The 266,220-nt window shown below is 34.9% G+C and overlaps 10 protein-coding genes and 1 long non-coding RNA gene across 15 annotated transcripts; 5 read left to right on the forward strand and 6 right to left on the reverse strand.

Moving 5' to 3' along the window:
- Positions 1-2,110: 2,110 nt before the first annotated feature.
- Positions 2,111-3,256, forward strand: LOC128210226 (carbonyl reductase [NADPH] 2-like). Its single transcript, XM_052914434.1, has one exon. The coding sequence runs from the start codon at positions 2,179-2,181 to the stop codon at positions 2,935-2,937; it is 759 nt and encodes a 252-aa protein (XP_052770394.1). The 5' UTR covers positions 2,111-2,178; the 3' UTR covers positions 2,938-3,256.
- Positions 3,257-13,490: 10,234 nt separating this feature from the next.
- On the reverse strand, positions 13,491-18,323 carry LOC128211129 (uncharacterized). The gene is made up of 5 exons (XM_052915555.1): positions 18,074-18,323; positions 17,660-17,791; positions 15,850-15,946; positions 15,515-15,735; positions 13,491-14,475 (listed from the first exon to the last, which is right to left on the reverse strand). The coding sequence occupies exons 1-5, from the start codon at positions 18,180-18,182 to the stop codon at positions 14,282-14,284; spliced, it is 753 nt and encodes a 250-aa protein (XP_052771515.1). The 5' UTR covers positions 18,183-18,323; the 3' UTR covers positions 13,491-14,281.
- Positions 18,324-18,543: 220 nt separating this feature from the next.
- Positions 18,544-26,683, reverse strand: LOC128210676 (protein mono-ADP-ribosyltransferase PARP14-like). Its single transcript, XM_052915026.1, has 8 exons — positions 26,437-26,683; positions 25,456-25,543; positions 22,581-22,805; positions 21,082-21,336; positions 20,478-20,789; positions 19,943-20,197; positions 19,454-19,690; positions 18,544-19,334 (listed from the first exon to the last, which is right to left on the reverse strand). Exons 4-8 carry the CDS (start codon positions 21,188-21,190, stop codon positions 18,544-18,546), a joined length of 1,704 nt encoding a protein of 567 aa, XP_052770986.1. The 5' UTR covers positions 21,191-21,336; positions 22,581-22,805; positions 25,456-25,543; positions 26,437-26,683.
- Positions 26,684-30,499: 3,816 nt separating this feature from the next.
- Positions 30,500-36,902, forward strand: LOC128210994 (uncharacterized). Of its 2 annotated transcripts, none has more exons than XR_008257183.1 (5): positions 30,500-30,886; positions 31,763-31,892; positions 32,861-32,937; positions 36,019-36,192; positions 36,769-36,902. It is a non-coding gene; the product is annotated as an uncharacterized LOC128210994 (long non-coding RNA). The 2 variants fall into 2 exon arrangements; XR_008257184.1 differs by lacking the exon at positions 30,500-30,886 and adding an exon at positions 31,135-31,201.
- A 309-nt stretch (positions 36,903-37,211) lies between these two features.
- Positions 37,212-40,032, reverse strand: LOC128210993 (uncharacterized). Of its 3 annotated transcripts, XM_052915361.1 has the most exons (6): positions 39,871-40,032; positions 39,269-39,335; positions 38,585-38,683; positions 38,337-38,396; positions 38,037-38,129; positions 37,212-37,342 (listed from the first exon to the last, which is right to left on the reverse strand). In XM_052915361.1, the coding sequence occupies exons 1-5, from the start codon at positions 39,987-39,989 to the stop codon at positions 38,121-38,123; spliced, it is 354 nt and encodes a 117-aa protein (XP_052771321.1). In that variant the 5' UTR covers positions 39,990-40,032; the 3' UTR covers positions 37,212-37,342; positions 38,037-38,120. The 3 variants fall into 3 exon arrangements, 1 of the variants encoding a protein (XP_052771321.1); XR_008257182.1 differs by having other exon boundaries at positions 38,037-38,396; positions 38,585-38,676; XR_008257181.1 differs by having other exon boundaries at positions 38,037-38,676.
- A 7,095-nt stretch (positions 40,033-47,127) lies between these two features.
- On the reverse strand, positions 47,128-88,735 carry LOC128210677 (uncharacterized). Its single transcript, XM_052915027.1, has 16 exons — positions 88,720-88,735; positions 84,831-84,943; positions 83,867-84,446; positions 73,940-74,164; positions 72,284-72,568; positions 71,877-72,137; positions 71,402-71,701; positions 66,341-66,595; positions 65,712-66,044; positions 65,172-65,426; positions 64,684-64,920; positions 63,788-64,564; positions 63,321-63,575; positions 62,945-63,076; positions 51,288-51,384; positions 47,128-50,405 (listed from the first exon to the last, which is right to left on the reverse strand). Exons 1-16 carry the CDS (start codon positions 88,733-88,735, stop codon positions 50,396-50,398), a joined length of 4,131 nt encoding a protein of 1,376 aa, XP_052770987.1. The 3' UTR covers positions 47,128-50,395.
- A 6,062-nt stretch (positions 88,736-94,797) lies between these two features.
- On the reverse strand, positions 94,798-102,490 carry LOC128212182 (fumarylacetoacetate hydrolase domain-containing protein 2-like). The gene is made up of 7 exons (XM_052917494.1): positions 102,288-102,490; positions 100,761-100,971; positions 99,783-99,842; positions 98,974-99,142; positions 97,041-97,149; positions 95,597-95,684; positions 94,798-95,123 (listed from the first exon to the last, which is right to left on the reverse strand). The coding sequence occupies exons 1-7, from the start codon at positions 102,446-102,448 to the stop codon at positions 95,061-95,063; spliced, it is 861 nt and encodes a 286-aa protein (XP_052773454.1). The 5' UTR covers positions 102,449-102,490; the 3' UTR covers positions 94,798-95,060.
- A 928-nt stretch (positions 102,491-103,418) lies between these two features.
- On the forward strand, positions 103,419-123,675 carry LOC128212325 (putative aminopeptidase W07G4.4). Its single transcript, XM_052917722.1, has 16 exons — positions 103,419-103,480; positions 104,248-104,380; positions 104,658-104,717; positions 104,904-104,986; positions 105,363-105,471; positions 106,192-106,316; positions 106,912-107,011; positions 112,961-113,036; positions 113,459-113,544; positions 114,375-114,479; positions 115,306-115,381; positions 115,979-116,097; positions 117,675-117,758; positions 119,109-119,216; positions 120,825-120,956; positions 123,180-123,675. Exons 1-16 carry the CDS (start codon positions 103,467-103,469, stop codon positions 123,312-123,314), a joined length of 1,545 nt encoding a protein of 514 aa, XP_052773682.1. The 5' UTR covers positions 103,419-103,466; the 3' UTR covers positions 123,315-123,675.
- Positions 123,676-126,542: 2,867 nt separating this feature from the next.
- Positions 126,543-137,050, reverse strand: LOC128210413 (DNA nucleotidylexotransferase-like). 2 transcript variants are annotated; one of them, XM_052914758.1, is made up of 10 exons: positions 136,923-137,050; positions 134,429-134,624; positions 133,828-133,920; positions 132,879-132,961; positions 132,465-132,567; positions 131,920-131,991; positions 131,261-131,381; positions 129,526-129,658; positions 128,030-128,759; positions 126,543-127,354 (listed from the first exon to the last, which is right to left on the reverse strand). In XM_052914758.1, exons 1-10 carry the CDS (start codon positions 137,048-137,050, stop codon positions 127,268-127,270), a joined length of 1,746 nt encoding a protein of 581 aa, XP_052770718.1. In that variant the 3' UTR covers positions 126,543-127,267. The 2 variants fall into 2 exon arrangements, with proteins under 2 accessions (XP_052770718.1, XP_052770719.1); XM_052914759.1 differs by having other exon boundaries at positions 136,940-137,046.
- A 151-nt stretch (positions 137,051-137,201) lies between these two features.
- Positions 137,202-186,256, forward strand: LOC128210678 (protein mono-ADP-ribosyltransferase PARP14-like). The gene is made up of 32 exons (XM_052915028.1): positions 137,202-137,473; positions 140,224-140,336; positions 140,687-141,302; positions 151,160-151,258; positions 152,084-152,311; positions 152,928-153,212; positions 153,369-153,629; positions 153,769-154,068; positions 154,733-154,987; positions 155,292-155,624; positions 156,235-156,489; positions 157,873-158,106; positions 158,215-159,924; positions 160,077-160,332; positions 160,684-160,886; positions 161,898-161,960; positions 162,624-162,724; positions 163,741-163,971; positions 164,627-164,848; positions 165,146-165,254; positions 166,128-166,805; positions 169,752-169,922; positions 170,078-170,143; positions 170,643-170,822; positions 172,425-172,592; positions 174,242-174,453; positions 177,560-177,678; positions 177,978-178,160; positions 178,775-178,878; positions 180,290-180,432; positions 181,761-181,938; positions 182,296-186,256. The coding sequence occupies exons 1-32, from the start codon at positions 137,281-137,283 to the stop codon at positions 182,586-182,588; spliced, it is 8,562 nt and encodes a 2,853-aa protein (XP_052770988.1). The 5' UTR covers positions 137,202-137,280; the 3' UTR covers positions 182,589-186,256.
- Positions 186,257-219,871: 33,615 nt separating this feature from the next.
- LOC128210679 (protein mono-ADP-ribosyltransferase PARP14-like) lies at positions 219,872-232,340 on the forward strand. The gene is made up of 11 exons (XM_052915030.1): positions 219,872-219,970; positions 220,519-221,188; positions 221,353-221,608; positions 222,105-222,307; positions 225,344-225,417; positions 227,982-228,100; positions 228,311-228,493; positions 228,724-228,827; positions 229,925-230,067; positions 231,305-231,482; positions 232,048-232,340. The coding sequence occupies exons 1-11, from the start codon at positions 219,872-219,874 to the stop codon at positions 232,338-232,340; spliced, it is 2,322 nt and encodes a 773-aa protein (XP_052770990.1).
- Positions 232,341-266,220: the final 33,880 nt, after the last annotated feature.

Raw genomic sequence — 266,220 nt, forward strand, 5'->3', positions numbered from 1 at the left:
GAATTAAAATAGTTGCATATGTCTTTCCTGTGTTGTTTCTATTATTTCTGTAGACCCATAAGCAACGCACTTCAGATCAGAGAATTCACTTTTTTAAGAAATTCCGTTCTTTCACACAACAATAATATTTTGACATCTGGTCTGGGTACTTTGTTTTGTCTTCTTTTTCTCATCATCTTAGGCTGAAAAAGTGTTCATCAGTTTGATTTCAAATGTCATTGACCTACAAAGAAAACGGAAGCCTATGTATGCTGCTTTTATAGATTTCAAAAAAGCATTTCACTCTGTTAACTATTCATTACTGTATGATGTTTTACGTAAAAGCAATATATCAGAGTGTTTGTATAGAACAATTATGTCAATATATGTCTCTGTTCAAGGTGTTGTTAAGACCAAATCAGACTCCACTATGTGATGTCAAATAGGATTATGCCAAGGCTGTAGTTGAAGTCCAATATTGTTTGCCTTGTTTATAAATGAACTGCATAGCTTGTCTTTAAACAACAATGTGTGAGGTTTACAACTTTTCCTGATATGACTGAAATATTTTTAATTATGTTTACAGATGATATTGAATGTGTATCTGACAGCGTTGTAGGCCTACAAAGGCAGTCAAATATTTAACAGGACCTTTGCAATGAATGCAAGCTTCTTGTTAATATATACAAAACGAAAGTTATGGTATTTAAGAATGGTGGATTATTATCGAGACATAAAAATTGGTCTTTTGCAAATAGTAAACTTGATGTTGTAAAGGGTTTTGATTATGCTGATGTTCATTTCTCAAATATATTATCATGTATAAAATGGCTGAACATATATCAATTAAGGCAAAACGAGTTCTTTTGCATGTTTTTATTTCGTTTCAGAATTAAAGTTATGTACCATATAAAACATTTTTCAAAAGTAATTGATTCAAAAATTATGCCAATTGTGTTATATGGCTCAGATTTATCGGGACTTAAAATATGGTTTGCATTGATAAAGTACATATGTTGGGATGCAAGAGGTTCTTGCGTGTCAACAAAACGCTTGTAATGATGTGGTTCTAGGTGACTTGGGACGTTTTCCTATGTATATATATATTCATCTAAACGTTGTATTAAATACTGGACTCGTCTTCTCAATATGCCGAAAACTAGATACCCTAAATGATGTTATAATTTGCTTTGAACATTGCAAATAACAATTAATGATATAATCTAAAATCTTTTATTGAAATGTTCACCTTCATCTTTGATTTGGTGGCACCTGCAGGTAGCGAAGAGGAATACTGTTTATAAAAGAAATAAACATAATTTGTTATGAAGTCATAGATGCGAGCACGGGACTCCACGGGAAACGAGTTAACTATGAAATCGGCAGCAGATGCAATATCGACTACCAGGGTGTGGCTCTAAAGAGGGCAGACTTTCCTTCTTTTCACAATGACGGCGCTATGGGGGACCATCCCGATCTCATCTATCGCGGCTCCCACAGTATTTTAGCGTGGAAATTGATTTTTTTTGTTCATGCTAGTGGACATAGCTGTGTTGATTGATAATGTTAAGTATAGGCGCGGGAAGACAATTTTAAAGTCCTTTTAAAGCAGAATAAAATTTACCAATTAACCATTTTCGCACATCCTAGTTCCAAGAACATTGCTACATTGAACTCTTGCTGGGTGATCTTAATGTTTGAGTTCTGTAATATCAACCCGATCTGTTTTCGCTAGGAGCGGGTCTAGTATCATATCATATAAAACGTGTAAATGTGTTTGAAGTGAAGATCCATTATAAGTTGCATAAACTTATTCTAAACCATATCATCTGTATGGTATTATTTATGTTAAAGTCCCTTTAGGATGCTGATAGCATTTATTAGGGAACTAACGCATACAGTATCATTTCTAAATTGGTTATGGATATGTCTGACTATCAAAAGATGTTAGTAATAATATCGCCTTCGTTGATAAACATGTGAGGCGACTTTTGAATAAATAACCTTACTTTAATTTAACCTGAGTATTACATTTTACATCAGTGGATTTAGGTCAACGCTAGATAACGCTAGATAATGTACATGCATATCTGTTAGAATAGACGGACAAGTTCAATGTGCTTAAGCAAGCTATAACGACGGCAGGCAGAATTAACTAAGTTGATAATCTACAGTGGCAAGAACATTTGACGTATAATAATGTCACTAAACTTGAAAGGCAAGAAGTTTTTAGTGACTGGAGCAGGACGGGGTATCGGGCGAGAGCTTGTTAAAGCTTTATACAAAGAGGAATGCATTGTTTACGCCCTCAACAGGTCAAAGGAGCCGTTAGATACTCTCGTGCATGAACTTCCTGCCGTAGTTCCCTTACACGTGGATCTTGAAGACTGGGAGGCAACCAGGGCTTGTCTTGAGGGTATTGAGGTACTGGATGGAGTCGTAAACAACGCGGGTCTAACTGGCCTACCCCAAACGTCTGTGCTGGAATGCAGTAAGGAGTTTATGGATAAGGTTATAGACTGTCAAGTGTTCGGGGCGATAAACACTATGCAGGTCGTTGCAAAGAAGATGATAGAGGCAGGTCGGCCAGGGTCGTTCGTGAACGTATCTAGCGTCCTTTCCCATGTGGCTGCACCTGGACAGCTGCCATATTGCTTTACAAAGGCGGCGCTCGATATGATTACGAAGCAGTTTGCGTTAGAGCTCGGACCGCACAACATTCGAGTAAATTCTATCAATCCAACATTGGTCCTCACAGACAATATCAAGAAGTTTATAGAAGAAGTGTCTCCTGTGGACAAAATTTTCACGTCGCGGACTCCGTGCGGTCGTCTACCGGAGGTAACGGAAGTGGTTGTTCCTATCATGTACCTGTTGAGCGACATGTCATCCATGGTTTCGGGAACCCATCAGGTCGTGGACGGTGGGATGCTCTCCTGTTTCATAACGCAACTCTGATGACACGTTTTATAACTCGTTTGTATACGAATTTAATAAAATGTTGACTATGTATTTAAGTTATATATATCAACAAATTAATCATGTTCAAAGCGTGCTTGTGTTTCTTGCGTTTATTCAGCACAAACACACGAAAAGATTACGGCTAATGTTGTATATTTACATTTAAAGTAACTGTTCCATAGGGATTGTGGAATCATAAACGATAATTGGAAATAATGTTTCAAGCCATTTCAATATTTGTTTGTTGATGTTATCGCCATTAAAGTTGATGAAAACGTTAAAACTTAAGTGAATAATATGATTCGGCACATAGAAATGTTCCACTGAATAAACTTGAAATCAGAACACGAGTTTTTGTTGATTTTAAAATATTTCTCATAATAATTTGACACTTAGGGTTACATACCAATATATTGAAACGTCAGTTCTATTCTATTATTTTCTTAAGGATTACTTAAATTGTGTATGCATATTAAAATTGATATAAAACATCAAAACAGGAGAAAAAAATCTTTTAAATAAACGTTTATAAGCTTCTACTCGCTCATAGTGGCAGAGATGTAGGAGATCACTATGTAGGAGATGGCACAATTTGATATTTAATTCCTAGCTTAACGAGAACAACTCATGGTCACAGTTAAAGCAAAACCAGAATAGATATACTTTAGAATATCTGGGTCATTCAATATTTGGGTAGCGAAACAGATCTTCAATGGGAATTAAAACTAGTGGATGGCTACTTAACCTAACACTTTATTCAAATGATATCAATTAAACAAATAAGCCTTATCGAAACCACCATTAGCATGGAGATTACAAAGCAGAATGTAAACCAAATCATATAAACTTATTTAATAAATCCAAGTACTCAAAACAAAACAAGATACTGTGAGATATCACCTGTAGTACATATATTTCTAAATGTCTATTCAAATAACCATAAAGCTAGAGTTTGCAATTATTATCGAACGGTGAACTTTATGCGGTTGTTACAAAGAATTTTATGCAATTGCTTAAATTTCTGCACGCAACTGCAATTAACTAACAAGGCTATAAAACTCCATAAATAAAAGAATACTGCAATACTTGAATTCTTTATTTATGTTAGAGCAGTTTGGTATAAATAGTGTATGTCATTCCATAAACATAAACATGTGTATTTTAATCACATGTGTACCGTACTTCAATACCATAGTACTTATTCTCTTTAAACAGCGATTTAATCATACATTTTCAGTAAAGTCATATTTACTTACTGTCGAAACATATTCTTGAAGAACAAAATCTCAAAAGTTATATCGAAATGACTAATTATAGTATAGTAACCAATCATTAGAGAGAGAATGATATACGTCATAGCTTGTTTATATACTTGCATGTTTATTCGCCCACAACCAACGATTCTGGTGGAAATATTAAAAGGATATTTTGTAAAATGCCATTACTCATGGGGAAATATTTCAACCATACGCTTTAAACAATTGACGCACATGCCTTAGAAGAGAAATAGAACATAACAGATCTTAAACAGTTGATATTAGAAGTTTCCATTAATCTTGTTTGTAGGTGACATTACCGAAATAAATACAATAACAACATCCGGAGATACGATGAACATGTTCAGATAGGTTATGTTATAAATACACTATAATGATGCCTTAAAGCAGAATAACATTGTCAAGATGAACTTCAATATTATTTTTGTACATTTAGTGTCATCGTCATCTGTGTAATTTAATCTTGTATTTCAATGATAGCATAATCAGGAAAAAAAATGTAAATAGGTAGTAGGTTTAAACAAGAGGGCCAAGACGGCCCTATATAGCTCACCAGATTGGACAAATGCGTCTTAAGATTTAATGTATGCATTATGAACGCAACCCGCCCAAACGCCCGCCCACCTGTAAACCGCAGGTGAAACTATAATACATCTCATTTTTAAAACGGGCGTGTGAAAACAAGAATCATGTGTATTTGTTTTATACTTACTAAGGGCCTTACAATATTTCAGTTGGATATATAACTTCTCTAAAAAAGGGCACTTTGTTACTGTGTATTTGTTCATGAAGCTGGTATTTTCAATAATTGTGAAACAATAAAATAAACATTATAAAAACTAGTTATAACAATTTTGATAAGAGGGTCACAATGAAACATTTATGTGAAACTATTTAAACTCGTGGCCATGTACTTTTTCGAATCAACATGGAGGAAGAATATGACAGAGTGTCACCGAATGAACATTTCTGTGAAATTATTTTAAAATCGGACGAGCGGATTCTGATGAAAATCAGTTTTCCATATAGACAAATCGTGAAAAATAGTCGCCCCCTAGTGGCCATGATTTTTTGGAAATCGACATAGGGTGAAGGATTTTGATACAGGTTTACCTAATGAACATTTCTGTGAATTATTTTGAAATCGAGCCAGCGATTTTTTAATGAAGATATTCAAAGAGTTTCAAGACAATAAAACACATCATTTCGTTCATCTTTCCAAAATGGTTTGTGTATGTTTCTGTCTATAATAACTGAGAAAAGTCTAAGGTTCACCATCATGTTCTCTGGCAGTTTTCTGAAGGGGCCTACTCCTGCCGTAGTGAAAATTAGGTCGCCGGATTTTTTAAACACATGAACCTGTAGATGAAAAAAAATGAAGACTGAAAATATAGATATATAAGAGGTTGTACAAACAAATATTTGTTGGCAAACGAACTCTGACGTATTTATAGTTAATTTCGCCTAAGTTTGATTTCGAAATTATGGGGAAGCCGCTGAGGGCGCATGTTTCAACACAAAATGCACACTTGCTATAAAAAAGTCTCCCAGTACCGCTTATATATACTGACAAATTATCTACACGAATTCCATTAAGACAGAAATCATAAACAAGATCAGCTAATGAATGCTAATATTATACTGCAAATTGAGATATAATAGGCCTGATTGTTTCAAAATGCCACTGTCAATTTATCGTCATTATTCTAACGATAAAGTCTTTTATCCTTTCTTTCTGTAATCAATTCATTTCCGACGCATAAGAACGTTTTAAGATACAAGTTTGTCCACGTATTTCTCCTTTATATAGAAGTGATAAACGTGTAGATAAACAAGTGCAGTAATGTAAGGACGCCCCTGTTTCCTGGTTCACTGTTTGGGTGGAAAATGTCGTCGATTCGGTGAGTATTTACATTGTTTCTATATGTTTCAGCGATAATTTTAAAAACGACCTTGTGCATTGAAGGAAGAGCATTTCCTTGTTTATCCAGTGAAAAAATTGCATGTTCTAACTAGCTCATCTGAGACCTTGTTTTCGTCAATGACAGAATGATAATGTGAGAGTTTTTCGAGTGAAGGTCGCCATTTTTGGGGATGAATCAGCACATTTCAGAAAATAATAATTGGTTCATTCAAAGCATTTTTAATCGGTTAAATTTGGTACCCTACAATAACGATAAAAAGGCATTGATTGTTTTGCCTATTCCATGCTTGTGTACTATAACACGTATATGAAGGGTGGTTTTTATCAGTACCTCACAGCTCCCTACTTAAAGAATAACTATATATTTTGGAGGTTATAGAGTATTGCAAGACTCAATAAAGTCTTTAATTGAAATAGTGTTTACTTAAGTCGTGACTGACGAACTGCATTAAGGACAGAAAATGAAAAGGTATTTTCCTTTTTTTTGATTGCAAAATTTCAACAATTGCTTAAATACATCTGCATACTATGGAAAGTAAATTCTTTGTTTTGTTTTTAAATTCATTATAATAACAAAATGCAATTTTTAATAAGTGTTGCCATGGATGATTAGAGTTAAGTCTACATCAACTTGGTTAATCTACACGTAAAAAAAGAATACAACTATTTTCAAAATATGTTTTTATATTAATTTTCTTATCAATTTCAGTTCACAATGTCCGCTACATCAGTCTGTGGTCACTGTTGCAAACTCTAAGAGTATTTCTACACATGCTGGCTGTGATGTACTTTTCTGCATGGCATACAAACATAACGAGTTTCATAAGTGTGAGAAATTTTCACGGTAGTGTACATCGACGCTTTTCCGCCATGTACTCACAACACTTGTTATTTTTTGTGAGATTTCATTTTTTGTCCTCAATTTCAGTGTGTCTCTTAGATCCAACTATATATGTCGGTTATGACTTTCCACATCTAACACACATGACATTTGTCTTGATGATGCTTTCCAGCATGTGTAATTCAATGGATGAACGTGATGCGTTTCCCTGCCCGCAAAAAATCACACTTGCATGTTTCTTTCTGAGCAAATTTCGTGTGTCGATAACTTTCGTTTATTTTCATGTATATACGTGGTTGCCAGTTGATATGATTGCACACGCACATCACCTTATAAGGTCTTAAGCATTAATCTAATTATATATTTATACGCAAATCTGACGACCATATGATCGAACGATCTAAGAAACAGATCTTGTTTCTTATCTTAATAAAGCGTAGGAACCGACACATTCCAAACCAATTTTGATTTGTGTGCATATGAATTAAATGTGTTTTCAATCAGATTGAAATATTATTGATGATGCGCTCATGCCCCTTACAAGCCCCCCCCCCCCCCGATGTATGGTGTTCTATACGCCTGAAATTCAATATGTGCCAGAAATAGAATTTTTAATGTATATACGAGATCATTATGCAAGTTCATTGGAAGTGTGCGTTTCTGCGTTTAGCTGTCTTGGAAGCGGTATCGAGAGTGATTCATACCAAGTTCAGCTGTTTTGGAAACGATGTCGAGAGTGATTCATACCAAATTCAGCTGTCTTGGAAGCGGTGTCGAGAGTGATTTATACCAAGTTCAGCTGTCTTGGAAGCGGTGTCGAGAGTGATTCATACCAAATTCAGCTGTCTTGGAAGCGGTGTCGAGAGTGATTTATACCAAGTTCAGCTGTCTTGGAAGCAGTGTCGAGAGTGATTCATACCAAGTTCAGCTGTCTTCTCAATCAAATTAAAATAAATTGATACACACAAGACAAGATTATAGTTGTTGTATTGCCTACCATGTCTATAGTTACCATTGTGATATTGTGAATGGAACTATAAAAAACGATCTAAGGTCATATAACATATATAGCCTGTCCTTGAGTTACATATACAGAAAAGAGTGACTTTCAAATTATTTTTATTTTTCATTAGAAGACGACAAGCCTATAAAGGATAATTAATTGTTTCAATGTAAGATCGTAATATACTTTCCCGAGTGAGCACCGAAAGATATATTTCACGAGTGGCGTAGCCATTAGAGTGTTATTCACTTTTGGTGTTCACGAGGTGAAATACATTGTAATCTTACACTGAAACAATCATTGTTTTATTATTATTATTATTATTATTATTATTATTATTATTATTATTATTATTATATGCCGTAAATGGTGTTAAATGTAATTTAAAAAAATATTCTACAAAAAGGGCCAATTTGTATGAGCACGTTATGTCAATTTGGAAATGAAGTCGATGAAATTGTGCGCGCTGTATAAGAGGGTCACAATGAAACATTTATGTGAAACTATTTAAACTCGTGGCCATGTACTTTTTCGAATCAACATGGAGGAAGAATATGACAGAGTGTCACCGAATGAACATTTCTGTGAAATTATTTTAAAATCGGACGAGCGGATTCTGATGAAAATCAGTTTTCCATATAGACAAATCGTGAAAAATAGTCGCCCCCTAGTGGCCATGATTTTTTGGAAATCGACATAGGGTGAAGGATTTTGATACAGGTTTACCTAATGAACATTTCTGTGAATTATTTTGAAATCGAGCCAGCGATTTTTTAATGAAGATATTCAAAGAGTTTCAAGACAATAAAACACATCATTTCGTTCATCTTTCCAAAATGGTTTGTGTATGTTTCTGTCTATAATAACTGAGAAAAGTCTAAGGTTCACCATCATGTTCTCTGGCAGTTTTCTGAAGGGGCCTACTCCTGCCGTAGTGAAAATTAGGTCGCCGGATTTTTTAAACACATGAACCTGTAGATGAAAAAAAATGAAGACTGAAAATATAGATATATAAGAGGTTGTACAAACAAATATTTGTTGGCAAACGAACTCTGACGTATTTATAGTTAATTTCGCCTAAGTTTGATTTCGAAATTATGGGGAAGCCGCTGAGGGCGCATGTTTCAACACAAAATGCACACTTGCTATAAAAAAGTCTCCCAGTACCGCTTATATATACTGACAAATTATCTACACGAATTCCATTAAGACAGAAATCATAAACAAGATCAGCTAATGAATGCTAATATTATACTGCAAATTGAGATATAATAGGCCTGATTGTTTCAAAATGCCACTGTCAATTTATCGTCATTATTCTAACGATAAAGTCTTTTATCCTTTCTTTCTGTAATCAATTCATTTCCGACGCATAAGAACGTTTTAAGATACAAGTTTGTCCACGTATTTCTCCTTTATATAGAAGTGATAAACGTGTAGATAAACAAGTGCAGTAATGTAAGGACGCCCCTGTTTCCTGGTTCACTGTTTGGGTGGAAAATGTCGTCGATTCGGTGAGTATTTACATTGTTTCTATATGTTTCAGCGATAATTTTAAAAACGACCTTGTGCATTGAAGGAAGAGCATTTCCTTGTTTATCCAGTGAAAAAATTGCATGTTCTAACTAGCTCATCTGAGACCTTGTTTTCGTCAATGACAGAATGATAATGTGAGAGTTTTTCGAGTGAAGGTCGCCATTTTTGGGGATGAATCAGCACATTTCAGAAAATAATAATTGGTTCATTCAAAGCATTTTTAATCGGTTAAATTTGGTACCCTACAATAACGATAAAAAGGCATTGATTGTTTTGCCTATTCCATGCTTGTGTACTATAACACGTATATGAAGGGTGGTTTTTATCAGTACCTCACAGCTCCCTACTTAAAGAATAACTATATATTTTGGAGGTTATAGAGTATTGCAAGACTCAATAAAGTCTTTAATTGAAATAGTGTTTACTTAAGTCGTGACTGACGAACTGCATTAAGGACAGAAAATGAAAAGGTATTTTCCTTTTTTTTGATTGCAAAATTTCAACAATTGCTTAAATACATCTGCATACTATGGAAAGTAAATTCTTTGTTTTGTTTTTAAATTCATTATAATAACAAAATGCAATTTTTAATAAGTGTTGCCATGGATGATTAGAGTTAAGTCTACATCAACTTGGTTAATCTACACGTAAAAAAAGAATACAACTATTTTCAAAATATGTTTTTATATTAATTTTCTTATCAATTTCAGTTCACAATGTCCGCTACATCAGTCTGTGGTCACTGTTGCAAACTCTAAGAGTATTTCTACACATGCTGGCTGTGATGTACTTTTCTGCATGGCATACAAACATAACGAGTTTCATAAGTGTGAGAAATTTTCACGGTAGTGTACATCGACGCTTTTCCGCCATGTACTCACAACACTTGTTATTTTTTGTGAGATTTCATTTTTTGTCCTCAATTTCAGTGTGTCTCTTAGATCCAACTATATATGTCGGTTATGACTTTCCACATCTAACACACATGACATTTGTCTTGATGATGCTTTCCAGCATGTGTAATTCAATGGATGAACGTGATGCGTTTCCCTGCCCGCAAAAAATCACACTTGCATGTTTCTTTCTGAGCAAATTTCGTGTGTCGATAACTTTCGTTTATTTTCATGTATATACGTGGTTGCCAGTTGATATGATTGCACACGCACATCACCTTATAAGGTCTTAAGCATTAATCTAATTATATATTTATACGCAAATCTGACGACCATATGATCGAACGATCTAAGAAACAGATCTTGTTTCTTATCTTAATAAAGCGTAGGAACCGACACATTCCAAACCAATTTTGATTTGTGTGCATATGAATTAAATGTGTTTTCAATCAGATTGAAATATTATTGATGATGCGCTCATGCCCCTTACAAGCCCCCCCCCCCCCCGATGTATGGTGTTCTATACGCCTGAAATTCAATATGTGCCAGAAATAGAATTTTTAATGTATATACGAGATCATTATGCAAGTTCATTGGAAGTGTGCGTTTCTGCGTTTAGCTGTCTTGGAAGCGGTATCGAGAGTGATTCATACCAAGTTCAGCTGTTTTGGAAACGATGTCGAGAGTGATTCATACCAAATTCAGCTGTCTTGGAAGCGGTGTCGAGAGTGATTTATACCAAGTTCAGCTGTCTTGGAAGCGGTGTCGAGAGTGATTCATACCAAATTCAGCTGTCTTGGAAGCGGTGTCGAGAGTGATTTATACCAAGTTCAGCTGTCTTGGAAGCAGTGTCGAGAGTGATTCATACCAAGTTCAGCTGTCTTCTCAATCAAATTAAAATAAATTGATACACACAAGACAAGATTATAGTTGTTGTATTGCCTACCATGTCTATAGTTACCATTGTGATATTGTGAATGGAACTATAAAAAACGATCTAAGGTCATATAACATATATAGCCTGTCCTTGAGTTACATATACAGAAAAGAGTGACTTTCAAATTATTTTTATTTTTCATTAGAAGACGACAAGCCTATAAAGGATAATTAATTGTTTCAATGTAAGATCGTAATATACTTTCCCGAGTGAGCACCGAAAGATATATTTCACGAGTGGCGTAGCCATTAGAGTGTTATTCACTTTTGGTGTTCACGAGGTGAAATACATTGTAATCTTACACTGAAACAATCATTGTTTTATTATTATTATTATTATTATTATTATTATTATTATTATTATTATTATATGCCGTAAATGGTGTTAAATGTAATTTAAAAAAATATTCTACAAAAAGGGCCAATTTGTATGAGCACGTTATGTCAATTTGGAAATGAAGTCGATGAAATTGTGCGCGCTGACGTTGACTTTGAACTGGGGGTGGGGTAAAAATTGACAGTGAAAAATATCAGTTTGATATTTTCAGTGTTCAAAACATCATGATTTAATTTTATTTCACTGATATACCGACGGAAAGCATATAATAAACAGAACTGTTTTCATGTAGGGAAGTTAGAATATCTATAGGTCATACCCGTCTTATCACTATCTCTAGGATGTAGCTCGATACACAACCCCTGCAGTTTTACATGTACAACTGCCACAATACTAGGAATGTTCAAACCCTAATAGAGATATCAAATATGTATTCGTGTAACATCGAACTTAGTATTTTAGCATTTGAACGCTCATGCGACATTCACTAAACTACCTTGTTAAAAGGTAATCATGGTATTGGAAATGATAACAAAACTACTAGTGCCATTCAAAGAAAACGTAGACACTGTACATACAACAGTTAATGAAGGTAAATATTATGTTTATTCATATCACATATATCGTTTGAATCTGTTATTTCTGGGTCAAAGGTCATTTTGGTACATTGATTGTGCTCATTTGTACAAAAAGAACTCAGCTTCGAAATTAAGCTAGCTATATTCTGTATTTTTTACATAGGATATTGACTGAGAGTTGTAATCTTTTTATCCAAAATAACAATAATGATTGCAAAGATCCATCCACCATGCAGTTCCATTTTAGAGAGGCTTGTTTTCATAGTATGTGTAGCACGCTGAGATATCGTTGTTATTTATTGTGTGTACTTGGAGAGCTGTCGTTTTTGTTCAAGTAAGTAGGATTGTTTATGATAATAATTGTATAGCACTTTTAAACAGGAAACTTACAGTTGTGAGAATTTTACGAATCACAGTAAAACTTGTTGCGCCGTACTCCTTTCAACGTCATCCATTTCTATAATTCGCTGAGGTAATCAAAGATTGATACTCGGAAAGTGTGGTTCAGATATGCTTGTTAATTTGTTATATTTTACCTTTTAGCATGAGTGCATTCAGGCACAACGTTTGATAGTAGTATACACATGTACATGTGTATATATGATTAATCTCTGAAATATTAACATACAACCCAATTTAATACCGTGCTCAGTCTTAGCCTTTTATTGTTAAAACAATCATCAAAATGGCAAAAAGACAACCCATCTAGTCCACTTTTATAGTAGTAACCTTAAAAATACATTGATTTATGTAATCCAAAATATTAAGTGCCAACATCAAAACATGATTAACTTATCAAGAATGTATGTGTATTTGTTAATGGCCCTCGTTCATTATGAAGTTTGCATACTTACACATATGCTCAGTTACAGTTACACATTTTGTTACAAGAAGTATTTTTTACTGAATGTAATGTCTAAACCAAACGTAGATGTAACAGGTTTAAATGCATTTTAAGAAATGTTTTATGTAGTTGATCATTGCAGAAGCGCCACAGAGTGAGTTGTGGTTGTTTGTTTTCCAGTCGAACAATAAACGTAACTCAATACTTAGAGTTTGCACTACGATGACAACGTCGACATTAATGACCAATTGCTATCACCCCGACATTTATTCGAAAAACAGACGAGCTAATTCATTTAATTTCAGTCTTATCATATGAATATATATAATAAATGATATACAAACTGACTTAACCAATAAATTCAATTCAAACATAAAAATATGAAATTTAAAGCTGTTTATTGAAAAGACCACACAAATATACATTATCATTCAATAATAGGAAATGACAGATATATGGACACACATAATATGAATGAAACATAATATTTCAAAAAGGGTGAATTAAAAACGTGAAGTGTCAATGATAATTTATTGAATCAATTTGAATAATTATTTATCACAGAAACAGAAGCTGGATTCCTAATAAGAAATATTCTACTCTGCTCTTAAGTGAAGATCTGTTTCTTGAATTTCTTTTACCTACTGGCATATTGTTTTAATCTGGAACATATTGTTTATATTGTTAATATTGTTAATAAAGTGTAGAACCGGTATAGCAATTAAGCATACAAGTTTCAAATTGAATCTGTAGTTTTAAGTATTTTGCAAATGTTTGTCAGATATGTAGGTAAATTTAACATATAAATATTATGGACTTATGTTTTTACAGTTGTATACACAAGGTTAATTCTTAGTATCTTAAGTCTATATTCAACGTTTTACCATCCAATATTAAAAAAAGCAGAAAGGCTTAAAACACAATAAAACACAATATTCAAACAAGTATGTGTAGTCCAAACAGTCTAACGTTTCTACACTAAAAACGTGGTTGTTGAATGGCAGTTTTATAAACTATAACAAAGGCTTTTGTTGTAGTAGAAAAAATAAAAGCAATCTGTAATTCTTATATTATCAAAAGATCTTTTCATATTCTACTTAAAAAACAACCCTGTATTAGATTTACTGATTAAGTAAAACCAGGAAACACAACAAAATGGCGTGATCGGACATCTATTCTGGCTTAATAAGGGTGGCAAATGCCCGGATTGCTTCTGTCAAACCTGTCGTTAAAAACTGCTGGCCTTCAATATTCTTGCACTTTGGGCAAAAGCGGGACGCCGATCCCTCGTACCAGGTTTCAACACACTGCTGGCACCCGATGAGACTCTTGCAACATGTTGCATACATGGGTTGCACCATAGCTCCTATAACAAACAGCATATCATGTCGTGCATGTTGTCATTTCAGTATCCCAATACAAGTACAATCACTATAAATATATCATGCCGTGGAGTAAAAGTGCTGCAGTTTTTATACATTTGTCACAGTTTAAAGCTGCACTCTCACAGATTGAAGTTTTTGACAACTTTTTTTATTTTTTGTCTTGGAACGAGCCATTTTTTGCGAAAATGCATGGAAACCAGTTATATAAGACGGCTGACAAAATTTAGTACACAGATTTTTATATTTAAGTTCAAAATTGATGTTTTATGCATGTTTTAAACCGTTAGTAACGGTTTAAGCCATAAAACATAAATTTTCGAACGGAAATATGAAAATCTGCGATCTGATTTTTGGTCAGCAATCTTATATCATTGGTTTGCAGATATTTACGCAAAAATTTGCCCTTTCCAAGACAAAAAATAAAAAAAGTTGTAAAACTGGTAAATCTGTAAGAGTGCAGCTTTAACCATCAACCAACATATAACATTTTTTTTTTTATATAAATCGAGCTCAGTAAAGCGAAAGCTACAGCTTATTCATTTACACTCTAGTCCGTTTCCTGAGTAAACATCGGTATTGATGCTTATTTTAGGGCCATAAAAAGTTCCTCTGTTGCGGATCGAATTCACACACCTCTTGGATGAGAGGCGGTCACCTATGTCATTAGACCCCTCCAACCCTGGTCGGAATTGAACACACAGCCCATTGGGTGAGAGGCGTTCACCTATGCCATTAGACCCCACCCACCCTTGGCGGAAACTAAAATACACAGCCTCTTCGATGAGAGGCGGTCACCTATGCCATTAGGCCCTTCTCACCCTTATAGACATCGAACACACAGCCTCTTTGATGAGAGACGGTCACCTATGTAATTAGACCCTTCTAACCCTAGAAGACATCGAACACACAGATTCTGGAGAGAACGACGGACACGCATACCGGTTAACCGCCTTAATTCATGCTTTTATTTATAACACAAGATCAATGTTAAACGTATTAAAATATTGGTAATGGCTTTACCTTTGCAAATTATGCACATGAAGGCATCATTCATGACCCGCTCTTGTTCACGTGTTACGAACACGACAACCGGACCAGTCTCAAACTTTTGGTGTATCTCATCCATCTGACGCTGTACAGATCTTGTTCTATCTAGGATGGTGGCCATGAGGTCCCTGGATTCCTCTAGTTGTTCGACGCTCCCCCAACCCAAAGCAGCAGCTGGGGGCTGATCACTTCGTCTGTTGTAATTATAAAAGTCTCTCTGTTTATTTAATTTAATAAATTAATGCCTTATCGAAATGAGAGTATCAAAATGTAATTAAATACATTTCATGTTCCAATATATCACGTACCTTTGATTGTTAAGGCGACCCGCTACACAGTCCGATTCTTCCGATTCTATCGGGCAAAATTCCTTACTTGTCTGCGACTTCCAAAAGTCTGATCCGACTAGACAATATAAAACAGTCAATTTTGAAGCCAAACAAACCGTTAGACATTTTGTAAAATACGTGCTCTCTAGTGTTAATATTCGTTTACTTTGTGGCATCCAAGGCATGGCTGTCGACGCCATTTCAAAATTGTCCGGCCTTTTAGTTCTAGTTTTATCACCATATAAAATGCTTTTCTGATCATGACTGTATGCCCTTCTCTCGTTTGAGGGGGTTAGATGTTAGAAACTGGTCGAAATTGAAAACATCAGTACATCGAACACGTACTCACTACTGCTATATATTTTTGTTTACAAGAGTTAAGGAACGTTGCTTGCGCCCATTGAATGCATTTAAGGCAGTCCCACCAACGTACCATAACGACGCAAAGCAAGCCATATGGGTTGTTCCGACTCTTAAATGGTTGGCGGTAATGGCCCTTTTTTAATACAATTAATTGCCCGTTGCATTATCAGTAATGGGGCAGTACAGGGCCACTAGTGGTTTTCATTGTCGTGATTCTGACTAGAAGCAAAGAATAAATTTTGGTTCCAAGCTGTATTGTACAAGATATAATATATACTAACATTTTGGCAAATAAAATTATTTGGGTTAGCCCGATAGTTTGCGGGCGGTCTTGTCAGATAAAAAATATATTTTTTTTTTAGCCTATCAAACGTGATGGTGTTCATGTGTACAAAATATAAAATGTTATCACTTTTAAAACAGGGAAGTAGTTCGCTCTACAAGTTCCACAATACTTATATGACCGTTATTGAAAATATGGTAATTACATATGCATATAAGTCCTTATCCACTACGTCGAAACTGACAAAAATCATTCAGGCCTTTAAGTACACTTAATGGTTAACACTGATAAGACCACTTCCTTATAAGCTGTTGAAGAAGTTAGCTTCATATACCGACATATACCCATGTAGAGACCATTCAAATAAAGGGCCATAACACTTAAACGATATGGTTGCCGAAAATGGGTTCGACATTCGCAGACTTCATGGTGAAAAGGGTTATTAAGTTTCAAAACAATCCTTCAAGAAGTACAGAAGTGCAAAGTAATTAGTTCGCTCCATAAAATAGTGCAATAGACCGCACGACTGCATGGCCGTACGATCGACCGACCGACCAACCGTAAAGTAACTAGAATATACCCATTTTAAAGTTTTGGTAGATTACTTAACTATTTGAACCTGATGTTGAGGGAAGCTTTTTGATATTATCATTATTAATGATTTAATATGCTCATAAAGTATTACATGTTATATTAAAAACATCTTTGTTATAATCCAAAAGAATGTACAATATTTTCTCTTCCTAACAGTGAATAAACATATTGTCAAAGCATATTCTGGTTATATTTGCACTTATTCTGTGCATTACAATATTTAAAGAAAAGCAAAGGTTTCAGCGATGTGTTTGTATACATTTCTTAAGCCTGTGCCTTCCAAATGTTCGGACATTAAAAAAATACAAAATTATTCAAAACAAAGAATATAAGCAAAAACGTGATTAGACCCTATTCTAAAACATTAACTATATAATAACAAACAAAACAATGATTTGCAATTTCTTCATCGAAAGAGTGTCAGGAAGTTATTATGTTTTTTGGGGGAAATGGACACAAACAGCAAATAAAAACATGTTTCGTAATGCTTAATAATTTATGTTAAATGTAAATAATGTGTGTTATTATGTAAATTATAGAATAATATACCTTCTTCCTCCTTAAACGGGATGTGGACTGGTTTGCTAGTTTGCCTTGTTGAGCGTTTTGGTTTAAATAAGGTGACTTCAATTTCTTGGTTATGTACTTTGTGACTTCCCCTATTCACAACTCTTTGTGCAACTGTAAACAGGATAAATGAGCTAAAGTGAAGTCGGCATGAAATAATAAAATATTTGTTAAAAGGAAAATGTGAGATTCTTTACCTCATAAATGTTATTCTAAAAATAAATATTATAAATGTTATGTTAAATCTTATTTTACATCTAAACTTCCTTAGTAAAGTACATGCAAAGGTCGAAGTTATGTTAACTAGTTAATGAATAAATGTGTCTACTCAGCAGTATGAAGCTATATCAATTAGCAACAGCAGTGAACAATTCATAGCAAGAAAAGTCCTCCTACCTTCCTCCTCCTCGAATGTTATATATACAGCATTTTCCTCTACACTGAACGAAACACTGTCTTCAACGACCCCTCCGCCTCCAGATTTTCTCTTGAAGTCAAAGTACATTTCCAATGAGTCTAAACAGTCCTCGTTTACAATGTCTGTTGGACCCTTTACAATGATTGTGTCTAGGCGTTTTGGTACATACCGAATCACAGAAAGTTTTTGTTTCTTTAGATGATGTGGGCAGTATTTCAAGACCAATTCGACATCTGAAACAACAAATATATCGATGAAAGCTTATTTACGTCCGTATCGATGATTATTGAATAATGCAATCTAAATAGCTATAAACTTGAGAGCTAGAGAAAGTACGCAAAATATTAAAAATAAAATATCAAAATGTTTCAGTTTCAATGAATATATGGAAACAACCAGAAGAACCAAAAAAAGGGTTCAATGTATCGTATACTTTCTAAATAAAATATTAAAAATACCAACGGCCTGGCTCCGCAAATTCGATCACAGCATTTCTATCTTCCTCATCAAAATCAACACTAATCACTTCACATGACTTCAGCTTCTTCGCTTCAAAGTACATTTCTAATATCTCCTCGTCAATGCCTTCAGGAATGTCTTCCACAAGTATCTTTGTTTGAGTACCATCAAACTCTACAAACTCTTCAATCATCTCATCGTTCGAGGTCTCTTCCTTTTCATCTGAAGTGGATTTAATAATGCCTTCAATCTCTCTAATGAGTGGATCAGCAACGTGTTTCATGCCAACAACTGATATGTTACCGTCTTTTTTGGAAATATAGACTGCAACAGCATCCGGCTGTTCTAATGAAATATCGCATAGTTTTGAGGTGGTTTTCTCCATCAACTCCTTCATAACAGGCATATGTTGTTCAGATATGTTGTCCATAAAATCGTGGAAATTTTGTTCTGCTTGGTCCTGCCAGCTGGATGCCAAAACAATGCAATCTTTGACGTCAGTCGTTAAAGAACATGCTATTTCTACCGATGGGGTTTCTTCGGACCAGGTAATCGTTGCATGACACATTTTCATCTGTGCTTCAAGAGCAGTTTTAGCAATCTGTGAGCTTTGGGTGAATCTTTTTTTCAATTGGCTCACAGATATTGAAATGGGCTTAGGTAATCGAAACCTTCTATTAACCAAGTCCCCTTCTGCTCTTCCAATACATTGAATGTATCTTTTAACTTCAACAGTATTTCCAGCAAACTTTTGCTCCTTACTTAAAACAGAATCCACAGCTGTAAATACGAAAAAAAACATGAAATGTGCAATGCATTGATATGAAAGAAAAATGACATTAACGTATGAAATACACAATTAAATTGATCGAGTGAACTTGAGTAATTTAGTTAAATACTTTTGTAATCATTGAAGTAAACCAAACAATAGCCTTGGTTTTCGAAAATCTCGACTTTGCTAACAGGTCCACCGTTGCTCCTATTGTAATTTCTAAAGTACAGCTCAATCATGTCTTTTGTAGCACTGTAGGAAATGTTAGACACGAGGATGCAGTTTGATATTGGAACACAGGAAACTTTGAGGTAAGAGCCTTCCAATGGCTTCCTATTGCAAACCAGTTCCAATCTTTCGATGTCTGAAGTATATGATAATTCCGTTAACATTTAAAGTTTGCGGTATTGAACACCTTAATTCAACAATGTTTAACCAGATGATTTGTATAAATATAAAATTAAAGGAACAGAGAATTATTGGTTTAAATATATGCAACGTCTAACTGGAAAACAAGTGTTCAACAACTAAAAACAAAGAAAGACTAAACGCTCAATAATCCCCCTCCAATGTACCCATTGAGATCAATTTGTAAATTTCTGTAACCACTTCATACCAATGTCCTGCTCTGTTGTTACTATAGCATTATCATCACAGTCTGCATGGTAGGTAAGACTCCCTTCTACAATGGAACAGTTAGCTCGAGCTTCGAGAAAAAGTCCCAATACACTTTCTGTTATTTTTTCGTTCAGCCCTTTAAACAGTATCTTGTTTGAGTAGCTAGGCGGAGGGACGGGTGGGGTATACAGCGCTACGGAAAGGTCAACTCCATCCACTGTGTGGTTCTTACGCTCTGCTACAGCGTTTGCAACTGGAACGAATTTAAAGGGATTAATAGTCATATGTTTATAAAAAAAAATCCGTTTTTCTGAAATTGCAGGATGTTAAAATGTATTTCTTGGAAATATTTAGAAACTTTCAGCTAAAGGGAATTCTTTATAAAGCTTACTATCAGTAACTAAAGATGCCATATTAGTTCACCATCAGTGAAGTCACTATTTACCGAGTAACTCAATTTCAAACAAATTTATAAACAGATTTCTGTAAAACGTTTTGTACAATTTCGAAAAAAAAAATATAATAGTGTTTACCTTCTTCCTCCTTATACCGGATGTAGACTATATCATCGTCCTCCTCATCTGTGTATCTGTTCTCGATATCCCCTCCTCCGGCCCTCTTTTTGTTTTCAAAATACCAGGTCACCGATTCCCGACTGCTTATCTTGTTCATACCTCGGACACGTATTGTCTTTACAGGTTCTTGTTTAACTTCTTTGGAATCCGAATTGCTCGTTTGCCTTCGAAATACCGATCTTTTAGTTGAGCGTTTCGGTTTTAATAAGGTTACTTCAATTTCTTTTCTATGTACTTTATGATTTCCTTTACTAACAACTCTTTGTGCAACTGTAAAAGAAAGATTTTATTCAGTAGTCTCAAAATTACTTTTTGCTTCCGAAGCACCTTCAGGATTGTAAATCAAAATTAAAAAAAAATATATATTTCATTAAATATATATTTTGTATTAAGGAGAAAGCATGTTTATTAAACAAGAAACGATCTTCTTATTTTATTTATAAAGTTCAATACTACAAAGAAATCGATGGAAAGGAAAAGGTCTGTCATATTCCTATTTAAGGTATAAATGAGTCTACTCACAAGTGTACTTAACAATTCATAGCCAGAAAAGCAGTGCTACCTTCCTCCTCCTCGAATGTTATATATACAGCATTTTCCTCTGCACTGAACGTAGTACTCTGTTCAACGACACCTCCGCCTCCACATTTCCTCTTGTTATCAAAGTACATTTCCAATGAGTCAAAACAGTTCTCATTCACAATGTCTGGTGGACCCTTTACAACTATTGTGTCTAGGCGTTTTGGAACATAAATCTGAACAGATACCTTTTGTCTTTTTAAATGATGAGGGCAGTTTTATAAGACCAATTGGACGTCTGAAAAAGAACAAAAATCGGCTTTCGGGTTATGTTTAATCAAAATTTAAATAAAAAGTGCTCATAGTTTCAAACTGCATAGTATCTTTGAAAATTTTGCATTAGGTAATCTGAATAGTATTCCTTCGTCTGCATAAAGAGTTGGGATCCCTAATAATTGAAGTACCTGGGATTTAGCTATTAGTTTATTATTATTTGTTTTATTATTAAGTTTTCTCAAGTTAATGCATACTTCGATGAGATTTACTTTTTGCGATTTTACCTGATTCAGGATTGTTAGGATAAGAGTGAGGTTGCGCACGCAAACTGAGTTAAACCCCCAGTAAATTTACATTTTATTGACCGTTCCAAGGCGATACCTAATAATATTTGATAACCATCCCTATATAAATATATGATACTAATCATAGAAGTACTTCGGGTTTAGCTATTAGTTTACTATCATTTGTTTTTTATTATTAAGTTTCCTCAAGTTAATGCTTACTTCTATAAGATTTACTTTTTTAAGAATTGTTGGGATAAGAGTGAGATAATGCACGCAAACTGGTTTAAACCCCCAGTAAATTGACATTTTATTGACTGTTCGAATGCTGTTCCTAACAATCTTTGATGATAAACACCCCTATATTAATAGTTGATACTAATCATAGAAGTACTTGGGGCTTACCTATTAGTTTATTATCATTAATTACTAAATTATTAAGTTTCATCAAGTTAATGCCTACTCCGCTAGAATTTACCTTTTACGTTTGTTTTATTTTATTTGGGAATGTTGGGATAAGATCGAGGTTGTGCACAAAAACTAGTTTAAACCCCCAGTTAATTCATTTTACTGACCGTTCCAAGGCGGTACCTAACAATCCTTAATACCCACACCTAGTTTCATGAAGTATATATGCACTGTGTTGTTTGTGGAATTTTGTGCTGTTGTTCCGTAGTTCTTGTTTGTGACTTTTGTGTTCGCCATTAAACGGGGTTTATGTTTAAATGTTTGACTACTGAGCTTGTTTCTGAACCTTTCCTTAATAATAATAATACAAAACAATTAACAGATTTAAGATTCTTTAGTTCAACAAGCTTTAATCTGGATAGATATAGAAAAATAATAATATAATATAACGAAAATAAATGCTTCAATTTATCTTAAGAATATGTATTAAACATTGTTAAGAATACTAACGGCTTGGTTCAGCGAATTCTATCACAGCATTACTATCTTCCTTGTCAATATCAACATCAATCACCTCACAGCACTTTAATTTCCTCGCTTCAAAGTACATTTCCAATGCATCATCGTCAATGCTTTCAGGAATGTCTTCCACAAGTATCTTTGTCTGCGTACCATCAAACACTACATCGTTTTCACTCATCTCATCGTCTCTTGGTAGCTCTTGGTAGCTCATATTCTTCAACATGAATTATTTCTCCACAAATCTTTAAAGGGCTTTTTTCGAGAAGAGTATTTAGTGCTGTAAAATTGAGAAAAATATCTGATATCCGACAAAACTGACAAAATACAAAAAAAACAGAATAGATATGTATAAGACAATTTGTTGTAATATATAATAATATGTTCAGTCAGTCATTATAGTTGGATTTCTTTTAAAACAATTCAAATAAATGTTACATATATTATTAATCATTATTTTTAGAAACAATTATTTATATTCGTTCGTAAGGGAGAAATAAGCTTTATTTATAACTTTTTTGTTCAGGTTCCGTTTATTTATCGAGTGCCATCCAGAACAAAGAAAACTTCTTTGTCCTTCAACAAATCTCATTTATTTTTGTATTATTATTTCAGACATAAAAATCCAGTGTTTCATAGGCAAGACCTGTCACTGAGACAGCGCACTCATCTATTCCGCCGCTTTAAAGATTATAAATTGCAATCAATGGGTGATAACATGCAAAACCTTAACCATAATTTCTAAGTCAAAATATACGGGCAAAAAAATGTATATCATATGCAAGATTGGGTTATCAGTCTAGATTTTTTAAGTAGGTTGGATGGTTGCCCTTGTATAAAGTTTTAATGCAATACTTCAAGTACTTGCTGAGATATTGACACATGCTCGCTTAAGTGCCAATCCTTTACCAGAAGTAGTATTAAAACTTTTAATTAAATAGGTAGGATAGTAGGAAACATTTGTTTTAAACCTTATTGAACTACATGTAGTATTTGCTGAGATATTAAATTTGGTTAAATGCAAAACCTTTACTAGAATTTCTAAATCAACTAACAAAGGGCAATGACATAAAATTATCAAATAATGAGTATATTGTCAAACCATAATTGGATAGTCATTTTAAGAAACTATGAATGGAATAACAAAAACAAAACTTTTAGAATATTCTAACTGAAAACGCTCAAATGATAAATGAAATGATATTAAAAGATGTATTCTAACTATACTTTTGCTTTAACCTACAATCATAATAGTAAATGAGTTTGTGTTATTTAATCTACATTCTGTGTTACTAATGAATAATGATAAAATGAAATTAAGAAAACAACACTTTATTAAGAATGCAACATACACAATAATGCATATGTGACATTCATATGCATTTTCTATAATGATAAACCTGTAAATATTACTTTGACCTTTGAGGAAGAGCCATGGCTCTTGCACGTGACATGTCGTCATGTACCGAACGTATGTGCCAAGTGAATTTAAAATCACGGGTGACAAAGTTACAGCCCAGACACGCAAAACTATTCCATAATGATAAACGTGTGTGACCTTTGACTTTTGGGGGAGGGACGTGGGTCTTGCACGCCACACGTCAGCCTTTTGTACTGAGCACACGTGGCAAGTAATTTTAAAATTCATCCCAGTATGACAAAGTTACATTCCGGACATGGAAAACCATGTGGAATTTTAATATGTCCACATTCAGGATACAAAAATAACTCGAAACGCTGAAATGATTAATGAAATATAATATTTAGAAAAATGTTGAATGTATTTTAACTATACTTTTGCTTTCACCTTCAGGCATAAAAGTAAATTAGCTTGTGTTACTAAATCTACCTTCTGTGTTTCTAATTACAAAAAGTTCAAATAAAACACTGTATTAAGAATGCAATATACAATGTACGCAATTAACACTTTTATAGTCAAAACAACTTTTCGTCTCTTTACAGCTTACGTCTTTTAACATCTAACACAGATTACATCTTTTGACAGCTAACACAGATTACGTCCCTTTACAGAAAACACAGTTTACATCTCCTGACAGAAAACATAGATTACATCTCTTGACAGCAAACATAGATTAGATCTCTTGACAACTAACACAGATTAAGTCCCTTGACAACAAACACAGATTAGATCTCTTGACAGCAAACACAGATTACATCTATTGACAGCAAACATAGATTACATCTCTTGACAGATACCATAGATTGCATCCCTTGACAGCTAACACAGAATGCATCTTTTGACAACGAACACAGATTTCATCTCTTGACAGCTACCATAGTTTACATCCCTTGACAGCTAACACTGAATACATCTTTTGACAGAAAACACATATACATATCTTGACAGCAAACATAGATTACATCTTTAGACAGCAACCATAGATTACATGTCTTGACAGCAAACACAGATTACGTCTCTTGAAAGCAAACACAGATTACATCTCTTGATAGCTAACTAAGATTACGTCTCTTGGGAGCTAACACACTGATAACGACTCTTGACAGAAAACACATAATAAATATCTTGAAAGAAAACACAGATTACCTCTCTTTATTGCTACCATAGATTACATCCCTTGACAGCTAACACAGAATACATCTTTTGACAACAAACATAGATTACATCTCTTGACAGCTACCATAGGTTACATCCCTTGACAGCTAACACTGAATACATCTTTTGACAGAAAACACATATACATCTTCGACAGCAAACATAGATTACATCTTTAGACAGCTAACATAGAGTACATGTCTTGACAGCAAACACAGATTACGTCTCTTGACAGCAAACACAGATTACATCTCTTGATAGCTAACTAAGATTGCGTCTCTTGATAGCTAACACACTGATAACGACTCTTGACAGAAAACACATAATACATCTCTTGAAAGCAAACACAGATTACCTTTATCTGCTAACATAAGTTACATCTCTTGACAGAAAGCACAGATTACAGCTCTTGGCAATCTGCGTTTCTTTGAGTTTCGTTGCATCTGAAACACGATGATCATTAGAACAACATACCTGTGGAACGAAATGTGTGCAGTGAATTTATGAACTCGATAAAACTTTAAAAATGATACGAAATCCTTCAACCACATTGGTCATCCACAATATTGTGAAAGATTCAGAGACAAATCAGAATCATACAATATTTGAGGTATCATATAGACTGTACGATGTATGTTGGACGGTGTACTGCTTCTTCTAAGAAATAATATCTATCATTTGTTTACTGTTCCTCTGAAACAGCGCTTTTTACGATTTATTTCGTTTTGTAATCACATCACTTTGTACAAAAAATTGTTGCTGTCTATAGAAATGTCGTAATTAATTTTGTTTCCATTAACTGTAAAATAAAAGAAATAAAATTAATAGGTGTGCTTATGCTAACATCCCAATGCATGGGGATGACGTGGACTTTTTTCCAGCACGGCAATATTCACTGAAAGGCCTATCATGTGCGCAAGAAATGTATATCCAATATATATATAACTTGTTCATATGAGGAGGAGTGTACCTGGCTGGTGGGCCATTATAACTACTTACAGTTTCATTAAAATTATTGAATGTTTTAAGAAAATTGTTTTGGGGCAAACAAACAATAAACAACAGATAACGATGGAAATTAAAAGGTCAAATTGGATTCTTTACTAGCTTTTATATTTTCATCTGAAAAAAAACATATTAAAAAGAAATAGATAAAAGACCATTCGCTCACACTTAAGAATTATAAAATAGTTTAGTTTTCTTACTTCTTTCGTTTTTAAGAAGGCGAAATCGAAAGTAGAAATAAATATCATATAAGACAAACACTTATTGACATGTAGCCAATTCAACATTAAGAAATAATCATATGTTTTTAATTTACAGATGTTTTTCTTACTAAGTACGGTATTTTGCTGAAAAATCCAACGTTGCAAATTTGTATCACTTTCTGCCCCTTCCACCACTTCACCGCAAATAACCTGTCCGCCTTCAAGAATGGAAATATTGTTCACCAGATGATCAGCAGAAATGGTCCTTGGTACCCCTGGTACTAGAAAGCATATTTTAACATTTTTTACGTGATGTAATTTTGTTATTTTCACATCTTTCTGCCAGTATATTAACGCAACATTATTAAACCAGGAAGTAAATAGTCCTCCGTGCGAATGTAGCATAAATGTTACAGAGCATTTTATTGGCCGTCTTGACACCATACGTGTATTAGAATGATTTCGATTTGCCAAGTTCATACCGGATTATTTGCAAGTTCAAGAGTTTTCAAGTTTTATTCATACTCTTGACCAACATGGGCATGAGGGGTAACAAAACATGTATCAAATATACAACAGCAAGACAAATATAAATATTTTTAGTATAAAATTAAGGAAGATGATTCAAATAAAATTCAGCATTATTATTTTTGCAAAGAGTGCTAGCTTATCAATGTATTTTATCAGTTCTACACATTAAATGTTTTTAGTTAAAAATGTTTGGATATCTATAGAAGTTATGATTAACATATTTACGTCTTTCAGAAATAAAATGATTCAAAAGTCAGTGCTTCTACTTTCGGTTTCATTTTGTAAATAATTTTCCAAAACAGATGAAAAAATAATCGGCAATAATGAAACTATTGTTTTGTTTTTTATTTGAAATATCTAAGATAGGACACATAGTAGCGCCTTAAGGATATGGATTATGCTGCAAAAAAGCGACAAATTGTAGTATGAGATGTATTTAGACAGGTATTGCCCGGTGGAACTGTAAACGAAACTGCTTTGAAAGGCATCGAACATTGATCGGAAAATACTCGTATTCTAATGTTCATGTTCAAAGTTGTATAGCAATATTTTACTTATGTGTTCAGATTTAGTTAAACATGTACACAATCAAATTGGAGGCATCTACATGTACATACATTGTGAGTTGAAATTGAAATTCATTATTTATTTTACATAATTATTATTACATTTATTGTTTTTAAAAATCATAATTATTTTATGACGAAATAAAATGGGGCAAATCATAAGTGTTAAAACTAAGATACTGACTAGGTGGAACCTTCAGCAAATGTTGATATTTGCACAAATATCATCTTTGAAGATCACAATTTTGAATATCGTTACTAACATGAGTCATCGATTCGTTGTAACGTGATTGGTTGATATTCATTTTGGTGTCGGATCAACTCGGCCCAATTACCTCTTTGGCCTGGTCCATTTCGTTCTACTCTTTTTCGGCCTAGTTCTTAAAAGATGCGTGCCGATGTTGCCAACACTTGGTTATTGTTGTTCGGACCTAATTTATTCCGTATATTAACGCAGTTGGGATAGTTTAAGTGTGGTGAGTCCGAAGGTAATATTGGAAAGACTCGAAAACACTTAAAGATTAAATTGATATTTTCACTGTTGTTTATTCACTGGTAAAACTCCATATTTCATCGAAAGGCATGACAGAAAAGGTAATGTGACAAAAATAACAGTTGTATGTAACCTACGCAACCGGTAAGGCCATAACGTTATGCGTATGTCATTCTGTAATCTGCTCACGCTCAGCTGACAAAACATTATTATGAGTATTTATGACATTATCTTTAGTTTTCAAAGTGGAGATGTCAAGTTAGTAGCAAGAAATGCGATTTGATATGATTTGTTTAATATCTCAGAGAAAGCAAACGCCCCAAAGACTGATATAATCATTTTGGTAGATGCTTATCAAATTGCAAAAAAAAATGCAGACGAGGATATTTTCAAGGTAGAGTAGGCAATCAATATTAAACAAATATAAGATTAATATTGGGAGTATTATTTTGTTTCGATATTCAAAGGTGAGAACAATTCAGATTGCATTAAAATATACAACAGGACGAGTGCGAAGTTTAGCCAGTTGCAACATAAACGGTAAAAGGCGATACCATTGAAGTGGTCGAATGGACTAGTCCATGCGTACATGTAACAGACTGCACACATTGCTTTGTCACCTGTCGGGGTTCGAACCCACGACCTCTCGCTCTGCAGGCGGACACTCTACCGCGTCGCTATAGAAGCTAGCTCTATAGCGAGATAGAATAAGTGCCGCTATATACATCGTATACCCGGTTACACATTCCCCCTCCATTTTGAAATTCGTCCTCGAATTTCGGAGACAAAGGTCAATTCGCAATGACCTTGAGAGATATCGTATAACACGGGTCCCTCGTTGGGCGCCACATGTAACAGACTGCACAAATTGCTATGTGCCCCTGTCGGGGTTCGAACCCACGACCTCTCGCTCTGCAGGCGGACACTCTATCGCGTCGCTATAAAAGCTAGCTCTATAGCGAGACAGTATAAGTGCCGCTATATACACATCGTATACCCGGTTACACACATAAGGTGGACTTTTCATGGCAGTTTGAGAGAAGTGGCGAATCCGTGGTCTAGTGGTAACACACTTGACTATCAATCCAGGGGTCGCAGATTCGATTCCCCATCGCATCACTAAAATACTTATCGTCTTCCGGGAGGGACGTTAAATGGGGTTCCGTGAGACAGTTCCATACACTGGTGCACGTTAAAGAACCAGGGTAGCTCTAACCAGGGTTACATTCTGTTTGTGCACTATGCTCCATATTACCTAAAATGACTAACAATCTTAACGGAGCACTCGCCGAATGGGCAAGTCCTGAGTGCGAGTATAAATAAGCTTACATACACACGTAGTTGGAGATTTTGTTGCTGTATAGCAAATACCTAATTAAATATATCTGTAAACTGCCTTTTTGTCACAATCCTTGTGGTTGTGGCGTCACACTACGATAGGCTTTGATAAAAATTTCCAGTGACCGGATTTTCAATAAAAATCTTAGAGTTGTACTTGAAAAAATATCATTATATATTTACACCTCAACTTCCATTCCCTAAATGAACTACCTTTCGGCAATTGCGTTTATCAATCGATGAACGCAACATCTTTGGATATGTAAGGATCGCAATTCATCGAATAACAATACACATGAACAATTTTGATCTTGTTTTTGTTTGTATTGTGTCAGCAGTTGCCGTAAAATATAAATAAACATTTTAGAAAGTGTTAAATTATGATATGTTAAATGTATCGTTGTCATAAGTGTATCAATTTTACGTTTAAAAGTTATTTCAAGTGGTCGATCTTTTCCCGTGTTATCGTGACTCATTTGATAAAACGTTTCCAGTTACAGTCGGGTCGTTCAATTTACAGAATGGGTAAGAAAGGGTTACTGAAAGGTTTTCTTAAATGAAATATAGTATTTTTTAACAGTTCTTGAATGAAATAATGCACTATTGGTGTAAATATAAGTAATGAATTGCGGGACTTCACACACTTTGACCAGCCCAATTGCATTCATACCCCGATAATGACATCAATCCCGCAATTCTTTCCTTAAATAATAGCGATAATACACCTGTTTCCATCAACTAAGGCTCTTATGATTGTTTTCAACCCTCGTATTATTTTTTTTTTCCATGTTACGATTTTTCGAGCGTCTTACTAAGAATCGTAAGTAATAGTAACGTTACGATTTCGTAACTTGCGATTGTAACTTTACGACTGGGTTAGCCTTGTCGTAAGTATATTAAAAATGGCCGCCCTGTTCGTTGCGAGGAGACAAAATGCCCGACGACCGCGAGCTTTTAAGGAAAGGGTGGTCGCTATCGGCGACAGTGCCCGATAGGGAATGCGTTGGGCGTTACAGGTTGACGAAAGACGCCATTTTACGGCTGGAGGCAGCACTGAACGCTGACTTGGAGCCTTCCACGAATAGAACTATGTCAGTGTCTTCAATGACGAAGGTATATTATAATTTAAAAAATGTTTGTTTTTTAACAAACGGGTCTTCCAACTGTATATAGTGGTATCTCCCCGTTGTAAAAGTATAATGTAACCTTTTTATTTTTTTACTGTACCATCCGGTGACCTTGACCTAACTTGTCAGTGAAAAGAAAGTAAATATCACAAGTTCAACTAGTTTAACGTTGGGCGGTTTAACATTAAATATGTTTAAACCTGAAATGATTTGCTTATTCAAGACCGAATTAGAATATTTATCATTGTACTAAAAATTAACTACAGTAACATACGTTTGAGTTTATACGTCACAGTACACGGTCTTCAGATCAAGTGTTGAAACATGCAAGTTTAATATTAAACACTGTTAAATATTCTTGGCCGAATGTTCTGATAATTATTAAGTGTATGTGTTTGATGGGTATTGATAAACGCCTATGCATTTATCTTATGGACATATTATGACACCAAGATGGAGGCAAACACAGGAAAAAATGGCGTTATTGGACAAAATATTGTGCAGAAAGTGGAATTTCTGTGGAGTAGGTCTAAAAGCTTTTCCACGAAAAAACATGTTTTACGATGAACATGATTTATCATGGTTATGCATGTACTACAGATGGAACATAAAACTATGTCATAACTGAAAGGAAAGTGATAACTGTTTTCAATTAAACTATCATTTTCATAGTAATGCACCAGTCAATTGTACCCCCACCCCCCCAGGTCTGGGGGTATACATCGGTGAAATGAACAGTGTTTTTACCTTTCAGGTGGCCCCGCAGTGCCGGGTGAATGCGGTGGTTTGTCTTCGCTTTAAATATAATGGGGAATGGGCCTTACCTAGTGTCCCTGAGGTGCGGGGGCATTTGGGGGGAATTTTACCATCTGTTTGTCCCTCTGTTTTTAGCCGGGTTGGCTGGACCAAAAGTCAAAGTCCTTGCTATTCACCGGACATGGGAGGTGGGAGTGCGTGGTTACAATTGACTGATGCATAACAATATAGTATTTTCATGATATAAATAGTACTAAATGTACTGTAGAATTAGATAAGATTGATTTTGATTATTTTGTTTGAATTCGACAAAAGTCGGCTCTGTGTGTGTGTGCGCGCGTATGTGTGTGTGAGGTAAAATTGGTTAAGTTCTGTTATCAAGTAAATATTTGTGTAAATGGTTCTAATTTCTAAGCAGGTGCTATATAATTATCTTTATCATATTTCTTCATTTAATTGTCTTTACATTGCACTTGGTTAAAGTTGCACTCTCACATACTGACAGTTAGGACTTTATTTGCAAAAATATTTATTATATTGAATTACATTTCTTTACCTATCAGCTCAATCTAGGTATTAAATATGGCATGTTGACCATCATTAAAATACTAAAATTAACCGGCAAATACATATGTCCTTGTAGGGCTGAGGATGCTCTCAAAAGGAAACTTTTTGTCAGAATCTGCAGACATTCATGGCATATCCAAAGCTACAGCTGGAAGGGTGTTTGATGATTTTCTGGATGCAGTTATCAGAAACATTGGAAATGTAAGGTAATATATGGGTTAAACTGTAGGAAAACCATGAATATATTACAAATCTTCAAATGGATATTGAAATCAGGAACTTCTGACCAAGCTGTATATAATATATACACTCTATTAGTTCAAAGACACTGAGAATCTCTTCTGTATTTGTAATTTTGTAATATTGACATTTTCATTGAAGCTAATGCAGTCTATAACATAAGGAATGGATTGAAAATATAATAAAAGAAAGTAACCACTGCCACATTTAAAGGTTTATTATCTGTTCAGAGACAAAGCATCATCAACACTAGTGTTTATCAGTAACATTGCTAAATATTTGTTAGGATACAGTTATTTGAATTTCTATTGTTATTCATAATGGTTGTAAAATGTTTTAGACGTGTATTTTCAAAAAAGGTTTTAATTCAGTGCTACAAATAGTATATAGCCTATAAATACCATATTATGTTAGAAAATTGACTAAAACAAAATGAAACTGAAATCTTATACATTGCAGTCACCATAAACTCTCTGATTGAGACACTTTAAAGCTGCACTGTCACAGTTTGACCGTTTTTAAAAAGTATATTTTATTTTCAAAAATGTTTTATTTCTTGTCTTGAAATGAGCCAATTTTTGTGCAAATTCTAGTGATATAATACTGCGGACAAACGATCAGGGCGCAGTTTTCCATACTAACGTTGGAAATTGTTTTTTACAGCTAAAAGCATTAATTACTAACTCTACGAATTTTAGGCAGTTTTCCCAACAAATCAGATCTATCGTGATTGCTTTGCCTGTGACTGAATTAAATGCACTGATGCCAAAATCAGCTGGTTCTGGAACAAAACATAAAAACAAACATTACCTAACTGGCAATCTACAAGAGTGCAGCTTTAAACAAATTAACAAGTAGAGTTTTCCAAAGTACTAACATGAATCATGGTCATAATGTTGTACATGTATAGATACATTTCAAAAATATTTAACAGGTTACCATCCACAAGAGATGAGGTATTAAGGACAAAAGTGGGATTTTTCAGGAAGTGCAGGATACCCAACATCATAGGTAATTTAAAACCAAATAACAGATATGTTTGAATATATCACTAGTATTGTATCACTAGTTTCCAGAAATCATTGGTCCCCATTCTTGCTCCTAACGACAATGGGGTTGCCTTCATATGCAGGAAGGGTTACCATACCATCAATGTCATGGCTGTATGTGACCATGAAATGAGGTAATTTAAATAAATAAGTACAAATACTGTGAAAAGGAAAAAAACTTAATTGATAAGATAATATCTTATCCTTACCTCATAAAAATATAATGAAATGTTATGGGATTTTTTGTAATTGCGTGGTACATTTCATGAGTCATATGGCAAATAAAGTTAGGTGCTAAAAAAAACTTAAAAGGTGATCTGAACAAAGTGATTGCTTAATATAGTACAGTTTGTCAATGTATACACATCAATTTATGAGTGAATGGCCCAAAATAAATAGACATTGTTTTTTTTCATTGAATTTCAAATGGAAATCTATTATTTTCAATTGAATTAAGCCAATTCCATAGGTGTGCTTGTCACTGCAAATGTAACTTAAATCATGTCAATGTAAATAATGTTGTATATATCGAATTTATATTTGAAACATCATAAACAAAACATAACAAATTACTAGAATATAAAACAGTCATAATACAATTGGAACAAGCATTTTCAGTGAAAAGATATCCCCCACCAACGATGGCTTGTTTGTGCTTGATGGCTTGTTTGTGCTTGAAGGTTAAAAAAAATCTCAGAAAGAATAAAATAAGCACATTGGTTTATCCCTTTCCGAGCCAAATTATAAAATATCGACTACTTTATGATAAAAAAATTTAACGAAATAAATCAGAGGGATGATTAAATAAAACTGTCTTTTCCGAAACTGCTTACTCGGAAACATCAATCATTGCAAAATAGTACAGTATAAGATAAGACGCCACCTTTAAAAGCGGCGTCTTATCTGGAACTACACTATTTTCAACAGCATAGGTATGCGGTGAATGGGAACGGCTGCAAACAATGATTTTTAGCTCCACTGGCCGAAGGCCATGGAGCTTATGTCGTCACAGATTGTCCGTCGTGCGTGCGTGCGTAAACTTTTACTTTAAACGACATCTCCTCTGAAACTGATAAGCGGATTTTGACAAAACTTCACAGGAATGTTCCTTTGGTGGTCCTTTACCAAAATTGCTCAAATGGTTCCGGTCCATTGCACAATATGGCCGCCAGAGCTAAAAATAGCAAAAACATTAAACGACATCTCCTCTGAAACGGTTCGGCAGATTTTGATGAAACTTGACAGTAATGTTCCTTGGGTGGTCCTTTATTAAAATTGCTCAAATGGTTCTGGTCCATTGCACAATATGGCCGCCACAGCTAAAAATAGCAAAATCTTTAAACGACATCTCCTCTGAAACGGATAGGCAGATTTTGATGAAACTTGACAGAATTGTTCCTTGGGTGGTCCTTAACCAAAATTGCTCAAATGGTTCCGGTCCGCTGCACAACATGGCTGCCAGGGCAAAAAAATAGAAAAACCTTTAAAGAACATCTTCTCAGAAACCGATGATCAGATTTTGATGAAACTTAACAGAAATGTTCCTTGGATGGTCCTTTATCAAATTTGCTTCAATGGTTTCGGTCCACTGCACAAGATGGCCCCCAGAGGTAAAAATAGAAAAACCTTTAAACGACTTCTCCTCAGAAACCGATGATCGTATTGCAATGAAACTTGACAGAAATGTTACTTGGGTAGTCCTTAACCAAAATAGCCCAAACAGTTCTGGTCTGCTGCACAACATGGCAGCCAGAGCTAAAAATAGGAAAAACCTTTACACCACTCTCCTCAGAAACCGATGATCAGATTTTGATGAAACTTGACAGAAATGTTCCTTGGGTGGTCATTAACCAAAATTTGTTAAATGGTTCCAGTCCACTGCACACCATGGCTGCCAGAGCTAAAAAATAAAAAAAACTTTCTACGACTTGTTGTCGAAACCGATGACCTTTTTTCGATAAAACTTGACAGAAATGTTTGTTTGGTGCTCCTTTACTCAAATTGCCCAAATCATTTCGGTCCACTGCGCAACATGGCAGCCAGAGCTATTAAAGTAAAAAAATTTTTTAAATAACTTCTCCTCAAAAATTCTATGAAACTTGACGAAAATGTTCGTTAGGTGGTCTTTGCTTGAACCTTTTGGCCAGTGGAGCACAGGCACTGATGTGCCTCTTGTTTAATAAATCAAGGGCAATAACTCTAAGGAAAATTGACCAATCCAAAAGAAAATTAGACAGGCATCATCACAGTATGTTGGTTCTTATTTATTCCAAGTGTCATGAAATTCTACCAGCTAGTTGCATAGAAAAGGCTGCAAACATGGATCTTTTAATAAATCAAGGGCAAATAGCTCATATAGAAATTACACAATCCAAAATATAAATAAACAGGCATCATCGCAGTATGTTGGTTCGTATTTATTTCAAGTTTCAAGAATTTCTACAAACTAGTTACTGAAAAATGGCTATAAATGAGAGTTTTTCAAAAAATCAAGGGCAATAACTCAAGTACAATTGACCAATCCAAAAAAAAAATGAACAGGCATCATCCCAGTATACCGTAGTAATTCATATTTATTTTAAGTTTCTTGAAATTCTGCCAGCTAGTGACTGAGAAATGGCTGTGAATGTGCATTTTTCAAAACATCAAGGGCAATAATTCCAAGGACAATTGACCAATCGATTTTTTTTTGGACGGGCATCATTCCAGTATAGTGGTTCATATTTATTTTAAGTTTCATGAAATTCTACCGGCTAGTTACTGAGAAAACGCAGGTGACGGACAGACGGAAGGACGGACGGACGGAACGAGGACGGACGGACGGAACGAGGACGGACAACGCCATTTCAATATCCCCCTCCCTATTTCATAGGCGGGGGATAAAAACAGACATGTATCGGTATGAATAACAATATCTTAATTCATTTCTTCTTTATCACAATAAAATCATATGCAAAAACATATGCAAACACGTCAATAATTATAATATTAAACTGAACTAGACCATGCACTAATTTTTTGTTTCGCTGGGCTTTGAATCTAGGACCACCACGAGACCAACCAGACAGGCATTTTACTTGGTGATGGCGGTTATCCCCTCCGTCCATACCTACTGACCCCATTACTCAATCCTTCCACTCCACAAGAGATTGCCTTCAACAAGGCCCAAATCAGGGGGCGTATAGTGATTGAGAGGAGTTTCTAAATCCTGTTTCAGGTAAAAGATATATTTGTAATTTTCAGTGTTAGATAGCAATATAATTAATGAGTGAGCACAAAAAAAAATATATTTCACGAATGTCCAGTAGTGAAATATGTATGTTTGATGTTCAAAATGTTGTATATATTGCCATAAAAGAATATATAAAATAATTCTTTACCTTTCGTGCTTACAAAGGTTAATGGATATTTTGGGATATCACGGACAAATGATGTCATACTGGATACGAAATTAAATGATATCATTTTTTTTCTTCTCAGCAGTGCATGTGTTTATGTTAAGCTATTTACAATTATACGATAAAATCAGTGAAAACAGTAAAATTATATTTTAAATAACAGTGTATCAATAATCCGTCAGTATATTTCGATAAAAGAACAGGAAAATTAGGATGAAATATGTTATGAATCAAAAACTAGTAAATCTTCAACAATAAATATATAAAGTTTCAAAGTTGAGAATACTTCAAACACAGATTGCAATGAATGAGATGCAATGAGACTTAAACAGATGCCATTTTCAGTTAATTGTATACTTATACACATGTTAATTATCTTCATGTAACCTTTCCAGATGCCTACATAGATCAGGAGGAGCGCTACAATACACTCCAACCAAATGTTGCAAAATTGTTGTGGCATGTGTAAAGTTGCACAACTTTTGTATTGAAAACAATGTTCCATTTCCAGCTGACATGATGATGGATAATGCTCAAGCAGCTTGCCAAATTGCACAACAGAATGAACAAGGACAGGTCATGCGCCGCAGAATTGTGAACATGTTCCATTAAAGTGAAAGTATATTTCAATACCAGCACCCTCATACCAATTCCTCGAAACTGCTCAATTTTGTTATAACATGATTTAACTTATCAATTTGCAAATAACGTTTTCCGGATAACAGTAATGCTTACACATCATATACAAAAGTTATTGTTCAAAAACACTAAATTGTTGTTCGCCTTTTTTTAGATTAACAATTTCTTTTAAGCTGTTGCTTATTTCTTTTAATATTGAGTTTGTTTGCTCCTGAGCAAGAACCATCCTCAGACTTAAATCCTCTTCCTCCATTTTCTTTTTCTTCTTTTCACTCTTCCCAAGCTCCTCCAACTTTCTCTTGGCTGTTTAGGATGGTCCTGGTGTGATGTCTGCAAAAAGATATTTACAATTTTATGACATGATATCTTTCAACACTTAAAGTCTTAATTACATGAATATTATGATTTATTTTTGAATGCATTTACAAGTATATACAGTACATCAGTAATGGAGTTAACACTGCACTTTACTCAATTATTTAATTAAAGCTGCACTCTCACAGATAGGCAGTTTCCACATGTTTTTAAATTTGCATCTCGAAATCAGCTGATGTTGGCATCAAAGCCTTCAATTCATTCATAAATGTAAAACTAAAAAAATAACAGATCTCAATTGTGGAAAACTGCCGTAAATTACAAATATAAATGTTTAAAAAACTACAATTTGATCTTTTGTCACCTGTCCTATATAACTTGTTTTCAGATATTTACCAAAAAATTAGCTTGTTCCAAGAACTTTTTTGTCACCATGTCCAATCTGTGAGAGTGCAACTTTAAATATTGTTGAATTTGTCATAAGGAATCGAATTCCTTAAGTCTTCCTATTTCCTATCAAGAAACATCTCTTTTTTAAAACAATGAAAGTTCCAGTTCTAATTACTTAAAGTGTTACCAAAACATATTGCAAGTGAATACAGGTCAATTGTACATGTACAAGTAAACACAATACTGATGTTCAACTGGTATTTCTTATGTCATATGTTTTTTTGGATTTGAATTCATTTATTGGAACTGTTCAACCTACCACTCCCTGTTCCTTCTGGTGATGAGACCTCTCCTGTCTTGACCTCAAGTGAAGTTGCCGGGACATCTGAAGACATGATGCCATTCAATTGTTCTGTATGGTGAATTACAAGTGGTTGTCAGTTATTTGTAGTAATTAATGTATTTAAATACAAAACAGGCTAATGCTGTCATGTCTGTACCCTCCAATTAACCCATATTTATGTTGACACAATAACAAATACATGTTAATATATTTCCGTTTTTGATTGAGGTACTTATCAGTTTAGGGCATGTTGTTTATTTTGTAACACAAACTTACCACTAGTGTCGATCCCCCTTCTATCCCAGAAACAGACACGTTTGGTATGGTTGCAAGGACCTGGAAAGGAGAAATCTGTTTTTCAAAATGAAACTATTTCACGAAAATATTCAGTAAGAAACAATTATCATACTGATACTATAATGTTTGCTTAAAAGGGACCCATTCACATCTAAGTTTGTGTTTAGGAAGCCCTGTTTAAAGTTTTTTATACAATACAGAAGAGTACAATCATGAACATGTCTTACCTTCTCCTCCCAATCCTTAATGTTCATCTCAATGGGCTCGCCACCTCCGGTTTGTTTGTGGCCGTGAAGCTGCCCCATGACCTTCTTTTTCACTACAGACTGCATAAAGAAAAAATGTGTTTACATTATTGACATTAAGTTGCATGTGTTACTTACAGATCATACAACTTATCTACTACATAGAAATATTACTTTCATTAAACTACACAAGAAATAGTTGTTGTAGTTAATAGCAATAGATAAACACAATACCTCAACATTTTCTCATCATAGAGGTTTTAAGGCACTTTACCCTGGGTTAATTATGGAGTATTATACAAATGTACATGTATGATCATTTGCATACTGGCATTATTTGAGAAAATAAAAACTCAAACATGCAATTTACTCATGTATCTATAGTGCCCTCAATTTTAAATAAACTGAACACATTGTGTACCTTATTCAAGTGGTTGTTAGGAATTATATTTAAGGATTAAAGTTTGACATGTTGCATTTTATTGGGGTATGGTATGCAATGGGGCTGTTCAAAATGGACGGAGTCCGAAGGATGACAGGACAAAGGTAACAAACAAACGCATGTGATTTTGATGGGAAATTCCATAGCACTTTATACAGAAATAATGTGGAATTGATAAACAACAATCGTCATTTAGGAATGAAGTGTTAATGTAAATATTGTACCTTCAAGTTGATCCATTTTTTCTTCACTTCTCCAGCGTCCCCGCCATGCCCACCAACACTGTTTACTCTATAAAGGTATAACATTTTCCTTAGCAGTGGTCAAAATTAACACAAGCCCGCAAGCCCTGCACTGGTAAAATGTCATTGGGCTTGCTCAAATTCTGAATTGTAAAAAGCAGAGCTTGTTAAAAAATTTGATGCCAAGCAATAGTATTATAATTCGGGCTTGTTGATTCCAAAGTCTAATTTCGATGACTGCCTTAGTCCAAATAATTGTACGTTGGCAGATTTCTATATTTTATTTATATGGCAATGTTTTTGTATATTGGAATTATATATCAATTACTCTCATTTAATTTTAAATGTGGTAGAAATATCATCAAGACTTCAGTTGACATTTCCACTATTTGTCCTCGAACATCACTAGTCCAAATAATTGTATGTTGACGGATTTTTTTTTAGATTTTTGATATGGCAAATCCTTCACTTAGACGTTAGGGATTGGAAGAATCCCGTATAACACGTCTATTATTTTAGACTACGAACATCACATATTAAGTTTACCTATCACTTTGAATTCACTTTACATGAATAGGACTTACACTTCAGCCGCTTCATTCCATGATACAGACTGGGTAGTCTTCGCGGACATAATCACGTCGATTAAAGCATTTCGCTCTGATTCACTCCAATTCTGTGACCTTTTTCTTGACATCGCCATTGGGATTGTTTACAGAAGATAACGATTTTGCTGTACAACCTCCTTTTTGAAGATCAAAACAACTGCAGTGCGCATGCGTACTATTCTGTTTACGACATCGTAGGTTACGATCTACTATCGAAATTACGATGCGCTTGATAAGACAGTCGCAAGTTTTCGTAACTTGTGTTTACGATCGTTAAATACGATACGATTAACTATTGTTGATAAGACGCTCACGTAAAATTTTATTGAAATGTCATACATTAGTTTTCCTTCTGTCTAAACAACATCAAAGGACTGAAGAGCCTAATCGGAATCACCACCAACTTGGAATAAATACAGTAGAAAATTAAATCAATCATATTGACTTACCTGTATGCAATATATCCACTTCTAGATACAGACAACACATGTAGTAAATGAATATCCGTAGTCCGTTCAAAGCACTAGTTACATGGAATGCAATCATAATTATCCAGCGATGAACAATATGCGGTTGTTACAAAAATCTTATAAAATCGCAAAATAAACTTCTGCATACAGCTGCAATTGACATGGCTCTCAAACTCCAAACTAACATTTGTGAAATACCATTCTTTCTAGGAAAATAGTTCGACCGTACACTTAAGACAACAGAAGCAATGGTCTTTAAACATCTCTCTTTATTTAATATGAATGTTGAAATTCGGACATATATTGTCAATAAATCTTGTTTGCAGACGACATTATCGAAATAAATACAATTTAAATATCTGGAGTTACGCTGAACATGTTCAGATCATGCGTTTTGTAATAAATAAAATATGATGATGCAGTTGAAAATAAACTTGAAATTGTTTTGTCATTCTCATACGCGGAATGAATTGGTGTTGTTAGCATAAACAGGAGACTATGGCTACAAGTTTTTTTAATAAATATTTATAAGATCTTAAATATAAAAGCTGTGTTTAATGTCCAAAAAAGCCCACCTTCATATAGTCCGGTGGCTTTTTGAAGCAGCCTACTCCTGTTGGAGTTCCGGTAAGAATTAGATCGCCAGATTTTAAACACATGAACCTGTATATGGAAAAGAAGTTCAAGACTGAAAATATAGATGGATAAGAGGTTGTATAAACAGATATTTGTTGGCAAACGAACGCTGACATATTTATAGTTTTCGCTAAAGTTTGATTTTGAAATTATGGGGAAGCCGCTGAGGGCGCATGTTTTAACACAAAATACACATTTGTTTTAAAAGAAGTCTCCTAAGGTTCCCCGTGCCGCTTATAAATACTGACAAAGTATCTACAGAAAGTCCAATAAGGCAGAAATCATAAGCAAGAACAGCTATCCTTAATGAATGTTTGTTCTTATCCTGCAAATTGGGACCTCGTTGTTTCTAAATGCCAGTCTCAATGTATTGCTATTAATCTAACGATAAAGCCTTTTATCCACTCTTTCTGTAATCAATTTATTTCCGACGCATAAAACATTTTAAGATACAAGTTTTTCCACGTATTTCTCCTTAATATTGAAGTGATAAACGTGTAGATAAACATGTACAGTAATGCCAGGTACGCCCCTGTTTCCTGGTTCACTGTTTGGGGTAAAAAACGTCGTCAATTCGGTGAGTATTTACATTGTTTTCTATATGTTTCAGCGATACTTTTAGAAGCATCCTTGTGCACTGAACGAAGAACAATTGCTTGTTCACGATGACGCATGTTTTACATGAAAAGTATGGATGTATTAAACTATCTCGTGAAAACAATGCATGTTCTTACTAAGCTTACCGATTCACTCAATGAACCTAATTATTAATAAAAACTACGAATTTATACCGTTCTCTTTCGTGAAAAGCTCTTCTGAAACCCTGAGGTTTTAGAGTGCAGTTCATCATGTGTTTGGGATTAATCAGCACTTTTAAGATAATGATAACGAGTACATTATATGCATTTTAACCCCATGGTTTTACCTTAATCTGGTTAATCTATGGTACACTCAAATAACGATAAAAGGGCGTCGATTGCTTTTCCTATCCCATGAATATGACACGTATATGAAGGGTGATTTTGATCAGTACCTCACAGCGCCTTGCTAAAAGAAGAACTATATGTTTTGGAGGTTAAAGAATATTTCAAGACTCAGTTAAGTCTTTAATTAAAATCGTGTTGACTTAAGTTGTGACGAACTGCATTTAAGACAGAAAATGAAAAGGTTCTCCTTTTTAATGCAAAATTTAAACAATGCCCTGTAAAACATCTGCATACCATGTAAAGTAAACTCTTTGTTTTATTTTTAAACTTAATATAAAAGAATGCATTTTTTAACAAGTGTTGCCATTACTGATTAGAAATTATTTTAACATTTATTTTATTAACTTTCTTATCAATTTTAGTTCACAATCTCAGCTGCTTCTGTCTGTGGTAACTGTTGGAAACTCTTTAAGAGTATTTCTACACAACGACAGCACGAAAAGATACATGCTGGGTGTGATGTACTTTTCTGCATGCCATACAAATATGACGACTTTCATTGGTGTGAAAATCTTCATGGTAGTGTACATCGACCTTTTTCCGCCTTGTACTCACAAAACGTGCTAAATGTTTTTGATATTTTATTTTAGTTCTCTCTTTCAGTGTGTCTCTTAGACCAAACTACGTCTGCAATGACATTCCACATTTTTCACACACATGACATTTGTCTTGATGATGCTTTTGGTGCGTTTGTAATTCTTGGGATGATGCGTTTCCCCGTCCGCATACATCACACTTGTAGGTTTCTTTCTCAGCAAGTCTCTTTTCGTACTGGCGTACTGTGTACGATAACTTTTGTACATTTTTATATATGTATATGTATATATATGTGTGTGTGTGTGTGTGTGTGTGTGTGCGTGTGTGCGTGTGTGTGTGTGTTATGTTATGAATATTGCTAAATTTGTAGTTTTTGCATACCGCGTACCACATCTGGATTCGCGAGTACTCGATAGAAAGATTCCAAATTCCGTGAAGCAAAAAGGTACCCTAAAGACCGTTTTAAGTGTCTGTTATCTTGACTTCCTCAACAGTAGTATTGTGTATGCCAATCCATATACGGCTATCAAATACCATGATTCCCGGGAATGACGATAGTGGAGCTTAGAGGATAAAATTAGTGCATTACCTTCCCGATGAGCCACTGACCGCGGCGTTTAGGTTGTTTTCAATCCTTTTTGTCCTTTTCATTTTTCTGTTGAAGACAATCATAAATTTGAAGACATTTCAACTCCATCCCGTTTGTAAAATATCATAGATTTTATTTTACAAATAATTACATTTATACCATGTTATTATTTAAATATTATTTTGCTTTTTTAGAATGTTGCGAAACGGATATTTAAACAGTTCGTATGTCTCGTACACGAGAAAAAACTAACATTTTACCGTTAGTAGAAAGCAAAAATAACACTAGAATTTCAACTAAGTAGGAAATGGAATGTACACGAAAAATATACCGGTCTTTCAAAATAATTGTTTTTGAAATTGTTTTTGAAAAACTCATAAAATCGGTCATTCACTTCACTTTGAAAAATTATGTCGAAGATCGGTTGCATTCGGGATGAGGGGCAAGTGGTATGAGCCTCCACATATTTTGGATTTGGCACCAGTGGTAAAGCCTCCATACATTCTAGATGAGGCGCCAGTGGTATAAGCATCCTTATTTTCTGGATGAGGGGCCAGTGGTATAAGCCTCCACATATTCTGGATTTGGCGCCAGTGGTAAAGCCTCCATACATTCCGGATGAGGCCCCAGTGGTATTAGCATCCTAATTGTCTGGATGAGGCCCCAGTGGTATGAACCTCCACATATTCTGGATGAGGCACCAGTTGTATAAGCGTCCACATATTCTGGATGAGGCACCAGTTGTATAAGCGTCCACATATTCTGGATGAGGCACCATTGGTATAAGCGTCCTCATATTCTGGATGAGGCACCAGTTGTATAAGCGTCCACATATTCTGGATGAGGCACCAGTTGTATAAGCGTCCACATATTCTGGATGAGGCACCAGTTGTATAAGCGTCCACATATTCTGGATGAGGCACCAGTTGTATAAGCGTCCACATATTCTGGATGAGGCGCCAGTGGTATGAACCTCCACATATTCTGGATGAGGCACCAGTTGTATAAGCGTCCACATATTCTGGATGAGGCACCAGTTGTATAAGCGTCCACATATTCTGGATGAGGCACCAGTTGTATAAGCGTCCACATATTCTGGATGAGCGGCCAGTTGTATAAGCGTCCACATATTCTGGATGAGGCGCCAGTGGTATAAGCATCCTCATATTCTGGATGAGGCACCAGTTGTATAAGCGTCCACATATTCTGGATGAGGCACCAGTTGTATAAGCGTCCTCATATTCTGGATGAGGCACCAGTTGTATAAGCGTCCACATATTCTGGATGAGGCGCCAGTGGTATAAGCATCCTCATATTCTGGATGAGGCACCAGTTGTATAAGCGTCCACATATTCTGGATGAGCGGCCAGTTGTATAGGCGTCCACATATTCTGGATGAGGCACCATTGGTATAAGAATCCACTCATTCTGGATGAGGCGCCAGTGGTATAAGCTTCCACTCATTCTGGATGAGGGGCCAGTGGTAATAGCCTGCACTCATTCAGGATGAGGCGCCAGTGGTATAAGCTTCCTCTAATTCTGGATGAGGGGCCAGTTGTATAGACATCCTCATATTCTGGATGAGGCGCCAGTGGTATTAGCATGCACTCATTTTGGATGAGGCGCCAGTGGTAAAAGCTTCCACTTAGTCTGGATTAGAGGCCAGTGGCAAAAGCTTCCACTCAGTCTGGATAAGGGGCCAGTTGTATAGACATCCTCATATTCTGGATGAGGCGCCAGTGGTATTAGCATGCACTCATTCTGGATGAGGCGCCAGTGGTATAAGCTTCCACTCATTCTGAATGAGAGTCTAGTGGTATAAGCTTCCACTCATTCTGGATGAGATGCCAGTTGTATAGACATCCTCATATTCTGGATGAGGCGCAGTGGTATTAGCATGCACTCATTCTGGATGAGGCGCCAGTGGTATAAGCTTCCACTCATTCTGAATGAGAGGCTATTGGTATAAGCTTCCACTCATTCTGAATGAGGCGCCAGTGGTATAAGCTTCCACTCATTCTGGATGAGGGGCCAGTGGTAATAGCTTCCATTCATTATGGATAAGACGCCAGTGATATAAGCCTCCACAGATTCTGGATAAGGGGCCGGTTGTATAAGCATCCGCATACACTGGATGAGGCGCCAGTGGTATAAGCTTCCACTTATTCTGGATGAGGGTCCAGTGCTAATAGCCTACATTCATTCCGGATAGGCCACAAGTGGTATAAGCCTCCACATATTATGTATGTGAGGGCGGTTGTATAAGCGTCCACATACACTGTATGAGGGTCCAGTGGCAATAGCCTCCATTCATTCTGGATAGGCCGCTAGTTGTATAAGCCTCCACACGTTCTGGATGTGGGGCGGGTTGTATAAGCATCCACATACACTGAATGAGGGACCAGTGGTATAAGCCTCCACAAGTTCTAGAATAGAGGTTAGTTGTATAAGCGTCCACATATTCTGGATGAGAGGCCAGTTGTATAGACATCCTCATATTCTGGATGAGGCGCCAGTGGTATAAGAATCCACTCATTCTGGATGAGGCGCCAGTGGTATTAGCATCCACTCATTCTGGATGAAGGGCCAGTGGTAAAAGCTTCCACTCATTCTGGATGAGGGGCCAGTGGTAAAAGCCTCCATTCATTTTGGATAATCTACTAGTGGTATAAGCATCCACACATTCTGGATGTGGGGCGGGTTGTATAAGCATCGACATACACTGGATTAGGGACCAGTGTTATAAGCCTCCACACATTCTGTCTGTGGGGCCGGTTGTATAAGCATCCACATACACCGGATTAGGGGCCAGTGGTGATTTACTGTTCATAAAATGGACGATTTTTGACATAAAATGTATGAGATTGTGAATCTGTACTTTGACAGATGTTGTCACATTAATCAAAGATGTTTCATACGCAATTTCAACTTACTTCCACAAAAACTCACCAAGATAATTGTGAAAACCTCAAAAAGTGTTCGGATTTGTACCGTCAACCAGTATAACAAAGTGAGTCTTCGTGGGAATTTTTGACGATCGTTATATATATGAATATATAATTTTCGTGACCCTATTGCTGACTATGAAAAACTGTAAGGAAAACGTGTAAAGAATGAAAAATACCTTGATTGTTGACGTTTTGCTAGTAAGTGTGGAACCGTTTCAGCAGGTGCACGTGACGCATTCTTTACCATGGTTAAGTACACGCAACACTTTGTATCATCATACAAACATGGTCACAATGTTATCTTATAGTGTGTCAAACAATGAAACAATATTCTGCGTAAATTTCCGTGATAACTCTATCATCCTTACATACTGTGCTATTTATCAAAATTTCAGTCATTACTTGAAAACAAGATTACCGTTTTAAGACTTGCATAACTTTATTATAAGCCAATTAGTATAACCTATATTGATAAAATTGTCCTTTTCTTAAATTTGATATAGGTTCTAAAATGGGATGAAGTATGACATTTCCTGAACACAACGAACTCATTAGTATATGACGTTAAAACTACGTATCAGTGCCGAATGTAAGAAAAGAAAGGTTTGAAGACTCTAAAACTTGAATGCTCATAAGCCATCCAAGATACTTGGAAAATTCTTCATCATGTTGTGGGTCACGTTAACAAAAACACATTATGATCAATAAACTCAGTTCAATATACACTATCAATAACTTGAATAATGTATTGCATTATTTAATGTCTAAACCAACATAGATATATGTAGCAGGCTTAAAGGCATCTCAAGTACCAAAATGTATATTTTGATCTCAGCAGAAGAACGGCTGATCGAACACTACAAGTTGTTTGGTTTTGTCTTTTCTTTTTTAATCGAAAGATAGACATAGCTTAACATTTTTATAACCAGAATTATGAACCCGTGTATATTGCCCTTGGCAACATATGCAATAAGTTTTATAAAAAAAACTTTTAAGGGTTTTTGAGTTATTTTACAGAATTTTGTGTCACCATGGCTACCACTCCGACTTTTATTTAAAACAACAGATGACGTATTACATTTTATTCCTGGAATATATAGCATATATTATATACATATTCAGTAAAGAAGTAATACATTTATATTAAAACACAAAATCATGAATATTGTTGATTGCTAAGGAAGAACAACCGTAATTGGAATCATTTCAAACTTTGATCAGGGTGTAGCTGTGTAAGCTCATATATACTCGCACTCGGGCCTTGCCAATTCGGCGTGTACTCCGATAAGATTTTTAGTCATTTTACATCTTTAGAGCATAGTGCACAGACAGAATGTTACCCTGGTAAGACTACGCTTCTGTATCAGAACTGTCACGTTGGACCCCCATTTAACGTCCCTCCCGGAAGACAATTTTTACAGTTAAGTGTGTTACCACTTGGCCACGGAACCGCCATTTTGACCAGGGGCTGTTTTCAATATTTTGACACGCCACAACAATTCCATTTTCTCCATTGGCAACTTATTTTTAATTTCCAATCAAAACGCTTGGACTGTTATGTTAAAACTGCACTCTCACTATCGTTTTTACAACTTTTTTTGTCTTGGAATGAGCCATTTGATAAAAGACTGCTAGTAAAATATTAGATCGCAGATTTTCATATTTCAGTTCGAAAACTAATGTTTTATGGTTTAAAGCGTTACTAACGGTTTAAGAAAAATGCCTAAGACATCAATTTTTGAACTTAAAAAGGAAACTATATGACAATTTTTAACAGCAGTCTTAAATGAATGGTTTACATGCATTTTCGCATAATTTCGCTCGTTCAGAGGCTAAAAAATAAATAAAAAAAATGTCAAAACGTTTAACCTGTGAGAGTGCAGCTTTAAAATAAAGCGAAATATAGGGTGTTTATAGAATACAGCCACAGCGTAATTATTCTCTAATGTGTATCATTTCTTGCATTGTTTTTTAAACAAACAAAAAAAGATTTACCGTCAATGAACAATATTATTCAAACTTGAATAATCCCACCCTTTTTCAAAACTATTGAAAGATAAGACATCACATGCGAGACAAATAGTATTATCAACTTGTACTGAAGAGCCATATGGTAAAACATTTGAAACAAAATGTTTTGAACGCGTAAAATTTGGAACATTAAGTATAAAAAATGAAAAATAAGCTTAAAAAATATCACAACGTTAAACCATCACTGTCTAAAATAAGTATTTACAATCGACTGTTTCAACCGGGCCTACAGGTAATAAAATATTCAAAGAAACTTATAGATATATGTATACATGTATTTATAACTTTTTAATAAAAGACAAGTAAGTAAAGATAAAAAAAATAATATTTGTACTTCGATGGATTCGAACATGTTCATTGAAACCTCGACGTATTTGTATTCCTGTTCGTTACAACATTGACTAAAGTATAAAAATTGATGAGATTCATGTTGGGGTTTTCAGGATGTGTTTCCTTAATTTAAAATAGCTCACAAATATACATAATGTTATAATATACACAGCAGAAAAGCAAAATAGAGTTAATATGGAAAACAAATCCACACATACATCATCGGATAGCCAACTATGTTTTGCAACCTATTTCAAATGGGATCCATTAACCTATGAAGTGTCAAATGTCAAACTATTGGTTCCATTTAGATAATGATATGGGCATCATTCTTTAATGCCCTTGTACGAGTAAAGTTTGAGGTAATATTTCCGCTTTTAAATACGTAAATGAGTGAATTTATTATACATACGTCAGTCTGTTCCAGTCTAGATTAGCATACAAAAGAATTGGTAAAACTAAAGTGGCACTCTTATTCAAAATCAATGTTTATGTGAAAAACTACAGAACCAAGCTCAGTAGCCAAAAGTTTAAACGTAAAGCCCTTTTAGTGGGACAGGGTAAAAGCTAAAGACGTAAAACACAATCATAAACAAGAAACATGGAACAACAGCACAAAACTCGACAAACAAAACACAGTGCATATATACTATATAAGAAAATAGGTAAGGTTATTAAGGATTGTTAGGTAGCCCATTGGAACGCTCAGTAAATGTACATTTACTTGGCGTTTAACCAGTTAACGTGCACAAACCTCACTCTTAACCCAACAATCCTGAATAAAGTAAAAACGTTGAAGTTAAACTTATCAAAGTATACATTAACTTGAGGAAACAAATAATAATAAACTAATATGTAAACCCAAAGCACTTCAATGATTAGGGGTCACAACTCTAACTGCAAACGGAGAAGTACACTAAAGAGTACAAAGATGCACATACATGTATATAAAAACATACATATTGAGTGATTATTACTAATAACAGGATTGAAACTGTGCAACACATACAACACCAGATGATATTTTTTTTAAATCGATTTCTTAGAATTAAACATACCAATATTGACTATTACAGATTACAGCAGTTAGCATACATATGAAATAAACATTTTACTAATAACACGCTTATAGGTATCACACATAATATTGAGTGATTAATTACTTAGAACAGGATTGAAACCGAGTATTGTATAGCTTTAAACGCCGAAATATTAAATAATTGGTAAGTGCTAAATATTTAGTGATCTACTATCGTCTTAAAAGGGAGAACAAACATGTTTCTATTTTTTCACATTGAACTCAGTATCCTTCATCAGAACTATTGTTTTTGACATTTATTTATCCTTTTTGGTATATTTAAACAAGTGTACTAATTAAGGGAAACTTGATAAGGGAGTAATAGTGCATCTTTAAGTAAAATTATCATAAAATACGATGGACTTAGGTTAATATAGATAACAAAATAACAAAGACGTTGCATACGATATTGTGATGGCAATAGCATTAAGAAGACCAGTCCTTGACCTGGCAATTTCTGACGATTTCTTACTTTTTCTAGGATATCTGCATTTAACTTTGATACTAATTTCCATGTCATTGATTTAACACAAAAAGGCAACACATACAGCACTTGATAACACCAGATGATATTTTTTTTTAAATCGATTTTTTAGAATCAAACATAGCAATATTGACAATAACATATTACAGCCGATCGCATACATATGTAACACATTTTTACTAATAACGCTCATAGCTGTAAAGTTATTACACAAATCACATGATAAACTGTATCGAATGTTTTCTGAAGTCCTGGCATAATCATCTGTATAGAAACCCTTAAAACGTTGGGTTTAACTCGCATAATCCGTAACGTGCATGAGGCAAGTATCAGTGGTGCAGTTTCTTCTTTTTTTGAAATATTAGCAAAATGCTTGGCAACGATCGTCTCTAGCTGAGTGTACACTGCTGATTCAATTATATCTGAAAGAAATATATAAGATATTAACAGGTTTAAATGTGAGCCATAGATCCATAATTTACCTTGATATTATTTACTTGTTAGCCTCTTTACAATCACTTGTCACTTCTAGGCACGTGGTTGTGCCGGTAATTTAATTGTTAATGGAATTATATAATAAGCATCTTTAGAAAATGTGCAGCATCAAGTTCTAACTTGATTCTGATGTAGACCAGCGCTTGTGTTACATTTAAGCTTGCTGAGTTTCTTACAGTAAAATATTATCAGTTTTATGTGACCTGATGACATAACAATCAATAGGGGTCATCTACTAGTCACGCCCAACATCCACGGCACATTTGAATATCGTCGATGCAGGCAAAGTTACCTTTTGCACAAAGTTTTCGTGTACACTGTCATTTTGACCTTGACCTTTGGACCAAATGACCCCAAAATCAATAAGAGCCATCTGCTGATAACATCAAACATCCATGTCCAGATTGAGAATCATAAGTGTATGCACTGTCTAGTAAACACTAGGAAATCTATTCGTTTTCAAGACAAATGTGACCTTGATCTTCGACCTAATGATCTCATAATCAATAAGGGTCATCTACTGGTCACACCCACAACCTTTATGTTAAGATTAAGGGTAATATATGCAAGCATTGACCAACTTTTCGCATTTAAGGTCAACTTGACCTTTGGCCTGGTAGTCATGAACAACCTATATACCAGGTTTGAAGTTCCTTGATTGAACGGTTCTATAGTTATTGAGTGGAAACAAAAGTGTAGCATACGGACTGACAAACGGAAGCACTGACGCGCAAGGCCCAAACCAATACGTCTACTTTAGAAGGGGGAGACATAATTAAATATAATTCATGCCTGAATAGTTCACGTACCTTTGCTTGTTACGACGACCCGCTACATTGTCCGATACTTCCGATTCGGGCATACAAAACGCATTACTTGTCTGCGAGTTCCAGACGTCTGATCCTACTGAAACACATAAAACTTCTGAAGTTCAGATACACACTGACATATGATATGGCTTATTGATAGTGTGTAACACCATTGGCCCTCGTAAGGATTTATAATACATTTTTGTGTATGCCATCATTTTACTCTAGTAACTAAGTGGTCGAACAATGCAATAACGTTTACTTTAATTGAGTCATAAAGGCAACCGGCAAGTATCGATTTATTATTCTTGTGATAGCTGGAACAGTCAATCATTTTATTTTTTATTTAAAATGTCACGAGATTTTTAAAATAAAAATTAGCACGTAGTTTCGGGAACAGTCACACCCATTTCGAAAACTTTGGAAGTGACAATGCAAAAAGAGACAGCAGAAAACGTAAAGGGGGGTGTAAACAATTGCACGACCTATTGGCGCTGTTGGAAATTAAATTTGAAAATACTCCTCAAATTACGATGAACAATACCCGTAAAACCAACATGAAGATTATGGATGTGAGCGAGGTGAGGGACGAATCCATGTTGTGATTGACGCGGTAGGTGTACTTTATCCTAAAGCCCCTGTGGGAAAACCTTGGCAAGGACAAAATACTTGCTAAACACCGAGGAGGGAGAGGGGGTGACCCGAGGCCTGTTAAAACTGTAAACAATAGTGTTAACTCGCACATCGTGAGAAAGTGAAAACAAATAAAGGCGGCAGAACAGAGTGAAGACTGCATAAACATAAACCGAGAGAAAGTGCATGGTTTTTAATGGGTCAGCGTTTGTACGAACTCACAGACAAGAACAATTTTAGTTCGATATTTATGAAAATGTAGCACAGTACATCAGTGAGTATAGATCGAAGTGGGTAAAGAAGCGCTCTTATAAGTTGCGTGTCAAATAATGTTTTTTAAATGATTGTTTTCAGAGCGTGATACAATGGTCGTTTATGTTTATATGTTCACACACATTGTAATGTGTTAAACTGCAAATCGGTCATCAAACAACTAATCTCTAAGAAGACCTTGCGCGTTTGAACTTTCCAAACAACTGGTCCTCCTAACGTTGTATTACATGGTCTAGAGTTTCTTTTAAGGCTATTAACTGATGATACCAACTATGTAAAATAAATATTCATCAATCTGTCATACATTTACTGTTTCGAATCCGTACAGGGTACGATTGTTGTTTGTATTAGGATTTATAAGTTTTCACACCCCTTGTAACATTTTTTTATTTGCACATCTGTCTTATAACATTTAATTTCTAGGATAAACCTCGCCCATTTGGACTGCCCAGATAGCTGGTTTTCTTCTATCATACACGATATAATATATTGAACATTTTAAATTTATTATAACAGATGAATGTTGGTATAATAACAACGTAACAACAACTATTCAATGCACATCTGTTGTTGTTGTAACACGTGATTTTAAGGTGTTTTTGTATATCAACTTGCTTAAAATAATTAAAGTATTAAGTGGATCTAAGCTTTTGAAGCTTTTTCTTGCATGCTCGTATGCTTACACCTGCTGCGGTTTTTTCCCCCTTGTTTCCAAATGGAAGGGCTAATATCTAAAAAATTAGCCCATCCATTTGGAAATAAGAGGAAGACAAAAAATGCAGCAGGTGTTAAACATGCATATATTTGCAGTTAAGAGTGACATTTCGGGGTGGTGCGACCTAAATTGTTTGTTTGGCATTTGCAAACAAGCTTGTCTGAAATCGAAATGAGTTAGAGAACATACACCTACGCGTGTTAAGGTTCAAGGACTTAAAATCGCAGAAATAATTAATGTTTTTCTTTCTATTCAAATTTATTCCGTCCTTCCTAAATATATCAACGACATATTATTTTTGTTATGAACTTGGAGACTTGAATATTTAATTAGCATAGTAGACATTGTGTCTCTAAACAAGATTGTAGTGACATTGTGTCTCTTAACAAGATCGTAGTGACATTGTGTCTCTAAACAAGATCGTAGTGACATTGTGTCTCTTAACAAGATCGTAGTGACATTGTGTCTCTTAACAAGATCGTAGTGACATTGTGTCTCTAAACAAGATCGTAGTGACATTGTGTCTCTAAACAAGATCGTAGTGACATTGTGTCTCTTAACAAGATCGTAGTGACATTGTGTATCTTAACAAGATCGTAGTGACATTGTGTCTCTTAACAAGATCGTAGTGACATTGTGTCTCTTAACAAGATCGTAGTGACATTATGTCTCTTAACAAGATCGTAGTGACATTGTGTCTCTTAACAAGATCGTAGTGACATTATGTCTCTTAACAAGATCGTAGTGACATTATGTCTCTTAACAAGATCGTAGTGACATTGTGTCTCTAAACAAGATCGTAGTGACATTGTGTCTCTAACCAAGATCGTAGTGACATTGTGTCTCTTAACAAGATCGTAGTGACATTGTGTCTCTAACCAAGATCGTAGTGACATTGTGTCTCTAAACAAGATCGTAGTGACATTGTGTCTCTTAACAAGATCGTAGTGACATTGTGTCTCTGAACAAGATCGTAGTGACATTATGTCTCTTAACAAGATCGTAGTGACATTGTGTCTCTTAACAAGATCGTAGTGACATTGTGTCTCTTAACAAGATCGTAGTGACATTATGTCTCTGAATAAGATCGGAGTGACATTGTGTCTAGAAACAAGATCGTAGTGACATTGTGTCTCTGAACAAGATCGGAGTGACATTGTGTCTCTTAACAAGATCGTAGTGACATTATGTCTCTTAACAAGATCGGAGTGACATTGTGTCTCTAAACAAGATCGTAGTGACATTGTGTCTCTTAACAAGATCGTAGTGACATTGCGTCTCTAAACAAGATCTTAGTGACATTGCGTCTCTTAACAAGATCGTAGTGACATTGTGTCTCTGAACAAGATCGTAGTGACATTGTGTCTCAAAACAAGATCGTAGTGACATTATGTCTCTTAACAAGATCATAGTGACATTGCGTCTCTTAACAAGATCGTAGTGACATTGTGTTTCTAAACAAGATCGTAGTGACATTGTGTCTCTTAACAAGATCGTAGTGACATTGTGTCTCTAAACAAGATCGTAGTGACATTGTGTCTCTAACCAAGATCGTAGTGACATTGTGTCTCTTAACAAGATCGTAGTGACATTGTGTCTCTAAACAAGATCGTAGTGACATTGTGTCTCTAAACAAGATCGTAGTGACATTGTGTCTCTGAACAAGATCGTAGTGACATTGTGTCTCTTAACAAGATCGTAGTGACATTGTGTCTCTTAACAAGATCGTAGTGACATTGTGTCTCTAAACAAGATCGGAGTGACAATGTGTTTCTAAACAAGATCGTAGTGACATTGTGTCTCTTAACAAGATCGTAGTGACATTATGTCTCTAAACAAGATCGTAGTGACATTGTGTCTCTTAACAAGATCGTAGTGACATTGTGTCTCGAAATAAGATCGTAGTGACATTATGTCTCTTAACAAGATCGTAGTGACATTATGTCTCAAAACAAGATCGTAGTGACATTGTGTCTCTTAACAAGATCGTAGTGACATTATGTCTCTGAACAAGATCGTAGTGACATTATGTCTCTTAACAAGATCGTAGTGACATTATGTCTCTGAACAAGATCGTAGTGACATTGTGTCTCTTAACAAGATCGTAGTGACATTATGTCTCTGAACAAGATCGTAGTGACATTGTGTCTCTTAACAAGATCGGAGTGACATTGTGTCTCTCAACAAGATCGTAGTGACATTGTGTCTCTTAACAAGATCGTAGTGACATTATGTCTCTGAACAAGATCGTAGTGACATTGTGTCTCTGAACAAGATCGTAGTGACATTATGTCTCTTAACAAGATCGTAGTGACATTATGTCTCTGAACAAGATCGTAGTGACATTGTGTCTCTTAACAAGATCGTAGTGACATTATGTCTCTGAACAAGATCGTAGTGACATTGTGTCTCTTAACAAGATCGGAGTGACATTGTGTCTCTCAACAAGATCGTAGTGACATTGTGTCTCTTAACAAGATCGTAGTGACATTATGTCTCTGAACAAGATCGTAGTGACATTGTGTCTCTCAACAAGATCGTAGTGACATTATGTCTCTGAACAAGATCGTAGTGACATTGTGTCTCTTAACAAGATCGGAGTGACATTGTGTCTCTAAACAAGATCGTAGTGACATTGTGTCTCTTAACAAGATCGTAGTGACATTATGTCTCTGAACAAGATCGTAGTGACATTGTGTCTCTCAACAAGATCGTAGTGACATTATGTCTCTGAACAAGATCGTAGTGACATTGTGTCTCTTAACAAGATCGGAGTGACATTGTGTCTCTAAACAAGATCGGAGTGACATTGTGTCTCTTAACAAGATCGTAGTGACATTATGTCTCTGAACAAGATCGTAGTGACATTGTGTCTCGAAACAAGATCGTAGTGACATTATGTCTCTGAACAAAATCGTACTGACATTGTGACTCTTAAAAAGATTGTTGTTACATTGTGCCTCTAAACAAGATCATAGTAACATTGTGCGCATATAAACAAGATCGTAGTGACATTGTGCTTCTTAACAAGATCGTAGTGGCATTGTGACTCTTAAAAAGATCGTAGTGACATTGTGTCTCTAAACAAGATCGTAGTGACATTGTGTCTCGAAACAAGATCGTAGTGACATTGTGTCTCGAAATAAGATCGTAGTGACATTATGTCTCTAAACAAGATCGTAGTGACATTGTGTCTCTAACCAAGATCGTAGTGACATTGTGTCTCTAACCAAGATCGTAGTGACATTGTGTCTCTAAACAAGATCGTAGTGACATTGTGTCTCTAAACAAGATCGTAGTGACATTGTGTCTCTTAACAAGATCGTAGTGACATTGTGTCTCTGAACAAGATCGTAGTGACATTGTGTCTCTGAACAAGATCGTAGTGACATTATGTCTCTTAACAAGATCGTAGTGACATTGTGTCTCTAAACAAGATCGTAGTGACATTATGTCTCTTAACAAGATCGTAGTGACATTGTGTCTCTTAACAAGATCGTAGTGACATTGTATCTCTTAACAAGATCGTAGTGACATTGTGTCTCTGAATTAGATCGTAGTGACATTGTGTCTCTAAACAGAATCGTAGTGACATTGTGTCTCTTAACAAGATCGTAGTGACATTGTGTCTCTAACCAAGATCGTAGTGACATTGTGTCTCTAAACAAGATCGTAGTGACATTGTGTCTCTTAACAAGATCGTAGTGACATTATGTCTCTTAACAAGATCGTAGTGACATTGTGTCTCTTAACAAGATCGGAGTGACATTGTGTCTCTAAACAAGATCGGAGTGACATTGTGTCTCTAAACAAGATCGTAGTGACATTGTGTCTCTTAACAAGATCGTAGTGACATTATGTCTCTTAACAAGATCGTAGTGACATTGTGTCTCTTAACAAGATCGGAGTGACATTGTGTCTCTAAACAAGATCGTAGTGACATTGTGTCTCTTAACAAGATCGGAGTGACATTGTTTCTAGAAACAAGATCGTAGTGACATTGTGTCTAGAAACAAGATCGGAGTGACATTGTGTCTCTAAACAAGATCGTAGTGACATTATGTCTCTGAACAAGATCGTAGTGACATTGTGTCTCTTAACAAGATCGTAGTGACATTGTGTCTCTAAACAAGATCGTAGTGACATTGTGTCTCTAAACAAGATCGTAGTGACATTGTGTCTCTAACCAAGATCGTAGTGACATTGTGTCTCTGAACAAGATCGTAGTGACATTGTGTCTCTAAACAAGATCGTAGTGACATTGTGTCTCTAAACAAGATCGTAGTGACATTATGTCTCTTAACAAGATCGGAGTGACATTGTGTCTAGAAACAAGATCGTAGTGACATTGTGTCTCTGAACAAGATCGGAGTGACATTATGTCTCTTAACAAGATCGTAGTGACATTGTGTCTAGAAACAAGATCGTAGTGACATTATGTCTCTAAACTAGATCGTAGTGACATTGTGTCTCTAAACAAGATCGTAGTGACATTATGTCTCTAAACAAGATCGTAGTGACATTGTGTCTCTTAACAAGATCGGAGTGACATTGTGTCTAGAAACAAGATTGGAGTGACATTGTGTCTCTAAACAAGATCGTAGTGACATTGTGTCTCTTAACAAGATCGGAGTGACATTGTGTCTAGAAACAAGATCGTGGTGACATTGTGTCTAGAAACAAGATCGGAGTGACATTGTGTCTCAAAACAAGATCGTAGTGACATTATGTCTCGAACAAGATCGTAGTGACATTGTGTCTCTTAACAAGATCGTAGTGACATTATGTCTCTGAACAAGATCGTAGTGACATTATGTCTCTTAACAAGATCGTAGTGACATTATGTCTCTGAACAAGATCGTAGTGACATTGTGTCTCTTAACAAGATCGTAGTGACATTATGTCTCTGAACAAGATCGTAGTGACATTGTGTCTCTGAACAAGATCGTAGTGACATTATGTCTCTGAACAAGATCGTAGTGACATTGTGTCTCTTAACAAGATCGTAGTGACATTATGTCTCTGAACAAGATCGTAGTGACATTGTGTCTCTTAACAAGATCGTAGTGACATTATGTCTCTGAACAAGATCGTAGTGACATTGTGTCTCTGAACAAGATCGTAGTGACATTGTGTCTCTGAACAAGATCGTAGTGACATTGTGTCTCTGAACAAGATCGTAGTGACATTGTGTCTCTGAACAAGATCGTAGTGACATTGTGTCTCTTAACAAGATCGTAGTGACATTGTGTCTCTCAACAAGATCGTAGTGACATTGTGTCTCTTAACAAGATCGTAGTGACATTATGTCTCTGAATAAGATCGGAGTGACATTGTGTCTAGAAACAAGATCGTAGTGACATTGTGTCTCTTAACAAGATCGGAGTGACATTGTGTCTCTTAACAAGATCGGAGTGACATTGTGTCTCTAAACAAGATCGTAGTGACATTGTGTCTCTTAACAAGATCGTAGTGACATTATGTCTCTGAACAAGATCGAAGTGACATTGTGTCTCTTAACAAGATCGGAGTGACATTGTGTCTCTAAACAAGATCGTAGTGACATTGTGTCTCTTAACAAGATCGGAGTGACATTGTGTCTAGAAACAAGATCGTGGTGACATTGTGTCTCTTAACAAGATCGGAGTGACATTGTGTTCCGAAACAAGATCGTAGTGACATTATGTCTCTTAACAAGATCGTAGTGACATTATGTCTCTTAACAAGATCGTAGTGACATTGTGTCTCTTAACAAGATCGTAGTGACATTGTGTCTCTGAACAAGATCGTAGTGACATTGTGTCTCTTAACAAGATCGTACTGACATTGTGTCTCTTAACAAGATCGTAGTGACATTATGTCTCTGAATAAGATCGGAGTGACATTGTGTCTCTTAACAAGATCGTAGTGACATTGTGTCTCTTAACAAGATCGTAGTGACATTATGTCTCTGAATAAGATCGGAGTGACATTGTGTCTAGAAACAAGATCGTAGTGACATTGTGTCTCTTAACAAGATCGGAGTGACATTGTGTCTCTAAACAAGATCGGAGTGACATTGTGTCTCTAAACAAGATCGTAGTGACATTGTGTCTCTTAACAAGATCATAGTGACATTATGTCTCTGAACAAGATCGTAGTGACATTGTGTCTCTTAACAAGATCGGAGTGACATTGTGTCTCTAAACAAGATCGTAGTGACATTGTGTCTCTTAACAAGATCGGAGTGACATTGTGTCTAGAAACAAGATCGTGGTGACATTGTGTCTAGAAACAAGATCGGAGTGACATTGTGTCTCGAAACAATATCGTAGTGACATTATGTCTCTTAACAAGATCGTAGTGACATTATGTCTCTTAACAAGATCGTAGTGACATTATGTCTCTTAACAAGATCGGAGTGACATTATGTCTCTGAACAAGATCGTAGTGACATTGTGTCTCTAAACAAGATCGTAGTGACATTGTGTCTCTTAACAAGATCGTAGTGACATTATGTCTCTTAACAAGATCGTAGTGACATTATGTCTCTTAACAAGATCGTAGTGACATTGTGTCTCTTAACAAGATCGTAGTGGCATTATGTCTCTGAAAAAGATCGTTGTGACATTGTGTCTCTTAACAAGATCGTAGTGGCATTATGTCTCTGAAAAAGATCGTTGTGACATTGTGTCTCTTAACAAGATCGTGGTGGCATTGTGTCTCGAAAAAAGATCGTTGTGACATTGTGTCTCTAAACAAGATCGTAGTGACATTGTGTCTCTAACCAAGATCGTAGTGACATTGTGTCTCTAACCAAGATCGTAGTGACATTGTGTCTCGAAACAAGATCGTAGTGACATTGTGTCTCTTAACAAGATCGTAGTGACATTGTGTCTCTAACCAAGATCGTAGTGACATTATGTCTCTTAACAAGATCATAGTGACATTGTGTCTCTGAACAAGATCGGAGTGACATTGTGTCTCGAAACAAGATCGTAGTGACATTATGTCTCTTAACAAGATCGGAGTGACATTGTGTCTCTTAACAAGATCGTAGTGACATTGTGTCTCTTAACAAGATCGTAGTGACATTATGTCTCTGAACAAGATCGTAGTGACATTGTGTCTCTAAACAAGATCGTAGTGACATTATGTCTCTGAACAAGATCGTAGTGACATTGTGTCTCTTAACAAGATCGTAGTGACATTGTGTCTCTGAACAAGATCGTAGTGACATTATGTCTCTGAACAAGATCGGAGTGACATTGTGTCTCTAACCAAGATCGTAGTGACATTATGTCTCTGAACAAGATCGTAGTGACATTGTGTCTCTAAACAAGATCGTAGTGACATTGTGTCTCTAAACAAGATCGTAGTGACATTGTGTCTCTTAACAAGATCGTAGTGGCATTATGTCTCTGAAAAAGATCGTAGTGACATTGTGTCTCTTAACAAGATCGTAGTGACATTGTGTCTCTAAACAAGATCGTAGTGACATTGTGTCTCTTAACAAGATCGTAGTGACATTATGTCTCTAACCAAGATCGTAGTGACATTGTGTCTCTGAACAAGATCGTAGTGACATTGTGTCTCTGAACAAGATCGTAGTGACATTGTGTCTCTGAACAAGATCGTAGTGACATTATGTCTCTTAACAAGATCGTAGTGACATTATGTCTCTGAACAAGATCGTAGTGACATTATGTCTCTGAACAAGATCGTAGTGACATTGTGTCTCTGAACAAGATCGTAGTGACATTATGTCTCTTAACAAGATCGTAGTGACATTATGTCTCTTAACAAGATCGTAGTGACATTGTGTCTCTGAACAAGATCGTAGTGACATTGTGTCTCTAACCAAGATCGTAGTGACATTGTGTCTCTTAACAAGATCGTAGTGACATTGTGTCTCTGAACAAGATCGTAGTGACATTGTGTCTCAAAACAAGATCGTAGTGACATTGTGTCTCAAAACAAGATCGTAGTGACATTGTGTCTCTAACCAAGATCGTAGTGACATTGTGTCTCTAAACAAGATCGTAGTGACATTGTGTCTCTAACCAAGATCGTAGTGACATTGTGTCTCTTAACAAGATCGTAGTGACATTGTGTCTCTTAACAAGATCGTAGTGACATTGTGTCTCTTAACAAGATCGTAGTGACATTGTGTCTCTTAACAAGATCGTAGTGACATTGTGTCTCAAAACAAGATCGTAGTGACATTATGTCTCTTAACAAGATCGTAGTGACATTGTGTCTCTTAACAAGATCGTAGTGACATTGTGTCTCAAAACAAGATCGTAGTGACATTATGTCTCTTAACAAGATCGTAGTGACATTGTGTCTCTTAACAAGATCGTAGTGACATTGTGTCTCTTAACAAGATCGTAGTGACATTGTGTCTCTAAACAAGATCGTAGTGACATTGTGTCTCTGAACAAGATCGTAGTGACATTGTGTCTCTTAACAAGATCGTAGTGACATTATGTCTCTGAACAAGATCGTAGTGACATTGTATCTCTTAACAAGATCGTAGTGACATTATGTCTCTGAACAAGATCGTAGTGACATTATGTCTCTTAACAAGATCGTAGTGACATTATGTCTCTGAACAAGATCGTAGTGACATTGTGTCTCTTAACAAGATCGTAGTGACATTGTGTCTCTGAACAAGATCGTAGTGACATTGTGTCTCTGAACAAGATCGTAGTGACATTGTGTCTCTTAACAAGATCGTAGTGACATTATGTCTCTTAACAAGATCGTAGTGACATTATGTCTCTTAACAAGATCGTAGTGACATTATGTCTCTGAACAAGATCGTAGTGACATTGTGTCTCTTAACAAGATCGTAGTGACATTGTGTCTCTGAACAAGATCGTAGTGACATTGTGTCTCTTAACAAGATCGTAGTGACATTGTGTCTCTAAACAAGATCGTAGTGACATTGTGTCTCTTAACAAGATCGTAGTGACATTGTGTCTCTGAACAAGATCGTAGTGACATTGTGTCTCTTAACAAGATCGTAGTGACATTGTGTCTCTAAACAAGATCGTAGTGACATTGTGCCTCTAAACAAGCCCGAAGTGGCATTGTACCTGTTAACAAGATTGTAGTTGCATTGTGTTTCTAAATATGATCGTAGTGGCATTGTGCTTCTATTAACAAAATCGCAGTGCCATTGTGTCTCGAAACAACATCGTAGTGACATTGTGTCTCGAAACAAGAGTCTAAAAAAGACTGTAGTTACATTGTGATCTAAAAAGATCTTAGTAACATTGTGGCTCTAGGAAAAATCGTTGTAACATCATGCTTATTAACCTATTTGTAGTTACATTGTGACTTTAACAAGGACCGTCGTTTCATTATGCATCTCCACCAGATCGAAGAAACACTGTTCCTCTAAACAAGATCGTAGTTACATTATACTTCTAAGCAAGATAGTAGGAATAGTATGCATCCAAACTGCTTTTTACTGATAGTGTGCCGCTAAACAAGATCATAGATACATTATGCGTCTTAACCAGATCGAATTAGTGCCTTTAAACAAATTGGTAGTTCAACTGTGTACATTACTGATCGTAGTCCTTTTTTGCCTCAAAACATAATCCAAGTGACACTGTGCAATAAACACAATCGAATGTACATGAGGCACCTTAATCAGATCGTAGTTATATTGTTTCTTTTAACAAAATCGTAGTAACAATGTGCATCTAAACAAGATCATGCCTATAGTTTGCATATAAACCAGATTGTAGTACCATTAAGCATCTAAACAAGATCATGCCTATAGTTTGCATATAAACCAGATTGTAGTACCATTAAGCATCTAAACGAGATTGTAGTAAAATTAAAATTGTGCTTCTTAACAAGATCGCGGTGAAATTGTGCTTTGAAATCATTATTGTTTCTGTAGGTTCCATTTAATCATTTATGGTTGCACATACATTAAATTATGATAAGTAATGCGGTCATGGTCTAAATATTCAACACCAACATGATGACAACATTTGTGGTTCTAACAAAACGTAACTGTGGGTTAAAGATTATGTACCTTCTTCCTCCTTAACTGAAACGTTGACTGTTTTGCTAGTTTGCCGTGTGGAGCGGTTTGGTTTAAATAAGGTGACGTCAATTTCTTTTCTGTGTATTTTATGATTTCCCCTTTGAACAACTCTTTGTGCAACTGTAAACAACATGCATAAATATAGTGAAGAAGGGAGGACTTTCCAGAAAAAAATATTTTAATTTAATTAGAAAATGTAATCTTATTTTACCTCGAAAATCTCAATGTAAGCTTTGTTTCTGTACATGCACAACTTAAAGTCATATTCAGTTCTCTATTAAATAAATAAATGAATCTATTCATCAATATGTGATACAAGCTATAAGCAACTGTGTACAAATCATAGTTAGAAAAGTTGTGCTACCTTCCTCATCCTCGAATGTTATATATACAGAATTTTCCTCTATATTAAACGTAACACTGTCTTCAACGACACCTCCACCTCCCGATTTCCTGTTGATTTCAAAGTACATTTCCAATGACTCTAAGCAGTCCTCATTCACAACGTCTGGTGGACCCTTTACAATGATTGTGTCTAGGCGTTTTGGTACATACCGAATCACAGAAATTTTTTGTTTCTTTAGATAATGTGGGCAGTATTTTAAGACCAATTCGACATCTGAAACAACAAATGTATCGATGAAAGCTTATTTGTGTCCGTATCGAGGAATGTTTAACAATACAGTTTAAATACCTATAAACTTGACAAGTTAGAGAAAGTACGCAAATTGTTTAAGTGAAACATCAAAATGTTTCAGTTTCAATGAATATTGGGAAAAAAAGAGTTCAATATATCGATTGCTTTCTAAATAAAATATTAAAAATACCAACGGCCTGGCTCAGCAAATTCGATCACAGCATTTCTGTCTTCCTCATCAAAATCAACACCAATAACTTCACATGACTTCAGCTTCTTCGCTTCAAAGTACATTTCTAATATCTCCTCGTCAATGCCTTCAGGAATGTCTTCCACAAGTATCTTTGTTTGAGTACCATCAAACTCTACAAAGTTTTTAATCATCTCATCGTCCGATGTCTCTTCCTTTTCATCTGAAGTGGTTTTAATAATGCCTTCAAAATCACGTATAAGTGGATCAACAACGTGTTTCATGCCAACAACTAATATTTTCCCCTCTTTCTTGGACATATAGACTGCAGCAGCATCCGGCTGATCTAATGAAACATCTAATAGTTTTGGCGTGATTTTCTCCCACAACTTCTCCATAATAGGCATATTTTTTTCAGATATCTTGTCCATAAAATTGTTGAAAATTAGTTCTGCACAATACTTCCAGTTGGATGCCAATACAATGCAATCTTTGACGTCAGTCGTTAATGAGCATGATAGCTCTACCGATGGGGATTCCTCAGACCAGGTAATCGTTGCATGACACATGTTCATCTGCGCTTCGAGAGCTATTTTAGCCATCTGTGAACTTTGGGTGAATCTTTTTTTCAATTGGCTCACAGATATTGAAATGGGCTCAGGTAATCGAAACCATCTGTTAACCGAGTCCCCTTCTGCTCTTGCAATACATTGAATGTATCTTTTAACTTCAACAGTATTTCCACCCAACTTTTGCTCCTTACACAAAACAGAATCCACAGCTGTAAAATGCGAAAAAAGACATGCAATATACAATGCATTAATATGAAAGAAAAATGACGTAAACGAATGAAATACACATTTAAATTGATTGAATAAAATACAATATTTAGTTAAGTACTTTTGTAATCATTGAAGTAAACCAAACAATAGCCTTGGGTTTTGAACATCTCGATTTTGCTAACAGGTCCACCGTTGCTTCTCTTCTTATTTTCAAAGTACAGCTCTATCATGTCTTTTGTAGCACTGTCGGAAATGTTAGACACGAGGATGCAGTTTGATATTGGAACACAGGCAACTTTGAGGTAAGAGCCTTCCAAAGGCTTGCACTTGCACACCAGTTCCAATAATACAAGGTCTAAAGTATATATGACTATTCCGTTAACAGTTTGCGATATTGAACATATAGATATAACAATATTATAATCAATGTATAACAATGAAATAAACAGAGCGGAAAATAATTGGTAAAAATTAAGTATGTAACATCCAACTTGTAAACTTAGCGGTCAGAGAAGGACTAAACGCTCAACAATCATTCCACCAATAATAGTCATTAAACTTGCCAAATAAAACGACAATCTGTAATTATCCGTAATAATAACCCACCAATGTCCTGCTCTGTTGTTACTATTGCAGTATCATCACAGTCTGCATGGTAGGTAAGACTTCCTTTCACAAGATTGCAGTTAGCTCGAGCTTCGAGAAAAAGTCCCAGTACACTTTCTGTTATTTTGTCGTTTAGCCCTTTAAACAGTATCTTGTTTGTGTAGCTAGGCGGAGGGACGGGTGGGGTGTACAAGGATACTGAAAGGTCAACTCCATCGACTGTGTGGTGTTCACGCTCTGCTACAGCGTTTGCAACTGGAACGAAATTAAAGAGATTAATAGTCATATGGTAATACAAAAAAGGTTTTTCTGAAATTGCAGGATGTTCAAATGTATTTCTTGGAAATTTCAAGAATCTTTCAGCTAAAGGAAATCTTTTATAAAGCTTACTATCAGTAACTAAAGATGACATCTTCATTCACGATCAGTGAAGTCGCTTTTTACCGAGTAACTCACTTTCAAGTTATATAGACAAATTTGTTTTAAAACGTTTAGTACAAATTCGAAAAAACAACCACATTAAATTATAATAGTGTTTACCTTCTTCCTCCTTAAACCGGATGTAGATTATATCATCGTCCTCCTCATCCGTGTATCTGTTCTCGATATCCCCTCCTCCGGCCTTCTTCTTGTTTTCAAAATACCAGTTCACCGATTCCCGGCTGCTGATCTTGTTCATACCTCGGACACGAATTGTCTTAACCGGTTCTTGTTTAACTTCTCTGTGCTTTACGGAACTGCTTCTGGAATCCAAATTGCTCGTTTGCCTTCGAAATACCGATCTTTTTGTTGAGCGTTTCGGTTTGAATAAGGTGACTTCAATTTCTTTTCTTTGTATTTTATGATTTCCTCTATTAACAACCCTTTGTGCAACTGCAAAATAAAGGTTTTATTCAGAAGTCTCAAAATTACTTTTTGCTTCAGGAGCACCTTCAGGAATGTAAATCTAAATTCAAAAAAAGAAATGTCATAAAATAATTATTTTGTATTTAGGAGAACAAGAAACGATATTCTTATTTTATTTATAAAGTTCAATTCTACAAAGAAATCGATGCAGGAAAAGGTCAGTCAGATTCCTAATTTAGGTATAAATGAGTCTACTCAATTGATAGAAGTAATAGCTAGAAACAAGTGTACTTCACAAATCATAGTCAGATAAGCTGTGCTACCTTCCTCCTCCTCGAATGTTATATACACAGCATTTTCCTCTGCACTGAACGTAGCACTGTCTTCAACAACACCTCCGCCTCCACATCTCCTCTTGTTATCAAAGTACATTTCCAATGAGTCTAAACAGTTCTCATTCACAATGTCTGGTGGACCCTTTACAATAATTGTGTCTAGGCGTTTTGGAACATAAATCTGAACAGAAACCTTTTGTCTTTTTAAATGATGCGGGCAGTGTTTTAAGACCAATTGGACGTCTGAAAAAGAAATAAATCGGCTATGTTTAATCAAAATTTAAATATAAAAATGCTCATAGTTTCAAACAATTACTGCATCGAATCTTTGAAAAGTTTGCATAAGGTAATCTGAATAGTATTCCTTCGTCTGCAGATAGAGTTAGGATCCCTTATCATTGAAGTACTTGGGATTCACCTATTAGTTTATTATTGTTTCTTTTATTATTAAGTTTACTCAAGTTAGTGCATACTTCGATAAGATTTACTTTTTGCGTTCTTACTTAATTCAGGGTTGTTGGGATAAATGTGAACTAGTTTAAACCCACAGTAAATTTACATTTAACTGACCGTTCCAAGGCGGTACCTAACAATCTTTGATAAACACCCCTATATTAATAGTTGATACTAATCATAGAAGTTCTTGGGGCTTACCTATTAGTTAAATATTATTAATTACTAAATTATTAGGTTTCCTTAAGTCAATGCCTACTTTCCTAGAACTTTTTTATTTTATTCGGTTTTCTTGGGATAAGAGTGAGGTTGTGCACATAAACTAGTTTAAACCCCCAATTTATTTTACTGACCGTTCCAAGGCGGTACCTACAGGGTGAGGAATAACGTGACTTCAACGGGGTTCTCACATTGGTCACACCGCTCAAAACCGATGTAAACAAGCAAGAAAGTGACAGTAATTCCTATATATTTTTTTTTAGAGAAAAGATAGGAAAATATTTCTTAGCCTATAAAAGACTTTGATATTTTCTGCTTCTACACGTGTGAACTATTTTGGATTTTCTTGTAGTATAAAGATGCAATCCTTGGCCAAAATTTCAACTTGACGAAATTTTGTAGTAAGATGCAACGCTGAGTGCGCCGTGATTCTTTGTTTTGTACACATTTCTTAGTCAATAATAATTGTTCAGAAACGTTAAAAAGTTAGTTTTGCTCATAACGTTCATAAAAAGAAATGTTCGTTAAATGTTATTTCAGTTTTTTTCAATAAATATATAATTTTCAAAAAATGCTGTTGTAAACTTCAATGTTATATTTGCTGCCGTTAGCGTCGAAGTCTTCTCATCTTTATAACGCTGACTATTTTAATCGGTATGCTAAACAAACTTATCATAACATGCTTATATCATTCTATTTAATAGTTTGTATTGGCCTCTCATTTGTAACGAGAATGTATACAACCTAAAACTCTTATTCATGGTATGAATTTACATCAATTTGATCGATTTGAAAATGATCAATTTATGTTGCATGAAGGCCATCAAAGGAACACTCATATTATTCATTTATTCAAATGCATAAAGGCCATAGGCACATGATCATACACCGATGGAATTCATAAAATATATTATTAATTGCACTTCTATAAATCAATCGTAGGTCACAATATATATAAATACACGTTTACTTATTCATTCTAACAAGGTACTTTCGAAACACAAATTGAATAGTACACATAGAATATAACACAACCATACCATAGTTAGGTGACAGTGGTTACAAATATCATTTAAATGTGTTATTTAACATCATTATAAATGTAACAGGGCTCTCAATTCAAAAGCCTTGTGGATAAACATTGATAATTTCCTTTGAAAAGTCTTATTTGTATTTGTAAAAGTTCAACGAATTTGGTTATATTTGGTCTATTTAAATAGTGTTTATGCATGTACTGTCTTCTTAAATAACTAAATAAAGTACAATCAAACAAGAAAAGAAATAAATCTACTATTTATGGCAAACTTGACTCTTCCTTCCATATTCAGATATATGAGTAGGTTTGTGCCATCTACCGGCCTCAATTTCTTTTCCGTGTGACGAAAGTCCAGTTCTCGTCAACATTTCCTAAATTTAACTGTATTAACAGCACACAAAAATGGCTGTAACTTACAATCTGCAAACAATACACACGCTTTGGCTCAAGATGATTTGTTAAATTCAGCAAACCATTTTTGTACATATACATTTTAGTCTCAGTTTCAGTTCACATATAAATATATATTAAAATCACCAACACTTTGAAATAACCATGCATCATAAAATCCTAGTGATTGTAATATATCCATAAGAACGTTTGCCCATCACTTGTTACATAATGATATATTAGTTACAGTAAAACTAGCTTTTAATTAGATGGATATTTGTCTTCATAATTAATGTTTAGTAATTATTGTAGGGCATATTTGATTGTCAATGAATGCGGAAGTGGTTGACAGCCGACCTGGTACAAATGTACAGTTATTTATAAATAGTCATGTTAATTACTAATACGTGTATGCTTTGGGTTGTAAAGCTGTCATATTTAGACTATTTAAGTTGCATCATTTTCGATGTAAACTCAGATAGGGCTAGAGAGGGCTAGGAAAGAGCCCTGTGGTCCTTTTTGGACTGGAAAAGGTTGTGGGATGAGCTTAAATGCTATGCTGTATTTAGAACTGATTATTATACTTAGAAAGAACGTTGTACCATAAAAAACTAACATTCGAACAATTGTTGTTTAATAACCAAAAGACTTCCAACAAATTGAGTGAACAGTAACATTACGCGACACACTAACTTTTTGGCATCTTTCTTAATTTCTATACGGTTTTCTTTAAACAGCTTTAACATATTTAATGTAATCACATAGTAAAATATTTAACAAATAATAATCACATTTACAATTCCGATAATTAGTTATGGTGTTCTACCATGTTCTCAATACAGAAAATTCAGTTTAGGTTATTACACCAAGCATTTCTTTACATAACTTGAAATAAACTCTTTTTAACTTAATTCTGTCTTGTTGACAGAAAACTTCACAACCATAGTTTAAAACAAGATATATTTATTTATCAATCAAAGATAAATAATGGCATGTTGCTTTATTAGGAAAATTTACTAGGTCTGAATTAAACTTGAAAAAGTCTTCATAGCTTGTCCTGAACAAGTGTCAAATGTTGTGCTAAATAATCCACCAGTGCTAAATACTATTTATTCACAATTTTAAACTCAAGCCCTTGATACAAAAATATTAAATTTCGCCTAATGTTTCAGCCTTTTTTTTTAAAAGAAAATACCTTTGTTTTATTTGCATTTACACTAATAGTTAAGTGAAAAACTTTCTATCTATAACAATAATCTCTTAGCAACAACAGGTCATTGTGTAACTCACTTTTAGATCCTGATAAAATAGCCCGCTTAATGCGTTTCCTTTTTGAAAAACAAAACTACAGCTTTTTAAAAACTCAGATAGTTTTGTAGTTTGTGAACACATTTTCGATGTATAATGTATTCAAAGTTGTACAAAGGACATGCTAAACCACAATGGAATATGAATATATTGATGTACACAACAACATAAATATACTTATGTAATATGCAAACATATAATATATCAAAGAAATTGGTATTGCATCCACTACATCCATAACTTAAAAGGGTTCAAATTTTACATTATGAGCATAATTTCACCAAAAGGGTTTGGCTTATATCATAAAATAGAAATAAGTAGTTTATAATGACGTCACATACAAATAAAATGAATCAAACCAGCAACACATGTAATAATTTATTTCTTCACTTCAATAGTGCAATGATTAAGTGTACATTAACACGTAGTTCAGTCATTTTTTAACTGTTGAATTTCTTTTAAAGGACGATGTACATGGATCGGAGTTGGCTGGAGTATATCTTGTCTTCCATTTGAATGTACTAATCACTGCATCAATTTAATTTATCCGTCTTTTGTCGAGATTTGGTGAAACATATGTGGGTTGAATCCGTCTCATACAGAGGGACGATGGATAATTTGGACGTATCACCATGACGGCTAACCTGGAACTTAAATTTAACATTTTAAAATCAATCAAGTGGATGGATATACATTCATTTCATGAAAGAAATATCACTTGGAATTATAGTTCAATGTTGAATGCATTATCGTCACGGTTGATAGAATAGTTCAAACCACTTATTAAATAAAATAAGCATTGTTATGAGAAGAATTCACGTTAACAACAGCATATATAAAATTCACTTTAACAACAGCCTTTCTTGAAATATTGATATTCATAACAATAACTAAAAGACATTTTACAAACAATTAGTTTAATTAAAGAAATGAACAAAATTAATATTTTAACATATGTATGAGTTATTAAATATTACTAAATACTAAGAAATGTATACAAAACAAAGACTCACGGCGCACACAGCGGTGAATCGTTCTATAAAATTCCGTCGAGTTGAAACGTTGGCCAAGGACAGCAAATCCATAATATTTCACATTTGCAGAAGCAAAAATTAGCGTAATCTTTTATATATGCTAAGAAATATTTTCTTATCTTTTCTCTCAAAAAAGGTATTTAGGAATCACTGTCACTTTCTCGCTTGTTTACATCGGTTTTGAACCGTGGTGAAACATGTGAAAACTCCATTGAAGTCACGTGATTCCTCGCCCAAATCTAACAATTCTTGATAAACACACCTAGTTTTATGTAGTATATATGCACTGTGTTGTTTGTGGACTTTTGTGCTGTTGTTCCGTGTTTCTTGTTTGTGATTTTGTGTTTGCCATTAAACGGGGTTTATGTTTTAATTTTTGGCTACTGAGCTTGTTTCTGAACCTTTCTTTATTAATAATAAAAAACAATTAACAGATTTAAGATTCTTTAGTTCAAAAAGTTTCAATCTGGATAGATATAGAAAAATAATGATATAATCTAACGAAAATATCAATATACTTTTTTTTTTAAACTGAAATTACGTCAAATAGCCATAAAATGCTTCAATTCATCTTGAGAATATGTATGAAGCTATGTTAAGAATACTAACGGCTTGGTTCAGCGAATTCGATCACAGCATTTCTATCTTCCTCATCAATATCACAATCAATCACCTCACAGCACTTTAATTTCCCCACTTCAAAGTACATTTCCAATGCCTCAACGTCAATGCTTTCAGGAATGTCTTCCACAAGTATTTTTGTCTGCGTACCATTAAACTCTATCCCATGTTCACTCATCTCATCGTCCAAAATATCTTTCTGTGCATATATATTCTCTTCGAGTTTTTCAAGCTGAACTTCTACACCCCTCATCTTAAGTGGACATTTACTGAGCACGTGGTCAACAGCTGAAACACAATTGCCAAAAAACAAACTCACACAGATTGTTAATCGATAAAACATGAAATTTCTTAAACGTATAGGATCAAGTTTTACTTTAACCAATTTTAGAATTATGCCCTACATTCGATTGAAAATAACTCAGATCGATAACTAAAGATGCACTCTTAGTTCCATATTTACCCGATTCATTTTCATATGTAAGTACTACGGAATGTTCTTCTTCATTATAATCTATCTGCAACGGTTTGGTATCACCAAATCTGCGCCTATTTTCAAAGAACATTTCGACGTCATCACAATCGAAATCTTTAGGCATCCCTGTGACAAGAATCTTTGACAGCTCTTTAACCGTATCCATATCACTTGGTATCTCATATTCTGCAACATGAATTCTTTCACCACAAATCTTTAATGGGCTTTTTTCGAGAAGAGTATCTAGTGCTATAAACCAGAAACGGAATGTATGATATCCGTTTGAACAAACTGACAAAATAAATCAAAGTGTAATTCAATTAAATCTAGTTTAATGCTTACAGAAAATAAATTGTTAAGAACATTTACGGGCAGAGCACATCAAAATGGCTTACACTCCTGATTTCCAAGCGTCACAATGGCTAAAGAGTCTTCCTCATTATACACGATCTCAACCACTTCTATATCTCCAACACGTTTCTTGCTCTGAAATACCATCTCAATTTCATCCTGATCAACATCGTCAGGTAAATCTTTAAGAACAACCTTTGGTAATATATCATCTTCTACAGCATCTTCTTTGGTTACTTCTGGTGTTGGTGGTCTCGGTATGTAAGGCTCGATTGCAATATTTGTCTTCTTTAGGAAAATATATTTCTTTTCCAACACAATACGTGCAGCTATTTATAAAACAGAATAGGAATGGATTTGAAAAAAAATGAGTTAATAATATGTTCAGTCAGTCAGTGTAAGGGGATTTATTATCATAACATATACATATTCCATATATTATAAACAATTATTTGTTTATTTTGTTTTATAAATAATCTTTGTTTGTTGCCGATTTTTCCATGTTAAGCTTTGTAAAACTTACTTGTTTTACAACGATTGTAAAACAAGTCATAACAACACTTCATTAATCACTCTCGTTTGCAAGATTTTACGCGAGAGTGTGGTCTTGTGTTGTGGGGGAAACTGTAGTACCCAGAGGAAACCCACTGTCCGGCTTGGCAATTACAAACAAAACTCACATGCGCCGAGACCTGGAATCGAATCCGGGTTATCTAGGCGAGAAGCGAGTGTGCTTACTACTGCACTAACCGGACAACCATATACCGGTTTACCATATATTCATCAAGTGCCATCCAGTGCAAAGAAAGCTTCGTCTTTCCAAAAATCTCAGTACAGTTTAGTTTTTTTATTACATGCCTATCAATTTTGTTTTCCATAACCAACAGTGATAATACAGCACGCCTTATTGAAAAGTCCGTATCACCGTACTGTCGTTTTCCGATTCCGTGTTATGCGAGTACCGTGTGTAGTGACAAAAAAAAACTGGATAACATGTCAACCGTTTTATAAAATACATCATACATAAAATTATATATCTACTCACGCTCCGGAAGCATGTAAATATTTAGGAACATGGTTCTTCAAAGAAACATGAGGATAAGCACAAAGCAAATAGCACGTCCAATCTATCTAGACAACTAGATGTTTGTCATTTTGAAGTTCATAAATTAGAATTATCATATTCTTATATTTCTTATTTTGCTCAATAAAGTAAATTCTGTAATTTCTGACTTCCGTTTCGTTGTAGAAGCCTCCCTCAACTTCAATACACAAAAGTACGTAACACATTCATACGCGCAAACCATTTCATGTTTACAAACCGAACTCGACGTCGAACAGGCCACCAGAAAAGCGTCATAATATCCTCTATATATTGTTTAAATGAATAGTCAGTGTTGTATGTACAACACAATATCACTTTTTCTAGCAGGCACCATATTATTAAGAAATATTTATATGTGTTGATATTGAAAAAAGGATTTATATTTTGCATTTTTCAATTCATAACAGTGGAAATTATTTTATTCATATACATAGTGTTTGAAGGAAATATGTAAAATCTAAATAAGTATGAGTTAAAAACCAATATTGGTATTAATTTACTTAATTGCTTAAAATAAGATGAACTGATATAACGTACTTTAAAATAAATGTTTTTTATTAAAATAACACTACAAGACTACAAAATGTACTTGTACTTTCTTCGCAATCAAATTCTACAACAGCTGTTTTCTCCTGCCTATCAATTTCAACTTTGGAGACTTTCACATCAGAAAAACATTTATTCTCGAAGAACATTTGAATATATTCTTTATGGACACTTCTAGGCACGTCTCTTAAACGAATAGCTGTACATCTTTTTTCTGATCCATAAGGTGGTTGAGATGCTTCAAACTGTTTTCTAGCTGTTATGTCTTCTTCACCTGGTGAACATAAGCTCAGACTTAAACATGTTCAATTCATCTAGGGCCTGAATCACATAATACATGTAAACTATAAACTGATGTTAGTTGAAAACCTAAGTCTCATTACTTTAACCGTTTTAGTTTCTGTCAAGGTTGTGATCTTTGAACTGATATAGTCAGATTTATGTTTTGTTTAAACACCTAAATAAAACTAGAGTTATCACAGAATAAGATTAATAACCCTGAACGCCAAATTCATTGGAAATTGCAGTGAACCATATAGAAATCCCATCTAAAAAAATACAATGCTGTGGATACAGTTTAGGTTCTTGTAAGTAGCAACAATAGTGTTGAAGCTATGGTAAACTGAATTTATTCTATTTGTCCTTTATCATTCTACAAAGCTTAGTTCAATTCCCAACTATTAGTTTTGCACCTGACAAGGAAACTTGCAACCGACCGACCGACCCACCAACTAAAAGACTGAGCGACCAAATACATGTTGACTTAAATACACCTCCTTCAGACATCATTTGTCAGGGGTATGAAACAACATTTAATCAAGTATATAAACACATTTAACCTGCATGTTAAGTATGAAATTCATAGGTTAAAGGACCTAGGTTATTGGGTGGAAATGAAGTGTGAAGTACGGAATGACTGGCGGACAGGGCAATATGTCTTTTAAAATACATTGTTAAACAAAGTCTGCACGTACATTTTAATATTGAGCTACCCTATGAGATGATAAATTATTTTATGCGATCGTCTAGGTGTTTTAAACTAAGAGTCATTTGAAATCAACATTTGAAGATGAACACCTATGAATATATTTGTTAGACCCATAAAATATATAACAATATTGGTGTATTGTTCGTTCACACACTACCTCACACATTGTCATAAACGTTCTGGTTATATTTAGATCTTTACTGCAAGAAAACAATTGAATTAAGCAAATATTTAACAAAAATCATAAATGTCAATAATTGATCTTGCCATGGGTAAACCAACCATTTATTGACAAGAGTGCAAAGGTGGCCCTTTATCACCTACATGAGTATCCAAGAAAGTCACTGGTTGCCATGAAAGAAGCGGATGACAAGGAGATGCATGGTAGGGACGCGGCCGAAGCCCAGAGACAACAAATGACGATTTGTACATGGAATATATGTGGATTACATAAATACACCAATGACCATGAAATCCATAAATATTTACAAAGCTTTGACATTATTGGATTAGTTGAAACATGGAGTAATTTTAAAAGTGAATTTGATAATTTTTTGCACAATTATTGCCTCTTTGACCATATCAGAACAAATCAATCTAATTGTTTTCGAAATAATGGGGGCGTTTGTGTTTTTTGTTAAATCGGGCTTAGTTGAATCGGGTCTTATTCGTCAAATATGTAGTGATTTTGAAGACGGTGTAGTTCTTTATATTAAGTCAAGCATGTTTGATTTAATAAAAGACGTCATTCTCTAAATTGTATATGTTTCGCCAGAAAGTTCACCTATATATGATAGATATATCGAGAAAAACGGCATTGTATTGCTAGGAGATAGGTTAGAGTTTATCAAGAATCAATTTAAAGATTGTTACATTTATTTAGCGGGCGATTTTAACGCAAGAACTAAAGATCTACGGGACTACATTTCTTCAGATAACTTAGATAATGTGTATGGATATCATGTAGATTACGTTGGCGATACGTTTGAACAACCGCGTAATAATAAAGATCTTGGTCGAGTAAATAATTTTGGTAGGTCATTAACTGATCTATGTTGTATTCACAATGTACATTTGTTAAATGGTAGGTTACATGATAATACTTCACGGGATATAACTAACATGTTTAGCTTTCCCATCGTCTCTCATATAAGATACCGCGATGCACGAAGCGATGTCCCCTATCGGACTCAGATCAATAATGCCCAACAAACAAATATGACATACGATACTTATAAATGGCAACAAAATATGACGACTGAGTTTTTTTTAACTTATTTGGCATAAATCTTGAATTAAGCCTCGAACGTATTCAAACTGCTATTAACGAAAACGTCAACGAGGCGGTCGCGCTCATATTACATGTATATAACTCGTCTGCATATAATATGCGCTCAAATCAAGGATTTAAGGCTACTATACAATCACAACCCGTTTGGTGGGATAACGGATGCGATGAATTGAAGCGCAACAAGTATTCACTCTTACGTCGCTTTAGGTACACATATAATGAGCAGGATTTTGCTACATATAAAGAAGTGCGTAAAATGTTTAAATCACTTTGTAGATCTAAACAAATTAACCGTAAAAATGTACTGTTACGAGTTAGCAACAATCCAAAACAGTTTTTCGCATTATTGAAGTCTAGCGCACGCCAAACTAATCCAATTCCTTGTAATATTAAGAATAAAGAGTGGTTTAGGTATTTTAAAGACCTATTATTTAAAGATGGTCAGTTTAACTTATATAAACACGGATGGTATATATAACCATGACATGGATTCAGTATTGAATTGTCCTATTACTTACGAAGAAGTGTTTCGGAGTATCGGTAAACTTAAAACGGACAAGGCGTGTGGCGCTGATGGGATAGGGGCAGAGTTTTATAAGCACACGTGTGACCAAATAGCACCCATATTATTGATACTTTTTAATAAAATTTTAGATACAGGGTCATTCCCAGATGCTTGGTGCGAAAGCATTTTAGTGCCTATTTTCAAGTCAGGTTCGAGAAACGATCCATCTAATTATAGAGGCATTTCTCTCATCAATGTCATGTATAAAATATTTTCTGGTATAATAAATGACCGACTTACACGTTGGGCGGAGGAGTTCTACGTAATTGACGAGGCGCAGGCGGGTTTTTTTCGCGCGGGTTATTCACCTATAGATAATATTTTCTGTTTGCAATCAATGATAACGAAATATACATCAAAGCCTGGGGGGAGGTTTTAAGTATTGTCGACTTTAAAAACGCATTTGATTCGTTAGTTCATCAAAAACTGTTTACTAGTTTGATGAGTAAAGGCATTCGTGGAAAAATATGAAATGTTCTTGTATCAATGTATGCAAATTTGACCGCGAGCGTTAGAGTAGAAAAGAGAAATCTAACAGAAGCCTTTACTTGCAACATCGGTACCAGACAAGGAGATTTGAGTTCGCCGATAATTTTTAGTCTAGATATATAAACGACCTCTGTTCTTATTTAAGGGAAAATTTTAATAGAGTAATTTTCATAACAAATGATATTCCCGACATTATAAGTCTGCTATTCGCTGACGACATAGCAAATTGCGCAGAAACCACGAATAACTTACAACTGCAACTTAACCGTATATCGGAATATTGTGATAACGCTGAAATGATTGTTAACTTAAAGAAAACAGAAATCATTGTATTTCGAAACGGCGGTCCGTCGAGAAATTATGAAACTTGGCTATACAAAGGTCAACATGTTAAGGCAACCTCTATGTATAAATATATGGGTCTACATTTTACCCCCCAACTTTCTTGGTCAGATACAAAACACCAGTTAACATTGCAGGCCAGGAAAGCAGTTTTCGCTATCAAATCTTACGAAAGACCGTTTGGTCGTTTTAATAACAAGGAACTTTTTAAACTGTTTGACTCTATGGTGGTCCCCATTCCGACATATGGAGCGGAGATCTGGGGTTGTAGTTACGCCCCTGAAATCGAACGAGCTCAAAGTTCGTTCTGTAAAAAATTTCTCGGTCTAAATATAAGTACTAATAATTGTATGGCACTAGGTGAATGTGGTCGTGCTCCACTTTGCGTGATATATTATTCAAAATGTATAAAATACTGGTGTAAAATTCTGCATATGCAAAACCATCGCTACCCTCAACATTTTTACGTTATGTTAAAACGTCAAGACGATATTGGAAGAATAAATTGGGTAACAAAAGTTAGAGAAATATTATTTCAGTATGGATTTGGCTACGTTTGGCTATGGCAACTTTACTTTCAACGCGCAATTTAAACTTCGCTTAATCGCTTGTATGACTCAGGGATGGCACGATACCGTTAATTCATCTTCAAAATGCGATCTCTATAAACATGTTAAATCCTTACTAAATCCGGAAAAAATATCTTTCCATAAACTTGTCACATAAATTTGTCCGTGCGCTCGCGCGATTTAGGTGTTCAAGTAACCGGGTAAATATCGAAGTTGGCCGAAATCTTAACATAGACAGAAATGACAGAATATGTGCGTCCTGCTTAATCAACGAGAACAGGCTTTTATTAGAAGATGAATTTCATGTGTTTTTCATATGCCCAAGGTTCTCTACTGTAAGAAATCAGTTTTTATTTAGCTGGTACACGGGTCGATCTGTCCTACATGCCTTTTACAGACTCATTAAGTCAGATAATAGTTTTGTTATTCGACAAGTGGCAATATTTATTTTTTACTTGTTAAAAATGTTGAAATTTGTAAACAATTTGTATTAAGCAATGACACCACTGTATTGTAATTAATGATGTATATATTATAGTATGTATTTTGGGCCGGAGGTCTTTATGTACTGAATAAAGTTGAGTTGAGTTGAGTTGAGTTGAGTTGAGTTGATCTAGGGAATGCGATGGGAAGCAAGCAGAAAGTCATAGGTTACTTAGAAATAATGGTTGCTAGGGAGGTGGTGGTTGCTAAGTAGGTTCATGGTTGTTACGGGAACTAAGTAAAGCAAGCTATTGCCAGTTAAGTCATTTTAATACTATTAAAGACAGAATATGGTTATTACGGAAACTAGTGGTTGCTAAGTAGTAACAATTAGGGTGTAGAACAAACCGTATAGAGTACCATAAAACAATGCTACATATTAAATATCTTTGCTCATGACTGTCCTATTTTGAAAATATTTCTCTAGATTAGACTATGTAATGAACCAGGGGCAAGGACAATGATAAAAGATATAATCTGTGTTTTTGTCCAGAGATATAATCTGTGTGTGTTGTCAAGAAATTTAATATGTGTTTGCTCCCAAGAGATGTAATCTGTGTTTGCTGTCCAGAGATGTAATCTGTGTTTGCTGTCCAGAGATGTAATCTGTGTTTGCTGTCCAGAGATGTAATCTGTGTTTGCTGTCAAGAGATGTAATCTGTGTTTGCTGTCAAGAGATGTAATCTGTGTTTGCTGTCAAGAGATGTAATCTGTGTTTGCTGTCAGGAGATGTAATCTGTGTTTGCTGTCAAGATATGCAATCTATGTTTGCTGTCAAGAGATGTAATCTGTGTTTGCTGTCAAGATATGCAATCTATGTTTGCTGTCAAGAGATGTTATTTGTGTTTGCTGTCAAGATATGCAATCTATGTTTGCTGTCAAGAGATGTTATTTGAGTTTGCTGTCAAGAGATATAATCTGTGTTTGCTGTCAAGATATGTAATCTGTGTTTGCTGTCAAGATATGTAATCTGTGTTTGCTGTCAAGATATGTAATCTGTGTTTGCTGTCAAGATAAGTAATCTATGTTTGCTGTCAAGAGATGTAATCTGTGTTTGCTGTCAAGATATGTAATCTATGTTTGCTGTCAAGAGATGTAATATGCGTTTACTCTCAAGATATGTAATCTATGTTTGCTGTCAAGAGATATAATCTGGGTTTGCTGTCAGGAGATGTAATCTGTGTTTGCTGTCAGGAGATGTAATCATCAGTGTTTGCTATCAAGAGATGTAATCTGTGATTGCTGTCAGGAGATGTAATCTGTGTTTGCTGTCAAGAGATAAAATCTGTGTTTGCTGTCAAGAGATGTTATCTGTATTTGCTGTCAAGATATGAAGTCTGTGTTTGCTGTCATGATATGTAATCTGTGTTTGCTGTCAAGAGATGTAATCTGTGTTTGCTGTCAAGATATGTAATCTGTGTTTGCTGCCAAGATATGTAATCTGTAATTGCTGTCAAGATATGTAATCTGTGTTTGCTGTCAAGATATGTAATCTGTGTTTGCTGTCAAGAGATGTAATCTATGTTTGCTGTCAGGAGATGTAATCTGTGTTTGCTCCCAAGAGATGTTATCTGTATTTGCTGTCAAGATATGAAATCTGTGTTTGCTGTCAAGAGATTAATCTGTGTTTGCTGTCAAGATATGAAATCTGTGTTTGCTGTCAAGAGATGCAATCTATGTTTGCTGTCAAGAGATGTTATTTGTGTTTGCTGCCAAGATATGTAATCTGTGTTTGCTGTCAAGATTACATTATGTAATCTGTGCTTGCTGTCAAGATATGTAATCTGTGTTTGCTGTCAAGAGATGTAATCTATGTTTGCTGTCAGGAGATGTAATCTGTGTTTGCTCCCAAGAGATGTTATCTGTATTTGCTGTCAAGATATGAAATCTGTGTTTGCTGTCAAGGTATGTAATCTGTGTTTGCTGTCAGGAGATTTTATCTGTGTTTGCTGTCAAGATATGTAATCTGTGTTTGCTGTCAAGAGATGTAATCTGTGTTTGCTTCCAGGAGATGTAGTCTGTGTTTGCTTCCAGGAGATGTAATCTGTGTTTGCTGTCAGGAGATTTTATCTGTGTTTGCTGTCAAGATATGTAATCTGTGTTTGCTGTCAAGAGATGTAATCTGTGTTTGCTTCCAGGAGATGTAATCTGTGTTTGCTATCAGGAGATGTAATCTGTGTTTTCTGTCAAGAGATGTAATCTATGTTTGCTCCCAAGATATGTAATCTGTGTTTGCTGTCAAGAGATATAATCTGTGTTTTTGTCATTAAATGTTATCTGTGTTTGTTGTCAAGAAATATAATCTGTGTTTTTTGTCATTAAATGTTATCAGTGTTTGTTGTCAAAATATGTAGTCTGTGTTTGCTGTCAATAGATACAATCTGTGTTTGTTGTCCTTAGATGTAATCTGTGTTTGCTGTCAATAGATACAATCTGTGTTTGTTGTCCTTAGATGTAATCTGTGTTTGTTGTCCAGAGATGTAATCTGTGTTTGTTGTCCAGAGATGTAATCTGTGTTTGCTGTCAATAGATACAATCTGTGTTTGCTGTCAATAGATACAATCTGTGTTTGCTGTCAATAGATACAATCTGTGTTTGCTGTCAATAGATACAATCTGTGTTTGCTTCAATAGATACAATCTGTTTTTGCTGCCAATAGATTCAATCTGTGTTTGCTGTCAATAGATACAATCTGTGTTTGTTGTCCTTAGATACAATCTGTGTTTGCTGTCAATAGATACAATCTGTGTTTGTTGTCCATAGATGAAATCTGTGTTTGCTGTCAATAGATACAATCTGTGTTTGCTGTCCAGAGATGTAATCTGTGTTTGCTGTCAAGAGATGTTATATGGGTATGTTGTCATTAAGTCATCTGTGCTCGCTATCAATAGGTGTTATCTGGGTTTGTTGTCAAGAGTTATAAACTGTGTTTGCTGTCAAGATATGTAATCTGTGTCCGTTGATTAGAGATGCAATCTGTGTACGCTGTCAAGAGATGCGATCTGTGTTTGTTTTCAAGAGATATAGTACAGGTATGTATTTGTTGTTTTGTGGTAATGTTATATGTCTTTGTGGTCAAGAAATATAATGTAATTTTGTTTTCAATAGACATACTTTACGTTTTTAGTAATATGTTTGGGTTTTCAATGCCCATATTTTCTTTAAATTAATGAAAGTTTGCACATTTGTGTCCTGCTAGAATAGAATGAACGTAGCATGCAGTATTATTGTCTTGAGGTGAAGAAAGGTAATTTTCGGTTGAGAAAACAATCGTTCGGTTGAGAAAACAAATTGAATTGCACAATCAAATCAAAGTGGCAAAAGTGCTACAAATCACTTCCAGCCCTTGTATTTGTAAACAAGTGCATGAATTCAAAAGGCGTCTAATGTTAGTATTGAAAAATAAAACGATATTAAAACATGACAGTGTGACCTTTACATAAGGATCAACAAGGTGTCTAAAGGTAAAAACAACATGTTTGCAAAATTCTTTTAATCTTTACAATCCAGGTGGTTACCATAAGCAAGTGTTTGGGTAAATTAACAAGGAAACATGTTCATGATGTAGTCACCGGAGTGACCGTTTTAAATCTTCTTCTTTTATAATGAATGAGTTCTTTGGTTAATGGCAATGTTATAAGTGTTAAACTACGATTGAGTATTTTCAAATGGGAATTTGTTGTAGCTTAAAAGAGGAAGGATGTCAAAAGGTCGCAGTCAATGTCTACCACGCAGAACATTTATATTTGTTTAAAAAAATATACAGATAGTCGAAATTACATTGTTGTAGCTTTAAAATAGAAATATAGGTCAAAAGGTCACAGTCACGGTCATCCAAGGACTTCATTGATATTTGTTTTTAAAACTGTACACATGATACAAATTCCATTGTTTTAGCTTTAAAATATGAAAGGAAGTCAAAAGGTCACAGTCAATATCATCCAAGGACAACATATCTATTTGTTTTTCAAAACTGTACAGTTGATAGAGATTACATTGCTGTAGGTTCAAAAGTAAGAACGTTATTCAAAAGGGACGGAGCCTGAGCTTCACACCAGATCCTTCATAACAAATATCGAAGGTCCTCATGGTTTCAGCAGACATGAACAATTTCAAAAAAATGTTCTATCATTAATCTATAGGAAACTTGTGACCCCAGGGATGCGGCCAGTTTCAACCTCAGGGACATAGTATGAACACACTTGGTAAAGGATAACTATATCTAGCGTGGTCAATTTTGACCCAAAAGGCATAATTTGAACAATCTTGGTGAATAACCACTAAAATTGTTTCATCCTAAAATTAATAGGGGTCATCTACTGGTCAGGCCCAGCCTCCATGTCAAGTTTGATGATCATATGTCCAGGCGTTTTTGTGATATCACTGGGAGAAGCTTTGTTAACTTTTTTGCTTTAAAAATCACTGTGACCTTACCTTTGGCCCGATAAACCCAAAAATCAATAGGGGTATCTACAGGTCAGGTCCAACCTTCATGTCAAATTTGATGACCATCGGTCCAGAAATTGTCGAGTTCAAGGTCACTGTGACCTTAACCTTTAGCCTTATTACCCCCAAAATCAATGAGGGTCATCAACTGGTCAGACCCAATCTCCAAGTCAAGTTTGAGGGCCATGGGTGCAGGCATTGTCGAGTTATCATTCAGACAACCGTTTATCATTCAAGGTCACTGTGACCTTGACCTTTGACCTGATGACCCCTAAAATAAATAGGGGTCAGCTACTGGTCAGGCCCAGCCTTCTTGTCAAGTTTGATGACCATAAGTCTACGCATTGTTGAGTTATCACTCGGACAAGCTTTAAAATCCTTTTAGCATTAAAGGTCACTTTCACCTTGACCTTTGACCCGATGACCCTATAATCATAGAGGTCATCTACAGGTCAGACCCAACCTTCATGTCAAGTTTGATGACCATACGTACAGGAATTGTTGAGATATCACTCGGACAAGCTTTGGTCTACCGACGGACTGAATGACCTACCAACCGATATGTGCAAAGCAATATACCCCTCTTCTTCGAAGGGCACAGGTTACAGTCTTTTAGCAACCCTCTTGCGAATCTTTAGCTAATTCTTTTTGGCAAGGTAAATATTTGCAAACATGAAATGGCCATCCAGAAAAGGCTGACAGGGGTGCAAGAATTAGTGCAACTACATTTATCTATGCTGAAGCAGCCTTCAGAAGCAATAAGCTGTGTGCCTAGCAATTGCAATGATAACTTGACAGCGAACCTGCTTTGATGTTTTCATTTGCTTCTGTACGGTGCGTGTCTGTGGCCAGGTCAAACTCACTACTGTAAGGCGGGGTTGGTCCCTGTGGCCCATCTTGTATATCATGAGGCATCTGTGGTTCCCTTCCGGCTTGTTGAGGGTCACTGTGGTGGGGTCCAGGCTGCTCTAGGGCAGTACCCTGGCCTTGTGGGGCTTGTTGAAACATGTTAGGGGGTGCTGGAACATAGCGTCCATAGTATGGATGCCAAACCATTGGCATTCTTGTCTGTTGGTCAAAGATTACCTGTGGCATTGGAGGTGCTTGACCGGGCCCAGGAGGTCTTTGACCTGGATGGGGAAAACCAAAACCCATAGCCTGACCTGGATGACCAAATGGGGACTGCGTAAATCCAGGGGCTGGAGGTGGACCTTGGTGAGGGAATCCTGCTTGGCTCACTGGTGGGTGACCTGATTGATCGACAACTTCCTGCTCAGGTGGTTGATATCCTGACATTGCCCCAACATTTGCTGGATTCATTTGCGGACTGTAGGGTCCCATGTTAAAAGGTCCATGGTGACGTTCTGGAATTTCAGGCCTAGGCTGGAAGATAAAACATACACTTTGATAGCTTCACTCACAAATAAATTGTATAAGAATAAAACTGTGTGAACATTTGAACAGTGTCATAAACAAGTTTAAACAGCATTTATGAAACATACAGATGTTTTAAAGTTATACTGTTATAGATAAATAGATATTTGTTATACATCCCTGTAGAATTAGAATAAATTGTTCATGATTGATACATTCTGGAAACAAGTATTTTTTAAATACTACTCATAATGTTTATACATGTATGGATATACATGTATACATATTTGTTGATGATGAAATGAACATATCTGATATTTGTTAAATAGTATTTAAAATTGTAGATAATATGCTATTATGTCATTATGCTTACAATAATCTAGAACCAATTACCTGCGTCCATTGCAGTGGTATATCACACTCTACTGCATCCACGATCTCAAAGGACAAACTCTCACCCTCAACTTCAATCTGTACATGCTGAGTCTCTTTGAGTTTCGTTGCATCTGAAACATGATGAATTAGAATATTAAGCATACATGTGGAACTAAAGGTGTGCAGAAAAAGGCTAAAGTTTAAAAATACTCTGAATATCCTCCGTTCACATTGGTCATCAACTATACTGTGCAAGATTCAATCATAACAAGTTTGTGTTATCATATAGACTTTAACATAAAGTGTTAGAATGAGAATATATAGGTACACGTGACTTTACTAACATAGGTAGGGATGTACAATGTATGTTGGACGGTGTACCAGCTGCTACTTCATTCTAAGAAATATTATCTATCATTTGTTTATATTTACACCTCAACTTCCATTCCTTAAATGAACTGCCTTTCGGCATTTGTGTTTATCAATCGATGAACGCAACATCTTCGGATATGTTCGGATCGCAATTCATTGCATAACAATATACATGTTATTGTTTGTATTTTGTCAGCAGGTCCCGTAAAATATAAATTAACAATTTAGAAAGTTTTATTTTTTAAATTTTAAATGAATTGTAGCCATAAGTGTTTGAATTTTACGTTTAAAATATTAAATTTCCGAATAATATTTCACAATCTGGGGTTATTGAAACAAGTTTCAGTGATCAGAGCATCTTTTTTGTACGCGAAAAGGTTTCTAAGTCATTTATTGGATCGCATAATAATATTACAACACGATCCATGAAAAACTATAGTAAAGAAGAGTTTCGAGGAAACTTGTTAGCTGCTGACTGGACAAGTATTATTCTTTCTGATAACGCTTCTGAACCTTTCGATTTTTTTAAGAATACTTTTATGTCAGTTGTTAACAATATTGCACCAGTTAAACAACTGCGTATTAAACAAAGAACGGAACCATGGATGAATTCTGATATCCTAAATGCAATAAAACAGAGGGACTCGGCTTTTGAACAGTATGGAACAGTCAGAAGTGATAAAAATTATGGTACTTTTAAATCATTACGTAACAAAACACAGTATTTGATTGATTCATCAAAGAAAAGCTTTTTCACTGAGACTCTGGAAGAAAACAAAAATGATTCAAAGGCTCTGTGGTCTATTCTTAAAAATCTTGGCGTACCTTCTAAGAAAGGGTTATTTTGTTCAAGTTCCAATATGAGTCTTAATATTGGTGGAGATATTTGTTTTGATAAGAAAACTATTGCCGACTCTTTTAACTCATTTTATACCACAGTTTCCTCTTAGCTTGTTGAAAAATTACCAGTTTGTGTAAATAAGTTTTGAAAATCTTTTGGGACAAAATTTTATTCCAATTTAGGCGTGTTGTTAAATAGCTTTTCTTTTGAAAATCAGATTTTGAAATATTTATCTCAGTTAAGTGCTTATAATGCTACAGGTTTAGATGGTATGCCTTCTCGTTTTTTAAAAGATGGAGCTTCTATTATTGCCGAACCTCTTGCTCATGTCATAAATTTATCCCTTATTCAAGGTGTGGTACCAGATGATCTTAAATCAGCTAGAGTAGTTCCCATATTTAAAAATGACAAAACTTCTGTAGGAAACTACCGCCCGGTTTCTATTTTAAGTATTGTATCAAAGATTTATGAAAGGTTGTATATGATCAAGTTGTATCATACTTCAAAGTAAACAAGTTATTGTATAAATTTCAGTCTGGGTTTAGAAGTGGCTACTCAACAGATACGACATGTCTAATTCATTTAACAGATTTCATAAGGATGGAAATGGACAAAGGTAACGTATTAGGAATGATTCTGTTAGACCTCCAAAAGGCTTTCGATACAGTCGACAACTCCATCCTACTTATGAAGCTTCGATCAGTAGGACTTGGTGATGACATTTTAAGATTGTTTGAATCCTATCTTTCAGATAGAAAGCAACTAGTTGATGTCTCCAGTACACATTCTACTAATTCTACTATTACATGTGGAGTTCCACAGGGTTCCATACTAGGCCCTCTTTAATTTTTGATTTATGTTAACGATATGTCAGCTGTGGTAAAAAACAAGCTCTTGTTATACGCTGATTATTCTGGCATACTTGTTTCAGGTAAATGTAAGTTTTCTGTGGAAACATCATTGAAAGATGACCTGCATCTTGTCAGTCAATGGTTGGTTGATAATAAGTTGTCACTTCATTAAGGCATACGATTAAGATTATTTTGGGTCATGTCTTTCGAATAAAAAATGGCATAGCCCGGACTACATGGGAGACAATTTCATCTCCTAAGATACTGTGCACACACATAAGACAAGGTTATGTCAGAAAGGGGCTTATGCTGTTCCAGAGGTCAAAGGTTTTGGGTTAAAGTCCTTCTTCTTTTCTGGTATTTCCTTATGGAACAAGTTGCCATTTTGTACCGCACAGACTAAGAAATTACCTGTTTTTAAATTGCTAGTAAAGATTCTTTTTTTTAGATAATTTGGCATAATTAGTTATGCTATTAAAAGGTTGTGTTTGTTTTTTCATTTATTTATTCAAAGAGTTTTAGTAAAGGAACTATTTTAACTTAGCCTCGCATTTTATAAGTACTACATACTGTCATATTCATACTATATTGTGATAATTATATTTAACTTTCTCAACTTATAACTTTATGTTACTAAATTATGTAAAGTGACTGTGATATAACTACGGCAATATTTAGTTTAATGCATAAAGACAACTTTTAATATATTTGTGCAATTTCGATTACAGCTATATTATTACTTAAATATGCAATGCCTCCCTATGCCAAGCCACCAAAACAAAGGACCACAATGAAATAAGAGTTTTCTCTTTTTTGTGTCATCCTTGGTTCGGTGTGCTGGTCATGGCTATTGAAAATATCATGTATGTATAATGTTATTTACTATACATGTTGTTTTATTTTAAATGTCCATGTATGTGCATTCCTTACTGAAATAAATCTATCTATCTATCTATAAACGTGATTTTAAAGTGGCTGATCTTTTCCCGCGTTATTGTAACGTCATTGGAAAAAAATCTTCCGGTTACAGTCGGGTCGTTCTATTTACAGAATAGGTAGGAAATAGTTACTGAAAGGTTTTCTTAAATGAAATGAAGTATTTTCAACAATTATTGAATGAAATAATGAACTATTGTAGTAAATATTAGTAATTAATTTCGAGGTTGATGTCATTATCGGGGATATGAACGCAATTAGGCTGGTCAAAGTAAGCGTGGAGTCCTTCGGACTCAACACACTTTGACCAGCCCAAATGCCTTCATATCCTGATAATGACATCAGGCCGGCAATTCATTCCTAAAATGGTTCCTCCGAATCAGCGCATTTTTCCGATTAATATTGTTCTGTTATTACACTTTTTTGTAAAAATAAATTGTTCCTGTCTATTAAAATATGATTACTTAGTTTTCATTTACTGTTTGATAAAAATAAGATAAAAAGGCACGTTCATGCTCACATCTAGTGGCATTGGGTGCCATTGGAATTAAAGCACGGCCATGTTCACTGGAAATGCTTATCATGTGGGCAAGAAATGTATATTCAATATCTATCGCACCCGTGACCCCCCCCCCCTAAAATCGTCCAAGGTTACTTAATTTTTATTTCAACGTAGGAAAAAAAAGTAACAAAATATAAGCCCAAAATTTACCATTTTGGACTTGAAACATTTTTTCGTGGGGGAGTGCCCCTAAAGCCTCCTGCAAACAATTTAAACAAAATAAATTTCGGTTCTGGGGACAGCCAAGTCAAAAGGTTATTCCCCTACGTTACGCCCCTATAACGCCGAATCCTGGATCCGCCCCTGTCTATACGTTGTTTATATTATATTTGATGAGGAGTGTACCTGGCCGGTGGGCCATTATTATTACCCAGTAGTCATTCTATTAATTAAATGCCGTCCAGACTTCTTTTCCTTATTATTACCCAGGCAATCATTGATTGTATAGCTTATTGATTAGCTTGCTTGTGTTCTTTCCATTGATAGAGTTCAAAGCTATGAGGAAATGTAAGCTTATCTTTTGCAATTGAAAAGTTTATTTGCACTGGTGTTAAATTAACAATTTCATTTTTTGGTTTCATGAAAAGCAAACAAAAAACAACAGATAACAATGGAAATTAAACTGTAAAATTGGATTCTTTACAAGCTTTGGTATCTTCCACTGAAAATATATATTGAAAAGAAACCATCTGCTTAAAATTTCGTCTTATAAAATAGTGCAGTTGTTTTCCTACTTTCGTGTTTAAGAATTTGAAGGCGATGTTGAAATAGATGTAGAAATAGATATCCATAAACTGACCACTTATTACATAAAGCCCATTAAGAAATAAATAATGATATGCTTTAATCTAGAAATTTAGTTTTTCTTACAAAGTACGTCATTCAGCTGAAAAATCCAACGTTGCAAATTTGTGTCACTTTCTGCCCCTTCCACCACTGCACCGCAAATAACCTGTCCGCCATCAGGAATGGAAATATTTTTAATATTTTTCACCACATGATCAGCAGAAATAATCCTTGGTACCCCTGGTACTACAACACATCTTTTGACAATTTCTTCTCTCGCTGTCATTTTGTAATTTTCACATCTTTCTGCCAGTATAAAAACGCAAATTTATTAAACCAGGAAGTAAATAGTCATCCGTGTGAATGTAGCATAAATGTAACAGAGTATTTGATTGGCCGTCTTAACACCCTATTTGTATTAGAACGATTTTGATTTGCCATGTTCATACCCGATTATTTGCAAGTTCAATTGTTTTCAAGTTCATTAATACTTTTGGCCTTCGTGGGCATGAGAGGTAACAAAACATATATCAAAACATACAACGGCAAAACAAATAGAAATATGAAGATGAACAGCAAAATACAAACATATCAGCATATCACCAAATTAATTTTTAGAATAAAATTAAGGAAGATGATTCAAATCAAATTCAGCATTATTATTTTTGCAAAGAGTGCTAGCTTTATCAATGAATTTTTATCAGTACTACACATTAATTTTTAGAGTTCAAAATGTTTGGATATCTATAGAAGTTATGATCAACATATTTACGTCTTTCATAAATAAAGTGATTCAAAAGTCAGTACTTCTACTTTCGGTTTCATTTTGTAAATAATCTTTCAAAACGGATGAAAAATAAATCGGCAATAATGAAACTGTTGTTTTTTTATTTGAAATATCTAAGATAGGATACAGAGTAGCGCCTAAAGGATGTGAATTTTGCTGTAAAAAAAGCGACACATTGTGGTATTAGATGTATCTAGGCAGGTTTTGACTTGGAATGACACCCGGTGGAACTGTAAACGAAACTGCTTTGAAAGGCATCGAACATTGATCGGAAAATACTCGTATTTTAATGTTCATGTTCAAAGTTATATAGCAATATTTTACTTATGTGTTCAGATTTGGTTAAACATATTTACTATCAAATATGAGGCATCTACATGTACATGCCTCTCAATAATTGTGAGCTGTGTCTTATTGAAATTCATTATTTATTTTACATAGTATTACATTTATTGTTAGTAAAAATCATAATTCATAATAATTGTAAGACGAAATAAAATGGGGCACATCATAAGTGTAAAAACTAAGATACTGACAGCTCGAACCTCCAGCAAATGTTGATAATTGCACAAATATCATCTTTGAAGACCACAATTTTGAATATCGTTACTAACATGAGTCATCGATTCGATTCGTTGTAACGTGATTGGTTTATATTCATTATGGTGTCGGATCAACTCGGCCCGATAACCTCTTTGGCCTGGTCCATTTCGTTGTACTCTTTTCCGGCCTACTCCTTAAAGGAAGCGTGCCTGTTGAATGCCGATGTTGCCAACAGTTGGTATTTTGTTGTTCGGATCTAATTTATGAGTTATTTAGTGCCGTTAAATTGTTCAAAAAAAAACTTTGGTTATTGATTTTTTAAAGGACATTATTGATGAATTTACACGTATATAACTAATTATAGCCTTATGGCTTTGTATTTGAGGTAATGTAATTGTAATTATGTAAAAGATATAGTATCACATAGGAACATATGTAACAATGATGTACAATATTTAAGGAATGAATTGCGTGTATGAACGCAGTTGGGATAGTTTAAGTGTGGTGAGTCCGAAGGTAGTATTGGAAACACTAGAAAACACTTATAATTAAATTGATATTTTCACTGTTGTTATTTCATTGATAAAACTCCATACATGTATTTCATCGAAAAGCATGAAAGAAAAGGTAATATGACGAAAATAGTTGTTTGTAACCTACGCAAATGGTACGGGCGTAAGTTATGCATATATATGTCATTCTGTAATCTGCTCACGCTCAGCTGACACTATGAGTATTTATGACATTTTCTTTAGTTTTCAAAGTGGAGATGTCAAGTTAGTAGCAAGAAATGCGATTTGATATGATTTGTTTAATATCACAGCGAACGCAAACGCCCAAAAGACTGATTTAATCATGTTGGCAGATGCTTATTAAATTGCAAACATTTGCAGACGATGCTGTTTTCAAGGTAGAGTAGGCAATCAATATTAATTTATAATCAAATATTAGATTAATACTGGGAGTATTATTTTGTTTTGATATTCAAAAGTGAGAACAATTCCGATTATATTAAATTATACAACAGGACAAATTAGATGTTTAGCCAGTTCCAACATAAACGGTAAAAGGCGATACCCCTACTGTAGTGTTCGAATGGACTAGTCCATGCGTATATAAGGTGAGCTTTTCACGGAAGATAGAGATTCTGTTGCTGGTCGTCGAAGTGTAATATTCAAACCTTACCAAATACCTAAATAAATGTATCTGTAAACTGCCTTTTTGTACCAGTCCTTGCGGTTGTGGCATCACACTACCATAGGCTTTGAAAAATCATACTAGAGACGGGTTCGTAGTCATGCCTTGAGCTAATTAACATACGATTGTAAAGTTGAAAAGTTTAACTATTATAATTATTTATAAAACAATCCTAATCAAACTAATTTAAACTGCAACAATTAATCTAGATTATAAAAACTTCGTTGTCTCTATAGATCCGAGCAAAATATTTTACTATTACTACAAGAAGTCCTTGGCACGCTTAAATAGACTAAAGGAATGTAACATGTATAGGGCAATTCACCCATAAAAGACTGCCCACAGTGTAGACATGTATTGTGCAGGTCCTCTGAAACCATCAGTATACAGTATCGATTAAGAAGGTGATAGAGGGCAGGGCGTTCACAGTATTGCATATTTCATTACTGTCGAGGAACAATTATAATGAAACTGAAGGTGCTGCTTTATTTAAGATGTAGACTACTTTGTCCTTTCAAAGATCATCCTGCCTAAAGGGAATTTCCATCAAGTTGAGTAATAATGAAACTGCTGTTATGATGGAGACCACTTTGTCCGTCCGAAGGATCTTCCGCCCAGAGTGTATTCCAACTAGTTAAGTAAATACAAAACTGCTCTTGGCATGGGGACTAGTTTGTCCTTTTGAAGGATGTTCCGTCCAGAGTGTAATTCCATCTACTTGAGGAATAATAAAACTTTTCTTGGCATAGAGACTAGTTTGTCCTTTTAAAGAATGTTCCGTCCAGAGTGTAATTCCATCTAGTTGAGGAATAATAAAACTGCTCTTGGCATGGAGACTAGTTTGTCCTTTTTGTAGGATGTTCTCTCCAGAGTGTAATTCCATCTACTTGAGGAATAATAATTTTTTTTTTGGCATAGAGACTAGTTTGTTCTTTTAAAGGATGTTCTCTCCAGAGTGTAATTCTATCTACTTTAGGAATAATAAAACTGCTCTTGGCATGGAGACTAGTTTGTCCTTTTGTAGGATGTTCTCTCCAGAGTGTAATTCCATCTACTTGAGGAATAATAAAACTGATCTTGGCATGGAGACTAGTTTGTCCTTTTGTAGGATGTTCTCTCCAGAGTGTAATTCCATCTACTTGAGGAATAATAAAACTGCTCTTGGCATGGAGACTAGTTTGTCCTTTTGAAGGATGTTCTCTCCAGAGTGTAATTCCATCTATTTGAGGAATAATAAAACTGCTCTTGGCATGGAGACTAGTTTGTCCTTTTGAAGGATGTTCTCTCCAGAGTGTAATTCCATCTAGTTGAGGAATTATAAAACTGCTCTTGGAATGGAGACTAGTTTGTCCTTTTGAAGGATGTTATCTCCAGAGTGTAATTCCATGTACTTTCGGAATTATAAAACTGCTCTTGGCATGGAGACTAGTTTGTCCTTTTGAAGGATGTTCTCTCCAGAGTGTAATTCCATCTATTTGAGGAATAATAAAACTGCTCTTGGCATGGAGACTAGTTTGTCCTTTTGAAGGATGTTCTCTCCAGAGTGTAATTCCATCTAGTTGAGGAATTATAAAACTGCTCTTGGAATGGAGACTAGTTTGTCCTTTTGAAGGATGTTCTCTCCAGAGTGTAATTCCATCTATTTGAGGAATAATAAAACTGCTCTTGGCATGGAGACTAGTTTGTCCTTTTGAAGGATGTTCTCTCCAGAGTGTAATTCCATCTAGTTGAGGAATTATAAAACTGCTCTTGGCATGGAGACTAGTTTGTCCTTTTGAAGGATGTTCTCTCCAGAGTGTAATTCCATCTACTTGAGGAATAATAAAACTGCTCTTGGCATGGAGACTAGTTTGTCCTTTTGAAGGATGTTCTCTCCAGAGTGTAATTCCATCTATTTGAGGAATAATAAAACTGCTCTTGGCATGGAGACTAGTTTGTCCTTTTGAAGGATGTTCTCTCCAGAGTGTAATTCCATCTAGTTGAGGAATTATAAAACTGCTCTTGGAATGGAGACTAGTTTGTCCTTTTGAAGGATGTTATCTCCAGAGTGTAATTCCATGTACTTTCGGAATTATAAAACTGCTCTTGGCATGGAGACTAGTTTGTCCTTTTGAAGGATGTTCTCTCCAGAGTGTAATTCCATCTATTTGAGGAATAATAAAACTGCTCTTGGCATGGAGACTAGTTTGTCCTTTTGAAGGATGTTATCTCCAGAATGTAATTCCATCTAGTTGAGGAATTATAAAACTGCTCTTGGAATGGAGACTAGTTTGTCCTTTTGAAGGATGTTCTCTCCAGAGTGTAATTCCATCTATTTGAGGAATAATAAAACTGCTCTTGGCATGGAGACTAGTTTGTCCTTTTGAAGGATGTTCTCTCCAGAGTGTAATTCCATCTAGTTGAGGAATTATAAAACTGCTCTTGGCATGGAGACTAGTTTGTCCTTTTGAAGGATGTTCTCTCCAGAGTGTAATTCCATCTAGTTGAGGAATCATAAGCTGCTCTTGGAATGGAGACTAGTTTGAAGGATGTTGCTTCCAGAGTGTAATCCCATCTAGTTGAAAAATTATAAAACTGCGGTTATAATTGAGAATAGTTTGTCCTTCCGAAGATTTTCTTGGTTGTGTTATGATAGTGATACATTGTTTTTCATGAGGCTTTATGATTTATTGGTATTAAAAGACGAGCGAATGTAATAGTATTCTCGCATCAAAAGAAATAAAGATTTTTTTCTGCGTAGAAGTTATTTGTTCACATCTGGAAGGAGAGTTAAGATGGCTGATAAAGTCCAGATAAGCAAGTACAAACAAACAAGTAGGCGATTTTATATGGAGGTAAGTCAAAAAGATGAAACTGTTTGAGCTTTAAATGAACTAGTGTTTAAATTGAAAGTTACGTGGACACGTAATGTTTAAAAAAATATATTGCATCGATCAATATTTTAATCATAATTCTAAGGTTGGCGAAAACTGCTTTAATCTCTAGGCTTCTGAAAGTTGTATGATTCAATGATGGCATTGGACCGATATATAAAGCGTTTATATTAAATCACTCAAATTAAAAAAAAACAATATAAAGCAAGTGTATTCCGTGTTAACAGTTTATTTATAAAACGTTTTTAAACTAATTGGGGTGAATGATTTTTTCCTAACAATTTTACTGTTTAAAAATGTTAAAGCCACAAAAGGTAACATTCGTCTTCATATACACATAACACTGTTTTATAGATCTACATAACTGATAATAATGCAATTGGCTAGATATCTGAATAAACATGTTGACATTTTAGTACAGAATGTAAATTTAGTTTTCAAAACCAACACGTATTGACCAATTAAAAATGTAACCACAGTCACTATATGCCACTGGTGAGTTAAACTATGGTTGTGGTCACTGTGCCTATCCCGTCCACTTCCACTTCGACAACGTCACCTGTCTGAAATAAATCAAGTACTTGAAATCACCAAAGGGTTGGGACGTTATAACGCTTTAAATACTCAATAACTGGAAAGTTAAAGTTTAATATTTTAAGCCATATCTATGCCAATTGTTAAGGCACTATTTTTATTTCACGCTTAGGTCAAATAACTAAACAGAAACCCCACACATACTACGTTTCATGATAGAAACAAGGTCAACATACTATCTCAACATTTCAAATGTTAATCATTTTGGATATTCTTAATTATATATTGTAATAGAGTGGACACTTGAAGTATTACTCTAATATCCAAACAATAATGATAAAATATCAAATCTCAGTCTCAGTCATAACTCAATTTACCACATAGAAGCAAAGTATGATACACATTCTTGTATTCGTTTACAATTTTCAATGCCAGTTTCCTCATAGAATGTGAGCCTTTGTTGAAATAAGAGCTGTTTTTGTAATGTCCAACAAAAGCCCACCTTCATATACTCTGGTGGCTTTCTGAAGCAGCCTACTCCCGGTGGCGTTCCTGTGAGGATCAGGTCGCCGGGTTTTAAACACATGAACCTGTAAATGGAAAAGAAGTTGAATGACTGAAAACATACACAATTAAAAGGTAGAATAAACAGATGTATTATGTCAACGGGTGCGGTGCCGTATTTTACGTCTATGTCGTCAATGGTTGATTTTGAAATTTTGGGCAAGCCGGTTAGGGTATGTTTAAACAAAATAGTATTCCAAGATTTTCCTCATGCCGCGTATGAATATTGACAAATTTCCTACACAAAGTCCAATAAGACAACAACCATAAAAAAGACCAGCTATCCCTAATGAATGTCCGTCTTAATAATGCAAATTTAAGACGCAGACTTCGTTTTAAAATACACGTTCAGTTATGCCTGCGTTTGAAAGTAAGAATTGACGTGAGGGGCAAAACCAAATAGCTCGGTTATAAGCGCATAATTACCTGGTTATGAGCTCATAATAACGTAAATTTGAAAGTGATGATTCAAGGTATAGTGCACAAAATAACCTGGATATGAAGGCGATGATTTGCTCGGTCAAATGCAGGTAATTTCTATGTCATGAACACATACTTACCTGGATATGAAGGCGATGATTCGCTCAGTCATGAGCACATAAATAAATTGATATGAAAGAAATGGTTGGCTCGGTCTTTTGCACATAATAACCTGTATATGATTTCCTCGGTCACTAGCATATATTTACCTGTATATGAAAGGCGATGATATTTTCTCGATCAGAAATACATATTTACCTGGATATGAAGGCGAGTATTTGCTCGGTCATAAGTGCATAATTACCTGGATAAGGGCGAGGATTTGCTCGGTCATAAGTGCATAATTACCTGGATATGAAGGCAAGGATTTGCTCGGTCATAAGTGCATAATTCCCTGGATATGAAGGCAAAGATTTGCTCGATCATAAGCACACATTTACCTGGATATGAAGGCAAGGATTTGCTCGATCATAAGCACACATTTACTTGGATATGAAGGCAAAGATTTGCTCGATCATAAGCACACATTTACTTGGATATCAAAAGGCAAAGGTTTGCTCGATCATAAGCACACATTTACCTGGATATGAAGGCAAGGATTTGCTCGGTCATTAACACACATTTACCTGGATATGAAGGCAAGGATTTGCTCGGTCATTAGCACACATTTATCTGGATATGAAGGCAAAGATTTGCTTGGTCATTAGCACACATTTACCTGGATATGAAGACAAGGATTTGCTCGGTCATTAGCACACATTTACCTGGATATGAAGGCAAAGATTTGCTCGATCATAAGCAAATATTTACCTGGATATGAAGGCAAGGATTTGCTCGGTCATTAGCGCATATTTATCTGGATATGAAGGCGAGGATTTGCTCGGTCATAAGCACATATTTACCTGGATATGAAGGCGAGGATTTGCTCCGTCTTGTGCACGAGCTGATCAGTGTTGCTGTCCTGCTTTACCACTCCGTTCACGCGGCATCGCAAGCCCAGTTTATGAGGGTCTGAAAAGGCAAATATATAGGCATTCAAAGTATTTATTTACAAGTGCAAAGTTGATTCTTCAACTGAAAACATATATACTCGTATGTTCATATGTTTATGTGACAGGTGACATAATTGCACATTTACATCACTTTATTTTTTTTTGTAAAAAAGCCATATACTCAAAAGTGACTGTTGCGATCTGACAGACGATCAAACGTTCATACTATAATAGTATGCTAACAAATATTGCTATTCGTTTTAGGTAATAATTGTGTAAGGAAGCATTCTGAGTGATTTTGGTCACATTTTGAGATATTAGACTTATATACATTGTTACCAAGTTTGGTACAGACTGGATACGAGATGCTAACTTTAGAGAGCGGACAACACGAATTTGGTCAAATGGTGACAATTCAAGGGCCTTAACTCTGGGTTTAGTATTGAGATCTTGTTGTCGATGAAATTCAGTCGATATTTTATTTGTCAACATTGTGATCAAGTTTTGAAAAGATTGGATAATAAATGTTTAGAGAGCGTGTACCGAGCTTGACGAGATACAAGACACCAGAAACGCCCCTATATACAGCTTTTGTGTGGGTCAATATAAATTTGGGGCGATGCGGCATATACAACTAGTCGTTGAGTTAACCATACATATATGGAGCCATCTTATCACGCACTCATTGTGTGGGACCATTCTAGATGACATTCTACGCAAGAATCGCGGCATTTTGGGTACAAAATTACTTCTTTTGCGAATATCCCATCAACCTGCTTTGGCTTTAAAAATTGTTTAGGTCCGATTGGGGATGTGACGGGGTCAATCCATAATGCAGACATTATAGGGCGCGGGCAGAGAACAACAACAACAACAATTACACAATTATCGTACGATCGCTCTTTCGAATTAATATTTCTCGATAGCTATGCTATCTATTTCGATACTAAGAGCTTTTTTCGTCAGTTGAGGGACAGTTAATTTCAATTCGCAATTTCAACTTTTAATTAGTTTGTGGCACTCGCTAAATATGTCGAAATCCTTGATCTTTTGTCGAATGCGCGTTAATAAGTAAGCCTTGCAATGTATTCAAATATTATGTCCAAAAAAGTTGAATATATTTCATTCTATGAACAAAACGAAATGGCACGATTGGTTGAATAGTGTTACATAAATACATTATGCTAATATAGACCAATACTAGATGTGCTAATGCAATCAATTTTACCATTCCTCGTCTCCACATTTGTATTCATTAACCCAGTTCCACAATCCAGGGGGAAATCATCAATTTAACGGTACTCATTAGGAACATTATCTAACAGCAGTGATTTTTACACGCAACTTCGTATCACGTCATTTAATCGAGGCAATTATACTACAACTTATTATTTTGTATAAGCTAATCAGATTTTCAAGTACAAAAATACCAAGTAAATTGACAAATCTGGCTGGTTTAGCTTGCTAAGAATGTTTTAACCGATTATTTTTTGAAAAACAATAATATTATGTAATAATTGCATAAGATATGCATATGATCATAATATTTTACCCTAAATAAAAGGCACGGGCGCGGGGTAAACATAGTAAATTATAATTTTAAATCATCTCCCTTTACAAAAAAACCAGTTCTTTCCTGTCCTTAACAGAGAAACCTTATATATGACAATCAATAAACTGTTTGGTCAACTTAAATCGAACTAGATAATTAACTAGTATTATACAGGTACCTCCAATCCAAGTTTATGGTCATAAATCGGACACCAATTGTAACATGTCCAAACTGCATGCACACAACTCAACTATACATCTACCCATCCATCCACCTACAACCCACACCTACCGCCAAGCTCCCCCGGGGTGACGATGGCGGGCCCGAGAGGACAGAACTGGTGCATGGCCTTCCCGATAAGCCACTGCCCGCCATTTCGACCCGGCTCCAGCTGCCAGTCCCGGGCGGACAGGTCATTGGCAATCGTGTAGCCAAACACGTGACTCATAGCGTCCGCCTCCTGAAGCGCCGGGTAAGCAAAACATACCAAAGGTGGATTGTCAATTATTTTAAACAACATATACTTATCTTAAATAAATAAATAAAATCAAAGGATAATTATTTGTTTCCGTGCCTTGTCTTACAGAAACATGATGTCGACCATATTCGATCGGTTGAGCACCAAAAGTCATATGTTCACCAGACACGTGTCAAACTATTAACTATCGGTGTTCACTGAATAAACATTTTGCCTTATTATAAAGTAGAAAAATACAAGAACAACATCACTTAGTATATAATCTGAAAAAAGCTCCAAATCTATGGATCTTTCTTACAAATAATAATACTATATGATATATAATATTGGGCCGATTGCTCGGAACTCTGTTAAAGTTAACAACGTGATTAGCGACTTCGTTGTTAACTTTTAGACGTGAAATATATGATATGTAAATATATTTGAATGAAACCAATACAGCTGAAACCTTTGTCTTAAATCTTGTAAGGAACACTGCGGATCACAAGTGCATTTATTGAATGTCCAGAGCACTAAAAATTTGAAAGTTAACAACGATGACGTTAACCACGTTGTTAACAAAATTTTGAACAATCGGCCCAATATAACCTTTTTAATTGAAAAGAAAGGTTTAATACTGTACCTTGATATTTCGACCCTCCTTTCCTATAACAATAGTTAATTCCACCTCCCAATCCAGACACTGAAAACAAACGGAAAATAAGAAATAGTATCATTTCGCTGACTTGATAAAACATTGTTTAAAAGTACTTTATAGTCCATGAACAGAAATTTGTAAAAACAATATGTTAAATATTCGTTTTAAAGGGACAAGACACCAGACATCAGCAATACTATTGCTATTTATTATCTAAATCATGTAAAACGATGTATTGTCGGCCTTATACTAACTCCCATTGACAAAACTAGGCATGTTTTTGAGGAAATATTGTATTTGCCTATTTTTTGGATATTTGGTGTCCAATCCCTTTAAAACGCGTGAGTAACAAATTGACATGCCGCCGAATAACACTAATATGAATATTCATAACTGTTAAACCAATGCAGATACTAACAAGTCACGTGTTAACATGACAATCAAATGCACGTGGACTTGGATTCGATGTAGTATTTTGTTAAACAAGGTAGGTAACTATCGAAGAAGGTCTCAGTCTGATTAAGCGTCGTGTCATTTTTTACAAGTGTTTGAACGTCAACTATGCACGACGGGTACTTTTAGTAGTATTATGTTACAGTTTAGAAATACATGTACCTATGTCAACATAATCAATTCGTGACCACTTCGAAACCAGGGAAGGATCCAAGATTCGACGCTAGAGGGGTCGTAACTTAGGAGACGTAACTTTGATTACTTGCGCCCTCCCTCAGAACCGAAATGAATTTGGTTTAAAGTGACCAAAGGGGGGTTGGAGGGGTTTGATGATCCTTCCCAAAGAAAATTTTAACAATTTCTAGTCCGAAATGGTGCATGTTGGTCATAGTTTATAACTTGATCTCCTATATAGAAATAAAAAGGAAATTTGGACTTTGGATTTTAGTGGTGGCGCGCGCCGGCAGTGCCCCCCCCCCCCCCACGGATCCACTAGTTGTAACCTGTCACCTTTGTCTCCGCGGGGTAATCCATTTTATCAGCTGGTCCCATAATGCAACTAGGGAACTTGTTAAAAATCACAGGCTGGACGGGAACGGGAGCGTTCTGTTCCTCACAATGGTCTTTATAGTTCATCCCCACACACAAGACCTTGTCACAGGACGTGATAGGTGCCAGCAGCTGTACATGGTCCCGACAAATCGGTGTCGCTGATTTGTAACTGTAATGGTTTGAAGCGAAAGTGCACACATATAATCTTTTTTATACGAATATCGTATTGTATAATGAACATATCGCGTTGATACGGAAAATGCGTTATAGTGAACTTCGCTTTGATACGGACATGGCGTTTTAAGAACATCACGTTGGTATGGACAATGCGTTATAATGAACATCGCTTAATAATTAAGGACTGATTCTTATTTTTTGGTGCGTTCATGCAGTATGAACGCTCGGCCGCGATTTTGCATACGCGCGGTGGTTCACCAGCGCCCAATCAGAGCGTTGCTTTCATGCCAAACTCCGCCTACAAAGGTCACGAAAGGTCGACCGGTTCATGCAAAATGAACTTAATTTTTATCGTTCAGAAAATCCAGTACGGGTGTAATATTTAACAATGTGCTATTACGGATATTGCGTTATAATAAACATCGAGTTTTCGGACGTCATTGGTACTGGTCCTGTTACACACATATTTTTTTTGACGATGGGAACTAAAACATACGGTCCAGCTCTATAACTGTTCATCAATTACTACATCATAGTACATATCAATGTTTGATGGCCGTGACTATTGCCATTCAAAGTAACTGGTACAACCAAAGTGAGCATACGGCTTCGCCTTTCGATATTCACATAGTGTTGCTATTCTTGATAGAGGAATGTGTTATCATGAAGTTATCGTAAATGACTATGGGGCTATGCCGGCTAGTTTGCAGTTTGACATGACTTCAAGATTACAAATGCGCAGTCACATACACTACTTTAACATTAGAATCAACGGCACGAATTTCCACTCGTACTAGTATATATATAGAGACTGAGTGACTGTACATATATCTTTATGCGTGATGCATAATATATACTCATTATGATGTATCACGTCAACGATATATATGTAAGGTTTTAGGGCGGTCCACAACCTTAACTCAAAATGATTCCGGCTTCATTTGGCAAGAATTGGAAGTTGATTCCAGTGTCACGTACAATTCTATATTATATCTAAAGAAGTAATGTTCGTATTAATGCAGATGTCTTCGCTTTTATAAATTTACAAGCTGTCGAAAATACCCGCATTTTTGCAGTAACTCGTATACATATGTTAGTATATTAAAGCAGTAGTATGGTTAAACGGTTTTTATATGACTTGCATGTGTATAATGTGACTGAAATTGATAAAAACAAAACATAAACATGTTGCACAAGTTGTGTCAATTAATGAATCAAATTATGCATTTTCCTTGTTTGGTGTATAAAAATGACTTCAAATCCGCATAAAATCATATCTGCATATAGTACTACTATATTTTAGCTCACTTTTCAGCTTTTTTCCACACTGCTTCGCCTCCTTCAATAAAACTCCTCATGTCCGTTGGAAAACTCGCGTCCGCCGCCGAAAGGTTGACAATTCCACCACCATTTCCATTTTCCAAGCCAATACATTGCTTCCCATCAATGCAGAACTGCACAAACCTCATCTTTTATATATTTAGTAGTGAATGAGTGTTATCCTTGATAGGTCTTTGACCTACATTATGACCCTACTATACATGACTATATACATTGTACCATTTCCCAAACCAGATAAGAGCCCAGCTGAGGCCGTAGAATTTGTCTGATGGTTCTCATCCGCGAAACCTTCCGCAAAAGTTTTATATTTAACAAAATTTGGTATCGGCGAGTAGAGGTCGAAATTCTGAAAATCGGCGTCGTGTAAAATATAAACAGATGTACATATTAATATATTGCGTCCAGGGCAATAAATTGTTTTCACATACAGTTGTTGTTGTTGTTGTTGATGATGATGATTATGCTGATGATAATGATGATCATGATCATAATCATCATCTTCGGAAGATGATGATGGTGATGATGATGATCCTGGTGCTGCTGCTACTTTAACTGCTACTGCTGATGGTGGTGCATGGTGGTGGATATTATCATGAAAATGCTGATGGTGGTGGTGGTGGCGGTCGTGGTGGTGCTGCTGCTGGTGGTCGTGGTGGTGGTTGTGGTGGTGGTTGTGGATGCGTTGGTGGTGGTGGTGGTGATGGTACGTGGTGATCCTGCTGATGATGATGATGATGGTGCTGCTGCTTCTTCTGCTTCTACTGCTGATGGTGGTGGTGATGTTGGATGCTATCATGATTATGCTGATCGATGATGATGATGATGGTGGTGGTGGTGGTGGTGGTGGCGGTCGTGGTGGTGCTGCTGCTGGTAGTAGTCGTGGTGGTGGTAGTGGTGGTGGTTGTGAATGAGTTGGTGATGATGATGATGATGATGATGATGATGATGATGATGATGATGATGATGAAATAACGGCGAGTATGACATCGGCGTTTTAATTTCGCGCAGTTATAATTGTAGTCTGGAGTTCCTTCCCCTAACACTATCGTTATCGAAATATCAGTAAGCAGGGAACCAGACTATTATAATTGTGGCCATGTGACTGTTTAAAATCATGTGATCACTCTTGGATCACTCTTGGACAAAATGGCGACACCCAGGTAACGCCGGAATTTGCTCTCCTTTTTCGATGTTTTAATAATTAATATACAGTATGTCAACTGTTTTTTTTTTAAATATAGAATATTAAGTATTGTGGTTTAGTTATATAACGTCTATTATAATATTATTAATGTATGCCGCTGATATAAGCTTCATATTTAGATCTACTTTTCATTTCATTATACCCTTTTTTTTGGAGCTTTTCGATAACGTAATTAATGAATTTAAGTTAATGACATTTTAAAAGATAATTATAATATGATCCTGTATTTCATTTTAATAATAAACCGAACTATTACACACAGGATGGCTCACTTCTTCTTTTTTTTAGCCACAATAATGCGTGTAAAGATCGAGAACATTTTTAACATTGAGACATTCATTATGTTCCCATTTACGCACAATTGCTACAACAAAAACTGTCAAAGACTCTAAAGTGACTGTTTTTATGGAAGTCCCTGATGGCCTGAGGTTCAATGATTGAGGATTGTAAAAAATCAATCCTTTAAGGCCAAGTTCGGCAATCATTTTCCATGGTCTTTGAAATTTTGTTATGACCACAGGGGCTTTGTTTTGACACACCCCTATTACCACGTCCCACCCCAGCCCATTGTTTTTTTATTTGTCAGTTTTGAAATGATGGGGTAAAAAAATTATAATGTTATCTTTGTATAAAGATAATAGAAAAATAAAAAAAATTGCCACGGACGGGGTTTATAGGTCCGTAATTTTGTTAAAACTTTTACTCTCTAACATTGATTTCAAGTGTTCCAACTTTGGTGGCCAGCTTGGACGTGGCAGATGCTGCCTATGATTGTGTGGTTGTTGTGACAGACTCTGTTGTCAAACTGACTGGAAATCTTGAGTGCCTCAAGCAGACAGTGGAAAACTATGCCAAGGTATTCATAAATTTAGTATTTAAGCCAGGTTTTATGAAAAATGGTTTTCCCAACACCACAAAGCCACATACCTTGGTTACATCATAGTACTAAAGAGAGTGATTAATATAATAATATATATTGTGTTGTATTAACTTTATTTAAATGAACTTTGAATTGAATTTTGGAAAAAAACTTCCTGTGGAAAATAGTTTCAAGGTTGAGTAACAATGCATAATAAATAAACTTGCCTTAGTTTATTTTGACAAATTTACTCTGATGTACATGTATATTGCAGGTTGATAGCATCAAAGATGTGGTTCTAATTGCCACTGATGTTGTCCCATCGGGCAGAGTGGTAAATATCTCCATGTATTCTGTAATGTTTAACATGCATGGTTTAAATGTAAAAATAGCTCAAGAATCAAAGGTTATTGATTTAAGATTATACTTTTGAAGTAATATTACATATTCACCAATCACCAGTATTTTTTTATTATATGAAATTTACCTTTAGTAAATAATTGTATTATTTTCCTTAAAGATCTGGTCCCCCACAGGTCCACTCAATCGGGACTATGATGATGTTCGTAGATTCTATGATGCGGGCGAGGTCGGCATGAAAAGGTGAGAAACCCCTAATGTTAAAATATTTAAGAGTCATAAATATCATCCCATCACAGAATGATTTACTAAAAAAGTGTTTTGACAAAAATGTGTTCTTGAATTATTGTAATTTACTAGGTTATTAGATTGGGGTAATTCTGTGGTCAGATTGGTGATACGTTTATGAACTATTTCAAATATACTTGCAGACTACCGGTATTGTCTGCACTCAAAAATGTGAAAAGTGTTATCTTTACTCTCAACTGACAACATGTAGTGAACATCTTGTGTCTCTAAAGTCAACTGAAGATTTTTTTAATTCAATAGTTATAGATTATGATAAAGATAATATTTTAAAACAAAGTATTATGAAAACAACTTCATGCAATGTTTTCAGAGCATTGAAGGCAGGTAGTCGAGCACCATTATTTGTAAGACCCATTGATGACACGTTTCCAGAGGCGGGCAAGTGTGCCACTCTCGGAGCCTTGCAGGCAGTATATGTGGTATGTGGAAGTAAATGGTTCACATACATGTACTTGGTTTGAACAGTTTTTATAAAAAGAGTAGTGTAATAAACTAGGATTATATAAAAGTGAATTTTATGTCAATTTATAACAATAATAATAATGATTATAATATGATAATAATCATGTTTTGACCTTATGACTTGCTATTAAAGTAAAGCATGCAGTGAATTCTATCATGTTGCGAGTGATCTCACTATATAAATGATAATAATTATGATGATGATAATAATGATAATAATAATAAAAATAATTATATACTAATAGCTGCGTTATGGCTTGCGAATGCTTGTTTGCAGTGAATACTATTATTAAGCTATGTAGTAAACATTATTTATTTACAATATGGCCTTCATTAAAAAGAAAAAATACAAGAGCAATGCAAACATGTTTATTTTTATATAGATCCAAACAAAGGTTTCAGTTGTGTTAAATACATTTTGCAGATTAAAATCAAAGACTTAAAGGGTCGGCAAGTCATAATGTATGCAATATAAAACATATTTTATACCAATATCAGATTAACCATGTTTATTTATTGTTGAAAACATACCAGACAGAGCAACAAAAGCGAACAAAATTGGTATGGAATTGTGTGTGATAACCTTAATCCCATTCAGAAAGGCATAGACATACACAATGCAAGGTACTGGGTATTATCTCCTGTTGTAATCGATACTTGTGGTATTTATTTTGTAGCCCCTTGAGATACGCGAGGATGTGCCTGACAGGGCGACAAAGGTGGACAAGATTGGTATCTGGTGTGACAATCTGGAACGCGTACAGAAAGGGATTGGTGTCCTTAACGCACTGGAAATGGGGAGGTTTGTTGTTGATCTTGTGTGTTTGTTTTCTACATAAAGTAACATGCAAAGGTGAATTCTTGAATTCATTTAAACCTCAGTATTTAAATTATGCTCTGAAGAGGGTTTGTGAAAAAAGTGAAGTAATTACAGAGTTATTGCCCTTGTTAAGCTTAAAGCTTTCAGAATCTTCACTGAAACAGTTCTAAAGAAGGTAATGAACTTATTGTATCAATGTACTAGTGTTTTTTTTTAAATCATCATATTGTCTAGTGCTTGCAGGGTGTTATTTCCTTCAAATAATTGAGTTTTTTTCCATCCCATATTATGATACCTTTCTCACTTTTTGCTTCTCACTAAGACATCCCGTGGTTTGATTTCCCGCCTGGGCTCAAGTAAGTGTGGTTTGTGGTCACCAAGTCTGACAAGTGGGTTTTCTCTGGGTACTTTGGTTTCTGCCACAAAACAAGACCACATACTCCTGTAATATCATGCTAACGAGAGTGATTAAAATATTGTTGTAATAACTTATTTCTTAATCGTTGTAAAATAGTTCAAACTCTGATACCCAAAAGAAGTCCAAATTCATATGAGTGATCTAAATGCTATTCGACAGAGTTGTGACTAGAGACATTGGAGGAACTGACCCAGAAAGAATGGCTGCACCAAAAGCTGAAGAGTATGTTACCAGTGTCCTTAAGGATACATGTATCAAGGTAATTCCATAGTTTTGAAGCCACGGGTGTACCGATATTATTTGAATAGTGATAACAGACATTGGCATTGCAGGCCCAGAAAAAGGGACTGTACCTACAGCTGCAAAGTATATTACCTTAAATACACTAAGCACTATACTAAGTACATGTACGGTGCAAGTGGTGCATAGATCACTTCAATATTGTCATTGTAAGTCTGTTTATTAGTCCATGGTTTAGTGGCAACATGTGTTTTTCTTAGGAAGTGGTTTTCTTGCAGGCTTATTAGTATGTTAATAGCAGTTTCAATGTGAGTATGTGATTTTTTTGTCTAATATGATAATAGTATAATGGTCGTAAGTTTATTTGATGGAAGGAACATAATGGGAGGTGTCACCAATGCCATCCAGGACACTTATTTCAATTGTGCATAATTGGTGTTATGGCCACATGTGTACTTGATGGACAAGGTCATTGTAGGAACAAATTCAGTAGTAATGGCTGCACAAAGAAATTAAATTTGGGCTAAGTATCTTTAAGGACACTTCATTCAAGATAAATGAGTCTATGGTGTAATTGTCACAGATGTATATGTCAGGTTAGTTATATTTGACGTCTGAGGTATAGACCAAACACATTAAGAAGTACAAGGTGGACAAAGTCATGATTTTAGGGTCACATTTAAGGTTTACAGACCCAGAAACATTAGAAGTACCAGACACAAAATCTTGAAGCAGGGGTCATTGAAGGGTCAGAAACAGAATCCATTGCATATTGTTTGTCTATTTTAAAGGGACTAGACACCACATGATAAAATTGCAAGAAAAAAAGAAAATTGTTAAAAAATTGATATCGTTGTGCACATCATACTGAATCTTACTTACTGATGTATAACATCTAGGGACGGAAACCGGATACCAAATCGGTATCCGGATATTCATATCAAGTATTCAAATACTATCCGGATACTCGTATCAAATTGTTTTCATAATAAGTAAATTTCCTATTATATGTCACCCACCTTCTATTATTTGACATAATTGTCCACTTAATTTATAATTCGTCATATGGCAATTTCACTTTTTTATTCATTCTTTCTCAGTCTTAATAATTTATAATGTTATAATCAAAGCTAAACAACTCATTTTATGTCATAAAACTCGTGATGAATACCACATAAACACCTCGCGAATTTGATAGTCACTTCGGCCGAGGTGGTTGCTTGGTTACTGCCATGTGCTTTTGATTTTGTTATTTAACAGCAGGTTTCATGTTCAATGACGCTTTGATTATTTGATAGTCGATTGTAATTTTATACAGGAATAACGATTAATAATTCAAAACACAATTACAAGATGCAAAATGATGGAAATTTGATTGAAAAGCGAAAAGATAATCAAATTTGTTTTTGTATTTATTGTTCAGATAGCAATAATTTCTTCATGCATATTCATCAAAAATACAGTTGCTGTAATATCAGCCTCATACTAGCTTGTATTGGAAATTCTAGGCTTGTTTTGTGGAAGTAATGTATATATGCCAATTTGGGGACAATCTGTTGTCTAGCCCCTTTAAGCAGTAAGAGATCAGGACAAGATATTTACTACCATGGGAAATTTACTGCCAGTATTTTATCCTTGCGTGAGGGTTTGCTTGTTTACACTAAATCTCACAGGATTGTTATTTGTACAGTGCTATTACCGCAATTCAAAGATATGCATTGAATCTTGTGTCACTGCCAGACAATTTTCAATGCTACTGAATAATTATGCTGACAGAAACAAATCGGTCAATAGTCTGTCTATTATAGACTTTAAGAATCTCGGGTCAGCTATTGTAACAAAATAATTCAAAGTACTGTGTTTGTCAAGGCTTGTTTTTATCAGTTAAAAAAATCTGGGGTAATTAATTCTTTTAATATATTTTTTTAACTTCCTACACTCCTGAAATATATCCTCTATAATTGACATAGCTTTGTATTGTATGATTTTGTTGTCAATTTAAGATTGCCTGTTGCTACTTATTGAATAGAAAGGGTCTTTTTTAGTGAGTCTAAGATAGGATCATTATGATTTGCTGTCAAAACCACTCAGACTGTTAAGAATCACATGGAAGCTTAAATATGGATACAGTTGAAACTCGTTATGTCAACTTTGTCGGGACCTAGGGAAAAAAGTCGAGATAACGAACAATCGACACATCCAAATTACAAAAAATTATCACCAAAACCAACACATATGCGTTTGATATATATCCGACATCCGACTTCTGCAATTGAACGGTCTTGTTATAGTCGTGGAAACAGCATACGTATTATTTAAAAATAAAGGGATAAAAAATAAATTATTTGTGCCAAATTTATTTAATTCGTGTTTAAGGATTACACAAATCAGATATAAAACCATAATCACATACACTTTTATATTGTTACAAAACGGTAAAGCACATTAACAACAAATTAAAATAGTACATTCGGTAAGCACATTGACAACAAGTTAAAATAGTACATTCGACTGTTTTGTACATGCAGTGTAGAGAAATTACTTCGTCACGTAACTATCAGTGATGTCGAATTTTCCGATGATTTCATCGTCAACCTTAATTGTGCGTTTCAGTGTATAGCTTGATCAATAAAAGACTCTTTCATCAAAAACATAAACAAACAACTTTGATTATTCACTCTTACTAATTAACCTCCAATCATGACAGTTTGTTATTTTGACATGCACGGTAATTTAGCGTCATGCCGCAAACCTTCATGACAATTTTCGCACCTACAACTCGATCTACGGTTCGACATAAGAACCAAGGAAAATGTGTGAAATTCGACCACTGGGACTGAAATAGGAGGTCAACATAGCGAAAAAATCGAGATAGAAAAATTGACACAAGCAGATTTATTTTATATATAATAAGAAGGAATAAATTCGGGACCGGATAAAAAAGTCGACATAAACGGAAAGTCTAGATATCTGACATCGACATAGTGAGTTTGGACTGTATTTAACAATTCCATAAGATTTCAAAATAGGAGCAAACTTGAAAATGGCTTTTTGATGTTTCCATTATATCATTCATATTAGGACAAATTTGTTAATCAATGATATTGTTTAAGTTTTGTTGGTATAATCATTGTTGTACCCGTTAACCACCTGCATTTCAATAATATATCTAATTAACTAGGTATACAGCTTTTTATATCTGTTTTTTTTTTCCACAATATTGCTATACATGAACATTCTCTATATTTCTTAAGCTATACTTGAATTGTAATTGGTATTGGCTACTTTGTCACGATGATTACATGCTTTGAATATTTTGTTAACTTGTATATATTTGGTCGACAAGATGCTTTGTTTCATACACTTCTGTTCTGTTCCTATTCACATTTTGCATTTTCATGTTAATTAATGTGCACTTATCTACCTTTGGATAAGAAAGACATTGAATGTCTTTGTTCCAATACATAAATTAAACTTTGTAAACCATACTGAAATATTTATAGCCTTGAAGAACTTGAAAAGATTTTAAAATATTTTTTTTACAAATATAGTGTTACCTTTTCAGTTAAACTCTTTGATCTAAAATATACCTCTTTGCAACCAAGGACAAAGGATTGAAAAAAAAACAATCATACATTATGCTCTTTGACAAGGGGTTCCATTAGGAATAGCAAGCTTTTAGTGACTTTATTTATTGATGTTGTTTCTGCATGCAAAGTTTCATGTGTTATGAAATATTTTACTTTATTTAGATATCTCCGATCTCTCAAACAATCTTTTTGAATGGCAAAAGAAGTTTTCAAATTGATAATGCACTTCATTAAGGTTATAATCAATCTTTTCGCTAAAGAGTTTTAAGTCAGTAATGGATCAGCTTAAAATTGAAATCACAATGATGATCAAGTGGCTTGAGCGTTTTCTGTGTCAAAATCATGCCGTAGATTAAAGATGCAATCTTACTCCCAAATAAGATTTACCGAAATTAGTATAACCGTTTTAATAAACAAAAAAGGATGAATACCGGTAAATGTTTGAAAACAATGGTTCTTATGAAGGATACTCAGTTTAATTTGAAAGAATGGTGCAGAAATACGGTATTTCTACCTTATGAGACGATAGTACATCACAGTAAATCTTTTAGCACTCACCAATCATTTAATATTTGTGCATTGTGTCATGTGTCAGCTATAAAATTCATGGTTACAATCTTGTTATCAGTTATTAATATTTTCCATAAATGCATTATTTAGAAAGTAGTCAAAGGTTTATCGCTCAAAACTCATGTTTGTTATACATGTTTATAAATGTATTGATTTTAAACAAGAGTGTCACTTTTAGTTTCAATAAAGGATTAGTGGTAATAAAATAATATAAACAACAGGGACAAGCCCAGTGGTCTGAATTTCAACTGTTATCTTCCTAAATGGTCTTGACCATAAGCTGCAGTATTAAAGTACATATAATTATATATAAATAACAATGTTTTCAAAAATTTTGAAATGCATAAAAATTGTGAAAGTTGAAAAAAAATAATTATGATATAAAAAAATAACAATGAAAACTACAGAATATAAATTCAGGGCCTCAGTGGTGGCAGGATTTGATCTTGTGATCTCTGGATTGCTAGACAAGATAAAAAAAATACTAGACTACAGAGGCATTGATATCTGTTGAGTGTTTGCGGTATAAAAAAATTAATATGATTATATCAGAATGTGTCAACGTTGCAGCCAAATATTTCAACTTTGGGCCAGTTGTTAGATATTTGTTTAAGTTGACAATGTGATTACTGACATGGTTGTTAACTTTAAATTGTGAACAATTTGATAATGTGCTCACATATTTTTTATATATAAAAAAGTACAGCTGAAGTAGTTGTCTCGCAGTCAGGAGGATCCGTGGTCTAGTGGTAACACACTTGACTATCAATCCAGGGGTCGCAGGTTTGATTCCCCGTCCCATCACTAAAATAAATACTAATCGTCTTCCGGCAGGGACATTAAATGGGGGCCCTGTGTGCTTGTGGTAAACACTGGTGCACGTTAAAGAACCAGGGTCACATTCTGTCTGTGCACTATGCTCCAAAAAACCTTAAATGACTAACAATCTTAACGGAGCACTCGCCAAATGGGCAAGGCCCGAGTGCAAGTAAAAATAAGCTTACACACACATGAAGTCGTCTCAAATCTGGTTAAAAATACAGCAGATCAAAGTGTATTAATTGAACTTCAAGAGCAATACAGATTTGAAAGTTTACAATGACAAAGTTAACAACCTTCTGTACAATTTGCCCATTGAAATGTTTATGTTAATTTTTTACAGGTTAAAGCTGCACTCTCACAGATTGAACGTTTTGACAACTTTTTTATTTTTTATCTTAGAACGAGCCAATTTTTGCGAAAATCCATGAAAGCCAGTGATATAAGATTGCTGACAAACAATCACATCCGAGAATTATATATTTAAGTTCAAAATTTGATGTTATATGCATTTTTCTTAAACTGTTAGTAACGGTTTAAGCCATAAAACATTAATTTTCGAATGGAACTATGAAAATCTGCGATCTGATTTTTATGTCAGCAGTCTTATATCATTGGTTTGCAGATATTTACACAAAAAATTGCTCTTTCCAAGACAAAAAGTAAAAAAGTTGTCAAAATGGTAAATCTGTTAAGAGTGCAGCTTTAAGCAAGTAAACTTCAGAACAAAGTTATCTTTTTTGTCAACCCTTTTTGCTATCAGGCAGAGAGTAATAATGAGAATAACTCAATGGGCCTAATGCAATAAAAAATTGTTTCTCTATTCATGAATATTAACAAAATTAAGTAATCTGACCATAGCCAAGAGTGTGGCTTTCTTTAGGCGCTATGGTCCAGGCCTCTGATATCAATGCTGTATGACTTTAAGGTGAAATTTGGTGGATATTTGATGGCATCTTTTGACAACTTTACTATCTTTTTGTCCACAGGTTGAGGTGATATCCGATGTTGCTGTGTTTGAGAAAGAGTACCCACTCCTGGCTGCAGTCAACCGGGCAGCTAGAAGTAAGTGAATATAGAACAATATATAACTCATTTTAAATCTTTTATTTGCAAAGACAAAAAGTCTGGTCAAAGTCAAACACAGTTGGAACTTGTTTGCTCTATATCCAAGGGATCAGCTAAAAAACTACAAGCCTTGTGAATATCGAGCCAAGTGGTAATGCTTACAAAAAGTTAAACAAAATTAGTCCTTAACATCCCCTTCGAGCCAACGAGGAAATTGAGCCAAGCAATATCCAGCCAAAGGGTTTCGACAGTAGCCTAATAGTAGTTGTCTGCGGCAGGCTATTGCAATAGCTTTAGCTTGCCATGGTTAAAAAGAACATTTAACATATTCAATTAAAATTTGGTACAAAAAATATCATGTTATCATGTATATCAGAGATTATACAAACATGTTAAGTCATGTGGGTGTTATATTTTAGTGGTACCTCGTCACCAGGGCAGGCTGATATATCTGGAATACGAGGGAGAAGGGCCCATTGAGAAAACGCTCTTCCTTGTCGGAAAGGTAATATTTTATATTCATGCGTTATTGAAAAAGAGAAATGAACAATACTTATGTTGCCTAACAATGTGCCACTTCCATGATTTTTTATTTAGTTATAAATGTTATAAATTCATATCATTTTTGAAATAAACACCATCAGGTTGCATGTTGTGACTTATCTTTCAAAAAAACTTTCATATTATTTTCACTGCCAGAGTACCACCAATGACACCGGGGGTGCTGACATTAATGCCGGCAGTATTATGGCCAGCATGCATAAAGACAAGTGTAAAAGGTCCAATTTAAATAATTGTATGATGTTTATTCCATCCATTTTCAAGGTATGACCTACTACAGCGGAGGTGCTGGCAATGTGGCAGTGGGTATTATAGCCAGCATGCATTGGGACAAGCAAACCAGATTAAATTTTAATAATTGCATGATGTTTATTCTGTCCATTTTCAAGGTATGACCTACTACACTGGCAGTGCTGGCGATGGGGGAGTGGGTATTATAGCCAGCATGCATTGGGACAAGTGTAACAGATGATAGATCCAATTTAAAAAATAATATTATTTTTATTCAGTACATTTTCAGGGTATCACCTACGACACCGGCGATGCTGACATTAAGGCAGCGGGTATTATGGCCGGCATGCATAGAGACAAGAGTGGAGCAGATCCAATTCAAATATTATATTGTGCTTTATTTGGTACATTTTCAGGGTATCACCTACGACACCGGCGATGCTGACATTAAGGCAGCGGGTATTATGGCCGGCATGCATAGAGACAAGAGTGGAGCAGATCCAATTCAAATATTATATTGTGCTTTATTTGGTACATTTTCAGGGTATCACCTACGACACCGGTGGTGCTGACATCAAGGCCGGTGGTGTTATGGCTGGCATGCATAGGGACAAGTGTGGAGCAGCGTTTGTAGCAGGTTTCTTCAAGGTTGGTACAGTTATCAATAATTTGATTACCATATTTGTCCTAATATGACACCTGCATGCTACTTATACCGGTAAATGAAAATATTGTAGTTTATGATTTCATTTGTGTATATTGTTCATCAATAAGGCAGTGGGTTTACTGTGCTATAAAATACATACTAAGTATCTTTGATGGAAACAAAAAAGTGGTCAATATGTGTAAAAAAAAGGAGGCTGAATATTTACAGCAAGCTCTGATTTGGTGGTGTTAGTAGTTTATACTCTGGTTCCCGGCGTGAGCACATTGAAGGGTCCCAGAGTGACAGTTCAACCACCGCACACCTATCCTGGGCAAACTATCAGGCTGTTAACCAGTACTAGGTGCCTTTACCTCTGCAAGGAACTGACAACTTCTGTACATGCCAGGGCTAGCGGTACAGTGCAAATGGTTGTAGAAAGGATTTCATAACCAATCACAACAGAAGTGACCTGGTCCGCCTGGGAACCAAACCCGGGTTGTCCGATTCACAGTCCAATGCTCTACCGATTGAGCTAACCCGGCGGACAGCTCTGATTTAGTCCCTTTATTATACTTTATACCCTCAAAAAAGACATGTGTCTATCAATGCACAATGCGCATCCGGAAAGTTGTATTTTCAGTAAATTACTATTTATAAGTAATGTATCCAAAAGAAGCATCAGAAATTATTTCAGTCTAAAGATTTTTCTGTGATTTTGACTGATATGACAGAATTTGATTCTTTAAATAATAATAGAGTTGCTCTTATAAAGATAAGACCAACAGTTATCATGTTAACTCTATAGTTACCATTATTTTGTGTTCGCAGACTCTGTCAGTGCTGAAACCCAAGGGAGTGAAAATTGTTGGTGGTCTCGCTATGGTTAGAAACAGTGTTGGATCAGGTATGGTTGAGATTTCTTCAATACATGTAAACATGTTGTAAAAAAACAGAAAATCTAAAGATGATATCTCAATCAACAATTATAATCAATAACCTTGTGACAATAAAACAGCTATGACTTTGTTTATTCAATGCATTTCAACCTAATTGGACTCTTCAGTAACAATGGCACCTTGAGTTGCACAGTTCTGAAGAAATTTATATTTATTTGACTATTCATTGTTCGATCAATAACTTCAGGAGCATTTGTCCAATCCATCACCAAATTAGGTCAGAATGCATATTGGCATCGTATCTTGGACAAGTGCGATAATAGCAATATCGCTACAGACAATCGAGCGATATGACCCTTAAATTGGCAACAACTGTATCAACAGAGTCTTCTCTCTAAATTTCACAAACTTCAACCACTTTTCACCATACTTGATATCTTAATAATAAGATTTTGAAACAGTTGGCGCTATTGTTTATAGTTCTATATATGTGTATTGGATTCTATTATAATACCTTTCTTTCTAAGAAGACCCAGTAGTGAGTATTTGTCATGTTCTTGTGAAAACCATTCTGTGTAATATTTTTATATTAAATCTATTTATAGAGTGCTATGTTGCTGATGAGATCATCACATCGAGAGCAGGCGTGCGCGTGAGAGTTGGTAACACAGACGCTGAGGGGCGTATGGTCATGGCCGATGTATTGTGTAGGATGAAAGAACGAGTAAGAACAGGATGATGTCATGCATTGTATATCTAATTGGCTTGTGTAAATAAGTCCGGTTTTGAAATGGTGTGCGTGTGAAAGTGGGTAACATGGACAGTGAGGGGCATATGGTGTTGGTGACAACTGTGTAGGATGAAAGAACAGGTACGAACAGGATGATATCATGCGTTGTATTTCTGATGGGCTGGTGCTCATGATATTGGTTGAGAATGGTTATTGTGTGAGAGAGGGTAACATTGACGCTGAAGGGCGACTGGTAATGGGGGACAGGTTGTGTTAGTGAGGATGAAAGAATGAGTGAGAACAGGATGATATCATCCATTGTATATCTAATGGGCTTGTGTAAATAATTCCGGTTTTATATTGGTGTGTGTGTATGTGAGAGTTGGTAACATGGACAGTGAGGGGTGTAGGGTTATGGGGACAAGGGTGTAGAATGAAAGAAGGGGTAAGAACAGGATGATATCTTCTGTGATATGTTCTTACCCTCTTTGACAAACATTGTATATTGGCTGGTGTTCATTATATTGGTAATGGGGGACAGGTTATGTTAGTGAGGAAGAAAGAAAATGTTGATGCTGGTTTTAATCATTCTGGTTGTGAAATGGTATGTGTTACACAGATGCTGAAGGATTTATGGTCAAGGCGGTAAAGTAGTGTATCGGATAATGAAAGAATGGGTTAGAAAATGGGAATATCAAACAATGTTATCCTGATTGGTTTGAGCGAATATTCTTGGTTGGGAGCAGTTTTTCCTGTGAGAGTAGTTGAGGTGAGATATGTATGGTCATGGCCGCCATGTTGTGTATGGTGATGGCTACTTTGTTGTGTTCGATGAAAGAATTGGTTAGAAAATGATGATACCCTACAATGCGTAGATGATTTGCTTGAGCGAATAATTTTGGTTGAGAGCAGGTTTAGGTTTAGAGTGGGTAACATAGATATGGTACGTATGGTCATTACTGACGTGCTATGTAGAATGAAACAATGGGTAATGATTATTTTTTGATAAACAGTAACATAGAGCCTTATAATAATTTTTATCCTGCATAAAACTGACTTTATCCATGGTTGTCTTTGTTTACAAGTGAGACTTCAAAAATTATACAGTCAAACCTCTTTTGGCTGGATATCCCAGGGACTGGCCACAATACTTCGAGTCTTGCGAATATCGAGGCAAGCGGGAACGCTTACATAGAGTAAAAAATTAGCACTTCACATTAAGTTTGAGCCAATGAGAAAATGAGTCAAGCGTTATCTAGCCAACTGGTTTTGACTGTTTATGTTCTGAAATATAAAGTTTAAATGCTCACATGATTTTAAACATTATCACATGTTTTTTTAATGAAAGGGATCAAAACTGGAATAATTGCTTTGTGGTGTTTGATTTATCAATCAATGAAATGATAGAAGGATTTGTCCAAACCTGACTTTCAGAACGGAAGTAAAATTTATGCACAAGAAGAACTCATGATCATACAGAATGAATATGTTCCATTTTCACAATAACTGGAAAGGTGATGTGGGTGTATATGGACTTCAGGTTACACACTACTATTATTGATTGTTTGTAGGCACTGGAAGCTGTCAATCCACAGATATTTACCATTGCCACACTGACCGGACATGCAATCAGGGCGTATGGACCTGAATATTCGGTAAGAGACACAAAATAGTGGTATCTTTAACTTGTAGATTTAATGGGTTAAAAAAAATGAGGTCTTGTCATAGCCTTAGTGGCATAATCTTCTGCGTAGTCCTGCAAAAATTTTGAGCTTAACATGAAAATTACTACACAATTATAGCATCTGAATGGCATAACACAAATCATCATATATGCAGTGGTCAAAATTAGCACAAGCCCGCAAGCCCTGCAGTGGTCAAATGCTTTCTGGGCATGCTCAAATTCTGGATTTTATACAGCAGGGCTTGTTGAATTTATTTTTGTTGGCATGCATCCAAAAGCTTCATATTGATGACTGAATGATGTAGCTATGTCCATCACAATGGCTGAGATTTTTTTTTAGTTTTTCCCCTGCAATTGCCAACTGAGATAAAACTGAACAGCATTGGAATCCGTCTGTTCTTTTTTACTGTTTGTGTAACATACACAAGTTCTTTTAGCTTGACTGTTTTTTGAAAGAAAATAAGTCTCGGTATTGTCACAGCCTTGGTGTTGTTGTCAGCGTGTAAAGCCTTTAATCTTGGCCATTACCTAAAAACTGTTCAAGATATTCACATATGTAACTTCGAACTCATGTTACCTGTATAATAACACTTACCTGTGGCAAGGCCCATTACAATGGCTATTATTAAGTCATGCCCTTGGGCAGTTTGAAAAAGTTTTCTAAAAACTTACATGTAAACCACGGCCAAAATATGAAAGCCACTTAAGCTATTCACATGGTACTTGGTATGAATGTTACCAGTCATAAAATGCACATGTAGTAAGGCCCGTAAGTCTGACTTTAATAATGGATTGATTGATGGTAAAAAGTTGAGCAAAAACTTAAACTTGTTCAAGACTCGAATACTTAAAGATATTTACATAAAACACTGTGTACATGCTAAGATGTCAATTAACACTTGCAAGCAATATAAGGCCCATAACTATGGCTTTATGAATTGTCATGTTATGCCCCTTGATTAACAAAAAAACAGCAACCAATTGTATAAAACTTGTTAAATCTTAAGTTTGGTCAAAGTTAGCCAAAATGATTATTGATTGGTCAATATCCATCCAATAATAAGTATTGACCAATCAAATTGTTTTAGTGTGCAAATTAGCCAAAAGGATATCTTTGGCCAATTTACCCAAGTTTTATACAATTGGCCACAGATGAACATTAGCATCCCCTTGAGGTACCCTTGCTCAGGTACTTTGACAGGACACAGTCTTAACAAACTATATGCAAGATCTAATATAACTCTAACAATATTTCTTATACTGGTACATACTTGTTATACTAAATTATATGCTGTCCTTAAAGAAACATTTTTTATCCTAGATTATTATGGACAATGGCCCTGCTCGTAAGCTGAACACCGCCCAGGAATTTCAGAAAGCTGGGGATCTGCTAGCTGATCCTTTTGAGGTGTCAACTATCAGGAGAGAGGTATATAATGACTTCTTTACCTGTATTTTAATATAAATTTGAAACTTCATAATGGACAATTTTGCCTTGCTCGAAAGCTGAATATGGCCAAGGAAGTTCAGAAAGCCAAGGATCTTCTACCTGACCCCTTTAAGGTGTCAACAATCAGAAATAGAGGCAAATTATGTCTTTTTAATTTAAGACTTAATTTGTAACTTTGATCATGATGACAAAGAAAGCCTTTCTGTAAGCTGAATATGACCTAGGAAGTTCAATAAGCCAGGAACCTGCTAACTGACACTTTTGAGGTCTCAACAAACAATAGAGAAGTAGTTAAGCTACTTAACTTTTGATTTAAGCTTTTAACTAAGATCATAATGGAAAATGGCTCGGCCCATAAGCTGAGTATGTCCCAGGAAATTGAATAAGTTGGGCCCTGCTAGCTGACCCTTATTCTCCCCATCAGGAGTGAGGTAGTAAAGCATGCTTAACTCGTAACTTAGACTTAAATGGACATTGGCCCAGGCCATAAGCTAAATATGGCCCAGGAATTTAAATAAGTTGGGACCTGCTAGCTGACCCTTTTCCTCCCAATAAGGAGAGCCTGGAAATAAAGGCTGCTTCACTTAAGATCAGGCTTGAAACTAGGTAATAATGGACACTGGCACCTACCAAAGTAAAAAAACAGCACAGGGTTAAAGGCCATAGAAAATGCTTTTTAGGCTTCTAGCTAAGCCTGGGGTGTAATTGTAACTAGTTGTTTAGATATACGATTGGAAAATTTGAATTCTCCTTTTATACCAAAACGAGTTGGCAGTGAATGCTGTGTGCTCAGGAGGAAATCTTTCACTGGAGTTTGTTTCTTGGGTGGCAGCAGAGGCAAGCAGCATTGGCAAGCTGCATTGGCAGCTTGTAACACATAGCAACAACCTGAATTGAACTAGATTGAATCATCAGGTGATGTTCTCTGCTAACATAATGTTGCCAATAGGAGCTGGTTGATTCTCTATCATTTAACCATAGAACTGCATAATTAATATGATCCAGAATGTTATATGTTTTATTGTTTTTAAAAGCTTATTCTATCATTGATTATGTTGATAAAATAATTTGGTCAATTTTTACCCGGTAATAGAAATATAATTCTACAGTAAAAATTGTACTTATTTAAGTCCAATTTATTATTTTTTACAGTTATTACCAAAACATTTTATGCTCTAGAAATTGATTTCTTTAGAATATTCAGCAATGATGTTTATGCATAAGAGAAAGCGCTTTTAAGTATGAAAAAACTAGTAGTTTTTGAATTAATGCTATGCTGTATTATATGGTAAAAAAGGAATTGAGCTTGAGATTGAGAAAAAACTTAAAGTATTTTATGCTATTGGACTGCCTGTGCTTGTGTCTGTTACGAAAGGCAATAAGAAAGCACCATTGTCAAACTTCAGACTTTGTGAATGAATTTCAAATATGGAACACTATTCTGAAAGAGAGTATCTCCATTTTATTGTCCAGTTTCAAAGAAAGCACTCGAATGACTATGATAAAGTGAAGTAGTCGAGCACGCTGTCCTATGACAGCTCTTGTATTGTCCAATTTGAATGAAAACATTCGAAACAATCATTTCAGGACTACGTGTTCCACACGGGAAAGTCAGAGTATGAGGACGTCCTGCAGTGTAACAACGCTGCTTCCAGTGCGACGGCTAGGGGTCATCAGAGCCCAGCTGCATTCCTTATCAAAGCCTCAGGCCTGGAAAATGTTAGTTGCATTTGTATGGTGGTACTTAAATTTGTCATATAAGATAACTCACATTAGAAGAGATCTCAATCGTTTGGTAAACTGCCGAAAATTTCATTTTTCTTAAAGCATAGTGAAGCTTTTAGCAATAAACATCAATTTTCAAATTTAAATATGAAAACTGTGATGGTTCCTAAAATATTTACAGTCAGATCAACTATCATCTCATATAAGTTAGAAATACTGTGTTTTCTACACCTTTTTTTAAATTTAACACGGTATCCATCATAATGACAAATGTTTCGATAATTATTCATCCTTTTCAGTAAATTAAAACAATTGTATTATTGTGATATATCTTATTCAGTAGTAAGAATGCATCTTTACACAAGGATCATGCAAGTTAAAGTTCATTCAATATAAGCAAGCAAATCGACAGTTTTACAGTTTTTACCACCTTTCACACAAACTCCTTTGCTCATAATTCTTAAGACTATAATTGTCATATACATCACATGATGAATTTTGAAAGTGATATACACCGGCACAAAGTCATATTTTGTAAAGATAACTATTTGAGTCAAGCGAGGTCATTTCATTCCCATTGTGTGCTATGGTAAATTAAGCGTCCAGCAGCCTATAGAATTAAATTCATTGGCATCATAAGAGTTTTGGATGTTGTTCATAAAATTATTTGAAGTAGAGGTTTTAGGCTAATTATTTCTACATGCATATAGTAAAATGCTTTTCAGCCGAAGCGTATCAATTTTAACATCATGGGATTATAAAGAATTAAGACTTTCTAATAATTTGTTTGGAACTATATACAGGCTCTCCAGCAATACATCTGAAAAAAACTAGGAGATAACTAGGAATTTTTCAAGCAGAAAACTAGGCAAAAACTAGGAATACTGAGACAAAAACTTTGAGGTATTATCAGATAAAGTATTACTTTACTACTGCTTCACAGTCCAATTACCTTACATATATAAGTGTCAAGGTGACTGTAAATTTGCCTTTGTTTGGCATCACTTCAGCTTATCTAACCTTAAATCACCATGGGTAAAGACCAAACTATGTATTAGTGACAAGAAACCACTACTGCCAGTAGCAAAGGCATGTCAGCTGAATATCTCTACATTGTTTTCTGCATGAAACTTTTCAAACACAATGAAAACACAAAATTAAAAATTTCAGACATAATGCTGCAAATGAAAAACTAGGAAAGATTAGGAGCACTTAATTTTGTTTAGGAAAAACTAGGAAAATTAGGGTTATTAACCGCTGTCTTTCCAGGATGTGGGAAAACTGGAGTACCAAGAGAAAAGAACAATACATCACTCTCATATAACATTGTGCCAATGAGAGTGATGCTGCATCAACTCTTTCCACAATTACTGTTAAAGAAATAGTTCTAAACTTTTTAAAAGTGCTCGCTCATCATTTTTAGGACCAAAAATTAGTTTTCCTGGTAATGCAACAGAAAACACTTATTTTATCATTATTTTACTCCTAAGATATCGAAACTAAGATATCTCAAAAGTAGTAGATATTTTGACCTCTGAACAATACATTGATAAAATCATGTCATAATGTCAATCCACCAATCACGCAACAACAAAGCTTTAACTAAGAGCTTATAGTTAAAACTAATAGAAATAATGGTCTTTAAAGACGATATTTGAGAAGAACAAAAATATCATCCTTTATTAACACTTCTAATGATTAGCCACACTTTATTTGGTCATGCCAAAAAAGTGTATTTAAAAAAAAAACATGAGCAGGTCCCTTTAACTATAATTACAGAGTAGGGATGATTTTTTTTGCCATATCATACTCCAATCTGGATAGGGGCCTTTCATTTTCATAAGTGTTTTAAGTTAGAAGTTAGGCATTGTGGCTTATTATTGTACAACATTATGTCATATTCCATATAATATCATACATTGACCATTGTCATTTACGGGAAGTACGGAAATAATCCCAGATTCAGGACATAGCCTTTATATGACTAGCCTTGCTGGACACAACAGGCTAATATGAAATTATACCATATTTCCTATTATTCAGAAGACATTGTGCAATAATTACTAATAATAATTTCAGCGTAGATTACTCATATCTGGATCTGCACATAGCGGGCTCTAAGCCTTTCCTGCAGACCTCAATCTTGGCATTGTACGCTCATTTAAACTATCAAATATTTAATATAATATTTTATGCATTAAACACTTGTCATTTCAGTACGGGAATGATTCCAAGACCCCCTTGCCATACTCCCATTTGGACATTGCGGGATCCAGCGGGCCTTTCCCGGGGGTGCCAACGGGTGCTCCCCTCCTTGCCATGGCTGCACAGTATATCCTCCCACGAGTGTAGACCACAGCCATGGGTGTAGGTGATGGACGCAGATGGGCAACACTATGTGGACCAATTGCCTTCTAACTTCTAACACAAATAACATGAACAATGCATAGTATTCATGGATTGAAAAAATGTGATAACGAACAGTGCTTAACTTATTTAATTGTAGCCATAATAATGTGATGTGAATTGCCAATTGGCAATTTAGTATTACTAAATTTAATGCTTTAAATCTTTAATAAAATCTGATATAATTAATAATTACCTAGTCAATATATATATCTGTCATTTTTTATAAAGCTTACAGTATAATGTATCCAGAAGTTTTATTTATTCAGATTTATTGTTGTAATAATGATTAAAATTCAGTACTGTGTTTCTAGTTTCTATGGCCTAAATATATTTTACTTATAAAAATTTCTATGATAAATGTGTGAACACTTTCATTGTACATAAACATATTTTTGAGTGGTTGTCTTTTAAAAGTTTAGTGTTCAAAATTATATTTTGCTCAATGGAATGACGATATTTTTCAAAACTGCTGTTTATTTATTTAGACACATCAACAGTCTGCAGTAATTTATTTTAATCAAGTGATTCAGTAGATTCAAATAGAGGCTGGGTCAGTAGACAAAATATCATCTCAAACACTAAGCTGGGTAAAGGGGGTTAATCAGTAGGCATAAACGGTACTGCATACTAATATCCTTTAACCTTGTGGTTTGCAAAATTAATTGGTTGACTACGTAATAGAGACGGCTCTAGGCGACATGTGTATATGATCAAAACTGAAAATTGCATAAGGCCTAGAAAAACAAGTTAACTTTGTTTGTTTCCGGTTACATTCCCCAAAAGATTTTCTTTTTTTTTAACAAGGCATGTTAATTTACGGTCAAAGTGCATTTTTCTAGTCATATAGATATTAGAACAAAGAACTTATGCACTGTTTGGTGCTGAAATAATTATAGTTGTGAAAGAAGCAGTCGATATATATTTTCTGACGAATTATTTCATACCGCTTTTTTTTTGGGGGGGGGGGGCAATAAAAAAATGGAGTCCTTTTTTTATGCCAAATTTACTTAAGTTTTGCCTTTTTTGTTGAAGTACATGTACTATAATGTTAAAGTACTGCAAGTACTGTGTTTCTTTTTTTAATATTTCTCCTGGTGTCTGTTTCAATAAATCATTAATCTAAGCAATTATTGTTTAACTTATTATATTTTCTGCTTTTTACTCCCAAATTTATACAAAAACTCTGCCAACAAATCCCAGTTGATCATTACCCTTCATGTAGATTTCTCTATCTGTTTAGTTGATCATTACCCTTCATGTAGATTTCTCTATCTGTTTAGCTGATCATTACCCTTCATGTAGATTTCTCTATCTGTTTAGTTGATCATTACCCTTCATGTAGATTAGTTGATCATTACCCTTCATGTAGATTTTTCTATCTGTTAAGTTGATCATTACCCTTCATGTAGATTTCTCTATCTGTTTAGTTGATCATTACCCTTCATGTAGATTAGTTGATCATTACCCTTCATGTAGATTTCTCTATCTGTTTAGTTGATCATTACCCTCCATGTAGATTTCTCTATCTGTTTAGTTGATCATTACCCTTCATGTAGATTTCTCTATCTGTTTAGTTAATCATTACCCTTCATGTAGATTTCTCTATCTGTTTAGTTGATCATTACCCTTCATGTAGATTTCTCTATCTGTTTAGTTGATCATTACCCTTCATGTAGATTTCTCTATCTGTTTAGTTAATCATTACCCTTCATGTAGATTTCTCTATCTGTTTAGTTAATCATTACCCTTCATGTAGATTTCTCTATCTGTTTAGTTGATCATTACCCTTCATGTAGATTTCTCTATCTGTTTAGTTGATCATTACCCTTCATGTAGATTTCTCTATCTGTTTAGTTGATCATTACCCTTCATGTAGATTTCTCTATCTGTTTAGTTGATCATTACCCTTCATGTAGATTTCTCTATCTGTTTAGTTGATCATTACCCTTCATGTAGATTTCTCTATCTGTTTAGTTGATCATTACCCTCCATGTAGATTTCTCTATCTGTTTAGTTAATCATTACCCTTCATGTAGATTTTTCTATCTGTTTAGTTGATCATTACCCTTCATGTAGATTTCTCTATCTGTTTAGTTGATCATTACCCTTCATGTAGATTTCTCTATCTGTTTAGTTGATCATTACCCTTCATGTAGATTTCTCTATCTGTTTAGTTAATCATTACCCTTCATGTAGATTTCTCTATCTGTTTTCAAGTTATGGCCATTGGTTAATATTTTTGCATGACTAAGCCACCAATGAAAATAACAAGGTGAAAATATCTTAACCCTATCTTGGGAAAAAGCTGAGCTAAATAAAATGGTCTGTGCCTTAATGTGTTGCCAGTGAAGCATGGCTGACACAAAAAAGGATTATAAGTATCTAACATGTGTTTCCGGTACGGATAGAAAAATCTGACCCCAGGCCTTGCAGCATGCCTGTCTAAGGATCAGATTTTTTATCCAGACTGGTAAAACATGATTGATTTTTTTTCTTGCATATATCTAAAATTATCAATTTGTGGAAAAATTGACATAGAAAACACTCTTTTGAACATTTCACCATAAAGCATGTGCAACGTTGTTTATCGACGTCATAAAACACAGAAATTTAAATCACTATTGATGTCAAATAGTTCCTCTAAAAAACCCATTTTAACGATTATTTATTTTCAGTCTTTTATACATATATTTGATTGCGCTAAATTAAAATGGCATAATATACTTTTCATAAACCATACAATAAAAGAAATAAGAAGTGGCAAGTTGTTGCGCGTGACTCATCTTAAATGGGGGTGTAAGACGGGTTTTACCAGCACTGGTCACATGACCAGAAACACACGTCCGGTATGCAAGAAGACTGTCTGGAGAGCTTTCGCTTTGTTTCGGATGGACTTGCCTATGGACAACTGTAGTCGAGTTTTCAAACTTGGTATTGTTCATTTTTATCACAGCATTAAAAGAATGATACAGACCCATCAGTAAATTATTAAATGAATTAAGCACTTTTTGTAACTGTATAAAGAAGCATAGAAGAGATATTGAATTAAATTAGACACAAGTTTGTATAAATATTCAACTTTGACCCTTAGGTGACTAGAAATTATTTGCCAGATTTTCATCCTTGCTTGCACCCTCTATTAAGTAAAATGAATGTTTGTGTGTTTCAGTATAAGATTGTAATATGATTTACCGAGTGAGCACTACAAGCTATATTTCACGAGAAGCGTAGCCATGGCACTTTTGGTGTTAACGAGGTGAAATATATTGCAAACTTTCTACTTTCTTCTTTTTACTTAATAAGAAGCTATCAATATACCTAAAAATAATCTAATTATATGCTTAAAAATGTTTTTGTTTAATCACATTTAAAATATGTGCATTTTATTTAAAAAAAAATGCACCAAACTGCATTCAAACGACATTTAAGAAATGACTTAAAAGATATTGTGTCCCAGCCCTGTGCGCTCTGTTTGGTTTGGATAGCAAAATGGGCTAAAATTTCAAAACAGTGAAAAATATCATGTTGATATTGTCATTGTTTGAAACAGTAAAATATATTTCACTGATAAATCTCTATGAACCACCAGAAAGCATATACCAGTAATAATTTTTTTTAATACTCAATATGCATCATCAGCTACAAATCCCAAAATGACAAACAAAATAATCTAAGTTTTCAAAATTATTCATTTTTGCGTACAACACTGGATTAAGGTCCAATTCAAAAACCTTCAATTTGTAAAGAATCCCTGTGGCACTCGGAGTAAATTAAACTGTCATATTATGTATATAATTCATTTCTGCCAAAATACAACATTTTAATTTAGATAAGAAATCATGTGATTTCACATATTTATTAAGTCAATACTATTGTAATAAAACAGAACGTGAAGATCAGCAGTTTCTGTCAATCGGTTCTCTAAATGGCAACTTCAGATTGTCAAAAACTTCTTTTTCACTGCTAGCTGGAATCTTCCGGCCCTGGAAGTATACAAATATCGTGCTTCATTAGTACTTTTAAATCAATTGATGGTTGTATTTCTATATCGCACTTACAATATATTAACAATACTTCTTGATATAATTTTTATTTATTGACAAGAAATTATAAAAGTAACTACAATGCTGTTTCAGATTATATAAACTCCTCAATCTCCAATTAACACTGAGGGCTATTCCATTTAAACATATAACCCCCGGGGGAAGGAACTTTTGAATTATGCCACCTCCCTACAAAAGCAAATTTACCCTTTTGGGGTCCAAATAAGCTAAAAAGACACCCTCCCATCCACTATTAAAATAATTGCCTTCCCCGGGGGTTTATATGTTTTCCCCTAATAGCAATTTGTGTTGTTTTTTTCAGTTGATAGAAAGAAATTATGTGACACTTTTAAAGCCATATTCATGGGCCATGCTTATCATGACTAATTGTTATAACTCAAATGTTTCCTAAGTTTTACTATGACAATACTTTGCTTTTTTCTACGAAAAAAAACGACTAGCTAAAAATTCAATGGTTGCAGTATTTATATCTGAAGGGAAATAAATATTTTAATACAGTAACCTTAATAAGATCAAAATGGCTGCTTGAAATTTACTATATGAGATGGTTCAGCTGAAACTTTATAAGAACCCTGTATTTATTGGTAGTTTTACCTGATTCAAGTCATACAGTCCATGACTTGTGAGTTTCATCTTGAGTTCCCTGTCAGCGTATGTCCGAGCGTCTCTGTTGAACTGTTTACTGCCTGTCCAACCGACAAGAGCGTAGTAATATTGACTGTATGGAGCGATAATTAGGTCCACACGTCGAGCAATCCAGTCCCCTCGTGTTCGCAAAACTTCCTTTGGATCCTGGGTTTTATTATCATCAGAATAATCTAAGCTTTCTTTAATACTTCCATCAAGGTTATTACCGGTGGTAGTCTCTTGTACCTCTAAATCAGTCTCTTTTTGATTTGAGGTTGGATTAACAGAATAATCATTTTCATTATCTGCTGTTCTTTCATACAAGACAGTTTCAATTTGCACATTCTGACTTTCAGTTTTTTTACCATTGTTACATTTTTTCATATCACATTCTTGCCCAGAGGTAGACTTCGCACCATTTTCACCGCTAGTATCATTAACACCTTGCTCACCCCTAACCTTGTTCGGGACCTTAATCATCCCGATCCATTTCTCAAAATGATCAAGCTGCCCTCGAGGGGAGAGCTTAGAATTAGTTGTAAGCACATCATCTCTATATGAGCTATTCTCGTGTTTACCACACAGGACAACATCACTGGTTCCCAGCCTATGCAGCAACCGAGGTAGGGCCCCAATTATCTTGTTCTCAGCCGGATGGCTTATCAGAATATCAACATCATGGCCCATTGGCTTCCCTCTGGAAAGGCAAAAAAGGATATTATTCAGTTCAGATTTTTATTATGGAGTCTACAGAAATTGATAAAATTAAGTGTATGTGATATTCTATTTCCTAGATGTGATATTCTATATTTGTATGTGATATTCTATTTTGTATGTGATATTCTATTTTGTATGTGATATTCTATTTATACAAGTCTTGTTTAAGGACTTAACAGCGCTATATAACTAGATTAAACTCACATATTCAATGCTATATTTTGAAAGCTTCATATCAAAAGTAATTGCTCTAGTTTTATATCAAGTAAACATCATGACGTTACTTTACAATTATAGTTTGCCGGAATGTATGGTAATAATTAAGCTTTCACATTAATTTTGTTCCTGTAGACCGCTAATACACACTTGCATTTCTTACTGCAAAAGGGTAATCCCTATGCTTGAAAAAATAAGGTTATTCTCCTTGTAAGGCAAAACAGGAAATCAGAGTAAAACTAAAATAATTATCACATATATTTTTTTTATACAAGAGCACAACATGTTCACACTTGTCTTTTTTTCTAAATTTATCAAGGGGCACAGCTAGATAACCATTATTTTAAGCAAATAAATTGGACCATGCTACATAGGAATGTTGTCACTGGTTTCATGTGAAAATTTTGAACAATTTCTTAGTTATGACAAAGTTTAAATAAATTCCACAAAGCAGACAACGTTGAAAGCAAGGCTAAAAAGGGGTGGCTTTTTTTCTTTGAATGAAATAGCATATTTTGTGCATGCATTACCTTCGAAATCCACCCGTTACCTCCATTATAGCCCCGGGTAACACAGCGTCAAGGTGTCGTTTCACTAGTGCTGATATGTAACGCGCCTCTTTCAAGGTTACTGGGGTAACAAGGTCGTCATGGAAACACAAGCCTGCAATATTGAACATTAAGGAAATAAGTTTCAGAATTAACTGTTCATTTATAAAATGGTCATAGGTAAACAGAACATTTTTATCAAGACAAGGTGATGTTTCACCTATGTTGGTATATGTCACATCACTCTCTTTATGTTACTATGGTAACAAGGTTGTCATGGAGACACAAACCTGCAATATTGAATAATGAGGAAACTAGTTTCAGAATCAACTGTTCATTTATATAATGGCCTTAGGTAAAACAAAACATTTATATCAGGACAAGGTGATGTTTCACCTATGTTGGTATATGTCACATCACTCTCTTTATGTTACTAGGGTAACAAGGTTGTCATGGAAAAACAAACCTGCAATGTATTTTTATACAGTTTATAAATGGGACACATTTAATATCATAATTTTGTTTTGTTTCATGTTTAAGATTGAAAATATGCAGGTAAAGCTTTATCAAAGGTAGGATTTCAATTATAAATTTCTTTTTTGAAATACAAGGATTTATTTTTGTTTCAACCATTAGCAGTCTTGCAGAATGATCATTTAACAAGAGATGTCATACATTTAACATTTTACCGCCACTTTGTCAGAAACATTTGGAGGAATAAAAATGGGCAATTAAAGAAGAAATGCAATGCATATAATTTCTCGACAAAGTGCTCAGAAAACTTAAAACATGGACCTCGACCTTTTACCAATTGAACTTTGATTTCAAATCCTTTACGGGTTATCTGAGTTGCTGGTCAAGTGCATCTTATTGACTTCAGGATTGAACTTCAGATAAAAACAATATAATAATTACCGTAATCAATTATTGGAAATAATTTGGCCGTTTCAATCATTCATTTAAAAAATAATCAAAACTAATCAATACTAAAATCAAGTAATCTAACAGTATTATATAGAGGAGTATTGTTTGTTTCAGTGTAAGAATGTAATATATTTGACTGATTTAACATCAAAATCTTTTAATCACCAGCGGGCTAAGGTTTTAAAACAGTGAAAAATATCAAAATCTTACCTCACTGTTTAAGCAATGAAATATCATTTTTATTTCACTGATAATGCTCTTTAAATCACCCCAAAGCATTTAATTAAACAAGAGCCCCAACTGTCACATAATATGCCTGTCCTAATTTAGGTGCCGATGTCAAAGTTTGGTGATAAGTAGTTATACCGGTATGTTAAGCCAAATTTAGAGAGTGGACACTTGCCAATTCAAGGGTCATAACTCTAGAGTGAATGAGGCAACATGGCTGGTAATTGAACCGGACCAAGGTATTCTGCCAATACACATTCTGACCAAGTTTGGTGATGTTTGCAAGAAGGCTTCTGAAGTAATTGATTGGACAATTTTTGAGGTTATTTTTATAATTAAAGGGCCATAACAATCAAGTGACTACAATGTTATGGCCGGTTATCAAACTTGTCAGAGACATTATGCCCATACACATTCTGATTAAATTTGGTGATTATTGGACAAAAAGCTTCTTAAGTTTTTGAGCCGAAAATATACTGTTAGCTGAACGGTTGATGATCGAAATATTTCATGATGTAACATCAAACTTTTTTTTCAGATGTTGAATGGATAAAAGTTCACCTACCCCACAGAACTCTCCAGTCAGCCGATGTGTACCCATTCTTAACATCTTCAACAGTACTCCATCCCCGGGATATAAACTCCTTTGCCTTTGAAGGACCAATACCAAATATACTGGTAAACACCTGAAATGTGAAAAATATCATCCATAGAAATTGTATGATTGAACAAATAACAATGTACATCTGAATTTTATTGCACGCTGTAGACCTAACACCAGTCATCTAGCAATTTACACGTTCTATCATACATGTTATTCTTAACTTGTACAATGTTCACATACCTGAATGATATAGCGCCCGAAAAGTAGCTCACACATACAGTTAATAAGTTAATAACTTACACATCATTTGCCCAAAGAAGTTTAACTTGCCATTTCAAACTTATCCTAATACATAATCTCTTACATTTGAATTACCCGGTAGAGTATTTTAGCTTGATTGTGAAGACTGAAAGCTGATATGAACCATTCTCTACCCTGAAATTCCTTGGCAGAAATCAGTACTGTGCCCTTCTTAAAATGCCATGATAATTTACCCCTGGTGGTGGTGGGGTTCAGACCCACAACATCTTGGGTAAGAGGCGGAAACCTTTACCACTAGACCACTCTCACTCACTCTCTTTATACTTGATCAATATGTTCACAAAGTGGATGCAAATTACCTTCATCTTGTGAAAGAAAGGATCTTTCATGATATTTTCCACCTCTTCACACACTCCATCTTCAAGTATTTCCTGAAAAAAAATGCAACAAAGATGGACCCACCATAAAATCTAAGAGCAATGGTTAATCTATACATAGTCTGAACTAAATTAATGATGCATGGTGTTTTTATGTGCATGCTTAATTTTTATTTTAGATATTTACATGTCACTGTCTTTTCTAATGAGAGAAACCGACATTCATTTTGCATGAACTGCCTCATCTTATGACATCATTGTTTATTTCTTTGCTGCATTTTGATTGGATAAACTTGACATATTTTGACCAATGGCAGGTAAAGGTTCTCGTATCCACCATTTTTTTCACATATTATGTAAATTTCCACCATTTTTTCTTCACAGACGTAAAAGCTAGTAACTAATTTTTTTTCTTAATTTTACCCAAAGTGGTTTTACAAACTAGTGCCTAAGCATCCATAGTGCTTTACCGTACACAAAATACGTATCAATCCTTAAATGAACAACATGATAATAGAAAACTCAACCTGTATGACTCTTTTGCTGTGAGCGCCAATATGTGTTACATTTCTTAACTGCTGTAGATTGGTTAGAGGCCCTGGCAGGGATTTCAATACGCATGAGGCCCTTCTGTAATTAAAAGTAAGTACTTTTACAATGATATTGATCAATGCGTTAGTTTTAAATAAATACTTTTTTAGTGTACGGCAGCCAATTAAATAAAACATGTTAATTCATTGAATTGGTCAAAAAGATTATTGATTCAATAATCAGATCATTTGGTGGTTATACAAAATAACCAAAAAAGAGCATGTAAAAAACTTACCAAAGTTTATACAATTTGCTCCAGAAGTAAATGATAAAGCCTTTGGATGAACAAATTACTAATTAACATAATTTGATAATTCAATTCAGCATAGAATTTGTCAAAGTACAAGTACCTGAAAGCCAGCGCTCTGGAGTAGTCCTGCTGATTGTCGTCATATCGTAGATCTGCATATTTCTCCAAAGTTTCCAACGCTACCTACCCCATACATAATATAAAAAAAATATAAATTAAAGATTTAACTTCAATTTTTAGATTGATTTACTTAAGGACAAATTAATAAAATTGCTTCAACATAAGTATCATGCATTCTTCCTAGTGTTTCCAATACTTCCTTTAACACACATGAACAAATTTCAAACACTCTAAAGGTCATGAAATGTATATAAAGCTAATCAAAGATCCTTTTTTTTACTGATTTGTACTGGAATTTATATAAAACGTTACTGTAGTCTAGAATGCCTGTTATTTGATACCTTTTATTCGTGCCTTTGTAAAAACACAATCATGAATGGGAGTCAAAAACACTTATACATCATGATTTGCTTACAGTAAATGTGGAATATCCATTTACTCTTGTCTTTGTAAGAATTACAAATCTGAAGGTCAAAATGTGAACATGGTATTGTTGTAGTGGAGTGGTGTCACTTTCGACAGGGATCAGGGCTTTTTTACCCTTCCTTACCGTAGCCAGTACCTAGCTACTTCCCTTAAGAGCCTTGTAATTTTCCCTTAAATAACCTTTGAAATTCCCCATTTTCCAATAACGAGGATCACATTTTTGCATACTGAGCAGTACTGTTACTGAATCTGGTTTTGTGGTGGTTGAGTGGCATTAATATCTGACAGGCATAGACAGTGATGACACTCTAAATGTCTGTATTAGAATTAACATAATGTAGGTCTAAATATTGACATGTTACGATATCCTTACTGTAAATCTGGTATTGAGGATAAGAGGCGTTACTCTCTGACAGGCGTAGATGGCAAGGCCAAAAACTGTTGTCCATGTATGAATTAACATAAAGTGGGTCCAAATACTCACATGTTACAATTATCCTTACCGTGAATCTGGTATTGTGGTGGTTTAGAGGCGTAATTCTCTGACAAGCATAGCCAGGGATGGAAGCCGCTCTTGAATCTCTCTCTTCCACTGTCTGTAAGAAAAACAGGGGTGAAAATATACACTCAAACTGATGTAGTAGCTTGATTTAAGACACCCTTTATGTTATCGTACATCTTAAACATTGTCATGGTTTGCAAAAGTATGTCAGTGTTATAAAACTGACATAACCAAGTTAATACTCTTGTTATTTGCAAACATACTTGAAGGGGGTCAACACAAAGCAGTTGTAAACTCGATATGTAAATAGAAGTTTGTATATGTATATTATTTTAAATGCAAGCATTATTTATAAGAGCATTTCGTTACCTTTTGAGACCTTCATACCAAAAACAAGATGAACAAGCCCAAACTCATATGCTACTGCTTGGCATAATATTTTTAAAAAGCCCTGCTGTATAAAACTCAGAATTTGAGCAAGCCCGGAAAGCGTTTTACCAGTGCAGGGTTTCAGGGCTTATAATGGGCTATTTATTTCAACCACTAGTCTACCAAGAAGATAATTGTATAATGTGATACCATCAACATTGCCATATATTCACCTGTTGTGGTTGGGTTGCCGGTTTCACTGTGTGTACGTCCTGTACCTCTATCACATGACCTGCTCGCATGCATTCGCTGAACCACTTCACATTTACCACTACTCTGTTCCGCAATAGGCCTGCTACATCAACTCCCAATATCCTCGCAACTCCTTCTAGGTCGCTGTATTCAGTGATAATGTGGGTCACATCATCACTGCAACATACATGTACATATACAATGTAGCTCAGATTACGAAGAATTGACTTGTCTGTAAATTATTGTAATGCATTTTTCGTATTAAGATCTGCAATTATCATTTAATCAAATAACACTTAATTACATGTACACAATGTGTTCTGAATTTAAAAGCATAAATAGTATTGGTAATACACATGCATGAATCAGGGGTGGATCCAGGATTTGACGTTAGAGGGGTCATAACTTAGGGGCGTAACCTTTTGACTAGCGCCCCTCCCCCAGAACTGGAATTTATAGGGTTTTGTCTGCGGGGGAGTTTGGGGAGAATTTTAACAATTTCTAGACCAAAAGAGTGCATTTTGGGCGTATTTTATTACTTTCTCTACTGTATATTAAAATAAAAAGTAAACTTTTTGACGATTTTAGGAGGGGCGTGCTCCGGGTGGAATTTATTCATTATACAATGATTGTGAAAAAAGTCATAACAACATTATATTTATCACTCTTGTTGGCATGATGTTACGCGAAAGTGTAGTCTTCTGTTGAGAGGGAAATTGAAGTACTGAGTGCTCAGAGGAAACTCACTTGAATGGCTGGATGACCATAACCCTAACTCACATGAGCCCAGGCCAGTAACAGAATCCAGGATACGTTTGTGAGAAGAGGGTACACTAAACAAGACAACCTTAGTACAAATACAAACTTACTCTTGCCCCACTGTGCATTGGATTCTAACCACAGAATACAAAGTTTGTCTCATTTCTGTACAGTCGTTATATACAGAAATATCATTCATCCAAAGTTTCAATCTGGGTTCCGATGACTTCAGATTAACGGTGTTTAAATGTAGTGTATTTCTCTATAATTGCTGCCCTTTTCCGGCACCCTGCTGCCTTTTTCACTATGCCCCTCTGCCCTTTGATTTGACAGAGCTGCCTTTGATGATTAATAATTTTATTTGATATATATTGTCAAGTCAGTTCATAGAAATACGTATAAAAAAAAAAAATGTACGTTACATAAGGTATTTATAACAAACCATTTTTATTAAAAGCAGTTAGTCAACACATACACAATATAGAATGTGCATTGACTCTTGCAAGTGCCCCATCAATGTGCATCTTGCAGTGCCTTTTCTGACCTAGCACGGCTGCCCCTTTTAAATCCCGCCTAAAGCACTGCTCAAGAAATCAATTAGCAGTTTGCCAAAATGATGCACACATGATTAAATGTCTCGATGTCTACATCAACAGGTTTTTAATTTTACTATTTGCGTTATGTATTTGAGATTAACTTATAAATGAGGAAGTAATGCACCAGTTAATTGTAACCATGTCCCCCCCCCCCACCCCCAGGTCCGGGGGTATACCAGGGATAGCCGGGGAAATGGGCAGTGCCGAGTGAATGCGGTGGTTTTGTCTTCTCACCAAATATAGCTGGGAATGGGTCTAGAGTCCCTTGGGTGAGGGGTCATTCTGTGAGAGTGATGCTTAAAGAACTTTATGTTTGTTATAGCGTAGTGTGTGTTGGTAAGAAACAGCTGCGCCATGCTAGTGTTCTGGCTGTCATGGGTTCGGCCCTGTACCGATCGAGCACACCTTTCCTCCTAATGTACCAGTAAATTGTAACCATGCCCCCCCCCCCAGGTCGGGGGGTATACCAAGGATAGTTGGGGAAATAGGCCGTGTTTTTACCTTTCATGTGGCCCTGCAGTGCCGGGTGAATGCGGTGGTTTTGTCTTTGCTTTAAATATTGTGGGGAATTGGCCTTATCTAGGGTCCCTGGGCTGCGGGGGCATTTGGCGGGATTTAACCATCTGTTCATCACCACAGGTCGGAGATTTTAGCCAGGGTTGGCTCGACCGAAAGTCAAAGTCACCGCTATTCCCCAGACCTGGGGGCCGTGGTTACAATTGACTGGTGCATAATTTTACTTTAATGGTGGCAGGTGTGCATATGTCAACCTTAAAGGTTAATGGGTTGAGGGGTGTAGTGTGTGTGGGTTAGAATCAGCAGCACAATAAGCTAAGTTGGTCAGAGCCCTGTGCTAGTGTTCCGTCAGTAGTGAGTTTGACCCCCAAACAGAGCGCACCTTGCCTTCCAAGTTTACTTTAATATTACCTCGGACCAATAACGGTATTTACGAACAACTTTGCAAACAGAAGTTAAGTTATGGAATGATTACAGAAATATAGAAAGTTAGTATTATATTTACTACCTCGACGGTTGAGTTACGAAATGACCCGATTCCATTCCGTGAAGTGTTTTAACGAGGCTTAGTTTAATCATAGTTACAATCATTCGAAAAAAATACCTAAAAGAATCGTGTACCACAATGTGTCGCTTCTTTGCAGCAGATTTCATATCCTCTACACGCTGCTTCTGTATCCTAGCATCTATAATGTGCAACACTGCAGTTCTGTTGTCGTAGTTGTCAGCCATTTTGAAACATTGTTTACAAAACGAAAGTGAAAGTAGAAGTGTTGTCCAATGGAAATGTTCGGATAAAAATTGTCCAATCAAAACCGTTCTTATGAAAGAAGACTGTTAAATGGCCAATAAAATGCTGTGTAACATTTAAGTCGCAGTTAGATTCCCTGAAAACGGAGGAATATTTACTTCCTGGGTCGTTTTGCGTTTGTGCATTGTCAGGAAGATGTAAGACTTACAAAATGACAGCGAGAGAAGAAATTGTCAAAAGATGTGTTGTAGTACCAGGGGTACCAAGGACTATTTCTGCTGATCATCTGGTGAAAAATATTTCCATTCCTGATGGCGGACAGGTTATTTGCGGTGCAGTGGTGGAAGGGGCAGAAAGTGACACAAATTTGCAACGTTGGATTTTTCAGCTAAATGACGTACTTTGTAAGAAAAACTTGTGTAAATTAATAGCATGTTATTTATTTTTAATGTTGTATGGGCTATATGTCAGATTATTGGTATGACTTTATAGGTTTTGGGATTTTTATTTCTACTTTCGATTTCGACCTCGCCTACTTGAAAACGAAAGTTGGAAGAAAACTAAACTATTTTATTATACTATAGTGTGAGAAGATGGTCATCTATTAATTTCGGTCACGATATACTTTCAGCGAAAAATGTAAGGGCTGTAAAGAATCCAATTTAAAAGTTAAAATTCAATTATAAATCTGTTCTTTGTGTGTTTTCCATGAAACCAATTTTCTGAAAACAGTTATCAAAATATTTTTTATGCAACTGTAAATATTAAACCAGTGGAAATGAGCTTCTATTCAAATGCAAAAGATAAGGTTATATTTTTAAATTGCTTTATACTTTATCAGTAAAAAGCAGAGGTGCTTTATACTTTATCAGTGAAAAGCAGGGGCAAAACCAGGATTCAACATAGAAGCAGCGAAACTTAGGGGCATAACCTTTTGACTTGTGCCCCTTCCTTAGAGCCAAAATTTATTTGGTTGAAAGTGTTCATTTTGGGTGTATTTTTTTACTTTTTTTTCCTATATTGAAATAAAAAGTAAACTTGGACGATTATAAGGGGGGAGGCGCTCGCAGGCACCCCCATGCCATGCGATGTGAGCATTGACACGCCTACTAATCTAAAAAAGAAAAATATTTCACACTTAATGAAAACTATATAATGACAGGGATCAAATTTAACATTCCCTTACTCGCAAAATGTGAGTAAGAATAAAACAATGCGAGTTGAAAATCCACTCGAATATTTATGCGACCACATATTAAATCGACAAATTTGCTCAAACTGTCCATTGCGCTTTAAAAACTCCTTTGATGTAGTTTATTAAAGATATTGTATGGGCGAATATAGACACTTGTCACTGTATACAAATGTTATTATCGGATAGTTAAGTAAGCGCCTAGGAGATAATTGTTTTCATTTTGGTTTGTGATTCGCAACTGTGAAAAATGGAGAAGAAAATAACCAGTCTCTTTACGCGATAAAGGCCTGCATTAGGTGAAAAGAGTGATGGCAACGTGGCGATTGACCCGAAGGCCCCCCTCGAACAAGACGCTCTTAATGCACCAGTCAATTTTAACCCCCCGCCCCCAGGTCCGGGGGTATACCAAGGATAGCCAGGGAAATGGGCCGTGTTTTGACCTTTCAGATGGCCCTGCAGTGCCCGGTGAATGCCAGGTTTTGTCTTCGCTTTAAAGATAGCAGGGAATAGGCCTTACCTAGGGTCCCTGGGGTGCGGTGACGTTTGTGGGGATATTACTATCTGTTCATCCCCGTAGGGTGGGCATTTTAGCCAGGGTTGGCTTGACCGAAAGTCAGAGTCCCCGCTATTCCCCGGTTCTGGGGGGCTGTGGTTACAATTGACTGGTGAATAACTAGAGAAAAAGTGAGGACATCCATTATCAGTACTGCCAAAACCAAAAAAGTCCCAGTCCGATCCTACTGCATCTGTCAAAACCGTCAAAAACTGGGAAACGGAGCTGAACATCAAACTTATGTATAAAACAAAAGGGAATGATGGCAATATTGTTGTCAAAATGTGGTGTGATGTTTGTCAAGAATTCGCCAGCGATAAAATATAAACTGTATGCACTATATTCCTTTAGTTTTTATTAAGTAATCACCACATCTCACCCTGCCCTCAATACTTGCTAGATCCTCCCATTTAGAGCTCCTCAGACATTTTTTTCAAAAGCAACCTCAGATGTATTTGGACGGTTCAAATACTCAAAAAGCAGTATGTTTTAAGTCCGCTGCAAGTATATCGTGTAGTAATTTTATTTAGCAGTTAAACTTTATGACTTAAACTCTTGGGATATTTTTACAAACTACTTCAACTAATGTACCGGCATACATTCAAGGTTGTTTTTGATAAAAATGGCCGAATGAGAATCTTCCTGCTTGGGCCAGTTGTGCAAAATACATTACCATCAAGAAATGTCACTGTAGTAATTTGCAAGAGAAAAACATCTACTCTGTCTAGGATTTGAAGCTATGAGCCCCTGCTTGCGAGACTGGTCCTCTACCCAACTGGACTTACCAGGCAGCTGGTTACTTAGAAGCCTTGAATCACTAATCACAACACTCCTCCCCACCTTAGAATATGCTTTCAAAAAGTAAGGTGGGAATGTAGTTACTACTAGTGATTCAAGGCTTTTGTGTAACCAGAAGCTTAGTTAGCCCAGCTGAGTATATGACTTAAACTAAGTATGATAAAAAAAACTTGGTAAACAGTTGTATATAATGCAAGAACTTTACAATTAATTTTGCAACTTACAGCAAGTAAAACAGTCTTTAAATAATTGCTAATGGAACTCACCACTTTGCTAGTTGAAAAAAATGGAACAAGCAACAAATTCCTAGTGGCAAAAAAGTTAAATTTGATCCCTGACAGTGCAACATATATATTCCTTTGCAAAAATTGTAATTACAGAATGAGAATAATCAGAAAATGCGCTGTTTCAGAGGAACTGGAAATAAATGATAGATATTATTTCTTAGACGTGGCAGCTAGTACACCATCTTCTGAATCTTTCAAAGTATTGTGGCTGACCAATGTGAATGAAGGACTTCAGAGCATTTATAGATTCTAGTCATTTCACGAACCCTCTGCATACCTTTAGTTCCACATGTATGCTTATTTTAATTCATTATGTTTCAGGTGCAACCAAACTCAAAGAAACTCAGCATGTACAGATTGAAGTTGAGGGTGAGAGTTTGTCCTTTGAGATCGTGGATGCAGTAGAGTGTGATATACCACTGCAATGGACTCAGGTAATTAGTTCTAGATTATTGTAAGCATAATAGAGTAATAACATATTATCTACAAGATTTAAATACTAAACCAAATACCAGATATTTTCATTTCATCATCTACAAATATGTATACATGTATATCCATGTATTTGTAATATGAGAAGTACTTAAAAAATACTTGTTTATCAATCATGAAAAACTTATTCTTACTCTCTTAGAATGTAAATTTACAAATTTGTTTTATCTATTAAACATCTTTATGCTACAAAAATGCCATTTATGAAAAATATTCACACAGTTGCCGGTTTTATTTTTACACAATTAAGTTGTGAGTGAAGCTAACAAAGTGTATATATTTTATCTTCCAGTCTAGGCCTGAAATTCCAGAACGTCACCATGGACCTATTAACATGGGACCCTATAATCCGCAAATGAATCCAGCAAATTTTGGGGCAGTGTCAGGATATTACATGAATTATCAACCACCTGGGCATGAAGTTGTCGATCAAGCAGGTCAACCCCCAGTGAGCCAAGCAGGATTCCCTCACCAAGGTCCTCCAGGCGGACATCCTGGAGAAGGTGGACAGGGACAGCCTCCACCCCCTGGATTTACGCAGGCCCCATTTGGTCATCCAGGTCAGGCTATGAGTTTTGGATTCCCCCATCCAGGTCAGAGACCTCCTGGGCCCGGTCAAGCACCTCCAATGCCACAGATAATCTTTGACCAACAGGCCAGAATGCCAATGGTTTGGCATCCATACTATGGACGCTATGTTCCAGCACCCCCTAACATGTTTCAACAAGCCCCACAAGGCCAGGGTCCTGCCCTAGAGCACCACAGTGACCCTCAACAAGCCGGAAGGGAACCACAGATGCCTCATGATTTACAAGATGGGCCACAGGGACCACCCCCGCCTTACAATAGTGAGTCTGACCTGGCCCCAGAAACGCACCATACAGAAGCAAATGAAAACATCAAAGCAGGTTGGCTGTCAAGTTATCATTGCAATTGCTGGGCACACAGCTTATTGCTTCTGAAGGCTGCTTTAGGCCTAAAAAAAAATACATTTGGTTCGGGTTACCCGACCCTACCTACGGAATAGGCGCCGACCCTAACGTTTTTATAGTCAGTTTGAAAAAAAAAATGAAAAACTAAAAAAAAAAAAAAAAAAATTTTTTTTTTCTTTTTTTTTTTTGCTTTTCAATATGCAGTTTAAAACCTTAATTGCTTATATAGAAGATAACTTTAACACCATTCTCCAATGATGAAAATGACATTCTTATATAAAGCCTAATAAAAAAAAATAATAAAAAAAAATAAAAAGCCTACCTACCCTACCTATTTTTGAAAAGGATGTAACCCTAACCAAACAATTATTTTTTTTAGGCCTTAGCATAGATACATGTAGTTGCACAAATCAGAGTTTTCTTGCACCCCTGTCAGCATTTTCTGGATGGCCATTTCATGTTTGCAAATGCTTAACCGTGCCAAAAAGAATCAGCTAAAGATTCTCAAAAGAGGTGCTAAAAGATTCGCAACCTGCGCCAAATAAAATCAAAGCTTCATAAAAAGCACAGCTTTTTCTTTGCTAAAGCTTCTCTTTTTTCCAATTTGCGTTTTCTTCAAAAGCTGTACTTTTTCATCGCTTTTTTGAAAAGCTGCGTTTTTTTCATGAAAGATTCCCTTTTATTAAAAGAGCTTCGCTAAACCTTCGTATTTTGAAAAAAGCTTCGTCTTTTTCTTTAAGCCATATTTTTCTTAAACAAAAGCTTCGTCTTTTACATAAAAGCTTTGTCTTTTGCATAAAAACCTTTGTCTTTTTGAAATTTGAGATGGCCAATATTTATTGGGAAAGACAAAGCTTTTCAACCAAAGATGAAGCTTTTAAAGAAAAGACGAAGCTTATTTTTTGTATCTTTTGCTTTGTAGGTGTTCTTTCTTGCGTTTTAAGTGTATTTTTCAAATAATAAGTGCTTTTTCTTAGCTGAAGAATTTTTTCTATTACAAATTCTGCATTTCATCTCAATTATTCATGTTCAAGTTAAGGATTTCTTTTATCAGCAGAAATATTTAATTAGTTCAGTTTATCCATGTGTAAATCTACAATAACATAAAAAAAAAAATCATTTGATTTACTGATTTATTGATTGATGGACTGGTGGATTGATTGATTGGTTGGTTTATTGATTAGTAATTGAATGAATGAAAGAATGAATGAATGAATGATTGAATAAATAATTGAATGAAGGAATGATATACCCGGGATAGACCGGGGAGGAAATGGTTTTACCTTCCAGGTGGCCCCGCAGTGCCGGGTGCATGCGGTGGTTTTGTCTTCACGCAGAAATTAGGGGGGAATGGACCTTACCTAGGGTTCCTGGGGTGCGGGGGCATTTGGCGGGGATTTTACCAGCAGTTTGAGCCCGCAGGGCGCGGATTTTACCCAGGCTTGTTTGGACCAAAATTCAAAGTCCCGGATATTCCCTAGACATGGGGGGGGGGCCATGGTCTTATGTGTCAAAATGATATCCAGTTCATAGAAAAGACAATGAAATGTATTAGATGTAGTTTTAAAACTCATTCGATTTCTTGTTTTTAACCTTATATGGATTGATTAGAATATACCGGTATATCAAGATTTGCAAAATGTTTTCCCGTTAAATATAGTTACATCTGATAAGAATCAGTGTTGTTTTCCAAGGGTATAATAAATCTGCCAGATTACCAACCAGTTATTGGAAATTGGATAATTGATCAATTATGTAAATTAACAATCTGGCAGTTTACACTAAATAGCTGTAAGGAACCTCTAAATTTAACAAAAAGGCAACATGAGGCAGAGTGTGGAAAAAGTCATTTCCTTATGTAGTTGACAGTTTAAGAAACTAGTTTACAATTTAGGTATCATACTAAAAGGTTGTTATATTTGCCTCAACACCAACTAATGCTGTAAAAAATTAGAAGATCTAAACATAAATAAACAATATTAAAGCTGCACTCTCACAGATTGAATGTTTTGACAACTTTTTTATTTATTGTCTTGAAACGAGCCATTTTTTGCGAAAATCCATGGAAACCAGTTATACAAGTCACTGCTGACCAAAAAACCGTTAGTATTACGGTTTAAGCCATAAAACATTATTTTTTGAACGGAAATATGAAAATCTGGGATCTGAGTTTTTTAACAGCAATCTAACATCATTGTTAAATCAAAAAATAAAAAAAGTTGTAAAAATGGTATATCTGTGAGAATGCAGCTTTAAGTATAAATATTGATTTCAAACATTTAGAATATGCTTTCCTGTTGTTTAAAAGAGACTAAAGTATCAGTGAATAAATTTTTTATATTTAACAGTTTCACATTTAACACAGCAATTAAAGGGCGTAATGTGTTTTGGGTTTTTTATTCTTTATTGGGGAAGTTTTGCAATAAAAGTAATGTAATGCACCAGTCAATCGTAACCACGGCCCCCTCAGGTTCGGGGGAATACCGGGGATATGGGTCATGTTTTAACCTTTTAGGTGGCTCCGCAGTGCCTGGTAAATGCGGTGGTTCTTTCATCGCGCCAAAATAGTGGGGAATGGTCCTTACCTAGGGTCCCTGGGGTGTGGTGGCATTTGGCGGGGATTTTACCAGCAGTTTGAGCCCGCAGGGCGCGGATTTTACCCGGGCTTGTTTGGACCAAAATTCAAAGTCCCGGCTATTCCCCGGACCTGGGGGGGGGCCATGGTTACAATTGACTGGACCAGTGGTGCATAATGGGAGCAAACATGACTGCTATATTTGTGATCTATCCCGTGCCAAATAAAACGAAGCTTCATAAAAAGCGCAGCTTTAGCGAAGCTATTTCTTCGCTAAAGCTGCGCTTTTTTTCCAAAGCTGCGTTTTTTTTCAAAAGCTGTGCTTTTTCTTCGCTTTTTTCAAAAGCTTCGCAAAAGCTGCGTTTTTTTTCATGAAAGGTTCGCTTTGAGTAAAAAAGCTTTGCTAAACCTTCGTCTTTTGAAAAATAGCTTCGTCTTTTTGTTTAAGCCATATTTTCCTTAAACAAAAGCTTCGTCTTTAACATAAAAGCTTCGTCTTTTGCATAAAAAGCTTCGTCTTTTTGAAATTTAAGATGGCCAATATTTAGTGGAAAAAACGAAGCTTTTCAACCAAAGACGAAGCTTTAAAAGAAAAGACGATGCTTTTTTTTTTTTTTGATCTTTTTCTTTGTAGGTGCACTTTTTTGCGTTTTAAGTGTATTATATAAATAATAAGTGCTTTTTCTTAGCTGAAGAATTTTTTCTTTTAAAAATTCTGCATTTCATCTCAATTATAATAATTCATGTTCAAGTTAAGAATTTTTTTTATCAGCAGTAATTTAATTGTTTTAGTTTATCCATGTGTAAATCTACAATAACATAAAAAAAATATTCAGTCATTCATCAAATTCATACATTCTATTCCTGATTGAATGTATTCAATCTCTTGATGAATGAATGAAATATGGAAAAAAAGGGTTGAATCCAAAAATAAAATAATACATGGATGAATGAATGAATGATTGATTGATTGCACAAATGAATGAATGATGAATGAATGTGAATGTTTGATTGATTTACTGATGTATTGATTGATTAACTGGTGGGTTGATTGATTGGTTGGTTGATTGATAAGTGATTGAATGAATGAATGAATAATGAATGAATGAATGAATGAATGAATGAATGAATGAATGAATGAATGAATGAATGAATGAATGAATGAATGAATGAATGAATGAATGAATGAATGAATGAATGAATGAATGAATGAATGAAAATTTGAATAAATAATTGAATGAATAAATAAATTAATAAATAATTAATAAATTGATTAATTAATTTACTTAATTAGTTACTTTTAAATGACTGGATGAATAAATGAATTATCAATTAATGATTCAAAATAAAATAAAAAAGTATATTTTTAATAAATCAATGCAATAAATCATAATTTTATAATATTATGCAAAATAATACACTTACAAAATAAACAGTTATTAATTGCATTCAACTGAATATTCACAGAATTCATATTACTTAAATTTCTATACATGTTATCATCATAGATCTTAATGCTTTGTTCATAAGCCATTCCCATGATAAGCCATATTTGTACAACAACCAATCAGAATCTCAGAACCAAATTTAAAATAGGGGCGGCCATTTTGTTGGGATTTCAGCAGGAAGGTTTGGATGTTTTTAAAGGCATTAATGAATTTACACAAATAACAACCATTGATGATTAAAGGGATAAATTAATGATATTAAATTTATGATATAACTATCATAAGATCAGATGAACATGGACTATGATTTGGAATGACAATCCAATCATTTGATGTTTTGTAAAAGATGACATGCAATACTGCATGGTGAGTTCTTAAAATATTCTGATCTTATACTTATTTTAGTTGTTTATCAATTACTTAATAACCTCAGTGACTATTTTCTTAAACATGTTGGACTTTATATTTCAAAATGATATCCAGCTCTTAAAAATGCAATGAAATTTATAAGATATAGTTTTAAAACTCATTGATTTCTTGTTTTTACCCTTGGCTTAACAGAATATCTATCAGAATGTTTTTCCATTAAATGTACATCTGATAAGAATCAGTGTTGTTTTACAAGGGGTAACAAAAATGAACAATATTAAGTATAAATATTGATTTCAAACATTTAGAATATGCTTCCATGTGGTTTAATAGAACTATAGTATCAGTGAAAAAAAATTGATATTCAACAATTTCACATTTTAATACAGCAATAAAAGGTCATAATGTTTTGTTTTTATTCTTTATTGGGGAAGTTTATACACAGGTATCAATGGGATATTATTTCATATCATGTGGGAACTAGTGATGAACTTGGCATTGATGTACATATGATATATATTTTATTAAAAGTTTTTTGTTACACCAGTCTGAGGCTTTTTATCCCCTATAGTATTAGAGGGTTGGAGGGAAAAAAAGCAGCTTTTGAGAAGAGCTGCGTTTTTTTTGCCACAAAAAGCACAGCTTTTGCGAAGCTTTCTGCAGTATTGGCCAAAAAAGCGTAGCTTTTACGAAGAGCTGCGCTTTTTGCTTGAAAAGCGCAGCTTTTGCGAAGCTTTCTGCTGTATTGGCTCAAAAAGCGCAGCTATTTGCAAAAGCTGCGCTTTTTGCTTGAAATAGCGAAGCTTTTGCGAAGCTTTGTGCGGTATTGGCCTGAAAAAGCACAGTTTTTGCGAATAGCTGCGCTTTTTGGCCATTACCGCACAAAGCTTCGCAAAAGCTTCCCTATTTCAAGCAAAAAGCGCAGCTATTCGCAAAAGCTGCGCTTTTTGGCCAATACCGCACAAAGCTTCGCAAAAGCTTCGCAAAAGCTTCGCTATTTCAAGCAAAAAGCAGAGCTTTTGCGAATAGCTGCGCTTTTTCCGCACAAAGCTTCGCAAAAGCTTCGCTATTTCAAGCAAAAAAGGCAACTTTTGTGAATAGCTGCGCTTTTTGGCCAATAAGCACAAAGCTTCGTTATTTCATACAAAAAAGGAAAAAGCTTCGCAAAAGCTGTGCTTTTAACACATTGAAAGCTTCGCTAAAGCTTCGTTTTTTTGGCCAATACCGCATCGTTTTGCGGCGCTTTTAGCATCGTTTTGCGGCGCTTTTAGCATCATTTTGCGATGCTTTAGCGAGCTTTTTTGGCACGGGATCTTTGTTAAATGCTAATGATTTTTTTATTCTAAATAAAATCTATATTCTAATAATAAATATTCTAAGAACTTTTTTTTTTTAACTAGCTCAAGGTTGACAGTGGAAAGCATCCATAATATTATGAGCGTGAAATTCCATGAAGGACAATGATGACTAAGTCCAAAAAGTATTGTAATAAGAGTGTGTTTCTGTATTTATTTTTATATCATAAATGTAGATATTGCGCTAAATTTTGCTGCGGAAAAATCCCCTGGTGTATTATCAAAATCCCCTGGAATTTAGACCAAAATCCCCTGGGAAGCCTCTCAGAAATATGGCATGTCTATATGCTACCAGATTGTTAATCTTATTAATTGATCAATCCAAATTTCAATAACTGGTAGGTCATCTGGCAGATTGCAGTTTTATTACCACTTGGGAAACAACACTGATTCTTGTCAGATATATATATATATATATTTAAAGTGACACTCTTATTCAAAATCAATACATACACATGTATAACAAACATAAATTTTGAGTGATAAACCTTTAACTTAACTTACTAAATAATGCATTTCAGAAAATATTAATTACTCAGATAACAAGACTGTAACTGTGTATTTAATAGCTGAAAACGTAAAAATAATAAATGATTGGTGAATGCTAAAAGATTTACTGTGATCTAAAATCTATTGTGTCAGTGTCATAAGGTAGAAATAATGTGTTGTCTGCACCTTTCTTTCAAATTAAACTCGGTATCCATAAGAACCATTGTTTAGACATTTATTTGTCCTTTTTGGGATATTTAAACAATTATATTAATTGTGGTAAATCTTAATTAGAAGTAAAAGTGCATCTTTAAACAGCAGCTCCTCCTAAACCACCAGGACAATTTGATGAAACTTCACAGGGATGTTTATTGGATGATGCTGTTTCAAAATTGTTCAAATAAAGGAATTTCAAGCACAACACTTGTTGCTTTGGCAACCAAAAGGAAAAACATATTTTTGACACATTTTTTTAGGCATATATAGCTTAGGTATTTGGTATGTTACATTGTCTAGTGGTCCTCTTATCACCAAAATGATCAGATTAGGCCCCTATGGTCAAACTTGACCACGCCCTGGGTGTCACAAGTTTCCTATACGCTTTTATATAAGAAAAACTTTGAAATTCTTCTTGTCTGAGACCTTAAGGCCCAGACTTTTGATATCATTCTGTTGATATGTAGAATCATGTTATGGCCATCTACAAAACTTGTTCAAATTATGACCATGGGTTCAATTGGCCCCACTCCTTTTGAATAACTTTTTATTTAGTTTTGAAGCTACAGCAATTAAATTTGGACCAAGAGTACAGGTTCTGAAAAAAACCATCAACGTTGTCCTTGGTTTACCTTGAATGTGACCTTTAGACCTACTTTTTAGCTCGTCTGATTTTTGAAAAAAATGATGAGCTATGGTCGTCACTTGATTGTCGTTCTCGTCGTTGTGAGAGGCGTTTGTTAAGTTTTTTGTTTAGGTCACTTACATGGAAACTATCAAAGCTGTCACTTTGAAACTTGGGGAACTTGTTCATCTAATACCCTTCTTTACATTGTATCCTAAAGATGCTGAGTCTCACCTGTTTTTGGGGTCAAAACATGAAAATTTCTTCAATTTTTGGTGGATTGAATATTTTTTCACAGACAATAAATGGATAATGCATTCAATATATCAAACAGGGTTTTGAGTCACACATTTGGAAGGGTAGGGGGGAGGATGGGGGATATTTAAGTATTTGTGGACTTTGTAAATTTTAGCTTAAAAAAAAAGTCAGATTTTTTTGTGCTTGTGTCACTTGCATGCAAACTATCAAAGGTATCACTTTCAAACTTTGGAATACCTGTTCACTATCAGATGTACAATATGAAATAAATAAACTGTAAAAGGTTAAAATCAAACTATGTGTACAGTTTTGAAAACAAATATCAATGTTGTGCTTAAACGACTTTGAATGTGACCTTTTGACCCTCCTTTTTATTTTTGAAGCTACAGCAGTGAAAAATGGGCCATGAGTTCAGTTTTGAAAATGGATATCATTGTTCCCCTTGGGTTACCTTGAATGTGACCTTTTGACCTATTTTCTTTCTATAAAGCAACAGCTAAAAAAAATTGAACTATGTATACAATTTTGAAAACCGGTTTCAATGTTGTGTTGGATGACCTTGACTGTGACCTTTTGACATTCTTTTTACCTTTATAGCTACAGAAATGCAATTTGGACAATTCATTCTAAAAAAACAAAACAAGAAAAAACACCTTTTAGGCCTGTGAGCACTTAAGGGCCATCATGACCCTCTTGTCTTGTTTATTTACTCAAATACTTAATTATGGTATCCACTAGGGTTGTAAAGATTAAAATGCTGTGTGAGCATTGTGCAAACAGGAAATTGTTGATCTTAGTACACCTTGTTTATCATTATGTTAAGGTCACACTGTCATGGACTATCATAGGAAGCCTTTTTAATTTACAACTTTATAAGACAAAGGCTAGTAGTGATTTGTAGCACTGTTGCCTCTTTGATTTATTGAACTATTCATTCTGTTTTCTCAACCGAAGGATCAGAAAAAATATTATTTCTTACCTCAAGACCATAATAATGGATGCTTATAGTATTGTTTTGTGCATGCTTTTTTGGAGGGTCAGCAACGGTGCAAACTTTCAGTTAGCTATATCAATAATATAATAGAAAATGTAGGTACTAGAAACCCAAACATCTAACTACAAACTTGAAAACGAACATACATAATATTTCTTTACCATATATTACATCACTTCAAAACAACAGACATATACTATATCTCTTGAAAACACACATAGATTACATATCTTGGCAGAAAACACAGATAACACATCTTGACAACAAACACAGTAAACGTATCTTGACAACAAAAACAGATTATGTCTTTCGACAGGAAACACAGAATAATGAATAAGTTTCTTTACAACAAACAGAGACTATTATGTATATTTACTTCAAAAACAGATTACGTCTCTTGTCAACAAACCATGTTAACAGAATTCTTGACATATTTTTATAGCTCACCTGAGCACAATATGCTCAAGGTTGACTCCCTTCGATACTCATGTAGGTGATATTGGGCCACCTTTGTCCTCTTGTCCAGAAACGGTGGGTTTACCCAAGATTAATAATTGGCTTTTATGATTTGCTATTTGCTTTTTTCTAAATGTTTTCTTGCAGTAAACGTCTAATATAACTAGAATAATTTTGACAATGAGTGTTGTAGTGTATGGATGAGAAATACATCAATATTGTTTTCATATGTCTCACAAAAAGTAAACTTATGTTTTCATCTTAAAACGTTGATCCAATTGACTTTTTGTTTGCAAGCACCTAAATAGTAACACTGGGTAGCTCAATATTGCTTTGCAATACACAGAATAGTTTGCAATTAAAATGTATATTTGCAGTTTTTCTTTAACAATATATATTGATTCTAACAACTGAAATCCTACTGTCATTTTTTTCTATCCTCAATTTCATGTCTTGTAAACCAACAGAGCAATTATTATACTGTATTGATACTAATAGGAATTAATTATGTCTCCCCCATTCATGGGAAAACATATTGTTTTTGCCCTGCCCGTCTGTCCATTCAACAAAATGTCAGACTTTGTTTTCACTGAATAATTAAAAAATGCGTGTACATGGTATGCAGGTTGGTCATGAGCAGTAGATGATCCCAATTGATTTTGAAATCAGTAGGTCATAGGTCAGGAATACGATTACTTTGAGGTGAAAAGCCAATGTTGGCAGTGACCTTAAGCTGGAAAATGGTTTAGGTTCAATAAATAAAGAATGCTTGCACCTGGGAACATCAAACTTAGTTTGCCACTTGGTCATGCCTTATAGATTATCCCTATTGATTTTGTGATCAGTAGAGTCACTGTTGGTTTGTTTTCAGTTCAAAAATACAAATTTCATGTCCATTTTGGCAAGGGCTCTTCCTAAAAAGTAATCTGTATCTTATTATTTTCTTGATAGGTACATTTGAGGTTTTTCCTCCTCATAATATGATTCTTATTGTGTAAATTCATTGTCTAGAATTTCTTTAACTTTTTAGTAATGCATTCTACCTCAGGTTTTGAACAAGACAGCAAGGCTATAGCTGACCAGGATACATACATGCAAAAAATCCAGGGGAAAATACAGGCAGAACATGAGGGGGGGTTACAGTCAGGTAAGAGTAATGTATTGATGTATCACGGATATATATATATAAACATTCATGGTTAATTGTCTGTGATCTAATCAGTGTTAGAGTGACCTAGCTGACCACCATGCAGACTTTATATCAAAGTACTAAAAATACTGCAGGTAAAATGTATTAATATTTACTTGATTGAATGATGTATTTATACCTCCAACAAATAAAGTTTGAACAAGGTATATTGGAGTCACCCTGTGGTTGGTCGGTCAGTCAGTTGTTTGTCGGTTGGGCGGTAATGGTCTGTTTCAAATTTACCTGTCAGGCGCATTACTTGAACACTAATTGTTTGGAATTTAATTAATTAAATTTCCTGCAGTGGTAAAGCAAAATGAGTATAAATGCAGTGTACAGGTACTATAACTATACTACATACACAGTTATTGCCCTTTGTTACTTTTTCTTGTTCTGAGCATAACTTGAAAATTACTGTATTGAGTTTAATTAAGCTTCATACAATGGCAAGGTACAATGAAAGGAAGTGAAGTGTACAACAACTATAAATGTATCCACAACATTGTTTTAGTAGGGATTTCAAAATGTTTCATTGCCATTTCCGATGTAAGGGTGGCATACGGTGTTATTAATACAACTCAGTGATAGCTCTGGTTTCATATAAATATTTTATCTTTATAAGTCTCGAAGTTCAACAGATAATCAAACATTACAACCTTGACAGAATACTAAAGTAGTTACAGTACTGAAGCTGAGGCTATTAACTTACTCCAGTTCATACCTTACATGTATAAGGTGATTCAGGCTCTTGATGAAGTGATCATGTTTTAGTTTGTTTATTAGGTGAAGAAGACATTACAGCTAGTAAACAGTTTGAAGAGTCTGAACCATCTTATGAAACAGAGGAAAACTGTACAGCTGTTCTTCTAAGAAACATTCCTATAAATGTCCATGAAGAATATATTGAACTGTTCTTCGAGAATAAAAAGAACTTTTCTGATGTGAAAGTCTCCAAAGTTGCAATTAATAGGCAGGAGAAAACAGCTGTTGTAGAATTCGAGGACGAAGAAGGTACAAGTACAGTTTGTAGTCTTGTAGTGTCATTAGATTTATATCATTTTAATTGAACGTTAATTATAAAGTACATTGTATAAGTTCATCTTAAATTAAGCAATTAAGTGAATTACTATATCAATATGTGATTTGTGGAAGTACGACACTTTCTTTGCACTAGATGACACTGGATGAATATATGGTAAACTGGTATATGGTTGTCCGGTTAGTGCAGTAGTTAGCGCACTCGCTTCTTACATTGGCGACCCTGATTAGATTCTCGGCATCGGCGCATGTCAGTTTGGTTTGTGTTTGACAAGCCGGACAGTGCGTTTCCTCTGGGTACATCAGTTTCCCCCACAACACACGACCACACTCTCTTGCCAACGAGAGTGATAAATATAATGTTGTAATTGCTTGTTTCACAATCGTTGTAAAACATATGTTGCACTAAACTTAATATGGGGAATCGGCAATAAACAAAGCTTATTTTTTCAGAAACAAAATAAAAACATAAGTGTTATAATATATGGAATACTCATTTGTTTATGATAATAAATCCTTCAATACTGACAGACTGAACATATTTTTAACACCGACTTTTCTATCCATTCCTTTTCTGTTTTATAAATAGCTTCACGTATTGTGTTGGAAAAGGAAACTATCATTATAAAGAAGACAATGATTGCAATCGAGCCTTACATACCGAGACCACCAACACCAGAAGTAACCAAAGAAGATGCTGTAGAAGATGATGTATTACCAAAAGTTGTTCTTAAGGATTTACCTGACGATGTTGATCAGGAGGAAATAGAGATGGTCTTTCAGAGCAAGAAACGTGTTGGAGATATAGAACTGGTTGAGATAGTGTATAATGAGGAAGACTCTTTAGCCATTGTGACTCTTGGAAATCAGGATTGTAAGCCATCTTGATGAGCTTTTTCCGTAAAATAATCTTTACAATTTCTTTTTCTATAAACATTAAACTCTGTTAATATTAAGCACGTTTAACTAAATTACACTTTGAACTATTTTGTCATTTTGTCGGATATCAGACATTTTCTCTATTTTACAGCACTAGATACTCTTCTCGAAAAAAGCCCATTAAAGATTTGTGGAAAAATAATTCATGTTGAAGAATATGAGCTACCAAATGATATGGATACGGTTAACGAGCAGCCAAAGATTTTTGTCACAGGGGTGCCTGAAGATATTGATTTTGATGACGTCGAAATGGTCTTTGAAAATAGGCGCAAATTTGGTGATACCAAACCCTTGAAGATAGATTATAATGAAGACGAACAGTCCATAGTACTTACATATGAAAATGAATCGGGTAAATATGCAGCTAGGAGTGCGTCTCGACATTATTCTAAAATTGGTAAAAGTAAAATTTGATCCTATACGTTTAAGAAATTGTATGTTCTATCGATTAACAATCTGTGTGTGTTTGCTATTTGGTAACTGTATTTCAGCTGTTGACCACGTGCTCAGTAAATGTCCACTTAAGATACGGGGTGTAGTAGTTCAGCTTGAAAAACTCGAAGAGAAAGTACACGCAAAGGAAGATATTTCGGACGATGAGATGAGTGAACATGTTGTAGAGTTTGATGGTACGCAGACAAAGATACTTGTGGAAGACATTCCTGAAAGCATTGACGTTGAGGCATTGGAAATGTACTTTGAAGCGAGGAAATTAAAGTGCTGTGAGGTGATTGATGTTGATCTTGATGAGGAAGATAGAAATGCTGTGATCGAATTCGCTAAACCAAGCCGTTAGTATTCTAAACATAGCTTAATACATTTTCTTAAGATAAATTGAAACATAAAATGGCTATTTGACTTAATATCAATTTTAAAAAAGAGCACTTTGATATTTTCGTTTTATTACTTCATTATTTTTAAGTATAGATTTAGGTTTGTTAACTAAAGAATCTTAAATCTGTTAATTGCTTTATTATTTATATGAAACTTAATAATATAGTAATTAATAATATTAAACTAAAAGGTAAACCCCTAGTACTTTTATGATAAGTATCAAATATTAATATAGGGGTGTTTACCAAAGATTGTTAGGTACCGCCTTGGAACGGTCAGTAAAATGTAAATTTACTGTGGGTTTAAACTAGTTTGCGTGCACAACTTCACGCTTATCCCAACAACCATGAATTGAGTAAGAACGCAAAAAGCAGATCTTATCGAAGTATGCACTAACTTAGGAAACTTAATAATAAAACAAATAATAATAAACTTATAGCTACACCCCAAGTACTTCAATGATAAGGGATCCTAACTTTATCTGCAGACGAAGGAATACTATTCAGAATACCTTATACAAACTTTTTAAAGATACGATGCAGTAATTGTTTGAAACTATGAGCATTTTTATATTTAAATTTTTATTGAACATAACCTGAAAGCCAATCTCTTTTTTTTCAGACGTCGAAGCGGTCTTAAAACACTGCCCACATCATTTAAAAAGACAAAAGGTTTCTGTTCAGATTTATGTTCCAAAACGCTTAGACACAATCATTGTAAAGGGTCCACCAGACATTGTGAATGAGGACTGTTTAGACTCATTGGAAATGTACTTTGATAACAAGAGGAAATCTGGAGGCGGAGGTGTCGTTGAAGAGAGTTCTACGTTCAGTGCAGAGGAAAATGCTGTATATTTAACATTCGAGGAGGAGGAAGGTAGCACTGCTTTTCTGGCTATGATTTGTCAAGTACACTTGTTTCTAGCTATTACTTCTATCAATTGAGTCATTTATACCTGAAATAGGAATATGACTGACCTTTTCCTGCATCGATTTCTTTGTAGATTTGAACTTTATAAATAAAATAAAAAATCGTTTCTTCTTGCATAAACATGCGTGCTCCTTAATACAAAATAAAACTATTATGGCATATTTTTTTTTGAATTTTGATTTACATTCCTGAGGTGCTTCGGAAGCAAAAAGTAACTTTGAGACTACTGAATAAAACCTTTCTTTTACAGTTGCAAAAAGGGTTGTTAATAGAGGAAATCATAAAGTACATAAAAAAGAAATTGAAGTTACCTTATTCAAACCGAAACGCGCAACAAAAAGATTGGTACTTCGAAGGCAAACGAGCAATTTGGATTCCAAAAGCAGTTCCGTAAAGCACACAGAAGTTGAACAAGAACCGGTTAAGACCATACGTGTCCGTGGTATGAAAAAGATCAGCAGCCGGGAATCGGTGAACTGGTATTTTGAAAACAAGAAGAGGGCCGGAGGAGGGGATATCGAGAACAGATACACGGATGAGGAGGACGATGATATAATCTACATCCGGTTTAAGGAGGAAGAAGGTAAACACTATTATAATTTAATGTGGTTGTTTTTTCTAATTTGTACGAAACGTTTTAACACAAATTTGTCTATACAACTCGAAAGTGAGTTACTCGGTAAATAGCGACTTCACTGATCGTGAATTGATATGTCATCTTAAATCTGCACTCTCACAGATTGAACGTTTTCACAACTTTTTTCTTTTTTTGTCTTGGAACGTGCCATTTTTTTGCGAAAATCCATGGAAACCAGTTATATAAGACTGCTGACAAAAATTAGATTGTAGATTTGTGTATTTAAGATCAAAAATTGATGTTTTATGCATTTTTCTTAAACCGTTAGTAACGGTTTAAGCCATAAATCATAATTTTCGAACGGAAATATGAAAATATATACGACCTGATTTTTTGCCAGCAATCTTATATCATTGGTTTGCAGATATCTACGCAAAAATTTGCTCTTTCCAAGACAAAAATAAAAAAGTTGTAAAAATGGTAAATCTGTGAGAGTGCAGCTTTAAGTTACTGATAAATATTTCCCTTTAGCTGAAACTTTCTTGAAATTCCCAAGAAATACATTTGAACATCCTGCAATTTCAGATTTTTTTTTATCTCTTTTAATTCGTTCCAGTTGCAAACGCTGTAGCTGAGCGTGAACACCACACAGTGGATGGAGTTGACCTTGCCGTAGCGCTGTATACCCCACCCGTCCCTCCGCCTAGCTACTCAAACAAGATACTGTTTAAAGGTCTGAACGAAAAAATAACAGAAAGTGTATTAGGACTTTTTCTCGAGGCTCGAGCTAACTGCAATCTTGTAGAAGGAAGTCTTACCTACCATGCAGATAGTGAAACTACTGCTATAGTTACAACAGAGCAGGACATTGGTAGGTTATTATTACGGATAATTACAGATTGTTGTCTTTTTATGCCCCCGAAGGTGGGCATATTAAAATCGCACCGTCCGTCCGTGTGTCCGGCTCAATAACTCGTGTCCGGGCTGTAACTTTCCCTTGTATGGACGGATTTTAAAATAACTTGCCACATGTGTTCGGCATACCAAGACGACGTGTCGCGTGCAAGAACCGTGTCCCTACCTCTACAGTCAAGGTCGCTCTTAGGTGTTTATTCACAATGGAATACTGCATATAAGGACATAGAGTATAGGTTGTCGTGTCCGGACTGTAACTTTCCCTTGTATGGACAGATTTGAAAATAACTTGCCACATGTGTTTGGCATACCAAGACGATGTGTCCCGTGCAAGACCCGTGTCCCTACCTCTTACGTCAAGGTCACACTTAGTGTTTATTCACAATGGAATGCTGCATATAAGGACATAGAGTATAGGTTGTCGTGATCGGGCTGTAACTTTCCCTTGTATTGACGGATTTTAAAATAACTTGCCACATGTGTTTGACATACCAAGACGACGTGTCGCGTGCAAGAACCGTGTCCCCACCTCTAAGGTCAAGGTCACACTTAGGTGTTTATTTACAATGGAGTGCTGCATATAAGGACATAGAGTATAGGTTGTCGTGTCCGGGCTGTAACTTTCCCTTGTATCGACAGAATTTAAAATAACTTGCCACATGTGTTTGACATACCAAGACGACGTGTTGCGTGCAAGAACCTTGTCCCTACCTCTAAGGTCAAGGTCACACTTAGGTGTTTATTCACAATGGAGTGCTGCATATAAGGATACAGAGTATTGGTTGTTATGTCCGGGCTGTAACTTTTTTTTGTATGGACAGATTTGAAAATAACTTGCCACATGTGTTTGACATACCAAGATGACGTGTCACGTGCAAGACCCATGTCCCTACCTCTAAGGTGAAAGATACACTTAGTGTTTATTCACATGGAATGCTGAATATAAAGACATAAGAATGTAGGGTGTCAAGTATGGGTGGTATTTTCTTATGTTCAGAGGCAATTTAAAATAACTTGCCATATGTATTTGTTTGATCTTTAACTTTTCATGTACTGACCTTGTTCATAGGTCAATGTCACATTCGGGGGCATTCGTCACATACTGTGACAGCTCTTGTTATTTGGCAAGTTTAATGAACATTATTGGTGGAATGAGTGTTGAGCATTTAGTCTTTCTCTGCTTGTTGTTGAACGCTTATTTTACAAGTTGGATGTTAATATTATATTTATACCAATTATTTTCCGTTCTTTTTATTTCATTTTTATACATCTGGTATAATACTGTTATATTTATTTGTTCAATATCGCAAACTGTTAACGGAATAGTTATATACTTTAGACCTTGAAAAATTGGAACTGGCGTGCAACAAGCCTTTGGAAGGCTCTTACCTCAAAGTTGCCTGTGTTCCAATATCAAACTGCATCCTCGTGTCCAACATTTCCGACAGTGCTACAAAAGACATGATAGAGCTGTACTTTGAAAATAACAAGAGGAGCAACGGTGGACCTGTTAGCAAAGTCGAGATGTTCAAAAACCAAGGCTATTGTTTGGTTTACTTCAATGATTACAAAAGTATTTAACTAAATAATTGTAGTTTATTCAATCAATTTAATTGTGTATTTCATACATTAATGTCATTTTTCTTTCATATCAATGCATTGTAAATTTCGTATTTTACAGCTGTGGATTCTGTTTTGTGTAAGGAGCAAAAGTTGGCTGGAAATACTGTTGAAGTTAAAAGATACATTCAATGTATTGCAAGAGCAGAAGGGGACTCGGTTAATAGAAGGTTTCGATTACCTGAGCCCATTTCAATATCTGTGAGCCAGTTGAAAAAAAGATTCACCCAAAGCTCACAGATGGCTAAAACAGCTCTTGAAGCGCAGATGAACATGTGTCATGCAACGATTACCTGGTCTGAAGAAACCCCATCGGTAGAGCTATCATGCTCATTAACGACTGACGTCAAAGATTGCATTGCATTAGCATGTAACTGGAAGAATCAAGCAGAACAAAATTTCAACGATTTTATGGACAAGATATCTGAACAAAATATGCCTGTTATGGAGGAGTTGTGGGAGAAAATCACTCCAAAACTAGCTGATGTTTCATTAGAACAGCCGGATGCTGCTGCAGTCTATATGGCCAAGAAAGAGGGGAAAATATCAGTTGTTGGCATGAAACACGTTGCTGATCCACTCATTAGTGAGATTGAAGCCATTATAAAATCCACTTCAGATGAGCTCTCAAAAGAAAAGCAGTTTACTAGGCAAACAATAACAACATTACGTCCATTAGAAACAAGAATGCTCCTTGCTGATAAATTTCCTATTCAATTAAAAGAGTCTTTTCCTGAAGTTGAAGTCAGAATCAATCAAGGCAAAAACGAAACCATTATCGAAGGAATTTATCAAGATGTGAATAAAGTGCTTCTAAAAATGTACGAGTTAAAAGACCGCTTTTGCACAAAGGACTTTCAGTTCCCGACCCAAGTGTTATGCCTTTACGACAAAGGCAATAAAACGGTGAAGGACTACATCGTGAAAAAATTGAAAAACAGTCGCGTAGTGGCAGTGTGGGAAAATACTGGAAACAAACTGATTGTGATGGCTGTAAACAAAGAAACACTTGATACAGCTTCAAAGGTTGTTCGAGAATCCGTGTTGAGTAAAACGGTTTTATTATCGGAAGCAAATATTTCTGTATTACAGACTGACGCTTGGGTGGAAAAGAAGAGAGAGTTGACTGACAAATATAGGGAAAAGCTTGTTTTTGACACGAACGATTTAGACAAACTTGTTATTGGTACCACAGATGATATTGCAAATGAAGTCGTACAAAATATTCAGTCATTTCTAAGAGCTCATTCCATCTTGAAGGACACTATAAAAGTCCCCAAAAATGTGTATAAGTTGTTGAAATTCAATCATGTGAATGATATTCATACAATTGCAAGTTCTTTGCAATCAGAGCAAGTCCGAATATTTTCAAAAGACGATGCCCATGTGATTGAAATATCTGGTACAAAACATGGAATGGAGCAGGCGAAGTCTCTAGTTGAAACACTGTTGAGAAAGGTTATCAAAACGCAGCATCAAATTAGAAAACCGGGTCTAAGAGAGTACATGCAAACTGAAAAAGGAATTGAAATAACACGATCTGTTGAATCGACATTGCCTTGTGTTATATCCATGAATGACGACAGTGATGACGATGATGACATGGGAAACGACAAAATTTGTGTGATTGCTAGCTGCACGGGTTATGAAACTCGAAGAATGTTTGCTGCCGTTGGTGATATGTCAGAAATAAACGTCGACGTTATTGTTAACCCTTCTGATGACAAAATAGGTTTATCTGGAGGACTAGGAAGAATCTTAAAAATGAAAGGTATGTTGTCATAACATGTATCTTTGCATTATCATAAGGAAAACTAAAAGTAATATTAATTTTTACATGAAAGATATCTTGCTGCAGTTTTATTATTTATATCCAAATAAAATTCAGTGGTTGTTTAAGGTAGTGCACTGAAATTCTTACAGGAGGACAAGCGCTTGAGCGGCCTTGTAGAGATTACATAGAAAACAACGGCCGATTGAGCGAGGGCGAGGTTTTTGTATCCCCGGCAGGAAATCTGAAAGCGAAGTACGTGATTCATGTGATAGGTCCCGTATGGAATGGCGGGACTAATCAGGAGGATGATAAACTGACGGAGGTGGTGTTCAAGGCAATGAAACAAGCATCTTTGAAAAATATGAAGTCACTTGCAATGCCTGCAATAAGCTGTGGTGTTTATGGGTTAGTTTGTAATTCAAGACTTGCATCAAATATAAGTCTTTGCATTTTGTCATTAATATGAATATTGTTGAGCTATTTAGCCTGAATTTGTTCTAAATATCTATTTGAATTGTGGGCGCAATGGATATGCCATCTCCAAATATAATTAATATTTCGGATCATGTTTCTTGAATGTTTGTATATATCATATTTAAACTGTCCGATGATTTCCTATCCTAAACGTTAACTTCTTTAAACAGTAAAATGTTAAGTACGTTCTTCCTTTTAAAATTTGTTTGAACTATTTAGCATTATATGTGATGCTATATAGTGCAAGCAGTGATTTCGAATCGCGCATTCGATCCGTTTCAGATTTCCTGTGAAGAAAGCGACTGGCATCATTGTAGCAGCCGTCAAGAACTTTTTCAGAGAAGAACAGGATAGCTCTTTGACGGAGATATATCTGTGTGATATGAAGGATGACACAGTGGATGCTTTCACTGAAGCTCTACAGAAGGAATGGGGTGACCAGAATGTGAAAAAACATGCTAGTCAAAGACAGCGTCGGAAACCTGGTACATTTCGTTTATGTTCAGTGTGTATGAAGTAGTACATGAGCTTGTTGTCGATTGGCCTTGTCGTAAAAAAGAGTAGAATCATTATAAGGCGAATTTTAGTACAAATATAATAGGTTTGCAAGCTATATCCTGTATGTCTTTCATCCCGTTAAACCGATTGACTGAAAACAAACTTTTATTCCAACTGACTGGTTTTAACTGTATCCTATGTAGGAATGCATACGAATGGCAAAATTGATTTTCGAATATTTGGTAATTATTTCGATCGAATATTCGATTACCAAAGAATATCGTTTAGAAGTTGTGGTAACCTTAGTCTATTATTATTAGTCGCTAAAGTTATAGCCGGGGCATTTCAAACCTACTTTGTCGTAGCCAGTACGCGCTGCGGACCCAGATTTTCCACAAATGAGCCTCTGAAACTCCTCATTTTCAGAAAAGCAATACATTATGAACAAACAAAAAGCAACATCGAATAACTTCAATTCCAATGCCGTCATAGTTGTAAACAATGTGAATTCAGATGGATTCCTGGTCAAATGGCGTTATGGAAACAGTTTAAAGCACATACATGTAACTACATTTTTGTAGCTCATGTCATTCATTTTATCACAGCGATTTGAGCTATTGGTGTGAAGTCCGATTCCTTAAAAGGCATTTAAATTTACCGAAAATAATTGACATTTTAATGTCATTTGTCTTATAGCCAGTCATTGTAAAATTACGGAGACTTTTAATAGTACCCACGATATATCCCTAAATGACATATGACGTGTGTTTAGTATATTGTCATCAGGTCATTCACACCTCTGGCAATATGGGCCAGTCGGTGTAAAAACAAGACAAACGAACTTTATACACAACAACAGAGTTGAAGGCAAAAGAAATATTATATTTATTCACCAAAAAAAAGAATATTCAAATACCGGTTTTGACATGCGAATACAAACGTTTGATCGATTATTCGAATATTTGTTTGCATCCCTAATCCTATGACATCATTCACAGAGCCGATTAGACCAATGGGAAGCTCGGAGGAAGAAAGCGACTCTCGAGACAACCGTGCTAGAGGTATGTCGAGGTTAATGGCGTATGTTATCGTGTATATATATATTTAATTTTTTTGACACTTCAATAAAGTCCCTTTTGTTTTCCCCGAAACATTTGTGCTACCAGGGATCGGGGCACACCCAGGCACCACTTACAATTATACATAACAAATATAACCAGAAAAATATACCAGATATACATATGTTTTGTATCCGCAATAAATCAATGCAGTGGTGCAATAAATATGGTGTAGTGTAGCCTTATTCACGGGTCACTCTCGTTATCTTGAACATTTCTACTTCCGTTAAATTTCCATGTGCTTCGAATTTATACATTATTTTTTTTGTCAAGTTCTAGATGTTATTTTTGTTTGTTATGCAAAGATTTTAATGGAATACGCAGGAGGGATTTTGGATCTACTCGTATATATTTTGCGTTCGTGAAATAGCAATAGTAGTAAAGTGACCTTATACACCGAAATTTCTCTAAGGTTCTTATTATTCGAAGTCCTTTTGTCTACAGACGAAAATGGTTGATACCATTATCATAAAATCACGACGGGATATTGGACATATTTGTCACGATTTATATTGCTTCCGTTAACATTTGTGAAGATATAGGCTACACTGAGCCATAACAATATTCGTTAAGTACGACTGACTTTTGTTATTATGGATATTTTAGGTCCGCCATTACCGAACCGAAACCCTGGAGAAACGGTGAACGACGTACAAGTTGGAAATATCACAATTTCTGTAGTAAAGGATGAAATCGCGAAATTCAAGGTAACCAAAACCTAAGTTTCAAAGATGTGTGAGCGTGTTGCATGTAAACCTGAGCCCTTTTAAAAGATAAAAATCAAACAATTTTTAGCTCGACTATTCGAGAATAGGTGGGCCATACTACTCGCCCCAGAGTCGGCCTCCGGTTAAAGTTTAAGGGCAAGTTGGGATTTTCACTTATAAGTCAAATACCCTACATTCAATTGACTTAATACTTCACGCAGTTGTTCAGGGCCATCACATGGTTAGATAACTCCATATTATTCTTTACACAGATAAGGCCCCTGATTGACTATGGAACTTAGGTTAAAGTTTTAGGGCAAGTTGGAATATTTATTAATAACTTTTATATCCTTTGTTTAATTGACTTGATACTTCACACAGTTGTTCAGGACCATCACACAATGAGGTTACATAACTCCATATTATCCTAAATACAAGTTATGACCCCTGATTGACTTAGGTTAAAGTTTTAGGGCAGGTTAAAGTTTTAGGGAAAGTTGGGATTTTAATAAAAAAACTTCTGTACTGTTCATCAAATGCACTTAATAAAATTCAAAATTATATATGACCATCTTACAACAAGAAACATAACACCGTTTTAAGCCTAAATAAAAATTATGGCCCTTGATTTTTTTTTGATTTTTTTTTAATTTCCTTTGAAAGGCATATTTGTATTTTCTTAACCACATTTTCATAATGGGAAATCAAGTTATTTGAATGATTTGCGTCATTGTTTGGGCAGGCTGGTGGGAGGGTAGCATCAAATTCACCTTATGTATCGAATAATTTTAGTTAGGTTTGACATAAAGAGACCAAACTTGGTATTATTACATGGCTAATGTATTCTAAGTCAAAGCGGCGTAGTCGAGCGCGCTGTCTTACAACGGCTCTTGTTATTATTGATTTCGAAATATTTATTCTTAATCTTGATAATTTTGATTTTAATGCCGATTTCAAACTGTGTCTTTGAAATCAACACAATTGCAATTGTCTAGTAAAGTATTGTGTATTTGCAGACACCTGTCATAGTAAACACCACTGCTAAAAACCTAGACCTAAACAACGGAGCTGTGTCAAAAACCATTCTACGGCAAGCTGGCAAGGATATTCAAAAGGAACTTAAACAGAAATATCCAGATGGGTTAAGCGCTGGAGAAATAGCAGTTACCAGCGGTTACAACATGGACTGTAGCCATGTTCTTCACGGAGCAGTTATGAATTGGGATGGAAAAGGGAAAGCTATCGAAGTATGCCGCTTATACCATCATAAACGTACAAGTCTACTTCAATATACCTTTTGTAGAAACAAAACAGGATCACAATGACCTTGAACGCAATAAGCTTGTCTGTGTGATATCCCAAAAATGCCTGCACCCATTGCCCTGCAACTTGAAATTTAGGTCGGGGGTGACTTTAGATGACCCCTATAGATTTATAGGTGTAGAGTTTTAGGTGAAAGGTCAAGGTCATAACTCATAAAGGTCATTACAATTAACGTCTTATTTTTCTAAGGTATAGATTTTAAAGTGAAAGGTCAAGGTCATAACTCATTAAGGTCATTACAATTAACGTCTTATTTACTTATTCCCTGCTGCTAAGAGGATACTTTTTTATCTGCAAATATCAGTCATCACCTCAACATAATTTAAAACTGTATCTACTATCCTCACACTCTGAACGTTCATATTCTTAAAACAGTCTTAATGGCATCTAATGTTAATGACAATCAGCTGTCATTTCGGTCCATGCAACGGTTTATTTATTTTTACTCCGGTGAGCGATTTAGGGCGATCATGGCCCTGTTTTTACACAGAACATGTGTATTGATTTTATGTTTTCATGTAGAACTCCGATAAATGCATTCCGTTTACCTTTTTCGAACCGAACATATCTTGTTTGCAGGAATTAAAGTCATTCGTTAAAAAATGCCTTCAAGAAACGGACAAGAGGAAGCTTACGGGCGTCGCATTTCCCGCCATAGGAACCGGTAACCTGGGGTATCCCAGAGACATTGTTGCTGATGAAATGTTCGACGCAGTTGCAGACTTCGCCAATAACAATCCTCAGAGTACAATTACCAAGGTGGCTTTTATTCTGTACCCGAAGGATGTGGAAACTATCAAGGTTTTTTCATGCGTTGTTGATTTTATAAGTTGAAAGCATATTAAAGTATATTAGCACAATACTGCATATCGTGTATTATTGGTATAGGAGCGTTTTTATGTACATTAACCATATGGTGACTGTAAGTGGAAAATTGAAAATGCCCAATCAACTTTGATTTGGAAAGGCTTACTCTGAAGAGAACTAGACTTTACATATATCTTGTAATACCTGAGTGAGCTCAACATATTTTACTTAAAAGCAGTAATCAAAAGATAATATCGATTAATATCGATTATTTCAATGTCTTCTTTTTAGGCTTTTGAAGAAAAGAGAGAATCATTCTCAAAAGGGTTCAAGGGACAGAAGAAACGAGAGAGACAGTATGATGCATACGAGAACCTGAGTCGACGGTCATTCATGAAAGGTAAAATAAATAAAAGTGTTGAAGAACCTAGTTTATACAAGAAAGTTTTTGGTAAGTGTTTAAAACTGCTATCTGAAAATGTGTTCATGGTCTCAGTTACGTTTTTGCTAATCTAAGCAAACCATAATAAATTCATTACAACCTTAATTGTTGCAAAACGCATCTTATACATATAACGACCCATACAATAGATAGTTCTATCAATTTGCAGAATCGCTTCTTGTGCACACTTTGTCGGTATGATCACCGATAATCTCATAAAACTATTTCTTCATGATCTATAATTACTGCCAGTGATATGCTATATGGTCATACACATATATGTGGAAGGTAGATCGTTATTGTGTGACTAGGTAATACAGTTTGAACTTGAACAATCCACACATACGTTCAAAAACTCGACGTACACGCGCAACATGAGGTTTCACTGGTGTCAACTTTCTTATAAAAACACCAGGTTGAATTATACTTCTAAACAACCTTAGTTTCATGAAGAGAATGTGCACGGTCACTTGTTTTCTCTAGAATGAAGGTTTTATATGTGACATTCTTAGCTGACTCTTTTGTTACATTCACTGTCGATTAAGATCATACTGAATTTGATTCCTTTTTCCCAAACAACTTACATGATAATTTTGCTAATGATAACTTCGTTCGAACATATTGGTCAAAGCTGATGAATTTGCAATTAATCGAAACATTATTCTGTTATTGCTGTTTGCCAAAAGGAAGGATAAACACATTGCGTATTCTTGAATCTAGTAAATGTGGTTTGGGTCTGTTCTATATTAATTCCTTTAGTTAACATAAGTTGTGCAAGCTTGTCACAAATTGTGCAAAAGAAATGTGTTTATCTCTTCTTTTGTTCAACAGCTTCCGTGGAGTTCGACTCCGATGACAAAGATACATTGTATAAGGATTCGTCTGACCTGTACTTTTCTCCCCATAAGGGATTGCAAAAGGTGCGTGACCCAAAGCATTGGCTTGAAGACGAAGAAATAGATCGCGCTTGCAAATTGATAAAGAATAGTTATCCTGATCTCAATGGATTACAAGACGTGTGTGTAGTAACGATCGGAGAAGGTGTTAAGGTCCCAAACCCGATGCTGCAAATTTTACATTCTCATAAGCAACATTGGGTGGTTGCATCCACAGTTGACTGCGCCGATGGAGTGGTTAGGGTGTTTGATAGTATGAACAAGCAGATAGACAAAGCTTGCCTATATAGGCTTTTGAATATGGTGATATATGACGATGACGAGGGTTTGATAGTCGAACGTGCTCAATTTCAAAAGCAGAAGAACAACGCCGACTGTGGTGTTTTTGCGATTGCGGCTGCATTTTCGCTCTCTGTTGGAAACAATCCATCTAATCTTTGTTACGATACAACATTAATGCGTCAGCATTTGTTCGATTGTCTTAAGGATGAACACGTATTGGAATTTCCATGCTACGATAAGTCTGTCACATTCAAACCTGGGGAATCTTTTCGAGTGTTTCTTTGTAAAATCTGCAATTATTTATTGTTTGAAAGAAGGGAGTGTTCAAAGTGTATGGCATTATAAGGTCGTTAGTATGTCAACTAGCCTTTAGATATGCCGGAATGTCATATTTGGCTTTGAGCATGGAATAGAAGAAATTCTTGTTGTTTGTGGTATTTAAAAATGAAAGGTTGTGAGGAATGTTTTAAGTTGAAAAAATATTGTAACGTCTTAGAAATTGTAAGAATACCCATTATAGATATAAATGGTGTATAAAAGCTAGATTTCGAAGGGCTAATATCAGAAGGTACCAACACCTATATTTTAATGTTGCTTGATACCTTCTGCCATTTACCCCTCGATATAAAGTTATGTCTAAGGCCCCCACAATATAATTACATACGTTTCCGATAGCCCGGCAGACATTATTTTAAGTCGATACGGATACCTTCGGCTGTTTCGCCGACTGCGATGTCTTTGAAAAACAACAATGTTAGAATTATTATTTTATTTCTCATCTAAATTTCCAAATGATATTTAAATTTTGAATTCATAACAGAAACATTAATACATTTTGTAGCACATGGTCTAAACAGCGCGGAAAACAACTGCACTCTTACTTCCTGTCAATTTGAATGATAGTGGAAGTAGAATCGTCAAACGTTAATCGTTATGTTATAAGTTTACAATAATGTTCTATTAATTAACAGTTTGATTGCTAAGCCATTTACTAAAAAGATTATTGACTTTGACAAGGATGCAAGGGGTTACAGAACAATAAGTACATACAGAATTAATAATAATAAACTTGTCTGATACAGGGAAGGTAATGTTTTTTTTACCTTTAATTCAACGTTATTTTTCTGATTTTTTTGTGAATTTAGTTGTATTTTTTAATAATGCCTCATCTATGCGCAACACATATATGCGTCTTTATTTGTTTAATAGGAAAACTACCTTTAAACATTAAATAATAGTGCATGTACAAGTTAAAAACCTACCTACCGACCCTATTTTTTCAGCAGGTAATAGAAAACACAGGTATGTTTTTGGCCATGACGTAAACAATAATTTGAATAGGCAAAGCAGTAATACACTGTCTGAAACGAAACGCGGAATAGAAAAAGAAGTAATACACTGTCTAAAACGAAAGGCGGAATAGACAAAGAAATAATACATTGTCTAAAATAAAACGCGGAATAGACAAAGAAGTAATACACTGTCTAAAACGAAACGCGAAAAAAAAGAAGTAATTAACTGTCTTAAACGGAACGCGGAATAGACAAAGAAGTAATGCACTGTTTAATAAAAAGCGGAATAGACAAAGAAGTAATAAACTGTCTAAAACGGAACGCGGAAAAGACAAAGAAGTAATACACTATTTGAATAAAACGCATTTGGGGTCATCTTATCAACTCCCCTATATTACGATGGTTTTTTTTAATTAAATATTTCTCAATACTTATACTATCTGTTTAGAAAATAAGAGCTTTATTGGTCATTTTAGGGACAGTTAATGTCAATTTGTAAATTCAACTTTGTATATCTGCCACTCGCTTAATATGTTATTGAAGTATATTTTATAATTGTGTTTTATACATAGGCAACAATTTTTTAAAACTATTTGCGTTCACATAAACATTTGATATCTTCTTGAATCATCGACGAATATATAATTTCCATAATTGTTTACGTCACAGACTATAAATATATTAAACATTGAATATTTTACAAACTAAAACACATGTTGTTCTGCATATTCCGCCTTGTGTATGAGTAATTACATTTGTGGAAATATTATCGTTTTATTAATGCTGTGGAATGTTTTAAAGTTGTTTATGCATTTGTTTATATTGTATTGGTTGGATTCATTTTATTTCTTTATTCTTTATACTTAATTAATTCCTTAAATGTATTTTTTTCAATAAATTCCAGCCACATACGATCGTTAATTGTTTAACTATATTCGGACTTCCAAGTTTGATACAAGGGACGATTGTGGGCAAGAGAGGCACACCGTATATGGCGATAATTTGCCTTGTTTGTTTACCTTAATCATTTGGAACTCCTCGGCCGTTTCTATCGAAAACAACCTCGGATGTATGCCGGTACATCAGTTGAAGTAGTTCGTAAATTGTTGAATTATACCATTAATTAAATGTAGTGTTTCAGCTTGTATTAATTGATCGAAGTTTAAATTGATTTCCAGTGAAGTGGCTTATTGCAAACATAATTAAGATTTCCAGGGGTGAAGTCATGAAGTTTAACTGCTAAATTAAATTACTACGCGATCTACTTGCAGTGGACTTTAACCTACCGTTTTCTGAGTATGTTAACCGTCCAAATACATCCGACGTTGTTTTCGATAAAAAGCCGTACTCAAGCCGATCAAGCTCATTTAATTGAAGGGCATGATGTAAAAGTTCACCTAGGGTGAGTAATGGATAATACCATTGGAACATATGTTATCAATTCATTAATTTGGAAACTTTTTATTGACTACACGTGTTCCGTCACTCAATGCTATACACTGTTGTTTGCTTTTATTTAACGAACCTTCCTTTGCGTATTAAGGTTCGTTAAAGATAGTTTTCAAAGCAAATGTACACCAAATACCATAAAAAGTAAAACAATCAGGAACACTTAAAATATATCCAGTCAATTAGTGAACTAATGGTGGCCATTTGATAATGATAAGAGAGACAAAAAAGCGCTAATGACAGTTTTAAAAATGATAAAATCATTAGTTGCAGCTTTTTGAAGTTAGCGATATGGGATGAAGATTATTTTCTTTCGTTTGATATTCGGTCTAGGTATTCTCAAAGGACATGGTATATATGTCATCGATGGCATCGCAAAAAAACATTAGTGATGCCCCCTGCGAAAACATTTTAGATGTTATAACATTTGTTTAAGTGTATTGAATAAAGCCCCTTTTATCAACTGAGAAAAAAACGTACACACGTTTGCCATCCCCTTATGACGCTCTGGGTTAATGCTGCTATATTGTAAATAGGCGATTCCAATGAGGAAGCCGAACACATATATGAGGAACTACCGGTAGCAACATTCGCTGACTCTTATTCGTTTGGGAGCATTAAAGTTACAATCAAGTCAGGCGATATCACTGGTGAGGATGCTGAGTGTATTGTTAACAGCTCAAATGAAGATTTGGATTTCAAAAGAGGTAAGTTGATATTAGCTCTTGCATTGTGTTCGGAGGAACGATCATTACAAGTTTATTTTCAAAACGATCTTTACATATCATCGTTGCAATGTGAACACATTTCCCGTTTTGATACACATGTATCTTTATTTTCAAATCACATAAATGCGTTTTAGGAAAGGTTTCGCAGGCATTGATGAAGAAGTGCGGAAAGGCACTTTTGGATGAAGCAAACTCGAAAAGTAAGTATTACTGAATCCATTTTTGAAATTTTCTTATTAAAAAGTCTAGAAAATACTCAGCTAGTGTATTATACAGTAAGAAAATATCTGTGATATGACAATATTTGAACATATTTGTGTAACTTTATAAACAAACAGTATTTAAACTCGTTCTTTAATTTGCCGAGGGATTTTAAAACCCTGAACAGCATGTAATACCTGTAGTCTCAATTTCAATATCTCAATAAAAAGTGGAAAGCCTATACTGTTATAGCAACGCAATCACGATAGAACACTTCTTAAACTCTACTTATATACTGTAAATATGTGTTTTGACATTTAATTTCACGAGTTTTCTTTCGTGAGTCGCCAATTAACCGATTGACGACAAAATATTTAAATTTTGCAAAAGTTTGACAATGTGTAGTATACTATATTGATACACATTGCGATTCCATATTTACTGGATGGGATGTTTGTCATGAATATGTTCGCTATTAACAAAAAATATGTTTAACAGAGGCTAACATGAAGAAACATGAGGTGGTGATAACAAAAGCTCCAAATTTGAAGTGCAGTAATATAATGCATGTTGTGGCCAAAGAGTCGCCACAGGACTGGAAACAGATTGTCGTAAAGTGCTTAGATCTTGCCAAGAAAGAGGGCTACAACAGCCTGGCGTTCCCTGCCTTAGGAACAGGTAAATTTGCTGACATATATCATAACCGATTTAAAAAAAAAATGCTCCCCTACGTATATTGGGAATATTATGTCGCTCCTTTGTCCGTTCTTCCAAGCAGTCATAGAAACTTAAACGAGATCAACCAACCAGATGCTACTTCTTTCATAGTGCATGACCCTTTATTGTTACAAATACTCGTAGATCGCTTTAGCATAATTTGTGTTTGTGCTTAAAGGTGGAAGTATACACTACCTTTTTAGGGACTTTTCACTAGCAAGACAATATACGTATATTAAATTTGGAGTATTGTGGGTTGATATTTAGCTTGTCTATTTGTTCGGGTGAAAAGTCCAGGAATTGTGATTTAAGTCATCGTTTTCGGTGTGCAAACACTTTCACCTTAGCTATAACTAAATATATCAAAATGTTTTGATTAATCGTGGTACACATGTCGCCGTCGACCAAACGCACAAGTATTGCAAGGTTTATAACGCTGGTTACAATTGTTATCCAGTTATGCACCAGTCAATTGTAACCACGCCCCCCCCCCCCCCCCAGGTCCGGGGAATAGCCGGGACTCTGACTTTCGGTCTAGCAAACCCCGGGTAAAATCCCCGGCCTGCGTGAACGAACTGATGGTTAAACCCCGGCCAAATGCCCCCGCATCCCAGAGACTCTATATAAGGCCCAATCTCCGCTAAATTTGGCGCTATGGCAAAACCACCGCGGCCACCCGGCCCTACGGGGACACCTGGAAAGTAAAAACACGGCCCTTTTCCCCGGCTATCCCCGGTATACCCCCGGACCAGGGGGGGGGGGCGTGGTTACAATTGACTGGTGCATTATTTCCTTGATCTTTTGTGTTCACTCCGGCGAAGTTAATTCATAAACTTGTGTTGGTGTATCGACCCAATTAGATCTCCCGTTCCGTATTTCTAGCTGTTGAAAAGATATTGAAAAGTAATACATTCTAATTCGCGTTTTTCTTCCGAATGTGTTGTTAAAAGTTGGTCAGAATATTTGTCTGCATTCTTTATACATAGTATCATCATGATCATTTAAATGGTTAAACCTGGAATCAGTAGTTGTGATGCTGTAGTCATGCTTTTTGCAACAATAAATACATTTCCATAACCTTTTTCTGTCTTTAATACCTTATCGAAAACACATAACAAAACAACACATACTTAGTAATTGCACATCAATTACAAAATGATGCACATCGCATCAAGTAAGTTATCTTAGCATTTTATCCATGTAAAAGCATATTAAATATTTGTGAACCAGCTTAACATTCAATAACCTGTGTTTGTGAACATATCATTACAATATCTTAACATTCAATAACCTGTTTTAGTGAACATTTCATTACAATATCTTAATTTCATATAACTTTCACAAAAAAGTAAATTACAAACGATACCAGATACGAAAATCTGCATTTAAGTTTTTATTCTATCTTCATAATTTTTAGTAAGAGCATTTGAGTCCAAGACAATATTTTGATTGATAATTCTGCTCTGAAGGTATGTTATTAAATAAGGTATTATAAATGAAGAGATAATGTTAAATGGAGTTTACAAACTGCTTAATTTTGTTAAAATATACTATGATTTGCAGGTATGAGTGCTGGTGTTGCAGCGGCAACTGCACAAGTAATGGTTCAAGCGACTAAAGAATTTGCAGCGGATGGATGTGGCCGCCTGACAGACGTTAGATTTGTGATTTTCCAAAAAGAGATGGTTGACGTTTTTAATGGTGCAGTTCGCAAAGCGAAAGGAGTACAGGGTAAGAGCTTGCAAAGTGTTCATTTTTTATACGTATGTTAGTATGTGTTTCACAAACCTTTGAAACGAGGATTTAAGCACTCAAATATAAAAGTCAAACCTGATATATATTAATAAAAGTTTGATGTCAAATTGAATATGAACGTCAACGGTCATTTGGAGTATATTGTTATTATACCCCCCAAAACAAAGTTTGGGGGGGGGGGTATACTGGAATCGGGTTGTCCGTCTGTCCGTCTGTCTGTCTGTCTGTCCGTCTGTCCGTCCGTTTTTTTTGTCCGGGATTCATCTTTGTCGTTATTGAACAAATCTTTTTCAAACTTTCAAATATTAGTGACCATGATGTAAACCTGTGCCTCCGTGGATTTGGTCAGAGTCGCATGATCCTGAGTGGAGTTGTGGCCCCTTAATGAGTTAAATTGGGCAAAATTAGCTTTGTCCAGGATTCTTCTTTGAAGCTATTGAGCAAATCTTTTTCAAACTTTCAAATATTAATGGCCATGATGTAAACCTTTGCCTCCATGAATTTGGTGGGAGTCACATGATCCTGAGTGGAGTTGTGGCCCCTTAATGAGTTAAATTGGGTAAAATTAGTTTTGTTCGTCCTACTCCTTCGTCATTTTTGAATGAATCTTTTTCAAACTTTTAGCCATGGTGAGAACATTTGCCCCTGTGATTGTGGTTGGAATCACATGATCATGTCTCCAATTATGGCCCCTGAATAAGTTAAAATAGGCAAAAATTATACAGCTTTGTCTAGCCTAATCCTTGGTCATTTTTTCTCATTTTTTCTATAAATCTTTTTCAAACTTTCAGATGTCAATGACCATGATATGAACTGTTGAATATGTGATTTGGTGCACCTGTATTAATCAGAATGTTTGCATGGCCTTAAAAAGACCTTTAATTGATTTTGTCCTTAAAAAGACCATCAAAAGTCCTGAAGTTAGGTGCATACAGGCCTTAAATTTGTTACAATATTCGCTTTGGTGGCCTACTCCTTTGTCATTTTTCAATATATTTTTCTCAAACTTTCAGCTATCCATGACCATGATGTGAACCTTTGTATATGTGATTTTGTGCACCTGTATTATTTCCTTGGTACTCATGTGTGGGGGGGAGGTGGTGGGGGTGGGTAAACAGAAATTGGGTTGGCAGACTGTCAAATTCACCCTCATCTCTGCTGCAGTGACATGGCAGTCCCTGATTCAGTAATAGGTATTCTAAATAAACTAAATAAATGTATTGCCTTGTGCTTTCTAATGATACCATAACTAAGGCCAGGGCAAACAACCTAGACAGGGAAGGGTTGGGGGGTATTCGTTAGCCTTTGGCTTACAGTTCTAGTTTTAAGTATGACTCGGGGTTACTTTGTCTTTAATGAATCTGGTCAACTTATAGAAAATAAAATTAAGAAATAATTATTATGCTGTTGATTGCTGTTGTCATCTCACTTTATAATAATAACAGTTAATCATACCTAGCTTGCCCATGCGCCGATTCTGAACCAGTATCATTAAGCTTGATAAAAATCTGCTTCAAGAATTTTATTGGTGATATCTGTTTGACACGAAGATATTCATGTTTCATAACTTGATCGGAATACATGTTAAGATCGACTAACGGTATATACTATTGTTTAAAATTTAGTATATGGCGTAGGATTGCCTCCACCCCCAAAGACTTCACCTGGTATGTTTGGTAAGTTCAATGGAGGAACGGACGCTGTGCTATTCACACTGTGGGCCCTGGAACAGAAAAATATATCAGCAGCAATTGATAAGCTAGAGAGAGGCATAGAACGTGAAATATCCAAGAAAGAGTTTACAGACACCGTCATTTCAAGGATGGATGATAAACAGGTACTGCTTTATGTATGGGTTTCCGTGATTATCCGTAAACTTTAATAATCAACAACTTGTTTGAATTTGTTACATAGTTGAATACCAGTTTTGTTTTCATCAACGGCCGAAAACCAAACGTTAATGGGTAATCTAAAAGTAAATGATAACAATAATCAATGTCTCGGATCGTTATCATTGAGACACTCGGGTCGATTATCACGCTTTCGGCCTGTATTCGCCATGTTTTTACCTCTAGTTCATATGTTTCTGTTCTTTTGTGAACCTGCGATATATTTGAGTTCAAGGTAAGCTCTTGTGATCGGTCTTTGTCTTTCGTGCGGTGTCCGTCTTCAACAGTTGCTATAAACCACATCTACTAAATCGCTTGGACAATTTTGTTGAAACTTCACTAGGATGTTTCTTGGCTGGTGCCGTTTCAAAATTATTCAAAGAAATGAATTCCATGCAGAACGCTTATTGCCATAGCAACCAAAAGGATGACCTACCGCATTGAAATTTGAACCATGCACACAGTTTTAAAAAATAAGCGTTATTGTTGTCCTTAGATGACATTGACTGAGGTTTTGACCCTCTTTCTTATTTTTGAAGCTACAGCAATAAAATTTAGACTATGTGTACATTTTTGAAAACTAATATCACTTTTGTCATTGGATGACCTTGACTGTGACTATGACCTACATTCTTATTTTTGAAACTACAGCAATACACTTTAGACAATGTATACAGGTTTGAAAATAAATATCAATGATGTTCTCAGATAACTTTGAATATAACCTTTTTACCTTCTTTCTTATTATGAAACTCAAGCCATGAAACGTAGACCATGCGTGCAGGTTTCCAAACACATATCTTTGTTGTCTCGGATGACCTTGACTGTGACCTTTTTGCCTTCTTTCTTATTTTTGAAGGAACAGCAATGAATATCGGACCATGTGAACAGTTTTAAAGAAACAAAGGGTGATGTTGTGCTTGAATTTCCTTGATTGCGACTATTTGACCTACTTCCTTACTATTGAATAATTGAAGCTACTGCAATGAAATTTGAACCATGTATACAGTTTTGCAAATAAATATCATTATTGATAGCTGACATTTTGACATACTGATTTATTTCCGATGCTACAGCAGCAATGAAAGTTGGAACATGTGTACAGTTTTTAAAAACAAATATCAAGCTTAGATATTTGTTGTAGCATTGTCTTATGGTTCTCTGTTCCAATTACGCCCCTTAGTTCAAATTTGGCACCGCCCCGAGGGTAACCTGTGTTATAGAGATACAAAGGAAAAACAACTTAGAATCGTCATTTTTAAAAACGAGGCGTAAAGCTAAGAAATTCGGTGTGTAGAATTGTCAAGTGGTAGTACAGGTTTTAACTTTAACTCAAGTTAGCTATTTAGGGCCATTTTGGCCCTCTTGTTTAAAGTTTATATCCACTCTAGATGAATTCCTATCACCTTCAACCTTGACGAGCAATAGTAAATTTTATATCTGATAAGATATTGTATTGAGAGTAACGGCAGTCGGTAAAAAAGCAAACAAACATGTGCTGCTTATCCGTTTTTCCATTAATTCCATTATTTGTGAACATTAAAGGCCTATTTAAATGAGTATACAAATCTCCTGCTGTGCATCTCCTCCTGAATGCACTGGTCTGATAACATTTCCTGTGTATTTGTTTATTGGCTCAGGGCCATTTAGGGTTGACACTTTTAGAGTAGATAATCCTATTGTCTCACAAATACGTATCACCACTATGCATGTCTAATGTATTTATTAATTTAACCGATCGGAAATAAAAAAAAATAAGCAAATAAGAGTTATAAGTTTTCAAATAGTTTATAACATATATACATTTATATTATATATATTTACTTGAAATGCATGGTCACCATTGTTATATGTTACCTTATTGCGAAGCATCATGGTTAATTCATATTAATGGGCTATAATATATATATATATACTATAATATTACTCCTTGTCTTATTCTAAAGTATTGTAATGATAAACGTATTATTATTTGAAAACGAAAACCAATGAACTAGATGTTTTGTCCATTTATATAATACAACCTTCAGTACTACACAACAGGACACTTAAAGATTAAGATCATTAGACAGAAGTTGTCTACTATACACAGATGGGGGGGGGGGCACAGTAAGCTTGAAAAATCCGCAACAAATAACTTCGAAATAGTTCGGTACGAATAATTGACACTCTTTTTTTATGTCTTGAATATCACAATGCTGTTGTATAAAAATGAACTCGTTGCAACTAGAACAACATTTTGTTCTAAAATAAACAATTACCTTTTATTCTTGATGTCGAAATTTATATAAGTGAACAGAATGTAAAGAAATACAAATGTGCCGCTTTGTTTTGTTTCTTTCAATGTCAACGCTGGATAAAACACCCCACCGTATTAGTCTACTATGTATATCTAGGATATTTAACTGCATTCGCGTTTACCTCTCTTTAAAACAGATCAATTAATTGTCATTATGTAGTTCATGCTGCACTCTCTGATTTCGCCAATTACAATTTTGAATAAAAGGCCGAACTTGAATTCACGTGCATACGTTCCAAAGAGGGGCAGGCAAAACCAATAATCGCCGAGTCATGCAAATAGTCCCGGAAATTAAGTACAAAATAAGTAACTTTGTCATAGTTACATCTGTTTTCATTAGTGGTTAAAGCATTGCGAAACCGGGTCGCTTCGTGATAGATGGCCAGTATAACGGTCTGAGACGTTGTCCAAATCCTAATTATAATGTCAATCCTTTCAACACATGGATAAATAAATGGCATGTTGTTTGCGTGCGTATGAAGTCTGATGACATTATAAGATAATAATTTTATTGTAAGAAATAAAAATTAATGTTGGGATAAGTTTGAGGTTTAGTGCTGCTTTATAAATTGACCATTTAAAGACGGTTGTCACATTCATTGAGCAATGGTAATTGATATGAATATATAATGTGTTTTCTTATTGTTTGCCTTGTTTTATGGTTTTAATTTGTCTATGAACAGGATTACAGTAGCATATGAACTTCTGTGTTGAGCCTCTAATTATATTGAATTGAGTTTATATTTTGGTTGCAGCTTAAGGAACTCAAAAAGAAAGCAGAAGAAAATAAAGTCGAGTACAAATTGAAAGATGGAACTATTCAGATTGTTGGAGTTATGCCAAATGTGGTCAAAGTCACAGATGATATATACAAGTATTCTTATTTTAAATTCATCTAAGAAATATTGACGGCTATAAATGATAATTAATTCATAATTACAGTATTCAAAGTAAAGCTGCATAAATGTCTAGCAAATCTTTCAATGTCATACCTTTTTACGACAAGGGTAATTCGTTTATTAATCGTTTAAGTTCTCAGCTGTGCCAGGTTACAACGTGTTTGATTTCCCAAACACTTTATGTTGTATCCTTCCAATATACTGTTAAACGCAATTGAGAGTTGTGGCATGTTATTATTTGTTACTCGGTATGCCTTTCTTTATATCAATACAGCTGTTTACGAGATGCTGTAAGGATAGAACAAGATCAGAATGCCGCAATGATACTCAAGGATGTCGTCCAGTGGTATTGGATAGAGCAGACCGAAATGGAAGATGATCTTAAACCCTACAAATCTATGTTGAATTACCAAATAGAGCAGGCTTTTAAGGCACAGAAAGACAAGTTCACCTACATGTAAGCATTTCGAAGCTGGATGCAAATCCAGTCATTTTACTAACAGAAAGTTAATCGGTTCCAATCGCTGTTGTTAATTCCCTACCGGTTTCACTGGAGGGGCTTAACATAACACTCTGTCTATAACTTTTACCGCATGTGTGGCCATAATTGTCTGCTCGAAAATAACTAGGTGGATGGATAAAGGGCCATAACAAACTTTGTACGTAATTGTTTGTGTGCAATAAACATGTGATGCTATTACAGCAGAAATAGTGTGAACATCTCCGTCGAACCATTAAAACATGGATCCTGCTATTATTCGAGAAATATGCAAACTAGGTATATAAAACTTCGTGTCCAAGCGGCTCGGCACCAATGAAGAAATAATACAACTCGTAAATAAAACTAGTGTGACTTTGGCAACAAAAAGTTCTGGGGATTTTTGCATTGCTAGTAATTCTCAGTGACTTATTTATATTGCCTTTGCAAATCAGTGTATTTCAAAAAGTTCAATTAAACCTTTTATGTGCCATATGATTACACAAATACCATATGTATTAAGTACTAACTGTAAATACATGCCAGAATTGTTTATCTTGTCAATAATCAACTTAGCGCGTTTCTTTTTACAGCGATCAGGGTGACACAGTCGTCGTAGACTTTAAAGACTATACTGAGTATTACGAGTCGAAACCTAGTGAAAAGGATACCATTCTTCGAAAAGATTTGATCAAAGGTCGTATTTTACGTTGTTATTTGTATGCTTATTGGATCTGTTTCACCATATATGAGAGTACATTATATGTTACCATTTCCATGCTAGTACATATAGAATTTGATTTCATATACATTTTATTGCATTTTTGGTTAAAGAAAGTACAATTATCCTCGACAGACGACACTAAAATAGTCAGACGATTATCATGTTTATTTTACGCCTATTCATCGTTTTCCAATCCGTTTTTAAAAATCTTGATCGCACTACTGTCGTTTTAACTCCCTTATCGTGCTAGTGTCAATGGTTGAGTGTGTGAAAATGTCATGTGTTGAGTGTTGCTTTTTGCTCCTTGTAGTTTATAAGTTTAACTACATTATTTTATTATTGAGTTTATTGTAAAGACATGTCATTTCCGATTACTTATGCTTCAAATACTCTTAAACCAGGAAATAGAACAAATATATCTATACTGCCGTTTTTAAATTTTTGGCATTTTTGGTTATATCCTATGCTTCCTTTTTCTGTAAATTTTCTGTTATTGGGAGTTCAATAGTAACGTTATAAAAAAACTTGGGCTTCAGTCCAACAAGCATGTCATTTCAAACATGTGTTTTTTCTCCACGGAACCAAATGTATATCGGTTCTCCTTTTGAGGTTAAGAGCATTTCAGGGGGAGATAAATGACTTATCGGAATTGCAATTGCCGCCTGTTTATTGACATTTGTCATTTTGTTCGATACCTGGCCTCTGTTTCACGAACGTTCTAGTATTGACTCAAAGTATTTTCGCGAAAAAGAAGCACAATAAACACACAATAATTATACAACAGCAGGGGCTTCACAATAAGCAAAATTGAAGAATGGCATTTGAAATAGAACTTTTATACCGCCGGAGACTTCATTTCCCGATTGAAGTCTATTTCAGGAGCACATGTGTGAGTAATCGGAAAAAAACACAATTGTAATGAACATACTGTTTTATTTCAAAAATCCAAACTTAGGAAAATGCCTTTTCTTGTTCGTTTTCAAGGAATCGCAAACAATCAATACACCGATTGCTTTATGACGTTTTTCTGGACTCTAAATTCTCGGAAATATCGTGGCAAATCTAAGTGCAGTAACTTCTTACAGTGAAGTTAAATATGGAAATAATTAAAGAATGCATATTATAAAAGGAATACTACGATATACAGTAATTATACCGTCGTGCTTGGTGTTTAAATATTCATCCGCCCGTAGTTGTGTCGAGAGACTCGACCTGATGCGTTATAATACAAAGCGTCCGATAATAACATACTCTTTGTATTAAACAAAGCATTAATCCATCAAAACCTATTTATTCATTCCGCGCAAAATAATACCTTGCATGTAAATGTCAATCCTGGAAATAGATATAAAATTTTGTTCTTGGAAATCTGTTTTGCCTGCAGAATTTGGCGGAGAGGTTCCTGCCAACTGGAAAGCCATGAAGGGGAATTTACTGGTCTATAAGATGGTCCCCACTGACCAGGAGTACACGGATATTGCTGGGAAATTCAGCGCTTCAAGTGGTGCAGGCTTCACCATTCATGCGGTAAACCATTAGTATTTATAGCAGTAATTAGGCAGCCACATAAGATAGTTTACTGATCATATTACATCATTACAATGCATAATACATAATTTATGAGTGTGTTACACTGGCAAACATTAAGGTCTCTTGTTAGATCAAACGTTATTCGAAAATCATCGGCCATTTTCTATCAAAAAAAACATCGTATATATCTCATCACTATAACTTCGCTGCGAGTAGATCGCGTATTAATTTCAATAAAGCAGTTAAACTGAATGAATTACCTCCGTGGAATCTAAATTTAAAGTTGGATGTACAAATACGCGTTAAAACACTACATTTAATTATGACATTTTCCAAACTTTAACGAACTAACGAGGATTTCCCAATGATCAAAAGGCCTCCATTGGCATATAAATTCACATTCCACTTAACACATTGTGAATGGAATTGTGCTGGTGATACGTCTTTTTGAAATTTTGCGCCTCCACCGCCACGAGAAAGGCGTTCACTTTGAGCTCACACTATACAACTACAATCATCTGATGCGCAGCTGTGGGCTTTTACATTGTGCTCCATTTAACTGTTAATAATGTATCGAAATGGACCCTCCTTCGTTTTAGACGATTACAGTATATTATACAAATGAATTTTAAGTATAAGAATAAAATGTTTGTTTGCGTGCGAATCAATTCTTCATTTTCGTATTGTAAGTTCAAGGTTAAACATATCTGAGTAAATTTCAATACTTTTTGAACATCGATGTGGCTTATGTACACATACATATTATTTGAGAGATGTTCATTAGCGCATTTAAATGGAAGTTATAGTCCAAGTTCGTGACTTTCATATTATTGAATATATAATAAGGAGGAGTTCAAATCTGGTGTCACCGTTTATCAATTATCCTGAAAAAGCCTATAAATAAAAATGAAAAAATACACACAAACATGCATATGGTTTGGAGAGCCTTAATGCACACACTTCTTTTTTCGTGTTTGGATAAATATTGCATCTTACCGAATGATTTTGATAACACAAACGTATTTTGATACCTTTTATCGTGCAATAATGATTCAAAAGTACATATAAAGACATTTTCCAGGCAAAAGTCTTCTGGAGTATTAGAACTTTGTACGTTTTCTAAACCAAGATACCTACATTTGTGCTTAATATCATGCATGATTTGCAAACCGTCTCTAAGTATATCTACAATAAAAGGAATATTTAAAGGCAGTTACTAAACATGTTATGTTTACACTTAAAGAACGAACCAAGTAATCTGATATTTAAACGCTATTTAAAGTAAACAGATATATGCTTGCTATACATAACGAGCTGTTTTTCAGATCGAGAAAGTTCAAAACAAATCACTATGGCTACAGTATGAGGCGAAAAAGAAACAGCTCGAGGGCCAAAACCCTCCAGGAACGAAAAACGAGCAATTCCTGTGGCACGGTACATCTGAAGACACCGTGGACAGTGTCAACGCACATGGTTTTAACAGGAGCTACTGTGGAAAAAACGGTAATATTATTAATCTATCGAGAGGTTAAAGGATGTCCTGGGCTGACCAAGGGGCTTACTCTGTGCCATTAAACGGGTTTTATGTTTATACTTTCGACTACTGAGGTTTTTTCTGTAGTTTCTCATATAAATTTTGAAAATCTTTCAAAACCTTTTTACTATTTGTATAACGCTTACTAAGCAACATTTGGTTGAATTAACTCGGAAATTGATTCCTGTTGAGTTTTTAATTGTTCATAGTCCTTAGTTAATATACTTAACGAAACTATTTGCATGAAACTCAGTTATTCTGTTGCATTTACACTTGCTCTTAACCTAATGTATGCAATGGTATAAATTGCTCTTTTGTCATTTTAGCGACGGCCTACGGAGATGGTGTTTATTTTGCAGTACAGGCAAGCTACTCATGCTCTAATACATATTCAAGACCAGGAACACAAGGATTCAAACGAGTATACTACTGCGCTGTCCTTACCGGTGTATTTGACTTGGGAAAGGGAGGGATGCGCGTTCCGCCGCCGAATCCGAAAGGAGGAAAGAATGCCCTATTCGACTCGGTGGTTAACAACGTTGCCAATCCGGGAATGTATATAATCTTCAACGACACCCAGGCCTACCCACTCTACATTGTGACATTTAAATCACCGTAGATGTATTATAAAACAGAGTTCTCGGAAAGACATATATCTTAAACACTTGAACAGGTTTCAGTCAATTGACGACAATTAGACGAGTTCTTGGAAAGAGTCGTAGTGGCCACCGACTTGACAATTCTCTGTACTTGTTGTTGCTGTTGATTTTTTCTATTTAATCCATTGTATTGGTTTTTTCGTCAAACGTTGTTAAGCTTTATTCTTTCAATAATTGATGTCAATTAAACCATGGTGTGTTTAAACAGATGCCAATTATATTTATGAGTGATCCCTGCACACATATAAGATGTTATGTATAACACACATTTTTGTAAGCGACATTCAAACCTATTTGTTATGTTTCTTCTTTTATGTCTTTTATACAGTGGATATAACAAATGCATGGCTCAACAAAGTGTTTTGATTATTTGTATATATATTTGTAGCGTTTCTGAAGAATTTCTTCTATAACCTAATAATCTATTTACATGTCTTGTTTTATTATCCTGTAATTTAAGTCATAAGTTGTAATTGTGGAATGTTGGTATAATTGGACTACAATCAGCTCTTAAAAAACAAACGTTGAAAGTAATTCATGTGATTTTGGTAAAATGTACATGTATGTTCATATTATCTTTACTAATATTTGAAATCTTTGTTTATTGATTGTTTGTTAAATATTCACGCCAAATAAAGAATGGTAACAAGTAATTTGTTATAAAGCAATATTACCTATTGGGACTTCCCTCGTTATGTATTGCCTCTATACAAGAATATGTTACTATGTCTTTATTTGGTTAATGAAGTCCCATATCATGTATGTATTTGCCTAGATGTTGTTTTCACCATACACTGTCCATCAAATTAAAGAACATACGCCTGGGTCTGTCTTGCAGACGCGCATACAAGAGGTCAATTACACCCGCAGAAATGTTTATTATCTTTAGTGAATTAAAATCTGTTTTCAAAAAAAAAACTAGTCAAATATTTTGAAATAATTTTTTTTAAGATTTTTTTAATTAGTCATCTTTATCTTGAAAACAATATTTTGAGCTTGCAATATTACAACAATTGTCATAATCATGGAATGGTAGTAAAAAGTGTGAGTGATTTCATAGTATGTGAATGTGTCATTTTTGTTTTTTAAGAAATACTTAAGATTGTTAATTTGAATAAAACCCCCAAATATTAAGGCTTGGAAAAGCGCATATAATTGATTTATTTTCGCAGTTTTGTTAGAGTTAGTGTGCGATTGGAAATTCGTCATTCGTCGCACAACTATGTACGATATTTGAATACGTTCGTTTAATTAAATTACGATAATAATAAATGTAGCCTACATTTAGAGAGTAACAGTAACGAAATGAACGAATACAGCTTTTTTTAGATGCTACATATGATTTGGTTTCTGTATAATGACTTTCTTAAATGGTATCGATAAACCAATGAACTGGTAACGAAATTTTCACTCAGTTCTTTCAGCATTTTAGCTGAGTACAATAATTGAAAAGCGTACGCAATATAGAACGCTCAGGAATGTCAGTTTAAGACTAGATGAGAGTAACTAATCTTACTTGCAAAATAATTGCAGAATTGTCTAGACTGACATATAAGGCTGTTAATTTTTAAATACATATTATAGGTTAGTCTTCTGAAATTATTAACCCTTTAGCACATAGACAAGTGGCCAGATTACACCTCCCAGTCAATAGCCATCTTACTGATAAGCAGTCCTTATATCTGTATAGGTACTTTTCAGGATATTTGAAAATAAGCAAATGAATACAGCAGTATGACCTTAAAATCAATATTACTCCAAATAATTGTTTCCAAATCTTTTTTATGTGAATACATTTTTTATAGATAATTAAATTATCTAATAAATGGTGTCAATGATGAAATATTAAATTATTTTATTTCATCTGTGAATGTATTTCCAAGACGGAATTGTAACATTTCTTTGAAATGTCATAATTGCATTAAATCAAAGGGTAATAAAATGCTGGGATCGATCTAAATTTTATTACCCCTATCATAAAAAAGACCCATCTGGATTAAAAAGCCGACAATTGATGTTCTTGTGTATAATACACAGAAATGTGGCAGGAATATCCGGTGTCATCCAGCTGAGAGATGCAGTCCAGAGTGTCTGTTTAACTTTATTACCCCCAAATAAAATTCTTTACAAAAAGAAAGCCGATAAATGTTTTCCAAGTAATGAATAAAAAGATCTTGATCATCAAAGGCTTGCACAAATGTTGTTTACTTGACCTTTTTTACGACCGGAACCATGCTGGCCATCGATTAGCTCAGCAGAAAATTTACTCATCATTTTCTCAGCTACTTATTGTCTCTATTGTTTGTAACACAAACTATTATCTACAGATAATTATAATCTTCATTTATTTTAATGGTAAATTAAACTGACATAATATATTCAATGATTTACGCATCAATGTTTTTGGGGAAATTCCATACTGTATAGTACTGCCAATCCTCGAGGTTTTATTACGTCACAGTGGGATCTCACACCTGTGATTGGCAGTATAAATAATAACCTTCAAGTTTTAGCAGACGACATTTTCGAGGGCAAATCAATACACAAAAGGTTAAGCTTTAGCTTTATAAACATCCGGGATATTGTTTACAAAAAGAAAGATGCAAAATTGAAGTATTGAAATGACCCTATTGAAATATGCGGGAGATGCGTATACATCCAGAAGTGGATAGGGTAAGCCAGATGCGTTTACATCTGCTAATGAGCTATATTGAAAAAATGAGTGAACGATTCATGCTATGATAAAATGGTCCAATAGTAGGTACTCACAGACTGCAACATAACGCGTTGACCGTTTGTATCTCTTTGCATTTGTTATCATTTGTGATGCTAACAAACATCAATTGACATAATTATACAGCAAACTAACGAAAACACTACATTTAAAGTATAACACTGTAAGACTAAGACCATCAATTAAATGGAACACTAGATTCCTGTGAAAATAATTATAAGTAAAGACGATCCCATATGTCAGTTAAAGAGTACGTTTATTGTCTAACTTCTATCGAGGCATACAATTTTTCTTTTATAAGTATTTTCATTGTGCATTAAATTCGCATGTATGGTGCATTAGCTTAATGAGATGTGGTGTATTAATTTCGTGAACTACCGTGTATTTGATCAGTGATATGGTGTGTATTATTTTGACGATAAACACATGTGCTGTGTAAGTTTCGTGATATGTGAAGTAGCAATTTAAAGATATGTAATGTATTAGATGGATACATGCTATGTGATATTATTTCAATGATATAGAGTGCATTAAACAAATAAGATCAATCAAGATATAAAGACAACAAACTGTAACCACTGATTATGAAAGCATTGGCCTAACCATGATAATTTTATATAGTATTTTGTGAAAAGTGTTTGTTGATTTGAATGTTTTATAGTGTTACATTGCAAACGCTTATTCACATATTGTGCGGGACATATGCAGCAGCTATATATGATGAACAGAAATACTCTGGACACATGAAGGATACGGTGTGTTTCTGTTCATGCATGTTTGTATATGTTCAGAGCATGCTGTTAAAAGTGCTTCGAATATAAAACATGCATATCATGTAAATGTGTGTTGTGTAAACAATATGAATATTAAGGATAATAAACGTTATCATTTAGAGTTGCAGTGTTGCTGTTTTGCTCCAATTACTTTTTAGCTCCACTGGCCGAAGGCCTTGGAGCTTATGTCGTCACAGATTGTCCGTCGTGAGTTCGTGCGTGCGTGCGTGCGTGCGTAAACTTTTACTTTAAACGACATCTCCTCTGAAACTGATAAGCGGATTTTGACAAAACTTCACAGGAATGTTCCTTTGGTGGTCCTTTACCAAAATTGCTCAAATGGTTCCGGTCCATTGCACAATATGGCCGCCAGAGCTAAAAATAGCAAAATCTTTAAACGACATCTCCTCTGAAACGGTTCGGCAGATTTTGATGAAACTTGACAGTAATGTTCCTTGGGTGGTCCTTTATTAAAATTGCTCAAATGGTTCTGGTCCATTGCACAATATGGCCGCCACAGCTAAAAATAGCAAAATCTTTAAACGACATCTCCTCTGAAACGGATAGGCAGATTTTGATGAAACTTGACAGAATTGTTCCTTGGGTGGTCCTTAACCAAAATTGCTCAAATGGTTCCGGTCCGCTGCACAACATGGCTGCCAGGGCAAAAAAAATAGAAAAACCTTTAAAGAACATCTCCTCAGAAACCGATGATCAGATTTTGATGAAACTTGACAGAAATGTTCCTTGGGTGGTCATTAACCAAAATTTGTTAAATGGTTCCAGTCCACTGCACACCATGGCTGCCAGAGCTAAAAAATAAAAAAAACTTTATACGACTTGTCGTCGAAACCGATGACCTTTTTTCGATAAAACTTGACAGAAATGTTTGTTTGGTGCTCCTTTACTCAAATTGCCCAAATCATTTCGGTCCACTGCACAACATGGCAGCCAGAGCTATTAAAGTAAAAAAAAAAAAAATAACTTCTCAAAAATTGATGATTGTATTTCTATGAAACTTGACGAAAATGTTCGTTAGGTGGTCTTTGCTTGAACCTTTTGGCCAGTGGAGCACAGGCACTGATGTGCCTCTTGTTCAACGATAAGGTAACCTACACCCACGTTAACAACAAGCATAGATGCCCTGCTCTCTTTTTATTCTCAATTTTCTTATGTGTTGGTGCGGAGGATTTCCTCACGCTCCTTAAATGTTGTTGTTTTTTAATTAGATTTTCTCTTGTGTAATATTTATTACGATAAATATGACGAACAATGTCTATTAACTTTAAATATGTCAGAAAATAATACCCTCAGTTTAACCTCCTCTAGCTGCGCACTCAAAACAAACCCATTGCCTTAAAGACTTTGTATTGTTAATTACACGCCAGTCAGAGTTTCATGTTTTCTCGGTTAAATGGAGGTTCGGTTTGAATATCAACAATCGGGTTTGAATGATTAGCATTTTTCTCAAACAGCGACTATAAGCGGACATTGCTAGCAAACATATTGAACTTGTCTTTTACGGAATCTTAAAACGAAGGCTTTAAACAAAAGCTTGGTTTCCAAAAGGCGGGCTAGCGTCGAGTTGAGTGTTTCAGCTACTTTTTAGCTCGACTTTTCGAAGAATAAGGAAAGCCATACTTCTCGTCCCGGCGTCGGCGTCCGGTTAAAGTTTGAGGGCAGGTTGGGATTTTCACTTATAAGTGCAATACTCTTCATTCAATTGACTTAATACTTCACACAGTTGTTTAGGGCCATCACATAATAAGGTTAGATAACTCCATATTATATTTTATACAAAGTATGGCCCCTGATTGACTATTGAACTAAGGTTAAAGTTTTAGGGCATTTTGGGATATTTATTGGTAACTTCTATACCCTTCATTCAATTGAGTTAATACTTCACACACTTGTTCAGGACCATCATACAATAAGGTTACATACCTCCATATTATCCTTAATACAAGTTATGGCCCCTGATTGACTAAGGTTAAAGTTTAAGGGCAGGTTAAAGTTTTAGGGCAAGTTGGGATTTTAATAAAAAAAACTTATATACCCTTCGTTCAATGCATTTAATAACACGCAGCATTATTGATGACCATTTTACAACAAAGAACATAACTCCATTTCAATTCTACATAAAAATTATGGCTCTTGAATGATTTTCTTTTAATTTCTTTTGAAAGGCACATTTTTATATTCTTAACCGCATCTTCATATTGAATGATTTGCGTCATTGTTCGGGCGGGCTGTAGGGAGGGCAGCGTCAAAGTCGCCTTATGTATCGAATAGTTTTAGCTTTTTAGCTAGGTTTGACATAAAGAGACCCAACTTGGTAAATACCAAGAGTTTATGGAGACCTTTTATTGAAATGTGTTTGAGGCCCCTAGGATTAAGGTCAAGATTACTATTTATAAAAACGGTTGGTATTGAATAACTTAAGGGTCTACATGTTGTGACCAAACTTGGTATACCGGAAGAGTTTAATATAAAGACCTTTTCTGAAATTTTGTTTTTTGCCCCGAGAGTTATGGTCTAGGTCAAGGTCACAATTGCTAAAAATAGAAATATCGTTAGTGCTAAAAATAGAAATATCGTTAGAACTGAATAACTCAAGTCAGGGTTGACATATTGTGACCAAACTTTATATATTGGTCAAGTTTATGCAGAGCTTTCATGGATTGTATTTTGGCCCCCTAGGGTCAAGGTCACTGTTTCTAAAAATAGATTACTGTTTCAGTTCTGGTTGACATACTGGTTGACTTCCATGGGATTGTGTTTGGGGCCCTTAGGATCAAGGTCACTGATATAAAAAATAGAAGAGAGCAGTTGAAACTGAATCTCTTCTGCCAGTCATTAAAAACCTGGTTTTGTCACATCGCGATTCTTGTTCACTTTTTAATTTGATTGTTTTCTTGCTTTTGACAGGCACAAAATACAGCGTTATTGTATTCACATCTAAGTCAAAGCGGCGTAGTCGAGGATGATGAGGTCAGGGTCGTTATTACTAAAATAGAAAAACGATGAGCGTTCAAGCACTTAAGACAGGAATCATCTTTAGTAATCTACTTGACATATATTGACGTATATTTAGGTTGTAGGGACCATGGTCATGGTTTATGTTGCTTAAAATAGAAAAACGGTTTCCAATTAATTACTTTTATAGACATAATGTGTGCTGAAGAACCTTTGTGTGTATAGCCAGCTTGTTTTGAGATTGGGATCGGTGATGTCAAGGTCTGTGATAATAAAACCATATGCCTTCTGTTCATTCATTAAAAAGAGAAGTGTCTTAGACTTTTGTAGTACATTTGCTACTAAGCTTACCACAAATATCCGAAAGGTGGAGTATTGATAAAAAAAGATAAAAAGTGAATGAATTAATTGATTAATAAGCAAACGAACGCACGCACATACGTACGTACGCACGCACTAACCAAGGATTAAAATATTGAGAAAGAGAACAGAATCTTTAGAATGTATAAACACGTTCGCACTTAACAGCTTAAACTACATGATATATTATTCATAAAAACGTTTAATAGGTTTATTGAGTATACTATGTAGTTCTAAATATCAAACCAATATACATTAAAGATATTTGTGTCAGTTTAGGGTGGTTTAAAGACTCTCGACAGGTAGACCTCGACGCTAATGACATTCTGTGTTTAATAACACTAAATATGACACACATATGAAGTGTGAATGAAGGACGTTTGGAAAACATACTTTTGAATCAGTAACACATTTTGTTTTCTTAACATTTATACTAAGAAATATAAGCAGTGATCAATATTTTTAGCAAGTATAGTATAATAAATGGTTGTATGCGATTCATCATATAGCATTGTCCACGATTAAGTAAGTGATGGTTATCAGACTTTTTTACAGGGTTATCGATGTTTTGCTCACATAGCACGGGACATACAAGGATCGTGAAAGTTTGCTTTTTCTAACAGTTTAAATCCTTTTTCAGGAGCCGAAGCAGGTTTCTTCTAATAAGGGAGACTGCAGATAATCCATCAATCAAAGAATCACAGATAAAACAGCACTGCAGGGTGATTGTCAAGGCCGTCAAAGAAGCGTATAGAGTTCCCTACCTTATGGCAAAACATAAGTTGAATCTAATGTTTATAATTATAGTGTAAAATTAAAAGCATCTTCTTTACATGAGGGTTTTATTTTCTTACCAATGGCTTCACCTTCTTTTTATTGACAATAAATATATGTGTGATGCAGACTTACATAGCAACGCAAATGTTACCCCGGACTCTTACAATTTCTTTAAGGCACGCATTTCTTGAGGAGAATGCAACCAAGACAGCCAAGTTAGTTTTATTTGACCCAACCGAATACGTTGTTTAACAACTACTTTTAAAGACAAATGTTGGATAAAGTAATGCAATTCTTGACATGTAATGTTGTGTTTGCAATGTTTTGTATTCCTCACTACATCAGCGTCTAGCAATCTAGACGATCATTTTCTTTCAATCTTTTTATTTTGATTTATTTTGTAGAATCTAAGTGTTTATCGGTAAAACAATAACCTGTGCGCTACTGGTCCGCATCCCATGGGCGGTCGGTTACAGATGCGAATAGGAAAACTGATGCGGTGCGGACGCACTTGATTAAAGCTTCTATTGATGTGCTACTTGAGCGTGTTTTTTTATTTAAAACTCTAATACAGATGTGGAAGCGCGTTAGCGGATTTACGAAAAAGCTGCCTTATCGCCAATTTTATTTCTTACAAATGAATCTATCAAATTGGATTGTTGCAATTATATCGGTTTATCATTACGTAGGTTTTTAAAGTTCTGAATTATATTTTTCAAACATTAACAGTGTTAAAATCGTCTGGTATAAACATTAAGTTTGAAGATAATGAATTGATATATAATATTTTTAGAAAACATAATAATAGTAACTTACCGTTGTATAAGAAATACAATAATTCTTATTCTTGAAACAGTTAATTTACATTCTATAAGAAACATTACCATTGGTAGGTGTTTGCATAAAAAACACTTTGTAAAACAGTCTTAAAAACTGAAGCATTATGGAAATTTGTTATGTTTTAATTGTTTCGGCTTAGATATCATTTTGCAACACGGTCATCTTTTCACTAGATATCTTGTATGTGTTAGCCTCCTCCCAATTGTGGTGAAATAATTGATTTGTTCATTATCAAGCCAGCTACGTTTAAAATTACCCGAAAGCCTAGATGTATGATTGAATTATTTGTTTAAACCCCTGTTTTGGTCAAAACTTGTGGTTAACAAAAAAAACGTTTGTCTTTTCGGAAACAGATTGTTACTAATATAATCCCAAATAATATATCAGAATGATACATGGACTAACTATTTGTATATCAGTTTATGTAATGGCTCAATATCATTCATACGCAATGACCAATTAAACTGTTTCTGCTGATGCAATTTCGGACAGCATGATTCAGACATCGTCACTTGACCCAGTTATTTGCAGTTAATATCAGGACACTCATTCGTAAACCGGTGCCCTTATCTATAAGTGCATGTCCTTATAATTATGCAATTTATTGTGAAACCGTTTATCTAATAGATTATTATGACCTAAAGCGGCAGTGCCTACACGATTACATGATGATATTGTCTCTAAACGTGTGAACAAGAGTTTTTACGAAATGATAAAGTTTTAGTATTGGTCTGCTCAGGGATAGGGAAAATTAAGTTAATGTTTCATAAATGATGGAAATTAGTAGGAAAATAAAAACTGTGGTAAGCATATTTTATTGAAATGTTACGATTAAAGATGATCAATAATTTTTAAAAGCTTGTTAATTTCATCGTTTGACTTTCAATCACATGAAGACTGTTTAATTATTCTTTCGATTTCAAATATACATCGCAGAAAGGGAATAAGGGTGAAATATTTATTCGCAGACGGATGAGTCGATCTATTTATTGGTATATAATGAAATATTTTTAAATAGTTATCCCGAATAATAAGTCACATAAAAATTATGTATAAACTTAATTGGGAATGTTTGATCTGTTTTCCATCAGCCCCACCCTAAACACTCCCCCCAAAATATAGATAAAAACCCTTATGATTGAAAATAAACAGACAAACTGTTACCTGTTCAATGGTTTAAGAATAATGGAATTTCACTCAAGTGTCATATCTACTGGCTCTGGTGGCTAAAATAAGGTTGTTTCTACAATAGCACTGGCTTTACAGATACCTTCTATTTGAAATGCTACGTACGTCTATTTTGTTCATGGTACGTATCGAACTTGGTGCCCTGACCTGGAAAATATTTGACCATCACTCATGTATACAATTCCATTTTTTATCGAACATAACTTTCTAAAATCATCTTTTAGCTTATAATTTGATATCATGCTCAGATCGTCTGAAACATTGAAACAAGATGGCGTGGGCTGGCCGCCTAACGTCATGTCTTGATGACGAAGTTCCGGGACGTAGAGGTTAGTTTCTATTCTTCAGTTAATAAAACTAGTGTAACAAACAGTAATTGCTGTAATCAATTTGCAAATATATACTTATTTAAGACGAATTGATTATACTTTAGAAAATGTTCCATATTATATTATAGAGACATATCATCCCTAACTTTCTGCCAAAAAGTACTAATTTGGTTTGTCCCTGTAGTTTCGATGGTATTTTGGAAATGGATTAATGCATAACTTATATTAAAGTCTGACTTTAAATTAGCTATCATTAGCCCGTCGACCGATGAGAGCTCGATTTCACATTTTGTGGACGGAAAACACACTGCAGTTTTCCTGAAAGGCATTCCCGAAAACGTTCATGAGGAATACATTGAAATGTTTTTCGAGAACGAGGTGAACTTTACAGGTGTAAAAGTTCACTCTGTTTGTATAGACAGGGACGAGAGAACAGCTATAGTGACGTTTAAGGACAAGCAAGGTATGTAAGTTTTTACTTTAATGCCTAAGTCCGTACTTGCCTTTCTAAGGTTGTAATTTATCATTCCATTAACGGGATAGCAATGTTTAAAATCTTGCATGCCTTTTTATTTTTATCTTGGCAGCTGCTAATGTCGTTTTGGAAAAGGAATGTATCATTATGAAGCGCGCAAGGGTTCTTATAGAATCTTATAACACCGAGTGACAAACTCTAGATGTAACACAAACCGTACACAATACGGAACTGCCAAGAGTTATTCTTAAAGATTTGCCGGATGATGTAGACCAAGAGGATATAGGAATGGTGTTATGTAGCACGAAACGTGTTGGAAATATAGAAGTGGTTGACATTGAATACAATGAGGATGATTCCTTGGCTATTGTGACTCTTGGAAATCAGAAGTGTAAGTTTTTGTTTGCCGCATGTTTATTTTTGTCGTCGTTGTGTTTCGCCGAAAGTGTTTATTGATTGATTAAACATTTATAATCAATATGAATAAATGCAACTGTTTTCTTGTGATAACTAGCCAAACACAATTTGTGGACTAGATCTTTATGCCAATGTTTCCAATTACCTGAAGGCTTAAGAACTCATGTTAAAAACATTACTTTCTGACTGAAATCGTGACTACAGCCGATATTGTTAAGAATATTAAAATGCTATGTATATGACAAATTCTAATTTTGGTATAATTATTTAAATATAAATGAATGTTCACTTCTTTTATAATTTAAAGTGTTACAATTTGCCACATATGGTAAATAAATTTGTAACGAGTAGAACCATATAATCAAATATTTTCAGAGCGTAATAGCTCGAATGATGAAAACTATTAGTAAAGCAGATTAGGGCAATACCTCAATTAACCCTTGTGCCATGATCAATTATATGTGTAGGCCATTATATACTGATTTTTCTGTCTTTCATTTTATAACGTATTTTAAACCTACATGTCCATTGATAACATAATAGAAATTGTTATGTCTCTTGATATATATCAAGCTTGCCTGTTTCTTGATAACAAAGATTAAATATGTATGACCTTTGATATCATATTTCAAGCTTTTCTTTCCTTTGACCACATAACTTATATTAAAAGTGCCTGTTCTTTGTTTACATATTTCGAACCTGTCTGGTCTTTGATAACATAGTTCGAACCAGCTTCTCCTTTAATAACATAAATTTTCAAAATTTCCAATTCTTTGAAAATATGTGTTTAACCTATATATTCTTTGATAAAATATTTCAAACCTGTCTTTACTTTGATAACATATTCTAAATCGGTCTTAAGTTGATTAAACACTTAAAACCTGTCCATAATGTGATAACATATTCCAAACATGACTATTCTTAGATAACATAGTTCAAACTGTTCTGTCCCTTGAAAGCATATTTCAAAACAACGTCTATCATTTGACAACATATCTCCAACCTGTCGGTCCGTCTTGTGATAACATATTTCAAACACTGCTGTTCTTTAATAACATATTTCAAACCTGTATGTCCCATATTTCCTTAATTACATATTTCAAACTCGTACGTTCTTTGATAATAATTTTCAAATTTATCTGTTCTTTGACATATTTCATACCTGACTGTCCTTTGATAATATATTTCGAACCTGGCTGACCGTACGCATGCAAACAATACAATTTTCTTAAGCCGTTTGCATATCAAACTATTTTCTATCATTTTATTTGATAGCACTGGGGACTCTTCTTGCAAAAAAGCCCTTTGAGAATATTCGGGAAAAGTGTGCAAGTCGTATTGCATGAGTCAATGAAACAGCCGAAGATTCTTGTCACAAGATTACCTGAAAATGTGGATTATGAAGACGTTGAAATGTTTTTTGAAAATAGACGTCGATTTGGTGACACAAAACCCTTGGATATAGAGTTCAACGAAGGGGATCATTCGGCTATTTTAACATATGATACAGAATTTAGTAAGTTGTAAATCATTATTTTTTGGTTTGATGAAACTTTAAGTGATTTCAACGATGATAACAAAATATAGCAAAACAAATTGAAATACGATTAAACGTGTCGTTTTCGTCTGATTTCTTTATGTGTATTCAAGCATCTGTTTCTTTAATAGGTGAATGTAACATTCAAATGGGAAAAACTGTTTCAGGTGCTTCATTTGTTGTCAATCGGAGTCCAATGAAAATGCAAGGAAGCGAATTACTACTCAGAAAGCTGCCGATAGATGAAATAATGGGTTCAGACGTAGTTATAGCTGATAATGGAATCGGTAAAGAACAAACACAACTTCTTATCGAAGATATTCCTGAAGACGTTGACAAGGAATTTGTAGAGATGTTCTTCGAATCAAGAAGATTCAATTCCTGTGAGGTTATTGATGTTGATTTCGACGAAAAAGATAGAAATGCTGTCGTCCAATTTGCAAAACCAGAAGGTAATAGATATGTTGAATTGTTTTCTTTTTTTTACCTCATAATTTGAAGTATAATAGTCGTACACTGTTCCTGTCGGCGTCAATTTCTACTGTGAAGGTTAAGATTGCATTCGGCTGGACAACTTTGTAAAATATTGGGCTCTGATCAATTCACATATTTTGAAAGTATTAATGTAAACGAGATGTTAAACGATGAAAATAAGGGTAAAGTTAACAATATATTTTTTTTCTAAAAACAGACGCCAGGTGTGTCAGTCTACATGAAATGTATTTGATGCTTAAAGTGTTCCCTAAAGGGAAAGCAATCGTTTAATTAACCAAGCCATCTGTCCCTATATATTCACATACAACTCTCCCAATTACATGGCTATCATTCCAAAACCGCTAGAAGCCTTTTCAAATAATTTGTAAATAATATTTACTAAATATACATGCATTTATTTTAAATCGACGCGCAGAGTTCCATTTCCTGCCCGTCGTACTTAAATGGTTACGGTCAAACTTCGTGCAACTTTGAGTTCGTCGCGCTAAATGTTTTCATTACTCAATTTTAAATTGAATTACGGATATTTTTGTGTTTGCATGATTTTTTTTTTTCATTTATTTCTTTTCTCCGATTAGCATTACACTGTTCACATCGAAAGTCTTGTTTTTGTTAGATGCACATATGGTATTGGAATCGCTTCCACTTTGCATGAGAAACCAGGAACTTTCGGTTCAAATCTACGTACTAAAGCCACAAGATACAATTATGATAAAAGGGTCACCCGACATTGTAAATGCGAACTCTTTAGACATATTAGAGCTGTATTTTGACAACGAGAACAGATCTGGAGGTTGCGGTATCGTAGAAAACAAAACTACATTTGACTCTGAAAACAACATTGCGTTTGTAACATTTAAAGATGAAAGGGGTAAGTCCATAAATAATTAAACAAATCAGGAAACTATTACATCATAGCGTCAAAATGCATTTAGCATATATACATATGATGTACGTCAAAATTCTTTAAGTGGATTTGAACATTCGACAAATACACGTGTCCCTTTCTAAGACGCGGATTTAAGGTTCTCTATCTGGTCTGATTGGAGCCAAACACAACACAGTATATGTTGCAGTCATTTCTTTAGTTTGATCTTGTATTTTGTTCAATGGGTTTAATCTTAACAAATACCTCTTTATCGCCGCGTGTATAACAAAACTGCACTTCAAACATGTGACTGAAAACATTCCTTAAGATATTGTTGAGATTCTAAACTGTGTATATTCATCATAATAATTTTGATCTTTATAGTTGCAGAGAGGGTTGCGTTGAGACAAAACCATTACCTTAGAAATAGACAACTACATGTCACACTGTTCATGCCAAAAAGATCTACAAACTGTCAAAGTCTAACACGATACACTCAAAGGAAACCGTCTAAGACGGTACGAGTCCGTGGAATGAACAAGATTAGGACCAGGGAATCTGTGAACTCGTACTTTGAAAGCAAGAAGAGGGCTGGAGGTGGAGATATCGAATCGAGATACACAGATGAGGAGGACGATGATACAGTCTACATTACCTTTAATGAGGAGAACGGTACTTTTGTGCATTTTTCTATTTCATAAAGTTTTTTTTAAGAAACAACTCCTCTTTTCCTCTAACTCTTACATTCACTAATGATAAATGTACTTATTCGCCCGTTTGAGTAATGGGACATATTTAGGAATCAATCGTAGTGGCCGCTCTTAACATCCACCGAAATTGTATTGCACAAGTATTAACAAACTATGTTACAAATGGTGTCGTAATTCCTGGTATTTGGCCAACAATCTTTATCATCACTTTTTGTTGCTTTACCATGCAACTATGTCATTGACAGGATTTACTGCCGTAATTTTCAAATAAAAACTGAGTTCAATATACATATTCACTATCTCAAATGGTTTGAAATACTTTATTATGAATTATCTGTAATTGCTCCGTTTACGGTTGTATATGCTCAGCCTCACAGGGTTTAATGTTATTCTCATATAATGATTTTTACTTTTTATTCAGCGACATACATTACATCTTAACCATATGACAATTTTTGCAGCTGCTAAAGCTGTAGCAGACCGTGAACACCACACTGTGGATGGAGTTGACCTTACGGTATCCCTATACTCTCCGTACGTTCAAACAACGCCTAGTTACACGAACAAGGTCCTAATCAAAGGGCTGAACGCAAAAACAACAGAAACCTTACTTGGACTTTATTTAGAAGCTAAAGCTAACTATACACTTGTAGATGGGAGTCTTACCTACCACGCTGTCCGTGATGATGTTGCTTTAGTAACTACAGAACAAGATATAGGTATGCAAGGTATAGGTGCAAATGGGAACTGTTATGGTATCAGTAGCCATGGTTTACGTGTTTAATGTATAATTGAACATCAGTTCAATATGATTGCCATTTGAGCATGTATAATTGCTTTCTGTTGTTATGTGTACCTCATCCACAATGCGCTTTTGTTTTGTTTTCGGGATAGTTAACGATGTCTTAAAGCTGCACTCTCTCAGATATACCATTTTTACTTCTTCTTTTAAACTTCTTTTATTTTTTGTCTTGGAAAGAGAAATTTTTTGCATAAATATTTGCTAAGCAGTGATATAAGTTTGCTGACAAAAAATCAGATCGTACATTTTCATATTTCTGTTCGAAAATTAATGATTTATGGCTTAAACCGTTAGTAACGGTTTAAACAAACTGCATAAAACATCACTTTTTGAACTTAAATATAAAAATCTGCTATCTGATTTTTTGTCGGCAGTCTTATATAACTGTTTTCCATGGAATTTCGCAAAAATTGGCTTCTTCCAATCCAAAATATAAAAAGAGTTGTAAAAATGTTCAATCTGTGAGAGTGCAGTTTTAAGGAGTTTTTGAATCATGATACAACTAAAGCTGATGCTATGTGGGCATTATCAGTGTTGACGTTTTCCTACGGTTGAATGTTTAGGGGTTTTTTTGTTAACGTCATCTATAGTGTAGTTTTGTCTTTCCTTCGGGATCAATGAACATGATTTTTTGTAATAGAACACCGCTTAGGCCAATGGACATTGACAGTGTTGCAATTGTGATTGCGTCCAATGAACAGTTTCAATCTAACGAAGAATTTCAAGCCTTGGATGTAATTTTAACTTTCTAAGGACTTCATTTCCAAATATAAATGTAGGATTTAGCATATAACATTTACTGCAAAACATAATAAGCATTATCAGTGAATGCTTACAGAAAACAATGTTGCAAAATTTGAAGTACTTTTATTTTGCCAATAGACTTGTTTTTATGGAAATAATGGGATTTAATTTGTACTTTATACATACGTTACTATTTATTGTAACACAATTGTACATGTATTCTTCGAGTATTTATATGACTCAGCGATTATCAGTTTTGCTGCCCGGCCCGAATATCGAATATCATTTTGCGAATCATTTTTTCAAAATGTTGTTTTCCTTTTTGGCCTACTCTAAAACTAAGTTAAATTTGAGATTGAGTTTACGTTTTCATCGTAGACAAGCCAAAAGGAAATAAGATCGCACAACTGGATTGCAGGTAAAATTTGAAAAGAATACTTCAAACTTACAGAATAAGAAATAAACTCATATGTATTACGTCTAAGACCATTATGAGTCACTCGAGCCGATTATATCTGAACGGCCCGGCTACGCCGTGCATTAACCTCCAAATAATGCGTATTCGTTATGTGTTTTTTTGATAACGTTCGAAACAACTACGGTAACTATTTTTGTCTGTATATATTGTACTGAATATAACAAACTGTTAACAATGTTTTGTTATCAATGTTAATGATGATGCAACTTTTAACTTATAACCTGTTTCATAACACTTTCCTTACTAGATTTTAAAACACTGGAACGGGTTTGCAGAGAAAAACCGCTGGAAGGCTCAAACCTTGATGTCTCCTCTGTTCCAATATCAAACTGCATCCTCGTGTCCAACATTCCTGACAATGTCACCCAAGACATGGTTGAGCTGTACTTTGAAAATAACAGGAGGAGCAATGGTGGACCAGTTAGCAAAGTTGAGATGTTCAAACCCTTAGCAGTCTGTTTGGTTTACTTCGATGATTTTAAAAGTAATTATAACATTCATGTAGAACAGCATCCGGATTAAGTTTGCAAATCCGGAATTTTTGCAAACTTATTTTTTTTATTTTTCACCCAATGTTTTTAATTTTTGTATTTTTAAAATGTGTTAGGTAATACTAATAAGAGATATTTTTTGTTTCCTGAAATTTAATTTAGAAATATGTTTTTTTGGCATTTAAAGTCAACTTTTCCAATGGGAGTCCCATTGGAAAATGGCCTTCCCATTGGAAAATGGCTTTTTCAAGCTTTTCCAATTGGAAAACTGGCTCTATTAAAATTGTGGGAGAATTTAGAACATAATTTTTAAAATTGAAATTGACTGTTTAATTAAGAATATTATACACTCACTACATGAAAAATAATATATTCATTAAAAATGAAGAACCGATAGATTCATTTAAGGCATTTGTTTGCGAATCCTTCCCATGAGTGAATCTTTCCAATTGGAGGATTCCCACATTCAAAGTGGGAAAGTATGAACATTGGAAAATTCCAATTGGAATATTTGGTTAATGGGAAAATTCCAATTGGAGAATAAAGTTCAGTTTTAAAATGGGAAATTTCCAATTGGAAGGACAGGTAAGATTTTGTAATGGGAACATGTAGGAAATGGGAATAAAGAAAAATATTGCCATATTTAAAGCAAAAATTAGCAAAATGACACTTCTTACAATGTCCTTACCTGTCAACTGTCGAATTATCCATATTCCTCATCGCTGTTATACTATACAATGGTTAGCATGACGTCTAACCATCGTATTGCTTCATTAACCCTGTATCAGATACTAGTACAATTTTTTATCCGATTGAAAAAAAAGACAAACAAAACAAATCCATCTTTCATCAATGTCACAAAAACGCTGTCGTTAAGCTTGATTACAAACATCTTGCCATTTAACCGATTATTTTCAAGGTTAAAGGCAACTAAAATTTGGTCAAGAATTAGCATTAATGAAGTTCTTTGAAGTCGAAGATATAAACTTTTTTACACTTCTATCTTTGTTAAAGACCACATGATTATGTTCGTATATTTACACAAATTATAAAGGAGTCGGAGAGGTGATGGAGATCTATTGTATGAAAAGGCTTAATTTATGGTATTTATGGGTAAAAATAGTGAAGGAACGACTCGCCATACTGTCATTATTTCATGTACATTGTGCTATATGAAATTATTTTCGTTCACCAGAGTGATGGTGCCATGCGTTACACATTTGATTTATCACTATCAAACCTCTTGTAAATGAGAATGTGTGAATATGGTGTTGATAAATCAATGAATGGTTTAGAAAATAAACATTTTGAATTTTGAAAAAAAGAAGCCTGAACTGAAGAATACTGCCATGACTAATGAGATGCAATGTGCCAGGCCGCAAAAGTTTTATCAGTGAACATATTAACAGACAATTAAGATATCGCGCCAAAATAGCGGGGAATTGGCCTTGGACCGACTGTGTAGCTCAAGGAATTTGGTCGAAGCGCTAGCGGTTTAAGCGCCCGGCGTGCGCCACCTCTAAAATAATCGAAGTTTACTGTTTTCATCAATATCGGAGAAACAAAGGTAATCAAATAAGCTCATAATGCACCATTTCCGACTACATACATGAGGGAGTAACCCCAAATTCCCGTAAAACAGTTTATGCCATATACTTTGGGTTCTGAGGGAGGAGCACATGTCAAAAGTTGCGCCCCTAAGTTACTACCCCTCTAACATCAATTCCTGGATCCGCACATGCGATGTGCCATGTTTCTGCAACCTGGGAGATTTAATAAAAACGCTTCTGTTTCTGGGGCTGTGATTACGAAGTTCGTAATCACTGCTGCTGCTGTAATAAACCAAGATGATACTTGACTTCTACTACTACAAGTTACCTAGATTCACGTGCATTATTTAGCACGTTATTGCTATGTGTTTCACAAGATTTATACCCTGTGTACTGCTAATATTTAGCATTCTCAAACATTTATTGTTGAATAAGATTTTAGCTGATAGCTATTTTCTATTTGTCTGAAGATGATGAAAAACATAATCTTATATATTCAACCTCAAGTCAGTTTCCTAGTCTGAATTTTGAGAGGATACAAAAAGTATTCCTGGTGGGTACAACCTTTAAGGTAAAAGACAGACACAAATACAACATGCCATACTTTTGAGAGGCTTTGCAGTGGATTTTAATCTGAATTCCAGGGAATATTGGTCTAAAGTCCAGCGGATTTTGGTCTTAACAATATCAACATTTATTATTTAAGACTAAATACAGAAATTTGAATGCATATTTACTTATATTTATTTAATGATCTAGAATACATACAATAAAAGAATAAATAATATATTATGAAATTATAATCAATTGTCAATGCATATGATAAATAAATAATACATAAAACAAGAGGGCCATGATGGCCCTAAATCGCTCACCTGAGTAAAAGAGTTTAACCTTTGTTATTAATATAGCTTGTTTCTCAAAGAATATTGAACAAGAGCTGTCAAAGTATGTGACAAATGCCCCCCAATGTGACATTGATCTATGAACAAGTACATAACAAGAGCACCGCGAAACGGAGCATTATACGCCCGAGGAAGATTCGGCTTGAGGTCCTTTTAATGTAGTGATGATTTGTATAAAGTTATTTGAAAATCGCTTTATTAGTTACCAAGTTATGGCCCGGACACGGAATTGCTAACGGACGAGTAACAAAGATGTGGCCCGGACACAGAATTGCTAATGCCCCCCCATGGTGATTCTAGTCTTTGAGGTATGGACCTGGAAATTGCGCGCAACACATCCTTTTAATGTAGTGATGATTTGTATAAAGTTATTTGAAAATCGCTTTATTAGTTACCAAGTTATGGCCCGGACACGGAATTGCTAACGGACGAGTTACAAAGATGTCGCCCCGACACAGAATTGCTAACGCCCCCCATGGTGATTCTAGTCTTTGAGTTATGGCCTGGACATGGAATTGCTAACGTCCCCCCCATGGTGATTCTAGACTTTGAGGTATGGACCTGGAAATTGCATGTGACACATCCTTTTAATGTAGTGATGATTTGTATAAAGTTATTTGAAAATCACTTTATTAGTAACAAAGATGTGGCCCAGACACAGAATTGCTAACGCCCCCCATGGTGATTCTAGTCTTTGAGGTATGGACCTGAAAATTGCGCTCGACACATCCTTTTAATGTAGTGATGATTTGTATAAAGTTATTTGAAAATCGCTTTATTAGTTACCAAGTTATGGCCCGGACACGGAATTGCTAACGCACGAGTAACAAAGATGTGGCCCGGAAACAGAATTGCTAACGCTCCCCCGTGGTATTTCTAGTCTTTGAGGTATGGACCTGGAAATTGCGCGTGACACATCCTTTCGGACACGGAATTGCTAACAGACGAGTAACAAAGATGTGGCCAGGACACAGAATTGCTAACGCCCCCCATTGGTGATTCTAGTCTTTGATTTATGGCCTGGACATGGAATTGCTAACGTCCCCCCCCCCATTGCTAACGGACGAGTAACAAAGATGTGGCCAGGACACAGAATTGCCAACGCCCCCCATTGGTGATTCTAGTCTTTGAGTTATGGCCTGGACATGGAATTGCTAATGTCCCCCCATGGTGATTCTAGACTTTGAGGTATGGACCTGGAAATTGCATTTGACACATCCTTTTAATGTAGTGATGATTTGTATAAAGTTATTTGAAAATCACTTTATTAGTAACAAAGATGTGGCCCAGACACAGAATTGCTAACGCCCCCCATGGTGATTCTAGTGTTTGAGGTATGGACCTGGAAATTGCGCGCGACACATCCTTTTAATGTAATGATGCTTTGTATAAAGTTATTTGAAAATGACTTTATTAGTTACCAAGTTATGGCCCGGAAACAGAATTGCTAATGCCCCCCATGGTGATTCTAGTCTTTGAGGTATGGACCTGGAAATTACGCGCGACACATCCTTTTAATGTATTGATGCTTTGTATAAAGTTATTTGAAAATGACTTTATTAGTGACAAAGTTGTAACGCTCCCCCCATGGTGATTCTAGTCTTTGAGGTATGGACCTGAAAACTGCGCGAGAGTCGCATCCTTTTAATGTAATGATGCTTTGTATAAAGTTATTTGAAAATGACTTTATTAGTGACAAAGTTGTGGCCCGGACACGGAATTGCTAACGCACCCCCATGGTGATTCTAGTCTTTAAGGTTTGGACCTAGAAATTGCGCGCGACACATCCTTTTAATGTAGTGATGATTTGTATAAAGTTATTTGAAAATCGCTTTATTAGTTATGGCCCGGACACGGAATTGCTAACGGACGGACCGACGGACAGACAGACGGACATACGATGGAGGCCATAACATAATACGACCCTTCGGGCGTATAAAAAGTTTATCATGCCTTTATGTGTCAAAAACATATTGCAAGTTATATTAAATTGCCTCTGAGCAAACAAAACAATCATACTAAATGACAGCCAACACTCTTTATGTCCTCATATTCAGCATTCCATTGTGAATAAACACTTAGTGTATCTTTCACCTTAGAGGTAGGGACATGGGTCTTGCACACGACACGTTGTCTTGGTATGTTGAAAACATATGGCATTTTCATTTTAAAATCTGTCCATATAAGATAAAGTCACAGCGCGGACACGACAGCCTATAATTTTCTTCAGGTTGCCATGGCAACCAGAGTTCTGCAAGGAATTAATTTTTTTTAACAATTTTGAAAAAGCACCAACCAAGGATCATTCCTATGAAGTTTCATCAAAATTGTCCAAGCGGTTTAGGAGAAGATGATAGTAACCAATTGTTGACACTTTTCCTTTAGGTTGCCATGTCAACCAGAGTTCTAAATGAAATTAATTTCTTTGAACAATTTTGAAAAAGCACCAACCAAGGATCATTCCTATGAAGTTTCATCAAAATTGTCAAAGCGGTTTAGGAGAAGAAGATGATTATAACCAATTGTTGACATTTTCCTTTTGGTTGCCATGGCAACCGGGCCAAACAAAATTATGTGAACAAATTTAAGAGAGGTCCATGCAAGGACACTTCAAACCAAATTTGCTGAAGATCTATCAAGGGGTTCATGCGAAAAAAATGTTAAGTTTTTTTACTAATTTTAGCTCTGGTGGCCCTTAAAAGGGGCCAAACAAAATTATTTGAAAAGACCTGACAGAGGCCCATGCTAGGATGCTTCAGACTTGAAGATCCATCAAGCAGTTAATAAGATCAAGTTGTTTAAAGGTTTTTCTATTTTTTGCTCTGGTGACCCCTAAAAGGGGCCAAACAAAACCATTTGAACAAAGTTGAGAAAGGACCATGTAAGGATGCTACATATCAAGTATGGAGTCATTCTGACCTTTACTTTCAGAGGAAAAGATGTTCAGTGACAAGACAATGTAAAAACAAATGACCCCTGAGCAAGGCCAATTTGACCCCGGGACAATAATTTGAATACCTTTGGTGTAGGTCCACTAGGTAACACTATATACCAAATATGAAAGCTCTAGGTCTTATATTTTGGAGAAGAGGATTTTTAAAGTTTTATTATATAAGACTATATAAAAACAAATAACTTTCAGGGCGGGGCCAATTTTGACCCTGTGGCAATAATTTGAACAACTTTGATAGAGGTCCACAAGATGATGTTGTATACCAAATATCTAATCTCCTGGCCTTACGGTTCTGGAGAAGAATATTTTTAAAGATTTACTATATAACACTACGTAAAAACAAGGACCCCCTAGGCGGGGTCAATTTTGACCCTGTGGCAATAATTTGAACAAATCTGGTAGAGGTCCACTAGATGATGCTGTATACCAAATATCTAAGCCCTGGGCCTTACAGTTTCGGAGAAGATTTTTAAAGATTTACTATATAACACTATGTAATGAAACTAGTGACCCCTGGGGCGGGGCCATTTTTGACCCCAGGAGAATAATTTGAACAAATTTTGTAGAGGACCACTACATGATGACACATACCAATTTTCAAGGTTCTAGGCCTTGTGGTTTTTGAGAAGAAGATTTTTAAAGTTTTCCCTATATAAGTCTATGTAAAACAAGTGACCCCCGGGGCAGGGCCATTTTTGACCCCAGGGGGATAGTTTTAACAATTTTGGTAGAGGGCCACTAGATGATGCTATATACCAAATATTAAGGCTCTAGGCCTTGTGGTTTTGAAAAATAAGATTTTTAAAGTTTTTCCTTTCCGTTGCCATGGCAACCAGAGTTCTGCATGGAATTCAATTCTTTGAACAATTTTCAAAGGGGACCAGCCAAGGAACATTCCTGTAAAGTTTGGAAGAAATATATGGCATACACAAACCAAACTTATACTCTCAATTGTTTCAAATGAACATTATTATTTATTAACTATTTTGATTCAATTAGCATTCACATTTAGTCAAGTCACCATGATTTGCATTTGAATTTTTGCTATTTGTAACATTAGACATACCTTATATACTTCATTTGTACCAAAATTAAACAAATAACGATCTGTATTATAAGATAGCACAATTTGAAAAAAAGAAAAAAAAATACTTTTATTACTTAATTAATTGCTTAAACAATAATCATACATTTTTCCATCCTTTTTTATGAAATTCAAAAGCCATTGCATTACTCTTCATATTGACAAACAAGAAATAAAAATAGTTCATGTATGTAATCATCTATTTTATTTAATTTAAACAATCATTTGATATCATTATAATTTAGTTCTTACAAATCATGTAAGTAATTTCACTTTCAATAAATTGAGAGTTAATAAACAGTCACATGACAAATTCCTTTTATTGGATCTTCAATGTCAGATGGAAAGCTATTATTAAGGACCCAAGTGATGTTTGTTCCTGCATCTGAACTGCCTAAATGCAGCCAATTAGAAATTTTGCATTGAATGTTACATATTTGGGTTAATTAAGGGCTATAATCCCTGTCCCGACAATTTTGAAGATAGAACTTAAGAAAAGTTATTGACTGGCTAAAAGAAAAATATAAATTGAGGAATATAGGCAATGCAATCTTTACAGATATAAAAAAATGATTCACAGATACATATTTAGACTTATCGACATTTTACTTAATATCAAAAGGTTCTTACAAATTATTTATAATATTATTCTTCATATACATACACATTATTTAGTAAACAGTACTGTTTCAACAATTCAAACAAATACATAGTTACAAATCAAATGTTGCTGTATTATGGCAAACACTTGGTGTTCCATCAGTACTTTAACTGAACTGGAACCTCAGATCAACCCATAAAGAAATGGAGTCTAGTAGTAACTTCCCACTCGCCTGCCTCTTGGAACAACTGGGCCATGATTTTACCAGTTACCAGTAAGTGTTCTTTTAGACCATCATGTTGGTCAAAAATGTAATCAGACAAATCAAGACTGTCCGTAACTGGAAATCGGACCTGTTTCAATACATAGGCCACACTTTTTTTATCCAACTCCTTCCAAATGATGGGTAGTGACATGGACATTCCTCAATCTAACTTCTGCAGTGACTTCATTCATTCCTTTAGTCAAATACAGACAGTGTGAGCTGTTGAGATAGACAGCTCCTGTGACATCACATTTTATTGTGAAGAATGTCCAGCATAGATGGCTTGTCATCTAATGTAGCTAATATGTCCGCCCGGTCAGCTCAATCGGTAGAGCGTTGGACTCTGAATTGGACAACCCGGGTTCGATTTATACATGTTGTATATAATTTAAAAAAAGGACACTTGACAATATACAGAATGCTGTACATAAAATTCATAAGTCCTATAAATAAATGCTTTTGAAAAATTCCAGAACGTATTAACAGCAAAACCCAAAACCTCTTGATTTTGTTCTCAATTGGCCAACAGAGGAAGTTTTTTTTTTTCAAGAATCCATGAAAACCAGTGATATAAAACTGCTGACAAAAAATTAGATCATGCATTTTTCTTTAACTGTTAGTAATAGTTTAACCCACAAAACATTGGCTTTCAAACGAAAATATGCAAATCTGCGATATGATCTATGTCAGCAGTCTTTTATCATTGGTTTGCAGATACTATTAAACCCAAAAATTTGCTCTTTCCAAGACAAAAAAAATAAAGAAGTTGTAAAAACGGTAAATTTGTGAGAGTGCATGCAGCTTTAATAATAATTAATATATTCTTGTAATGAAGCTGTTATGTGCTAAAAATAGAACCCAATGAAAAATAAGCATATCCTAATAAGCCTAGCTTTATATGAAGTATTTACTGAATCAAATAGACATATATAGGCAAATGACTGAAAAGCTACCATAATTAAAGCTGCACTATCACAGATTAAACATTTCGACAACTTTTTAATTTTTGTCTTGGAACAAGCCAATTTTTGCTACAATCCATGGAAACCAGTTAATAAGACTGCTGACAAAAAAATTAGATCGCGGATCTTTATATTTAAGTTCATAAATTGATGTTTTATGCATTTTTCTTAAACTGTTAGTAAGGGTTTAAGCTCTAAAACATTTTCGAAAATATGAAAATCTAAGATCTTTTTTTTTATCAACAATCTTACATCAATGGGTTGCAGATATTTACGCAAAAATTTGCTCTTTCCAAGACAAAAATAAAAAAGTTGTAAAAATGGTAAATCTGTGAGAATGCAGCGTTAAGAGTATTTTTTAAACTTATAATGAAAGTCATTTGCATTTATTTTATATAAGCACGAAAACTAATGTGTTATTTATTCTGAACTCCTTTATAAAAATGTAGGACAAAACACCCCTTGTCATTTTTGACTAAGGGGACAAAACACGTCCAACCCATTTAGACAGGGTTGACAAAACAACCCAGATCATTTTGACATGGTGGACAAAATAACCAGGAAAATATTGGCAGTTCAAAAAGTTAAGACCCCCCTCCCATCCTACCAACACTTGAAAGATTAAAACTAATTGGCCATTATCAAGATGTGTTTTATTACCCCCAATAAACACCCTTTTTCACTTAATTTATTAGGTTTAGAAATGTTACTATGGAGATCTTTATCACAGCATAAGGAAGACACAGTCACAGACTTTAATCATAAGGATTTGCTACAAAGCTACAGTACAATATTAAGTTCAGCATTATGATAATCCTTACTTCAAAACACTCTTCTTAAAAAGGTGTTTAAGGCCAAAATCTAATATTCATATTCATTACAGGCTGCTTTGCACGACAATTATTAATTTCAGATATTTGCTTTAAGCAATTTATTTTTAATTATAAAAACACTTTCTCATAGTTTTCAGTTTTCATCTTCTTTTTGATATTGACATGTTAATATTAAAGGGGGCTCATGTGTTTTTAATATTTACGTTAGTCTTATATTAAAGCTGCAACCTCACAGATTGAACGTTTTGACAACTTTTTTTTAAAAATTTGTCTTCGAACAAGCGAATTTTTGCGTAAATATCTGCAAACCAGCGATAAAAGACTGCTGACAAAATATCAGATTGCAGCTTTTCATACTTCCATCCAAAATTGATGTTTTATGCATTTTTCTTAAACTGTTAGTAGCAGTTTAAGCTGTAAAACATTAAATTTGGAATGGAAATATCAAAATCTGAAATCTAATCTTTAGTCAGCAGTCTTTTATCACATAAGCAGGTATTTACGCAAAGAAATTCTAATACATAAAGTTTAAACAAAAAATAAAAAAGTTGGAAATCAATACATACACAAGTTGACTAACATATATTTTGAATAATAAACCTTAAATTACTTTCCAAAGAATGCATTTAAGGAAAAGTTACTTACTGAAAACAAGACTGTAACAATGCATGTATTTTAAAGTGAAAACGCATATACATTATGTATTTTAAAAATGTAATCCTTTGTACTTTTTACTCTTTCTGTTTTTAAAAAGGATGTAACCATAACCAAATCATTTTATTTTTGGCCCTACTATAACACAATCAAGAATTTAGCCCCACATTCCAGAATGCAGGGCTTAAATTGTGTTATCATTTTGATCACTGACATGACATCATTGACAAAATAAGGATTCAAAAATCTTTGTTTCCGCCCAACTGACCCTATTTTTATCCTTCTGATCCTTTTTTGTTTTTGGTGTTTTGATCAATATGTGCTTTTTTAGTAAAGACCTTAATAATTCCCTGATATAGGTCAGTTTGCCAAAGAAACATGGTCCTTAAAAAAAAAAAAAAACAGTTACCGTATGCCTACCTTTTTTGATATTTAAATGGAAACTATGAATACTTTTTTTTGGCCTAAGCAATAATTTTTGTTTAAAGCCAGATGTGCATACTGTGTATTTTTTTACTTAATTACATTGTATTGTCTGCGAATTACCAATATCAAATCCATTGTCCTATTTAACAGGAGAATGGTTTTGATATTGGTCCCATGTATTATCATTATAAAAAGTGTAGGAATTTTATTCAAGACCATTTGCAAGATGTGTCATGTTTGGTGTCAATATTATGCTTGAATTATCATATTTTATATTTGTCATTGTTAGATATTTAATTTGTATAAAAAAAATGAGCAATAATAAAACCTCTAAAGTTTTTTCCTCAGTTGGTAAGAAATACACCTGTTGTTGTTGTTGGGTTAATAAAAGTCTGCTTGCCTATGGCTCCATTATGGCTTGACCCTGTCACACCCCCTAGTGTGACTGAAACATATTTGTGAGGCCAAAGGGGGATCTATCTTCATTGAATGTCAGTATTTATTTTAGCTCCACCCCTTTTACTTGACCTGGCATCGCCCCTTTCACTGAACCTGACATCTGATTGGCTGAATGAATATGCCTTTTAAAGGTTTCCTTATGACTGACAGCCCCCACCCCCCACAGAGAAAGACTGGTCATTTGAGACAATCACTATCATATTTTGAAAAGGGGGCTATATGCATGACTATGAATTGGCTTGTAATTGATTTAAGATAATGATCATTATCTGCAGTTATGCACTTAAATTCATAAAAAAATCATGATCCTTATACTATGAAAATTATGGAAGAAATACATGACTGTCAATTTAGAATTGAACTTAATTTTCATGTAAATATCCTTAAATTGTATAACATGTCGAAGGCAAAATGTAGATTTTCACAGATTGATACAATTGCTAAAAGGCATGTTCATTTTTTCAAGATAATGACATTAATAGAAGGTTTCTACTTTGTGTAAGGTTTTCTGAATTTAAACATTTTTTTTTGTCTTCAAGTCTCTTAACATTACCAAATAAAAAGAACTGTCCTCCAGTTTGTATTATGTAGAATAAGATGTAATTTGGAAGTAACTGTAATTTGTTACAAAGATGGTTTAACCAAAACTTAATGAAAATCCCACATTGATTTCGTGCATTTATATATATATATATATATATATATATATATATATATATATATATATATATATATATATATATATATATATATATATATATACATATAGCCCGGAATAGTTGTAGCCCGGAATTATAGCTATTCTGGTTTTTCCGACCTAATCCTCCGGTACAAACAAAATTAAACCGTTGTAATATACACACATTACTTCGGAAACAATAGAGTCATTGGACTGTTACATGAATTTCAATAGCTCGAAATTCACCTTTTATTTGTTACTTCCGGGCTATATGAATTAACATAACAGGGTTTTCCCATGCTGGTACAAATAAAAGGCGAATTTCGAGCTATTGAAATTCGTGTAACAGTCCAATGACTCTATTGTTTCCTACGTATAATTCCGGGCTACAACTATTAAGAGCATATACTATCACACTCATCTGATATATTGGGGATTAAATTTATGTACCAGTACATTATCTTACAGAATGATAGTGATAGTCATTATCAAATTATTATCCTGATTAATAAGTAAGTTGTTGAGTGAAAACTATTTTTAAATTGAGACAATAAGGTGGATGACATGTTAAGTTATTGAAAGCTTTGAAGATTTTATACAAAAGTTATAAGTTGTCTCAATTTATGATTTCGAAAACCATTAAATTGGCAGGCCTAAGCATCATGAGCCACTCACAGACTTTGATGGAATTGGTAAAAGACAAAAAATAAATATTTACTTTCTTAGTGTTGCAATGCAAAAGATACTGGGCCTACTTTCTATCGAGTAAAACATTCTTAATATATAAAGCTTTTTTCCATTTGCCAAATAATGGAAAATTATTTGAACTTGATTTTGAAAAATAATTATTTTTTATCCTGACTATATAATTATTTAGTCTTTAAAACAGACTCTCTTCCTTTTAAACTCTAAAATATCTTTAAAAATGAAATAAAATTTATTTAAACCCATTAAGATTTAATTAATTATTTAAACAGGCCAGTCTGCACTGCTTTTTCAGTAAGGATTTTAGTCAAAATCATATCTTCGTAAGAACAAGACAGTACACCATAGGTAATTATGACCCCCCCCCCCATAATTATGCATATTATGCATATTTGTATACATGTATTAGCTAGACAATATACAACGATAAGTGTATTGTATATATTAGTGAGCAAATAAATGCATTAATAAATAAATAAATACAGATTTATACTGGTAAATAGATTTATAAATATAAATATTTTAGGAAAGATAAACATTAGATAAAAAATATTATCAAAGCCTTTTTAGCCATTTTGCATTGGCTGGTGGGGTTACTCAAAATTACCATGCATGGTCCGCTTACAACCAATTAAATATTTTCAATAGCTCTGAGAATGATTCATACAATCTTTGATATGATGTCAGTTTTTTTTACATGGCATGGCTTGACTTGATCAATATAAATTTTATATTATATGACTTGCACAATTCACATGACTTTTCATATATATCCTTTAAGTTTTGTGTGATAATAGATCTTTGATCTAAATTTGTGATTCAAAACTTAAAGATACATATATATATATATATTTACTGCTTCGGAATCACACTTTACACACAAGACATGTTAAAATAGATTATTGTACTCACTGTTTTTTAATTTAAGTTTATTCATCAAACTCTGTCACTCTAGCTGTCTCTGTATTATCAGCATCACACATCAACTAAAAAAATAAAATAATAAGAATTATAACAAGAAAGGTTCAAGTAGTTAAAAAAATATATGGGCTGTCATTGGACATATAATATAACAATTTACCGTGGCTAGTACCGTTACAATTGACTGGTGCATTGGTTATAATAACTGAGAGGCCTCAAAAATGCTCACATGACTGTGACATTTTGACATTTTAGCAGATTAGAACAAAAAAAGGAATTTTAAGAAATATACTCAATGAAACAGAGTGAAACTTTATTCAGGGGCTATACACCGTATGATGAAATAGCGAAAGAAGAGAAAATTGTCGAAAACTGACATGAATTTGGTATCAATGTGTACAATGCATTGAAACTAACTAACTGAAGTACCACATAGTTTACAATTAATTGATTTTTCACATTTTTTTTCCATTAAAAAAGATTACTAGGTGGGTATACCTAGTATAATTATTTTTTATGTGTGATTGGCTAGTCGATGTTATCACTTAATGTTACCAAGCTAGGTATATATTAAATCAAATAAACAAATGTAAACTTTCATAGCAGTGGATACAACACTGGACTGCAATTTTGGCGACCACAGTTTGAACCCGGTCTCTTATTTTTTCTTTACATTTTGATATTTTTTTACCAATTATGATATCAAAAGGATAAACATTTTATTGAATAATTGTCCTGTATTCTGGGACTGACCCTACTGTTTGTATAGTCCATTGGTTAAAGAAAATAGATTAAAAAAGAGAAAAAAATAATTGTAAAGTGTGTGTTTAAGGTAGCACTACCCTAATGAAAACCTCCACTTGAAATGCTTCATTTTAATGTTTTATCCTTTATTGTTAAGCACATACCTACACATCTTTTGTGGGTTTATGTGAGCAGTTCAACTTCAAAGCAACCCAGAAGCTGACATACATGCCATATCCCCCGGAATTTCGACCCATCCCCCGGTCTCTCGGAGGGGGATGAAAATCCCCCGGAATTAAAAAAAGTGTGTTTAAAATTACGCAAAATTATCACAGGGTTTAATTATATATGCCTGTTTACAGTTATAATGCCCTTCTTGTCTTAATTGGATTATCAACTGATGGTGTGTTTTACCAACACCAATTGGGTGACACTTAATAAGTCAGCAGGGCACATTTCATGCATTGTTTTGATTGAAACTGTCAGAATTTGCATAAGAAATGTCAATTAGACTGGTCAGATAAAAGGACGATTTTCATTGGTTAAAACTATAGGTTTTATCCAATCAGAGAGGATGTAACAAATTAAAGTGTTTAAACATGTGTCATTGTCATCAAAATGATTTATGATTTAAAGGTGACAGTACATTATTTGGTAAAGAAAAAGATTAAAATAACTAATAGACAATGCTGTTCTTTGTTATGACCCACTAATATGTTTACATACATGACATGACCTTCATCTCAAATATCGGAAAATAACAGAACTTCCAGAAGAGAAACTGAAAGTAGACAATTCGGATGAAATGACTTTTATTTATTTTAATATTATGGTGGTGATGTTTTAATTTTTGATGAATGCCAAAAGATGATATGTTTATGAACTTAAACAATAAATTATGCATTTGCTTTTTATCAGAAGCAAACAAATCTGACTATTTGGGAATTGAAATGAAAAATATTGATAAATCATTCCATTCTCTCTAATAGTCTGAAAGTCATCATTTATGATCATAATGAGCAGATTTTGTATCCAATTTTAGAGGAAGGTAAGCCCATTAAATTGTCTCTGAAACATATTTTTCTGTGAAGTATTCTATTTTGCAAGTGAGTGCTTTTATTATGCAATATGGCTGTGTCTCATTAAAATATAGATGAAGTGCTGGAATAAGGGGTAGAGTAGATAAGGTAAATTGGCACGTGTGTCATGCCCGTAATGCTACATGGCGATGATGAAAATTCTCTGGTATGTGACCCAAATCCCCTTAAATTCTGGACATAATCCCCTTGGGAGTCTTTCAAAATTATGGCAATTTGTTTTTTTATACTTGCGTCTTAAAATACTTTGAAATTTTGTCGAATTAGACCTGCTAAAAAAACAACTGAATACTACCAAAATCCCTCTGAATTTTCAGACTTTTGAACATTAATCCCCCTGAATGGTCTCAAGAAAATTTGGCATGTTTGGAAGCATCTTTTTATTTTCCATTTCATTAGCTTACATTTTTCAACAGTAGTTTTATTAGAAAATAGTTATTTTCTTATACCGAAGGTAAAACATACTGGGTTTTTTTTGCATAATGTTCCTAAAAGTTTAAAGATATTTCATATTGATAAGGAACAGGTCATGAGTATTTTTTTAACTTGTTGATTTCGCTGTAAAATGACATTCACAAGCTAAATCTTAGTAGACCAAAGAATTGTACGTTTACGGATTTTTGTATCTTTTTTGATATGGCAAATCCTTCACATACAAATTGTTAAGTATCAAAAGTGGGTAGTTATTCCGATCGGGATTCTGGGTTAAAGCATTTAACATCTCAAAAATATCATAAAACAAGAAATATTACCAGATTATGTAATTTTATATCAGTTCCATACATAAAAATGTCATATCCTATGAATAATTATGAGTTTGACGTTTATTTTTCATTTCTTGCTGTCAAAACATAGCGATATATACATGAAGGGCACCTGCAAGACTTCAGGGCTCAATTTTTTAACAATTGGAACATTTTGGCCATGGCTGAGTTGTTACGATTGTATTTACGAGGTCTATCTAGAAGCTTGTCAGTGGTGGCCGAGTTATTACGATTGGGTCGAGTTGTTCCGCTTGGCATAATTGTTGTCTGTGTCAGTCAACTTTTGTTTTATTGGAAAGGTAAATAATGTGTTTTAATGCAAAATAACTTTTCACTTACATGGTAAAGTATGAATATAAACCTTTATGATCAATTTAAACCATAAAATACTTCACTTAATACAATTTCAATATTTTTCAAAACACCCCCGGTTTTTGCACAAACCCGTTTAGACGTTACTGGCTAAGGTCACAAATCCGAACACTTTCTGATGTTTTTTACAATTATCTTGGAGAGTTTATGTTGTAGTAAGTTAAACTTTCGTATGAAACATCTTTGGTTCATGTGAAAACAGCTGTCAAAGTACAGATTCACGATCTCGTCAATATTATGTCGAAAATCGTTCAATTTTATGGATAGTAAATCACCCTTCAAAATACGCTATGGAGGGCACAAATACCGAACACTTGAAAAGCGAAAATACATGGTCATACAATTATAATTAAAAAGTATGCTATATTAAATAAATGGCATTTTTTGAAAAATGCTTAACAAAACAAGATGAAACTTCGCAAGTGTGACCAAGGCAAGCCTCTGTATTGATCTAGATCATCGAATAATCGATCACGGTAAACAAACGCGTGTTTTAGCCGGTGTTCAGGATTTGTGCCCTGTTAGGAAATGTACCGTCAACCAGTAAGGATTGGAAGAATGTATTACACGTCTATAATTTTAGACTGGGGGGGGGGTAGCTACAATAATGAGCGATTAGGGATACTTTTTTCATTATTTTGACATTTCATGTGTATCCCTGTAACTGCCATAGTCTTAAAATCGTCAAAAGACCCATTGACGGTCATTTAGGTGGACTATGGGGGGGGGGGCATGGTTACAATTGACTGGTGCAACCACTGGGACACCATTTTTTATTAATTTGATATTTCTTAAAATACTCGTTGACGGCTATTTAGGCAGAGTAGCCCCACTCCCTGTCGAAGTGTGGATAAGAAGAGGACTGTTTCAAGTGAACGTTCTTTACGAGATGTCCTACTTATTGACTGTTTATATATTCAAAAATCAAGACAAAAAATTAAATGGAAAAAATAAATGACTTACCAATGGGTGTTTGAGATATCCATTTGGCACCACTTTAGTGCCATTCATCGCTCTTCAAAGCTCCATAAAACAAAATCATTCGTCTAACACATTCCCGACATCTTAACACAGATGGTATTGATTACTGTGACATGTTTGTGTTAAACCGGTTTGAAGGTGCATTCACTCGAGTAATAAAGTCAAAGATGCACTCTTAAGTACTGCCAGATAAGGTTTACCACAATTAATAATGTTGTTTCAATATTCCTAAAAGAATGAATAAATGTCGAAAACAATGGTTCTTATGAAGGATATCGAGTTAAATTTGAAAGAAATGAGCATTACACACGGTATTTCTACCTTATGAGACTATAGTAGACCACTAAATCTTTTAGCATTTACCAATCATTTAATATTTATTGCGCTTTCTGCTATTAAAAACACGGTTACAATCTTGTTATCAGTAATAAATATTTTCAATAAATGCATTATTTAGTATGTAGTTAAAGGTTTATCAGTCACAATTGATGTTTGTTATATATGTGTATGTATTGATTTTGAATAACAGTGTCACTAAACAAAAAATAAACAAATTTACGCAATTTCACAACCTTTTTTCCAGTTCTTCTGGATTACCATGTATCCCCTGCCTCGAAACGAAAAGTTAACTTGGACGACATCGGTACGTTTTGGTTGGGGGGGGGGACCCCCCCCCCCCCTCCTTCTGGCCACTAGTGCAATTGCAAAATTAATTTTGATCCGTGAGGGATATACTTAAGCGACGATGTTAACCATTGCTTCAATATTTATGCATGCATATGTACTTGTTGGCATTTTGGGTGCCTCATTTCTACATCAAAAATGCTCAACCAGGTATGAGTTTATTGTATAAGTTATAGCTCGTAGTTTGTAAAATGTGGTTCTTTAGCAAATTTGTTTTAAATACGAAATAAAAGGTGTTGCTTCCAAGGTATGCATGATCAAAATATCCATAAATTATGTATGAGTCCCTTTTGCTGAGTGGTTATGCTATTTATTTGTCCATGACGTAAAAAGCGTAGGTTCACCCCTGATTAAAACAAGACTTTATTTTCATACTTTCATTGTATTTTGTTCTGCAATTTCAGTATCAAAGAGTTAACTAATTATTTCAGACACATTACATGGAAAATGATTATTTGGTGCCAATGAGGTACGAGTCCCTTAAGAATGGCAAAGTGTTTTTACAATCAGCTAGATAAACAAGTTCATTTTTTCCACATATACAAGATGATTTACAAGTAATCATCATATGTGTATTTTTGCTTCACTGCTATCTTGTAGGATGACTGGCTTATATACTACTACCGGGTATGTAGTAAAGTGACAACATGGCATTAATTACCAATAGCGTTTATTTTGTAATGCAAAATTCACCAGCCTTACATTTTTGTACAGTTCGATATTTTTTTCTAAAACATATACTAGTATTACTGTTTGAGGAAGGCATTGGCACATGATGCATGTTAACATTCTAAAATGCCTTCCAGCATTTTTAATGGTGTTTAGCTTGGACCAGCTCAAAACCAAATAATAGGGGTTGGAAAGTCTTTGGTTTAGGAGTTAAAAAGTCTTTAATATGGTTATTAAAATAATTCAACTAGGGGTTGAAAAGTCTTTGTTATAGGAGTTAAAAAGTCCAAACAGGTAGGGGTTGAAAAGTCTTTGAAATAGGGGTTTAAAAGTCTAAGGGTTGAAAACTGAAAAGTGTTCTTTTTTAGAAGGGTTAAAAAGCCTCTTGGGGTTGAAAGGTCCTGCTCCCCTGCAGAACAGTGTGTATGAAATAAAGTATTATCTTAGGTAAAACATTTCATATGGATTTCCATCAATTAAAAATCAAGAAAATGGTACATTTTCTGTGTAAAGGTACTGACAACCGAAATAACATTTTCAAGCGTAAAAGTGAGTATAACTTTGAAAAAATGAATAAGTTCTTAGTCGTTTGTAACCACAACTTAATCGATTAAAAATGGCGTCTGAGGAGATGAAACTAGTGTAAAGATATTTAAAAAAATGGAATTTGTGTCACTGGTTGAGTAAGAATACTTCAGGTAATTTTTGATATGATTTATTGCATTCAAATTCATTAAAAGATGCTTAAATCTTATCGCTAAGATATCAGCACAGAAGTATTAGCTTGGAATTGGATGGATATAATGTCAGGACACAGGTAAACAATAAAACAAAACTTCAAATATATTCCTAAATAAATAAATAGGTGTTCTTTTAAGAGATTTAGGAAAGTTGAAATATTTTCCCATTAAAATTTATTGCCAGAACCTCCAATTGGATTAAGCCCATTGCCAATGTTACCAATTGGAAGATTCCAATGGGACAATGTTCCAATTGGAGTTTTCCAATTTCCTGACTTTTCCCATATTGAATTGTGGGAAATATCCAATTGGAAAAAATGGTCGACGGGATTTTTTTTTTACAAAAAATGATAAAAAGTACTATAAACGCACTTTTTCTAGATAACATTATAACCATTAATGATAATGATTGTTATTAATCACTAATTCCTTTTTTGAAAATGTGGGAGAATTTTCCAACAAAAAATGTTGGGCTGATTTTCCAATTGGAAAAACCATTTTTCCAATGGGAAGGCCATTTTCCAATGGGACTCCCATTGGAAAAGTTGACTTTAAATGCCAAAAAAACATATTTCTAAATTAAATTTCAGGAAACAAAAAATATCTCTTATTAGTATTACCTAACACATTTTAAAAATACAAAAATAAAAAACATTGGGTGAAAAATAAAAAAAATAAGTTTGCAAAAATTCCGGATTTGCAAACTTAATCCGGATGCTGTTGTAGTTAATTATATTAATGGGATACAAAATTCATGAATTGTTTGTATTTATCATTTTTCTTAATGTTCTTTAATATGCATTCTCTTTGCATTGCAGCTGTGGGTTCTGTTTTAAGTAAACAGCAAACATTAATTGGCATAACAGTCGAAGTGAAAAGATACATTCCATGTATTGCAAGAGCAGAAGAGGACTCTGTTAATAGAAACCTTCGATTTTGTGATCCCATTGCGATAAATGTTAGTCCACTAAAAATCAGATTTATCAAAAGTTCTCAGTTTGCTACAACTGCCCTTGATGCGCAAATGAGCATGTGCTATGCAGCATTGGTATGGTCAGAGGAAACTTCGTCAGTCCAGATATCATGTACATTGACGACTGAAGTGAAACATTGTATTGCATTAACATGCAATTGGAAGGAGCGTGCAGAACATAATTTCAATGATTTTATGGACAAAATATCTGAAAAGGACATACCCGTTATGAAAGAGCTCTGGGAGAAAGTCACAACAAAGCTCTCTGAAATTTCTCTAGAGCAACCTAATGCGGCTGCCGCCTATTTGGCAAAAGACGGCGGTAAAGTAACCGTTGTTGGCATGAAGCATGCTGCTGTTCAGCTTTACGATAGTATTTGTGGCTTCATGAATTTGGCTTTAGAGAGGTTTGCGAAAAAAAGCAGTGGACAAGAGAAACTGTTACAGCATTAAAACGGATTGAAACACAGATGCTTATTGTGGAAAAGTTTCCGACAAAAACGGAGCAAATATTTCCTGAGGTTAAAGTTGAAATAAATCAAGGCAAGAACGAAATCATTTTCAAAGGTATATATCAAGATGTGAATTCAGTGCTTTTGAAAATGTACGAACTGAAAGACAAGTTTTGCTCGCAAGAATTTCAATACCCGAAACAAGTGCTTTGCCTGTACGACCAAAGCAACGAAACGGTGAAGGAGTATATCGTGAAAAAAATGAAAAACAATAGCATAGTTGCAGTATGGGAAAACACGGGAAGCAAACTAATTGTAATGTCTGCAAATAAGGAAAATCTAGATACAGCTGCAAAAGTTGTTCGAGAATCCGTGTTGAGTAAAACTGTTCTATTATCCGAAGCAAATATTTCTGTATTACAGACAGACACTTGGGAGGAAAAACACAGCGAGATGCATTTAAAATATAGAGACAAGCTTGTTTTTGACACGACCTACTTGGGCAAACTTGTTATCGGGACCACAGATGATATTGCAAATGAAGTCGAACATGCTATTCAGTCATTCCTAAGGGCAAATTCCATCTTGAAAGACATCATAAAAGTACCAAAAAATGTGTATAGGTTGATGAAACGCCATCACGAGAGCGATGTTCAAAGAATTGCAAGTGCTTTGTACTCAGGGCAAGTTCGTATAGTTTCAAAAGATGATGCACATGCTTTTGAAATATCTGGTACAAAAGATGGAATGGAGCAGGCAAAGACTCAAGTTGAAGCACTTTTGACAAAGGTAAACAAGAAGCAGCACGAAGTCAGAAAACCAGGTCTTGGAGAATATATGCAAACTGAGAAGGGAAGTGAAATTACGCGAGCAGTTGAATCAGCGTTTCCATGTGTTATATCCATGAATGACGGCTGTGATGACATTGGAAGTGAAAACATTCGAGTAATTGCAAGCTGTACTGGTTATGAAAATCGAAGAATGTTCGCTGCAGTTGGTGATATGTCAGAAATAAACGTCGACGTTATTGTAAATCCTTCTGACGACAACATAGGTCTATTCGGAGGACTAGGAAAAGTCTTAAAAATTAAAGGTAGGTTGTCATACCATGTGTCTTTGGATATCAAGCGAAACATGGGTAATATTCAGTGAATAATATAATATTATGATATCATAATATGAAATGTCACTTGCATTATTTTATTCCAGAATGAAGTGTTAACATTTATATTTAGAACTGCAACAAAACTATTACAGGAGGACTAGCGCTTGAACGCCCTTGCAGAGATTACATCAAAAACAACGGCCCACTGAGTGAGGGAGAGGTTTTTGTATCCCCGGCAGGAAACCTGAAAGCAAAGCACATAATTCATGTGGTTGGTCCGGCTTGGAAGGACGGTACTCACCAAGAGGTTGAAAATCTGGCAGAGGTGGTGTTCAAGGCAATGAAACAAGCGTCTATGAAAAACCTTAAATCTCTTGCCATGCCTGCTATTAGTTGTGGTGTGTATGGGTCAGTATCAAAATATTTGTATTATCTTTATAAAAAATATATTGAGAATGAGAAACGAATGAGGAATGGTTACACTACTCGACTTTTTTTATAACATTTACGTATTATGGCACTATGGATATAAATTGAAACTTTGATTGATTGCACACCTATAACTTGTATGTGCATGTATTGCTCTTTCATTAATCTCAACGTTTACTTCTTTAATATATTGAAATAATGGCATCTGTTTCATTGTTGAAGGAATGAAACAAAATTGAGTTCAACCTATTTAGCTGTAAATGCAATGCTCGAGTCAGAGTATATATATTATTCAGTCTCTATTGAGTTATTACTTAGTTATTTCAATGATAATGACATGGCGGTTTAAGCAATATTTTCCTACGAATCATAATTGTACATTTAAACAGGAAATTGGTTAACGTTTTGGTCCGTTTAGTTTCAATTGTGTTAACTATAAATTCAACCAGTGTTATATTTTTGCGATTGCTTTTAGATTTCCTGTAAAGAAAGCGACAGGCATTATTGTAGCGGCCGTCAAGAACTTTTTCCGGAAGGAACAAGATAGCTCTTTGACAGAGATCTACCTATGTGATATGAATGGCGGCACAGTGAATGCTTTTACCGAAGCTCTACAGAAGGAATGGGGTGCCAAGAATGTCGAAAAACATGCAAACAAGTCACAACATCGGAAACCTGGTAATTTTCATTTATTTAGTCTTTGAAAAAGTAGCTTAAAGTTTGTTTTCGTTTTTCAATAAATCAGTTAAAATCAAATTGAACAAAATACTTCTTGCATAAAATACAGGTTTAGCTCCACTTTAGTTTTAGTTTATGGGGCCTCGTTTAAATAGCCGCGTTTCAAATACCATTTGCGAAATTTACGATAACCGGACATGAAAGGGTCGACTGACTGATTTAGTTTTTGTAACATGTTTAATGCCATAGAATACAGTAAAAGCCCCACTTACAAACTACATTTTTAATGGTAAATAATATTTAAGTACACTTGTACAACAACATAGCAAATAGGTCAAGTTCGACGTTTTGAATTATGTCCACTATAAATTGCTATGGCCCCTACGACGGGCATATTAAAATCGCACCGTCCGTTTCGATTCCGTGTCCTAGCTGTAATTTTGTCTTACAATGAGCGTATTTTACTTGGCACTGGTGTTTAACACATTTGGACAAAGTGTCGCGTGCAAGGCAAACAACCCTTCCTTAAAGTTAAAGGTCATACTTTGAGTTTAATAATGAAGGAATGCTGCTTATATGCAAATACAGTAGAGTTGGTCGTGTTAGGGCAATAACCTAGTCTTGCACAGTGAGATTTTGGAATAAGTTGGCACTTGTTTGGTACACAAAAAAGACGAAAAGTAGCATGCAATACCAACGACCCCTTCTCAATGTAATGGTCACATCTGGGAGTTCAATCATTATGGAATGCTGTTTATATCAATATAAACTATAGATGGTCGTGTCCGGGTTTTAACTTTGTGCGATTAACTAATAAGTGATAATAAGTAAAAGAGATGTTCGGACTTTCAAAAATCTCTAAAAAAACGATCAAAAGGAAACATATCTTTGTTGATGTTTTTGTCCTCAAAGCAGACGAATCAAAATCGTCTCCAATTGGAGCTCCCTTCCATGCCTTCAACCTGATTAAATTAGACTAAGAGAGATTTTTAATAGATTTTATAAGATGCCTTGACACGTGTGTAAGTAACGCAAAGACGATGTTTTGTTCGAAAGATCAATTTCCCTCTGATCTCAGTGAAGGTCAGGTCCACACTTATAGGTTTACGAGTTGTAACTTTGGGATTTTTAAATAAATAAGCACATGTGTTCGGTACATAAAGATGAAAGGTCTAGGGCAGGCATATGTTCATACATCTAACTACATCACTCCTTAACACTTGACCACAATTATAATGTAATGTGTTGATTTGTATAGCTTTTCCTGAATGTAGGCATATGGTTATGAAAAGGTCAATGAATTTAAATAATATTTTGTGCATGGTTTTGGCAATTAGTTTAACAACATAAGGTATATATCATTATTACATTATTTCAAAACACAAATAGTTATTGATTAGTGATTAGGGGTCATAAGTTCAAAAGGTTCATAATGACATTGAAGGCGAAAATGTTGTCCGAGTGATTACATAACAATGCCTGCACATTTTATTGGGACTGCACAATAATGTAACGTATTGAGAAATTACAGAATTGATTGATTACCCGTTATTGATACTAACGTTGTAATAGCTAGATATCGTAAGGTTAATGCCAGTAGCCAAGATCTTTCTTAATGTTGTTTTGAGCTTTCTGGACTTTACCCAACGATACCATGTTATATATAACCTAAGAAAATACTTTGAATAGACAACCTAGACATACACTGTTTAAAACGAAACGCTTAATGTCTTTAAAGTAACAGTAAATCGTTGATAATCGAATCGGTTCGACACAAGAAAGTATCGATTTTTTGTAAAAAAGTAACGTTATATTGTATCTAAAATGTGTTTCAATGGGCCAAAGGTTTTAATATAATAAATAAGAACCATCATTTGCCTTATATGTTTTCAACCTTAATTCCTTTTCATGTTTTCTAAAATTAAATAGATAAAAGCAATCAAGGCAATGCCTTTGAAATCGTTTTTTAATTGTTAAATCATGGTGAAAATATTCTGGTCGTAACTGTTTTCTTCAAAGACTCTAAATATATTGGATATTGATGAGTTTACATAATAAAATGCATGTTGTTCTAAATTTTCCGCCTTGTCTAAGATTAAATGGATTTGCGGTAGCAATCGCTATATTAATTTAAAAATTAAAAATTAAATTGTGTATCATGTGTTTATATTTTATTGATTGTGCATTCATTGTAGATTTTATAGATTAATGAATCGTTTAAATGTCACTTTTGTTATAAATTCCAAGCGTATAGGTTCGTTAATTGTTTAACTCTATTTTAATGATTGGGTTTGAAGTTCGAATATCGGAAGATTGAAAGAGAGGCACACCGTATTGGGCTAGAATTTGCCTTATTGTTTGTGTTTCTTGATAGTTCAGCCTTAGTCAGATTTTTTATAGTTTAACAGTAGGAATCTTTGCTTACGTTTTAGCTCATGTCGATCAAACTCATTTGGTTGCAGTTCATGACCTAAGTTTATCAAGGATGAGTAATGAATCATACCATAAGAACATTTGTTGCCAATTTAAAATTTAGTAAACAGGCAAAGACTACGACCTCCGTTTATCGAGGCTGTGTTTCTTACCGTTTATTTAGTCATATATGTACAAGAAATACTAAATCTGGTAAGCAATTAACAAAACGTGTGTAAAACCACTCGGTTAAATGATGAATAAATGGTGGATATTTGATGATGGTGTTTAAGAGAAACGAAAAGGCGCTGATGAACTTAATCATAAATAATTGCAGCTTTTTTAAGTTAATAGATATCGAATGTTGATTATTATCATCGGTTTTCAATAAACAAAAACATTTCGCAACAACTTGTAGTATCGACGTGATCGTTGCTTAGGATGCTGAGTGCATTGTTAACAGCTCAATTTTGATTTTGATTTCAAAAGAGGTTAATATGTTAAAATTTGCATATTTTTCAGAAAACCACTCAAAAACAATTTGTAACTACTCCACATATCACCATTGCTATGTTCACATGTTTCAGTTTGTATTATTTTCAAAATGTGGATTTACATTATTAGGAATGGTTTCACAGACGTTGATGAAGAAGTGCGGAAAGCCGCTTTTGGATGAGGCAAACTCAAAGAGTAATTGCGTAACCCCTTCTTGTTTTTGTTTTACTTTAAAAGGTTTCTAAATTATAAGGCTAGTATATAATTCAGGAACAGTAAATATTTGTGGAGGTAACCTATATTTGAAATCATTCTTTTGTGTGACTTGAACATTGACTGATCAAATCGTCGTATTTAAGTATTACCAAATGCAAAACAAATTAAAATAATTAAATACTAAATTTTCCTTATGGACCACACCTCTGATAGCCCAAGGACAAACTAGCTGCGGTAAATGTCACAACACTATAAGTGTAAACCATTGCAACATTTACCGCCACCGTCCAATGTCCTCAAACCAAAAACAAAACAAAAAAGTATATATTTTTTGGTATAAGCCTAGTGGGTGCCAACAGACCGGCTATTTATATATTAACAATAACATACATGTATAATCTGTCAAGTTTATGAACATTGCAAACAAATAAAATGAACAAACTATATTCATTATGCATGAATAACAGCTTATCTTATGCAAACATGACACAACATGTTTAATAAATTTGATATATACATGTTATACAAACATGAATACCAGTATGTTGAACATATATATAAAAATAACTTTGTACAACAAAAAGAAGAGAATGTAGTATGCCAAATTACATATATTAAAATGCAAATCATATTCTCAAATCTTTCACTCGTCATTAGCAACTACCGGACTACTAATGACTAATATCTACTAAACTTATAAAGGTAACAACATTTTCTTTACTTCAAGATACATCTTCAGTATAAGATTTTACATTTATAATGTGAAAATACACAATACAGGTAAAACCACTCGTCTTTAAACTTAAAATTAAAAAAAAAATAACGTCTGTATACGGCTATACCCAATGACTAAATGGAGATAACACGCTACAAATGCACGAAATCCTCGTGCTTTTCCTGTACAAAACTAGCGACACCTATCAGAGGCATACAAACAAGGGTTATAAATTTGTGTCTAATTCGTAAACTTAAACGACAAAAATTACATTTAAAAAGTAAATAATTCACGGAAGGGAAAACAGTTGTGTAAGACTGTAAAGCAGTGTAAAGCCTAATACTGTTAATAAAACACATAAACAATATTTAAGAACTTTGTAATCTGAACTTCTTCTTAAAACTTTATGTTTCGGTGTTCGCTTTTTCGCAGTTTAAACTTTTCGACGCAATTTTTGTTTCGCTTAAAAGGGCGGCAGAGACGTTTTTGGCGTCGTTGCCTCCGGCGTCGACTGTGTCCTCAAATAACTTGTTTTCGAAACATGATGATTCTGAATTATATTTATGGGGATCACGGTTAAGTTCAGTAGGGTCAATCGTGTCTGTTACTGGAGAGGAATGTCATTTTTCATTGAAATATAGTTGTAAATAACTTGTACAGTAAATGTCTTAATCAGTATCCAATCATCAATCATTACCCAGGAATAAGCTAAGTGAGTTTTTGTAGCATTCATGTGTTCATCAAGGTTGATTAGGAGATAACATTGAACTAGACCTATGCATCTTTTACATTAAAACTCAAGTGGATATCTTTTTGGCTATAATAATCAATTCTCAATTTCTTCCATTTAAATTGATATTCTGATTGGCGCTCCTAATAAGAGAAACATTTACTTCCGCAGAAGTATAAGGTTAAAATTGCTAAACATAAACATGGTGCAGTTCGCAAGGCAAAAGGCTTACAGGGTAACTGGAGTACATTGTACTTTATATGTTCTGTTCCTTCATTATTTTGTCGACTGCAAAGCATCGCAGAAAAAAAAATAATTTGGTGTAGAATCTACACTTTATGTCTACATAGGTCAAACGTGATTGTCTTTGTCTCACTCCATCCTTTTTTAATCCTGTCCATGTGTCAAAGTTTTGTCAATGCATGTGAATTTGTACTCTAATTGATCTAGTTAAATCGTGTTTTCCTTTATCTAGGATTTGCCGAAAGATTGTCTCCACTTCAAAAGCCGTTCAGTCGTGAGCTTAGTAAGTTTAAAACGGATGTGGACGCTGTTCTATTCACACTGTGGGCACTTGAACAGAATACTATTATTTCAGCAATTAAAAAGTTAGACAGTTGCATTGAACGTGAAGTGTCTTCGAAAGTTTTTACAGACAGTATTATTTCCAGTATGAGTGATAAACAGGTAATTGTATTTGTATGTTTTCCGTGTTTGTCCGTATGTGGTGGTATTTAACATTTATTTTAAATGTGTAACACTGTGTATTTGTAGTCAATACACTGACGAAGTCCGAAAAATAATGGGTAATCTAAAAAGATATGTCATTTAGATAATAATTGTTAGGCTGGGTGTTTAGTTAAATATCCGTTCTCCGCTTTTACCCTTTGCTACTCCGTAAGGATTTCCTGGCCTTTTAGAGAGAGTTACCAATCTGTTGTTGATAAGCGTCCATTGAAATGAACGAATTGTGAGTTTAGCTTGTGATTGTCTTGTATATTTATCTGTTTGTAATTTGGCTGTGTACCACACAACCACAGTATTATTTTTGTTGTTGGATTTGGACCTGTCTTTATGTAAAATTCGTTTACATGTTTTGACTGCAGCTTAAGGAAATCAAACGGAATGCAGACGAACACCATGTAGACTATAAACTAATTGGTGGAGATATCCAGATATTTGGTGTTATGCAAAATGTGGTCAAAGTCACAGATGATATATACACGTATGATGTCAATTTAGCTAAACATTTACCCCTGACATAAATGAATCAAGTTATTATTTATTTACAGGCCAGTTAATAAAAGTAGCACATATTAACTTCCAGATTTTTATATTGTTATATGAGTCTTAACTCTTTTTATATTTTACAGTATTTACAATGTAAGGTTATGCTTTGATGAATGTATCTCGACACGCTTTTCTATATCATCAGATCTTTGCGTGATGCGGCAAAAATAGAGCAAGAGCACAATGCAGCTGTTATACTTAAAGACATCGTTCAGTGGTATTGGATGGAACAGACTGAAATGACAGATGAATTGAAACCCTATGAAATGATGATGAACTATCAAATAGAGCAGGCATTCAAGACACAAGAGGACAAGTTCACTTACACGTAAGCGTTCGGATGTATTCTATTAGCTTATAATGCTATTCGAAAAATACCATAAGAATTGTCAAGTCGGTATTGGTATCATTGCCTTTTTCTTTTTATTATATTCCTGAAAACTACAGATTAAAATTTCCCTTTTCTGATTCACATGACTTTGACAAGTCAATGTTTTGTAACAAATATTTATTAGCAAGAAATAAATTTCGACTTGTTATCATGTTATTGTCTTACAGTGACAATGGAGAAACGGTGATCGTTGACTTTAAGAACTATTCCGAGTATTGCCAGTCCAAGCCAGGCGAAGAAGATACTATTCTTCGAAAATATATAATCAAAGGTAATTAGATTGTTTTACAGTCTGAAAAAAATAACATATTTCTCGTAAATAATGAAAACATTTTTTCAATACTTGTACCCTACTAGTTATCTTTGACTTTTGCCCTTTTGTGTGTTCTTCTCCGTGGTGGTGAAAATGTGACATACTGATGCGGCGCATTTTCGCCAAAGATTTGTCGTTCTTTCACACTAACACTCGGCTCGGTCGTGTTCGATCGGGAAGCATGATTAATTAGTATGTTTTGTCTTTATAACGTTTCACCTGCAGGCAAAATTTGAAAAGTGTCAGGGCGTAAAGGCGCTTATTGGGGAAGCGAAATTGCTTTAAGAGGCGGAGCGAAATTACTAAAATGCTCCAAATTATGGGCAGAAATACACTGCATTTTTTAGCATTTTCGTCGCTCTTCAAAGCGCATGTCCCTCTATCAATTGGCATTTGACACATTTTTGTCATTTTTCCTCTAAGCTATTCTGCAAAACTCTACCAAGTCAAATCATACCATACAAAGTTAATTATTACTTTGTTCTTATATATGGTATTATGAAATGTTCCATTTAGAATGTTCACTTTCAAATGTTCAATTTATAGATTTTAATGACAGAAAACATTTTGTCACTATGAGCGAAAACCATTTATTGAAAATCACTGATTTAGGAGGTTCGATGTTCTCCAATACTCGATTTTTGTTATATACCAAGTAATGACATTGCCAATTGATCTGAAAGACTTTATTTAATTATAATATGTGTATGTTTGTTTCCTTTGTTTTACCATATCCGAGAGTACAATGTATAACTGTACTTTCTGTACCAGGCTAGTTTGCTTGTATATTGTATTGTACCTTTTACAATCTCATTATATATTCTTTACGTATAATGATAAATTAGAATGTGATGCCAAATAATCAAGGTTAAGATATAATATATTAATCTTCATAGCTCTTTCTCGCTGCAATCTGTCTTGGCCGAAAGCAGGCAGAGAAGATAATTGGCGACTACAAATGATATCGTGGTTGTTGGTATTTCATTTGCTATACTTAACACTTTAAAGTAACTTTGTTGTTCAATTATGCACTTAAAAATGTTTCCCGAGTCCAGAATTTAGCGGAGAGGTTCCTGCCAACTGGAGACCCATGAAGGGTAATTTACTGGTGTATAAGTTGGCCCCTGCTGACAAGGAGTACACTGATTTATCCGGGACATTCAACACGTCCAGTGGTGGAGGCTACATTATTCACTCGGTAAATCATCGTCCGATTCTAACTTGTGACCTTTTCCGTTGTACACTATTATTATAAGCCCTTTCATAGAACGGGCCGTTTTATAGTTTCACCTACGGCGTACAGTAGGGTGCACGGATGGGCAGGCGCGCGTTGTTCAGTTTATTATCCCACAATTTAAAAAGCCGATGTTCAGTTATTACTAATTGAGTCAGAAGTTGTATAGGCATAATGCATCAAACAAATTCGATAACCATCCATGTCGGCTCAGTTATTCGAGAGTTAACTTTGATAATAGAAATTACTTAAAATTGGTCTTGCCCGTTCAACAACTTAAAAATCGTTTACCGAATCATCACCAAATTCCATCACAATGTGTATGGGCATAACGTCTCCAGACGAATTTGATAACAAGCCACATTGCTAGTGTCATTAGAGAGTAATCACCCTTTAATTATACCTGAAATGGGTCTTGTCTGATCAATCACTTATGAATCATTCGTCGAATTATCACCAAATTTGGTTAGTATGTGTATGGGCATAATATATCTGACAAGTTTCATAAACAGCAATGTCGCTCTAGTCATTCGAGGGGAAAGACCTTTTTGTTATAGATATAATCGTCGGTTATGTCCGATCAATAACTTAAAAAGCCTTTGTAAATTCATCACCAAATTCGGTCAAAATGGGCATCTCTGACGGCTTCGATAACAAGCCAGTTCGCCTCCGTCGCTCTAGAGTTATGACCCTTGATTTAATTTTAATTTAGTTTCTTATATGTTCATTCGCGCCGGCTAATTTAACATTTTTTTTCTGATTAAAGTGTTCTTTTAAAAATGCACTCTTACACCCTAATAAGCAGTACCACATTTGATACGATTGTTTTAATTTACCGAATAATATGAATTAATATCGAACATAATAATGATCTTATGAAGGATACGTGTTTAATTTGAAAGAACTGTGCAATAAAAAAAAATTCTACCTTATGAGACGATAGTTGAACACAGTAATTTTTAGGACCCAACAGTCATTTTAAATGTGTGCGTGTTGAGCTATATAATTCACGATTACAGTCTTGTTATTAGTAATTAATAATGCAATTTTACTAAGAAATTTAAGGTTTAACACTCAAAATATGTTATTGTTATACATGGATTTATTTGGAATACGAGTGTCACACTAAAATGTCATTTCTTAATTAGTAATCTGAATGTAATCAACGTTTGTTTGTATTAAAGTATATTGTGCTTTTCAGATTGAGAAAGTTCAAAACAAATCACTGTGGCTACAGTATGAAGCTAAAAAGAAACAACTCGAGGGACAGAATCCTGCAGGAACGAAAAACGAGCAATTCCTGTGGCACGGTACATCTGAAGACACTGTGGACAGTGTCAACGCACATGGTTTCAACATGAGCTACTGTGGGAAAAACGGTAGTCATTTAATTCAAATCACCGGCTTTTACCTCAAAAACAAGAACTTATAATTTTCTAAATAAGCTCAAGATGGGACTTAAATTGAAGGCTTAAACCTAACCATTAATATGATATTTCTTTGTATAATTATAGTTCGTTTTATTGATGTTTAATCGGTTTATGCACACAATTACACATATACCATTAAAACTATAAACATAAATTATTCCATTTCATCATTTGGCCGATTATTCAGAACATTGTTAAAGTTAACAAAGTTGTTTACTGGATCGTTGTAAACTTTCAAATCTGTAATACTCTGAAAGGTCCATGGATACAAATGTTATTTACGTACTTGTCACAACTATTGAGGTAGCAGATTCAGCTATGCTTGTTTTATCGAAATATATCAGCACATAATATCTTACCTTTAAAAAATACTGTTAACAACTTTGTTAACTTGAACACTCGGCCCATTGACTTGCTCTTCTCTTGTATAATAGCGTAGTACATTGCATTACAAGGGCTAAGGCAGTAGGATTAACGTATAATAATGTTGAAATGAGTTTATTTTCTTTTTAAGCTACGGCCTTTGGGAATGGCGTTTATTTTTTTGTAAATGCAAACTATTCCTGTCAAGATACGTATTCAAGACCCGGTACACAGGGACTTAAGAAAATGTATTACTGCGCTGTTTTGACTGGTGAATTCATTTTGGGAAAATCGGGAATGCGCGTCCAGCCACCGAAACCTAACGCAGGAAAGAATGCCTTGTACGATTCCGTCGTAAATAATGTTGCTGGTCCAGCTATGTATATAATATTTAACGACACACAGACCTACCCTCTTTACATAATAACGTTTAAGAAACAGTAGGAAGTCTATGGCGGAAAGATATTTTGCTGGAGCAGATGCTATCTAGAAACATATATCTGAAGAGAAAGTTTGTTTCAATCTTGAAAGTTTTGAAAGACATTAAAACACAGTTCTTCAAAGGAGTCGTAGGGTCTATCTCCTCGGACTATATTCTAAGATACTTTTTGTGCTGCTGTATTTCCGTATAAACTGTCTTTGTTTTATCATAACGCTCTGCAATGCATATGCGTTTAACATTAAATTTCATCAGACCGTGCTGTGTTTAAACAGATGCCCAAATATCTTCGAGCATTCTCCAACACATATGTTTGGTATTTTTTATACTCTCCTGCAGAACACAGAATTGTTTTTGCAATATTCTAACGTTTTAGTTTTTTACTTCTGCTGTAACATCTTGTGTACTTTGGGCATAACAATTGCATGCACATTTGTTAATTTCATTGATACCGCCCTGATATCTCGTGCTGTGTAGGAATTCACTTAACTCCATGCCAGCCAAATCTATGTTTATTTGTTTTTGATGATTGTATATAAAGTTTATGAAGACGTTTCTTCTATAAGCTTATGACTTTTTAATATTTTGTTTAAGTATCCACTTTTTTAAGTCATAAGATTAAATATATCAACATTTTTAATTAGAAATTCCCTTATGGAACTTTTCTTGCATGATTTGTCTACAATTAACTCATTTAATAAAAAAAATACTATTGTGACTTGTTATAATGTGCATATATGCTCATCGTATTATTACACATATTTGTAATGGTTGTAGAATGATTTTGTATTAATTATGTTAACGCCAAGTAAAGCATAGTAACAGGTGATTTGTTATAAAGCAATATTACCTATTGGGACTTCCCTCGTTATGTATTGCCTCTATACAAGAATATGTTACCATGTCTTTATTTGGTTAATGAAGTCCCATACCATGCATATATTCGCCTAGATGCTCTAGTTACCATACACTTTTCATCAAAAATAAGTACATACGAATTGGTCTTTTGCAAACGGCCACACACGATATTATCGTAAAATTGATAAAACAGGTAGAATATCTATATTTAATGAAATAAAATCAATGTTTCACAGGCCAAATTTAAACAAATGTGCTTGAACGCTTATGATTAAGAGACTGCCTTTCATGTCAGTTAATTATCTTTTTTATGTAAATCACAATTTGAAAAAGCTTTTACGAATATTGTTATAATCGTCCGTGGTAAAGATTGCCAATTAATTGAAGTTTTACCCAAGTTTTGTTATGATCAGCTTTTTCTAAAGCTGTAAAACAATGGTTATTATATGTGTGCTATCATTGTGTGTGTATCATTACAATTGTACTTTAAGCATGTACTTATTTTGCTGGAAAGAGTGTGCGAAATTGCAAAGGAAATAAGTTGTATGCACAACCAAATACGATCTTATAAATACGTTTGTTGTATTCGAATAATAACTATAGCCTTTAATTTTGGGGTAACGTTGACGTCATTAATGATTCAAACTTTAATACGCTCTTTCCGATAAATTTCCGTTATATAATGACGAAGTAACTTAAAAGTTATCAAGATATTATGATTTGCTAAAGATTTTCCACTCATTTCTTTTTTAAGTTTTGCTGCGTTCAATAGTTTTAAATTGCTATATTTCTTACCTAATCATTATTATTGAATATTTTGTTAGAAAATTCCATATCGGGTATTAGTAAAGTGAAATGTGGTGTATTAGATCCGTAACATTGAGTGTATAAGCTCAATGCAATTTCGTGTATTATATTCGGATCCAGGAAATGTGTTTAGTTAGCTCGGATTTATTGGATGAGTTAGTTCCATGAAAAATGATGTACTTAATCGTAGAAAGCGGCCATTAAAATCGGTGATTTGTTGTATTTTGATTCGTGCTGTTCATTTGTGCTGTGTGAAATCTGTGATATGTGGAGTATAAGTTTAAAGATATTTAATGTATTAGATACATGATATCTTAGGTTATTCCAATGTTGTAGAGTGCATTCGAAACACACGATCAATCGAATGTGCTGTATTAGATCATTGTTATGTGGTGTATTAAATCCATGATAACGACACCAATATTTAAAGACAACAAAGTATAGCCATTGATTACAGATACACGGTTAAACCATGATATACCGTATATTGTGTATTGTGTGTGTTGATGTGAACATCAGATATGGTAACGTTACAAACGCTTATCACCAAAATGTGTAATTCATGTACAGCAATATGTTATGAACAGAAATACTCTGGAAGCCAAAAGGACACATAGGAAGTGTTTCTCTGTTCGTGCATTTTTGTACTTTTTTAGAGCAGGCTGTTAAAGGTGTTCCGAATTAAAATATGTATATCATGTTAATGCAACGCCCGTATGGTGTGTAAAAGTATGCATGTTAATAATTCTAAACGTTTTCATTTTGATTTGCGGTGTTGCTGTTTCGCTTCAATTTTTAATGATCAGATAAAATATACCCAAGTTAACAGCATCCATACGATGCCTTGCTCTCGTTATTATCAATTTTCTTCGGTGTTGGTGTGGAGGACTTTCTAATGATCATTACATGTTTACCCATATGTGATTCCTTAAATAATTAGATGTCCTCTTGTGAAATATGCATTACGAGAAATATGATGAACAAGGCCTATTTACTTTAAATATGTTAGAAAATAATAAACGTTAACCTCCTCTAGCTGCGGACTGATAACATACCCTTCCCATTGCCTTAAAGACGTTGTATTGTTAATTACCCGCCGAACGGATCTTCGTGTTTTCTCGGTAAAATGGATGTTGTGTTTGAATATCAACAATCGGGTTTGGCTTAACAATATTTATTTTGATATAATATTTACAATAAGTTTAGTTTGACAAATTTGAGCATAATCAACGTTAACAAAGACATAATGGCCCGGTTGTTCAAAGCTCTCTTTAAGGATTTAACGTTAACTATCATCGTTAAATATTACGCTGTCAACGTTAAAATGAACGTTAACTTTAACGTTGACAAAAATGAGTTGTTCAAACTTAACACTTACCCTGACGGCGATGAAATAGGCGTTAACTTAACGACTCTTCTAACGTTGGTCTGGACCAACGTTAGAGTCAACGTTAAATAGTCAGTCGACGTTAAAAATGGCTGAGACAGTTGGTGCTTTTCTCAACAACAGAAGAAACGAGAGGATTAAATCATTTCTTTCGATCCACATGAAAAGTAATGACTTAGAAATGCGATTCCGCTACTGTTTTGATATCTATGAGATTGAATCAATTGTACAGCTGCTTGCCCAAGTCTTTCAACGTAAGACATAATGGTCAGAAGCTGTGTCAGTCCGGGAGTGAGCAAGTGGTGGTGAATTGATTAGATATGTCGACTATACTGTCCCTGACATTTGATGCTATCCTCTGACTGGTCACTGCAAGTTGAATCACCAACCACATGTCGAAACATTTGATACAATAAGCGCAGTGTTTTATAGTACTTGTTTCTATGTTACCTACACATTTATTTACCGTACCAACAGTAATCAGTACATTCTAAACAGGCCATAAAATGAATATGGTTACCAAAAAATTGCAGAATATTTACCTGCATAAATGACCCTGAGGTGAAATATCTCCATGATGACAGACTGGGCTTCCACAAATGCACTGTCAATGTGACAAGTGTGGTAGACCAACTCACTTATTTCCATATCGGTAGTTTACCATAAGCGGAGGAAAGCCACTATATGTACAGTTTTAAATCTTATTTATCTAATCAAATAATATTTTCTTCCACTGTTTACATCATCTGAACGCTTGAAATTATGACACAGATAAGTCGGTAAATCAGAAACGGTCGGACGCTTCACCCCACTGATAAATCGCTCCTTTTATGGGTCAACCTGTTTCACTTCAATTAACAGGTTAACTGTTTATCTCAAAATACAAAATAAGCATAAATATTGCATTAGAATCACCAGTTTTGAACAATATAATTGTGAAAAAATGCAACACTAAAGTATTGCAAAATTATATTTGAGGAGGTTCCAGTTAAAACTCCCCATACCTTTAAGCCTAATATTTTCCATTTCTGTTGTGATCCCCATTTTCATATCATGTTCTGTTTATATATGTGTTTGCTCCAATGCTGACATATTTTACAAATTAAGTTTTTAAACTGCCTGTTGTGGCATAAATATTGCACATGGGTTCACAAGTTTGGTCTTAAAGCACTGTATTATGTATATCCCCTGTTTGGTTTATATAATCGAACACCATATAAGAGTTTATACTCATCACGCATATTAAATTAAAGCATCAATCCACAATACATTTGATAAGTGAATATAAAGTAAACTAGATTCTTATACTAGTAATATTATTATTTTTTCAAAAATTGAACGGTATTAAAAAAGCTCAGCTGATATCCTAGTTAAGGGCAAGTAATTCAGTAAACGTGAATATGAGTGTCATGTAACCTCAAATCATTTTTTTCCCAAGTTTTTCGTTGTGGTTAAAACATGGCCTTGACATTCATGAAAAAACAACAACGCATTTTTAGAAGCAGTTGTAGATTTTTGGTATACATAGATATACATGTGTATATATATCATGTTATATACTGGATACCTTTACTTATAACGGTTGGTTTACAAAAAAAAACTGCATCCTTAATTTTTCTATCATTATTCGTTTAATCTTGACTAAACTTGAGCAAAGTGATGAAATGAATAATGAAATACACCACTGCCTGTGACTCAGATATAAATGTTTAACATTTTAAGTGGATTAACCCTTCAAGTTTACGGGGTAAGCTTAATTGTATTTTTACCACATCAGGCCACAGAAATTGTAAAGGATTATGGAAATACAAACAGGAAGTGAGCTTAACGCTGATGTTAACGCCAACAGGTAAGCGTTACATCAGTGTTAGCTAACGCTTACGCCGATAGATTTTTGAACAACAGGATAACGCTGATTGCGTTAGTTAACGTTAACACGTCAGCGTAAGCGTAAGTAATTTAACGAGAGTTTTGAACAACCGGGCCAATATGTAATGCATATAAACAAAGAACATGTTAATTATGCACAAAACAATAGTGTAAACAGAATTGAGAAGAACGCTTTAAGGCATATACTATGTCTCGCTTCTGTATGTCATTCACGCTGCTTATATGGTATGTAAAGACATGTTGTTTAAGTCTGAAATCATTTAGTTAGATTGAAGAAAAGACAACGATAGAATAAAAGGAAGCTGAAATGAGAGGGGTGGTACAGGCACTGGTCAGATCGGGATCGGGATAAGGTTTGATTGTATGTGTGCTCAAAAACGTTTAGATTGACGTATATAGTTCTGGACGATGTCAAAGATAAGTTTGTACGTTTGATATGAGGCCTCCTTTGATCCAAAGAGTAACAGTTGAAGAGACAATTGCCCAACGGAGGATAACTGAACAATCAGAAGATTTCTTTGGACGCTATATAATGGACAGGTGAAGAAAAAGTGAAAGGTGTCCTCAATTTCACTACATTGACAATTAGGACTGTTGACAATATTTTTTGAGACTAGATGTTCATTAAGATTGCTACAGTGCATACGTAACCTATCATGATCGACACAGGATTTGCGGTCACCTTCGTAATAGAAGTCAGGAACTTCTTTTTTTGTTCTTGTTAAGTTTGTATTTGAAAGAAGGCACGGATGGCAATGAACGAATTTCTTCCGGGAGTGCGTTCCATGCAGATATAGTTGATGGCAGGAATGAACTCGTCAACAACTGTGATTTGCATGAAATGTTCCGAAGGTTATTTGCATTTCTAAGGTTATACGAAGTAGTATCGCCAATTCTTGTTGGAATCAGTGAAGTTAGATATGCTGGTGCAAGGGAGTGAAACATCTTGTAAAATAGGATAAGTTTGTGTTTACGTCGCCTTTCTTTCATTTGTTCGATTCCAGTTTCAACATAAAGATTAGTAAGAGATACTAGTCGAGTTGAACCCGATATAATTCTGGCCGCCTCATGTTGTACTTTTTCTAAGTCATCCTCATCAGCTTGCGTCAGATTATTCCAGACAACATCGGCATATTCCAACAGTGGCCTAATGAATGTAAAATACAGAACCTGAAGCGATTTACGATCAAGAACGTATTTGAGTGATCGCATGAAGTGAATTCGCTGCCAAGCCTTCTGTTTGACGGATTGAATATGATCGTGCCGGGAGCATGTTCTAAAAAGAGTGACTCCCAAGTGTTTATGAGTTGTAACTTCGGATAGTTGGGTATTATTCATGAATATTGCACTTGTCTATCAGACTTCTTTCAGCCCACGTGTGAATTTTTTCTAGGTCATCAGTAATTTGCTGCGCGGTAAGCACGGGGTCTTCGACTATTAAATACAAGGTTGTATCATCTGCGAATAATCGTATATGTGATTGTATATCGCAGACAATGTCATTAATGTAGATAAAAACGAGCAGAGGCCCAAGAATGGAGCCTTGAGGGACTCCAGCTGATATTGATACCGTGTCAGACATAGAACCAGAAAGAACAACACGTTGTTTACGTTCGCTGAGATAATCACATAGCCGTAACAATAAGGAACCGGTAATGCCACTTTCACAAAGTTTATGTATAAGACCGTCATGCCATACTTTATCGAAGGCTTTCGAAATATCACAAAATACTGCTCTTACTCCTTTACCTTCATCTAGAGCGAGACAAAAAGAATGATAGATCGATACTAGCTGGTTGAGAGTGGAGTCTTTAGGAACAAAACCAGATTGAAATGGTGTCAGATAGTCGTTTTGACACAAGAAATTAAACATATACTTATGCAAAATTCTTTCAAGAACCTTTCTGACAACACTAGGGAAATAGGGCGATAATATCCAACATCTTGGGGGTCAGACTTCTTATAAATAGCACAGACATGAGCTAGCTTCCACTTACATGGTACTTTACCTAGAGGAAGTGAGGTATTATAAAGGTCGCGAAGTGGGTAAGACATTTCAATTGCTACTTCCCTCAGCACAAAGCTATTTATTAAGTCTGGTCCAGTTGCTTTTCCTGTTTTAAGAACCATTATTGAATCAATTACATCTTGAAGTGAATTAACAAAGTCAAAGTAGTTTTGGATTATCAGTGTCAGTGGAGGAAGGATGTGGCCTGTTTGGTATATTTAATTGAGTCTGAGATTGAAAGAAAGTGTTTAGTAGGTTCGCTTTGTCTGTACCTGATTCGTAGATAATACCGTTATTGCTAAGTGGTGGGATTTCTTTAGATGAAATTTTTGGTGTAGAGAAGTTCTTTATGGTTTTCCAAAAGTCGGAGGTGGGAATGTTTTTTTCCTTGAGTCGTGTAGCTAGTTTTTCATAATGTGACTGCTTGGCAGTTCGAACAAGATTGGTAACAAGATTGCGTATTTGATTATATATACACCATTGGTGTTTTAAATTGACACGTTTTGCCTTTCTACAAGCGCGCCGTCTTTGTCGAAGTGATTTTCGGATTTCATTATGAAACCAAGGGGGGTCCTTATTGCGAATTACAACAGTCTTTGTAGGTATGCAGGTCAAACACATAGCCATGAAGTATTTAGTGAAATTATCGGTATATATGTCCATGTCTGTGTGCGCACAAGACTGCCAGTTAAAGTTAGAGATAAGGTTCCTTAGTTTTACATAATCACCTTGATTGAATTTCCAAACTTAACGTTTAAATGATGAACCGACAGTTTTATGTAAGCGAATAACGCAATAAACTGGACAATGATACCGTACTAACTATTCGAGGAATGGCTCACCTACTCCACAGTCGAAGACAATATCTTTTGAAGAGACGAGAAATAGGTCAATGAGAGACTCAGAGGACTCGATAAAGTGAGTAGGGACTCGAATTACTTGGGTCAAGCTGAACTGTTGACAGATTGAGTCAATCTTTTGGCGGGTTAAGGGTTTATTTATATCTAGGTTAAAATCCCCTGTGATAAGAATGTCTGTTATACCAGTATCAACAGCCAGTGAGATTAAGTTGGTAATGCATTCAAGGACATATGGATTGGAGTTAGGAGGTCTAAAGAAAGTACCAAATAGGAGGCGTCTATTTTTAATTCGCAGTTCAAGCCAAATACATTCAATGTCGTTTATCTCGAGGTCATGTCTTTCTAATGCAAACAAATCTGACTTTACGTATACAATAATACCACCATATGCACCAGAAAGTCTTTCTCTTCTATAAGGTACATGGAAATTTGGAAATATCAAATCGGGGGTAGCTGAGTTAGGAGTGAGCCATGTTTTCGGGAAGGCTAATATGTCAAAGTTGCGTAGATCAGCAAACAAGATGTCCTTTTTGCTACTGAAGCTTTGAACATTATAGTGGACAATATTAAGGCATCCAGTAACGTCAACTGGAATTTCAGAAGTGAAGGAGGAGGATGGAGAATGTGCGGGGCCAGGATTTTTATTAAAGTCTCCAGAACAGAGTAGGAGCATTGCTAGCCAGCAAATTAGTTCGAAGTGAGTGAGGCATTTGATTCCCTTAGCACAAGATTGAAAGTAGCAGAACAAACCTACCCTCATTCGAAATGTACCTATTTCAATAGACATTTGATACAAGTAACTCCGGGATCAAACGGCGCTAAGAATGAGGGGTATCCAAACACCGTCTGACCAGTACCGCCATGAAAAAGAAAGAAGAAAGAATAAGTTGAAAGGTAAGTAAGTGAATTGAAGTAGGATAACATAATGTAAGATAGAATGTGACGAGTTCCCTTAAAAGAATTGATTGGGTTAGTGTTAAATTTCTTATTTAAGCGTACGGAGAAAATAAGTGTTGGTCTCAATGTATGAAACGGGTATTCTACGTTTACATGTATTTGCAAAAATGTGCCTTTAATAATATTTAATATAAGCTGATCGGTGATGTGTTTCATACCGTGATATTGCGACTAAAACAACAATGCGGTGAATAAGATATGAAAATCCGATTAGAATAATTCATCAGTCAATGTACCTCTTTATCTTTCGCTTGACTAGCCACGACTCTGACCGACCAGAAATGAATAAAATGTTAAAGGCACAGCTTCAGCTAAGATAAAACAAAATTGGTGTGCTAGTAATGAAAAAAGAGAGCAGTGTTGGAGAGAAAGTAGAATGGGATTTGATAACTGGTTTATAATGATTAAATACATAACAGTATATGCCTAAATGCTACCACATATGCTTGCTAAATTGGTTAAACAGTGAACAGCTTATCTATTATGTGCGATAGAGAATGCGCCTTTAATGTGTCTACAATTGTGCACGCTTTCCTCGAAATAGGCATGTATTTATTTGGCTTACATGTAGTATTCCTAAATGAATTGTCCATTCATAGTTTTACGCTGTGATACGAAATGGATTTAATATTGTCGTGTTATGAAAATGTGATTAGATATTTACTAGTATAATAGTTAATGAATATAGTAAAATTGTAATAATCAAGTGATGCAAATAGGAAGTTAATGGTTTAAGATGTGTTCAATGGAATACAGACGGAAATAATGAGAAATGCAAAACAAAGCATCTAGAAATTAAATTGTGGATTTAAAATGTATGGAAATATTTTTTGTGTGGATGGAGCTGTTTGAGTGAACGTTCGTATATCTGCATGTATTTGAATATACATGCATATAATGACAGCAGCCTAAGAAAATGAGCAGTAAATTTAATAGTGTATTAAGTAAGTATAAATTTAAAATTTAGCATTTCAGTAAAATAAATGTTAGAGTACATCACTATATGACAGATGTTACAACATTTTAACATGTTATGTTTGTACATGTTTTATAAGTATTTCTGAAAATTTGTCAGGTACCAGTTGTACATTGTTCATATACATATATTCATAATAAAAGGCAAAATTTCTATGTCAACATTACTATATACACATGTGTAGAGGGTATATGGACAAAAGATTTAACAATTTAAAGATAGGAATATTAATGAAATTGCACAAGACTCAAAGATAGATGCAAAGCTACAAATTTGTAAGATATAAACATCAAGACAAGACAGAGTTCATTGTTTCATCCTGTTAACAATAATGCTTATTTTGATGTTGTTCAACATTTAGAGGGGCAAATATTTAAACATTTCGTTGAAATAATGGAAGATGCCATATATATATTGTTTATAGATCTTTTGGATTAGATACTTCACAAAGTTATTCCTTAAATCATTTACAATAATATAAGCAAAATAATAACTACTGAATACAATAGATGTTAATGAGATATATTAGATATGCAGTTTTTATGTTAAGTTTTTAAATATTTTAGTTTATTCCATATACACTTTTGCATGGCCATTGTAAATGATAAGTGTGATATTCATACAGTTATGTTGCAGTAGACAAATTATTAATTATTATAAACAAGAACTAGGTAGCATATAATTATTACAATGAGGATAAAACATGAGCATTTAGCTGATACTGAAGACATTTTTTAAAAAAAGTAAAAGATGAGTATATGGTCACCTTAGTGCAAGAACTCAATATCTGCTTCTATATCTATATGCAGTTATTGAGTTATTGCACTAAGGTGATTTATTATATTCTGGTAACAATAACATTCAATACTCATATTTGAAGATTTAACTTCAACACTATCCATTTCATAAAATATGTCGATTTAACTGCAACATCAGTAAAACATTCCTTTGACCAAATGCATGAGTATAATCCCTGATTAACAGTAAATAAAACAATTCTTTTTAATATCACATGTCAAAAGCATTATCACATTTGAAAAGAACTATATTGTTTACACAGAAAAAATAAAAATAAAATAATAGTTAAGGAAAAATATGAATGCAATAAATTGCCCATTGGGGTCAAACATAAGAGCATTACTCAACTTTTATTAAAACTAGATTTTTTCAAACCAAAAGATTTAAGGGGTTTACTTCCATTTTCAAAAACTAGTAACTAGTATATTTTTTAAAGCACATTTCAATAGCTGCAATATATTTCCATCACATAAGTGTTTTGTTTATAGTAAGTATAATTGTAGAATAAGTATGTAATTAGAAAATAAATATATAAAAAAGTAACAGAAAAAATGCATGGATATTTTTTTTTTAATTGAAAATGAAAAAAAAAAGTGAGCCTTACAATTTTCAACAAAAATGTTTTATCATTTTAATGTGGAGGGCAACATAAGTGAATGAATAAGTTAATGCTAAAATATATTTTTGTCAAGTTTAGAAGTCGTTAATAACTTTCCTGTTTGTACATAAACTAAAGCAAGTACTTTTTGCTTTTGATTGTTTTCCTTTAAAGCATTGATATATGATAAAGAAAAATCCACTAATTTGAGGTTGTCATTTCTGCACACACTTGATTATGGAGGAAAATATCAAAATGCCATAAAAGCTTTGCTGTTACTTGAAGCTGCACTCTCACAGATTTACTGTTTTGACAACTTTTTTTTATTCTTTGTCTTGGAATTAGATTTTTTTCTGTAAATATCTGCTTACCAGTGATGAAAGACTGCTGACAAAAGATCAGATCGCAGATTTTCATATTTCCATTCCAAATTTAATGTTTTATGACTTAAACCGTTACTAACAGTTTAATTAAAATCCATAAAACATCGTTTTTGGGACGGAAATATGGAAAGCTGCGATCTGATCTTTTGTCAGAAGTATTTTATCATTGGTTTGCAGATATTTATGCAAAAACTTGTTCGTTCAAAGACAAAAAATAAACAAGTTGTCAAAACGTTAATCTGTGAGAGTGCAGCTTTAACATCAGATATCACAATAAATGGAAAAAACAGGTATGATACTATCACACATGTCAGAAAATAAATTACATAAAAAGCTGTTTCATTTCTGATAAAAATAGGATAGAAACTCTATCGCTAAACTATGACAAAAACACTGCTATTACTTTGATATAGAGTCTTCTTGATGTTTTGTTCTGAGTAATATCCCAAAATATGACATTATATAAATATTGCATGGCTTTTAGTGTGACAGTACAGTATTTACCCGAATGTTGACAATATGTACTGTCACACTGGAAGCCATGCAATATTAATTTTATTATACCGAATACAGCTAACACAACTTTCAAGTTTAATCAATTCATTCTGTAATTATTGTTTGTTTACATTAGCTGTCATTTTTATTGATATGTCGTTTAGAAATAAGGCAAATACCGGTTGTAACCATATTCACAATACATTTTAATACATGTAAGCAATTTTCATAGTTCCACAGGCAATGATTTTTCCAATTTGTACATTGAAAACTGTCAGTTTTTGCAATACAGTGTCAAATTATATTAAGCTCTATGCCACCGGTTTCTTCTCTTTCATTCAACTTTAATAAAATATTGATACACAAGCACTCTTTTTTCTGTATTCACATCCGGATCTTGGTCAACGGGAGGGGGAGCAGATAACTGTGACCCTATTGAAGCAACATTTTTTTAGAAACATACTTCAAAACTCCTAAAGTTTATCTTCAGGCTATATGCAGGCTATATGCAACACATACTGAAAGTTTAACAATGATATATTAAACACTAAATGAATGAGACAAGTATTAGCACCTGTGGTATTTTCATAAAAAAGCAGAAACAGCCATTTCCCTCAAATAGTAAGCCACAAACCTTTGAAGAGCCATTATTTCCTTATGCATTGGAATAATTTGACCAGGTAAAGTTTTCTTTGTAGCTTTCAATAGTGTCTATAAAACAGACTACAAAAAATGGCCTGCCTACTTTTTTAAGATTTTTTTTCTAAGCAAAATAAGGTTTTTCCACTTCATCAGCTTAGTGTTTTATATAAAAAAAGACAAAGAGCCAAACTGAAATGCTTCAACTTGTCAAAATTTTGCTTTTCTGTTCCACTTATATACAAAGGTAACAGAACTGTTCAGTTTAACAAAAGAAATTTAGTGATTATGTGTTTATAGACAGTCTAAACACCACTATATGCCAAATTGTATGCTTCTGGGACAAATGGCGCAACAAAGGAAATGGCAAAAAAACACCAAAACTGAAAGATTCATGACAACTGCTAGTGTTTTCATGTATGAGGTGGCTACATGATGTAGAAAATGCAGAGATAGCATTATTATGCCCATTTAAAAAAAATACTTCAAGTATCTGTTTTGAAGGCTAGATTTGGCATTATTAATTAATAATTCAGAGAACAGCACTATGACATTGTCTATAAGTTGTTTATTTACACCTGATTTGCAATAAATTTACTCTTTGAAATCATTTACACATAAACAAGTACAACAGAAATGACTAACATCTTCATTCTTCTGAAATATTGGATTCAGAGCTGCATCTCCTGGATTCAGATTGCAGGACTACTGCCGTGGGGGGGGGGGGGAAGCCGCAGCTAACTGGAGCTTATTGGCACATCATGATCTGCAAGCAAGACACAAAAGCAATGTTTTACACTAATAAAACTATCTGCCACTACTGTTAAAGGCATGTAAACACTCATTTAAGGAATACACAATCTTTTATGAATCATAAATGTGATAAATATGCAGAAAAATTCATGAATTCAAGGATTTTAGGACAATTTTATGAAATATATAGTCTTTTAGACATTTTGCAATCAGTTATTAACAAGTCAAAGGTTAATCTCATCTTATTGAGTACCCAGATGCATTTTGAAAGCATTAAAACCAGTTATGCTTAGAATTTCTTCTTACTTGGAGACGGTATTCCTTTCTCGGAAATCCTTGCCTAAACCGGTATGGAAAACCACACGAGACCACATTTTGACCAGCACTGGTTCTTGTCCTTGAAAATTCCTCTGTGGCTACAGCAACCAGGCTGGTTATTGAAATAAGCAATAAATTAGGGTTTTTAAGACATTTATAATGTATTAAGGTTGTTTTTTTTTTTAAATGCATGAAGGGAAAAGGCTCTAATCTTTATGAAAGCGGCTCACTTTTTTGTTTCTTTTGCCTTGAGAAATGGCAAGGTTTTAAATGTTTAAACTGAATAAATGAATGAATATATATGAATTAATTAATGAATTAATGAAAGGTGGCATTATTTCTTTAAAATAGGGTTCTCATTGTGTTGCTGTGATTGTTGAAGTAGATGTTTTCTTGTCCATAAAATCATATGCACACTATAATGCACCAGTCAATTGTAACCACGGCCCCCTCAGGTCTGGGGGTATACCGGGGAAAAGGGCCGTGTTTTTACTTTCCAGGTGGCCCCGCAGGGCCGGGTGACCGCGGAGATTGGGCCTAATATAGAATCTCTAGGGTGCGGGGCATTTGGCCGGTGTTTAACCATCAGTTTGTCCCCGCAGGCTGGGATTTTACCCGGGGTTGGCTGGACCATAAGTCAAAGTCCCGGCTATTTCCCGGACCTGGGGGAGGGGGGTAGTAGTCGGCATGTTGGCATACACCAAGTACATCTCGGCCGGGTGGCGGGCGGGCTGTCTGGCTGATTCATCATCGTTTCCTCCAGGGTCTGTTTAAGATAATAAGAAAGGAAATAAATAACCGCACAACAGCTACTCAAACATACAATCATTGACACCCTTATAGCCTATACAACATACTCAATCAACACATTTCTGTCATACCAGTTTAAATTGATGGGATTCAATATATATTTGAGAGCTGGCTTTAATTTCAAACAGTAAAAAAATATATCAATATGTTTGAAACAGTGAAAGATTGTTTTTATGCCCCCGAAGGTGGGCATATTAAAATCGCACCGTCCGTCCGTCCGTCCGGCTCTGTAACTTTCCCTTGTATGGACAGATTTTAAAATAACTTGCCACATGTGTTCCACAAACCAAGACGACGTGTGGCGTGCAAGACTCGTGTCCCTACCTCAAAGGTCAAGGTCACACTTAGTGTTTATTCACAATGGAGTGCTGCATATAAGGATATAGAGTATAGGTTGTCGTGTCCGGGCTGTAACTTTCTCTTGTATTGACAGATTTTAAAATAACTTGCCACATGTGTACCACATACCAAGACGACGTGTCGCGTGCAAGACCCGTGTCCCTACCTCAAAGGTCAAGGTCACACTTAGTGTTTATTTACAATGGAGTGCTGCATATAAGGACATAGAGTATAGGTTGTCGTGTCCGGGCTGTAACTTTACCTTGTATGGACAGATTTTAAATAACTTGCCACATGTGTTCCACATACCAAGACGACGTGTCGCGTGCAAGACCCGTGTCCCTACCTTAAAGGTCAATGTCACACTTAGTGTTTATTCACAATGGAGTGCTGCATATAAGGACATAGAGTATAGGTTGTCGTGTCCGGGCTGTAACTTTCTCTTGTATGGACAGATTTAAATAACTTGCCACATGTGTTCCACATACCAAGAAGACGTGTCGCGTGCAAGACCCGTGTCCCTACCTCCAAAGTCAAGGTCACACTTAGTGTTTATTCACAATGGAGTGCTGCATATAAGGACATAGAGTATAGGTTGTCGTGTCCGGGCTGTAACTTTCCCTTGTATGGACAGATTTTAAAATAACTTGCCACATGTGTTCCACATACCAAGACGACGTGTCGCGTGCAAAACCCATGTCCCTTCCTCTAAGGTGTAAGATACAGTGTTTATTCACAAGGGAATTCTGAATATAAGGACATAACAGTGTAGGTTGTCAAGTATAGGTGGGGATTTTTTTATGTTCAGAGGCAATTTAAAATAACTTGCCATATGTATTTGACACGTAAAGGCAAGATCAACTTTTCATGTACTGACCTTGTTCGTAGGTCAATGTCACATTCGGGGGCATTCGTCACATACTGTGACAGCTCTTGTTATTGTTTATATATGTCTATAAATCACCACAAGCATATATAATAAAAATGTTTTGAATTTTGCTATGCCTATGCTTTACTATATTAGAGCTGGCATTGTAAATGTCTTGTTAATTTCACATGAACAATATTGCTTTTTATGCCCCCGAAGGTGGGCATATTAAAATCGCACCGTCCGTCCGTCCGGCTCTGTAACTTTCCCTTGTATGGACAGATTTTAAAATAACTTGCCACATGTGTTCCACATACCAAGACGACGTGTGGCGTGCAAGACTCGTGTCCCTACCTCAAAGGTCAAGGTCACACTAAGTGTTTATTCACAATGGAGTGCTGCATATAAGGACATAGAGTATAGGTTGTCGTGTCCGGGCTGTAACTTTCTCTTGTAAGGACAGATTTTAAAATAACTTGCCACATGTGTACCACATACCAAGACGATGTGTCGCGTGCAAGACCCGTGTCCCTACCTTAAAGGTGAAGGTCACACTTAGTGTTTATTCACAGTGGAGTGCTGCAAATAAGGACATAGAGTATAGGTTGTCGTGTCCGGGCTGTAACTTTCCCTAGTATGAACATATTTTAAAATAACTTGCCACATGTGTTCCACATACCAAGACGACGTGATGCGTGCAAGACCCGTGTCCCTTCCTCAAAGGTCAAGGTCACACTAAGTGTTTATTCACAATGGAGTGCTGCATATAAGGACATAGAGTTTAGGTTGTCGTGTCTGGGCTGTAACTTTCCCTTGTATGGACAGATTTTAAAATAACTTGCCACATGTGTTCCACATACCAAGGCGACGTGTCGCCTGCAAGACCCTTGTCCCTACCTCAAAGGTCAAGGTCACACTTGGTGTATATTCACAATGGAGTGCTGCATATAAGGAAATAGGGTATAGGTTGTCGTGTCTGGGCTGTAACTTTCCATTGTATGGACAGATTTTAAAATAACTTGCCAAATGTGTTCCACATACCAAGACGACGTGTCGCGTGCAAAACCCGTGTCCCTACCTCAAAGGTCAAGGTCACACTAAGTGTTTATTCACAATGGAGTGCTGCATATAAGGACATAGAGTATAGGTTGTCGTGTCCGGGCTGTAACTTTCCCTAGTATGGACAGATTTTCAAATAACTTGCCCCATGTGTACCACATACCAAGACGACGTGTCGCGTGCAAGACCCTTGTCCCTACCTCAAAGGTCAAGGTCACACTTGGTGTTTATTAACAATGGAGTGCTGCATATAAGGACATAGAGTATAGGTTGTCGTGTCAGGGCTGTTACTTTCCCTTGTATGGACATATTTTAAAATCACTTGCTACATGTGTTCCACATACGAAGACGACGTGTCGTGTGCAAGACCCTTGTCCCTACCTCAAAGGTCAAGGTCACACTTGGTGTATATTCACAATGGAGTGCTGCATATAAGGAAATAGGGTATAGGTTGTCGTGTCTGGGCTGTAACTTTCCATTGTATGGACAGATTTTAAAATAACTTGCCAAATGTGTTCCACATACCAAGACGACGTGTCGCGTGCAAAACCCGTGTCCCTACCTCAAAGGTCAAGGTCACACTAAGTGTTTATTCACAATGGAGTGCTGCATATAAGGACATAGAGTATAGGTTGTCGTGTCCGGGCTGTAACTTTCCCTAGTATGGACAGATTTTCAAATAACTTGCCCCATGTGTACCACATACCAAGACGACGTGTCGCGTGCAAGACCCTTGTCCCTACCTCAAAGGTCAAGGTCACACTTGGTGTTTATTAACAATGGAGTGCTGCATATAAGGACATAGAGTATAGGTTGTCGTGTCAGGGCTGTTACTTTCCCTTGTATGGACATATTTTAAAATCACTTGCTACATGTGTTCCACATACGAAGACGACGTGTCGTGTGCAAGACCCATGTCCCTACCTCTAAGGTGAAAGATACACTAAGTGTTTATTCACAAGGGAATTCTGAATATAAGGACATAACTGTGTAGGTTGTCAAGTATGGGTGGTATTTTTTTATGTTCAGAAGCAATTTAAAATAACTTGCCATATGTATTTGACACGTAAAGGCAAGATCAACTTTTTCATGTACTGGCCTTGTTCGTAGGTCAATGTCACATTCGGGGGCATTCGTCACATACTGTTACAGCTCTTGTTTAGTAATTCATATACACTGTGTTTTAAGAACAAATTGAGAAGAAAATATTTCTCTTCCATATTCTATCTCAAGTCAAAACAGCTGTTAGGAAGAGTAAGTTTCACACCTACAAGCATGTTAAAAACTTCTGAAAAATATTGCAAAACCGCCACTGTTTTTGTGCTGAACCGATGACCCTGCATTTTCTGATTGTATGCAGGAGAAAGAGGTTTTATTAACATTGCTTGTCGGGATGGGGAAACCCCTCCCGAACCCACCCCATTTACATAATTGATAACTTAACTGTCATTTTTTACTTTGTAGGAAAGAGTTTGTCTAAAACTGTCTTTCATGCCTTCAGCTGAATAATTTTGAAAAGAGGTTAACTAAAAGAAATTCTGTGCAGAAATATGTGCCAGTTTAAGCACGACATGTCAATACATATCATCTCGCCTAAAGGTATCCTTGTGAAAAAAATCACCAGTAAGACACTATAGCTCTAGTATTATCATGTAATTCTGCCAAAAAGAAACACTGCCTTTTATGCTGAAACCTCCCCTGGGTTCATAATCTATAATACTCACATTATAATGCTTGTTGAAACCAGGTCAAACATGCCAAATTTGATGGTTGTCACCCCTCCAGAACCCTCCCCTCTAAAACAAATTATGAATTACTAAACATTTGATTTCATTATTTGTGCTGAAGTGTTTTTTTCTGTAATTTCATTCATACATCTTTATCGCTTAAGGTATTCGCGAGTCATCTGCCCCATTCTGCCATGACAAAAAAAATTATTCAATAAACATTTTTAATTTTTAAACTGAGTTGAAGTGTGTTTGGGTTAGGACCAGCCGCCGAGTTAGCTCTGAGTAGCTATATAGAGTCTGGCTGTGGTGTTGTGTTTAATCACCTCACTGGGCATGATTGCACTCAGGTTACCCACAATCGTGGCAGCAGTAAAAGAGCAGAAGTGCCTACATGTCGGCCTAAATGGTTAAAGGGACTGTGTCACAGATCTATAAGCACCAGATTTCGTTATTTTTCTGTAACGAATCTCAGGACACCGACTACCTAATCATGCATAAGGAATGAATTCTACCTGGTAATCTTTTTTAATGGAAAAATATGAAATATCGCCTGAACTTAAATAAATTGTAACTATGTAATACTTCAGTAAGTAAGTTTCAATGCATTGTACACACTAATGTCAAATTTATGATATTTTTCGAAAATTAACTTTTTTTTCGCTATGTTATCATCTGTGAGACAGCCCCTTTAATCGGCGAACGAGTCTAGTCTGTGTGAGTTGAAACCAGCTGTCCATTTAACTCAGTTGGCAAGAGCGCCGTGCTAGTGTTCCTGCGGTCGTGAGTCTGAGCCCCACACCAGGGTCACTTTTCTTCTCAGGTTTACCATAATCATGCACAATGATTTTTAATGAAAAAGGATTTTTTTTTTAGATTTAGTTTTCACTACTTAGGTTTTAACGTTTTTATTCAATACTTTAATTTTTCAATACAATAAACGAAGTACAAAATCGCACAGTTAACAGTTAGTTTGGCATGTATAGTAATGAGTCATAAATTATGACCTGAAGTGAAGGTCATATCTGGATACCGATTGCATCAACTTAGCTTGTTCATTATCCGTTAAAAGCAACGTTATGTCATCATGGTGTCCAAACAGCAACGTATGAACGATTGAATTTATAATAACAAGTATAATTCTTAGTTCAACTCACCGTGAAAGCAACGTTAAATCCGTGTTATTGCATCATGATAAAAGTTTCAATATAATAGACACATTGAAGGAACGACGTCACGCGCACCTGCAATGTGTCTATATGCAAATCATTGTTTTCATCAGCTGTCGTAAAATGCGCATAAATACATTTAACTTAATTATTAAGATATCCAGTTTAAACGGTATTTTTAAGATGTGGGGTAAAAAAACACAATTGTTATGACAAACCCTGTTCGTTTTGTATTATTATTGAAGAGTTATGAAATATAATTTCCGGTCAAAAGAAGTACTCTTTAGACGTGTATTCATTAGATGTGTTCTCAACTCCTTTTATGGAAGTGCCAAAGGTGAACTGTACATGTACCTCGGGTATTTCCGTATTGATTTTCATTGGTTAACGGAGGTCAAACACCCTAAACATGTACAATTAGCTTGCGGGCATGCACGCGCTTTATATGAACAATGTATGACGAGCTTTTCTGGTTCTCATTTTCACGGTTCAGTGGTGCCCTAAATTTTTGAATGCCTATCACTCCGGCAAAAAAGTAGTCCCTTGCATACATGTACAACCGTAAGAGGGCTTCAAGCCCGTATTTATAATACACATTTACATTTAACAATTTGATGTAAATCTATAAATAGTTTGTTTCAGACTTTTTCAACGTCAATAATACAAACTCATTATCATTATATTTCGACAAAGCAATATTATACTTAGTTCTTGTTACTAGGAATAAACAGGTGATTTTAATTAAGTGACTACCGTTTTTCCCACAGTAGCTTCTGTTAAAACCATGTGCGTTGACACTGTCCACTGTGTCTTCAGATGTACCTTGCCACAAGAATTGCTCGTTTTTCGTTCCTGCAGGATTCTGACCCTCAAGCTGTTTCTTTTTCGCCTCATACTGTAGCAATAGCGATTTGTTTTGAGCTTTCTCGATCTGAAAACATCATATACTTTTAGTACAAAAGTTGATCACATTCAGATTACTAATTAAGAAATGATCAATACATGTATGACAATAACGAGTGATAAACCTTAAACTTTTTACAAAAATGCATTATTAATTACTTATAACATATGTGTAATCGTGAGTTATATGCCTAAAAACGCGTATATTTAAAATGACTGCTAGGTCCTAAAATTTACTGTGTTCAACTACCGTGTCATAACAATGTTATTTTCGATATTAATCTATATTTTTTCGGTACATTAAAACAATCGCATCAAATGTGTTACTGCTTATTAAGGAGTAAAAGTGCATCATTAATAGAACAAATTAATCAGAAAAAAAACGTTAAATGAGCCGGTGCGAATGAACATATAAATAACTAAATTAAAATTAATTCATGGTTCATAACTCTAGAGTGACGGAGGCGAATTGGCCTGTTTTCGAACACGTCTGTGGTACCAAATTTGGTGATTATTCGACGAATGATTACGATATTAAAGAAATTTAATATAATACACCACTGAGGGCCATATGACACAATAAGGACCGGCCAGTCACACAACAAAAGTGTATAAGGTCCGAGGCGTAAGCCGAGGTCTGTTCACCTTAGGGGGCTGAGTAGGCGGTTATTATAATGCCATATGTCTAGTGGTGTATTATATAAAAGATGATGATCTTAAGCGAAGTGATATTGTTAATTTGTCGACCATATGAGAGCGTTCAGTTATGGCAAGATGAATGTGGACTTGAATTGGACCAAAGATTTGTATTATGTCTTTATTTTTTTCTAATTCAGATTGTTCATTCACCGTGCCATATCCAGGCCACACCACGAGGAGGCGCTCTCGTCATGACCATCCCCCACCCCTATCCCAAACCCACCCTCATTTAGTTGAAGTTTCAGCCTTTCAACACATTCCTCACTTGTTACATTCTACAGCTTCAGAGAACATTGAAATGCAACAGCAACTTCAAAAAATCATCAAATAATTTGGCTGATTGAAAATAACCTCCCTCCCTTATTGATTTTCAATTCGTATTATTTTAAGACGGACTGCTTATGCAGTGTAAACAATAGTCATCAATTAATCCCGAAATAAATCGATATTTTATTTTGAAATAATCATCCTATTCTGCGAAAACAGTTTGGTTGCCAAAACATTTACGGGAATGACCGTAAAGTGATATGTTCGAATTAAAGGTAATTAACAACCGTCTTGCCACTATGACAGTACTCGTGAACTGTACCTTGTTTGTTTTATGGACCTATCTAGCTCACAAACATTTTTCTATAAACCTGAATATCCCGTTTCTATTCACATAAAGCACACCAGCATTTGAATGGGTTAGTAATCATACAGAAATACAATGTTTTGAGTCCACGTCAGCGGAAAAGTAGCACAACGCGCAAGAGTTGTGACAAATGTAAAACATGTATAATAATTGCAGTTAAATACACATATGAAATCCTGAACATTCAGTGTATAAAACAAAATAAATAAAACATATGTACAAGATGTAAAACTGAGTTGACAAAACAGTTGTATAATGACTGTCAATTATCAAAGCATACAAAGAACCCATGGCTAGAAACATAGGTATAATGGTGTGACATTGTTGTCAGTACTATTGAATGTCACGTCAATGCATATGTCTCAGCTTTACCTAAAGGGTGACAAAGACTGAAAACAAAAAAACACCTTTTTTTCATTTGTTTAGTACAGCTGTTACTTTATGCTTACCTCAAAGACTCGAAAGCGAAACGCGAGGAAAATATGCCTGGAACATGTCATGTTTTCGAGCAAGTTGCACTGTTCATGAACTTAATTTATTTATTTGTTGTTGATTCGATATGGAGAAATATTTTATCACAAAGCGATGATTATGGAATAATCCATGCCAGTAAATGTAGTCGACATCAGCTAACCGTATTTATTGCTAGTCGTTTACCAATGGTATTCGTCGACACAATGGTTTAACAATTTGGAGACTAAGGTATTGAACTTGCGGCGTGAGTTGCGCTGAAAGGCCACCTCAGTGAGACTAAAGTTTCCCTACAATGGGATTCACGGCGGATCTATGCAGCAACAAACTCACGCGCTTAAAAGGTTCTCACTGATAGTCTAGCTCTGACATAAATGGTACACCCCAAAATTGAATGTACCATGTATATCGTATGACAGGAAATGCATGTTGACATCAGCTAGCCGCTATTATTGCTTATTATTGGCGTATGGTTTTCGACGACGACAAAAGGTTAACGCAATTTGAAAAAGGAATTATTGCTCTTGCGACGTGATTTGCGCTGAGAGATATGCCGCCTCATGCCTACATTCTACCGCTTCATGCCTCCATACTATTATGGATATAGATGAATATATTTCCAACAAGAGCTGTCGTAAAACAGCGCGCTCGACTATGTCGCAATGATTTAGAAGTGAATCCAATAACGACCTGCTGTGTGCCTGTCAGAAGCAATAGTGAAAGTGAAATTCAAAGTGAACAAGAATCAGATTTTTAATGACTGACAGGAGAGATTCAGTTTAATACTTTCTTCTATTTTTGTAACAGTAACCTTAATAATAAGGGCCCCAAACACAATCACATGAAAGTCCTCCATAAAGTATTCCTATATATCAAGTTACAACTCTCGGGGACCAAAACGCAATCTTAGAAAAGGTCTCTGTAAACTCTTTCTATAGACCAAGTTTGGTCACAATATGTAGACCCTTACCTAATTTATTTATTACCAACACTAGTTCTATTGATAGTAACATTGACCTTGGTCCTAGGGGTCTAAAATGCATTCCTCCATAAACTCTTAGTAACTACCGAGTTAGGTCTCTTTATGTCAAATCTAGCTAAAATTATTCTATACATAAGGTGACTATGACACTGCCAATCCACCAGCCCGCTCGTTCAACGACACCAGTCATTCAAATAACTTGTTTTCCCTTTATAAAAATGTGTTTATGAATATAGAAATGTGCCTGTCATAATGAATTAGAAGTAAAATTGAATAAAAACAATCAAGGGACATAATTTGTATCTAGGGTAAAAATAGAGTTATGTGACCTTATTGAATAATGGTCGTCATTATTTGTGTGAAGTATTAAGTACATTGAATGATGGTACTTTTGATGGTATATCCAACTTGCCCTAAAACTTTAACCTGCTCTAAAACCTTAACCTTAGTCACTTAGGGGCCATAAGTTGTATAAAGGTTAATATGGTTATTCCTCGAATAGTCCAGCTAATAAAATGCACTTGCGATTGATCTACCATCATTCAAATTACAAAGGGGTCCTGGCCCCAATTTTTCGAAACTTCTTAAGTCTCTTATAACTGGATTAAGCTAACCCACTATTTCTGTCTTTCAATATTCTGTGTTTTATATACTTTTTTAATTGTTTTAATACTCAAAATAAGACTTATCATTACGATTATCACAATAAACAATTTTTCATATGTAAAAAAATCTCTCTATCAGCATGTATTTTGTCTAATTGAAATAAACATCTTAAGCCTATGAATCTTAAGAAGTTAACTAACCTTACAAGTTGAAAACAGCACTTTTGACGAATTACATTTCAGAGTTCATTTCACCAAGTCCGTCTTTATGTAAATAAGAATACTCTGGCACCAAATCCGTAAGGCATGTGAACACAAAGTACTCTCTACATAGTCGATTTTTGAATGTTTGAAAAACTGACGTACACCGCTTAATTGAGAATACATATAAAGTAACTCGGTTAGGTTTTACTGTACATAGTGAGTGAACGTGAAAAAACAACGCACCTTGAGGTCCTCATTGCAGAATGCGCTTAGTCGCCTGACGTGACTGTCCCCGAAAATTGCAACTTTCTTCATTTTTAATAACAAGAGTGAACAAAACATAAATGCAATATATCTAAATGTACACACCTTTATATATAATGACAATCTGACGATTGTGCTCAGGCCATGCTAAGGTGTTAATTTAGCTACAAACACTCATCACACGGTTCTAACTTTGATCTATCAACTAGCGCTTTCATTAGCTTCTGCGAATTCACACCTTTTTACCAAACACGTGAATTTTAACATATCACGTTCTCAAGCCTCGAGGTGTTGAAACTTTAATGAGCCAATTGTAAATTCCACATTCGCTTTCAACTTTTCCCCTAATATTCGTCGCCTTTCTTTTTAAAACCAAATGCGTACAACGCTTTTCTTAAAAATATTCCCTAGATATATATATTAAACTATTATTATACCAAGAACAATACGAATAACATTGATAAAACATACATATATATAAATAGTAAACACTAACGTGCAATGTATTATTGAACTGCATTGCACTAAGAAATACATATTCAGACTACAGATTACTGATAGGTAACGCATCTCAAACCACCCACAATTACGGCACACAATCCACCTCGCAGACTCTATTGTATGTAAAGAATGATCTCTACCATCCATTACCTCCACACGTTGAAATGAAGTATCGGAAAGTAGTATTTGAGACTTCTTCGTAGCCACCACCCCCTTCTCTGACTCCCCCACCAATCTCCAACCAACCTCAACGACGACATACAACCCATTTAAACACAATACAGTTTTAAACCATACTGCATACCCTTTTGTATGTACTTAGAAATATAAATGGGGTTCCCGGGTTTTAATCACTCCCTGCCTCACCGCCAACTACTCCGACTCCCCCACCCCTCTCCAACCACCAAGAAATACAGCGTACAACCCACTAAAACACAATGCAGTTTTGAAGCCCCGGCGTACGAACCTCCTCGCATACTCTTCTTTTGTATGAACTTATGTAAATGAAAGGGGGTCTCGGGTTTTAGTCACCACGACCCCCACCCCCACCCCTCCTCCGACTTCTTCACCCCTCTCCAACCTCTAGCAATTACGGCATACAACATTCGAACACAATAAAGTATGAAATCCGGGCGTGTAATAGAAAAAGATATATACCTATGAAAATGAAAAGGGATTTCGGTATTTACCAGGATTTCGGGATCTCGGTAATTCCACCATCAACCTGACCATGACAACACTGTAGATAATTGTGATCTGTTTATGAGTTTTGATAATAACAATGATGAATTAACAACAGATCACAGTGCACTACATTACTTTATTTACATGCATCATATTGCTATCTTATTTCAGGACAGTATCTGTGTTCCCTGCCTGACGCCCTCCATTACAGTTGGGACATTACCCTGCCAGTCTTCTTCCCCAATCATGCCCTACAGACTGGTCCTATATTGTTCATAACTTGACGGAAATGCAGAGCATTCAGGTATATTTTAGTTATAACTTAAGTTCACAAATTAATAAACGGTTGTTAATTGTCAGTTTTTTTCCAAACAAAGATAGAATTTGTGGTTGCACACATGACAACCTTGTGATATGTTATCAGAAGACATATTGTGTTAAACAGAAAAAGTTACTGGTTTCCATATTTTATTTTGAAATCATGTAATATTTTAGATAAAAAAATAGCATGTATGAAATAAACAAGTGTATCAAATGTTGCAGGACAACAAGCATTTTATTTGTTTGATGAGACTGAATTGCAGGGGAAGGGAGCAGACACTGTTGTGAGCATGATGATCACTTCTTCAAGTACCACGGTTTAGAGAAGAAAAGACGAAATTGGTCTATGGAAAAGCAGGTAGATAACAATATTTTCAGTGAAAATAATTACCTAACAGAATTGAGCCTTAGATGTTCAAGATTTTCACTTAAAGGGGCAACAGGACTATATAAACCTCCAGGTGGCGCTGGGGCAGGCTTTTGTATAATTTTATGCATGTTTCACTTCAGGGACACATTTTTCAAAATTAAGCAATACCTACAAAGAGTTTAGACCTGAAACTTTTCAGGCATGTAGAATGAAGGTTACACCAATGAAAAATCCTTAATTTGTTTTTGAAAGAAAACTAGAAATATGATTTTGAGAAAAAAATCTAACTGTCAGATTGAAAATTTGAATTTGCCGGGGGAGTGGCTAATTGGTGTTCTGGGGGTTATGAACTCTCTGTTGTAAACATACCACGTGCTGGTGTTTACATTCCTAGCAGCTTTCTTGTAGCAGACGAGCTTCCTCACTATCAAATACGGTAGTAACAAAAGTGAACAAACCTCGATAAGTTTTTATTCCACATGTTTTAAGCATATCCAGAAAATATTGATAAATATCATCAGCTTCATATGCTACATTTTCAATCTGATTGTTTTCTATTATATTTACACTTTTTCCATTTTAGTAATTCTGGTGAATCTTTCCCAGCGTAAATATAGAACACTGTTTTCATATTTGTCTGTTTTCATTGCTTCAATGTTTTTTACTCCTTCACTTCTCTATCAAAGCCTTTGTCATCATTACAAATGTATATATCACATGTAAAATGAATTTCTCCTATTGGTCTTCAGTCATGTAAACTATATATCTCTCTTTGTGCTGATTATTTTATTCCATATTTTGAGTCGGCCCAAAGTAATTATTTTAACAGACGGCAGAGCCTAGTTCCATGAATTGCAAATGTTCATGTATGTCTGTGTTTGAGGTCCCTCTTTTTTGACTCAAATGTGCATTTCTTTTCCTGTTATCAATACACAAACCAGATTCCAGCCAGTGACATTCAATTATCAATTAAAGGTGTCAACATTATCTTAATTATGGTATGGCAGACTAAACTTTATCCGGGCTAACTCGTTTACAATAAGGTGAATTAGTACTAGGGTTGTGGATGCATTCAAGAAAGCATTATTATAGTATGTTGGCAATATAATAAGTTTTGGATTCCAAACTGAGAATAAACCTTGCTATTTTGGACTGAAATGAGAACGTAGATTCTAAACATTTGAGAGGGATGTACCATACAGAAAAGAGATCTAGTCGAACTTACAAAATGCCAGTTAGGAACAGGAAAATAATCATTTCATAGAAAACATCTGGAAAACTTTGCTTGGTCATCTTTAGTTCATATAGTAGATAGTAGTGTGGGGAAATGCATCGTCTGCTCTGATCAGCCCTGTTTGTTTACATTTCTTCAGGGTGTGCTAAAGATAGAACACTGAGTTTAACAGACAGGTACATAGCTGAGGGAATTTACAATAAGCCACTCCCCATTTACTCGCTGCCGAGGCAGCGAATGTTGCCCCTTTAAGTGTTAGCCTTTCTGTTGTTGTCGGTTACATATAGAAAAATAACCTTGGCCATAACTCAATACCTTTTGAAATTGATAAAATATAACATGTTGCGATAGCAAGTATGTATAAGAGAACCTTCATTAGTATGTAATTTATATGTAAAATTTCAATATTCCAACATTGTTAAAAAATAAATGCTGTTTTAACTAGTCAGTCGAAACTCTTGCATGATATCTTTATCTTTATATTAGCTTGTTTTTTGTGATGATAAAATATGACTGAATAAGACATGATTTCTATCAATCCATACTTTCAGCAATCAGGCCTGGCTTTGAGCAGTGTAGGTTTGCTGCATCGGATATGGTGTAGTTTACCTTGATGAAAACCAGAGCAGTTGTTTAACCTGAACTCATTTCCAAAATCTGCATCAAGGAGATGGATCTGGAATGGCAGTGGTATTAACATGACAAGATCAGAGAATATAGCAGATTTGACATTGATAAAGACAGTGTGCCCTAGACAGTCTCAACCAAAGCATTGAATAAACTGTATAACCTGTTAATAAACTTTTCATAGCTGCTTTTTTCGACTAGTGTTTGTCATTTAGAATCAAGTAATACTATAATTTATCAGTTTAAGAAAACTGTAGGAATAAGAAACTGATATTTAACTGTAACTTTGGAAACAAACCTCTTAGGGGTTAAGCCAGGTTTAAGAAAGACAGGGAGCCACAGATAAGAGACAGGTTTCCATGTGTCAAAAGGGCACCCTTCACTTAGTTATGAAGAATTTTAACATTTTGAATGTGAGAGAAAATGTTAATGTTTAATTGAAGTACTGTTAGGTTTCAAGTGCCAAATATGTAAAGTTATGTGTATTTAAAATCATGCTAATTTATATAAATTTGTTTTCAAAACAAAATCAATATTTGACTGTCTTAAGCTTTTAATTCTATGAAGGCAGTAGATTGCCAATCTTTCTCTTCATGAAAGGTGCTTCAAAATAGAGAACAGGGTGTAGCAACTCTTTAGCCAAGACCCTTGTATCCTTTTCATCAAATTACAGTAACATTGACTATTAACAAATGGTGCAGTGATAATTTTCTTATGCTTATATCATCATTTTTTATTGTCATCAAGTTTCCTTCTAGATTTGATTTGTACATGTATGTAATGTATTGAAAATGGATACTTGTGGATGCCATGGTTACAACTTGTTTCTTACTGAAGTTATATCTATTATATATAAATAGAGTATTGCATTAGCTAAACATATTTTGTTTTAAGAAATAATGAATCCGAAACATGTACAGAGACAATAAATACACTAGTTTGTATTTTGTCGCCATGGCAACATTTTTGTGTATGTTTGTTACATTGATAGATACATGACAATACCTATTTATTGATGTACATTTTCTGAGTGTTTCGATAATAGAAGAGTTTTTGTAAACTGATCCCACTTGGACTTAAATCACCGTAGCAACGAAAGTTTGTTGTTGTTTTTTTTGTTGTTTTTTTTTTAAATGTAAAGTGACCGCTCAGGTATTTTGAGTACTTTTTAAGAGCTGCATGCAGCGTGTGTATACCACGTGATCAATTGCGTCATAGATGCTACGTCGGAAGGCAATATTTTGATTTGGTAAAATACTTTAAACAAAGATAACTTCACTATTTCTTTACCATTTTAAATGAAACATAGCGCAGTCTATGCCGCTTTCGAAGCCCTACCTTCGGTCTTTTACCAGAATTTGATTGCGAGTTTAGTTTCTTAAAACACTTCGACAAACCTTTTCACAATACTGCCGTCTGACGGAGCACTGACAAAACATTATTTTGGAAACATGTTTGTCGAAGTGTTTGAGGAAACTAATGACCTCATAAAATTTCGGATATAAAACAAATGCGGGTCTCTTTTAACGGCATAGACTGCCCTTTGTTTCATTTAAAATGGTTTTGTAAATGAACAGTTGTGTTTGATTTAAGTCTTCATTTTAAGCAAATATTTGCCTTCTGACGTAGCATATATGACGTAATTTATCACGTGGTATATACACACACTGTGCATGTGTGATCCATTTTATGATTTATACTGAATTGCATTGTATTGTGACATTTTGATTGCCATTTAAAACTTTTATCATGATTTTACAAGAAGTTTGCCACTAATTCAATAATATTTTATTTGTGTATGAAGTATTACTACAAATTATTTAAGGACATGAAAGAAAATAGTTTTGTTTCATTTCTATATCTAAAAAAAAATATGCCACTTTTTGACACTTTGATCGAAACATTTATCGAATCTGTACTTTTTTAAATCGTCATAACAACCAAAGTGTTTAAGATTTTGACCTCAAATTTTCGCCAAAATCTTTCTAATGATGTACTCTATAAATAACCACCCAAACCTGCAAATGATATTTTTGCACCTTTGTACCCCTTTTACAGGCTTTGACATTATATAATTAATCAATACGTTTAATGGATTGATTGTGTATTCGGTGAAGTTCTTAATGTCAAACAAATACATTAAAAATAGTTGTGTCAGTCAAGGGTGGTTAAAAGACTCGCGACAGGTAGACATCGATGCTTATAACATTCTGTGTTTAATAGCCTATAAAATAATCTAAACTAACAAAATAACTTCCGTTATAAGGAAGATGTCCAAGCCATCAAAACGCCAAACATTGAAGATTACCTTATGAAACCCTTAGGATTTGATAGTACATTTAAAAGTGATTATTATTGTTTTATAATTGATATGACACACTGTGTGTACGAAGGACGTTTTGAAAACATACTTTGGAATCAGTAACACATTCTGTTTACTTAGCATTTATACTAAGAAATATAAACAGAGATAAATGTTTGGAGTAATTATAGTATGATAAATGGCTGTATGCAATTCAGCATATAGCATTGTCCAGGATTAAGGAAGTGATGGTTTATTGACTTTTTAACAGAGTAATCGATTTTTTGCTCACATAGCACGGGACATACAAGGATCGTGAACGTTTGCTTTTTCTAACAGTTTAAATCCTTTTCCAGGAGCCGCAGCAGGTTTCTTCTAAAAACATGAGCCTGGGGATGATCCAGCAATCAAAAAATCCCAGATAAAACAACACTGCAGGTGATTGTCAAGGCCGTCAAAAGAAGCCTATAGAATTCCCTGTCCTATGGCAAAGCATTGATTGAATCTATAATGTTTATAATAACAGTTTAAAAATAAAAGCGTCTACTTTTCATGGGGGTTTTATTTTCTTACCAATGACTGCTCATTCTTTTTATTGACAAAACATATATGTGTGATGCAGACCAACATACCTTTTTACCAGCAAATTTTACCCCAGACTCTTAACGATTGCCTACTTGGAACAACTACTTTAAGGCACGCATTTGTTGAGGGGAATGCAAGACATCCAAGTTAGTTTTATTTGACCCAACAGAATACGTCATTTTACAACTACCTTCAAAGACACATGTTGGATAAAGTAATGCAATTCTTTGCATGTAATGTTGTCAAATTAAACAGTGTCTGCATTTCTTTGTAATCCTCACTACATTAGCGTCTAGCTATCTAGCATTATAGACGATCATTTTTATTCAATCTTTTTATTTTTATTTTTTTGTAGAATCTAACTGTTTTTCCGCATTTTATCATTACAATGACCTGTGCGCTACTGGTCCGCATCCCATGGGCGATTGATTACGGGTGCGAATAGGGAAACGGATGCGGTGCTGACGCCATTGAGAAGCTTTTATTGATGTTCTACTTGATCGTGTGTTTTTGTTTTGTTTTACAAACTCCGATGCAGATACATATGCAGAAGAGCGTTTGCGGACTTATCGCCAATTTTGGAGCAAACTGGATTGTTTTAATTGTATAGGTTAATCATTACGTAGTTCTGACGTATATTTTATCTAACAATAACAGTGTTAAAACTGTCCGGTATAAATACAAGTTTGAAGACAAGAAGTTGATATATAATGTTTTTATAAAACATATTGAAAAATACTTTTCCTTGTATAAATAATGCAAATAATCTGATTCTCGAAACACTTAAAGTACATTCTATAAGATCCTTTACCATTGGTAGAAGTTTGCGTAAAAATACTTTGTCAAACCGTCTTAAAAATGGAATCATTCTGCAACAAAATAATGTTTGTCATTGTTTCAGCTTAGATTGCAACATTTATGAACTTATAAGACCTTATCATCTTTTATCTAGATACCCTGTAAGCGTTAGTGCACCTCCCAGCCCCTGTGTTGAAATGATTGATTTGTTCATTATAAAGCCAGCTTAGTTTATAGTTACCTGAAAGTCTAGGTGTACGATTGAATTTTTTATTTGTTTACTTTTTTATATCAAAATAAGTCATATTTGCCTCTATTCACGTTTGTATGTGTGGATATAAAACTTGGTGATTTGCAATTAACATGTCTGCAATCATGAAATGGTGAGACTGAAATGAACGGTGTCTCTACAATATCATCTTGGAAATTAAGGAACAAGAAGAGTCTCTACATTGTTCATTTAATGTGTTTTTGTCTTTCTTTGATAGTATAACCAAACACTTACAGTTTATAGTTACTTCTCCCTTTCATTTAAAATATCACAATTCTGGTTCCGACCTGTTTTTTGTTAACGGTTTTGTTTATCCTGTAAAATAAATTAACTCGAACTTGATATTGAACACTTTTCAGATAACCCTTAGGATATACATTGGAATATACACAGTTTTGAATTGGATTCTTAACAGACAACTCATGTTGTATACAAAGGACTCTATTTCGCTTAGGTCTAGACTCTATACAAACGACCCTTATGATGTACATCAGTCTAAATTAAGCCCCTGAATAGGACTTGGAATCAACAAAATACTCCAAGGCCATACATTGTACTCTATTCACACATTGCATAGACATGCATTGCATACCATTTTACAACACATACAACACATACTATAAACAGGGTAAATATATGACTAAAAACAAAACAGAAACATAAAATACTCACATTTTAATGAGTATAATTGAATAACGACAATTGTGCAAAAAATCAAAATATTTAATCAATATGCTATATGTTTAATATGTTATACTATGTTTACAAAGACAAATACCCAACTAAGATTCTCACAGGCTTCAAAGCAAGGTGAATATATAAAGTAATAAACTAATAGACATCTTTGAGTCCTTTTATCAGAATGTCCCACCCGGTGCTAGAATAAATAACAAAAACAAAGTAAAACAAAAATTCAGTTCGAATATATAAAGTTTTGATACAGACTGCTTACTTCAGTTAGCAAGACGCTTGACTTATAAGTTAGCCATCATTGTTCGATTATCCGTTTAAACAATTCCAAATGTGTGTAGTGTGTGTGTGTGTGTGTGTGTGTGTGTGTGTGTGTGTGTGTGTGTGTGTGTGTGTGTGCGCGCGTGTGTCTGCGTGCATAATTTTAACAAAAACACGCGACTAACATTGTTGTACTTAAATTTCAAAGCCAACGATTCCTTGTTCATTTACAAATAATTAGTTTGTTAAGCAGCTGGTTTGGTCAAAACTGGTGGTTCACGAAAATACGTTCTTCGATGCAGAAGCAGACTGTTACTTATATGTTCCCAAATGATATATTAGACTGATACATGCACTAACTATTTGTTTACCAATATATTGTAATGAATATATAATTCATCCAAAATGACAAATCAAACTTTTTTCTGGTGATACAATTCAGATTGTTGGTATTTGGGACAGCATTATTCGGACACGGTCACTCGAACCGGTTATTTGCAGTTAATATCAGGACAATCACTCGTATACCGGTGTCTATAAGTGTATGTCATTATACGCGATTTATTGTGAAACCGTTTATCAAATAGATAATTTATGACGTAAATAGTGCCCATCAGATAACATGATGATACTGTCAGTAAAAACTGTGTGAACAAAAGTCGCTACAAAATGATATAGGTTTAATCGACCTGCTTAATGATAGGGAAAATTACCTTTGTGTATCATAAAGATGGAAATTAGTAGAAAAATAAAAACAGTGGTAAGGAGTTAAACCAATTT

The sequence above is a fragment of the Mya arenaria genome, chromosome 12, assembly GCF_026914265.1.
Source record: "Mya arenaria isolate MELC-2E11 chromosome 12, ASM2691426v1".
NCBI lineage: Eukaryota > Metazoa > Mollusca > Bivalvia > Myida > Myidae > Mya > Mya arenaria.

Excerpts from the sequence above, each read along its gene's own strand:
- LOC128210678 (XM_052915028.1), top strand. The coding sequence starts at position 137,281 with ATGACAGCGAGAGAAGAAATTGTCAAAAGATGTGTTGTAGTACCAGGG. Across the intron at positions 153,630-153,768 it reads TACATATGAAAATGAATCGG|CTGTTGACCACGTGCTCAGT; the intron begins GTAAATATGCAG and ends ACTGTATTTCAG. Across the intron at positions 163,972-164,626 it reads GAAAAGGGAAAGCTATCGAA|GAATTAAAGTCATTCGTTAA; the intron begins GTATGCCGCTTA and ends TCTTGTTTGCAG.
- LOC128210677 (XM_052915027.1), bottom strand. Across the intron at positions 71,702-71,876 it reads TACATATGAAAATGAATCGG|CTGTTGACCACGTGCTCAGT; the intron begins GTAAATATGGAA and ends ATTGTGTTTCAG. Across the intron at positions 65,427-65,711 it reads CCGGTTTAAGGAGGAAGAAG|TTGCAAACGCTGTAGCAGAG; the intron begins GTAAACACTATT and ends ATTTCGTTCCAG.
- LOC128210993 (XM_052915361.1), bottom strand. The coding sequence starts at position 39,989 with ATGGCGATGTCAAGAAAAAGGTCACAGAATTGGAGTGAATCAGAGCGA. Across the intron at positions 38,684-39,268 it reads AAAAATGGATCAACTTGAAG|TCTGTAGTGAAAAAGAAGGT; the intron begins GTACAATATTTA and ends TTCTTTATGCAG. Across the intron at positions 38,397-38,584 it reads TTAAGGATTGGGAGGAGAAG|GTCCTTGCAACCATACCAAA; the intron begins GTAAGACATGTT and ends TCTCCTTTCCAG.
- LOC128212325 (XM_052917722.1), top strand. Across the intron at positions 115,382-115,978 it reads TAGAAACAGTGTTGGATCAG|AGTGCTATGTTGCTGATGAG; the intron begins GTATGGTTGAGA and ends ATCTATTTATAG. Across the intron at positions 119,217-120,824 it reads TGTCAACTATCAGGAGAGAG|GACTACGTGTTCCACACGGG; the intron begins GTATATAATGAC and ends CAATCATTTCAG.
- LOC128210226 (XM_052914434.1), top strand. The coding sequence starts at position 2,179 with ATGTCACTAAACTTGAAAGGCAAGAAGTTTTTAGTGACTGGAGCAGGA.
- LOC128210676 (XM_052915026.1), bottom strand. The coding sequence starts at position 21,190 with ATGTACTTTGATAACAAGAGGAAATGTGGAGGCGGAGGTGTCGTTGAA. Across the intron at positions 20,198-20,477 it reads CCGGTATAAGGAGGAAGAAG|TTGCAAACGCTGTAGCAGAG; the intron begins GTAAACACTATT and ends AATTCGTTCCAG. Across the intron at positions 19,335-19,453 it reads TTACTTCAATGATTACAAAA|CTGTGGATTCTGTTTTAAGT; the intron begins GTATTTAACTAA and ends TCGTATTTACAG.
- LOC128212182 (XM_052917494.1), bottom strand. The coding sequence starts at position 102,448 with ATGAGGTTTGTGCAGTTCTGCATTGATGGGAAGCAATGTATTGGCTTG. Across the intron at positions 100,972-102,287 it reads GTGTGGAAAAAAGCTGAAAA|TTACAAATCAGCGACACCGA; the intron begins GTGAGCTAAAAT and ends AAACCATTACAG. Across the intron at positions 99,843-100,760 it reads ATTACCCCGCGGAGACAAAG|TGTCTGGATTGGGAGGTGGA; the intron begins GTGACAGGTTAC and ends GTTTGTTTTCAG.
- LOC128210679 (XM_052915030.1), top strand. The coding sequence starts at position 219,872 with ATGAAAGAGCTCTGGGAGAAAGTCACAACAAAGCTCTCTGAAATTTCT. Across the intron at positions 228,101-228,310 it reads GTCACAGATGATATATACAC|ATCTTTGCGTGATGCGGCAA; the intron begins GTATGATGTCAA and ends CTATATCATCAG. Across the intron at positions 230,068-231,304 it reads GAGGCTACATTATTCACTCG|ATTGAGAAAGTTCAAAACAA; the intron begins GTAAATCATCGT and ends TGTGCTTTTCAG.
- LOC128210413 (XM_052914758.1), bottom strand. The coding sequence starts at position 137,050 with ATGGCTGACAACTACGACAACAGAACTGCAGTGTTGCACATTATAGAT. Across the intron at positions 129,659-131,260 it reads TGACTGGAGAGTTCTGTGGG|GCTTGTGTTTCCATGACGAC; the intron begins GTAGGTGAACTT and ends TCAATATTGCAG. Across the intron at positions 127,355-128,029 it reads GACTGTATGACTTGAATCAG|GGCCGGAAGATTCCAGCTAG; the intron begins GTAAAACTACCA and ends GTATACTTCCAG.
- LOC128211129 (XM_052915555.1), bottom strand. The coding sequence starts at position 18,182 with ATGTACTTTGACTTCAAGAGAAAATCTGGAGGCGGAGGGGTCGTTGAA. Across the intron at positions 15,947-17,659 it reads CCCGTTTAAGGAGGAAGAAG|TCGGATCAGACTTTTGGAAG; the intron begins GTATATTATTCT and ends TATATTGTCTAG. Across the intron at positions 14,476-15,514 it reads CATGTGCATAATTTGCAAAG|GAGCTATGGTGCAACCCATG; the intron begins GTAAAGCCATTA and ends TGTTTGTTATAG.